The 288,358-nt window shown below is 42.2% G+C and overlaps 5 protein-coding genes across 14 annotated transcripts; 4 read left to right on the top strand and 1 right to left on the bottom strand.

Moving 5' to 3' along the window:
• The first annotated feature begins 5,522 nt into the window (after window positions 1-5,522).
• LOC121273249 (chymotrypsin-like elastase family member 1) lies at window positions 5,523-19,507 on the top strand. The gene is made up of 8 exons (XM_041180279.1): window positions 5,523-5,607; window positions 8,562-8,629; window positions 12,233-12,330; window positions 13,081-13,206; window positions 13,822-13,958; window positions 15,953-16,098; window positions 17,106-17,255; window positions 19,460-19,507. Exons 1-8 carry the CDS (start codon window positions 5,523-5,525, stop codon window positions 19,487-19,489), a joined length of 840 nt encoding a protein of 279 aa, XP_041036213.1. The 3' UTR covers window positions 19,490-19,507.
• A 6,029-nt stretch (window positions 19,508-25,536) lies between these two features.
• letmd1 (LETM1 domain containing 1) lies at window positions 25,537-43,423 on the top strand. Its single transcript, XM_041180180.1, has 9 exons — window positions 25,537-25,655; window positions 28,123-28,283; window positions 32,445-32,560; window positions 33,291-33,373; window positions 35,231-35,417; window positions 36,336-36,437; window positions 36,736-36,888; window positions 39,255-39,351; window positions 41,333-43,423. The coding sequence occupies exons 1-9, from the start codon at window positions 25,564-25,566 to the stop codon at window positions 41,410-41,412; spliced, it is 1,071 nt and encodes a 356-aa protein (XP_041036114.1). The 5' UTR covers window positions 25,537-25,563; the 3' UTR covers window positions 41,413-43,423.
• LOC121273186 (cysteine/serine-rich nuclear protein 2-like) lies at window positions 35,047-122,454 on the bottom strand. 4 transcript variants are annotated; one of them, XM_041180179.1, is made up of 7 exons: window positions 121,982-122,454; window positions 111,837-111,948; window positions 81,117-81,284; window positions 66,958-67,217; window positions 62,424-62,720; window positions 56,452-57,328; window positions 35,047-35,123 (listed from the first exon to the last, which is right to left on the bottom strand). In XM_041180179.1, the coding sequence occupies exons 3-7, from the start codon at window positions 81,274-81,276 to the stop codon at window positions 35,110-35,112; spliced, it is 1,608 nt and encodes a 535-aa protein (XP_041036113.1). In that variant the 5' UTR covers window positions 81,277-81,284; window positions 111,837-111,948; window positions 121,982-122,454; the 3' UTR covers window positions 35,047-35,109. The 4 variants fall into 4 exon arrangements, with proteins under 4 accessions (XP_041036113.1, XP_041036111.1, XP_041036110.1 ...); XM_041180177.1 differs by lacking the exon at window positions 35,047-35,123 and having other exon boundaries at window positions 56,334-57,328; window positions 111,896-111,948; XM_041180176.1 differs by lacking the exon at window positions 35,047-35,123 and having other exon boundaries at window positions 56,334-57,328.
• LOC121273185 lies at window positions 122,449-139,020 on the top strand. Its single transcript, XM_041180175.1, has 6 exons — window positions 122,449-122,679; window positions 129,476-129,670; window positions 133,063-134,989; window positions 136,928-137,117; window positions 137,727-137,902; window positions 138,372-139,020. Exons 1-6 carry the CDS (start codon window positions 122,601-122,603, stop codon window positions 138,394-138,396), a joined length of 2,592 nt encoding a protein of 863 aa, XP_041036109.1. The 5' UTR covers window positions 122,449-122,600; the 3' UTR covers window positions 138,397-139,020.
• Window positions 139,021-153,624: 14,604 nt separating this feature from the next.
• On the top strand, window positions 153,625-281,579 carry LOC121273273 (LIM domain and actin-binding protein 1-like). Of its 7 annotated transcripts, XM_041180321.1 has the most exons (15): window positions 153,625-153,958; window positions 154,181-154,216; window positions 216,744-216,789; window positions 226,664-226,797; window positions 230,808-230,853; window positions 239,674-240,156; window positions 250,933-251,074; window positions 254,771-254,806; window positions 264,628-264,779; window positions 269,577-269,660; window positions 271,916-272,029; window positions 274,413-274,482; window positions 274,884-274,987; window positions 277,478-277,611; window positions 278,250-281,579. In XM_041180321.1, the coding sequence occupies exons 4-15, from the start codon at window positions 226,679-226,681 to the stop codon at window positions 279,304-279,306; spliced, it is 2,541 nt and encodes an 846-aa protein (XP_041036255.1). In that variant the 5' UTR covers window positions 153,625-153,958; window positions 154,181-154,216; window positions 216,744-216,789; window positions 226,664-226,678; the 3' UTR covers window positions 279,307-281,579. The 7 variants fall into 7 exon arrangements, with proteins under 7 accessions (XP_041036255.1, XP_041036254.1, XP_041036257.1 ...); XM_041180320.1 differs by lacking the exon at window positions 216,744-216,789; XM_041180323.1 differs by lacking the exon at window positions 216,744-216,789 and having other exon boundaries at window positions 250,936-251,074.
• Window positions 281,580-288,358: the final 6,779 nt, after the last annotated feature.

The raw sequence follows: 288,358 nt of genomic DNA on the forward strand, positions 1-288,358 counted from the left end.
TCCCTCTGTGCTGCAGCTTTCTGCAGTCTTTCTCCATTTAAGTAATATTCAGCTCCTCTATTCTTCCTGCCAAAGTGCATAACCTCACATTTTCCCACATTATATTCCATCTGCCACGTTTTTGCCCACTCACTTAACCTGTCTATATCCCTCAGTAGACTCTGTGTCATCCTCACCACTTGCCTTCCCACCTATTTTTGTGTCATCCACAAACTTGGCGATAGTACATTCACTTCCCTCATCCAAGTCATTAATATACTTTGTAAATAATTGTGGCCCCAGCACTGATCCCTGTGGCACTCCACTAGTTACAGGTCGCCATCCTGAAAATGAACACCCCCCCCCCCCCACCCCCGTAGCCCAACTCTCTGTCTTCTATTAGTTAGCCAGTTCTCTATCCATGCTAATATACTACTCCCAACACCATGAGCTCATATCTTATTAAGTAGTCTTATGTATGGTAACTTATTGAACGCCTTTTGGAAATCCAAATATGTTACATCTACTGGTTCCCCTTTGTTTATCCTGCTTGTTACGTCCTCAAAGAATTCTAATAAATTTGTCAGGCATGATTTCCCCTTCATGAAGCCATGCTGACTCTGCTTGATTATATTATGCATTTCTAAATGCTCTGCAATTACATCCTTTAGAATGGACTGTAACATTTTCCCAATGACGGATGTTAAGCTAACTGGCCTGTTTTTTTGTCTCCCTCTCTTTTTGAATAAGGGTGTTATATTGGCAGTTTTCCAATCCTCTGGGATTTTTCCAGAATCTAAGGATTCTTGGAAGATTACTACCAGTGCATCCACTATCTCTGCAGCTATTTCCTTTAATATCCTAGGATGCAACCCATCGGATCCAGGTGACTTATCGGCCTTTAGCCCCATTAGTTTGCCTAGTACTTTTTCTCTAGTGATAGTTATTGTATTTATTTCCCCCCACCTCCACCGCCACCCCCCCCACCCTCCCCGCCCTTTTGCCCCATGATTATTTCGTATTTTTGGTATGCTATTACTGTCTTCTACCGTGAAGACTGATGCAAAGTATTTATTCAACTCTTCTACCATTTCCTGGTTCCCCATTATTATTTCCCCAGCCTCATTCTCTAAGGGGCCTATATTGACTTCGGCCTCTCTCTTCCTTCTTATATATTTAAAGAAGCTCTTGCTATCAGTTTATATATTACTTGCTAGCTTACCCTCAAAGTTTATTTTCTCCATCTATTATTTTTTTGGTCATCTTCTATTGGTTTTCAAAACTTTCCCAATTCTCTTGCTTGCCACTAATCTTTGTCACACTGTATGTTTTTTTCTTTCACTTTAATACTATCCTTAACTTCCTTGGTTAACCATGGTTGGTTTATCCCTTTCCTACAATCCTCCTTCCTCACTGGGATATATCTTTGTTGGGAGTCATGAACTATTTTCTTAAATTGCTGCCATTGTTCATCAACTGTCCTTTCTGCTAAACTCCTTTCCCAGTCCACTCCAGCCGACTCTGCCCTCATTCCTTTGTAATTACCCTTATTAAAGTTTAGTACATTTGTTTCTGAACTAAGTTTCTCACTCTCAAACTCAATGCTAAATTCCACCATGTTATGGTCACTGTTTCCTAGGAGATCTTTTACTTTGAGATCATTTATTGAACCTGCCTCATTACACGTTACCAGATCCAAAATACCCTGATCCCTGGTTGAATCCACAACATATTGTTCTAGGAAACAGCCCCGATTACACTATGAATTCTTGCTCATGGCTCCCTCTACCAATTTGATTTTCCCAATCTACATGAAGATTAAAGTCACCCATGATTAATATACTGCCTTTGTTACATGCCCTCGTTATCTGCTGATTTATTTTCTGTCCTACAGCATAGCTACTATCAGGGGGCCTATAGATAACTCACACCAGTGTCGTCTTCCCCTTGTTATTTCTTACGTCCACCCATATGGATTCTACATCTTCAGATCCAAGATCATTTCTTGCTATCGTACTTATTCCATTTCGTATTAACAAAGCTACCCCACCACCCTTTCCTTCCTGCCTGTCCTTTTGAAAAGTCACACACCCCTGAATCTTTAGTTCCCAGCTTTGATCTCCTTGTACCAATGGCTATAAGATCATACCCATTAACCTCTATTTGTACCATTAATTCATTTAATTTGTTCTGAATACTGCGTGCATTTAAGTACACAGCCATTAATTTTGCCTTTTTACCATTTTTGAACCCTTTGACCCTATTTGCTGCTTTTTTTCAATGCTTGTACACTCTGTCCCTTCCTGTCACACTCTGGGTATCATTACCTAAGTAGCTGCCCTGCAATGTAGCCATATCCTTTTGCTTTTTGAGTCCATGTATCCCCTCTTCAGAAACCTCCCCTCGCCCCCTCTATTTAGTTTAAAGCCCTCTCCACAGCCCTAATTATTTGGTTCACCAGGACACTGCTTCTTGCAGCACTGCATCCAGATCCTCTGGGCTACACTGCTAGCATTGACCATGACATCTATCTGCTCCCACTGCCTTCACAGTGTCTGTCTGGAGGGCCTCCTGGTTCCCTGTGGATAAAGAATCTCTCTTCTCCTGTCCACCACCTGCACCAAGCCTCTAGTGCTGTGACAGAAATACTTGGAGCTTGCTCTCTGCCCTGTTGTGCCATTATTCAGTGTTCCTCCTACTGAAGCACTCTTCCCCCAGCCCCTTCCAGGACCTACTGCAGCTAGAATGCACCTCCCCTTCAAGAGGTGTAGGCTGGCTTTTAATTATGTAGTCTAGTTTTAAGTGGTGCTAACTTGTTCAGACATGTAGCCACTCAGCATTGCATTTAGCACTGCCTGCATGCTACAATCATATTAATAAGCAGGCAACACGAAGTTTGCATGTTGCCTGCATCGGAAGCACCAGGCATGGGTTAATCGTACATCGAGAACCCTGCTCCCACATATACATATGTGATGTAATGATATTATTTCATATAACCAAATGCTTTATTCAATGACCCTTTTTCTAAACTTGGTAAAATAGCTCGAAAGTCACATTACTATACCCCTTTAATTTGACCTTGTTGTTTTATAATATGTAATCATAGTGTTGTCTGCCTCCTAAAGGCATTGACCTGTGATTCTACTAGCTGTGGCAGCTCTTCTGCACCTCACCTGGGTATTCATTCTCCAGCAGTATCTTTGAACAGTAATTATCAGCGTGAACACCACAGCCAAGCCCAATCCTGCTCCCTTCAGTGTGTACTCACGTGAACTTCAAACAAAGGGTTCAAGAGAAAAGCAAAAAACTGTGGATGCTGAAAATCCAAAACAAAAATAAAAATACCTGGAAAAACTCAGCAGGTCTGGCAGCATCTGCGGAGAGGGGTACAGTTAATGTTTCGAGTCCGTATGACTCTTCAACATAACTAAGGAAAAATAGAAAAGAGGTGAAATATAAGCTGGTTTAAAGGGGTGGGGGTGGGACAGGTAGAGCTGGATAGAGGGCCAGTGATAGGTGGAGATAGCCAAAAGATGTCTTAGACAAAAGGACAAAGAGATGTTGAAGGTGGTGATATTATTTAAGGAATGTGCTAACAGGTGACATTAAGAGTAGAAATCAGGACGAGCAAGCTATAGATAACCCTAATGGGGGTGGGTAGGGTGGGGGGAAGGGATCGAAATAGGCTAAACGGTAGAGATAAAACAATGGATAGAAATACATTTTAAAATAATGGAAATAGGTGGGAAAAGAAAAATCTATATAAATTATTAGAAAAAAAAAGGGGATCGGAAAGGGGGTGGGGATGGAGGAGAGAGTTCATGATCTAAAGTTGTTGAACTCAATATTCGGTCCGGAAGGCTATAAAATGCCTAGTCGGAAGATGAGGTGCTGTTCCTCCAGTTTGCGGTGAGCTTCACTGGAACATTGCAGCAGGCCAAGGACAGACATGTGGGCATGAGAGCAGGGTGGAGTGTTGAAATGGCAAGCGACGGGGAGGTCTGGGTCATGCTTGCGGACAGACCGAAGGTGTTCTGCAAAGCGGTCACCCAGTCTGCGTTTGGTCTCTCCAATGTAGAGGAAACCACATTGGGAGCAACGAATGCAGTAGACTAAACTGAGGGAAGTGCAAGTAAAATGCTGCTTCAGTTGAAAGGAGTGTTTGGGCCCTTGGACAGTGAGGAAAGGGGAAGTGAAGGGGCAGGTGTTGCACCTTCTGTGGTTGCATGGGAAGGTGCCGTAGGAGGGGGTTAATGTGTAGGGGGTGATGGAGGAGTGGACCAGGGTGTCCGGGAGGGAACGAACCCTGCGGAATGCGGTTCAAGAGATTGAGTCGTGACCAACTTTTCCCATCTCTAACCTGGAGAAATCTGAGCCACTTGTAGCCCCTCCCACCCCCTCTGTGTCATTCACTCCATGATAATGTGCTAACTGAGCTCCATTCCAGAAAAACCCCCTTTACTTTTTCTTGTGTATGATTATTTAAATGAACAGGACGCTTTAGTGAACAGTTGCAGTGAATACAATTTTGTGGTGAACTGCTTACTCAGCAATACCTGTATCAGAGGTGACAGGAGTGTTTATGCACAGCACAGCAGACCTGGAAGAAATTTGTTGGAACCCACAATTTTTTTTTTAATGTTTGCTCTCAAGATGTGGGGTTTGCTGGCAAGGCCACATTTATTGCACTCAGAAGGAGATGGTGGACCTTCTTGAAGCAATTGTCATATGACTGAGTGACTTCCTAGGCCATTTCAGAGTTAGCCACGTCATGTGGGACTGACATTGCATGTAGGCCAGACCAGGTGGGGACAGCAAGTTCCCTTCCCTTAAGGACATTAAGTTTCTAATGGCAATCTGGCAACTTTCATGGTCATTTCAGTTCTGACGACTGCCCACAAAATGACAAGAACTATTGAATTTAATTTCACAACTTATCACATGAGATTTAAATTCAAAACTGCCAATTTGCCAGTCCAAGATAAGAACCACTACATTATACCACATAACATTTCCACTCTTCACTATACTGTTATAGAGAAATGCCAGACAGAGTGAGACACCATCCCACAAGGCGGGGTGGGGGGGGGGGGGAGAGGAGAAGGAGGGAGAAGAGAAGAGAGAGAGAGAGAAAGATCAGCAGGGTACCCATCCTGCTCTGGTCTCACACACTTCCTACCGAAAGGTAAGCGAAAGGTAAGGGTAACATTGGCACAGAACAGGTCTACTTGGCCAGGAACGGCACATGGGGAGACCAAGAAATGAATTGAGGAGATAAACGATATCTACATTCTTAAAATGATGGAATGTTTTTAGTTTCCCTGGCCAAGGCATAATTACTCATTTATTGTTTGGAACGGAGACTGATGTCACCTGTAGATTCTCTCACATTATGAAATACTGTCAGTAACTATTCATGTCCAATGCTTGTTCAGTTGCTATTGATCAGCACATTTCAACATTAGTAACTTTATCGCAGTTACTAAATGAGCTGGGAGTTGATCCAGTTTGCATCAGGTGTTTGATATATCTGGCTATAAATGCCAGACAGCAGAGTCAAGAGTTCCTACAGCACAACTGCCATGATGTTGCAACTGGTGTTTTTAGTGAGCCTTGCCCTGCATGGTAAGTACAACTTCACATATTTGACCTGCCGTTATTGTTGCTCTTCCGCTCCATTTTTAGAGTCAGAAGCAGCTATAATTTTGATTGACTTGAAAGTTGGTGAATGTTAATATGTGTATAGTGCATAGATAGGTTGTGTTACAAGGTAATAACATATAAAAGGAATAAAAAGCAGAAAGTGCAGGAAAAACCTCAGCAGGTCTGGCAGAATCTGCGGAGAGAAGAACAGAGTTAACATTTTGAGTCCAATGTGACTCTTCTTCGGAATCACCTGATGCAACATCATCACTTTGTTTTTATTTCAGATTTCCAGCATCTGCAGTATTTTACTTTTATTTTAACATGTCAAAGGAGTCAGATGAAACAACAAATTGTATAAAGTGCTTATGAGGTTTACATTCAGTTTGTTTCAGATTGATATGAAATTAGTGACTAGAAAAATACCGTTGGGGGACTGGGTATTGCAGTGGTTATAACTCTGACTTTTCACCTCTGGGGTCTGGGGTTGTCTGGTCTTTCACCTCAGTTAGCGGATGCATGTTCCAGCACTGACACAGGTTGGATGTCTGCTAGGTGGGCTGAAGGGGTGAGGCAGGAAAAGGTGGCAATGGCCAGTCACTTAGAGTAAGGCTGGCTGAAAATTTTCAGTAAATAATACAAATTGTTCCAAACATACGAACATACAAACATAAGAATTAGGAGCAGGAGTAGGCCATTTACCCCTCCAGCCTGCTCCGCCATTCATCAAGATTATGACTGATCTGATTGTGGCCTCAACTCCACATTCCAACCTACTCTCCAATAACCTTTGACTCCCTTGTTATTCAAGAATCTATCTACCTCTGCCTTAAAAATATTCAATGACCCAGCCTCCACTGCTCTCTGGGGAAGAGAGTTCCAAAGACTAATGACCCACAGAGAAAAAAATTCTCCTCATCTCCATCCTAAATGGGAGACCCCTTATTTTTAAACTGTGTCCCCTAGTTCTAATCTCTCTCACAAAGGGATACATCCTTTCAGCATCCACCCTGTTAAGACCCCTCAGAATCTTATAAGTTTCAATAAGCTCAACTCTTCTTCCAATTCTTCTTCTTTCCTCATAAGATAACCCTCCCCAGCCCAGGTATCAGTCGAGTGAACCTTCTCTGAACTGCTTCAAACGTCAAACGCCTTTCTCCTTTCTTAAATAAGGAGACCAAAACTGTACACAGTACTCCAGATGTGGTCTCACAAAGCCCTGTACAGATGCAGTCAAACATCCCTACTTTTATATTCCATTCCCCTTGCAATAAACAACAACATTTCATTTGCCTTCCTTATCATTTGCTATTCTTGCATAACTTTTTGGAATTTTGGAAAATTAGAACCAATGCATCTACTATCTCAGCAGTGACTTCTTTTAAGACTCTAGGATGAAGTCCATCAGGTCCTGGAGACTTGTTAGACTTCAGGTCTAATAATTTTCTCAGTACCCTTTCCCTGGCGATTGTAATTGTTTTATGTCGTCCCTCCATTTCACCTCCCTTTGCAGCAAGGGTACTTACTCTTTGACGTAGACTCTTTCGACTGGCTGTTGAAACACTGCTGTAGGCTCCACTTCCACTGCTGTGAAGCATTGAATGCCTGTCTCATGCAGGAGTGGTTGAGGAAAACACCAAGATGTATTTAAGGAGAGCTAGATAAGCACATGAGTGAGAAAGGAATACAAGGATACATTAAATGGGTAGATGAGAGGTGTGGAGGGAGGCTCGTGTGAAGCACAAAAGTCAGCATTAACCAGTTGGGTCAAATGGCCTCTTTCTACGCTGTAGATTCAGTGTAATTCTATGTAATCAGTGGCACCAGATGTAGTGTTAACAGGAATTCCAGCTGGTCATGCTGCCAGTCCTGCGTCCACTTTCTGACAACAGGCTACAAAGGGGTGAACACAAGAACCTCTTGCTCCCATGCCAACAGGTAACTCCAATGCATCACTGACCAGGGTGGAGTCCAAGCATTAATGAGTCCTGCCCCAATTTCCACACCCATGGCTACCTGGCCACCCTGAATCTGCCATAAACATTGCAGATTTTCAGGGCCATGGATGGCAGTTTTTAGCCTCCAGCCAGTAACTGAAGCATAAGCGCACACCCTCTGCTGACTGCAAGGTTCTAATCTGTGTGGGGGCCGTTTCAACCCAGTTCCCAAATCCCAATTGACAATCTCAATTCAACATGCCACAAAGATGGGTAATGTCACATTAGGCTTTTCTGATGCTGAGGTAGAGTGCAGTCTGGGTGTTTAATCCACGATCTTAGGGCTTAGGGTCACATACAGCCCTTGAAGCCTGGCAAGCATGCCTCAAAGCCCAATAAATTCCATCCTATTTGTGTTTATTTTTGTTTGTCAGTTTGGTTAGGTTGAATTTCTTGGGACTAGAGGTATGAAAAGGGACTACATTTAGCATTACCTCAGGGTTGAAATTGAAGCAGGACTCATTAATGTTACCTCATTGCTGGATATTAAATTGCAGGAGTAGGCCAAGAAGACGCAGTTTCAAACAATAAAAGGCCAATTTAAGACCGATAACTTAGAAGCTCTTCTTCACAATACGTGATCAGTACATGGAATGGATTGCTGGAAAGAGTAGAGGAGAAAACAACCCTGGAATCATTTAAGAACAAATTAAGAGACTTTAGGGTCGTTTTTAATGGATAAAGTAAGGTGGGCCGAATCCTCATCCATAATTATTTAGTGATTTTGTGAACCACAAAGAAAAGAAGTTGGCCAACAACTTCTGCAGTACAGGGTTTTTACCATACCTGACCTGGTCTGAGAGTCCTTGAAGTTTGATTTGCCACATTGCGAGGGGATACAATGCTTTTTACAGACTTCCTGATTACTTAAGTTAAAGGTAGTAGATGTTGGTCAGTATAGATTGTAATGAAAACATTTCATCTCCTTAATATTTACAGGGCTCTGTTCTGGACAGGAACGTGTCATTGGAGGGACCGAGGCAAAACCCAACGCGTGGCCATGGCAGGTACTAAAGATCCAACCATTCCTATTCACCAACATGGATTACCATCAGCACTCTATAAACTCACTAGAATTTGAAGTAATGAGTCCCCTCACCAAATTTCAGTGCTCTTTCCTGAATCCCACAATAATGTTATGCTAAGGCCTTAGAAAGCAGTTGGAGCTTTGCAATTAATTTCAAACAAAAAATAATATTTGACCAAATTCTTTCCTACAATTTTCAGTGACCTCTCATCTCCGTCCACCTGAAGGCCATGAAAAGTAAATAGATATCAATGTTTTTATTAATTGTAAGCAATATTTAAACAAAAACATCCCTCACATCCTTTGAAAGCCAATGATCCCATACCCACATAAGTAAGCTATTGCCCATTACAGGACAGCAATCAGAAACCTTGGCTGGTTATCGCCTCCCTAACCCAGGGGCACTGGGGCAAATTGCAGCTCCCTCACCACTGTCTCATCAGAAAGCAGCTTACTTATCACAGGCCAGGACAAAACTGGAGCATACTTGATCTGCATGGCTCAGCATCTTTCTACAATCCTTTCTTTCCCTATATTCTCTTGGACAATATGACAGGATAGCTGAGTTTCTGGATATCTATCTACATCGACAGTGTCACGAGGCTATTCCCCTTTAATTTTGAAAATATGATTTTCAAACTTTCAACTGACTAGAAATTTTGCAATTTCATAGAATCAGAATTCTAAAGCCACGGAAGGAGGCCATTCGGCCCATCATGTCTGCACAGGCTCTCCAAATGAGCATTATGACCTAGTGCCATTGCCCTGCCTTTTCCCTCATACCCCTTCACATTGTCTCTATTCAAATAATGTCCTCTTGAATGCCTTAATTGAACCTGGCTCCATCACACTTCCAGGCAGTGCATTCCAGACCCAAACCACTCGCTGTGTGAAAAAGTTTTTTCTCCCGTCACATTTGCTTCTTTTTCAAATCACTTTAAATCTGTGCCTTCTCGTTCTTGATCCTTTTACAAATGGGAACAGCTTCTCCCCATCTACTCTGTCCAGTCCCTTCATGGTTTTGAACATCTATCAAATCTGCTCAGCCTTCTTCTCTCCAAGGAGAACAGTCCCAACCTCTCCAATCTATCCTCAAAGCTGAAGTTTCTCATCCCTGGAACCATTCTTGTAAACCTCTTCTGCACTCTCTCCAATGTATTCATATCCTTCCCATCATGTGGAGCCCAGAACTGTACACAATATTCCAGCTGAGGTCTAACGACTGTCTTATATAAATTCAGCATAACCTCCCTGCTCTTGTAGTCTATGCCCCTACTAATAAAGCCCAGGCTATTATATGCTTTATTAACTGCCCTCTCCACCTGTCCTGCCACCTTCAATGATATACACCCAGGTCTTTCTGCTCCTGCATCCCCTTCAAAATTTCACCCCTTATTTTATATTGTCTGTCCATGTTCTTCCTACCAAAATGCATCACCTCACACTCCTCCACATTGAACTTCATCTGCCACCTATCTGCCCACTCTAACGTGTCTATGTCCTTCTGAAGTTCTACACTGTCCTCCTCACAGTTTACAACACTCCCAAGTTTCTTGTCATCTGCAAACTTTGAAATTGTCCCCTGCGCACCAAGATCTAGATCATTAATATATATCAGGAAAAGCAAGGGTCCCGATACCGACCCCTGGGGAACTCCACTACAAACCTTCCTCCAGCCTGAAAAATATCCATTAACCATTACTCTCTGCTTCCTATATTTCAGCCAATTTTATATCCACATTACTACTGTCCCTTTTATTCCATGAGCAATAGCTTTTCTCACAAATATGTTGTGTGGCACTGTATCAAATGCCTTTCGAAAGTCCATGTACACCACATCAACAGCATTCCCTCATCGAACTTTTCTGTTACCTCTTCAAAGAACTCCAAGTCAGTTAAACACGAATTCCCCTATAGAAATCCATGCTGGCTCTTCCTTATCAACCCATATTTTTCCATGTGACTACTAATTCTATCCCAAATAATTGTTTCTAGAATCTTGCCCACCACTGAAGTTAAACTGACTGGTCTGTAATTGCTGGGCTTATCCTTACAACCTTTTTTGAACAAGCGCATAACGTTTGCAATTCTCCATTCCATAGGCACCTCCCCTGAGTCTAGGGAAGACTGAAAAATTATGGCCAGTGCCCCTGCAATTTCTACTCTCACTTCCTTCAATATCCTTGGATGCATCTCGTCCAGTCCCAGTGCCTTGTCAGCTTTGAGTACCGACAGTCTATTCAACATTTCCTCCTTATCAATTTTGAACCCTTCAAGTGACAGAGTTTCCTCGTCTGTCACCATGGCCTGGGTAGCATCTACCTCCTTGGTAAACACAGATGCAGAGTATTCATTTAGTACCTCAGCCATGGCTCCTTTGTCCATGTGTAAATTCCCTTTTAGGCCCATAATCAGCCCTACTCTTCCTTTTACTACCCTTTTATTAATTATATGCCTATAGAAGACTTTGGGATTCCCCTTTATGTTGACTGCCAGTCTTTTCTCATAATCCCTCTTCACTTCTTTAATATGCTTTTTCACCTCCCCTCTGAACCTTCTGTATTCCTCTTGGTTCTCAATTGTATTTTCTACCTGACACCTGTCATAAGCACACTTTTTCTTCTTTATCTTAATTTCTATCTCCTTTTTCAACCAGGGAGCTCTGGATTTGTTTGCCCCATCTTTCCCTTTTGATGGAATATACCTTTACTGTGCCCGAACCAATTCTTTTTTGAAGGTAGCCCATTGTTCAGCTACAGTTTTTCCTGCCAATCTTTCACTCCAGTCTATCTAGCCCTGCTCCGTTCTTGCCCCATCGAAGTTGGCTCTCATCCAGTTAATTATTCTTACTCTGGATTGCCTATCGTCCTTTTCTATCATCATCCTAAAACGTACAAAACAATGATCACTGTCTCCTAAATGTTCCCTCATTGACACTTGATCTACTTGGCTCACCTCATTTCCAAGAACCAGATTTCTTGTTGGATTGGACACATACTGCTCTCGAAAATTTTCCTGAACACAATCTAGGAACTTTTCCCCCCCTCCAACCTTTATACTACCATTGTCCCAGTCTACGTTTGGGTAATTAAAGTCCCCCATTATAACTACTCTATAAGGCTTGCATCTCTTTGTAATTTCCCTGCAAGTTTGTTCTTCTACGTCCTTCTCACTAGTTGGTGGTCTATAGACTACACCAAGCAATATAATTGCCCACTTTTTGTTCCTTAGCTCTGGTCAAATTGATCCTGTCCTTGAACCCTCTAGGACATCCTCTTTCTCCAGCACTGCAATGCTCTCCTTAACTAATACCGCCACCTGTCCCCCTTTCCTATCTTTTCTGAACACCTTGTACCTTGGAATATTTACCACCCAGTTCTGCCCTTCCTTGAGCCAGGTCTCTGTTATCGCCACAACATCATATTTCCACATGACAATCTGCGCCTGTAGCTCCCCAATCTTATTTACTATACTCTGTGCATTTCATACAGCTTGGTTAGAAATATATTCTGTATAAATGTGAAGTCTCGTGTGTTTTGAAAACAGGATTTTAGTGTATGACCGATTGAATTATTTTTTACAGGTCTCCCTTCAAGGTTACGCTAGTTACTGGTACCACACCTGTGGTGGCACCCTGATCCTCAAGAGATGGGTGTTGACTGCTGCTCACTGTGTCGATAGGTGAATGATTTTGATTGAGACTCTTTGATAGATTAACAGCAGGATTACTATGAATGTTCAATCTGTTCCAAGATTGTGCCAGTCTCACTGTATTGTGTGAAACAGAAGCATTCTCATTCTTTTCTACCTTTGTGGTTTCGAAATCTGTGTTCTTTCTTTCGTTGTTTCTTTTTGCATCTTTCTCTTACTTCTTCCCTCCCTCTCTCCAGTTCACTTTCTTTCCAATCTGTTTATATTGTGTACATTTGTAAGGAAGTCGAACACTAGAAAAGGCCATTAGGCCCATCAAGTCCATTCCTTCCAAAGACATTTACACCTCATCAAAAGACTCAAGAGATTCTCAAAAAATTCATAAAGGATTTCTAGCAGATCCTTAGAGAACGGTGCATGGTTTACAGTTCTCCATCTTAATAAATAACTAGCCTAACAAAGTAGTTAGCAACAGTTTCTTCAACTTGCAAATAAAAGTTATGAAAAAGCTTTGTAATTGGGAATGGATAAAATTAGTTACAAGATACCAAAGAAAACTGAAAATGAGCACAGCTCACCATTACAAATGAGTAACTATGTACCAGCAGAGTAATAAAAGTAGCAGTATCACCCCTGCTACTTTATCAGACAACAGTGCTCCTTTAATGATCTTATTCCTCTTTGTAGCCAACAAGAAAGGTCTGATTATGAGATTTTGTCATTTGAAGCCTTCTCCAACACTTTAGTTTGGAGTGACTTATCAATTCCTTTAATCAACAGCGTAAATCTGTCATACCGTGTAGTCTTGGGCGATCACAACATTTATGAGGATGATAGAACCGAACAGTACATTTATGTTGAAAATATCATTCGCCACGAAGGTTGGACTGGCGACCTTGCAATTGGGTACGTAGTTATATTACTATTTTGGATAAATGAGAAATGTGTTGACACCATAGTAATTTTAAAATCCAGTTCATCATGGCTGCTCTCTTGCTGCATGCTCTAGTCCTTAAAAACGTTACAACCTCATAAGAGTTGTAACTCGTTAGTGCAGTTTTGTTTGGGCTAAAGAAAAATACATGTGCCCCTGCATTGATTATATAATATTCATTAACTGCACTAGCACTATAATTTGCCTCAGTGTTGTTAGTGACACCGAGAAAAACGTGTGTCTGTGTGTGTTGAGGAAGGAAGACCTCAGGTTCAGCCCCACAACATACCGTTGAAAAGCCTGCTGAAGCTCATCATCTAAGCAGGCACATAGCCACTTGGATGAGGCAGCAGAGGGTGAGTGCTGCATGTGGAATAGTACCCCAGCAGAACTGAGGCCTTCAAGACTGAAGGGGAGGAAAATGAGAATAAAATATAAATATAAAACTGTATATAATCAATAGCTCAGCTGAACTGTAGGTTCTCGCAAACCACTGTATGGATAGGTCTTAAGTTTTAAGGTGCACCTGCAGCATACTGATAAAAAAAACACCAAGATTTATGCCAGAAAAACAATTTATTTTAAAGGAACGACATTGCTTTGCTTTACCTGGCGAAAGATGCTGTCCTGAACCAGTATGTCCAGTTTGGAGTATTGCCCAAGGCAGGTTCTACGTTACCAAATAACTACCTGTGTTACGTCACTGGCTGGGGCTACACTCGAAGTAGGTAACTAGGAATTCATGCGCAGCATTTTCCTACTAAGCATCTTAAAGCTTTATCAGAAAGCAAATCAGCCCTTCACATGCAAGTCACATCAGGATTTTCCACCTGCTGCTTCTTCAACACGACAGCAATTCCACTTGCTTCAAGAAGTTCTAGTCTCAGAGTCTTTTGCATTCTTCAATTAGATTGCCTAGTCTCCACCAGGGAGTCAGTCTGGACTGATCATGAAGGTTGGCCATGACACGGGCTTTTCGCAGCCTAGAGTGGTCTGCAGCTTCCATACTTATATCTGTGCAATTGATTGTTGTCATGTGGACTTTGTGGTCAGTTAAATTGTAACGGGCCCTTCCTGTTCCCATAGAGAAATAAGGAGGAATCTTCTGCTCTTGCTTGTGGCAAGCTCGGAGGTGGGAAGGTAGCGTACCAGAACCCCAACGCCTTCCCACCTCCACCACCTATTGAGGCCTTTAAGGGGCCAATTAATAACCACTTAAGGGCCTCATCTCAGCGCTGCTGGTATTGCCATGTGGCGTGAATGGCAGCTAAAACCATGCAGCCAGCTTGTCACCTCCAGTTGAGGGACTGGACATCAGGAAAGGAAAAAAGGGTGAAGCCACCCCCCCAACCACGAACATTACTTACCTGTGGCCTGGGTCACTCTGCGATCTTTATAAATATAAGTTGTTGTTGATGTATTTCCATCATTTGCAAATCATTACCCACTAATGTATTTTATGTTGCCCATAACTTCTGGCATGGAAATCCTAGAAGCGGTAGGGATAAGAAGGGAGTAACCTTCGGCTGTCCAAGTTAAGCTAAGGGATCTGTGTAACTTAAGCAGAAAATCTAGACCTTTCAGTCTATCTATGTGCTGTTCGGCCACTATATTCCTCAGTAGCCCTTGTCTTTATTTTTACTGTTTTTAACCTTGTAAGCCTCCTGTTCTGTGGACCTTGGTACTTCATTGTAGTTTCTCAATTTTAAAAAAAAGTATTGCTCATTTTCACATGAACCAAAAACAAACTAAATGGTTCAGCCCAGGGAGGCTGGAGTTTCCTTGAAGCTGCTGGCACTTTAAGGATTAAGAAGCTAGCTAACTTTGATTGAAATAATATTGATATCATCCAGTGGCATAAGATAGATAAGATTCCCAGTGATATCACTCATCTCTCCCAGCTTGAACCACAACCTCTATCATTTGAGTAATATTGGCACTGCCAGTTAGGGATGAGTTGGCAATCTGCCCACTTGCCATGCTGGCCAGAGGAGGAGGCACAAGGGAAAAAGATGCCACAAAGCACCTTCAGCTGTTTCCTGGACTGCTAAAACTACAGAAATGTTAATTAAAAATCTCATCTTTTTAGTTCTAACCATCCTACAGGTATTATAAATAGAAACCAAAACCCACAAACACTCAGTCATGAGTAATTGCTCACCACACGTATTTATCCTGTTATACAATGGGTATTAACACATTAACGCAATAGGCAGAAAGCAATATTGCCTTTTGTCCTGAGTGCACAATTTTTCTCAGGTTCCTTTGTTTTATTTCGATGTTTTTTTCTTCATTCCTTTCCTTTTGTGCTCCTTCCTCCTCCTTCATTGTTTGCTTCTTCAAATCCTCACAGCTTTGAAATGTTTGAGGTAAATGCATATAAGGCATACATTGAGATATAGAGTTTTTCTGCAAGCAGCTGAATGTTATTTTTCGATAAGTCTGCATTATGAAATCTCAGACCCCATTACGGATCTTCCATGAGTGTACACTATATTAATCCAGGAAAATGTTGGCTTCAACTGTCATAAATACTTAAACTAGAATGTACACATGGAAGGCAAATGGTTAGAAGCTATTAAATGGTCTTCAACCTGTTTGTTGTTTCCATAGTCAAGCAGATAATATGGCGTTAGATTATCTAGGATAAAATGTGAACTATAAAAAAAGTGATTGTCAAAAATACAACAGTAACAGTGGATCTTTTTCTTGATGCAGATGGTGGGACAGTTAATCCTACTCTTCAGCAGGCTCCCATTAGGGTTGTTGCCTATGAAATATGTTCTGAGCCTGCATGGTGGGGTGATTATGTTACACCAAACATGGTGTGTGCTGGAGGTGATGGTATTGTTGCTGGTTGTCAGGTAATAATCTTGGATACTCAGCACTGAGGCTGCATTTACCCTTTTTTCCAATTTCCTTTCTCTTCATCTCTCAGCACTGGAACAGATGTACAAAACTGGAAAAGACCATTATGTTCCAGCCAGCAAGTCCCAAAGTCTGGAAAATATCATGCACCACCCTACCTCTCATTACCCTCAATCACTTCCCTCATCAAACATTTATCCAGCTACATCTTTTTAACTAACACTAGCTGCCTCATTGTCTCTTCATAGCACTGGCCATGGCTCAGTAATAGCAATCTCACCTCAGAAGATTGAGGATTCAAGTCCCACTCCAGAGACCTGAGCACATAATCAAGGCTGACACTCCAGGGCAGTACTGAAGAAACGTTCACTACTGTCAGTGCTGTCTTTCAGAAGAGACATTGAAATGAGGTACTGTCTGCCCTCTCAGTAAACATAAAAGATCCTATGGCACTATTTCAAGGAAGGGCAGGGGAGTTATCCCTGATGACTCGGCCAATTTTTATCATTCAGTCAACACCAGAAAAACAGATTATCTGGTCATTTTCATTTTTGTGTTTGCTGTATGCAAATTAGATGCTGTGTTTCTCTACATTCCAACAGTGACTACACTTCAAAAGTACTTCATTGGCTGTAAAGTGCTTTGCGATGCCCAGTACTCTTGAAAGGTGCTATGTAAATGCAAGTCTTTCTTTCTTGTGGGACACCTTGAGGTTGTGAAGGCTTTTTTTCCTGTTCTTTTCTTCTCATCAGCCTCTTTCTCAATCTCTTGCTCACTTATCATTCCTCTTCCTTCTTTCATTCCTATTTTCTTTTCAATATTTCCCTTCACATTTTTTTCTCCTTATCCGTTTCTCTACCTTCCTGTTTCTCTTTCATTTTATTTCTCTTTGATTTTTGTTCCCCATTTTGATTGACAGGTGGATTTTTAAAAATCAAATAAATCTTACATACTCCAGTTTGAAGAACCAAATATAACAGGATTTTGATGGTTTTCCTCACAGGGAGATTCTGGTGGGCCTCTAAATTGTCAGCATGATGGGGTATTCGAGGTTCATGGAGCCACCAGCTTCGTCGCTGCAGCAGGATGTGACACCTACATGAAACCAACAGTTTGGACCCGTGTTTCAGCTTACATCGGCTGGATCAATGATGTACGTTAGCATTTGATTTTTGATATAACTTTATATACTATATAAGATGCTAAGGGATAAATGTTCTGACTGAACACTCCCTGCACAGAGCTTTATGGATGGGGCGCATATTAGTAATGGTGCCCTGCATGATTATCCATCTAGTGAAATGTGGAGCCACCAGGCTCATGAAGCCAGAGATGTATGGGGGTGTGTGTGGGGGGGTGGGGGGCAGTGCAGCTGCAGAGTGAGGTTGCTAACAGATATGATGTACAGGTGGATCTCGAAATAAGATACAATAAGTCTTTTGACATATTTCTCACAATTCACAACACTGGGTTCCAGAAGTTTTGCCATGGTGATGAGGGAGGTGTCTCCTTATTTTGCCTTGCTGCTGAGAACATAGCCAATCACTCACAGAGCAATGCAGTGCAAAGGTGAAAGAGGGACGGAGAATAATTTGCAAAGAATTTCACTTTTTAATGGCATTTGCCTTTAGTTGCAGGTCTTTTAAAATATGAAAGCACCTTAAAGCCGTGTGGCCAATAGACTTCATTTCCACCATCAGCCCCATGTCACTCTGCCTCAGAAATTCTGAATACATACACAGGACAGCGTGCCACCTATTAATATGTACAAAATTAAAAAGAAAATTCAAAACACTGGCTTTGCATTTGTTGTAGCTGCAATGAAACAACCTCCTACTAGAAAAATAGCTCCCTGAAGTGATGTCACTGCGCATTTGTACTGTGCTAATGTCAGAGAGTCTCGAGCCGTGGGTCTTACACAGCCAGCAGTACCATTACAACTCAACATGCCAGATTCCCTGACTGACACTTAGGAACATAAGAACATAAGAAATAGGAACAGGACTAGACCATTCGGCCCCTTGAGCCTGTTCCGCCATTCAATAAGATCATGGCTGATCTTTTTCTGTTTTGATTTCCACATTCCCATCTAACCCTGATAACCTTTGATTCCCTTGCCTAACAAGAATCTATCCTTAATCTGCCTTCAAAACATTCAATGACCCCGCCTCCACCACCTTCTGAGGCAGAGAATTCCAAAGTCGCACAACACCCAGAAAAATTTCTCCTCATCTCTGTCCTAAAAGAGCAACCCTTAATTTTAAAACAGTGCCCCCTAGTTCTGGACTCACCCACAAGAGGAAATATCCTTTCAATGTCCACCTTGTCAAGGCCATTCAGGATCTTGTATACTTCAATCAAATCACTCCTCACTCTTCTAAACTCCAGTGAAAACAAGCCCAGTCTGTCCAACCTTTCCTCATAAGACAACCCACTTATTTCAGGTACCAATCTAGTAAACCTCTTTTGAACAACCTCCAATGTATTTACATCCTTCCTTAAATAAGGAGATCAAAATTGCACACAGTATTCGAGGTGTGGTTTCACCAATGCTCTGTATAACTGAAGCATTCCATCCTTACTTTTATGTTCAACCCATCTCATAATAAAGGATAGCATTCCATTAGCCTTCTTAATCACTTGCTGTACTTGCTGGGATTTTCCTGGCTACTGCCCTTATCAAATCTGCCATTACTATTGGCTACATGAGACCCACAATTAAAGATATGGTTGTACAGGCACAGTTTAAACATAGCTTCAAACCATTTGCTTGAATTCAATTCAGGTAACTGTACACCCAGCTTACGTTACACAGCTTGTGATGACATGAAAATAGTATAATTGGCATATCTGATAGATCATACACATTGTTCATGGTACCCTCTCTAATAAAGAAAGGATTGAGGTAGAAATGTCACCAAAGATGGGAGACATCATATTATTTGCCTGTTATATAACCACTCCTGATATTCAGTTTTATTGAGTTCAATGACAGGCAGGGCATATAAAAGGCAGTAGATGCAAAATTCCTTGCTTTGCAATGTCGCCCATGATGAATTTCTACCCCTAGATAAATACCCTGAGGTAGAATTTCTGCAGTGGTTTTCCCAGTCTATCGAAACCTCCAGGGAAACTCCAGAGACACATTGTAAACATGGTTTCTACCATCTCTCCACCAATCATCCACTGAATTTTTCGCAGGAGATTGGAAGAACCCCCACGGAGGTTCTGCCCTCTCCCACATTCACCCCCCTCCCACACACATCTGTAATTAGAGTAATATTCCAGTCAAATATCTGCTCATAACACAGGCTAACCAGTTTCTGAAAAAAATAACAATCATATTTGATTTTTCAGAAAATCGCTTTTCATCAATCTGGATTGTGATGGACAAAGTGCAGCTCACAACAGAAAAGTGTGACTTTGTTAACTGTTAAAATACAGCAATAAAGCAAAGTGAAATCCATAATTTTTCCTCCTCATTGTCTCTTGATATTAAGACATCTTTTGTAAAAAGAAAAGAGCCGAAGGTTTGGTTTTCAATGTTTACATCACGTTATGACATACTGCTTATTAATTATTTGTTGAGGGATATTGATATCATTATTAATAATCCTGCTGCTTTTGTTTGACTCAGTGACCAACTGAAATTCTGTATGTGTCTGGGGTGCAGCTTCAAAAACCAGTCATGGAGAATGGGAGAGTTATTGGTCTCTCCTGTAGTTGTTTTTTGATCCTGTGTGCTCAATCCACTTTAATTCAATCTAATGAATGTCCTGGCCCAAGGGATTTATTATGTTTCAGCTCCCTCATAGAGTGAGTTTGATCTTACTGGAAGTTGACAATGTCACATTCCTTCTATTGAGTCTCATTGACAAAATTAGAAAATTATTCCATCGCATTTACTTGCGATAAAAGGATATGTGAACAGACCTCATACCTTCACAAGGTCAGATTTTACAGCTTGTCTCACAGTTGTTTTCTTTTAAGAAACATTTTCCCCTCCAATTTCCCCCCCGCCCCCCCCCCCACACACACAGCTGATGCACAGACTGATGTGGAATGCAGTATCACACTGCTTTCTTGGCCAGATAGTGAGAGTCAATAGTTTTTTCAACTATGGAGGGCATCACAGCCAAGCCCAATCCTCTCCTCACTGGAGGCTGATGTGTGCACTTTCTGGCTGGAGTCACTAGATAGCAATCAGGGTTAGGAACTCTTGCTGAATTTATATTCCCTGCCTCAGTCAGGGATGCTGAGGCCCACTGTATCATTCCCACTATCACTTTGGTTGAGATTGGCTAACAACTCAAAGTGAACCTGATTTGTATGGCCGTTTCACAATGGGCAATGCACCTAGTAGCTGAGCCATCGGGAGAGTTCATCTGCACATTGCAAACAAAAGCAGCCGCTTTCTGCCAATGATTTCTGAAGATGATTTCTGGTTTTCAGAATTTGTCAACAAATTCCCTGATCTCGACTAAACCGTGAAAAAGCCATCATCTGCCAACGCATCACTGAATCGGTTGAAGTTGTTCTTAAAGTAACAAAAGCAGTCGACAAACTAGGCAACAGCAAGATTTATGTCAAGTAAATAGGGGCCTTCAGTGTCAGTCAACCAAAGTACTTAAGCTTCTAGCTTTCCTATTGGGAATCATTGAACCATTTGAGTTGTCAGCTGACTACGGAAAAGAAAATACAAAAAGAAAGAAATTTAATTCTAGTAGTTAACAACGTAAAGAAATCATTTGGCACTGTGATTAATCAACCTTTAATTATGCTGCACTCTTTAAATCATCCAAGGTCAATTTGTTAGCAGGTTAGTTGTTAATACAATGACTAAAATACCTGATATATATGTGCTGTGTCCATTTAACTCATTCACTAGCTGAGGCACTTTTATTGTTTTCCACTACTGATCACTAAACACAACTGCTGCAATATGGTTATGGAAGTAATGACAAGATGGGCTTAGCTGTGTTTCTCCTGCCTTCACTATTGAATGTTTATTGTCTAAATTTAAACACGGAGAACAGTCATTGGGGTTTCCAGTCCTAGTGGGGATTCATCCCAGATGTTAGTTCATTCCTTCCCTATTAATGAAATCTGTTTTGTTGGCCCTGTGGGGCAACCTTACAACTGATGATTTCTTGGCAAAGAAAGGAGTCTGTTACAAAATTATTTGGGACCCACAAAAGGGTGAAATATTTTAAAGGCAATCCTCCACAGGTGAACTGGACAGTATAATGGATTAACATGGGCTTTTCACTGCAAGAGCTTGGTTTGAATCCAGACCTCTATCTTTGGCTGTAAAGGTCATATTTGAAGTGAGTTGGGCAGTCTCAGTCCAGTTTGTTGTGGTTTTAGGACCTGCGGATCTCATTTGGAGAGGTCACAGGATGATGGTGTTGAATTTGGGGGAAAAAATGCCCTGCTGATTTGGAAGAAGTGCAGGGGAGTTCTGTCCAGCTACCTGGCCAATGCTTATGCCCCAATCAACATCTAAAACAGATTATCACATTGCTGTTTGTGGGAGCTTGCTGTGTGCAAATTGGTTGCTGCTTTTTCCACATCACAACTGTGATTATACTTAGAACGTGTTTCATTAACTGTAAAGTGCTTTGAGATGTTCTGAGGTAGTGAAATCTCTTCTTTGGCAGCCTTCCGTCTAATGAAATGATGGTTTGCACCTTGGTGGTCAGGTCTGCTAAGCATTACCTGGTGTGGTTGTGAAAAGTATTATAGAGATGCACATTTGTTCTTTCTTTACTGTTAGTAAAAAAAGAATGGAAGAAAGCATGGAACGTATTTTTTTTTAAATTTGTTGTTTGAAGCAGCCGAAGTTGCTTCCAAACTGAGGGTAAAACTCCAGCAATTAACATGGGGATATCTATCTATATTATTGAAAGCGGTGTGTATGTCTGAATGTAATACTGTACTCTCTTCAGTCAATCAGAATGCAGAACTTCAACCAATCATATCACAGAGACCACAATCCCTTCAACTTGTCACTTCAACCAATCAGTTTCCAGAACCAGGAATCATTCAGATCACAGAACAATTTCTCTCATGTTATTTCTGATTGGTTGTTCTGTGTGACTAAATTAATCACATTCTACCCAAAGAAAATTCTATGGAATATAGCTACCATAACTGTTGCTCATCCTTCCCACTATATAAAAATTACAAACACACTAAGGAATTTAGCTATCCCATCTTCCAATTGCTCCAGCACCTTACCCCTACAGGCCTCATGCAAATGCTTGATCTCAAATGCACCCTTAACCTAGTGTCTTGTCACTTCCCACCCATTCAGGAGATCCTCAGCCTTCCATTTCTCTCCTTGACCCAATATGTTTGCTTTCCTTACCTCTTAGCAGGTGGACACTGTTAGGCTGGTGGTCTAATTCTGCTAAATGGTTCCAGTAGATTTTTTGGAGGATCCTGATTTCACACCATCCATGTGATTTAGTAAATCTGTTTCCATGTGGTATCTGGAAGGCGTAGAGCAAATATTGAACAATGAACAAAGTTATTAGGTGAATGGCAAACATTAATTAAGGCTGACTTATAATAAACGGTGTATAAAAAAAGCCTCACACAATCAGAGCGTAGCACATCTTTCATAATTATGAAGTTCATTATCCTGGTGATCTTGTCCTCCTGGATAAGTACAATAAATACTCATCACCAGGGATCAGAGCATAAATATGTGCAGTCAGAGGGGTAGCTTTAGCATTAACCTCACATCCCCACTGACACATTCAATGCAAACAGCACTTTTCTACTCTGCTCAGAGTGAATTGAACATCAGGTGGCTCAGTTATGCACCATCTGATGTGGTACTCAGTCATACAGGCCTAGGAAGATACTATTTTTGAGTGCCATACCCCCGCTCCAGAAAATTGAATTAACTGATCTGAACGAGATAGTTGCAGCAGTGGAAGTTCTGCAGCCCATATTCAATGTAATCAATTCAAAATGCCATTGGCTTGAAAGTGGAAACAAACAAGTTTGCCCCCCCCGCCCCTCCCCCTCCCCCTCCCCCTCCCCCAATGGTATATGCTAGAGAACAGCTGGGACAAAGGTAGGCACCCATTCTATTTATCAATGCTTTCACGGAAAAGTAGGTAGTTGTCCCTCTGGGAGGTTGTCTGATAGCATACTTCCTAATTAATATTTTGATACCTATACTTTTTTTAAATTAGTAACGCTAATGGTGATTGTTATTTCAATTTTCCGTTTAATTTTCCCTGAAGATCCAATTCCATGGGATTAGTAGCCCTACAGTGCTTCACCCAAGTGACAATTCTTATTGTATCAGCCAAGGCAGCAAGTGTCATTAAGTTTGATGAGCTTCACAACACACACACACACAGTTGTAAACTCATTGAGTACAGGCAATTGTACTATGCATCTGATCTATGTTATATGTGGCCTGGGAGTCCTGCATTATCACTGAGCAGCCCATCACTTACCATTGGCTTTACTCAGCTTGATGAATTTTAAAAAAGCATTGATAACAAAACATGAGAAAATAATTCAACCATGCAGATATCTATATAACCTTGGGTTGCCTCATGTTTTAATGATGGATACTGCTTTGAAGAAGCCATGTGACTAATTAGTGGTACATAATGAACCCCAATTCATGATCACAACCAATAAACAGCAGTTAGTTTGTTTTATTTCTGCAATAACTGGCAGTCAGTGCAAATAAACAGAGCCTTGGTCCTTGCAGCTATATCAAAATGGTGCACCTTGACTGCAACTTTAGAATGTGTCACGTCAATGCTCAAGTTACAGTATCACCCCTGACGTGACTGGGGAGGGGGGGCCATATGAGATCCTCCAGCCTGGAGTCAAATCAGGTTAAATCACTTAAAGACTGCCTTATACTGGGCTAATTTAAATGTACTAAGATTGTGGACGCTCCGTCCTACCCTTTTAATACATTTGACATAAAACTACCTGGAGTGAAACATAGGTAAAGCTCACAGTTGAATCTGACAATATTATTCACAGCCAAAGGTACTGCCAGTTTCAAAAGGACACTGCAGAACCAATCTGAGATCAACTGCACCCAAAAGAATCAAATGAAAAATCAATTTGACGGGAGAGGGAATAAGGAAATCAATCAAGACTGTCATATTTTTTGATTCCACCAATGTGGTAATGTTTTAAAAATTGATCATCTTTATTGTGTAACATAAATTACATTAAAAATATAGAACATCTAAAATTTTAAGAATGGTAAATACATTCCAGTATGTCCAGGTGATGGTGTTGGTATTGGCACTAGACAAGTAATCCAGAAACCCAGAGTAATGATCTGGGAACCTAGGTTCAAACTCTGCCATAACAGATGGTGGAATTTGAATTCAATTTTTTAAAAAATTGGAATCAAAAATCACAATGACCATGAAACCATTGTTGTAAAAACATGCCTGGTTCACAAATGCCCTTTAGGAAAGGAAACATGCTGTCCTTACCTGGTCTAGCCTACATGTGACTCTAGACCCACAGCAATGTGGTTGACTCTTAAATGCCCTCTAAACAAGGTCAATTAGAGATGGCTAATCAATGCTGGAGTAGCCAGTGATGCCTAAATCCCAGAAATGAATTTTTAAAAATTCAGTATAATTAGTTTCCTTCCACATACAAAGGAACATTTGAAGCTCATATATTAAATTTCTATACAAGTATATTTTTATGATATTCCATGGCACATTAATTCTTTGTTGTTGTTTTGATCATTTGAATTATCAACCTTGCTTTTAAGACAATCCTTAAAACCTACCACTTAGACTATGCTTTTGGTCATCTGACATCTCCTTATGTGGCTTAGTGTCAAATTTTGTTTGGCAAAGCTCTTGTCGAGTGCTTGGGATGTTTTACTATATTAAAGGCACTATATAGATGCAGGCTGCTGATGTTGTTTGTTTTTCCAGTCTCCTTCAGTTCTGATTCTTGTTATGGAGCAGTTCGACAAGCACCAAGAGGTCAGGATCTCGCCCAAATGGTCATGCTTTGTGTGAGTGGCAACAGGCAGTGGCTGCATAGCAGCTGAGCCTCGTTGACATTTCCACAATGGGGTCACTAAATTGGTTTTGCTTCATCGAAACCTCTCAGAATTTTGATCGCCTCTTAATCATGGTTCTTCTAATGAAATGAGTCCCAGTTTTCCTGATCATTCATAGCCTCTCCATCTCTGCCATTGTCCATTGTCTCTAAATCTGTCCTGTCTCCTTGACATCCTCCCTGAAGTAAGCCCATCAAGCCTCAACCATGGTAAGAATAAAAATGAAAACAAGACAAATAGAGATGACGAGAAGGGCCATCTTTGTTGTTTTGTTTTGCCAAGTTTTTTTTTAAATGACCTTGATGTATTTGTCTAAGGAGATAGATGACATCGCGAGACTCGATAACCTTTGACCCGCCCAGCTCCTTTGCTTACCAAAATGGCGCTGACCAGAAGCTGTTTTAAATTCCAGGGATTGAGAGAATGTCACTTTTCCGAATTTTTACGCTATCCGACAGTCTGTGTCTCCCAGTAAGAGCCATTTCAATCGAGGTTTTTCGTGCGAGATATTATTAGTCACCCTTTCAGTGCCTGCTTTGGCGTTTTTGTCTCTTGACGGCCCAGTTCCACAACCGACAGAGACAAATACAAACAGGGCAGATAATGAACGGCGAAGAGTTGAACACAATTTGAGGGTTATAGAGAAGCATTTTCAAATAAATCAGTGATTACAGTTGTACTTTATCAGTGTATTTAAAGAATATGTGCCTTTATAAGTGTTCCTAATTTAAATATCATTTTCCACTAGAAGTTAAATGATTTTTTCGTGTAGACAAATGTAAGGTTTATTAGCTGTCTTTTTAAAAACTGGCAGGCAATCTGATCTATGTTTACTTTCAATAAGTATTGTGTAATTTGTAATTGTAGCAGCCCTCTTGTATATAGTCATGACTGCAACTGTTCTTCAATTCTTATTTGTTTGTGGGACTTGTGATCTCAACAGCATAGAATCGTACTGTACAGAAGGAAGTCATTCAGCCCATTATATCTGTGCAAGCTTCCCCTCGCCAGTCTTGCCCCAGTTGGGTACTGGAAATCTGAGTTTTAAAAAAACAGAAAATGCTGGGAATACCCTGCAGGTCAGGCAGCATCTGTGTGGAAGTTAACACTTAGGTTGATGGTGTTACATTAACTCTGTTTCTCCCTCCACAGTTGATGACTTATCTGAGTATTTCCAGCATTTTCTGTTTATATTTCAGAATTCCAACAACTGCAATATTTTGCCTTTGGAACAGTAAAAGTAAGTGCTTGTACCTATGGGACCACATCAATGTCTTTCTAACATTGACAGCTTTACTCAAAAATACGTGTAATTCTATTACAGCTGAATTTCTGTTGTCTTTCATTTGAAGACCCATGTCTGTGTGATGGGCCAGTATGGGGTGACCAGAAACCCAGTTGAAATGTTTAGTGTGCAATACTCTGCAATATTTACAAAACCTTCTGAGCGCAAATACACCAGAAACCCAGTTGAAATGTTTAATGCGCAATACTCTGCAGTATTTACAAAACCTTCTGAGCGCAAAGCAAGTATTTTGCTGCTGTACATATTTAAAATTTGTGCACCAATCTCAATTTGTAACTCTGAAATTAAAACAGAAAATGCTAGAAAAATTCAGCAGGTCTGGCCGCATCTGTAGAGAGAGAAACAGAGTTAATGTTTCAAGTCGGTGTGACACTTCTTCAGAGCTGAAAAGAGATAGAAATGTGATGGACTTTATGCTGCTGAAGAGAGGGGGTGGAGCAAAATAGAAGGTCAGGGATAGGTGGGAGCTCAGGAGAGATTTGACAAAAGATGTCATGGACACAAGATAAAGGGTGTGTTAATGGTAGTGTTAAAGACTAAAGTGCTAATAGTAGCATAAAGGTCGGATAGCAGAATGTGCTAATGGCAGAACAAGGGTCAGCACTCTCTGAAAACAAAAAGTTGCAAGGAGCCCTGTTGGGGGAGGGGGGTTGGGGGGAAAAAAGTTTAAAATGATCAAAATGGAAGACAGAGTTCATGGTCTGAAGCTATAGAACTTGATGTTAAGTCCGGAAGGCTGTAAAGTGCCTAATTGGAAGATGAGGTGCTGTTCCTCCAGTTTACGTTGGGCTTCACTGGAACATTGCAGCAGGCCAAGGACGGACATGTGAGCCTGAGAGCAGGGTGGTGTTTTGAAATGACAAGCGACAGGAAGGTCGGGGGTCATGCTTGTGGACAGACCAGAGGTGTTCCGCAAAGCAGTCACCCAGTCTATAATTAGTCTCTCCAGAGGGAAGGAGACCACATTGGGAGCAGCAAGGACAGTAGACTAAATTGAAAGAGGTGCAGGTGAATCACTGCTTCACCTGAAAGGAGTGTTTGGGGCCTTTTACACTGAGGAGGGAAGAGGTAAAGGGTTACACCTTCTGCAATTGCATGGGAAGGTGCCATGGAAAGGGGATGAGATGTTAGGGGTGCTGGAGGAGTGGGCCAGGGTGTCACAGAGAGAATAGTCCCTACGGAATGCTTTTACAATTTGAAACTCACTGTGTATTGACAATGTCCCCTTTGTTAAGTGTAATAAAGCTTTCCCAATGACTTAGTTGGTAAAGTGTGCAGCTGAATCATACAGATGAGAAGGTCTTGGGTTTCTTCCCTGGTCTTTCTTAAGTCAGCTGATTTCAGCCAGGCAAGCAGCAGAGATACTACAGTTGGCCTTGGTGTTCTTTGACTGGTGAGAGGAAAATGGGCCAAAGTTGCAGTTCTTGATTGCTGTCCAGTGACCATTGTTGAAATCTGCATGTGTGTGGACAGGATCTGGTTCATGGTGATGCATTCATCCTTTTTCCTTTATCTCTTGGTATAGCTGGAAAGCAACAGCATACCCCCATTGTGCTAAAACTGCTTACAGATTAATTGATTACTTTCTTATTTTATTCTCCCACCAACCCTGCTCTCTACCCCCACCCCCAGGCTTACTGGTCACCCGTTGTCACCATTTTTTACAACAGCGAAGAGGAGTACTTTAAGTTCAGCCATCATCTCAAAGGCCAAACGTTTGAATGCAAAATACGAACAATTTCTGGAAAAAAACTTTCCACGTTTTTATGTGATCTACTCAACCTTTTTCAGAGGTGAGTTAATGGTCAGAAGATATTGATCATTCTTCAGCAGCATAAGTGACAAAAGTTATGTGGGAGAGAGAGAGAAATAAACAATTCATGATATACCGATACAATAGCAGAAAAAGTCAAAATTGCATTTACTGTCCATCTCTACAGTTTAGGAGTTGACCATTAAATTTGGGGAGACAACTATATTAACAGAAAGTTTGTATTGTCCCTGCTGTTTCAGTGAGTAAAAGCATTGCTCAGTGTCATATTAAACCTTGCAGACCAAAAGATTCAATTTGTGATCTCTTGAATCAGTCTGTCTCAGGCAGGTGTGCATTTCACTTCAGGGAAGGTAAAAACAACCAGCCAGGATTCCCCTTCTAATTGCTACTCAGTGATCATATTTAACAACAACAGCTTGCATTCACATTGCGCCTTAACTCTCAAAAATGTCCCACGATATTTCACAAAGGACGAAAGGAATGGATGCAGAGCCATTGTAGGAGATATAGAGGCGTCCAAAAGCTTGGTTGAAGAGAGAGGTTTCAAGGAGTCTTTTAAAGGTGGAGGCAGGATTTGAAAAGGACTTTGAGAGCAGGATTGAGATGGCTGAACATTATGCAACCAATTAGAGAGGAGAGGGAGGGCATGGGAGGCAACTTAAACTAAAGGAGTTTGCTTAGTTAGGGTGGGAGGCGATATACACAACACTGCGAGGAGGTTGTATAGGTAGGGTGGGGTGGGGTTGTAGAAGGATTTGTGGATGAAATGAGAATTTAAAATTCTATGCTTTTATCAGACAGGGAGCCAGTGTAGATTATTCGTGGATCAGTGCTCCAGCCCGAGTCTGTGCCTTCAGGAGAAGGGAGAGAGGGGATGAGGAGAGTATTAAAAGCGTGTATGTCCACAATTTTTCCACAACGTTACAATGACATTTTTTTTTAAAAAAACTCTGCAGCGCACGGTCCATTGATGGAAGTAGAGAATTTGCAACAATGCATAGTATCTTTCAACTGTCAATGCAGTACCTGGTTTTAAAAAAATGTTGAAATTAAAAGTTTGAAATCAAATCCATTAAATATATTTGTACATATCCGAGTATTCAATAAGTGACTAGATACAAGTTTTGCTGCATTTTTACTAAAATTAGTGAAAACAGGAACTTTAGCCTTTACAAAGACTATTGGTTCAGGAGAATATTGCAGCATCTTGTTTTTAAACAGTTTAATTTGGCATGAATGTAAAATCTAATCTAAAGTATCTTGCCAGTTCTTTTTTTCAGTTGTTAGCATTTGACAAATTTTATCTATTCCTCCCCTTCCCTTGGTTATGCTTGCAGTGCGTGCAATCTTGCTTCCATACCTCTATTGTAGCCACTATATATGACAGGTCATTGGGAGATTCATGAGAGAGGCTTTGCTCACAGTGGCTCAACTGAAATCAAGAACTCAGCATTGTGAGAATATTTATTCATGTTGGCATTTCTTTGACCCAAAGTTATTTTTCACATTGTCAAATTTACTCGACCACAAACCAACTGCTTGCATTATTTGACTGGACCTTTTCTACTTCCACTTCCATTTCTCTGTACTGTCTTCTTCTTTCAAAATTCGCTTGTTGTGCTTTTTTTAAATTCTTTCATGGGATGTGGGTACATATGTTGCCCATTCCTAATTGCCCTTGAAAAGGTGGTGATGAGATGCCACCTTGAACCTCTGCAGTCCATCTGATGCAGGTACACCCACAGCACTGTTGGGAAGGGAGTTACAGGATTTTGATCCAGCGACAGTGATGGAACGGCGATATATTTCCAAGTTAGTATGGTGAGTGACTTGGATGGGAACTTGAAGGTCGTGGCACTCTCATGCGTCGACTGCTGGGTGGTAGAGGTCACAGGTTTGGAAGGTGCTGTTAAAAGCCTTGGTGAGTTGCTGCAGTGCATCTTGTAGATGGTACACACTGCTGCCACAGTGCGTTTGGTGGTGGAGGGAGTGAATGTTTAAGTTGGTGGATGGAGTGCCAATCAAGCGGGCTGCTTTGTCTTGGATGGTGTCAAGCTTCTTGAGTGTTGTTGGAGCTGCACTCATCCAGGCAAATGGAGAGTATTCCAACACAATCCTGACTTGTGCCTTGTAGATTGTGGGTAGCTTTTGGGGAATCAGCAGGTGAGTTACCCTCCTCAGAATTCCCAGTGTCTGCTCCTGTATCCATAGTATTTATATGGCTGGCTCAGTTCAGTTTCTGGTCAATGGTAACTCCAGGATGTTGATAGTGGGGGATTCAGCGATGGTGATACCATTGAATATCAAGGGGAGATGGTTAGATTCTGGACTTGTTGGGGATGGTCATTGTCTGTCACCTGTGTGGCGCAAATGTTATTTGCCACTTATCAGCCCAAGCCTGAATGTTGTCGAGATCTTGCTGCATATGGGCATGGACTGCTTCAGTATCTGAAGAGTTGCGAATGGTGCTGAACATTGTGCAATCATCAATGAACATCCTTACTCTTGACCTTGTGATGGAAGGAAGGTCATTAATGAAGCAGCTGAAGATGGTTGGGCCTAGGACACTAAGCTGAGGAACTCCTGCAGCGATGTCCTGGGACTGAGATGATTGACTTCCAACAACCACAACAATTTTCCTTTGTGCTGGGCATGACTATCCAGTGGAGAGTTTTCCCCTGATTCCTATTGACTTCAATTTTGCCAGGGCTCCTTGATGCCACACTCAGTGAAATGCTGCCTTGATGTCAATGGCAGTTACTCTCACCTCCCCTCTTGAGTTCAGCTCTTTTATCCCTGTTTGGACCATGGCATTAGTGAGGTCAGGAGCTGAGTGGCCCTAGTGGAACCCAAACTGGGCATCGATGAGCAGGTTATTGCTACGCAAGTGCCATTTGATAGCACTGTTGATAACTTCTTCCAACACTTTGCTGATGATCAAGAGTAGACAGATGGGGTGGTAATTGATTGGGTGGATTTGTCCTGCTTTTTGTGTACAGAACATACCTGGGCAATTTTTCACATAGCCGGGTAGATGCCAGTGTTGTAGCTGTACTGGAACAGCTTGGCTAGGGGCGCAGCAAGTTCTGGAGGACAAGGCTTCAGGACTATTGCCAGAATGTTGTCAGGGCCAATAGCCTTTGCAATATCGAGTGCCTTCAGCTGTTTCTCGATATCACGTGGAGTGAATAGAATTGGCTGAAGACTGGCATCTGTGATGCTGGGGACCTCTGGAGGAGGCAGAGATGGATCATCCACTCAGCACTTCTGGCTGCAAATGCTTCAGCCTTGTTTTTTTGCATTGACGTGTTGGGTTCCCCCATCACTGAGAATGGGGATATTTGTGGAGTCTCCTCCTCCAGTGAATTGTTTGATCATCCACACCATTCATAACTGGATGTGGCAGAGCTGCAGAGCTTAGATCTGATCTGTTGGTTGTGGGATCGCTTAGCTCTGTCTATCAAATGCTGCTTATGCTGTTTGGCACGCAAGTAGTCCTGTGTTGTAGCTTCACCAAGTTGACACCTCCTTTTTGGGTATTCCTGCTGCTGCTCCTTTGATTACCTGTACATTAACAGATCGGCCTCAGTGAAGGGTGGAGAGAATTTGTATATGTTTCTTTATTTTATTTGTCTAAATTCTTACAAAATCCTGTGTTGCTGCTGTTAGAAGCAAAACATTACTAGAAGAGATTATCTGATGATTGATTCATTGCTGTTTGTGGGAGCTTGCTGTGCGCAAATTGGCTGCCGTGTTTCTTTACATTGCAACAGTGACTACACTTTTAAAAAGTACTTTATTAGCTGTAAAGCATTTTGGGACATAATGAAAGGTGTTATATAAATGTAATTTTTTCTTTCATTGTCTCTTATGGTGCAGAAGGAGGCTTTTCAGCCTTTATGCCTATGCCAGCTGGTTAAAAGAGTTATGCAATCAGACCCACACCCCTGTTCTTTCCCCATAGCCCTGTAAGTTTTTTCCTTTTCAAGTATTTACCCAATTTTCTTTGGAATGTTACTATTGAACCTGCTTTCACTACCCTTTCAGGCTATGCATTCCAGATCATCATAACTTGCTGCTTAAAAAAATCTCCTTCTCTTCCTCTAGTTCTTTTGTCAAATATATTAAGCAGTAATTGCATTCTCACAATTGATAACTTCCCACTCTTTGTGCATTGTAGGTTTTCGTTTATTGTATCTTGACTTCAAGGAAGTCAGTGGAATAAAGCATAAGATGGCTGATCAGGGACTAAAGTACTACCAGCTGCCTTACAGAGAAATGGAAAAATTAAGACAGGTAGGAGTCTTTTTTCACATAGTACGTGAAGGTCACTGTGCTGTAGATAGACACATTCCTTTGTTCCCTTCTAAGTACTGAGGCATTAAGATACAATTTTCTTCCACAGGATTATAATTGTTCAACATACCTGTTTTTTTCCATTGGTCTATGCTTTAAACCTTGTTGTTCTGAGTCAAACACCACAGACTCTGGCTGGGAAAATAGACAAATGCTGATATCTCCAAAGCTCCTATCAATGCCAAGCTAAAGATTTTGGGGTGCAGGGGCGGACAGAAAAGTGAGACCCTGAGATTTTTGATTTGCTCCTCGGCCACCTGGTGTAGGAATGGAAATTGTCACTTTGATCGCGATCAGAGTGGTCTGGTCCTCTGAAATTGGGGCTGAATGGAAGAAGTTTTACTCTGCATCTAACTGTGCTATAAGTGAGCAGGAAGTTCTCATTGCTGGCACAAGATGCCTGAAATAGATAGCGTCCCATTCCCCAGAACCAATGTACCTCACCTTGATGAATACACACAAAAAAAAGGAAGAAATAAATTAGAAATTGAAGCAACAAGAGTGATATTTCACTTTGTAATGAGCAGTAATGAATTCAGCAACACATTCCAACTTTGTACATATGTGTTTATACGTACTGTGCAATGCTTTCAAGTAAAGTGATAACATTGGCTACCTGCTATCATCTGAAATTTTCAGCAGTAACCTATAAAAAGCTTTTTTCCCCCAGTTTCGCAGAGATGTTATAAAGGTGATACCTGTGGTGCTTCTATCACTTCCACCGTTTGCAAACTATATGGTGTTTATATTGATGTGAGTATTTTAAGAATTCATTTTTAATTGTGCTCTAGAGTTGGATAGTGATGGATCATGTCAGTCCATCCTCCATTTTTAAGTTCTTTATGACCAAAGCTTTGAACTTTTGTACCATTTTGTTTATATTGCCTCTCTGTTCAGTGCCTGCACCTTGGCAGTTGGCAACCGTCTGAGGAATCAAAGAAAATCCCATCATTTCTACGTCAGTTTGCCACATGGGCATAATTGGGGATGGGAGGTATGTTATGTGGGGATTTTTATATACCTATCATTCTGTAGAACACCCCGCTGCCAGCAGTGTTATTCTTAATTATTGTGTGCAGAACTGGCCTCAGATTTCCAGTTATCACCTTAACCACTGCTCCCACTTTCCTCTCAGACAGAGGTATGCTGGTAATGGAAGATGGCTGTATCATAATGGAGGAAGCATGGGCTTATGCTTGGGCTGAAGATCTCTTATGGTGGTCTGCACCCCTAGGACCTACCTACCTTTCGTTTGCCACATTCCCAGGTGATGGGAAGTGACTTTTATGCCAGATATTCCATGTTCCCCTCCTATTCTGTTGTAACCTTTTACACCTCCTCTGGACCCAACTCTTGTTTTTATATTTGTCTCATTATCGCTTCCTTTTGCCTTGCATTATAATCACTTTTGCCATTTAATTGCTTCTGCCCTCCTCTCCATTTCATTCTTTCCATACCCCCTTTTCCCTGGCTCTGTACTTACTTAAACATTCATCTCTAGCATCTTCCGGTCCTGAAGAAAGGTCAGTGCCCTGAAACATTAACTCTGTCTCTCCCTCCACAGATGCTGCCAGACCTGCTGTGTATTTCCAGCATTTTCTGTTTTTAATTCTGATTACCAGTATTCAGTTTCTCTCTGCTTTTAAAGGCCTGTTTTAACTAAGTTACATTGGAGCTGGCTGTTGGAAGTGGAGTTACTGCGGGTTCTGTAAGGAAAGAAAGAACTCGCATTTATATCGCACCTTTCACAATCTCAGGGTATCCCAAAGCACTTTACAGCACAGAAGTAAGCTATTCAGTTCATTTTGCTTGTGTGCATTGTGCTTAATTATGGATGGGCAGTAAATGTTAGCCTTGCCAGCGATGCTTACATCCCAGGAACAAATACAAAAAATCCTAAAGTGTTTGTGTCCTGTCCTGTTTGTAGCTGCTGCAACCAAGAGATCTGCTGTCATGGTTTGTCACGCTCGTCTGAGCTGTGCCATCCTCACACATCCACTGTAGTTCGTCTGCAACCACTCCGTGGTGTCCATCATCCAACTACGCCTAAGTCAACCCCTCTTTCTGCTGCTTTCCACTTTGCCCTCTGAGAGATCTCTGTAGCTTTTCAGCTCCTAACAAATGGCTTAATTACTGACATTTTTGTTCATGGATGTCTTTTTTTTTGGAGTTCTTTTTGCTCTTGCTTTCAAAGCACCTCTTCATTTGTCTTACGGTCTGTATATGGAATTTTTGAGCAATATGTCTTAGCATCCACATTTCAAAGGCCTCTATTTTCTTCCACAGATCTTTACTTATTGTCTAGGTTTCTGAGGCATACAAGAAAGTGGATAGAACATTGCATCTTATGAGTTTTTTCCCTTGTTATAAGCTTGAGTTTTCTTCTTGTTAACACATCCTTCATCTTCACGTTTATGTGTACTGCTGTAGAATGATGTACCACATGGACTGGACTTAGTAAATGTCTGTACAAGATGTGGTATGGAGCTTTATGTGGACTTTTCTGGCAGTAAAGATACAAGAATTCAGAATTAGAGAAGTATCTGTTAACATTGAACTGTTGAACTTATATGTTTCCTAAATCTGTACATAACACTTTATTGTTTGTAGGTATTTCTTTCCACGGCAGTTGTTAATAAGACACTTCTGGACCCACGAACAGCAGCAGGAGTTCATGGAAATCTACCACTCGATGCGGGCTCGGGTTTACCCAAATGCTGTGAGGAATTTGACCAAAGCAGTGTCAAGAGTACCAGACAGGCGACTGAAAAGCCAACTATTACAACTCTGCAGTAAAGTATGTACACAAGCATGTTACACGAAGGAATGAATCATTCCCAAGCTTATGACTTTGAAAAGGGGACTTGTCAGGTTTTGTGGCAATGCCTGCTGGTATACCAATATGCTGTACCATGGCAAGGTGCAGGATTTTGCCTGATTCTCTGCACGTTGTTAGGAAGGCAGCAAGCTGATACTTGGCACTAAGAAGGAGAGGAGGAAGAGGAAGTAAACAAATGCCCGCTGGCTTTTACTTTAACTCCTGGCAGCTGGCTAGTGTGCCAGGTTTGCCTGGAGGCAGATCACATACCTAACATCTTGGCTAGCAAATGACCACTTAAAGGGAGAGCACAATAAAGAAGAAAAGGCACTTAACCAATGAAGAAGAAAATCGAAAGAGTGTCATAACATAAAGGACACAATGGATTCATGTGACATACATGATGTTTAAATGTAAATTTGCAAGCTGTCTCACATAGAGGCCACAAGAAGTGTGGGGAATAGAAATGTCATACTTGAGCGCTGTTCTCTATTTAGAGGTTAGGGCACACACAGCAAGAGAAAGCTTTACTCTACATTGAACCCATGTTATATCTAATCCTTCAGCACAGGGACAAAAGTTCTATTTTCCAGTAATAGCATCCTTTGCCTTATTGAAGAGAAAAAAATCCTCCGCCCTACAAAAATGAGCTTATTTAATTTCTATCAAATCTGCTAAATTGGATTTACCAACTTGTTGGGCACTGTTGGTATGTTGCTCCTTTTTGTCATTTATCTTGAAATTCTGCTTGTTTTTTGGACCTACATAACAGCTATTTTGAAGTAATAATCCTGGCTTTGGACATTTAATTGCATTACCAGTTTCTGATTATAGGAAGCTGTATTTTTGGGCTGCCAGTGCATTTGTGTTGACACATTGTTCTGTATTTAAATGAAGGTTCAGGAAGGCATCCACCCAAAAATCTCCCAGCTGCATGTGGTGGCAAAGCTGTTCTCAAGGCATCCATTAGAAATGCGATACATTGACGCACGCCAGACGGTGAGCAAGTGGCTGAATCCTTGTAAGAAGTTAGCCATTAATCTTTATAGTAAATGAGTTTAATTAATGACACAGGTCATTGGAACTCTACCATACTGTGTTTTAAACAGATTAACTCCTTTGTTTAGATAGCAGACAAAAGAATTTCACACAAATGTGTTGGGCATTTTGCAGAGTGAAAATTCTCAGATACTTTTCTTTGAATTATATTTAATTACCATTTGAAATGAAAGGTATAAAGGATATGTTACACCCATTCACTTGTTCCCCATGTTTCCAACTGCTGTTATATTCTTAGAAAATCTTGAGTCAGGTGATGTTCCTCACTCCACACGTGCCTACCTTCGTTGCGCGCCATCGCCTCCAGGGCCACATAATGGAGATTCATCATTTGGACCAAGCTCTAAATGTTTTAGGCGTGCACAACCTGTCGGACGATGAACTGAGGAGTGTGAGTAAAAGAATTGACAGTGTGCAGCTGACATATCAACAACAATTTACACTTATATATTGCCTTTAACAGAAGTGCAATCAAATGAAAATGGAAGCCAAGGCAAAGAAAGGATATTCGTTTGAGGAGGTGGATTTTAAGGAGGTCTTAAAGGAAGAGAGGGACACCAGAGGGAGAGAGATTTCAGGAAGGAATTCCACAGTTTAAGGCCTAGACAGCTGAAGGCACAAGGCACAGCCCACCAGTAGTGGGATAAAGGGAGTGGGGAGTGCACAAGAGAATTGGAGGAGCGCAGAGTTCTTGGAAGGTTGTAGGGCTAGAGGGTGTTACAGATATAGGGGCTGATTTTGATCTGGGTGACCTACCAACAGAGTGCGCTGACCAATCTTCCATATCCGCAGTGACAAGGCGACCATTTTTCTGAGGCAAGACAGAAACAGAAATACCTGGAAAAACTCAGCAGGTCTGGCAGCATCAGCGGAGAAGAGTACAGTTGACGTTTTGAGTCCTCATGACCCTTCAACAGAATTAAGTAAAATTAGGAAAGGGGTGAAATATAAGCACAAGGCACAGCCCACCAGTAGTGGGATAAAGGGAGTGGGGAGTGCACAAGAGAATTGGAAGAGCGCAGAGTTCTTGGAAGGTTGTAGGGCTGGAAGATGTTACAGATGTAGGGGCTGATTTTGATCTGGGTGACCTACCAACGGAGTGCTTATATTTCACTCCTTTCCTAATTTTACTTAGTTCTGTTGAAGGGTCATGAGGACTCAATGTCAACTGTACTCTTCTCTGCTGATGCTGCCAGATCTGCTGAGTTTTTCCAGGTATTTCTGTTTCTGTTTTTGTTTTGGATTTCCAGCATCCGCAGTTTTTTGTTTTTATCTCATTATTCTGAGGCACTGGTCTCATTAACATCAGATCACCAAACAGGCATCCCAATACAGCTTGCAATATCATGCAATCCTGGCCACAAGTGAGGTTAAGGATGGTTCTAGTGCAGCAGCCTACATTATTTTTGTGGAGCCCACAAGAAGTACTTTGAATCGGAAGCTAATTGTATTGCTTTGTCTCTTGGAGTGTAGTATAGAGCATTGTGTGGGGATTGGGTGGGTGGGTGGGGGGGAGGGGCGGGAAGAGAAGGGGAGAAATAACTTTTTTTGAACTTTGTAACAATAGGTTCAAAGTGACCTAGTGAATGTATTTTGTTTTGAGTTACCCCACTATGTCCTTTTCAAAGTTACATTCAGGGGACATCATGCGGGGATTGTATTACTGTAAATATGGTTAGTGTCATAAAAGAGTTGTTTGTTGGCTGGATTATTCTTTCATTCTTCCACTATGCTGGTAACACATTACTAACATTGTGGAATGAATCATTGTCCTGTTGAATAAACAAGACTATTATCACAAGAAACCCTGTGTCGAGCACATTAGAAGCTGAAGCTGGAGCCTGGCCTGTGTATGGTGTGTGCAACAGTCTTGAATTGTTTCAGCTATTTGCAGATCAAATGTGAAGACCAGTGCTGGGCTCAGCTTGAGCCTGTCAGTGACACGAGCAAAATATAATGCCAGTTTGTCTATATTTTAAAGAACATTAACTTTTTTTGTCTACGTTTTGAGCCAACTTTCTGAAGAATCTCTTCCTGTACAATGAAATGTCATTGTTACAGGGCATTGAAAATTAGATATGAAGTTAAATATGTCCATCACTGGAATAAGGAAATCTGGTTGCCCTACAGTTTACTGTACATAGCCAAGTAAAAGTCAACCTATTATTTTTGGCTTAATTTCATAATTTTTCATATCTCATGTAAAAGTTGACCTTAGATTTTTGGGGATCAAAGCCCGTCGGTTGCCCCACTCCTCTCATCGCTCCCCCGGGACCCCTTCACACACTCAGTAAAAATGCCAACAGGTAGGAGACGCTTTACAGGAAAGCCCTGGTGTCGATCTGCTTATCTGCCGGGAGCTGCTTGAACTGATGCTCCGCTAACATTTCCATCATGGACAGCCCAAATTACAGCACTCCCCAAGGAGGCACAACCATGACCGAACAATCTGCCAATCTCACCCTGCTGCACCAGGGCTCATCATAGCAACAGGCCAAGGGCAGCCAGCCAATCCATGTACAGGATGCAGTGTGGGCCCAAATCAAGCACGCATGTAAATCCCTTGAAAATATTACTTGTGTAAATGTTGACCCCTTAATTTTTTGCCCAAAATATTGGTCTCAAAAAAATTTGAATTTTACACAAGTATTTACGGGTAATTGAAGGAAAACGTTTCATGCTGTTTCATCATTATTTTTCCATTTGTCTCTGCGAACTTGGTTAGCCTGATCATTGTTTTCTGGTTCTGATTTCAAGGCATGTTATGTAAGAGGTCTGAATTCGGTGCACCTGAACGCAACACAGTGCGAGGAGTGGTTGACTAAATGGGTCCAGCTTTCTAAGAAATTAGAAGGTAAAGGAAGACAAATGTTGCAAGTGTGTTTATCAGCATCTTATTGCTGACGATAATGTAATTGTTGTCTTTCAGGTTGCTATAAAATCATAGAAATTTACAATGCAGGAGGATGTAATTCAGCCCATCATACCTGTGCTGGCTCTTTGAAAGAGAAACCCTTTTGAATTTTTTTCCCCTCATATTTGTTCACCTTTTAAAAAGATATTATGGATTCTACTTTCATGACTATTTCCAGTAGGGCATTCCTTGACCCAACAAAGCTTTGCGTGATTCTACGTATAATTAACCAAGATAATAGCATGGTGTTGAGATGCATTTTGAATCTACAATATCCATTCTTGGATGTAGTAGCATGGGAATAACAAATGAAGGCCAAGCATTTCCCCACAGGCAAGGAAATGGAGGAGAGAATATCCTCAGGCCAATCCCAAATCGAGAAGCAGGAAGGAGGTGGCTTGCCTAGCTACCCTATCAGCATGAACAGAAATGCATGGAGCAGAGATACCTGATGAGGGAGAAACTGTTGCAGGCATATGCAAAAGCTAAGTTTTGCTCCTACAAACACCAGTGAGATGAATGAACAGATGGTCTGTTTTGGTGTGGTTGAGGGATAAATCTTGACACCAGGAAAGCTCCCAGCTCTTCTTTGACTGGTGCCATGGGAATGGAAGACAGGGCTTCAGTTTAACATCTCAGACAAAAGTAGCACCTCTGATAGTGAAGTACTTCCTCAGTACTGCACTGGAGTATCAGCATGGATTATATGTTTATATCTAGAGTGAGCTCTTAATTTGTAGAGGTAATTTATCCTCATTGTAGTTCTGATTCATTTGTTATTCCATTCAGAGTCTAGCTTGTTTAGTCTACCCTTGCCAATTCTGGGCATGCATTTATATCACTTATGCAATATTATGCCTTTAAATATGTTCCACTTTTACTGTACTGAAGTGTTTTAAGCTTCTCTAATTTTCGTAAACCCTTTCTCCATTTATTTGAGGTTAGCCTTTTTTAAGATTATATACCTGGCTCTTAGTCCTATTTCTGAATACCAGGTCACGTAATACTTGATCATTCCATGGTCACTATCCCCCAAAAATGTTATGAATTCCATTTCCTCATGTAATCAGGATCATTTACTGTTACCAAGTTGAGATGGGAACTCACTCTTGTGGTCTCCCTGACAGACTGGATCATGAAATCATTAAACGTACCAACTTGGACTCTGAAGCACTTGAGCATCCCTGATTAATATTTGGATTTTCACATGCTATTCTTTGCTGCTCATAGAGCAAATAATCTTCCTCTTTATTCTGATAGTGGTCCTAACCATACCCCTGCCATTAACTTTGTCCTTTTCACTTTAAAGATGTTTAACCAGAATAGTTCATTGTGTAACTTTCTCCTTCCAATCAGATCCATTTCTTTAACTTCCAAGGTGTCACACCACCTTTCATGTCTACTCCATACCCTGTGTATTATAGTCATTATCATCCTTCGGGGTCAGCCATCCATAGCACACTGGTCCACGTATGTAAAAACATCAACAATTGTTTTTAGTCTTTGTAAAGGGAACTTATTGGAATGTGTTAAGTTTTCAGCAATTGAAAGAGGATATAAATCTATGGAGGTGCTAAACCCAAGAACTCACTTGGAGGATCAGGTTCCAGTACTATCTTGCTGTAACTGTTTAATTTGTAAATAAAATCTTTTATGTGAAATCCTACATCTGGTGGGGGGAAAGAAAGGGATTCATGTTTTAATGGCACAGTGAAGACTGTTCCCACTTGTGATATCGGTAAAAATTCTTGTTAGCCCTGTATGTAGTTTAAAGAGTCACAGGTTTCTGAAAAGATAAAACTGTGATAGCCGTGGTCACGACAGGAGCCATAAATTTTAAAGTGGTTAGTTTTTGTGCATTAATAGAAAGTAAGTAAAGCATCTACTGGTTAAAAAAAAACTAAAATATTTCTGCTTTCAGATTCTGAAGCCTCGCTGCTGTTACACAGCATGGTGTTACTTTCCACAAATTACCACAATTCCAGAAAAATTAAACCTTAAATGCAAAACTGGAAGTGGCCATCATCTATGTTTACCCAAGACATCTGTGTTGTGTTGACAACAATTTGTTCCTGCATAACTGTGAGTGAGAATCCAGAATTCAAAAGCTTTTCATAATTAGCTCACCACCTATGGTGTAATGATTGTGCTTGGAGGCAGGTTTCCCCTAATGAAATTCAATGCAAATATCAGAAAGAAAAAGATGTATTTCATTGTTTACTTAAAGCACATATCTGAATTAGTTTAAAAGAAACTAAATGTTTTTGGACCAGTACTTTTTTTTTAAGCTTTAAGATTATTTGTGATGTGTTATAAATTTTGCAGTTAATTCACGTGCAGATTTTTGGTTGTTGGAAGATTTGATCATTAGTGGGAAAGGAACACTTAAATTGCTGACAAAATAAGTGAGGCTATTTTGTTCCCGTAATTTATGTGCAAATGTCACAGCAACTTCAGATGAGGGCAAATGCACAATTAAATGTAAAAATCAAAGTTGCTGTTGGAGATGCACCGCTCTGCTAATAGCTTTGTGATAAAGGCATGTCACTGTCTGGCTCATTATTTGAATTCTGAGTGGTGTGAAATTCCTGTACTTGCATTATATAAACTTACTTAAAAAAGTCACTGAATACTTAACTTTATCAATTTCTAGTCACACGACTCTTCATTTATGCAGCTATATTTTGTTGAAATATAGAAGGGACATGGAAAATTCACCTTTTGCACAATAGGTGGCGCTCAAGACCACCCTAATGCCTGTAATCCACCCTCCATGCCAGAAATAATCAGGCCAACATTAAAACTAAAGCAAAATATTGCAGATGTTGGAAATCTGAAATAAAAACAAAATTCTGAAAAGACTCAAAATCTTTGGAGAGAAATAGTTAACATTTCAGGTTGAACGACCTTTTGTCAGAATTCTGCTGGCCAAACACAATGAAGTACCTGCTGTCAAGTCTACTGATTAAACACATTATTGGCACCAATTGGTGATATCTTCTACCCGGTCATACTTGAAATGTTGCTGCCTACAATACACCCATATATTTTTTTTTAAATGTTCCTACTAATTCTAGCTCCTTTCTATTTCACACTACTTTTTGTGATGTGATTTCACCACACTCACCAGAGCAGCAAGACATTACTCTGCCATTCAAAATGTAAGGTTGCTTTGTGACATTAAAGTTGAAGCATTGATGCTAGGAAAATGACTTGTGTGCTGTACAGGGTCATTTCTTTCTTAAATTCAGAATTATGATAATTTTACATAGAATCCGGGACAGTTGTTGCTACTTTCCCAATTCAAGTTAGTTTTGCATCTAATTTCACTTAAACCTTTATACTGCAATGCTGTGGTTTGAGTACCTAAAATACAAAAGAGTAGAATTTGAAATATTTCTTTCAAAGTTGGACGAAAGATGCTGGGGGTGATTTTCACCTTCAACATCCAGCTGGTAGCCGAACAGATTGCCTGCCTAACTTTTATCCAATTGATGTCAGTGAAGGTGAAAATAACCTTACTATGTCTGTCCTTTCTAAAAAAAAAAGTGCAACAGACATTTCCATACTTGAACCTGAAACTGCATCATTTATTAATATGAATATAAACAACTTAAATCATTTTATGAATTGAGTTTAGATTTCCCAATTGAATATTAACCAACATTACTCATGCTTATCTAAATAGGCATTTGAATGAACAGCACTTACATTGCACTGATGATAACCTGCTTGGATGTTCCAGTACTACTGATTCTGTTAATTTTTTAAATTGTGTTTCAATTGTGCACTGCATAAGCCATTAAAAAAAGTTTACTTTTTTGAGTTGTATTATTTTTGAATATGAAAATGGATGACTTAATAAGTATTTCTATTTTGAGATGTACTGTGAGTGAATATATGTGTTTGAAGTGGTAATGAGGATTGTGTGTAAATTGGGCTCAGTTGTGGGTAATTTCAATGTGGAAAAATGGTAAAACTCCTGGTATGTGAATAAAAATATTTTGTATTTCTTTTGACTTGGTTCTTAATACGAGCAATGAGCGTGTTGTTTAATGACAATGCAATGGGGCTAAGACCTGAAGGGTGTTGGTATCACGGGTGAATTAAATTTATCTACATAAGTACGATGTCTAAAAGTTCAGACCTTTCATTTTCCTCTCTGGAGGTCATTAATGGCACATAGTGCATTCAATGGAGGAAAGTCGCAAGGCACTTTGCAGATGGATAAAATCAGAAAAAATTGACACTGAGCCAAAAGAGATATTGGGAGGGGCAAGAAAATGTTTGGCTAAAGAGGTAGGTTTTAAGGAGGGCCTTAAGGGGAGAGGGAGATCAAGGAATGGAGAAGTTTAGGGAGAGAAGTCTGGAGTTTAGGGCCTTGATGGCTAAAGGCAAGTCTGCCAGTGATGGCGCAAAGGGAGGGAGGGAAGCACAGGAGGTCAGGGAAGCAGAGAATGCAGAGGGAAGAGGGGATAGATAAGACTTTCCCCTTCACCACTCATTTCACCATGTGTCAGTTCTCGTCCTTTCTATGGATTTTACCCAGTTTGTGTTGAAGTCTGAAACTGAGTTAAACTCCCTCACAAAGGCTCATGTTTCTTCCTCACTGAAGTGTTTCTGGGTTAAGATGTCACTTAAAATCTACCTCTTTGACAAAGCTTTTTGGTCCTGCCCTAATATATCCTTATGTGGCTCAGTGTCAACTTTCATCTGATAATGCTGCTTTGCTGTAAAATAATTGGCTGAAGCACTTGCACTTCAGCCAATTCAATGCCTGATCTGTAATGATCGCAGTTGGTGGAGCACAGTAATAACTTTAGTGGGTCAGGCAAATGAGGAGTACAAAAACAGAAAATCGGACCTATTTCTACAACTACCTTGGCAGCACCTGCTATGATGTCCCTAACCATAGCTGAGATCCCCAGCAATAACCACGGAAATTGGTTCTGCTGGTTCTGGAGCAGAAGAGAGCCACTTGTAGACTGCTGCATGAAAAGTGGAGCCAATCTACACCAACAGGACAGTACTGAACATATTGGTAAGGTTTACCAGTTCAATCAACATTTTTGCCTCCACCTCCTTCCAGTCTGTCTCCACTAACAGTCATGTACTGCACCCCGATTTATTGAATTGTATAAACTAATGTTTTGGCTCATACAACCTTCTTAAAAGTTTTTTAAATCCTTTTCCAAAAGCCTTTATAGCCATTTTCTTTTAATCATCTTCATCAATACAATCTTCAAAAATTTCTGTTCCTATATATGCTGCCACTTACCTTTAATTTTCTCACAAGTTAACAACAGCAGCCTTTTAAAGATGACACTTAATGCCCTATCGTCCTACTGGGCAAGCTTCCAGTGCCTGCTCCAATATGGGACAGGAGCTCACGTGTATAATTCTAAATTTACAAAATCAACTGACTACAAGAAAGCCTGTCACACTCTGCCTTTAGATGAGGATGGAAACTTCCTATTTTCAGGACAAAAGTGGAGAGATTGAGAGAGAACATTGAAAAAGAAGGAACAGGGAGAGGAGTGCTCAAGACTCCTGTCAGTTTGACACAAGATGCACAGCCACAAAGCGAAAAGGGACCATCATTTATGTTTAGCTCTTAGCTCTGAAGAGTCACACAGACTTGAAACATTAACTCTGTTTCTGTCTCCACAGATGCTGCCAGACCTGCTGAGATTTTCCAGCATTTTCTGTTTTTATACCATTTATGCTCAGTTTGAAGTAAACTAGAATTTTTTTTACATTCCCAAAGCAAGGAACCTGATCACTTTTGATAAAAGCAAAATACTGCGGATGCTGGAAATCTGAACTAAAAACAGAAAATGCTGGGAATGCTCAGCAGATCTGACAGCATCTGTGCAGAGAGAGACAGAATTAACGTTTCAAGTCCATATGACTCTTCTTCGGAACTCTTCTTCAGTTCCAAAGAAGTCATATTGGACTTGAAACGTTAACTCTGATTACTTTTGATGCTGCAGATTAACATACAGCCAGCAGATTTTGTTCATTAAATTAACCTAATGAACAAAGGAAAATAATTCACAGTAATGATGGTTCATTTTTCTTAAAGAGCACATTTATACAGGTATGTGGAATGTTCCATCTGATGTACTTCTGTAGGATGGAAAGAGTCAACTAAAGATTGGCACAGTTAAGCACCTGAGGCCAGATAGACCCCCTACTTCCCCCACCTCATAGTACATACATGCACAGGCATTACCCATCTCTCCTGGGGGCAAGGGCATTTCACCAGCCAAACATGCAGCAGTATTGGCAGCTGCCACCTGGACAGCCTACCTCTTTCCTTTGTCTTATAGGGGAACTGCTGTTCTGGTGAGGAAGGAGAGCCGTGCACCCTAAAATAACGGGATGACTTTTGCTACACTTTCCCTTTAATTGTGTCATATGTTGACCAACCGAGAAAGGGGAAAAATAGGTTTCTGTATTTTTTTTAAACCAAGGATGTGGCCCTTTTTAGTATTTTATATGAGGTGGAGTGCGCTTGTGTGACTGAACAGGAAAGAAAAGAGCATCATGACCCCTGTGCAAGTGTGAGGCCTAAAATTCACAAGCCAATTCCAAACAGTTTTTTTTCTGGGGTAGTAACTCTATTGCATCACAGGTAGCGCCATAAATCTAATCAAGGAGTTTCTGATGTCAAAGTTGCAACAACCTACAGGCTCACCGAACTTTGAGATTAGATCCCAGCCTTGAGAACCATCTTTGGTCCTGGTATGCAATAATATAAAAGGTGTTAAGAAACCACAGCAAATGATCAGAGCATCTCAGTGGAAGAGGTTTACATTAATCAATATTACATGTAAAAAATTTGCAGCTGCGTCCATCACACTTGCTAGTCTGGCCTCAAATTGACCTGAAGAGCTGCAAAGAGCAATCAGTCTCCAATTGATCCAGGAAAACATGACGATTCCACCTTGGACCCTTAAAGAGACACACCACACTAGACACAGCTACATTCAAGCAGCAGAATAATATTGTGCACTACACAGAATAGCAATGCTGTGCATACAAAAGGTGCATCATCTGCCTTAATGTGCACAACACCACAGGACGTTGGCTAGTTTTTATAGGAGGGGCATAACATAGCTTGACCAATATTGGCCAGGAAACAGAGAAAAATCATTTCCCCTGAACAATGTTTTTTTAATTGCTGAAAAAAAAGAGATGTTGTCAAAGCTTTAGTCAAGGGAACAACAATTTATACTGCATGAGAAGAGTGTGCTGATTGATTGGTGAGTGGATTCTGATTGGTAGCGGCATTGCCAGGAGAATGCACCAGGGAACAGTTAACTGCCAAGTTTTTGTTTACAGGCAGGCCGACTCTGATTGGTCAAGGCATTGCCATGGGGAACCAGGCTGTCCCTCAAGCTTCTATTTAGTTGAAAAGGGTGTAATTTGTGGATATGCTCATTCTGCCTGCAAAAGACAGGCCATGTGCGAATATATGTAGCTTCTGGCATGCATAAGTGAGCCACACTGCGAGCTGGACTGATAATCTTAAATTGGTTTTCAGTGTAATTCTTAGCACAATCAGAATTGCTTGATGGAGCACATCCAACCATTGTGCCTTTTTCAACTAAACAAAAGCTTGGGGGACAGCCATTCCCTGGTTCATTCTCCATGGCAATGCCTCTACCAAACAGAGTCCACTTGCCAACCAATCAGCACTCTCTTCTCACAGTATAAATAGTTGTTCAATTTACTGTTGGCATTCTTGCTGTGTGACGAGTGTAAGACGAAAAGCTTCAACAACATGTCTCTTTTTTCAGCAATACTCAAGTTCTGCACTACCAATTTTTTTATATCAAAATAGTATTTCCTTTTTTGCAATTGAATATTGACAGGGCAAAATCTGAAAAGGGCACTTGAAACACAAAGTAATTAGTGATTGAATTAAGACGAGGAGAATATATTCTCACTGTTGCTATTTATATTGGTTAATTCAAATAATTATCGGATAATTCAGTTTTAGTGCAAAAAAAATTACATTGAATTATCAGTAGCAGCAAATTGTATTTTGTTTTAAAACTTTTTATTTATTGAATTTAAGGGAAAAATCCATTTCACTGTGGCAATGCAGCTTTTTGAGCACCATTAAGCATCTGTAAAAATTTATCTATCTAGCTAGGCAATGGGGGAGGGGAGGCATCAGTAATCCCAAGAACTTTCTTGGACTTTACTGTGTGCCTTCCTCAAGGAACCATGTAAAAATCTGCAAAATGGCCTACCATGTCGGAATGAGTTCCATTCTAGAATAAGATATCTCTTGGTGATAAAAGCAGTTGCTTTATGCTTTAATTAGCAACTCACCCCACATTCCTGAATAGGTCTGTGACAGTTACGCAGTAAAACAAGAGATTTTAATGAGAAAGATTTTTGCAGATCATGGCTTGAAAGGTCAGAGAACACTCATAGGATATCATTTCAAAGAACTCAGAAGTGATATATTTTTAGACTTAAAATCAAGAAGTGCAGTGTTTCTCTTCCTCTAAACGTTGATGGGCATTGTCCCTATTCTCAAGTGCCTCAGGTTTGGTATGCAGCCTTTTAACCTTTAATAAGATCTGACTGAAACACATTAGCAGTGTTCAGTGACAAATCATGAGCACATAAATAATGTCAAGCTTGGGGTTGACTGCAAAATAAGAAGGGAAGTAAGATTATTTAGTTTAAGGAAATGAGGGTCTTTATCAAATGTTACGGCCTTTAGTGGAGAACAAGCCTTTTCATGAGTTTGATTTGATGCAAACTGTAGTTTACTGCTGGCTAAACGCAGGGACAAGGGACACCACAGGGCCAGAAAAGATGCTACAAACCACTGCACTTGGCCCAAAAACAAAATCTGGTCTATCATCCCACAAATATTTTCCAACTCTCCCTTAATGTTCTTGCATGACTGTCTTCCTGGGTGATCTGTTTGAAACATTCCACCTTGTGTGAAGTAACTAAATCTATGCACTGCTCCTTTGCTTCTCTAAATCCCCAGCCCATGTCCCCAAGTTCTAGTGTTTGTGGCAATCTTGCACACATAATCCAGGTTCATTTAATTGATTCCCTTTAATAATCTCTCCTATGCCTTCCCCTCACCAGACTCTTCATCCTGTCAGTTTGTTTGCTTTCTCTGCACGGCATCCAATGCCTGAGTATCCTTAGTGCATTTGTATCCGATCCTTTTGGTGTGGCTGTGCCAGTGCCTTGTAGAAACTCATCCGTGCATGGGACATATTCTCTGTCCTCTGGCTACACATGCAAAGATCTAGTTCACTTTCCCTACTTCTCTAGTTTCATTACATGCAATTTGTTACTTATCAACCAAACATCCCAACTGTTCGGTAAATTTGCATGGACCTTGGACAGCTGTATCTTTGGTCTCAGTTCCAAATCACTGGGATCAATCAGATGGATTAGATTGGGCTTTTCCAGGCCAGCACATTTTTAAGTACACTGCAAACAGCAATGGCGTGGTCACCACCAGGAAACCTTTGGAACAAGCACAAATTAAAATGATTGGATAACCATAGTGTTCCAGTGAGCGGGAGACCAGAGGTCTGACTCCTGAATACTGATTCAACATGGGGTACTCGCATCCTTCAGGGATGGATTACTGATTCCCCCAACATTTCATCACACTAAAACAATACAAGGGCTGTTCACAGAGGGAGCAGGGCCCATACCAGAGGGTTAAAGTGGCAGGTAATATCCTTGCTTTTGCTTTGCGCTTAACTTTATGTGGAACCCAGTCAGTAACATTGTCACACAACAGAAACCGGACTCGTGTTGAAGGAAGTCAAATTTGCAATAACGGTTCAAAGAGTGAGACACTTTATTTAAAAAAAACGTTTTGCAGTGTTTGCCAGCTGCTGAACTCAACGTTGCAATTTGCGTCAAGACAACAATTTTGCGACACGCCAGATGCATTGCGATGGAAATGGTGCAGAGGTTTGTGCGCTTTCATGCCTGGAGATGGTTTGAGGGAAGAATGTAACCCCTTTACATTTGCATGGGAGAATGGGGTTGGGGGCTAAGAGAGAAACAGGAGGGATTACAACCAACACAATAACAAAGCAGAAGTCAGAAAGAAGTAACTTAGATATGAATCAGCTTGCATTTGTTCACAGAACACATCAATTCTTGTTGGCTGGTTTATAAGCATTCTGCTGATGCCCATGCTGCATTATTACAGGCTCGTTGTCAATTTATATCTCCAACACTACAGTAATTTGCAGATGGTCAGGTTGTAACAGCAGACATAAAGATATGTACTTTGAAACAACTCAGTTCTGGAACATTTTAGGCGAGGCGATTTCCAGTCAGGCCACATCCAGCTCCCTGAAACGCAACACTCAATTCTCACCCTCTGGCCCCTAAAGCCTTTTACACTGAATTTACTGTAATATATGGTGCATAAATCACACATTGGTGCATCGCTTTGTTCTCTACATATAAGCAACTGGTACAATGTAGGAGGTTTTTACAAAAAAACTGCTAGCAACTTATACAATTGCTTTATAGAACTCCTTGGATGTTGGACAAGTAGTCTGGCAATGATACAATATTCTAAGTTCTACCTTACGGCATATTTCTATGTTTTCTGCCCAAGTTGCGCAATCTTTGCAGTTAAAAGTCTTAGAGGCATTGAGAATGTAGTATTCTGAGTGACATGTCTCTTTCTCCACAATAAAAACTTAAAACACTCCACAGACTCCTGTTCTCCATCCCCACCCAGTTAGAAAGAATGCAGTTGTGTGACTGAGAAGTAGCATTTCTAAATACCTCTGATTAGCCACCCAGCAAGTTTTGAGCCATGTTGCACAATTCACAAGTTGCAATTCACAAAAGAAAGCCAGGTTTTAATGGCTATGCAATGTCGGAGGTGTCTGGGATTGAATTTGGAAGCCATCCTGCTAAAGATCTGCAGTACGAAACAAAATGGCTTCAAAGTTAATGCAGAAGGAATTTCAAACTGTGTTGCAGCACAGTGAGGTGTGTGAACTTGCAGAACCATTCACTGGCTTTTTTGCGCATCGTAGTCTGGAGGCAAAGAGATTTTTTTGTCTCAATGACTGTCGCTGCAGTTTCATTGCAATTTTGATTTCCCCCTGAAGGGGACAGCAGTGGAAAGATTATGTTCCATACAGACCCATTTGCACTAATCTGGTCACAAGGCTGCTTACAAAGTGCAATAGTGACATCTGTTGGCAGAGAACCATATTATTTGAATTTCCTTTTTTTCACCTCATTTGTTCAAAAAAGCAAATACAACGTTTATCAATCACTGGAAAAGAGTTCTTGGACCTTTCTGAATACCCAGTACTGGTGAAGAGAGCATTTTCCATTTTGTGTACCAGGTATTAGTATCAAGCACTCACAAAGTAGACATAAGAGATTTAAATACGGGATCAAAATTCCTTGACTATATCAGTTGTTTCAGGAAAAACTGCACCAATGTGACATTTTCCAATTTTCCCCACATAAGTCATCTCCAAGGCCTTCAAATGAGACTAGGCCTGAGGCTCCACCCTGTCCTAATTTTAGCCAGTCAAATTTATTTTTCAACCATCTGTTAGTACTTGCTCCCCTCCTCCTATCCCAACTTGTAAACCAGACAGCAGAAGTCCACTTGTCATCTGACTTTCAAGACCATGTGGCTCCTTGGCTATAATTATCTGCACTCAATTCACATTTCTCCCCTCACAAACATGGCACCTGTTCAGCTTCAAACACAATCATGTGCTCACACATGCAAATTTTGTTTTTTTGTTACAAATGATGATTCTACAGTAATACCCACTACATTTAAAACAGAGTTCCATACTCAGTTGTTTCTAATATTTCTTTATGGCCGGGGGGGCGGGGGGGGGCAGTGTCTTGCTGGTATCAAGTGATCCCTGGACATGCCAAGTTTTACAAAAAAGGTTTTGATATTTAATTCAGTAAAATCACAAACATTTAAATAAATACACAAGCTCCCCACGTATCAATCTGGTTTGCCAAAGTGCTTTTCAAACAGGTTTACAAAATCACTGGCAGGTTGGATTCCACACGTGGTTAACATTAGGGTACCTCATTCAAAATAGTCAATAATTTAAAGATAATAATTAAATAAGATCACGTGTGACTGTTTACATAAGACATTTGTTTTGAAGTATAAGCCACCTTTGGCAGGGGTTGGATGAAACATCCAGGATCTTTAAAAAATGATTGATAGCAAAGTTGGCCAAATACCCTCCCCCTCATCATTAGCATAAAACCTTTCTGCGCAAGTTTGTGCTGTATGCCTGCACCCATTGGGAATTGGGCTAAAATTAGTTGAATGGGTGTCACATACAACCCTTAGACAGACAGGAGACAAACTCCATCAATCTTAGACAGTTGCAATCCCATAATGAAGAGGTTGTACACTAATCCTTCTGAACCTCTCGGTCCTCAACAACCACATGTCTGAAGCTGCCCTGATATCAGGGAACAGATCTCTCTGCAAAGCAGCATATCATAGGTGACTCAATCTATGCATTAGCAACTCAAACACCAGTGCTGCAGGCTGATGGGATGCAAGTTTGTGCCCGGAATTCATGCTGTGGCAGAAGCACAACTATCGCTCCATACAAAGGTACTGAGCAGGCACTGGGAGTTTACGCTCCCAGGAGAGGAAGGAAGAGAAAAGAAAGATCTCTGGTATCTCCGCCTGCTCTCAGGCACTCAGCAACTGCCCACACAGCAGTCAATCTGGGTAAAATGCAGGTTGGGAAGAGAGAACATTCATTTTTCTTTATTAAATAAAACGGTATCTTTTTAAAAGATCGCTAAGGCAGAACTTCAAGCAACATAAGTTTAAAAATGAAAACATTGAAATAGCTGTTTAAAATTAAAAAGAAATACACCTAACCCTGAAGCAGATTGATTCCAACCTCTGCTATAAATCAGCTAACCGGCAATAAATTGTTCTAGGGTGGTGGGGGCTGGGAGAAAGGGCCATTACATGTGATGGCAACATTAGTCATGATTTCTGTATTGACATGTCACTTCAAAAATGTATGCCTGAGCACACTCATTTATCATTCACACAAAAATCATTAAAATTCAATTTTAAAAAATGACAACTACCAATTTTGATATAAGAAACCACAAAATGTCCACCTTCAAAACCAATAGCTTTGTCAGAATCAGGGTTGTATAAGGATAGAGATAATTGAGAAATTACACCTACAAGAGCTCAACAGGCCAATCTCCTGAAATAAACGACATTTTACAGAAAGCACGTCAACCCAACAAAGCACATCCCAGCAGACTGACTGAAGCAATTGCAGGCCCACTTTAAAACTAGAAAAATTAAAGATAAATTAATTGTTTAAAATGGTGAATTTTTGATTCTACCCCAGACTGAATTTGAAAACAATGTTTTTGTTAGTCTCGGATCACCATGTCTTGCTTTGCAATGAGACTTTTAAAAAGTGATTAAAAATAACATCATCCACTAAATCAAACTAGCACTTTGTTCTGGTCACAGTTGAGACCATAATCAGATTATCCATGCTCTTCTCAAATGGCAGAGCAGGCTCAAAGGGCAAAATGGCCTACTCCTGCTCCTAATTCGTGTGTTCTATTGCCTTGCACGTCTACCAAGGTAGTGTTTCACAGGCAAAGTTGGACTGAACTTAAGGGTCTACATTGTTTGTGCATCCAGTATAGCACAAAGTACGTGAGAACCAAGTTAGGAGTTTTGGCAGAGTGAGTGATTTCTAGTGCCAATGGTAATTTTCCATTTGGTGGGTCCTCCCAAAGCATTGCTAGTTTTGGAGGCTGAAAGTTGATTTAGTAAATGCACAGTCCTGAGTCAGAACCAGGTATACAAAAGACACGGACACACACACACACACACGCATGCATGCCCCCCTGTTGGCAGAGTTCCAATAATAAGATCAAACTTAGGAATGGATAAGCAATTGGTAGCTGTTAAGGAAGTGATGTTAGGGTTGAAAGGAAGGGTTGGAAAATATGCCCCATGTAGTGCCCCAGGGATCCTTGCTTCTATTCACAACAGCAACCTGGATTCTGAAACAGTGCAAATTGGTCAAGTTTGCCGATGACAGCCAAGTAAGTGGACAGTTTAATTTGAAAATGCAGCAAGGAGCTACAAATGGGTGGATAATTGGCAAATGGAATTTAATGCTGATAATTGTAAAGTATTGCACGTAGAGAAAAACTATATCCCATGAATAGTCTTGAAATAGTTACAGATGAAGTTGAAAGAGATTTAGTGGTTTTAGGAGACTCAATGCTCAACATAAGCAGCCATTGCAAAGCAACAGTCAATAATACAAACAGAATGCTGAACTACAGAGACAACAGCCTGAGGAGATTAGAGTTGCCAACCCTCCCGGATTGACCTGGAGTCTCCAGGAATTGAAGGTCAATCCCCAGAACACTGCTGTGTGCAATTCTGAAGAAAAATCATTGGGACATTATAACTTTAAAAAATTTTCTTTCAACATTTCTCTTTACCAGATATAAAAATATTGAAAATGGGGGGAAAAAATGGCTGTTTGGCTGACAGTCATGCATCATCCAATTGGGTAATGAGTCTTTTTGTTTTCCAATTGGTGTAGGGAGGGTGGATGTGTTGGCCAACTAATGGCTGCAGCATTGGGGAAAAATTGATGGAACCTCCAGGAATAAATTTAATCACAGTTAGCAACCCTAGAGGAGATAGTAAAGAAATAAAATAGGCCTCTGGTCAGTCCACAAACCTTCAGTCTTATTTTGACCACCAAGAAACTAGAGAGACATTCAAGTGCTAGAGGTGGCGTAGGGACAAGTCACAAGGCTGAGGACAGAGTATGAGAAAAGACTGGAGAAACTTGGACTATTTATCTTTGAAATGTAATAACTAAGACGGAACATCCTAGAGACTCAAGTGATAAATCCAGAGCATGACTTCAAACTTTTTGTTTCTATGAGGATAGCATCAAAGCTTGGTTATTTTAAACCTTTGACTTGTCTGACTACAGTTAGCTAAGCTCCCTCAGCTGGGCCCTCGGTTACAGCTTTAAAGTTCCATACTGGCTGGTTACAGATTACATTTCTGAAATACTGCTGTTATTTTGGCCTCTGGTTCCTAGAGTTCTTTTTTTAAATTCTTGCTTTGGAGGAGGTGGGGAAAGAGCAGGAAAAGACCGATTCATGTTTAGGCAGCACAGGCCAAGGAAAGAGTTGTACAGAACAGTTGAAACATTACAGCTAATGTTCAAGCTAGGAACGCTACAGATATCAGGGAGTTTTGTAAATTTGATCTCTGCGTCCTTAAGTTTTAACTTGATGCTGATCAGTTTTGGGCATTTTTGTATGACTCAGGAAGGACAAATTTCTTTGATAGACTGAGACAGGGCTGCAGGAATAGGTTCCCTTTCATAAGGTGCAGTTTTGATGAATGACCAAGCCCAATAATCATCTCCCTTTCAGCCACATTCACAACCTTGTGTGCTACACTAGGGGTCTAGGCAAAAGCTTAAAACGTAAACTGAAAATCAAGTGGTTGACAAGGCCTATTACAAACAGGCTGACATCGACATACTGCAAAGATATTTGTTACAAAGTATTTAGGAGTTCTGGGAATGCACAAATGATTAATCTTTCCGAAAAGGGAGCAGCAGAAAAAGGAAATCCAACGAAGCACATGATACAAATGTTCACATCAACGTCCCTTCACCACCAAAAGTGAGAGTAGGTTTTAAGTAGTTGGCATATTCTGATTGAGGTTTCATTAAAACACATCTGTGAGGAGGAATGCGGCACTTATGTGGATATGTATCTAGTTCTGTGCAACTAAAAATGCAAACCAATTCGAAAGGGAGGGGCACTCTCTCTTATGAAGAACGTTCACCATCAAAGAAAAATCACTAAATACACAACACCATGACAAATGATGTCAAAACACAATACAACACTTGTATAAAATTTGATGTTAGTGGAACTTCCCCACCCACCCCCCCCCCCAAAAAAAAATGTTGCCAAATATTGTTAATAAAGACAATGCTCCTTTAAGCTGCAGGCAATGTGGAAGCAAGTAACCAATAGGAAGTGTTCCAAGATGAATTGTGATTAGTGCAAGAAGCAACTTCTGTAAAGCCCGGAATGGTTGGTGGTGTATTCAATATGGGACAACCAGACCCAGGATTCATTAAGAAAAGCAAACAGTTCACTGTTACTACAGAACTGCACAGCTCCAGCTACTTTGGACACCCCAAATTGGCCCCATATTTAGAGCTGCCAGTTTTTGCCTTGCAAGATTTCTGTCCAAGACTACACATCCCCTTTGGGGAAATATCTACTCAAATTACTCAATCTGCCTTGGAGTCCAGAACAATGCAGGCTCTATCTGAGGCCACCGCCTCCATGGTATGTAATACCACAGGAATACTAGAGATTGTACTGATGGAAGAAAGTTGATGGAGTCAGAGTTACAGGTAATTGATTTGAAATACTAACAACACAAAACGGAGTCTGAAGCATTCCCTCCACAGAAGTTAGCCATTGTTCTCTTTGTACATGTGTTTGTGTGACAAAGGGGCAGTTATAGTTGTAAAAAATTAAAAGTTAGTTTTAAAAAAAAGACTAAAATTTTAAACATTAATTCTGCCCCAAAAACTAGAGATTAAGCTGCTGTGGCCTAAAATTATTTCCTACTTCCATCGCCTGTGTCAGGTAGGTTCATCGCCAGAAAAATGTGATTTTTCCCCCCTCTGATCTAAACATTTTTCCCCCTTTTAAGCCCTAACTTCAGTCTTCAGCTACAAGATTTTTTTTTCATTTTTGTGTTTTACTACAAAAACATCCTAAATAAATAGACATTTGAATCAGCAAAAAGCTACAAGCAATTGTGCAAACTAGCTGCAGAAATGCATCACATAGTTACTGAGTTTGCTGCAGGGGTTTCCTCTGGGGACCTCTGACCTTCAGACTGGGAACACACATTCTCCACAGTCAGCTCAGGCACACAAAGATTACCATCAGAGGCCCTGGGGAAGCCATCTTGAAGCTTTGAATGCAACTGGAACTCCTGCTTAGTATTTTCAGTGTACACCTTAGTACCATCACCTGCTAAGGAATTGCCATCTTCTACCGAGGGAAATTGCACATCACTGTATTTAGAGGTCCCTGTGTTTTCAGAAAAGTGCTCTGTGACAGGCATGTAAGATGCCAAGGAGCTACTGGTAGCAGCAATTAAATTTTCTAGAGTGTTTTCCTTTGTGTAATTGGATTCTAATCCTGCTTCCACATAATTGGCCTCCCTATCACTGCAGTTCACATCTACAGCACAGCTCTGGTCTATTTGATAATATAACACTGTGGAGTTGCTTAAATATGTCTGTTCCTCAGGCGTCGAGCTACTTTGAACAGTGCTGTCAGCAAAACACAACACAGGAGAAACAGGAGTCACTTCTGCTTGGATCACAACTGGTGTTGCTAGGCCTTCACAGGCCTCATCAGGTACAGCTACTGGATCTCCTAATATACAGACTTCTAGGCTTTCTACACTGGTATCCATGGTTACACTAGAACTGGTTATATCATCCTCTTCTTCCTTTTTCCTGTCCATCTCCTCAGCAGACTGTAAGTGCATAACTGCAGTTTCATTCTCCAAGTCATAATTTTCTGCAGTAAATTCCTGGTAATCCTGCACTTCTGTGTGTCTGTCATTAGAGCAATGGGAAATGGCAGGCAACAACTGCTGATGATGGTCTTGCTGTTTGTTCTCCAGTTCCAGCTTCATGATAGTATGCAAGTAATGAGTTCGCACACGGATGGGGTTAAATTCAATCCGGCCAGCCGAGTTAGCGCATCCATCTTTGGAGCAACCACAGGGAAAGGACATCCTGTCCACCTGAAGGAGAAGAGATTGATATTAATAATATGGGGACAGTAGCATAGTGGTTATGTTACTGGACTAGTAATCCAGAGGCCCGGGCTAATGCTTCAGAGGCATGAGTTCAAATCCCACCAAGGCAGCCGAGGGAACCAACAGTCAATTAATTAATAAAAAATTCAGGAATAAAATGCTAGGCTTATTGACTCTTAACCGCCCTCTGACATGGCCAAGCAAGCTGCTCAGTTATAGACAGCTCACCACTGCCTACTCAAGGGCAATAAATACTGGTCTTGCCAGTGATGTTCATATCCCATTTTTAAAAAGTCCAGAGGACAAATCTGTGACTTGTTATATTGGTCATCCTGCAGCTAACCTGTCTGAAAGTGGAGGACCAATCCATAGTTTGCCACAATAAGCTGGATTACTCATTGAATCAGCCATGGTTCACTGGTAGCACTCTCACCTGAGTCACAGGGTTGTAGGTTTAAGTCCCACTCCAGAGACTTGAGCATGAAAACTTGGCTGACACTCCAATGCAGTACTGAGAGTGTGCTGTATGGTCAGAGGTGCTGTCTTTCATGGACTCAATGGAACCCCACGTTTGAATCCCTCCGATCAGGTTTCCACCCCTGCCACAGTACCGTAATGGCTCTCATCAAAGTCACGAATGATATCTTATGTGATCGTGACAAAGGTAAACTTTCCCTGCTTGATCTGTCTGCAGCCTTTGACTCGGTTGACCACACCATCCTCCTCCAAAGATTCCACTATCGTCCAGCTGGGAGGGACTGCGCTCACCTGGTTCCATTTTTATTTATTTAATCATAGGCAGAGAATCACTTCCAATGGCTTCTCTTTTCGCTCCTGCATTGTTACCTCTGGCGTCCCACGAGGATCTATCCTTGGCTCCCTCCTATTTCTCATCTACATGCTGCCCCTCAGCACAGCATTAAGTTTTCATATGTACATTGACATCACCCTGCTCTACCTCACCACCATGTCTCTCGACTCCTCCACTATTGCTAAATTATCAGTCTGCTTATCCGACATCCAGTACTGGATGAGCAGAAATTTCCTCCAACTAAATATCGGGAAGACAGAAGCCATTGTTTTTGGTCCCCACTCCAAACTCCATTCCCTAGCTACTGACTCCATGGCAACAGTCTAAGATTACGCCAGGCTGTTCGCAACCTTGGTGTCACATTTGATCCCAAGATGAGCTTTCAACCTCATCTTTATGCCAACACTAAGACCACCTATTTCCACATCTGTAACATCGCCCAACTTCACCCGTCTCAGCTCAACTGCCGTTGAAACCCTCATCCATGCCTTAGTTACCTCTAGACTCGCATATTCCAATGCAATCCTGATCTCCCACATTCTACCCTACATAAACTTGAAATCATCCAAAAGTCTGCTGCTCGCCTTAACTTGCAGCAAGTTCCGTTCCTCTATCACTCCTGTGCTCGCTAACCTACTCCCGGTCAAACAATATTTTGATTTTAAAATTCTCATGCTTGTTTTGAAGTCTCTCCATGGCCTTGCCCCTCCCTATCTCTGTAATCTCCTGCAATCCGCCTCAGAGATATCTGCGCTCCTCTAATTCTGGCCTCTTGAGCATCCCCGATTTTAATTGCTCCACTATTGGTGGCCGTGCCTTCAGTTGGCCTTGGCCCCCAAGCTCTGGAATTCACTCCCTAACACCTCTCTACCTCACTTTCCTCCTTTAAGACACTCCTTAAAACCTACCTCTTTGACCAAGCTTTTAATCATCTGACCTAATATCTTCATATGTGGCTCGGTGTCAAATTTTGGATTTTAATACTCCAGTGAAGTGCCCTGGGGCATTTAATTACATCAAAGGTGTTATATAAACATAAGTTGTTATTGTTGCATTTCAAAGAGCAAGGGAGATATCCCCAGTGTTGTGGCCAACATTTATCCCTCAATCAACATCACCAAAAAAAAAATCACAGTCATTATCACATTGCTGTTTGTGGGATCTTGCTGTGTACATATTGGCTGCCGCACTTCCTAACAATACAACAGAGCCTACACTTCAAAAGTATTTAATTGGCTGTAAAGCACTTTGGGATATCCTAAGGTTGTGAAAGGCACTATATGCAAGTCTTTTTTTCCTCATGGACATTTCAGTAACTTACAATTGGAGATATTTACCCAGTTACATCTAAGTGTTGCCAGCAGCCAACAGAAGCTGCCTTAAATGCAGCTGGCACCTCATATGCTGTCTAGCATGTGTTTAACTAGAAACATGGAGAAACTGGTCACTTTATTCACCATCGCTCCTGAGAGCCAGATGTTGGGGGTCCTAGCAGGGTTCAGAGAGGGGACATTTGATCCAGGATGGTCTCCTGCAACCAGAAACCTCACTCATGGCACAAGACATCAGCACATTATTCTGGGTTCTCAAGTTCTATAATGGCTGGGCAGCCGTGTGGATATTAAAGTCAATGTTACAGCTGATAGGGCAGTACCAACTTTGGGCAGTCATGGATATGTTACTGCTGGAGGTCATCCAACTGCCACCTGCCAGGAGGAGAAACGATTCATTGTTTCCTGACAGCCTCTTGGGTCAATGCTGAACTCTGACTTATGTGGAGTTTGCTTTTCATGATTGTTTAACTGCGCTTGCAATCTCATTGTGAAGTTTTTCAATTACCTAAACTGGGGCTTAAGCACACAGTCCCAGTCAAACGGACATGCTTTTGTGGGCATTTAATGTAATGCTTGAGTTGGTCTTTGTTCAAAGTAGGAAGCAGGAAATTAAGATATTGGGAAAACATCTATATTTCAAGGGTCATGGGAGTTAGTGTCATGTCCAAGGACCTGCTTAGAAAATAGTTTGGACAACGGGCAAGATGAGCTCAAGATTTCCTAGGCTTCTCACACCTGTTTAGAGTTTCTTTGGTGCAATTAGCTACAAGCAACAATATTCAGGATATTTATGAGGACACCTACATTATTCCTATAACTAGTTTTAATGTTTAATCATTTAAAGAAGTCTGCTTGGAGTGCTGATTGTAACCAAATGTATTTAATGAAGCAACATTACCTCTAACCCACACAGCTGACAGCTTATTAATCTGAAGTAAAAATCACCCTTTAAAAACTGTAAGTGCATTGCTTCTGAAATCACTTTCCCTGACCAGACATGAAAGCATTCCAGGTGCAGCCAACAGCATCTCCAGAGCCTGTCTGAAGACTAACCCATGATAACTTTCCCTTCTGACTAAAGGATCATAGCTTGTCCACAATCCAATACAGAGCCTGTGATTAAAATTCATTACTGGCCGTAATGTGCCATCAGCCGGGGTTAAATTTGAGGCTGTCCTCATCAGGACAACCAACATCATGAACAACTTGCATTTATATGGCATTGATATAGCACCTTAATGTCCCAAGGTGCTTCACAACACTGATTATCAAACAAAATATGACACCAAGCCACATAAGGAGATATTAGGTCAATGACCAAAAGCTTGGTCAAAGAGATAGGTTTTAAGGAGTGTCTTAAGAGGAGAGAGAGGCAGGGAGATTTAGGAAGGGAATTCCACAGCTTAGGGCCCCAGGCAGCTGAAGGGACAGCTGGCGATGGTGGATTAATTAAAATCAGGGATGTGCTAGCAACCAGAATTGGAAAAGTGTGGAGATCTTTGGATGGTTGTAGGGCTGGAGGAGGTTACAGTAAGGTGGGGGTTTTGGCAGTGGGGGGGTGAGGCCATGAAGAGATTTGAAAACAAGGATGAGAATTTTATAAACCAATAAACTGCTGGACCAGGAGCCAATGTAGGTCAGCGAGCACAGTGGGTGATGGATGAACAGGACTCTGTGCAAGTTAGGACAAGGGCAACAGAGCTTTGGATGAACTCAATTTCTGTAGGGTAGAAGATGCAATGCAAGTATTAGCAAGGACTACTGAAACCCAGTTTATCACTGGAGTTACTTTGCCTAATTGTACTTGGAGCACCAGCAGAGCTACTCAATTTTCACTATGCACAGCAGTGTTCAGTCTGTGGTTACAGACAGCAAAGCCCAGAACTATCAATATTGCCATTCTGATTGCTGCATGGCCTCAATATTTGGAAAGGAGCTGCTTGGATATTCCTTCAGACCTGCACAGGAATCCTGTTCAGACTACCCAGAAGGCAAGAATTGAACCCATGTCCCCTTTTGCTTTCGTGCAACCAAACTGTCTAGTTTCAATGCTGGAGATTTAAAAATGAGAGAATAACGTCTTCAGTCTAAGTGAGGTTGAACAGAAGGGCTTAAAGCTTACAACTGTCAATTCTTTTCAAGAATTGTTGCTCACAGTTAAATTTTACCCATAGAACTTGCTAAAAGTTTTATTATATCCCTGGTCTGCACTAAACAGATCTTAGCCACAATACCAGTGCAGTGCTACAAATTGCTATTTTGTTTCCAGGCCAAGGAAAGGAGGAAAAAATAGCCATGATTCCTGGTTACTATTCAGTGGGCCTTGCTGGAAAACACAGATGCAGGGATTTTCTTTGAGATGAGTATCAGGCTTGCTTGGCTTGGTGAAAATGGCTGTCAACAACTCACTGTGAGGCAGCTACCAGAACTGTGACCCAGCAAGAGTAAGTGGGGCTGAAGTTGGTCACTGGTTACACCTCAAAACTGATAGTGAACCCATGCCAGATTTAATTGAGTTTGGGCCATTTTGCGCTCATGATGCCAATTTCTCAGCCTCTTCAGAAGAAGAAGGAATTAGAATTTTTAATTGGTGCAAAGAGAGATGGGATGAGAATCCCACAGGAAACAAGCAATTCCCCCTGGAAGAATTATTTAAAGGGGTATACCGAAAACGTTAGCACAACCAATTGGATTTTTCTTCTGCTATTCTTGAGGCGAACACTGGTGTTAGACAGCATGCAGTAGCCAAGTTCCTTTTCCAGGCAAAGATTTCAAATTTGTGCTGTAGCCTTAAGAGTTTGTTATTTAGACAATCAACATCAGCCATTTGATATCAGACTCTTCTCAACACAAGGGTTTACATAAAACAAAAGATGAATGGATCTCCTGAGGTTGTATAATAGTCATTTCCATTGGCCATAAATTTTGACCTTACCTGGCATTTGATTCCCGCTTTGCTACAGGGGCACACTTCAGGATCACAGTAAAACCTACAGTCGCACCCGCATTCCTCCCTGGACGAGCGAATGGCTCGCAGCTCATGCTTTTCCTCGGTATCAATCCTGTTGACGCCCGATGCACGTAATAAAGCTCTTCGCCTTTTTGTGGGTAGTGGTTGTAAAAAGAAATAGTCATCTACCTCAATACTGTCCACATCAATGTCATCATCAGAAACATCATCAATGGTGAGTACATTGGCTTCCTCCGACTCAACTGTACCGTTTTTGGTCAACTGTTGAGAAAAGTTTAGAATGGTTTATGGTCAGGTATCTGTGGTACAAATAATGAGACCTATGTTGTATGTATTGGTGCAATACTTCCAGCATTCCTCATCTTACACTGCTAGGGTTTCTAACTCTCAAAGGATGTATTCCTGGAGGTTTCATCCCATGGTCTCCTCCCTGCAATTTCCCCACCCCACGTTCCCACCATTGGTTGCATAACATGTCCATTCTTGTGACGTCAGCCCCTCCCACAGCCAACTGAAAAGCGAACAAACTCATTACCCAATTGGATGATTCTTGACTGTCAATCAATAGCCTTTTCTTCCACAACTCTTACATTTTTAGAACTAAAAAAAACTTCTGAAAGAAATGGTTTGCTTTTTTTCTAATATCCTGGTGATTTTTCTTCTCAGCTGTCCTGAAGATTAATCTTCAATTCCTGGAGACTCCAGGATAATCCTGAAGGGTTGACAACCCTATGCACTGCCAATGCATTCATACTGCAAGAGATAGTGTCCATTACCAAGTAAATTCACTGAATGAATTGCTGATGAAGATCACTAACTGTTGTGCTACAGCACTGGAATCCCAACCACAAGACTCAGATTTGAAAGTTCATCTCAATAACTGAACTGTGTCACTTAATAACAATTTTAGAACAGGCTACTAGACAGAGTGGCTGAGGACTAATCTCTGGTTAAAAACATGGAAAAGAAAGAGACCAATTCCTCTCAAGTAAGGGCATCAGTCTGCAGATTACAGCCTAGGATCTTACAATGAATATATTGGTGAGGGAGGGACATGAAGGAGATCGATCAACATCGCCAACAATCCTATGGATGTGCACATTGCACCCTGAAAAGGCAGCCTCCATCTTTGTAATCATTTAGGCCACCAAAATCAACATGTCTTCATCCTAACATGGTGCTCCATCTATTCGATTCAGGTTTAGGGGATGGAAAGCAAGAAGGTGGAGATTAAATTGCAATAAATTACAATACTATAAATCAAAACTCTCCTGTGAGACTATATCCATGGCAATCTGGAAACCTAGCAACCACTGACCTAGCCCCCAAAAAGCTGATAACTCAAGTACAGCCTTGGCTATCAGCCTATGACACACAAGAACAAGTAGTTGGACCTTAACCTCTAGGTATAACAAACATTCCTCCACTAGTATTGAAGGAGAAAAAAACACTAAGTACTGACAGGCTGGAGGTCGAAATACAAATACTAAAGGTACATTTATTTTCCAAGGGAGTCTGCAAAAATGCTATCCCTGGAAAGTACTTGTTTCTGACACAACCTGGTGTAGTATTTTAGGGTCTACAACAAACATCGGCATTGCAATTTTTTCCTTTACATTTACTGAATTTTATTGAAAACTACTTGCTATTTACCATTTTGGAATGAATTGTTTTTCTTTACATCTTAAACTTCTTTCTCTCAATGGAAGGGAATCTATAATCAGAAGAAAGCTGGAATTTTTAAAAAAAAAACAAAATAATAGCACAGAGAATCTGACTTTAGTCCAGACTGTAATGGCAAATTTAGAATGTGCACACTAGGTCCAAATACAGCCCCTCTCTGCACACATGCTGTTATCTATCGGATGGGAGGGGATGGTTTGAATTTATTACACTAAAAGCGACACATTCTAGTTGATTTTACATCTTTTTATATACACAACTGATCAATCTTTACTCGTATAGAAAACAGGAAAAACAAAGTGGCATTTCAGTTTTCAAAAGACCAGCCAATCCATAATTTCCCACAAAATTATCTCAGTTAATCACTCTCCCACCTTCCTTCCCAACACCACAGTTCACAGACACACTGCATCCACTCCAGAACCCTAGCCTGTTTACACAGATATGCTCCTTCCCCAGCCCTCCCAGTTCAAGATGGTACTCTTATTCTATTTCCCTCTCCAGACAACATTCACACTAACACTCTCCCCCATCCACCCACTCCCAATTTATCTGGCACCCTTCCTGCCCACTTCCCTCTCAGTTCAAACTGCTCCCAATTTCACCCCTCAGCTGTTTCCTCCTACATTTTCCCCCTTTCGAATGAGATGTTAAACCAAGGCTCTGTCTGCCATCTCAGATCCCCATGGCGTTGTTTTGAAGAGAAGCAGGTGACTTCTTCCCTGAGGAAATGGAGGGAAATAGGTAAGGCTTATGTCAAGCGTAAACAGTGTGTGTGGGAACCAAGATTTGGTAATCTTAGATTATGCTGATTTTAAAAGTTCTGTTAAGATTTGAAGAATCTTAATTGATGTCGAAAATCCTACCAGATACTGGGAGTCTCAGCCATGCTTACAAAGAGAAGCTACCAGAGCTCATTTGTTTCCAAGGTGCTGAAAAGTCCTTCAGACTTTGTAGAAGGACTCCAAATAGTAATGGTCATTTTAAAAAAGACGCAGAGCATGTAGAAATGGGAAAGTGTATCAGAAAATGAGATTGAGGCGTTGTAATGTGACAATATGCTAATAAGCTCAGCTCCTCCATTTATTAAACAAAATGACCTGAGAGATCAACACTACGTTCTGCTAAGTGCAACTGTAACATTTTGTTCCGTACACATAACAATACTATTAAAGAACAATCAGGTCTTCAAACATTCATGAACAGACAAGGCAAAACGAGGAGCAAACTTGCCAAGTTCTCACTTAAAAATATTCAAAAATCTCCTGTTTGGACTCCTGGACTCTTGTGCTTGGACATGCAGCTGCATTATATAACTGCATTGCTACAGTACTCTGTGTCCTAAAATAATTTACATTTTGCTAGTGAAATCAGCCATGGGTCAGAAATGTGAGCACCTGCCAAAACTCCAGCTACATACATTTACACCTCGCTCCACCTTCTAAGATTGAAAGCAAGGACCTTTCATTCCACTCACTAAATCCATATATAGGTCAAACACAGTCCAAGAGAAGAGGCCGGGATCCCATGGCATTCATGGGAGTGGGACGTGTTGTAAGAAGGGGTTTTCCTTTTTTAGGAGCATGTTGTGATTCACCCTGAGCTAAATGACAGTGAAGTTTCTTTTCTGGAAAAGGTTTGCAGGTTGGTGTACTTAGGAGGTTAAACTGTGACAAGTAATTTTGATGGACAATTCATTCGTAAAAACACAAGGTGCTGCAACCTTTCAAACAAACAAATAGCCCTAATCACATTTACTCACCCTGTCCCCATATCCCCATTTCCTTCATCCACTTATTACCATTCAGGTTAGACTGCATTTTGTTTCTGCTTCCACTTCCACTAACCCTCGAAGTGCTTCAAAACCCGTTCACAGCATTTTGCTCTCTTCATACACTAAAATACTTTCAGTACATCCTGTGTCAGCCAAGGCACTTCTGAGATATAGGGAAAGCAACCTTCCAGTACAACGCCCTAATGGCATTCTCTTTGGCCCAGTGTGGACTCAGACTGTTACCCTCAATTAAGTCCAGTTCACTTCATAAAGGGAGACTGGTTTGATGAACTTAAGGGCATTTGCATTCAGTTTAAAAACATTTTTAAAAAATCATTCTCAGGACGCAGACATCATTGGGAAGGCCAGCACTTGTTGCCCGTCCATCAAGATGATGGTGATGAGCAACCTTCTTGAAGCACTGCAAGCGGCTTGGTACATCCGAGTGGTTTGCTAGGCCATTTCAGAGGGCAGTTAAGAGTCAACCACATTGTTGTGGATCTGGATGTAGGCCAGACCAGGTAAGGACAGCAGATTTCCTTCCCTAAAGGACACTCGTGAACCAGATGGGATTTTACAACAGTCCCACAGTTTCATGGTCACCATTAAGGTACCAGCGTTTTAAATCCAGATTTGTCAGCTGTCATGGTAATATTTGAACTCATGTCTCTGGATCATTTGTCCAGGCCTCTGGATTACTAGTCCAGTAACATAATCACTATCTTTTTGAACATGAAATAATTAAATTAGATGATACCAAGGCTTCATGCTGCCTAGGATGACTCAGTTTCTATACATTGCCGAAAACGTGGTGACGGAACCTTCGGAGTTCTGGGAAAGTGGCTGCCAAGGTTCCACTCAGTCCAGATTTACATTTAGGTACAATGTATGGAATTTTCAGTGACCTGTAATTACATTTCATTCAACTCAAAAGGGTAAGTTATTCAGAAGGAATTTACATTGGAGGAAATGTAGGGAAGGGCAAGAGAGGAGGGAAAGCCACCCTTGCCAACAACAGCCCCAAACAGGCAAGCCTTTTACCTTCATTTTGCGCACATTGAGTTTCTCTTCTTTCAAGTGGTCACGGAGCATTTCCCGATGAAGGTGCTCCTGCTCCTGTGCAAACTCACACAGCGTGTACCTGCGGATGCAGTTGTGGCGCCTGGCCATGCCAAGGGAGCTGCCTCCCTGACTTGGCACGCTGGTGAAGCCTTGGCGACGTGTGAAGTAGTAAACAGTGACCTGGTCGAAACGAACGTTCTTGGCTCTCAGCCGCTTCTGCTTCTTCAAGATTGAAGTTGCTGAAAGGGAGTTCAAAAGTAGTCAATGAATGTGCACTGCACTGAAATCAGATCAAGCAGAAACATTACTGGAAGGGAGTGAACTCAGTGTTAAGTACTTATGTACAGAGCACTCATTACAGTCTAATGTGTCATTTTTAAATTCCTTTGCGGAAGCTTCCTGTGTGCAAATTGACCACCGTGTTTCTTACATCACAACAGTTACTACAGTTTAGACTTTAAGGTGATAGAGAAGGACATAGTATGATGAAAACCAAGTTAATAGCTTGGATAAAAGCTGACTTTGAGGGGAAGATTAAGATCATAAGAAATAGCAGGAGTAGGCCACTCAGCCCACTGAGACTGCTCTGCCACCTCGACAAGGTCACGGCCAATCTGATTGTGGCCCGAACTCCACTTTCCTACCTGTACCCCATAAGCCTCAACTCCCTTGTCGATCAAAAATCTGCCTAACTCAGCCTTGAATATATTCAATAATCCAGCCTCCACTGCTCTCTGGGGAAGAGAATTTCAAAGGCTGGTGACCCTCAGAAAAAAATTCTTCCTCATCTCCATCTTTAATGGGAGACCCCTTATTTTTAAACTGTGCCTCCTAGTTCTAGATTTCCCACAAAACATAACATCTCTCAGCATCTACCCTGTCAAACCCCCTCAGAATCTTAAAAGTAAAGTATTGCGGATGCTGGAAATCTGAAACAGAAACAGAAAATGCTAGAAAAACTCAGCAGGTCGAACAGCATCTGTGGCGAGAAAAACAGGGTTAACATTTTGAGTCCGTATAACTCTTCTTCAGAGTGAAAGAAGAGTCTTCAGCTCTGGAGAAGAATCATACGGACTCAAAACGTTAACTCTGTTTTTCTCTCCACAGATGCTGTTAGACCTGCTGAGTTTTCCCCTCAGAATCTGATATGTTTCAATAAAGTCACCTCTCATTCTTCTAAATTCCAATGAGTATAGACCCAACCTGCTCAACCTTTCCTCATAAGACAAACCCCTTTCATCCCAGGACTCAGCTAAGTGAACCTTCTCTGAACTGCTTCCAGTGCAAGTCATATCCTTCCTTAAGTAAGGACACCAAAACTGTACACAGTACTCTTGGTGTGGTCTCACCATGGCCCTGTACAGTTGTAGAAAGACTTGCCTACTTTTATACTCCACCTCCTTTGCAATAAATGCCAACATTACATTTGCTTTCCAAATTAATTAAAATGCTGTACCTGCATGCTGACTTTTTGCGATTCATGTACAAGGACACCCAGATCCCCCTGTACTGCAACATTCTGCAATGTCTCTCCATTCTAATAATATTCTGCTTTTCTATTCTTCCTGCCAAAATGGACAACCTCACATTTCCCCACATTGTACTCCATCTGTCAATCTTTCGCCCACTCACTTAACCTATCTATATCCCTTTGCAGATTCTGTATTCTCCTTTGTATAGAACTTGAGAAAATAAAATGGGCAACTGTACTGGCAAACAATGGTGTACAACAACAATGGGAAGCATTTAAAATGGTGTTCAGAGTGCAGGGAAAATATATTCTGCTAAAAGAAAGAGACAAACTAAACACTAAAAGGACTTCATGGATGAATAGAGACATAAGGGAACAACAGAGGGTTAGGAAAGAGCCATACATTAAACACAGGGAGCAGAAGAGTGCATGATAAGAGAAAATACAAAGAAATTAGGAGACAAGTAAAAAAAACAATTAGGAAGACAATTTAACTTCATCGTTCCTCTTTATCAAGGAGTATAAAACAAAATAATAAAATATTTTACAGGCACGACTTTATATTTTACAGGTACAGGCAATAAAAGCGAAAGCTGAAAGGGGAAATAAGAAAGACCATTAAGGGATAGACAAGATAATACCACAGCTAACAATACAGAGATGACAAAAATATTAAATATTTATTTTGCTTTAGTACTTTAGTGCTTTAGATAAAACAGGTAGACATGACATTGATGATGAGATGAGCAATGAGATAAATACATTTAAAATACAAAACCAATAAGATGCATTGAATAAACTAAACAAATTCAAAGGGGATCAAAAGCCTGCTCCAGATGGATTGCATCCACATATTTTAAAAGAATCTAGGGAAAAGATAGCAGTGGCATTACGACCTGCCTGAAAGCTACTATAATTCCATATTTAAGAAGGGGAACAGAACATGTCCAAGGGATTATATGCCAGTTAGCTTAACAACAGTGTAGGAAAAATAGTGGAATTCTTACTAAAAGTGAGAATAGAAGAACGTCTAGAAATTATTTTTTTTATTATTTGTTCATGGGATGTGGGCATCGTTGACTAGGCCAAAATTTGTTGTCCATCTCTAGTTGTCCTTGAGAAGGTGGTGGTGAGCTGCCTTCTTGAACCGCTGCTGTCCATGTGGTGTTAGGGATGGAGTTCCAGGATTTTGACCCAGCAACAGTGAAGGAATGGCGATATATTTCCAAGTCAGGATGGTGTATGACTTGGAGGGGAACTTGCAGGTGGTTGCGTTCCCATGCATCTGCTGCCCTTGTCCTTCTAGGTGGTAAAGGTCATGGGTTTGGAAGGTGCTGTCAAAGGAGCTGTGGTGAGTTGCTACAGTGCATCTTGGAGATGGTACACACTGCTGCTACTGTGCGTCTGTGGTGGAGGGATTGAATGTTTATTGTGGTGGATGGGATGCCAATCAAGTGGGCTGCTTTGTCCTGGATGGTGTCCAGCTTCTTGAGTGTTGTTGGAGATGCACTCATCCAGGCAAGTGGGGAGTATTCCATCACACTCCTGACTTGTGCCTTGTAGATGGTGGACAGACATTGGGGAGTCAAGAGGCGAGTTACTCAGAATCACAGAATCAGACAGTGCAGAAGAGGCCCTTCGGCCCATCAAGTATGCACCGACACGTGAGAAACACCTGACCTACCTACCTAATCCCATTTACCAGCACTTGGCCCATAGCCTTGAATGTTATGACGTGCCAAGTGCTCATCCAGGAACTTTTTAAAGGATGTGAAGCAACCCACCTCCACCACCCTCCCAGGCAGCGCATTCCAGACCGTCACCACCCTTTGGATAAAAAAGTTTTTCCTCACATCCCCCCTAAACCTCCTGCCCCTCACCTTGAACTTATGCCCCCTTGTGACTGACCCTTCAACTAAGGGGAACAGCTGCTCCCTATCCACCCTGTCCATGCCCCTCATAATCTTGTACACCTTGATCAGGTCACCCCTCAGTCTTCTCTGCTCCAATGAAAACAACCAAAGTCTATCCAACGTCTCTTCATAACTTAAATGTTTCATCCCAGGCAACATCCTGATGAATCTCCTCTGCACCCCCTCCAGTGCAATCACATCCTTCCTATAATGTGGCGATCAGAACTGCGCACAGTACTCCAGCTGTGGCCTCACCAAGGTACTATGCAACTCCAACATGACCTCCCTACTTTTGTAATCTATGCCTCGATTGATAAAGGCAAGTGTCCCATATGCCTTTTTCACCACCCCACTAACATGCCCCTCCGCCTTCAGAGATCTATGGACACACACGCCAAGGTCCCTTTGTTCCTCAGAACTTCCTAGTGCCATGCCGTTCATTGAATACTTCCTTGTCAAATTACTCCTTCCAAAGTGTATCACCTCACACTTTTCAGGGTTAAATTGCATCTGTCACTTATCTGCCCATTTGACCATCCTGTCTACATCTTCCTGTAGCCCAAGACACTCAACCTCACTGTTAACCACCCAACCAATCTTTGTGTCATCCGCAAGCTTACTAATCTTACCCCCCACATAGTCATTTATGTCGTTTATATAAATGACAAATAATAGGGGATCCAGCACAGATCCCTGTGGTATGCCACTGGACACTGGCTTCCATTCACTAAAGCATCCCTCTGTCATCACCCTCTTCCACCCACAATTAAGCCAATTTTGAATCTATCTTATCAAATTACCCTGTATCCCATGTGCCTTTGCCTTCTTTATAAGTCTCCCATGTGGGACCTTGTCAAAGGCTTTGCTGAAATCCATATAAACTACATCAACTGCACTACCCTCATCTACACACCTGGTCACCTCCTTAAAAAATTCAATCAAATTTGTTAGGCATGACCTCTCTCTAACAAAGCCATGCTGACTATCCATGATCAAACCTTGCCTTTCCAAGTGGAGATAGATACTCTCCTTCAGAAATCCTGCTGCAGGATTCCCAGCCCCTGACCTGCTCTTGTAGCCACAGTATTTATATGGCTAGTCCAGTTCAGTTTCTGGTCAATGATAACGCCCAGGATGTTGATAGTGGAGAATTCAGCAATGTCAATACCATCGAATATCAAGGGGCGACGGTTAGATTCTCGCTTTGTTGGAGATGGTCATTGCCTGACACTTGTGTGACACGAATATTACTTGCCACTTATCAGCCCAAGCCTGAATATTGTCCAGTTCTTGCTGCATTTGGACACTGACTGCTTCAGTATCTGGGGAGTCACAAATGGTGCTGAACATTACACAATCAACTGCGAACTTCCCCACTTCTGACCTTATGATGGAAAGAAGGTCATTGATGAAACAGCTGAAGCCGGTGAGCCTAGGACCCTGAGGAACTCCTGCAGTGATGTCCCGGGACTGAGATGATTGATCTCCAAGAACCACAACCAACTTCCTTTGTGCTGGGTTTTGACACAAACCAGCAGAGAGTTTCCCCTCCCGATTCACATTGATTCCAGTTTTGCTAGGACTCCTTAATGCCACACTTGTTCAAGGACAGTCACTCTCACCTCACCTTGGGAGTTCAGCTCTTTTGTCCATGTTTAGACCAAGGCTGTAATGAGGTCAGAAGCTGAGTGACCCTGGCAGAACTCAAACCGAGCATCAGTGACCTAGTTATTGCGAAGCAAGTGCCACTTGATAGCACTGATGATCAAGAGTAGACTGATGGGGTGGTAATTGGCCGGGTTGGATTTGTCCTGCTTGTTGTGGACAGGACATACTTGGGCAATTTTCCACCTTGCCGGGTAGATGCCAGTGTTGTAGCGTAACTGGGACAGCTTGGCTAGGGACATGGCTAGGTCTAGAGCACAAGTCTTCAGTACTATTGCTGGAATGTTGTCAAGGCTCATAGTCTTTGCAGTATCCTTCAACTATTTCTTGATATCACGTGGAGTGAATCGAGTTAGCCAAAAACTGGCATCTGTGATGCTGGGGAACTCAGCAGGAGGCCTAGATGGATCTACTCAGCACTTCTGGCTGAAGGTGGCTGTAATTGCTTCAGCCTCGTCTTTTGCATTGATAGTGAAAGGAAAATTTGCATTTTAGATAAAGCAGAGCAGTTTGAATTTCAAAGGGATGGTAAGATGTTACACCTAGCCAGAAGAAGCTAAGCCAAACAGTGTGTTTATTTTACCCAAAGTTACTAATAAAATTAGTACTATGAAAGATTTATATTACGAGATAAGTTGCAAAAACATATGGGAACAATGGAATTTGCATTAAAATGTAGAAACATGTATAAAGGAGTTGAGGCTATGTGTAAGAGGAGAAGACATTCTAAGATCTAACACAAGTGTGAAAAGCCTCCAGCCTCTGTTCATCAAGTTGCTGTCTGCAGGAACTGAAGCTGAGAAAACTCACTTTGAAACACTCTCTTGAGGATATTGTGTTGCTTTCCCTGGGTCTGTTTAAATCTATTTGTTTTTACTGTTGCCTTAACGGAGGTGTAATTGGGAGCCAGATTATTTAGGGATTTTAGGAGTTATTATAGTAGTAATTTGTAGGCCTATGTACGTGCTTGAAATCTTTTCTTTTGTTAATAAATGTGTAATTTAGCTTTCTAAAAACCTCTGAAGTCGTGGTAGTCTTATTACTTCTGAATTCAGGGCACGCATCTCAAAATAAAATACAAATTGCAAAACAGTCATGATCAAGTTTCCCTTGTGGATTTGATGTGCCTGGCACATACCATCTGTCACGTCATAACAAGGATGGGGATGTTTGTGGAGCCTCCTCCTCCAGTTAATTGTTTACTTGTCCTCTGCCATTCACAACTGGTTGTGGCAGGACATCAGAGCTTAGTTCTGATCCTTTGGCTGTGCGATCTCTTAGCTCTGTCCATCACATGCCGCTTACATTGTTTGGCACGCAAATAGTCCTGTGTTGTAGCTTCACCATTTTGACATGTCATTTTCAGGTATGCCTGGCACTACCCGTGGCATGCCCTCCTGCACTCTTCATTGAACCAGGGTTGATCCCCTGGCTTGATGGTAGTGGAGGATATGCCAGGCCATGAGGTTACAGATTGTGGTTGTATACAATTCTGCTGCTGCTGATGGCTCACAGCACCTCATGGATGTCCAGTTTTGAATTGCTAGATCTGTTCAAAATTTATCCCATTTAGCACATTCTTAGTGCCACACAACATGATGAGGGTATCCTCAATGTGAAGACGGAACTTTGTCTCCACAAGGACTGTGCGGTGGTCACTCCTACCAATACCGTCATGGACAGATGCATTTGCGACAGGTAGATTGGTGAGGATGAGGTCAAATAGGTTTTTCCTTCTTGATGGTTCCCTCACCACCTCTGCTGAGTCTGTCCTGTTGGTGGAACAGGACATAGCCAGGGATGGTGATGGTGGGATCTGGGACATAATCTGTAAGATATGATTCTGTGAGTATGACTATGTCAGGCTATTGCTTGACTAGTCAGTGGGACAGCTCTCCAAATTTTGGCACAAGCCCCCAGATGTTAGCAAGGAGGACTTTGCAGGGCCGACAGGGCTGAGTCTGCTGTTGTCATTTCCAGTCAATGTCGGGTGGCCTCTCCGGTTTCATTCCTTTTAGATTTTGTAGTGGTTTTGATACAACTGAGTGGCTTGCTAGGCCATTTCAGAGGGCAGTTAAGACCCAACCACATTGCTGTGGGCTTGGAGTCACATGTAGGCCAGACATGACAAGGAGGGCAGATTTCCTTCCCTCAAGGACAGGAGTGCACCATATGGGTTTTTATGATAATTGACAATCGTTTTGTGGTCACCATTAGACTAGCTTTGAATTCCAGATTTATTAATTGCCGTGGTGGGATTTGAACCAAGATCATTAGCCTGGTCCTTTGGATTATTAGTTCAGTGACATTACCACTAAGCCACCACATCCCCACAAATAGTCAGCGTGGATTTTGAAAGAGAAAATCTTGCTTCACTATTATTGCATTTTATGAGGTGCTAACAGAGAGGGTAGACAATGGTAATGCAGTGAATGTAATTTATTTGTATTTTCAAAAGAACTTCAATAAGGTACCCCATAATATAGTCATGAATAATGTCAGAGAATGGGGAGTCAGGGGACAAATGGCAGAATAGATTGCTAGCTGGCTTCAAGGCAGAAAGTAGAGAGCGGGAATAAAGGGTAGTTATTCAGAGTGGCAGAAGGTGGGAAGTGGTGTTCAACAAGGATCAGATCTAGGAACGCTGCTGTTCACAATTTATATTAATCATTTGGACTTTGGAATCAGAAACACAGGTTGGGATTTTCCAGCTCCATCGTGCTGGGACCTGTCGTGGAGATTCGGCAGCCCAGCCAAAAGTCCACTGACTATCAGCAGGACCGGACAAACCCAGTGGCGGGCGGGGCCATAAAATCCAGCCCACAATTCCTAAATTTGCAGCTGACACCAAATTCGGGGGTGGGGGGAATAGTCCATAATGAGGAACTCTGCAGCAAATCACAGGAGCACATTAATGAACTTGCACAATGGGCAAATAATTGGCAAATGAAATTCTACACAAATAAATGTGAGGTAGTACATTTTGGTAGATAGAATAGGGAGGTCACTTATTACTTAGAAGGTGCAAATCTAGGTGGGGGGAGAAGAACAAAGAGAGTACAAACACACCAATCATTAAAAGTTGCGCCACAGGTTAGCAAGACCATTAAATAAAAGCAAACCAAGCACTGGGCTTTATTTCTAGAGGGATAGAATTGAAAAGTAGTTATGCTAAACCTGTATCGAGCCTTGGTTAGACGACACAGAGCACTGCGCACAGTTTTGTTTGCCATATCATATAAAGGACATAGAGGGACTGGAGAGTGTGTAGAGAAGGTTTACAAGGATAATACCAAAAATGTATGGGCGTACATATCAGGAAAGGATTGACAGGCTGGGTATCTTTTCTGTTGAAAAAGAAGGCTGATCTAATAGAGGTCTTTAAAATTCTGAAAGGTTTTGATAGCGTGGATACAGAGAGAATGTTTCCTCTTGTGGGGAAGAGCATAACTAGGGTCCATCAATATAAGATTGTCACCAAGAAATCCAATAGGGAATTCAGTAGAAACTTCTTCACCCAAAGGGTAATGAGAATGTGCAACTCGCTACCATAGAGAGTGGTTGAAGTGAGTCGTATAGATGCATTTAAGAGGAAGCTAGATAAGCATCTGAGAGAAAATGGAATAGAGGGTTATGATGGTAGGTTTAGATGAGAAAGATGAGAGAAGGCTCGAGTGGAGCATAAACATAAGCATGGATAGTTGGGCTGAATGGCCTGTTTCGGTGCCGTATTTCCTATTTAATCCTATGTAACTTCAAAAAAGTACATCACTGGCTATAAAGCACCATGGGAGGTTGTGAAAGGCACTACATAAATGCACGTCTTTAGTTTTAATAGGTGTGAGGGTTGATTATAGACCCTCAGCAGCAGAGCCAGAAATCCAGGTGAACTCTCTAGACTCCATAAACTTATGTCAATTTTACTGTGATGAGAACTCGAGTTACTGATAATTAAAAGCCCACCACAGTTAAAATGCTCCAACTGATGGAGGGAAAACACTTTCAATCAAATAGCAATCATGAACCCAAAGGTCAGCATCAGCACAACTAGTTCTTCAGGGTCCATCAATCATTTCAAGCACTAAGGAAGGATTGCATAAAAATATAGTGGCTTGTCCCTTTGTGAAAAACGGTGTCTGACTAAGGGAAGTCATCTGTGAAATGTGGTTAAAATTGAACAGAGCTTTTCACTAAGATGAGAAAAGAGTATTTGAGAGGACTGTTCCCAACATTCCCACATTTTGGAAATAAACCCCACCTCACCAGTTTAAAGCTAGTTACTCAAATTTCTGGAGCTGATGATTCAGTTTTCATTGAACTTGTGTGAAGGCCATAGCTGCAGAAGTGCCGCCCACCACTTAGTTACTGCTCAGCTCCATCTAGTTGAAAGAGCAGCCAGCCAGCTCTTTGCAAGCAACTGTTATCACTCCATCCTTCAATTCAAATGCTTTGGTTGCCTGTCCCCGACCTGGTCCACCTACTCGTTTGTGCTGAAAGCTCACTGTGAATTCTCCGTGATTAGCATCCTCTGATTAAAGTTCAAGTGAAGCAACTTGCAGAGTTACTGAGGAACCTTCAATCACTAAACAACTGTAAACCTCTCCCCAGTCCTGATGCTTGCTGTTCCCAACAAGCTTAGCTTTGAGGAAAAGCCAGGGAAGAGGTTTGCCAGGCAGAGATGTTAAACGAGTGGTATTGTATTGGACGCCCGTTACACAACACACTTGATACTCAGTTCCATTGAAGTCAACTAAACTGAGCGTCAGGCAGGGAGCGTAACAAGTAGCTGATACGATATTGCCCACTTTGAATACCGTCCAAAGACAAATTTCTTTCCACCAATGTGCAGCAAGAAGTCAATTAAAACTGGCCCAAGTGCCATCAATAGGATTATTAGTTACAGCAACCCAAAGAGCAAAGTGCTGCATCCAAGTTTCCCAGTTCTGAAAGTATCTCCTTTAATGCATTTATCAAGGTGAGGAAAATTCAAGCTGTTGAGTACGGACTCGAAACGTTAACTGTGTTTCTCTCTCCACAGATGCTGCTGGACCTGCTGAGTTTTTCTAGCATTTTTTGTTTTTGTTTCAGATTTGCAGCATCCGCAGTATTTTGCATTTATCTAGGTGAAATTGGTCTATGCTAATAGCGTAAAACATGCTGCTGACTTACTATGACCTTGTTTGACACTACCAGTGTAGACTCGAGATACTGGCACTATTTCCCCAAGAGCAGAGAATATGAAGAGATTTAATTGAGGTTTTTAAAATGAGTGAATAGGGAAAACTTACCTCCTCTGATTGGGGAGTAAGAGACAAAGGGTCATCAATTTAGAATGATTAAAAAAGATTAAGGAAAAGGGTGAAATTCATAGTCAAGTGCAACCATTGATCAAAAACAAAAAGAGCTGGAAAAACTCAGCAGGTCTGACAGCATCTGTGGAGAGAAAGACAAAGTTAACATTTTGAGTCTGTATGACTCTTCTTCAGAGCTAAAGAGAAGTAGAAATGTGGTGAAATATATACTGTTTAACGGGGGGTTGGGGGTGGTGGTGGAGCAGGTGAAGCTGGATAGAAGGCCAGCGATAGGTGGAGGCAAAGGTGAGATTGTGAAAGGTGTCATAAACAAAAGGTCAAAGGGGTGTTGATGGTGGTGATACTGGCTAAAGGAGGTGCTGATGGTGACATTAAAAGTAGAGAGCAGAATGAGCAAGTGACAGATGGCCCTACTGGGGGTGGGGTGGGGGGAGGGGACGGTGTGGGAGAAAAGATCAAAATAGGCTAATAGGTGGGGTTAAAACAATGAATGGAAATAAATTTTAAAAATAATAACAGAAATAGGTGGGAAAAAAATATATATAAAAATTTTAAAATAAATATTTGGAAAAAGGGATGGGGATGGAGGAGAGAGTTCATGGTCTGAAGTTGTTGAACTCAATATTCAGTCCAGAAGGCTGTAAAGTGCCTAGTCGGAAGATGAGGTGCTGTTCCTCCAGTTTGCGTTGAGCTTCACTGGAACATTGCAGCAGGCCAAGGATGAACATGTGGGTGTGAGAGCAGGGTGGAGTGTTGAAATGGCAAGCGACAGGGAGTGCTGGGTCATGCTTGCAGACAGACCGAAGGTGATCCGCAAAGCGGTCACCCAGTCTGCATTTGGTCTCTCCAATGTAGTGGAAGCCGCATTGGGAGCAGTGAATGCAGTAGACTAAATTGAGAGAAGTGCAAGTGAAATGCTGCTTCACTTGACAGGAGTGTTTGGGCCCTTGGACAGTGAGGAGAGGGGAAGTAAAGGGGCAGGTATTACACCTTCTGCGATTGCACGGGAAGGTGCCGTGGGAGGGGGTTGAGGTGCTGGGGGTGATGGAGGAGTAGAACAGGGTGTCCCAGAGGGAACGGTCCCTATGGAATGCTGACAAGGTGGGGGGGGGGGTGAAGGCAAGATGTGTTTGGTGGTGGCATCGTGCTGGAGTTGGCGGAAATGGCGGAGGATGATCCTTTGAATGCGGAGGCTGGTGGGGTGATAAGTGAGGACAAGGGGGACCCTATCATGTTTCTGGGAGGGAGAGGAAGATGTGAGGGCTGATGCACGGGAGATGGGCCGGACACGGTTGAGGGCCCTGTCAACCACCATGGGTGGGAAACCTCGGTTAGGGGAGAAGGAAGACATGTCAGAAGCGCTGTTCTGGAAAGTGGTAACATCGGAACAGATGCAACGGAGGCGAAGGAACTGAGAGAATGGGATGGAGTCCTTACACGAAGCGGGGTGTGAGGAGCTGTAGTCGAGGTAGCTGTGGGAGTCGGTAGGCTTGTTATGGATATTGGTGGACAGTCTATCACCAGAAATAGAGACAGAGAGGTCAAGGAAGGGAAGTGTCAGAGATGGACCATGTGAAAGTGATGGAGGGGTGGAAATTGGAAGCAAAATTAATACATTTTTCCAGGTCCAGGCGAGAGCATGAAGCAGCACCGAAGCAATCATCGAGGTACTGGAGAAAGAGCTGTGGGACGGGGCCGGAGTAGGAGCGGAACATGGAATGTTCCACATACCCCATAAAGAGACAGGCATAACTGGGGCCCATGCGGGTACCCATAGCCACACCTTTTATTTGGAGGAGGTGAGACAAGTTTAAGGAGAAATTGTTCAGTGAGAGAACAAGACGGAGGAGAGTGGTTGTGGATGGGGATTGTTCGAGCCTCTGTTCAAGGAAGAAGCAGAGAGCCCTCAGACCATCCTGGTGGGGGATGGAGGTGTAGAGGGTTTGGACGTCCATTGAAGAAGTGGATTTAAGTCAATATGAAAAGCAATATTCAGTGGATGGATAGAGAACTAGACTGCAGCCTGACCTTTCTGTCTCTTAAGGTGTTTGGCAGATCAAAGAGCAGCCCAGCAAGGATGAGATGCACAATGCCCATCAACTGGGAAATACTGAACATTAATTCACTTCAATTGGTTTTCTTGCCCCCTTTTGGCTTATGAAGGCTTAAAAGGACCAGGTTTTGACAACACTTCAGACAAGAAAAACTACAGAAGATAATAGTAGGACAGGGAGGGCTTGTTAGTTGGCTTCTGTTAATTCTTTAACATAGAGATTAGTTAAAACAACCTGGGGAGCTTAGCAGCTTTGGAGCCAGGGACAGCCACAAATAGGTTTCTTGCACATAGGTTTTCACAGGGAGCCATAAGGAGGAGAAGAGAAAGTGACTCTGAACTTTGGTTAGAATCAGTTGATAGCTGTGGAAAGGCTTACAGTGATAGCTGCCTCCTAACCTCCTGCTGCACTACAAAGAACCAATGAATCACCAAAAGATGCGTTTTGCTTCTAGGCAGACCTTCAGCTGTCTTACTTGTCATTTTATTTGTCAAGCAGATGTCTCTATTGTGAATTGAAATATTTTCAGTATTGTGTAAAGTGTTGCTATTTTCCTATATTTGAAGGCTTTTTCTTAAAAGGACAAAATTTCAGCAAAAATAGGGACAAGGTTGCAGACAGTCAAGAAGGTTTTCTGCTCTATTGAATATGGGCTTCTTGGATTTTGTTTTTGCTTATTTTAAAATCGGTCAAACTGCAGCTATAATCCAGTCACCTGACTGGGGTCTGAAGTCTATTCACACAAATACCCAAAATATTCCTCTTTTAAAAACAAGTGAAGATTTAATGCTGAACATGCATTTCCCACTTGCCTCCTGAAGGTCTTGAATCTTGTGGTAGTCCTACAGATGCCTGTCACCGGTTATTCATCAATGTGGCCATTTTTCATGCATAACCACGTTGGACTGCAGGCAGGCCATTTAACAATGGAGGGCATCACAGATGACCTAATATTCTCTGCACCTTACATCCACACATGTGCGCTTTTCAGAAGATAATGTTCAGGAGTAGGCGTGTCGGGGTACTTTTCCCGCTCTGCTCCAAGAGATGCAAAGACCAATTGGAGGAGTCTCCCCGCAATCCCTGCTTTGGTTAACAACCAAATGGCAAACAAACATTGGGCCTTCCAGGCTCAGCTGTGCATGAGGTGGTGCACATACTGATTAAACCATTAGTGGATGGCCAAATTGAAGCATTTCCATCAGTGGTAGGTTGACTAAACACAATAGCAAGCATGGTGTGGGAAGGCTGTCTGGGACAAGTTACACTGTAGGAAATCAGAATGCACATTTTTGCTGGATAAGTGGGATTTAGTACTTTGCTACCTAGAGCTGAAGTTGTTGGGAGCAGGTGGGCAGAGAAGAACCACAGATTAATAATTCAAACCGAGTTTCACTGTGGAGTTGCCAACATTACACAGTTATCAGCACAAATCTCGTACTTCACGGGAGCTGCTTTTATACTAGCACTCGATTAGATTGGAATTTAGGAGATCAGTGTCCATCAGTTAATTCTCGATGTTTACACTGCTGAATCAAAACCCCTCATCCCAAGACACTCAGACCCACACAAAAGAAAACCGGGCACAAATCAATCGGTAAGGGAGCCAAGATTTTCTTTTTCTTCCAAGATGACGTAATAATTTATCATCTTGCTCCAGTTACACGATATAGTTGTGATTCCAAAATGAAAGCCTGTCCCTTTAATTGTCTTAGGCACTTACGGCTCAGTTCCCTGGAGGTGGGGGGGTTGAGGCTGTCACAGCTGTCTGCACTATCGCTGCTGGAAATGTCATCATCCGATTCCTTGGGTGAAGAACACAATGACGAACCATCTACCTCTTCAAATTTTCGCTTTATGCTCCCACTGACAGCCATCTCCATTTCTCACCCTGTTGAAGAGAACAAGTACATGACTGGAAACTTCAAATACCATTATTATTTTTGAAAAGGCACACATCACTGACCACCTCAACCAACCTACATCGCTGCTGTATGAAATGAAGAAAAGCTAACTGTATTTCAATTACCACCTTCACAGCTCGTCTACATTACAATAACCCCCCAAAGCAAAGGAAAGAACTCACATCTATATAGCGCCTTTCTCAACCTCAGGATATCCCAAAGCACTTTACAGTCAATGAAGTACTTTTTGAAATATAGTCACCATTTTAAAGTCAGAAACGCAGCAGACAATTTGCACACAGTACGATCCCACAAATGGCAATTAGTTAGATAACCAAATAATCTGTTTTAATGATGTTGATTTAGGGGTAAACTTTGACCAGGATATTGGGGATAACTCCCCAACTGCACTTTGAATAGTGCCAAGAGATATTTTAAATGCACATGAGAGGGAAGAGAGGGCCTTAGTTTAATGTTTAGACCAGAAGATGCCACCTCAGACGGTGAAATATTCCCTCAGTACTACACTAGAGTGTCAGTAATAACTCACTGATGTGCTGAATAATAATAAAAAATATTCTTTTCATTTCATCGTATCTTAGGTGTCTTCTGGGCCTTTTGGGTAATTTGCAAGTAACACTGTCTAGCTTCAATGTTCTTATCTATACAAACAACACCCCCCCCCCCCACCCCCATGGTTTCCCACAGACAGCTGCCAGGAGCGTGAAATGTGAACTTTACAAATCATTTGTTAATCCTTTGTCCTCACCAAAACAAATCAGGCGGTGTTTTAAAAGAATCTACCAGTAAATGAGCTTTTCTGACTCGTCATACAACACTGGAATGTTGGCTTTAATTGATCACTCAGTACTTCCAAGTCACCTAGGGCAATATCATTTTTTCTTTCCCTTTTATTCATCTCATTCTCGCTCCCACCCCTAAATAAAACAGCAGCTGCCCACCATCTCAAAAGATCAGCTTGGCTCAGTAAGCAGTGCACCCACCCAAGTCAGAGGTTTTGGGTTCAAGCCCCGATCCAGGGCAAGCGCTTAAGTAATCCAGGTTGACAATTCTGTGCTCAGAGGTGGCATCTTTTAACAAGATGTTAAACCAAATCTGCTTATTCTGGCGAAATTACAAGATCCTATTACAATATTTGAATGAGAGTTCTCACTGTCCTGGTCATCATTCCTCATTCAATCAAACACCACAAAATACAGACAAACACTCATCTCATTGCTGTTTTGTGGGATCATGTGCCACAAAATGGCTACCACAATTACCAACATCATCGTCAGCTGTCCCTTGATTTGAGGATGATGTCTATTCAGGGTCACAACTTTCTGCCATGGGTCTTCCTGTGACTCAAAAGGCTGATTGTTGACCACAGATCTTTGAGCACATGGGGCAGAACGTCCCACGAGGCAGTGGGATCTGGGGTGTAGGATATGCTCCCTTTTATTTCCTTCTCTGCTGCCGCTGTCATCATTAAGACGTTGTGACTCAAAGTATGATGCAACTTGATAGACAAATTATTGCCATTTTGAACAACTGGTAGTAAGCGCCTCCCAGTCATTAATGTCAATGCTGTCACACTTCAAGGAGAGCTTCAGAGTGTCTTTGTAGTGTTTTCTTTGTCCTTCCCTGGAACGCTGGCCATTTGAGAGTTGAGAAAACAGGACCTGGCAGAGGAGACACTTTGTGGTCATCCTGACAGCAATGAAGTTGATTTTGCAGGAGTTTTGCCTGCTTGTGGAGCTGGATTCAAGAAGGACACTAGTGTTTGTTCGACCATCCTCCCATTGAATCCAGAGGATGCAGTAGAGGCATTGCTGGTGGAATTTCTCTAGTGCTCTTACATGTTGCTGATACACAGTCCTGGTCTCGCTGCAGTACAGGAGTGTGGTGACGATAACTGCTCTGTACATCAGGACCTTTGTGACTTGCGGAGATCTTTGTTATCAAACACTCGCTGCTGTAGTTTGTAGAAGGCTGAGCTGGTGCAGCTGATCCAACATTGGATCTCCACGTCAATGGTTACCTTTTGAGAGAAGTGGCTGCAAAGGTATGGGAAGCACTCAACATATTCCAGAGACTCTCTTTCAACATATATGGGAGCTGGAATATTTGACTGAACAGGTCTGGGTTGATATCAAGGACAGGCTGAGTTTTTTGTATACAGAATTGAAGAGATTAAGAGTGGCTTGCAAATCAGCTACAGTGTGAGCAACAACACTGCAGTCATCTGTAAACCATACATCATGTATGTCTTTGGTGGTCAGTATAGTTTTGGCACGGAAGCAACTGAGGTTAAAGAGTTTCCCATCTAGATAGTATTATTGGTCACACCAGAGGGAATTGTCTTTTGATGAAGTGAATAGCCACTGTGAGGTAGATTGCAAACATAATGGGGGCTATCACACAGCCTTGCTTGACACTGGTCCAGGATTTGAAGGTGTCTGTTTTAGATCTACCACTCAAAGACAGTTGGAGTCATATCATCATGAAGCAATTGCAGGATTGTGAAGAAGTTTTTTGGACATCCAAATCTTCAGAGCAGAATCCACAGAGTCTCACAATTTACTGAGTCAAATGCTTTGGTCAGGTCAATGAATGCAATGAAGGGTTCCTGGCATTGTTCTCAACATTTTTCTTGGATTTGTCTAGCAACAAAAACCATGTCAGAGGTTCCTCCAGAAGGAATAAAGCCACACTGTGTCTCTGGGAGGATTTCCTCAGCCACGGGAAGTAGGTAATTCAGGAGAATGCGTGTCAGAATTTTCCCTGCTATGGACAAGAGGGAAATACCTTCAGTTGCCACTGCATGATTTACCTCCCTTCTTGAAGATGGTTACAATTGTCAAATTCCTTCCAAATTCGTAGGATGAGTACATGGAGTCTTGCTGTGAGCAAAAGCCCGCCAGCTTTGAAGACCTCAGCTGGAATACCACTGGCACCACAGACTTTGTTGTTTTTCATCCTTTGATTGCTTTTTGCAGCTCTCCCATTAATGGTGGTTTGCCCATGGATTCTACCACAGGGTACTGGGTAATAGCTTGGAGAGTATCAGCTGCCACTGTGGATTCACAGTTGAGGAGCTGTTCAAAATGTTCTTTCCAGCATTGATGAATGGCACCGTCAAACTTCGGAGGTGAAATACCATCCTGTGAGCAAAGGGGATTTTGTCCATTTGACCTTGGTCTATAGTTGATCCTGGTGGCTTCAAAAGAGCTTTGCATGTCATGATTGTCAGCATATTGTTGGATTTCTGGGGCTTCCTCTTACTGCTCAGTGTCCTTTATCTTCTGTATTTATCTTTGGGCGTCAGCCTTGAGTTGTTGGAATACTGCCTTCTCAACTTGCAACCTTGGGTTGTTTTGCCAGACAATGAAGACTGCTCGTTTTTCTTCTAGGAGGTCACATAGAGTTAGAGGGAGGGTTCTGGAGAGGGGATATGTAGACTTACAGAGCAAAAGGATATGGCTACATTGCAGGGCAGCTATTTAGGTAATGATACCTAGAGAGTGACAGGAAGGACAGGGTGTACAAACATTAATAAAAGCAGCAAATAGGGTCAAAGGGGGAAAAGAAATGGTCAAAAGGCAAAATTAATGGCTCTTTACTTGAATGTACGTAGCATTCGGAACAACATAAATGAATTAACAGCACAAATAGAGGTTAATGGATATGATCTTATGGCCATTACAGAGACATGTTTACAAGGAGATCAAAGCTGGGAGCTAAATATTCAGGGGTATGTGACTTTTCAAAAGGACAGGAAGGAAAGGGTGGTGGGGTAGCTTTGTTAGTATGGGATGGAATAAGTACGATAGCAAGAAATGATCTTGGATTGGAAGATGTAGAATCCATATGGGTGGAGGCAAGAAATAACAAGGGGAAGAAGACACTGGCAGAAGTAGTCTATAGGCCCCTTAATAGTAGCTATACTGTAGGACAGAGAATAAATCAGGAGATAATGTGGGCATGTAAAAAAGGCAGTACATCAATCATGGGTGACTTTAATCTTCATGTAGATTGGGAAAATCAAATTAGCAGAGTAGCCATGAGAAATAATTCATAGAGTGTATTCAGGACAATTTCCTAGAATAATATGTTGTGGATCCAACCAAGGATCAGGCTATTTTGGGTCTGGTAACATTTAATAAGGCAGGTTTAATAAATGATCTCAGAGTAAAAGATCCCCTAGGAAACAGTGACCATAACATGGTAGAATTTAGCATTCAGTTTGAGAGTGAGAAACTTGGGTCAGAAACAACTGTACTAAACTTAAATAAGGGTAATTACAAAGGAATGAGGGGAAGAGTTGGCTGGAGTGGACTGGGAAAGGAGTTTAGCAGAAAAGATGGTTGATGAACAATGGTAGATATTTAAGAAAATAGTTCATGACTCACAACAAAGATATATCCCAGTGAGGAAGGAGGATTCTAGGAAGGGGATCAACCAGCCATGGTTAACCAAGGAAGTTAAGGATAATATCAAATTGAAAGAAAAAACATTCAATGTGGCAAAGATTAGTGGTGAGCCAGATGATTGGGAAAGTTTTAAAAACAAAAGATGACCAAAAAAATGAGGGAGAAAATAAACTTTGAGGGTAAACTAGCAAGTAATATAAAAACGGATTATAAGAGCTTCGTTAAATATATAAAAAGGAAGAGAGAGGCCAAAGGGAACATAGACCCGTTAGAGAACGAGGCTGGGAAAATAATAATGGGGAACCAGGAAATGGCAGAGGAGATGAATAAATACTTCGCATCAGTCTTCACAGTAGAAGACACTAACAGCATTCCAAAAATACTAAATAATCAAGTGGCAAAAGTGGGGGAGGAAATAAATACAATAACTATCACTAGAGAAAAAGTACTAGGGAAACTAATGGGGCTGAAGGCTGATAAGTACCATGGACCTGATGGGTTGCATCCTAGGATATTAAAGGAAGTAGCTACACAAACAGTGGATGCACCGGTAGTAATCTTCCAAGAATCCTTAGGTTCTGGAGAAGTCCCTGAAGATTGGAAAACTGCCAATGTAACACCCATATTCAGAAAGGGAGGGAGACCAAAAAAAACAGGTAACTATAGACCAGTTAGCTTAACCTCTGTCATTGGGAAAATGTTAGAGTCTATTATAAAGGATATAATAGCAGAACATTTAGAAATGCATAACATAATCAAGCAGAGTCAGCAATGGCTTCATGAAGGGGAAATCATGCCTGACAAATTTATTAGAATCCTTTGAATAGGTAACAAGCAGGATAGATAAAGGGGAACCAGAAGATATAATATATTTGGATTGCCAGAAGGCATTCGTTAAGGTACCGCACATATGGCTACTTAAGATAAGAGCCCATGGTGTTGGGGGTAGTATATTAGTATGGATAGAGGATTGGCTAACTAATAGAAAACAGGGTTGGGATAAGGGGCCATTTTCAGGATGGCAACCTGTAACTAGTGGAGTGCCACAGGGATCAATGCTGGGGCCACAATTATTTACAAAGTATATTAATGACTGAGATGAGGGAAGTGACTGTACTATCAGCAAGTTTGTGGATGACACAAAAACAGTTGGGAAGGCAAGTGGTAAGGATGACACAGAGAGTTTTCAGAGGGATATAGACAGGTTAAGTGAGTGGGTAAAACCTTGGCAGATGGAATATAATGTGGGAAAATGTGAGGTTATGCACTTTGGCAGGAAGAATAGAGGAGCTGAATATTACTTAAATGGAGAAAGACTGCAGAAAGCTGCAGCACAGAGGGATTTGAGGGTCCTCATGTATGAATCCCAAAAAGCTAACATACAAGTTCAGCAGGTAATAGGTAAGGCAAATGGAACGTTGGCCTTTATTTCAAAGGGAATGGAGTATAAAAATAGGGATGTCTTGCTAAAACTATACAAGGCACTAGTTAGACAACACCTCGAATACTATGAACAGTTTTGGTCCTGTTATCTAAGGAAAGATATACTGGCATTGGAGGCAGTCCAGAGAATGTTCACTAGGTTGATGCCGGGTATGGAGGGATTTTCTTATGAGGAGGAGTTGAGTAGGTTGGGCCTGTACTCATTGGAGTTCAGAAGAATGAGGGGTGACCTTATTGAAACATATGAGATTCTTCGGGGGCTTGTTAGAACAGATGCAGAGAGGTTGTTTCCCCTTGTGGGAGAGGCTAGGACCAGAGGACATAATCTCAGAGTAAGGGGTCATCCATTTAAGACAGATGAGGAGGAATGTCTTCTCTCAGAGGGGAGTGAATCTGTGGAATTCTTTACCACAGAGGGCTGTAGAGGCTGGGTCGTTAAGTATATTCAAGGCCGAGATAGGCAGATTTTTAAACAGTAAGGGAATCAAGGGTTATGGGGAAAAGGCAGGAAAGTGGAGTTGAGGATTATCAGATCAGCCATGATCTCATTGAATGGTGGAGCAGAGTCCAAGGGCCAAATGGCCTACTTCTGCTCCTACGTCTTATGGTCTTATATATTTCAGCATATTTTTCGTTGAACCAGTCTTGGAGACAACGATGCTCAAATCCAAATCTAGATACAGAAGTCAAGTACAGCTGACTTTATTTGACCTCACTGTTCTGGAATTGAGTTGGATATGTGAAGATTTTCCAGATTGGTTGCAAGCTGCATTTGGAATTCCTCTCTTTGATCAGGCTGCTGAGACACTGATCTTCCTCTTGGATCTTTGGGCCTTGCAATGTCTTGGTGCTAAGTGGATGTTCATCACTGATCAAACAAGTTTATCATTTGTCCAGCAGGTATCTGTCCAGCAGGTATCAGGCCCCCATATGGATCAAGTGATATAAACGCCACTTAGATCTTTGACCTGAACAATGACATTATCCAGGAGATGGCAATGATTTGATCTAGGATGCCTCCATGTGGTTTTGTATTTGTCCTTCTGGCAGACGAGGGGGTTTGTTAAAATGAAGCCGTTCAGAGCACACGTTGTCAGTAGGAGGACAGCATTTGCATTGACTTTTCCCATCCCATTTCTTCCTAATGGACTCCAGACATCGGAGTCACGGCTAACCCTGGCATTAAAATTTCCCAGGAGGATTTATTTCTTCTTTTGGGATGGCAGTGAATACTTCATCAAAGTCAAAGGAAAAAGTTTTCTTAGCATCTTCATCAGAGTCAAGGATCGGGACATAAGCACGGACAACAGTGGCATATTGGTTACAGCTGAACTGTAGGTGAAGTGTCATGAGTGTCTTTCATTTATACAACTGGAGAATTCTAGCAGTGCATCCAAGATCCTATTCCGAAGGGCAAAACCAACTCTGTGGATACAAGAGACGCTGTCAGCTTTTCCTTGGTGTATCAGTGTGTTCCTTCGACTGCACCTCCCCAGGGAGACGGGATCTCACTGTGGGTGACAATGTCAATTTGGGGTCTTGATAGGTGACAGAATACAATTGCAGTTCTTCCTACCGATGGTAACTCTTGAGATTATCTGTAGGTGTTCTAACATTCCAAGTTGTAGAATTTAAAGTTTTCTTTGGCCACAAAGATGGTGTTCCCCCGCAGGGTGTAGTTCCCCAGGCAGGAGAAAGTGGGACAGCCTATTTTTTGGGCACTTTTCTAGCCCCTTCCCCATTTGGGGTAATCAGAGGTATATTGAAGAGGACTGCTCAGTCACAAATGCTGCTGCCCAAAGACACCTCTGTCCCAACACAGGTGTCCAACCACCTTCACGCATGTTCTAAGCTCTGCAATCCTGCCACATCCAGTCGTGAATGGTGGTGGACAATTAAACAACTCACTGGAGGAGGGTCCACAAATATCCCCATCCTCAATGATGGGGAAGCCCAGCACATCAGTGCACAAGATAAGGCTGAAGCATTTGCTACAATCTTCAGCCAGAAGTGCCAAGTGGATGATCCATCTTGGCCTCCTCTGGAGGTCCCCAGCATCATGGATGCCAGCCTTCCACCACTTTGATTCACTCCACATGATATCAAGAAATGGCTGAAGGCACTTAATAGTGCAAAGGCTATGGGCCCTGACAATATTCTGGCAATAGTACTGAAGACTTGCGCTCCAGAATTTGCGCACCCCTAGCCAAGCCGTTCTAGTACAGCTACAGCACTGGTATCTAGCCAGCTATGTGGAAAATTGCCCAGGTATGTCCTGTACACAAAAAGCAGGACAAATCACCACCCCATCAGTCTACTCTCGATCATCAGCAAAGTAATGGAAGGGGTCATCAACAATGCGATCAAGAGGCACGTGCTTCGCAATAACCTGCTCACTGACGCCCAGTTTGGGTTCTGCCAGGGCCACTCAGCTCCTGACCTCATTGCAGTCTTGGTTCAAACATGGACAAAAGAGCTGAACTCCCGAGGTGGGGAGAGAATGATTGCCCTTGACATCAAAGCCGTATTTGACTGAGTGTGGCATCAAGGAGCCCTAAAAAAACTGGAGGCAATGGGAATCAGGGGAAAACTCTCCGCTGGTTGGAGTCATACCTAGCACAAAGGAAGATGGTTGTGGTTGTTGGAGGTCAGTCATCTCAGCTCCAGGACATCACTGCAGGAGTTCCTCAGGGTAGTGTCCTTGGCCCAAACATCTTCAGCTGCTTTATCAGTGACCTTCCTTTGATTGTAAGGTCAGAAAAGGGGATGTGGACCTGGACAATATCCAAGCTTGAGCTTGGAGCTCCCTTCCTAACACTGTGGGTGTACCTACACCACATGGACTGCAGCGGTTCAAGAAGGCAGCTCACCACCACCTTCTCAAGAGCAACTACGAATGGGCAATAAACGCTGGGCCCAGCCACATCCTGTGAAATAATAAAAATTAAATTGTCACCTTTGTGCAGAATCTTGACTCGAGACTCTCAAGTTCACAGCCCTGTCCTTGTCATCAATTCCCCATCGCCACAGGACTTGGCAAACGGAACCTGATAGAATCTTGCATGTGACTTTGTTAATGTGGGGATTTTGGGGCACAGTCATTGCCAAATGATCTTGAGATGGATTCATGGCTAGATTTTGGTGACTGTTGAACCACGATTGCCAGGATCACCTTGCCGCTGCAGTCTTCTTCTGCTTTCACAGCAGGTGAGATGCAGAGTCTTCCTTCACTTGTTCTACCTTTGAGGACTTTTTGGACTGCATTTTGTCTGGCACCTTCCCCCAATCTTGCCACCATGAGAGGCCCTACCAGGAGCAAGGAGCTCCCGACAGCATTGCTCAAGAGATTGAAGTGCACAAGCCTATCCACCATGCCAAGATAGTGATCCACGGAGGGAATTGTGATTGTGGTAAAGGCAGAACCAGAATTACCAGCAATTGTTAGCAAACTATTGCAAGGAAGCAGCACGATACTTTGGTCCTCTCCCAATTTTCACACATGCACTTTCCAGCCAGCATCACTGGAAAGCAATCACAAGTGGGAGCCCTACCTGATGTTTCCTCCCAGTTGCTCCAGTTAAGCATTTTAAGAGGCATTTTAAGGTGTCTGCCTCTGTCACCCAATCAGTGCAGAGAATACAACTCAAATGTTTGTAATTGTCCTGTGGCCCAATCAATGCACAAAACAACATGGTTTTGGTTTGCCCAATGGCAATTTAGGAATGCACCAAGGCAGCTGGACCAGTATTTTGGTCTCCCTTTAGCCAAACCCTCGAAATGTTTTATTACCGAAAGAAATAATGAGGATTTAAGATCGAGCCCGATCTTGGTTCTCTTTGGAAGAATTCTCCATGTAGAACAAAAAACAGCTTTTAAATTGCTTAGTGTTTTTTTCCTTTAATTTGAACTGCAGACACCCACTTGGACCGAACTTTCATTCTCTTGGCAAGAAAAATAAATGCAAATTTCAATTCAATCATGAAGAAACTGGAACACGACTCTCATTTGGTAAATTGAGACAATGCTGCATGTATATCAATACCTTTTAAAGGAAAATGGAGGTGGATGGGAGGTAGGAAAGAGCAATAAATTTAGTTTGTCCAAGGAACAGTTCAACTTATTCCACCAGTGGTCATCTGTGCTGGGGTCAGTTCTTTCACTGAAAAACAATTTACACCTCCAGGGTTATTAGCTTGGCAATTTGTCCTGTTTACTGCTAGTCCCCAGATGGAACATTCTGTCCCTACATCTTGAATACAGACAACATGACTGTCACTTTTGTCTCCTCCCCCCATAATTAGATAACTTCAAGGCATTCAAACAGAGAACTGTCTAGGAACAGGTTCCAACATCACACTTACAATTAAAGTGAAGTAAACTTGTTTTCTCCATTGGAAGTGTAATAGTTGCTGATTTAAGAGTCTTTATGATTCATTAGTAGCAACATAACTCACTGTATGAAACACAAGTAGATCAACTCTAAGAATTTTCTGAAAGATCCATTTTCCTTCATCATTGGCAGTGCTCGTGTTTTATTTTTGGCTGACACACAATAATAAACCAATCTGTTTCCTCTCTTCACGCGATGTGTCTTTGGACATCTGCTCCAAACAGATGTTATTCACTTTGTGATGTAGGGAATGGGCGCACCTAGCAACCAGGTCACATGCTTCTCTACTCCAGTCAGTAGTGATATGCACTGTGCTTAAAGGCCACTTCAGAATCTAGTGCTGAATATAGACTTAATAAATAAAAATGCAGGTCTAAGGTGAAAAATATGAGCTTTGTTGAGGTAATTTGTGTTCCATCATTCCAGCATCTTGCATAACTTAGGCGTTAACTGGCAACAGTGGAAGGGAGGGCAGATACCAAGGCTAAGGACAGAAGCTATGAGGCTGAGCCTTCATCTAACTCTCCATCCTTAATTCCAACCAACCGAAAGGGGAGGGAGTGACTGCAAATTTGTTGCATTCAACTCCTCTTTAAGGAGTTTTCTTCTCAAGTAAACTCTGAAAAATCTCATCAAGATTTAATTTCCAATGAATTTGATCTTGTAAGTCTTGCATATCACAGTTAACCAGCACAGCCCAATAATCACCCTAAGACTCTTCAGTTTTATGGAATTCACTCAGCTTCCCAATGTGGTAAAATGTGCCCTGTTTTCACCCTAAACAGGTTTCTCCTCCCTCTTTCAGCTACCAGTGAGAATCCTTCCATAACATGATCGTTCAAGTGGCCAGTGTTCCACTTATTGCAGTGCTATCCAGTAGAAATCGCTGATCAGCCAGTGATGTGGCTGTGGTGACACCATTGTGGCCCTAATGCACTATTAGTAAACATCTTATGTTCACTCACATATTACAGGTAGATATACTTCCCGTGTGTACTTTCTCAATAAACTTCTACCACAATTCAGCAACCAAAGAACTAAGACACTCAGTGATCAAAATACACACACACTCTTATGTTTCTTATACTTTTACCAAATGTTCAAAAAGGTTATAGTTCACATGTATACACTGTGCGTATAAATGTACTGAGATTACAGGCTCAGCAATGGTGCTTATTACTCAATTTTATCTACTAATCAACAATATAATTAGCCCAATCTAGATTTCCAATTAGCTACATTCATTTTTTGGCTAATGTTTTGGGCAACACTTATTTATAGCATTCAGTTTGAATTATTAATTAAAAGTGAATCACTGGTTAAGGGATTATGTACTGAAGAGTGGCTAACTAAAGGATCAGAACGGATGGGTGGGGTGGAATGGCAAATCTCCTTTAGTTGATACCATCAGCCTTCAGTGCTTCCACTAAAGCCTCCCAACCTCGAACAAAGGCTCCAACCTGTGCTAGAGCACATTTTCCACAGCCACAGGAAAAAAGCATGGTGTGAGCACCATGGAGGTTCATACTCTTCATAGAGCGCTTTCTAGTGGCTGGTTGCAGTACATCATCAGCAGAGAGCTACCCGCAGGCAGCTGGCATTGGAGGAAAAGAGCCCATAAATAATGGAAAAAAGTTAGTGATGTAGATTAGATGAAATACCAGACACAAATGCTGATCAGGCATCCTATGTTGGCAATGCATAATTTCATAAAAACAGCCAAAGTAATTTTGATGGTCCAGCATATCACTAGGTGCTGTATTACCTGCATGAAACAGAATGTTGTTTTTTGGAAGCTTAAAAGGGGTGGTGGTTGAAGCAACCTTGATTCACAGCAATGCTAGTGCCCTCAAACACACCCATCCCCCATAGCAACCTAGTCCACAAGCAATGCGGTACTCTAGTTAAGCTTTATCTAGCCAGTCCTTGTAACTAACCTTCACAAGTAGTTGTCAAAGAGCCCTAGATCCCGGACAAGGACAGCATAATGTTAACTTAAATTCCCCAAAACCTGAACTCCTGAGGAGTGTCACAACTGCCCAGCAACACCAGCAGTCCTTTGGGAAGGATAAGGAGCTTTCCATACTAAGTTTGGCTCCACTTTGGGAGGAATCGTCCCTGATTTGCACCAAGTGCGGTAGAGGGAGGAATGACATTTTACCCACCAGCCGCAATGGGGGCTTCTCACGCCAGATTGTCCCAAACCCGCCGCATTAATTTTGCATTCCTGGGAAACATGACTTTCGATGGTGGGCAGGCTCTCATTCACCCTCCATGCCATCACCATACCGCTTCATCACGCCGGGCACCATACTTAAAGTGCAGCCGTGCGCACACCTCTCAGTGCTTCCAGCCGACAACTGCTGCAAAGAAAGCATGGCCCCAAAAGGCAAGAAAACTGCAGCCCCCAGGTTTAATGACACATCCCTCAAGCACCTTTTGGATGCAGTGGAGGCCCACAGTGCTGTCCTCCGTGATGACCTCCACTCTGGCCGCAGGATGGGCAGCAGCATCACTAATCCAGCTTGGGAGGAAGTGGGAGCAGTGGTCAGTGCCAATGCCCTGCGAAACAGGACAGCCACCCAGTGCTGCAACAGGATGAATGGTCTCATCTGTTCCGCCAGGGTGTCACACTTCTCATCACTCTCAACTTATACTCACAAACTCATCACACGTCCACAGGGATCTCTCACCTCAAGGGACAACACCCCTAACAACACTTTCACACACACTCACATTTTCCTCAGGCTCATATCCTCTGAAGCTCACGTGCTCATCCTGTCCATGTCTCCACTCACCACACAAGCATTTGACACAGTGCCAGGTGTCCTGCTCACACTCTCTCCATCTCTTTTCATGCAGGAAAAACCTGCTCACAACAGCAGGGAGAGGTCCCAGACTGGGGGTGGAGTGGCCCACATTAGGCCCCTCACTCACTTTGAGGAGCATACCATCGCACTGACTGGTGAGGACATGGACTGTGCCTGCGGCAACAGTGAGGTTGGCGGTGAACACCCTCGTGAGGATCCTGCACCACATCATCCCTCTCTCAATGCAAATGTGAGTGCTGTCTCTCCTGTTTTTGACTGTGCTGCCATGCACGAATTATCTCCAATTTGGTTCACAGGGAGCTCTGCCAAGCAACTGACACTCTCAGCCAGTCAGTCCCTCAGCTCCATCCACGTCCTTACTTCCAGCCAAGAGGACACCTCCTCTATTGAAGAGCTGGAAATAAGCAGCCTGGAAGACCCATCACAGCGCTTACCCACACCCTCCACAGCGCAGAGACACACACCTCAGTGGAACCTAGATCTAGAACAGGCTCAGGTTCACAATCTGATGATCACAACACGGACATGTGCCCACAGAACAAAAAGGCAGGTTCAGCCAAACTCCCCGGCGCTTGGAGGACTGCTGGGGTAGAGGCATCTGTCATGTCCGAGTCAGATGACAAGCCTCTGGATTTGGCCTTCCAACTCATTCTGGAGAGTCAAGAGAAGGCAGGGGAATATCATGGAGAGCTGTTGGAAACCCTCAAGAGTGGCAAGTGAGTCGGAGGAGTGCATCTGCCTGCTCTCTGGTGAAGTGGTGCCCACATGTGTGCATATGGAGGTCTCCGTAGGGAGGATGGCAGATGCCATGGAGACCAGAACATGGAGATGCATGCAGACCTGCACTCCACCATGTTAGCAATAGGTGGGTTCTTGCAGTGGTGATGTGAAAGGAAAACAGGGCACCTCGACAAGCCCCCAGGTGCTCCTTACCCTCAAGGAGCCAGGCCGGGGCCCTTGGGTACCCAAAGGGAGGAAGAGTGGCAGCTGGACACCCCTGGGTCATCTACTCAGGAATCTCAGAGGCTGTCCTCACCCTCCAAGTCCCCTTTGCCTGTGACCCCCCTCAACCTCGTCCTCTGTCACCAGAGGGAACAGCTGGCCCACAGGAGGACAGCCAGGGCAAGTTGGAGTCCCCAAGGCCTCGGCTCTCCAGAGGGCGCTGCTGAAGGCATCAGAGACAACAGGGCCAACCATTGCACAGGCTGTCTCCACCCCTGCTGCAGATGTCAGGGCAACACCTGGAAGTCTAAGGTGTTCAAACGTTAAGAAATTCTGATCCAAGCTGGTTACTTGGGTGAACACATTTTATCACTTTACAATCTGGAAATATATTCACTTCCACTGAATAATGTGTAATGGTGTCTTTCAGCTTCATTGACAGGCTTCACGAGTCCTCCCACTGCATCCCCTCCCACTAGCAGTTCAGCTGCATGCAGCTGGCCCACCAGTGATTCTGGAGGGAGAAGTGTGTGTGTGTGTGGCAGGGCCTTTCAGAGCCTTGTGTAAGCACACTCCTACGCACACGTTTCCTTCCCGCATTGCACTCATCTCAATGCCCTGAGCATTTTCAATGCTGCCTGCTGGGGTTCGCTTTCAGCTGACCATCTGAGCTGACCTGCATCTCCACCCACCCACTGATCACACTCGCACATAGCACCTGATCTCACCCACCACAACTCTCATTTCACTTTTGATTTAACCAGCATGGTAGTGCTACAGTTTTTCTTTCGCCTCCCCCAGTCATCAATTTTCTTTCCCCCATCTGACAACACCCCAGGCATCACCTTCCACCTCCACTCCGTGACCTCCCAACCACAACCCTTTTCTTTCTGGGCTGTCCAGGTGAACGTGCACATTCCCTTCCTTCCCAAAAATCCCAACCCATCCACATTGACCTTCCCGACCTCCTCCTTCCCACCTCCAGGGTCCATGTCTGCCTCCGAATCCCCACCAACCAACCTTGCTGTCCTTTCTACCAATACCATCGAACCCTCGCCCTCCCACCCTAAAGCCTCACTCTACCTTCAGTCATTCTCACTATTCCCTCTTACTACACCCACCCTCAGTTCGCTCCCCAGGAGGCAGTCATGGACTCATCAGAGCCGTCCCTTGCATGTTCACCTGGACATCACCCCTCTCTGGACTCCTGCCGCCCACACCTCCACCACGGACTCCCCCGCCCCCCATTACCACCCACCCCCCCACCCTTACTCCTTCCCCTCTCTGGACTCCTTCCTCCTCCCTTACTCCTTCCCCCTCCTTGACTCCTACAGACACCCTTACGATTTTGTCCAGCCTTACTCCTTCTCCCTTCCTGACTCCTTCCTCCACCCTTACTCCCTGCCCCTCTCCACACTTCTTCCTCCCCTTGGGCTACTTCCTCCCTCAAAACTCCTTGCCCTGCGCCTTCCACCCATTTACACCTCCCTCCTCAGTTGCCATATTCCCCCATTACTCCCTCCTCCCCCGTAGGCCCTCCCGATCTGAACTGCCTCCCAACACTTTTTGTTCCCCCACTTGCAATCTCACCCTCCTGACACCTTCGTTCCCCCTCTCCCAACCTCAAACCCCCCGACACCTTTGTTCCCCCCTTCCAAGCTCACCTACTCTGACACAATCATTCCCCCCTCCCAACCTCACCCTCCCGACACTTTCGTTCCCTCCCCCCCAACCTCACCATCCTCCCCCCCACCCCCGGACACCTCTTCCTCTCCCACTCCCATGTGATCCTAGACCTTCCTTTCCCATCCACCGGTACATTTTCCTCTCCCAAACACAGCTGGGCCTTCCTTTCCACCCCCTTAACCATCATCCACTGTGAGCAGACCCTCAACAGTGACTTTCCACCTTCGCACAAAGCCATGTCCATGAGAATTCACCCAGCATGTCATGGACGTTCCTCCAGAGTCCTGTTGCTGTCGGGATCCAGCAGCTTCTGCTCCTTGGATGTCTGCAATGTGAGCAAGGCCCTGGTGGTAAGTCCCGACTTCTGCATGTCACACTTGTTAAGACGTGTTCTGCACCGGCATGTTTTCCTGCTGACATGGGCAGAGGATCCAGCGTGGGGGGGATGAGTGAAGTAGGCTGGCCTTATAATGATATGCAGATGTATTACAATGAGGTTCCCGACGTCCAGCGGTGGGAAACGCGGCCCGCCATTGACGGGCAGAGCGACCGATTGCAAACTGGTTTACGACATCGGGAAATCGATTTTTGGCCTTCTCGCCATATTGTCCGCTCACGCCATCGACCACGCCTGAGGCCAGCGGGCACGGAAAATTCCACTCTTTGTCCCCTGAAAACAACAGAGTGGAATTTCAATATTCTAGGTTAAAGGTTCAGACCAATCTGAAGACTTATTGACAAGATAGTGTATTCCTGTACAAATAGTTCCCTTGTCTGCTGAATATCACAATCATATTTTGCTCCCTACAGCTCTTCGTGTCTTGAATTATCTGGGAGAAATTCCTATTTGTGGCCTTAACCTGACTCAAGTCCATTTCAATGGGCTTTGCTGTCAGGTGAAGTCTCTTGACATAGCAGCACTACCTGATGCAGGGTATCTGTGCCATTATATTTACATGTAAATAAAGAACATTCTGTATTGGCAAGGCAAATAGTTACACGCTTTGTTTATCATGGAAATCAGTGCAATATCTGAGAAGAGGGAAGACAAGTGAAATTCAACCCTTCCTTCTGAACCAACCTTCTTGGCAAAGGAGGAAACAGCCAGCTTTTAAAAAAAAGAGGAGTTACCAGTGGATGAAGCCCCATAGATTTCTCCGAGCAATCAGGGGAGGGTTGTACATATCAAGGTTCCATAGCCCAGATAATCCCAGTCCCATCACATCCATCAGTGCAGCAATAGACCAAGGGTTTGCTGTGCAAAAGCATAGATTGGAGGAGGAACCCAACACATCTAACACTGCCCAACACTGTTAGTCCTCCATGCCCTAAAAAACAGAACTCCCAACCTCATTTATGCCATTTGACGTGGTGCCACATGGAGGGCTGGACACCTTATAAGAATGCCAGGGACCTAATTTAGGTGCCAGTCATGAGTCAGTTGGTACCACTCTCACCTCTGAGTCAGAAAGTTGTGGGTTCAAGTCCCACTGCAGACAACCCAGTGCAGTGCTGGGGGGTGCTGCACTGTTGGAGGTCCCATCTTTCAGATGGGACGTTAATCCAAGGCCTCATCGTCCCTCTTGGGTGGATGTAAAAGATTCCATGGCACTATTCGAAGAGCAGGGGAGTTGTTCCTAAAGTCCTGGCCAATACTTAACCCTCAACAAAAATCACTGAAACAAGTTATCAGATTGCTGTTTGTGGGAACTTGCTACATGCTACTTTTCCTACATTACAACAGTGACTGCACTTCAAAAGTACTTGATTGGTTGTATAGCACATTCTGGAGATTGTGAAATCTGTTACTTAAATGCAAACTTTTAAAAAACATTATGCATAAGCATGGTTTCAGTAATAAAAATAAATCTTTAAAGAATGGAAATGAGGATCAATGCTATTCAATCATGTAATTATATTGCTGTGACTGTGTAAAGGAGAGACTGGAGGTCTTCTAGGATTGTTATGTTTCATTTAGCTTCAAAAATAGGCTATTCACATGCTTTAAATACAACCATTTAGAACCAGTCATGAGACAGCTTATGCAAAGTTAGAAGATGGATCCAAAAGTTGACATTAAGCAATATATAACTGACTGAGTGAGCTGTAAATTGGAGATTTTCCTTCAGAAAATATTGGGTTGCTGGCCCCCAGTTCGTTGTTGTTTGCAAAGAAAGTAATTTTTTTTCATTCTCTGGATATATTTATTGCCCATCCCTTCCTGCCTTGAGAACTATTCCAGTTATAGCAGATGTTTTGATACAATCGAGTGGCTTATTAGACCATTTCTGAGGGCAGTTAAGAGCCAACCGCATTGCTGTGGGTCTGGAGTCACATTTGGTCCAGAATGGTTAAGGATGGCAGGTTTCTTTCCATAAAGGGCATCAAAGAACCAGTTGGATTCCTGCTTTAAAAGAGTGAAGGAACCCAGTTATTTAAGTAGTCACTTTGGGTCAAACTATGTTACTGCCCACACCCGACTGGAGATTTGATTTTGAATGCTCCCTTCGAGTTGCACATGCGGCTATGGAGCAGGTAAGACAGAGATCATAACTCTGAGCAGAGTCCTGAACAGTGGCGAGGCGGATGGTATTTATAAGGTAACATGTGTATGTACGTGTAATGTATATTTCTGTGGTAAACAGAGATGGGGTATGATATATGCAAAGTATAGATTTATAATGAAACAGTTTTGATAGTTGAGCATCTTTCAATGAATAGTTTCAATTGTTAGATTTAATTAAAGGATCCTAAATTAGACATGGGTGTATTTCACAGTATCATTACAGTGCTGAAGGAGGCCATTCGGCCCATTGAGTCTGCACTGGCTCTCTGGAAGAGCATTCCAATAGTCCCACTACCCTGCCTTATCCCCATAACCTTGCGCATTATCTCTTTTCAGATAGCAATCCAATTCCTTTTTGAATACCTCGATCAAATCTGCCTCCACCACCCTTTCATGAAGTTTGTTCCAGACTCCAACCACCCTCTGAGTGAAAAAATGTTTCCTCACATCACATTTACACCTTCTGCCAATTATTTTGAATCTGTGCCCTCTAGTTCTTGATGTTCTCTTGAGTGGGAACAGTTTCTCACTATTTACCCTGTCCATTCCCCTGAGGATCCTGAATACCTCTATCAAGTCTCCTCTCAGCCTTCTTTTCTCCAAGGAAAACAGTCCCAACTTCTCCAACTTATCCTCATAGCTACAGATCTTCATCCCGGGAATCATACTTGTGAATCTCCTTTGTAGTCTCTCCTTCACATCCTTCCTCAAGTATGGTGCCCAGAACTGGATGCAGTACTCCAGATGAGGGCCTAATTAGTGTCTTATACAAGTTCAACATAATTGTTGTATTGAGTCAGCAGAGGAGTTTGAACAAAATATTCTGCGGTATGTGTCACCCCTGTTCAATAGTTCAAAAGCAATTTTTAGCAAAACAATTTTCCCTATGTCTGCAAAACCCAAATTCCCTATTCCTTATTACATCTCTTGGGGTAGAGCACCATCAAGAGCTGCTTTATGCTGGTTTCTTGAAGGGGTGCGAGTGGCAGTCAGCCAGTCACCTGTTGATTTAAACTAAAGAGAAAAAGAACAGAAAGACAGACTTGCAGGTATGCAGCAGGTGGAACCCCATAATTTTGCACATGGTGAACCAAGGCCATGTGCCAACTTCAGCTGAAACAGGGTTCAAACACAAAGGATAATTGGACCAGGGCACAAAGACGCAATTCAGTCCCCATTCGGAAGTCATTAAATCTGTTCTTGGAAATTTATAAAAGAAACATAAAACTACATATGTCTAAGCTTTTCATCAAGACAGATCACAAGATTACCAACAGTAAAGGGAACAACAATTTATAATTCATCTGTCCTGATGTGTGCAAGACGAAAAGCTTAAACAGTATGTCTTTTTTTTCAGCAATACTCAAGTTCTGTACTGCCAAAGGACTATAAAACTATGTCCACATTTATAATGAGAATTGCCTATATAAACTTGTCAAACTGTATTTACACTCCCAATAGTGAGACTGCAGTGCCTTCACTGATGGGAGGGCCTCATTGCAATGTGATAAGATTACACAAGCAGTTTTCATTATAAATTCCCATTTACACATTGGTAATGAAAATAGTTGAGTGTGTGCGCAGACTAATATTTTTAATGTATAGATTAATATATTCCAATATACCACAGGAGAAACAGTACTTATACCAACACATCTCATGCTACTATTATTAATTCACAGAGATAAAAACAAAAAAACTGCGGATGCTGGAAATCCAAAACAAAAACAGAATTACCTGGAAAAACTCAGCAGGTCTGGCAGCATCGGCGGAGAAGAAAAGAGTTGACTGGTCCAAGGACTCGAACTCAAGTTCTGTCGAAGGGTCATGAGGACTCGAAACGTCAACTCTTTTCTTCTCCGCCGATGCTGCCAGACCTGCTGAGTTTTTCCAGGTAATTCTGTTTTTGTTTTTTATTATTAATTCACTTTGACTTGTATCCACTTCTACTCAACTCTCGAATTCTACAGCTCACAATGCTCTCTCCAAACAACTCCAGTTGGCTGGGTGTTTTTACAGAGTGGAAACAGAGATATGCAAATAACTGAAGTCCACCTTTAACATAAAAGTACATTGCACTGTGAAAACTCTGTTTTACTGAAATCTCACTTGCATTTTGTTTTAATCACATAATAAAACCTTTTCGCCAAAAGCAGTCACAACAAGCACACAGCCTTTCAAGAGTTTTCAAATCGCCTATATGAGCAGAGGCAGCATTAAAAAGAAAAGGAGTGAGGCATTTTAAAAAATATCTTTTTAAAACCCATGAGCAAAGTTGTCCTTTGCTGAATGCAAGTACAGCAATAAACATTCTAAGCAAAAACTCCCAGGCTGTTACCATTCAATTACACAACAATTTAGGGAAAAAGCATCTATTCCAATATGCTGCCATTTCCTTCACTGATAGAAAGTTTGTAGCCTGCTTACTTGCAGAGATTTTCAGACCTTGTTCACAGAAAACAATGTTTCACTTGCTTCTGCAGCTGCTTGAGATGAGTCACTAATTCAACACTCAGCTCACATGTTTGCTGTTCCCAACAAGTCACCTGCCAAGCGCCTACCTGGAAAACTAGCTGAATGACAATCGGTGAAGGGCTGAGCAGACTGACTTTCATTCTTTATACATCAGAAATGTTTCCCTCCCTTTTCCAGTTAGGTAAAAGAAACTAGGAACAGGAGTATTCCATTCAACCCCTCAAACCTGCTCTGCCATTTTATTAGATCATGGTTGATCAGCACCTCAAACCCTTTACCTGCCGTTTCTCTACATTCCTTGATAACCTCACCATTTATAATCGTCAGAATGTAATTTTTAAAAATATATAATAAAGGAGATTTGATAGATTTTGTGGGATTTTGGGGATTTTAGTCCTGGACAATGGAGCAGCTCCAAGAGGGGAATCAAATATGAGAAGTGTCATCTTCAGAAGAGGCTTTAAACTGAGGCCCCATCTGCCTGCTTAGGTGGATCCCACAGTGTTATTCAAAGAGGAGCAGGGAGTGTTCTCATGTCCTGGGCCAACATTCCTCCCTCAATCAACACCACTGAAAACAGATCAACTGGTCACTCATCTCATTTGTGGCATCTTAAATGCAGATACTCAGCTGCAGATTTGTTTAACCAGTTACCACATGTCAAGACCACTCATTGAATTTAAGGTATGATGAGGCCCTATGTAAATGCAAGTCTTACTTTCTTTCAAAGAAGATTGTTCTTCGTATTGAGAGAATGATTTGGAAAAATACCGTCAGAGATCTAAGGGGAAGGCAACATCAACCCAGTTACTGGAACCTCCAGCTCACACAGCCCAGCCAAAAAACCATTCATTTAAAAATCATAATTATCCACTGAATTATCCAAATAGCCAATGAAGAATATTAAAATACACCAGTTATTTATTCTACTTGGATTTCAAAACAAGACACAGTCCGGCTTGCAGTGAGTTCCCTTCAGCACAGACTCTGCAAACAAATGAATGTTACCGTGGAAACACTCTGCCACAAACTATTTAAAAACATGTCACATGCTTTCCATTCTAACTTCACTCCAGGTCAGGTCACTGGGTATAATTTACACTTTATAATTTAAAGACCAACAATAATTATGTAAACCTATTTGGCTACTGTTTAAATTTATCCAGTTTCAGACACTCCCTGACAATATGGTAAATTTATAGTTTTCTGCTGCCTTTCAAGTTTCCCGTTTGAAAGTGAGACTCATTTGGTTTAAAAAATGACATACTTTAAACATATGTTACATTGAAAAAAAAATCTGAACACAGCTCCATACATTTTAGATGTGTTTGCAAATCTGTCACTATTTTTGATCGTCACACAACACTGACAGCTCGGGTTGGACAGTGATCGCTCCACACAGGTGTGAATTTAAAAACCCCATTATGAAGGAGAAAGTGCTTTCAATGTAAAGAAACCTCAACACCATCCCCACAAACCCCAGCCGAAAAAGAAATATTTGGCAATTTGTCTGAAAAGATGTGTGTGCAGGAGAGGAAATCCTAGTCGGTACTAATCTTCTGAATGGCATTGTTGAAACAGCATTAGTGGCCAGACCTGGGAAGGACAGCACTCTCCCACTCACAGAGATGGCAGCGAACAAGAGATGCATTACCAATGGGTCTTTTCCAATAAACTCCATTACAATGGACACAACTAAAATGCCTTCTCTCAGCTAGGAAATATTCATTGTTATAGATTTTAGGTCATGCCTGCGGAGTGGGCAGAATTTTACAGAAAGTACTCCTCTCCAGCCCTTAAGTTTACAGAAGAGCTCTTACTTGTATTTTTTTTCTTTATTCTTTCATTAGATGTGGGATCGCTGGCAAATTGCCCTTGAACTAAACATTTCACAGAACAATTCAGAGTCACATAAAGGCCAGACCAGGTAAGCTCAGCAGATTTCCTTCCTTAGGAAGGAAGGACATTACTGAACCAGATGGGTCTTTATGACAATTGATGACAATTAATTTATTAAATTAATTTAAATTCCATCAGCTGCCATGGTGGGATTTGAACCCATACCCCCAGGGCATTAGCCTGGGTCTCTGGATTACTAGTCCAGTGACATTACCACGATGCCACCATCTCCCCCACTTATACAAAACCACATTAAATAAATCAATACTGTTATCATTTTGCTGGTATTAATTCTCATTTTCATCTTTTGCCTATCATTTTTGTGATATTTCACCATCAATATGCTTACTATTCAATTATTTTGGGAACATTCCACTTACGATATGGATGTGGCTGGTCTGGTAAGCTGGCTGTCCCAAGAGATAACATGATGTCGAGAGTGAGTTTTATATAGAGAGATATTTTTAGTAGAGAAACCATGCTAAGGCTGCAAGTTATGGAGGTTGACTCTTTCCCTCACTGCTTTTGCACTCCATATAAAACTGGTTTCAATTTGTCCCAAAGATGGGAATTTTAAAATTAAGACATTGGTAGAATAGGAGCCAACGTAGCTTAGCAAGAACAGAGGTGATGGGTGAATGCATGTAACTTTGTGCGAGTTTGGATACAGGCACAGTTTTGCATGAGTTCAAGTTTATGGAGAATGGAAGTTGGGAGGCCGGCTAGGAGAGCAGTGGAGTAGCCAAATGTGGAGTTACCAAAAGCTTGGAGGAGGGTTTCAACAGCAAGGTATAAAATATAATAAGTATCACAATGAATGCAATAAAATTAGCACACGGAGACTGTGAAAGAATGAAAAGTGATAGTGGACCGCTCACTTTCAATGTTGAGACAATGTGGAGAAGCATAAAATAACAAAAACGACAAGTAACGCATGAGGGGATATTCATTGCTTCTTCTGTCCTTTTCTATCTACCAGGAAGTAGAGGAGGAGGAACTAAGGGGACAGTAATTAAAATTACAGGGGAGGGTCATGTTTGGATGGTCCACAACCAGTCAGCTTATTAGACATTTACAATACCTGGAAGCTGGGTATCTGCCACTTTCAGCGGCAGGTGCCAAGCTAGGCAAACAAAACAATACTTTGAATAATTCAATAGTAATATTTATTTTAAATCACCACACAGGGGTGATGGGGACGGGAGCGAACTGGCTACCTTCTGAACCCCTCCGTCCCAACAAATCCAAGAGGTTCCACAAAACAAGGCACCAACTCTAGCAAACTAGGTTCATGAGACATGACCAGTTCCCATCATTGGTGACAACTAAACAAATGGTTGGAGTCATACCTGGCACAAAGGAAGATGGGACATCACTGCAGGAGTTCCTCAGGGTCCTCAGCCCAAACACATTCAGCTGCTTCATCAATGACCTTCCTACCATCATAACGTCAGAAGTGGGGTTGTTTGCTGATGATTGCACAATGTTCAGCGCCATTGGCGACTCCTCAGATACTGAAGCAGTCCATGTCCATATGCAGCAAGACCTGGACAATATCCAGGCTTGGGCTGATAAGTGGCAAGTAACACTTGCACCACAGAAGTGCTGGGCAATGACCATCTCCAACAAGACAGAATCCAATCATCCCCCCTTGACATTCAATGGCATTAACATTGCTGAATCCCCCACTATCAACATCCTGGAGGTTACCATTGACCAGAAACTGAACTGGACCAGCCATAGGAATACTGTGGCTACAAGAGCAGGTCAGAGGCAGAGAACTTCTGCAGTGAATAACCCATCTCCTGACTCCCCAAAGCCTGTCCACCATCTCCAAGACACAAGTCAGGAGTGTGATGGAATACTCTCCACTTGCCTAGATGAATGCAGCTTCAACAACACTCAAGAAGCTTGACACTATCCAGGACAAGGCAGCCCGCTTGATTGGCACCCCATCCACCACAATAAACATTCAGTCCCTTCACCACTGATGCACAATGGCAGCAGCGTGTACCATCTAACAGATGGTTGCTGCACTGCAGCAACTCACCAACGCTCCTTAGACAGCACCTTTCAAACCCATGTCCTTTACCACCTGGAAGGTCAAGGGCAGATGCAAGGGAATACCACCACCTGCAAGTTCTGAATGGTAATGCCATTGAACATCAAGGGGGGATGGTTGGATTGTCTCTTGTTGGAGATAGTCATTACCTGACATTTGTGTGGTGCAAATGTTACTTGCCACTTGTCAGCCTAAGCCTGGATATTGTCCAGGTCTTGCTGCATTTGGACATGGACTGCTTCAGTATCTGAGGAGACGTGAATGGTGCTGAACATTGTGCAATCATCAGCGACCTTATGTTGGAAGGAAGGTCATTGATTAAGCAGCTGAAGATGGTTGGGCCAAGGGCACTACCCTGAGGAACTACTGCAGTGATATCCTGGAGCTGAGGTGACTGACCTCCAACAACCATTTGTGCTAGATATGACTCCAACCAGCGGAGAGTTTTCCCCCGAGTCCCATTGACTCCAGTTTTGCTAGGGCTCCTTGATGCCACTCAGTCAAATGCTGCCTTGCTGTCAAGGGCAGTCACCTCACCTCACCTCGGGTGTTCAGCTCTTTTGTCCATGTTTGAACCAAGGCTGCAATGAGGTCAGGAGCTGAGTGGCCCTGGCAGAACCCAAACTGGGCATCAGTGAGCAGGTTATTGTTAAGCAAATGCCGCTTGATAAAACTGTTGATGGCCCCTTCCATTAATTTACTGATGATCGAGAGTAGACTGATGGGGCAGTAATTGGCCGGGTTGGATTTGTCCTGCTTTTTGTATACAGAACATACCTGGGCAATTTTCCACATAGCCGGGTAGATGCCAGTGTTGTAGCTGTACTGGAACAGCTTGGCTAGGGGCACGGCAAGTTCTGGAGCACAAGTCTTCAGTACTATTGCCGGAATATTGTCAGGGCCCATAGCCTTTGCAGTGTCCATTGCCTTCAGCCATTTCTTGATATCACGTGGAGTGAATCGAATTGGTTGAAGACGCCAATTCGCTTCATTTGGACATGTTTTTCCCTCTTGTTCATTCCCTCGCCGCAGACCCAGTACAGAAGATATATCCTTTAGGACTTGGCCAGCTCGATCAGTAGTGGTGCTACCGAGCCACTCTTGCTGATGGACATTGAAGTCCCCCACCCAGGGTACATTCTGTGCCCTTGCCACCCTCAGTGCTTCTTCCAATTGGTGTTCAACATGGAGGAGTACGGACATCAGCTGAGGGAGGGCTGTGGTAATCAGCAGGAGGTTTCCGTGCCCATGTTTGACCTGATGCCATGAGACTTCATGGGGTCCGGAGTCAATGTTGAGGACTCCCAAGGCAATTCCCTCCTGACTGTACACGATTGTGCTGTCACCTCTGCTGGGCCTGTCCTGCCGGTAGGAGAGGACATACCCAGGGATGGTGATGGTGGTGTCTGGGATGTTATCTGTAAGATATAATCTGTGATGCTGGGCACCTCTGGAGGGGGCCGAGATGGATCATTCACTTGGCAATTTTGGCTGAAGATTGTAGCAAATGCTTCAGCCTTATCTTTTGCACTGATGTGCTGGGTTCCTCCATCATTGAGGATGGGGATGTTTGTGGAGCCTCCTCCTCCAGTGAGTTGTTTAATTGTCCACCACCATTCACGACTGGATGTGGCAGGACTGCAGAGCTTAGATCTGATCCCCTTGTTGTGGGATTGCTTAGCCCTGTCCATCACTTACTGCTTATGCTGTTTTGCATGCAAGTAGTCCTGTGTTATAGCTTCATCAAGTTGACACCTCATTTTTAGGTATGCCTGGTGCTGCTCCTGGCATGCCCTCCCGCACTCTTCATTGAACCAGGGTTGATCCCCTGGCTTGATGGTAATGGTAGAGTGGGGGATATGCCGGGCCATGAGGTTACAGATTATGTTCGACTACAATTCTGCTGCTGCTGATGGCCCACAGATCCTCACGGATGCCCAGTCTTGAGTTGCTAGATCTGTCTGATCTGCATGGTGGTAGTGCCACACAACACGATGGAGGGTATCCTCAATGTGAAGCTGGGACTTTGTCTCCACAAGGACTGTGCGGTGGTTACTCCTACCAATACTGTCATGGACAGATGCACCTGTGGCAGGTAGGTTGGTGAGGATGAGATCAATCATGTTTTTCCCTCTTGTTGGTTCCCTCACTGCAGACCCAGTACAGAAGATATATCCTTTAGGACTCGGCCAGCTCGATCAGTAGAGGTGCTACCAAGCCACTCTTGCTGATGGACATTGAAGTCCCTCACCCAGAGTACATTCTGTGCCCTTGGCACCCTTAGTGCTTCCTTCCAGTGGTTTCAACATGAGGAGTACTGATTTATCAGCTGAGGGGGGGTGGGGGTTACGGGGAGGGCGGTATGTGGTAATCAGCAGGAGGTTTCTTTGCCTATGTTTGACCTGATGCCAAGAGACTTCATGAATTTGAGGACTCGCAGGACAACTCCCTCCCCAGTATATACCACTGTGTCGCCACCTCTGCTGGGTCTGTCCTGCCAGTGGGACAGAACATACACAGGGATGGTGATGGTGGGGAGGGGGAGATCATCTGTAAGGTATGATTCCATGAGTATGACGATGTCAGGCTGTTGCTTAAATAGTCTGTGAGACAGCTCTCCCAATTTTGCACAAGCCCCCAGATGTTAGTAAGGAGGACTTTGCAGGGTCGACAGGGCTGAGTTTGTCATTGTTGTTTCTGGTGCCTGGGTTGATGCCGGGTGTTCCGTCCAGTTTCATTCCTTTTAGACTTCATAGCAGTTTGATACAACCGGGTGGCTTGCTAGACCTTTTCAGAGGGCATTTAAGAGTCAACCACATTGCTGTGAGCCTAGAATCACATGTAGGCCAGGCCAGGTAAGGATGGCAGATTTCCTTCCCTAAAGGACATTAGTGAATCAGATATATTTTTATGACAATCGGTAATGGTCCCCAGAGCATTACCCTGGGTCTGTGGATTGTTAGTCCAGTGACAACACCACTACACCACTGCCTCCCTGAAGTGTAATCATGGTTATAATATAGAAAACAAGGTAGCCAACTTGTGCACAAGTTCCCACAAACAGAAATGGAAATAACTGGATGGCATCCATCCATCTCGGGAGACAATGGATTGCACCCAGGGTGTATGTCACTTCTGTATTGAACATCGTCTGCTGTGGCTAAAGAGGCTGATTTTAGAGTGGCAGTCCCTTCCACAGCTGGCACAGATGAATAGCATTGGCTCGAGATCGACTGATGTTCCTTCCTTCGACAGGATCTCTTTTCCGCCATCTGGTCACCTCTGGTCCTCTGCTCTTTCCACGCTCTTCCTGACTGCTTGCCTCCAGGTAGTCTGGTCAGCAGTGAGGAATTCCCATGCATCAACTCCGATCCCAGTCAACTTGAGGTCTCACTTGCAGACATTATGATGATTAGATCATCCAATTTTGTGCTGTTGATTGAGGATTAATTTTGTTCAGAACACTAGGGAGAACTTCCCTGCTTTTCTTTAAATAGTGTCATGGTATCTTTCAGATCCACCTGAAAGGGCAGATAGGGCCGCAGTTTAAGGCCTCATCTGAAAGTTAGCATCTCTGACAGTGCTGTACTTCCTCAACACTGCATTGGAGTGTCAGCCTGGATTATGTGTTCAAGTCTCAGGAGAAGGATGTGAACCCATCATTTCTGACTTAGAGGTGAGAGTGCTAGAGCTGAGCACAATATATTAAATAAGCCTGGTGACAATACTGCTACAGTGAAGCTTTAGCAGTCAAACCACAAGCCTGTCTTTGACCATTCCCTATTACTTCAAAGTGGATTGCAATGAATGCGAATCTTTGTTTACATCCCTGGTAATTTTAAGTGTGTTGTTGCTAATGCCCAGGCACTTCCTTGGAACGTTAAAGTCATTTTTGGGCAGTTTATCACAAAACTCAGGCAATTCCCCAAGTCTGTACAGGCAAGATAATACTTAATCCTTTCAAGGACCAAGCAAGGTGAAGAACTGGATTTTGTGCTGGTTTTGAGGAGCAAAAATGCTGCTACCAATGCCAGAAATAAAGCATGAACTATGGCCTGAACTGGAGGGAAAAGGTGAAGGGTACCAAGACCTTAGGATATTTTGAAGGTTTTAAAAGCTTTTATGGGGGTGGAGACATAAGGATGAGACTTTATCAGAATACAGAAGTGAACCTTAGTGAAGATGCATGAATCATAAAATCATAGAATCTTACAACACAAAAGGCAGCCATTCAGCCCATCATGTCTGTGCCAGCTTTTTAAAAGAGTTGGCCTATTAGGTCCATGCCCCTGCTCTCTCCCTGCAGCCCTGCAAAATAAGCCCTTCAAATATTTATCCAATTTGTGACATATCGTTCAATCTGGTCTGTGAGCTTGGGCTACATTTCCACAGTCCCAGTTGGGCATTTTTTCTCACCTGTACTAGCAAGAAACTAAAGCATTGCAATGTGTTAAAATCTGATCTTAAATAATCCGCTCCCACATATGGCCCAACAATAGCTGTACTTGAAGATGGCATCTGAAGAGAAATAACCTTCAGAGTATGGAATTAAAAAAAACACTGCACGCATACTTAGTTTTCCGGGTGAATAAAAGTAGAGAAGAGAATTGCTACTAATATTTGACAAAATAAATCATTGGAGGCCAGGTCCACTTTCACTTGACCTATTATAATTAAACCAAGTGTAGATGATCATTCACACATCATACATTTGACTTCCTTTAGAGTTTCGTAGTGATGGGAATAAAGTACCACCCATTTAATTGCCCAAGTCAGAAGTGTTTTGTTTCTGCTGCTTATCTGAATGCAGCCATTGGTTACAGTGAGCTTTCCTTCAGCCCTGCCTGTCATCAGCAGAACCATCAGAATATAAAATAGTACAAGGCAGCTGAGAAATGAAGCATTTCATTTCTTCAGTGTTATCTACTTTGGGCCACTTTCTTTCAATTCCTATGGGACCACATAGTGAAAGGTAAAATACTAAATGCAACACAACATCCTCTCCTCCGTTTGTTTGATGGAGATGGTTGCATACAGTAACACCACTATTCCCAATCAGATGATTGGGTAATTTCACCCATCAATCACCTGGAGACCATTCTAAGTGACTGGGATTGATTCTACACACATTTTGTATTATCTAACTATCCTCCACTCACCGCATCTTGCTGGAGAAATAATGCTGCTTTCATTGGGAATCCTGCTGTACTTTTAGTCATGAGTTCGAATTTCTGCTTGCTGTTAGTCAGGCCATAATGCCCACCTTGCCTTGAACTTATTTGTTGACAGTGGTGGCAACACTCACTTCATTTTTTGTTAAAGACACAACCCATGCCATGCAAGACATTCTCATTGTCAGTAACACAGAACCTGCCATGGTTGAGTTAATTCTATTCGACACAATGCCCTGGCAAGGAGATTCCTATAACTAGCCCTACCCATTACAGGTTGGGCCTCTCTAAATAGAGAAGGAAATTTATTCAGATCGTAAGTCACAGCAAAAAAAAGGTAAAATAATATAAAAGCATTTATGTTAAAATTCTGTAGTAACAGATGTCATCATCAAAAATTAGGAACAGAATATGACGAATTGTTCAATAAGTAACTATCTGGTATTCTTCAAGATCCTGAAGAGAATGGTCAGATATAGAACGTCCAACTGATTGAGGAAGGGAATTCCACACTGACGGCTCAGTTTTGGCACTACATTAGCCAGGCTTCAATGCGTAAAGGGTTGTTGGGGCTCCCCTTAACACAACACTGCTCCACACGGCAAGTATCGCCTTTTATTTTATTCAAGAGATTGTCTTACCATCATTGTATTAAGAATCAAGCCATTAATGAGGTAGGGCAGCTGTAATTTCTCCTCACCTCAGAGATGTCTGCTTTGAGAGAGGACGTGTCGAAAAGGATCTTGCTGCCCACTGTAACCACAGAGGCAAAACTGTTAAAATTACCTGACAAAATAGTAATTAGTCATTAGTACTTAACCATTCTACTCATTTGTCCATTTTAACTATGGTATCAAATTGAGAAAACTAACAATAGAATGTAAACTGGATTACAATTACAATACTGTTTTAAAAGTGGGTAAAATCACTAAGCATGAATATTAACACTGGATGAGACAGTTTACAGACCTAAACAAAAGCACTTGTCACATTGATTGCCCAAAGTGCTTGAGCCCCAGCACCTGATGAGGTGAAAGACTCAAATATCACTGAATTGGTTCCTCGGCAATTTTCACACCTCAATTAAAAACACTTATAAAAAAGTTATGCGTTGATTGCCAAAAAGGGCTCAACACATGGGCTTTACTGAGGCAATACAACACTACTTGAAAAAATGGAGACCTTAATTTAAATATTCTATTTGTTTAACCGGGGCAAGAATCATCAGAAAAGGAATGTGCATCAAGATGTTATTCTTTTATCAGTTATTCACTTTCATTTAAGTGTGCCTGACTGCATTATTGACAGCACCGAACTGTGGAGTCACCTCTTTTCTTGTTTCTAGCCAATGTGGGTGACATCAGGAGACCTGGACAGAGGCATCACTGAGCTTGAGAATGAATTCATGACTGTAACCCAATAGGTGCTTATTCAATTCCCTCACATGACCAGGCTCAGCAATGCCCGCAAACTAATCATCGATGAAGGCATCAGTGGTTCCTATTAAAAATCAAATGAGCTTTGAGGTAAAGAGTCAAGGCCTCTGAGCTCAAACAGATCAGGAACCATTATATAGCCATCACTTCTGATATCCTGCAATACAAACGTGCATACTGCGCTTGATAGGGAGGAGTTATATAAAAGAACAAAGACAGCTATTTATAATGTAAATACTCTCCAACAGAAAATGCCAAAACCACTTAAACCTCATTGTTGATCTTTGCACAAATAGACCAGCTTACCCTGTATCAACTAGACATTAAAGGAACACACCTACACTTCAACACCAGAATAGTACCTTGTGTTTCGTAAAATGTCTTTGTCCGGGCCGTCTTTTAGAGTCAAATCAATGGGATTAGAACGTTTTTTTTTTAAATATACTTTATTCATAAAATATCTGGAAGAACATTACAAAACATTTATAAATCACTATCACAAAAAGTGCAATCGGATTCAACTTTTACACATGGATCACAAGGTGCTTCAATACAATCAATGAATATTACAATCATTTCAATATGGTCATTACAGACAGTCAGACAATTGCAATGGGATTGGAGTTATCAACATGCATCATGTTGCACTCTGAGGTGCTTCAATACAATTATAATACAATTAGCATTCCATGCATACCTTCATTGTGAGCTGTACAGCCCAAGGGGCTGTAAACAATTCCCAGCCCCTTGGTGCACTATGGCAGAAAGGTCTTAGATAGCGTCCCTTCCCCATTGCACCTTTGCAACGGCTGCCCCAAGCTTTAGTGCGTCCCTCGGCACGTAGTCCTGGACTTTGGAATGTGCCAGTCTGCAACACTCGGTCGGGGACAACTCTGCACTGGAAGACCAACAAGTTACAGGCAGACCAAAGAGTGTCTTTCACCGAGTTGATGATCATCCAGCTGCAGTTGATGTTTGTCTCGGTGTGTATCCCCCTGGGAACAGCCTGGAGAGCACAGAGTCCTGTGTCACAGAACTGCTCGGGATGAACTTTGACAGAAACCACTGCATCTCTCTCCAGACCTTCTTTGCAAAGGCACAATCCACAAAGAGGTGAACAATGGTCTCGTCCCCACCACAGCCACCTTGAGGACAACGTGCAGAGGGGGTGAGACTCCTGGCGTGTCGGAAGGATCTGACTGGGGGGGCCTTTCTCACCACCAGCCAAGCTACATCTTGGTGCTTGTTGGAAAGTTCTGGCGATGAGGCATTCTGCCAAATGACTTTGACGGTCTGCTCAGGGAACCATCCCACAGGGTCCACCCTCTCCTTTTCCCGCAGGGCCTCTAAGACATTATGTGCCAACCACTGCCTGATGGACTTGTGGTCAAAATTGCTTCTCTGCATAAATTTTTCCACGAGGGACAGGTGGTATGGCACAGTTCAACTACTTGGAGCGTTCCACGGCAGCATGGCCAGACCCATCCTTCGCAACACCGGGGACAGGTAGAACCTCAGCATGTAGTGACACTTGGTGTTTGTGTACCGAGGGACTACACACAGCTTGATGCAGCTGCACACAAAGGTGGCCATCAGTATGAGGGCGATGTTGGGCACATTTTTTCCCCTTTACCTAGAGGCTTGTACATCATGTCCCTGCGGACACGATCCATTTTTGATCTCCAGATAAAGCGAAAAGTGGCTCGGGTGATCGCCATCGCGCAGGAGTCTGGAATATAGCAACAGCGAGAGTGCCTCACACCTGATGACCAGGTTCTTACCCACAATGGAGAGGGAGCATTGCTCCCACATGCCCAGTTTTCTTTGCACCATAGACACTCGCTCCTTCCAGTTTCTAACACATGCCCCAGTCCCTCCAAACCATATCCCCAGCACCTTCAGGCCGTCAGCCCTGACGGTGAAGGGGACAAAGGATGGGTCAGCCCAGTTCCCAAAGAACATGGCCTCGTTCTTCCCACGATTTACCTTTGTTCCCGAGACCTGAACTGGTCACAGATGTTGATCAGTCTGCGCACCGACAGCAGATCCGAGCAGAAGACAGCGACATCGTCCATGTACTGGGAGGCTTTGACCTGAGTGCCTCCACTGCCTGGGATCGTCACTCCTCTTATGCCCGGATCCTTCCTGATGGAGTCAGCAAAGGGATCTAAGCAACACACAAACAGGACAGGGGAGAGGGGGCAGCCCTGCCTGACTCCAGATTTAATAGGAAAGCTATCTGATTCCCAACCATTGATTGAGACTGCGCTACTGATGTTAGTGTAGAGCAGTTGGATCCAGTTGCAAATTCCCTCCACAAACCCCATTTTGGAGAGCACATCCACCATGTTGGTGTGCGATATTCTGTCAAAGGCCTTCTCCTGATCCAGGCTGATGAGGCAGGTGTCCACGCCCCTGTCTTGCACATAGACAATCGTATCCCTGAGTAGCGCAAGGCTGCCAGAGATCTTCCTGCCAGGCACAGCGCAGGTCTGGTCAGGGTGGATCAACAATTCCAGAGTGGACTTGACACGATTGGCGATGACCTTGGACAGAATCTTATAGTCCACATTCAACAATGAAATGGGTCGCCAATTTCTAATTTCCTCCCTTTCCCCCTTGTGCTTGTAGATGAGGGTGATGATGCCTTTCCTCATGGATTCTGACATGCTTGGGCCCCATGTGGAGAATAGGCATATGAACATAAGAAATAGGAGCAGTAGAAAGCCATAAGACCAGTTCCTTTTTTGGTTAATTCTAGCTAAGTTAACTGATTAAGGATGCGTAAAGACCTTAAGATGGTCCATTATTCCAGGTGGCAAAACTTGAGCTTCAAATGCTTGATCCAATTATGTAGTAAATCTCTTTACATAAATAGCATTGGGCTGGTTTGTCCTTATTGATGAGAACCAATGTGAGCCATGTGATCTCCTGGACTGTTTTCAGTCACCTAAATGGGTTGGTAAGAAATTTTCCAGGGTATTTTCTTTCCATTATTGGCCTGGGTTCTTCTTGTCTGTCTCAAAAGATTACATGCTGGCTGTGCAGTTGAGTTGTGGAAAGGAAATGTTTAATCATGGTGCTCTGGCTGTCATTAGTGTGGGGCACGCAGGCTTGATGGAGCAACAGGAGGTGGGGATGTGCAATTTTCAAGTTTTTAAATCAAAGATGTTAGGGCAGATGGGGAGGCAGTGGTGGGGGGGGAGATGCAATATTAGTGTCCAAGGCGGCATTATTTGGTGGGGGGGTGGGCAGTGGAGGAGGTGGTGGTGGTGTGGCTACAACTGTATTCTTTGGTATCTCCCCAGTTTTGTTTTTGGAGCAAAAAAGTACACACAGATTTGTACCATCTGATTTTTCAGGTGCTCCAAACTCTGACCCAATTGCTAACTTATTAAGTTGTCATGCAACATCCCTTGACCATGGAGCCAGTTAGTGTGACAATGAGCCCTGCCAGTCATCATCTGCTGTGGCAACCGAATTTGGAACTTAAAGAGCCCGGTCATTTTAACAAGCAATGCTGGAAAGAAAATGAGAGAGCTTTGAGGGACTAGAGTACAACACCCAACACGTTAGAAAGTTCTGACCCCTTAATCTGGTACTTCGTTCAAAGAGTCTGTACAAGCAGGCGGTTTATATTGGCGCACATTGTCTTTATTCAGTAATCTTCTTAATTTAGTAGGTCAAGGGTCATGGATAATTTTCAAATGCTTCCTGGACTGTTGTTTCTCATGCCGTTTATGTGAAATGTTGACTTGTTGCAGTGGATAAGGAATGGTTTTCTTTTGTAAATTAATAGAATTTGAAGCTATTTAAATGGCCAAAAGCTTGTGTGGGGGTAGGGAACAGAAAGAAGAATTCCTGGCACAGCACATGAATTTAAACAGTTACTTGCTTGTGCTTATTGAAGCTTATACATCTTGCAACACAATCTGTGGACTTTAGCAAATGGATGCAACCATTCATGACAATCAGCAGGCTGAACAGCCAGTTAATGCCTTGCATGCAAAATAAACCATGTGATTGAGGGAAGAACACAGCAAGAGTCTTTTCTCATCTGCCTAAAGTGGTAAAAAGAAACCTGTACATTTCATTTCCTGTATGAATACAGTGTACTCCAGGTGACAGACAAACCAGAGGCTTTGCAATGGGGAAAGGTTGCTGTCTTAAGATCTGTCAGCCATTGTACACCAAGGGGCTAGAAAACTTGTAGAACGCCTCGGGCTGCATGGCTGACATGGAATGTATATTATAAATATCAAGAGTATTATAATTTTATGGAGGCACCTCAGAGTGGAATATGCTGTATGGAGACAAATCAAATTTTAGTGCACTAAGTTTCAAGTTGAAATGTTCTACAATGTACTTTTATAAATTTTATGAATAAAGTATATTTCTGGAAAAAAGACAAACCAGAGGCTTTGTATGTTAAACCACGTGGCTGCAAAGAGTACAATTACTCTCCCTGCCCCTTCCATGACATTCAATTGATAAATAGGTATCAAAGTGGTCGAAATTGCTGAGGATGCATTGATCCCATGAATCAGATAGGTGGCAAGCTGCAAAAGGGGTTTATTTGCAGTCTTTGTTTGAGGGCTAAAAATAGATGTTCTCTCTGTATTCAAACCAATACATACAATACCATTTGTCTTGGTTAGCAATGTGTGTGGCATTGTGCCTTATTTATTATTTTGGTATGAGGTGGTTGAGCTGCTTCTTCCCAACACTGCTTGAGCTCAGCATTAAGGAGGTACTGCAGACCACAAATGGTATTAATGGATCTCTAATTCTTCCTTCTGGCAATGTGCCAGGGCATGGCTCTACACCTCCACTGTGGCAGTATGGTTCAAGAAAATTGGCAAACACGTATTTGTCAGCATATACCCACATTCTACTTCTGTGCCAAAGCACCACATAGCACCAACATACTGCTTCTGTCTCACCTGAAAAACAACACATTCCTGGTTCAAATGTTTGAAGACTTTTATATACTCAGACATTTACAGCACAGAAGGAGGCCATTCAGCCCATCGTGTCTGTGCCAATCAACAAAGATCTGACTACGCTAATCCCATTTTCCAGCGCTTGGCCCATAGCCCTGGAGGCTAAATACCTAAATGTCATGAGGGTTTCTGCCTTTACCACCCTTTCAGGCAGAGAGTTCCAGACTCCTACCACCCTCTGGGTGAAAAAATTTCTCCTCAATTCCCCTTTTAGCCTTCTACCTCCTACCTTAAATCTATGCCCCCTGGTTATTGACCCCTCTGCTAATGGAAAAAGTGCTTTCCTATCCACCCTATCTATGTCCCACATAATCTTATATACATATATCAGGTCCCCTCTCAACCTTCGCTGCTCCAAGGAAAACAACCAAAGCCTGTCTAATCTTTCCTCACAGCTCAGGCCCTCCAGCCCAGGCAGCATCCTGGTAAATCTCCTCTGCACCCTCTCCAATGCAATCACATCCTTCCTATAATGTGGTGACCAGAACTGCAGTACTCCAGTTGTGACCTAACAAGCGTTTTATACAGTTTCAGCATAACCTCCCTGCTCTTGTATTCTATGCCTTGGCTAATAAAGGCAAGTATTCCATATGCCTTCTTAACCACCTTATCTACTCGTCCTGCTACCTTCAGGGATCTGTGGATATACACACCAAGGTCCCTCTGATCTTCAGTACTTTCCAGGTCCTACAATTCATAGTGTAATCCCTTGCCTTGTTAGCCCTCCCCAAGAGCATTACCTCATACTTTTTCCAGGTTGAATTCCATTTGCCACTGCTCTGCCCACCTGACCAGTCCATTGATATCCTCCTGCAGATTACACTATCCTCCTCACTCTTTACCATCCTGCCAATTTTTGTGTCATCCATGAACTTCTTGATCATACCCCCTACATTTAAGTCCAAATCATTTATGTACCACAAACAGCAAGGGCCCCAGCACTGAGCCCTGCGGGACCCCACTGGAAACAGACTTCCAGTCACAGAAACATCCCTCTACCATCACCCTCTGCTTCCTGCCTCTCAGCTAATTTTGGATCCAATGTGCCACTTTGCCTTGGATCCCATGGGTTCTTACTTTCTTGACCAGTCTGCCATGAGGGACCTTATCAAAAGCCTTGCTAAAGTCCAGGTAGACTACATCAAATTCATTACCCTCATCAACACTCCTGGTTACCTCCTCAAAAAATTCGGTCAAATTTGTCAAACACGACCTTCTCTTAAAAAATCCAATCTGACTATCCCTGATTAATCTGTGCCTCTCCAAGTGCAGATATATTCTGTCCCTCAGAATTCTTTCTAGTAACTTCCCCACCACCGAGGTTAGACTGACTGGCCTGTAATTTCCTGGTCTTTCCCTTCCTCCCTTTTTTAATAATGGGACAATGTTAGCAGTCCTCCAGCCCTCTGGTGCCGCACCTGTGGCCAGAAAGGATTTGAAAATTACTGCCAGGGCCCCTGATATCTCTTCCCTTGCCTCCCTCAACAGCCTAGGATACATCTCATTCAGGGTTGCAGATTTATTCTCTTTTAAGTCAGCTAAACCCACTAGTACCTCCTCTCTCTCTATGTTAATTTCCTCTAATATTTCACGGTCTTCCAACCTGATATCTACACCTGTGTCATTCTTTTCCATTGTGATGGCCAACGCAAAGTATTCATTGAGGACTGTACCCATATCTTCCAGGTCCACACACACTTTTGTCTCTCCATTGCATTCACCAGCAATTGGATGGGGCAACTTTGAGCAACAGGTTTCTCCTGTCAGTTTTACCACATAGATGCAATTTTCCCCATCACATACATGGATATGATGCATCTCTGCATCTCTCCCTTCCTTTTAAGGCACTCCTTAAAATCTACCTCTTTGACCAAGTTTTTGGTCACCTGTCTTGATATTGCCTTAGGTGGCTCGGTGTCAAATTTTGCTTGATAATGCTCCTATGAAGCAAATTGGGACATTTTACTATATTAAAAGGTGCTATATAAATGCAGGATGTTGTGCAAACTTCCCTTCTGCTGAAGGAACCCTTCTGAGACTAGGCCCAGAGGAACCCAGTGATTTCAGCAATAGGTAGGCCTAACTTGAAACCCAACCACCTTGTACATTTTTCACCCCCTTTACCCACTACTGGGGGGCTCTGCCTTCAGCTGTCTAGGCCCTAAGCTCTGAAATTCCCTCTCTCTCCTCCTTTCAACTTGCCACTGACCAAGCATTTAGTCACCCCCTCCTACTATACCTTTCTTTGGTTTAGTGTCTATATTTTGTTTTGATTATGCTCATGTGAACCACTTTGGGATGTTTCCCTAGATTAAAGGCACCCTATAAATGCTAGTTGTTGATCTGCAAGCATTCCGCCAGCTGCAGCTCATTCTCCTTCTGGTTACACTCATTAGCACAGAACTGTAATATCAGTAACAACTCTACTGAACATGATTTTACTTGCACTAATTGTTTTTAGCCATTAAGTCTGGAGGTTTTAGGAGTAAGGACTAACATCGACCATCAATCTTATCCAGTCAAGTGGGCAACCTACTCCCTAGTTTCTGCCAAATCCAGTTTGCAACAGAAAGCAAGGTGCCTATGAGCAGCATTTGTTTTTGGGGTATGGGTGACACTGAAAATGCTGCTATTTATTGCCCCTGGCTAATTACTCCAGAAGCTGGTGGACTTTCTTGAACTGCTGCAGTCTTTGTGGCAATGGTGCTCCCACAGCTGGCAGAGAAACCTTCCCTTTTCCTTACTTGACATTTAGTTAGAAAGATGGGAAGCCTTCTGGGTTCCCAGGCAATCCACTGCAACTTTGTAAAATATTATTCATGGCCAGAAAGGATTGACATGTAAGATTACTGGTTTTCATTTTTCTCAAGAAAATGGATGGAATCATGCAACACAATCCCCACAAGATGGATCATAAAAATCCCAGAGTTTCACATATTGACAGAATTTGATTTATTCATAAGCCAGTGACCGATTATGAGGAACAGCAACTCTTTTGTGAACAAGTTTTCGGTATTCATGGAAAAATGGAAGGAACTGCAGAACGTAATCCCTAGAAAAAGGTGGCAACAGCTCTGCAATCCCATGTAATAACAGAATGGAACTGTAGAATGGTTACAGCACAGGAGGCCTATCAAGCCCATATTGAATCTCTGCAAGAGCAATTAAGCTGGTCCCATTCCCTTCCCCTGCAATTTTTTCCCTTCAGGTGCTTACCCAATTTCCTTTGAGACAGTTTTTTTTCCAATTTTACACCATAAACCCTAATCATATGCTTTGAAATCACGAGACCCAGAAATCCTTGCATATCAACTTCTGAAAATGGGGTTCTTCCTAAACAGTCCTTCACTTTGGTGATTAAGAAACTACAGTGTTATAAGATGAATCTGTGATTAATATTGTGTCCATTTTGTTTCCAGTGACAGTGTTACAACTGTGCGTTGCCCTTGGGCAGGAATCCATTAAAAAATAAGCTTTATTAGGATAGCCTGCACAAAATCTCAACTATATTGTTTTTTCCCATCTAGTTCAGAGACAATTTAGTCAATTAAAACTCAATTTTTTACCAACAGCTTTACTAGAATAAATAAACAATATAGGATTGAATGGAAATCATAAAAATACATCCCTCTGAGACTTTTAAAGCATATTTTGCACTTCCCATAACATGTTTTACAGTCATTAAAATACATAATATACCCGTATAATAAGCAGATCCAGAGTAGCTGAACACAAGTGCCATCCATGTCACAATTTCAGTGTCTGGAGGGAGTAGGGGGTGGGAGTGAGACTCCTTGATATTTACATACTAACTTAATTTGGTGGTAAATTTATATTAGAGAATGAGGTTGCTATAGATTTCAATAAAGGCAGAACAAAAAGGGACTCCTAATGTATCGAGAAATATATAATGCGTGGAGACGTGAGAGAGTTCAGCAAGCATTAATATTGGACGTAATTATTTGCTTAATGTTTTACCGTACCGTTTACGGGGTGTCACCAGAAGAATGCCCACACTACATTGCAGTTGACCCGCTTTACTGTAAGTGTGGGCGAACTAGATTTTGACATTTGATCTGCACAACTAGTGGGTAAAGGGCAATGCCGATCGGAAAGGTAAATGAGGAGCAATGAGAAGGAGGTGGTATTTAACATGACATGATTCATCAACTGATCACTGGTTCTGACGAAAATTTACCGGCGACTATCCCGGAAACCGCATCATAAACGGTGTCAAAGCTTGTTTATAGCCAGCCGAATCATTAAGCAGAAAATAGCATTCTGCCATCCTTGTTAATGACGGACCAATGATCATGCACAAACAAGTAAAAAAACGCAATCCCCTACCTGAAATGTAGATTATAATCGGCAGTTTCCCTCCTATTTAAGTGCTGTACAGGGATTTAAATGGCGCTTGGCTGGGCGAGTCCCTTTTTTTCCTCCACAACAGCCTTTCATACAATATATATCAACCCCTTTTCCAAACAGATTCGTGTTAAAGAAAGTGTTCTTTTTTTTGCCGGTGGAGGTGTTTGGGTTTGTTGCGATCAGAGGAAGGTTGGCAGGCGATGGCTTGGATTGTAAGGGCCGGGGCGGGGGTAGGGTTGGGGGATGTAGGGAAGAAGCTAACTTAAGTTGGTAGTGGTGAAATTGACTGGTGAAACTGACTTGCCGCAGCCCGTACTCTGACCAGCTACAATGTACCGACCTGTCTAACAATAGGCTCGACGTTCCAAAACGCCGCTATTTATAGACGTGACGCCACCCAGGGACTCAGAGCGCCTGCGTGGAGATCTCCGGTGCATCTTGGGAGTTGTGGTTTGTTGTTGTTCTTCTCTCGGTTCTTGCTGTCAAGGGTCCAAACAAACTCACATTTATCTGCGCCCTTCTTAAAAAAGGACGCGTTTGCCAAAGTAACCTTCAGTTGTCGGTTTTAGCCTTGTGACTAGTGTCATTTCCCATTGTCATGTTCTGTGGAGACATGAAATCCACACAGTCAACGTCGATGTCGATTTCCGAGCACCGCCAGTGCGGCGTCAACCCAGGTAAACAATCGTTCATTCATGACACATCGCTCAAGGTGCCAAAACACCGGTGTGAGAATTCGCCTCACCTTCCTCACCCACCCCTTCCACTTAGATGGGCAAAAGATTAAGGGAAACTTAAAATACATACATATATATCGGTTCTTGAAACTATTTTGAGGGTTTTTTCCTCAGTTGTGTGCCTTTTTACAAACAATATGGACAATAAAGAGGACAAAAGTAAGACTGACTCTGAGAGCACTATTCTGACACCCAATGAAAGCGACAATGACCTCTCCACGACTGTCCAACGAGCAATAGGAAAAATTGAGACAGCGCAGCTGGCGAGAGCAAGACAGGTAACAATCACTTGCAGAAGGGAAAATATGATCAGTTATAAAAAGCGTGAGCAGCAGCAATCGCATATTTTCACAAAAAATCACTTAGAAAGACGGCTCCTGGCTGAGTGCTATATAAGTTTGTACTAAAATTTACATTCGACGAAACATCCAGTCCTGAATTTAGAAGAAGCGGGAACATCATTCCCAATTTCAGCACCATCGTGTCACTGTCACTTGAAGGATATTGAAGCACAACGTATTTATGATTCTGACCAAATATCTATATCCGAAACATTGGTCTATCTTGTTTTCTTTAGAGGCTGACTGACCTGCTGTCGATTTCTCGCATTTTCTGCCTTTATTTCAGGTTTCCTCGTTTTTTTCATTTTGTTTTCCCTCGACTTGAATCTGGGTCCGGAATCTCAATAGAAACATTGTATTCCAAAGGAGCGTTCCTTGACAGGAAGAAAGCAGATAAGATGTTTATTGTCCCAGTGACACTGCTTTGAAAGTTCATCAACATTGGCATTTATATGCCTCACACGTTAAAACGAGTTATCAGTCGGTGGCAAAGTGGTACTCGGCGTGACAGCGCGAACACTCCACAGAGTTCAAGCATATGGGTTGATCCAGTTCTCTGCTCAATCCCCGATCTCCCCACAGCCCTGGACAACAGTATAAAAACAACAAAACTGCGGACGCTGGAAATCCAAAACAAAAACAGAATTACCTGGAAAAACTCAGCAGGTCTGGCAGCATCGGCGGAGAAGAGTTGACGTTTCGAGTCCTCATGACCAAATCAGTTCTGTTGAAGGGTCATGAGGACGCGAAACGTCAACTCTTTTCTTCTCCGCCGATGCTGCCAGACCTGCTGAGTTTTTCCAGGTAATTCTGTTTTTGTCTTGGACAACAGTAGGTTAATCTGCTGGAGGCGTCCTGTCTGGGCTGTACGCCTGAGGCCTCCTAGTGGCTACCCGGGGCACACAAGCAGGAGTCGGGAAGCAGGTTATCTTTTGGCAACAAAAGTACGATTCCAGGCAGACTGATCAAATTATTAGCTGCATGGAGATCACAAGTTCAGAAAAAACCCAAATGAATCCCTCTTATTGCTATAAAATCATGGAGGAGTACAGCACAGGAGACCATTCGGCCCATTGAGTCTGCGCCAGCTCTTTCGAAGAGTAATCCAATTGGTCCCGCTCCTCTGTTCTTTTCCCAGAGCCCAGCAATTATTTCTCCTTCACCATTCGTATTGAGGGCTTGATGCGCAGAAATTCTCTTCTTACTCTAGACTTAATGTGATCTTTTGGGGAATATTTTGGATCTTGAGGTTTTATTGAGGATCATTGTTGCATAATTTAATTGAATTATTTTGATTTGCACAGAGGCATACACAGAATGATAGCAAGCTTTAGTGAAACAGAACTGAGATTTGAAGTTGATGTTGGCATTTTATCTGCTCCTGAAACTGGAAGTTTACTTTCAGAGAAACAGGGATGAATAGAGGAAATTGTGGGGCATGTTTTATTAAATTTATGGAGACTGGGATTGTCAGTCACATAGCTGATAGAATTTCTCATTGTGCTCTCCAAATATAGTATCTGAAACTGACATTTTATTTTTAAAAATGTGAATATTTGTGGATACTGTTATTTCAAATTCTAAAATTGCCATAATTCAGAACCCTATTGTTGTCCGTGGCCTTGGCAACCGGGAGTCACTGTGGCAGATTGTACTGAAACAAAACAGACCATTTTTCCTTCAAAGCAAAATACTGCGGATGCTGGAAATCTGGAATAAAAACAGAAAATGCTGGAAAATCTCAGCAGGTCTGGCAGCATCTGTGGAGAGATAAGCAGAGTTAACGTTTTGAGTCCATATGACTGTTTGTCAGAGCATTTTTCCTGCAGTGTTTTTAACTTGGTGGCTCATTTGGAATCTTTTGAATTATTCTTGGGATGCAGGCATCACTGGCAAGGCCAGCATTCATTGTCCATCTCTAAATGCCCAGAGAAGTGCTGGGCCTTCTTCTTTAGCCAAGGATAGTAGTTTTGGATACAAATGAGTGACTTCCTACATCTGTGTGTTATATGTCTGTATAACAAAGGATTAGCAAATGATTTGTATTTGTAAAGTTCTCACATTTTACACTCCTAGCAGTTGTCTGTGGGAAGCCATTGAGTGAAGAGGGTTTATAGATGAGATCATTGAAGCCAAACAGCACTACACGGTACAAGTTACCAGGGAGGCATTGAATATTCAATGAAGTAAAACATATTTTCTATTATCACACTGTACATTGGTGATGAGCTATTACCCTGGTTGGGAGGTCCTGGTAATGGGGAAGAGATGAGATAATGGTGATTGAATGAAAGTTTTCCCCAGTGTACTCGCCAATATTTATCCCTCAAGCAAAATTACAACAAAAAAATTATCTGGTAATTTATTTCATTGCTGTTTGTGGGATCCTGTTGAGCACAAATTGACTGCAGTGTTTTCTCGCATTACAACAGTAGCTACATTTCAATGGTACTTCAACAGCTTTAAAACACTTTGGGACATCCTGAGGTCATAAAAGGCACTACATAAATACAGATCTTTCATTTTTTTCTTCATTAAGGTGCAATTATGTTTTCTTCATCTTTTACAGCGGGGCACAGATAGACTGAGTGAAGTGATGTGCATCTTTTAGAAGTAATTAACATTTCCAAAAAAATCCTGCAATTGTTGAAACTACTAATTTGCTTGAATAACTTACCTCTTTTTGATCTTTTCTTTTAACATTTGCCAACAGGAAGTTGCAGAACGCTTGAGGGACATTCTAGACAAAGTGAATTTTGCTTTGAGCCATGCAAGATTTGACCACCAACAAGTGCCAAAAATCACCTTTACCCCTGAAAGAAAGGAAAGGGAATGGTTGATAGATACGATCACTGAGTTTGCAACCGGCAGCAGCACCAAAGAGGAAATCTTAAAGTTTATTCTACAATGGCTATCAGACAGCAGTATGTGGTTTATTATAAACTAGTTGATCTTCAGTGGCTTTACACACTGAGGGGGAATTTTAACCTAACCCCTCCCAATTTGAGAAGCAGAGAAGTAGGTTTGATTGGAATGTAGGACTTTCTCAGCAGTACAGGCTGAGGAGCTGGGTGGTGCAAAAACAAGACATTTCAGTAATACAGCTGGTGGGAGGGTGTAATTACGGTGTGACAAGTTTACATGGGCAGATTCATTATAAATGTGGACATAGGAATTTATAATGGAAAAGGTTGACATAAAATTTTAACAAAAATGTGACAAGGAAACAGGTTTTGTACACAGGAAGTGTGCATAAATGTAAGATTTTTGATATATTATTATAGATAGTGTATTGAACATAGAATCAATCATTTGCACCTTCTATTAGGAATGTAGGCAAGAGAAGAGGACTTCCAGGTCATCCCATCAACCAGGATCCAATTCAACCATTTATTATCATTTTCCATCACAATTCCCCTGCTCTCTGCTGGATATAAGCCAGCCCCAGTTTCGATTTGAACACTTCAACAGTCAGTATTTATGTCACAAGGTTTAATCAACAAAGCAACACTCAGTGAAAATTATGCTTATCTGATTACCCAGCGGGTAAAGACACTGGAGCAGTAAGGTATACAAACTAGTAGGTGCCAGGTTTGACTCCTGGTCTGTGTTGCATTATCTCAGTAGGAGCACTACAATTTGGTTACTTATGAGGGAAAATCAGCCAGGGTTCTATTACTGTTCAGCAGCTCTTGATGGAATATGCTCATTTGTGGATATCCAGTGAGAACAGCATCACAGTTGAATAGCTGAATATCATTAATTGGCAAAAAGCACAATGAAAGATACTAACTTAACAAGATGGGATACATTGGGTGTAGGTCAAATCTTGTATCAAGTTGATGTTTCTCACTTGGTTAAATTGCATATCGGAATCATGCACCTTTTAGGCATGCACTTAGGTGGAGTAAGCTGTAGGTTCTAAGGCAGGTTGTTGACTGTAAGTGTAGACTTGGAATGGAAGATTTCAGAGTTATTCCCTCATGTTTATCAAGTGGGTCTTTTTGATTTTATATTTGCTTTGTAACCCAAACACATGTTGCAACATACCATCGAGCTCTAAAAGGACTGCAGAGTAAGACTAATATTTCATTCATAATGCAACAATCACATCCAGATGAAGCCAAACCACTTCATATGAACAGAATTATAAATGACCCTTTAAATGGTGTGTCATACATTAGAATATTAGACTGTTAAAATATGTATTGTGACACTTATCGGGGCTAGAATGATGGGCTTTCTGGTGTGCACTCTTGGATAAAATCAGCCCTTACAAATATCCAGGTTTTGTTTCAAGAAGACTAATAATATGCTTATCAGTTTGTCTTTAATTTAAATGAAGTATTTTTGTACAGTTTCACATTATTATAATGTGCATTAACATTGACCAACCAGACAGAACAATTTCTCACTAAGTAATATTTTACTGAACCAATATTGGGCCCTGAATGTTATAACAAGATGATGTTAGCTTGGAGTCAGCTATTTTGTCCCAAATGCCCACTTTGGACTAAAAATGATAGACCAGAGTATCTCCTAAATCTTGAAAAGCTAGGAACAATGGAGGTCCAAAGAGACTTCAGGGGTCAGGTATATAGATGTCATAAATGTCATAAACAAGTACAGTAATTAATCAAAAAAGCTAATGGAATGCCAATGTTTATATCTAAAAGACTAGAATACAATGGGGTAGAAGTCTTGATTCAGCTATACAAAGCCCTGGTTAGACCACACCTAGCGTACTGTGAGCAGTTCAGGCCAACACATCTTAGGAAAGACATATTGGCCTTACAGGTAGTGCCTTGTAGATTCACTGGTTTAACCCAGATACCATTCCAAAGGTTAAATTGCAAGGAGAGATTACACAAACTAGGGTTGTATTCCCTGGAATTTTGAGGGTTAAGTGGTGATTTAATTGAAGTTTTCAAAATATTAAGGGGAATGGATTGGGTAGAGAAAGACTAGTTCCACTGTTTGGTTGGGGAGTCAAGAACTAGGGGGCATAGTCTAAAAATTAGAGCAAGACCCTTCAGGAGTGAAATTCAGAAATACATCTACACACAAAGGATGGTAGAAGTTTGGAATTCTCTTCCACAAACAGCAAATGATATTGGATCAATTGTTCATTTTAAACCTGATATTGATAGATTTTTGTTAACCAAACGTATTAAGTGATATGGGACAAAGGTGGGGTATATGGAGGTAGGCCATAGATCAGCCATGATTTCACTGAATGTGTGGCACAGACTCAAGAGGTTAAATGGCCTCCACCTGTTCCTATAAGTGCCACTCTTAATGACATCCTGAATGGAAATATTGGGAATAGGGGGGAGTCTCATTAGAAAGGAAGAGTTTGCATTTGTATAACACCTTCCCTTCCACCTCAGGACATCCCAAAACACTTCACAGCCAAAGAATTATTTTTGAATTGTAGTTACTGTTGTCATGAAGGAAATAGAGCAACCAGTTTGTACAGCAATCTTCCATAAACAGCAATTAAATAAATAATCAGATCATCTGTTTTGATGATGTTGGTTTGAGGGATAAATATTGACCAGGAGAAATGGAAGAAGTTGCAGATTGTGATCTCAAAAAAGGCAGTACAAGTTTGGCAATCCTATGTAATAAAACAGACTTTGACTGAATCAGTCACAGTAAACCAGTTTCCCTGTTCATGATTTGAATTCATGTGACCCAGCCCCTGAGATTGATGTGTCTAACAGGGTAGTGTAGTGTGAGCTTTACTCTTTATCTAACCCCATGCTGTACCTGTCCTGGGAGTGTTTGATGGGGACAGTGTAGCGTGAGCTTTACTCTTTATCTAACCCCATGCTGTACCTGTCCTGGGAGTGTTTGATGGGATAGTGTAGCGTGAGCTTTACTCTTTATCTAACCCCATGCTGTACCTGTCCTGGGAGTGTTTGGTGGGATAGTGTAGAGCGAGCTTTACTCTGTACCTAACCCCGTGCTGTACCTGCCCTGGGAGTGTCTGATGGGTTAGTGTAGAGGGAGCTTTACTCTGTATCTAACTCCATGCTGTTCCTGTCCTGGGAGTGTTTGGTGGGTACAGTGTAGAGGGAGCTTTACTCTGTATCTAACCCCGTGTTGTACCTGTCCTGGGAGTGTTTGATGGGTACAGTGTAGAGGAAGTTTTACTCTGTATCTAACCATGTTATGCCTAACTTGAGAGTGTTCAAAGCTGATAATGCTCTGTGCTCAAGATGGAAAGTGTTTCACTTACTAACACTAAATTCTTCACCTTGATGAAGCCAAAAAAAATGCAAATAAGAATAATAAGTGCTCTTAAAACAGGAGCAGCTTTATTTATGGGCAGATATGCTGTTTCAATCTAATTTACAAATATAGTTTTATCTTATCCATATATTTTGCAGATCAAATACTAATTGACGAAGAAGACTTCGAGGAGGATGGAGAAGTTGAAAAAAGTTCAGCTGAATGGATTGAGGAAGTTAACGTGAAAGTGCAATCAAGCTTGGCTTCTTCACAAGAATGCATAGACAATCTGCATAAACTATCTAACACGCTGTTTAGTCTTCAACATGAGCATGCAAAGCAAAAACCAGCAGGTAAATTTAGAAAAGTATTAGATTTTGCCACGTGTCCAAGTGTCCAAATTGACAGAAGACAACCACAATTTTCAGATCCAGGAAAATAATGAGTTATGAATTGGAGACAATGTTGTGGGTGTTGATTTCAGCATAACTGTAAGATGGAGGGAAGAGAAAGATTATTGGGACAGCACATTATGAGCTTAGAAGTTTTTTTTTCCAAATGTATACAAAAATTCATGTTTCAAGTTGTGCTGAGCATTTTAAAAGGTTGTCACTTTCCATCTCAGCAAAGCATTTCAATCTCCAAACTTTTGTACATCAGAACCCCAAAATTTAAGAATGTAACTTTAAGGACTCATTGCGCAGAGGTTGTAGTCAATGCAGGAAGTGGCCACAGATGTGTACATGGACATGAGAAGACCTCAACTCACCAGGAAACAAAATGAAAACTGGGCCAGGAAGCATCTTCTGCAGAGTACCTTCATTCAGTTGAAGACCATTTGTCTTAAGGCTACTCCACTGAAGACTGTTTACAGCAAGCTAAATATTGAACTGACACTAGACAGGAACAAATGACTTTTAAGACAGTACAGGATGAAAAATGTGAAGATGAGTCTCAGGAACCATGACATGTATGACCATGACAATGAAGCCAGTTCTCTCTCTAAAGTAAATGCAAAATACTGTGGATGTTGGAAATCTGAAATAAAAACTGAAAGTGCTGGAAAAACTCAGCAGGTCTGGCAGCATCTGTGGAGAGAGAAACAGAATTAATGTTTCAAGTCCAATATGACTCTTCTTCGGAAGTTCTGAAGACAAGTCATATTGGAATTGAAATGTTAACTCTTTCTCTCTCCACAGATGCTGCCAGACCTACTGAGCTTTTCCAGCACTTTCAGTTTTTATTCCAGTTCTCTCTCTGCTCAGCTACCAGCCCTTGTTAATTTTGCTGAAAATGTTGAAGAAACTAAACTCAGATATATGACTTATTTCATGAAAAGTTTGAGTAATACTGAACAAAAACTTTCTCAAATGTGAAGATTTTGATAGGGTTGATCCCATTGATGTTGGCAACTAACGTAGTTAATAAATGCTTGTACAGTGCCTTGAGAGACACTTGTAAAAAATAGTGTCTGTTCAAGCACGACACAAGAATGATTGAACTAACTTCTCTTTTTTATATATATTCACAAGACTGGCAAATAGTTTGGATCTTTCAGAAGTTGACTGATAGCCTTCAAGCATCAGGGCAAAACTTATGGATATTTAGTCAATTCACTACAGAGACCCTGAGTAAAGCGGAGGGATGCTGGGCATGAAGTGGTCACTGAACAATTAGTACTGATGATGAAACAATCCATCGTTGTCAGCATCCTTCCATCTACAAAAGATGATGGATACACAGCAAATAATCCATTTCAGATGGGGTATCTTCATATAGCACACCTTTGCTGATGGCTGAAGGGGCCAATCCTTGAGAAGCAGGTTCTGCCACAAGTACCGCACATGAAGCTACCAGCTTCCTCAGTGCTGATGTTGAAACAATAGTAATATGATAAATTCTTTGACTATTAGACGAGACTTCCTTCCTCTTTGTCCTCTAGTTCACCAATTTTGTTGATGAGAGTGAGGGGAGTTAACGTGAAAGGATCGTCATAATCACTACAGTTTTGCATAACAGAGCTATTTTTGGATTGTCACTTGACTGTGTTTAAAAGCTGTTGAAAATGACTTTTCTTTTACTTAGCCTAAGGAGAACCAAGTCTTGTGGTACACTGCAGTGTGTACTGTAATATTGTCAGATATAACTTTTATCTAAAATTGACCTTGTACAAACATAACATGTGGGGGTTATGTGACACAGTGGATAGCATCCCTGCCTCTGAGTCCCACCCAGGACTTGATGACCAAGGAAGGTGTGGCCAAACAAGTGATTACCAATCTGAAAATCCTTTCAACACACTCCAATGGCAGGCAGTAAGAGTGGGAGAGATTTCTGGTCAGCCGTGTGATGCATAGAAAGTTGCAGCCTCTACCATCACTATCCAAAAGCTCCAGACTACAATATACCTGTAAAAGTGTATGTTGAGATAGCAACTTGGCCTCTCTGAGTGATCCCCACTAATTAGCATAAATTATCACTGGACTGAATGTTAAACTTTATTATGGATGCATATTCTGATGGTTTTATATTGTATCATTTTTATGGAGGTGGGTTGATTACTGTCCAGTTTTGATGGCGTAAACTTGCAGTGTGACAGTCAATAACATGGACATACAACATCCAAAATACTTCCTACGGACCTGGTTGTGGTTGGATTTCTGTTGATTCTCTATCCTACCACAATCTGTACAGCAAGCATCATTAACTCGATATAAAAGCAGAACAGCGGGTCAGGAAGCATCTGTGGAAAGAGAAACATTGTTGATGTTAGAGGCGGCTGACACTTTATTAACATGGCTGGAAGGCAAGCATAAGCAAATTCACATGGTTAATTGATGCCCTTGACAAGCCCTTAAATGCTATTACAGGATCTGTTAAACCAAGGATTTGTCAAACCAAATTGCTCCCCAAATTAACTTTAGGAACATGGTCAGAAATGGGGTAATACTCCAGTAATACTAATATACTAAATTACCACACATTAATGGACAGAATAATTTCCAAATATTTTTATTTAAAAACTGAATTAAAAATCTCAACCTGTCATGGTGAAATTTAAACTCATATTTTCTGGATCATTAGTTCAGGCTTCTGGATTACTGGTCCAGTAACATAACCACTATGCTTCTGTACCTGATTGCATTAAGTGTTTTTCATGTCCTCATGATGTCCCAAAGTACTTACTAGCCAATGATTTATTTCTGAAGTGTAGTCACTTTTTTATAATCAAACATGGCAACCACTTTGCACACAAACAGCACTCAGATAAATTACCAGCTAATCTGTTTGGTTGATGGACAAACATTAGTTTGGATACCAAGAAAATTCATTCCCCTGCTCTAACTTCAAATCCTTTATATCCACCTGAATGGAGAGATAGGCTCTCAGTTTAATGTTTCACCTGAAAGATAGCTCTCTTAATGCAGCAGTCTCTCAGTAGTGACCTGTTATATCAACCTAGATTAGGTGCTGAATTCCTGAAACGGAGCTCGAACCCATAATCATTCAATTGAGGTGACAGTACTATCACTGAGCCGAACTGATATTTAGTAAGTTGCATTGCACAATGTTAAAATCATTCAGAGTACACATGAAATTACACAATATCCAATTATGATGGAAATAAAGAGAAAGACTTATATTGATATTGGTATTGATATACCTTAAACACTGTCAAAAAGTTTTGGAGCATAAAACATAATAAAGTGTGCAATAATTGGTCTTACACTATGATTCTTTGCAGGTCCTGGTGGTAAAGGTACCATTTTGAAATGGTGGAGGGAGAAAAAGATGGATCCCAAAACACTCATGCATCTTCTGGATATGCAGCCAATGAGTACAGCGAAAATGATGGAACCGAACATTGCAAAACAGTTGGACGCAACAGTGGGAGAGATTGATATGATTCTAACAGACATCACAAAATCTTTTCCTTACAAGAAAGCCCAGACAATTGCCTTCAGATACATAAGGAAATTCTTAGAGAATCTTCACAAAGCATTTCACATTCGGTCACAGGAATATTTTGAGGTAGGAAATGAATTGAGAAAGTCAGACTCATTTGGCTCCCAGGGTGCTGAAGATAACTTGGTGAATGAGCTAAAACATCTTCAAGAACACAGTCGTGCACTTAAAGCACGAGCTGAATTAGCGGAACATCATTACAAGGAAGCATGTAGCACTAACTATAATCTGGAAAACACCATTAAACTCTTGAGGTCCAAAGTTGCACAGCTACAAAACGCTAAGAAAACACTCTCTCATGAGCAAATCACTTCTGAAAATTTCTCTCCATCTGACGATTTGCAAATAAAAACAAAGCAGGTGCCCAAAATAAATAAAAGAACCACACTTTTGAAAAAATCAAATGACAAAATCACTCCTGTAGAAAGTCTAAGGGGGAATTATCCCTTCAGTCAGGAGCACAACAATATTCTTGTTGATGGACATGATAGACTTGATGGTCAAAGGACTGTCCCTGTAAAATCCACAGAAGAAAATATTTCCTTTGGAGAACCTCAGAAACAATGGGCTATCCTAGAAGTATCCAAGGAAGAAAACATTCCCTTTGGAGAACCTGAAGGGGAAAATATTCCCACAGAAGTGTCCAATGAAAGGATTTCTCCCACAACTCAGCCCAAATTGGAGAAGGTTCTTAATGAAGCAGTGAATGGTAAGATGCATAAATCTGATCCGAATGCAGGAAAGAAACAGAGGGCATCAGCTCGGAAAGAAGAAGCTTTAAAAACCAAGGCTAAGCAGGTAGCTGTAGACTTGCTCACAGATTTTCAAACTGCTGTTTTGTATTCGCTGGATCACGGATTGAGCAGTGGCAAAGAACTTTCGCCTGATGATGTCTGTAAAGTCCAAGCTCTTCTCAAGTCTGCTGAATTAAAAAACGTTTATGGAGTGATTGAGAAAACAATCAAAGAAATATTTTCCAAGCGAAGGCAGAACTTCAAGCAAGAGGTCAGTGAGCAACAAATCCAAGTATTAAAGCCATCAAAGGAAAGCCTAATGGAGAAATTGAAGGATAAACAACCTGAATTTACGACTTTTGCTGAACTTCTGGAAGAAATTTCCAGATTCAGTATTATTCAAGAGATTGCACTTGATGAATTAAGTGCCCAAATTCAGTATTTCATTGAAGAGGCCAAACAGGACAAAACTATGTCCCAGCAAGAAGCCCACTTCTATGAAAAGACCCTGGAAGCCTTAGGCACAGTTCTGACGCTTGAGAAAATGTCCTCTCAGGCTGGAATGGATCAGTTAATCAGGATTCGAGAGACAACCAAGAATCTATACTCTATCAACAGCGTCCTTGGGCTTAAAGGAAAGGAAATTAAACTACAGGCAGAACGTGGTAAGAAGGAAGGAGTTCTTCTGCCCAATATGGCAACAGAGACAATAGAAAGAACAACAAAATCCAGGGGAAAGGTCTTCCAGGCTCCTGATACCGAAAACATTGTGGATGGGTCATATATCGTAAATGTGACATACCTAAGAACAAATTATAAAACTTTGGACCAAGCAGTGTATAATGGTATAATTTCCAGACAACTCCATGCCATAGCAACATACCTTATTCATCAAACATTAACTACAGTTCAGCTTCGACTGGCTTACCTGTTCAGAAAGTACATCACCTTCTGTCATATCCAAACCATTAGGTAGATGCATACCTGTCATTAATTTTAAAAAGTAGCTGATATCAATTTGACCAGACTATTGTACCTTTCACTAAAAGTTTTTGTTGAGTTAAATGAGCATAAACTCATAATGCATATCAGTACAAATGCTGATTTTGGATGTTTGAAATCAGTCAGAAATTGACAACTTTCCCATGAGAATGTCAGCTTGGCTTATTGAGGCGCTTCTGAGTCAAAAGGTTGTAGGTTCGAGACCCATTGCAGGACTTGAGCTTATAATCCAGTCCAATACTCCCTGTGCAGTATTGAGGGAGATCTGTTTCCTCAGAGGTGCCATCCTTCAGACGAATTGTTAAAACCAAGAACGGTAAAGATCTCCTGGTACTCTTTGAAGTAAAGAAGGGTGTTTTTCTGGCCAACATTCCTCCCTTAATCAACAAACACTAAAAAAAAGATTAACTGATCATTCAGCATTACATCGCTGCTTGTAGGACTTTGCTGTTTGCTGTCAGTAAAATGGCTGTTGTGTTTAGCCATGTAACAGCAATTACTGCAATCCATTGTGTATGAAGTGCTTTGGGATACTTCTGAGAACTTCTGTCTTAGAAATGGGAATATTACAGATTTTCTCCCTCAATTTTCTCCCTCTTGAAGAAAGTGACTTACTCTCGTATGTGGCTCCAGCAAATGTCCAGATCTTCATTTATTCCTGTTCTTCACGTGAGCTTAAGCAGTGATACTTAGATCTTCCAATGGACGTAGCGGTAGTAAATAGATTACTGCTGACATTAAGTTGACATCTAGTCTTGACTGTTAGCAGGCTATTTGACAATGAATTATGGCCAAACCAAATTCTGTTTTTACCCAACATCTACCTATCATTGGATATTAATCAAAGGCAAGGTTCCAGGCTGTTTATTTTCTCCCTCCTGAGCCCAAGGATGCTGATGCTACTTGATGCAGCACCCTACTATTGCCCTACGTGACATCAACTCACTGAGCACTGATTAGGGATCAAATGACTTTACTAGTTTGCATGGCTCAGAATCATATTGTATTTACCCACTGAACCACTGGAGTAGTGGTAATAGATTTAAGCAATAAGCTTCATTCCTGTAGCAGAGATCTAATGTAAACTCTATTAAATTACTTTGCTAGCTCTGTGTGACAGGCTCATGGTGATCTTGGCTGTCTACAGCACTCATACCATATTCTGTTGAAAAAAAATACAAGCTTGCTCAGTCTCTTAGTAAGTACCAGGCAAGATATTAGAACAAAAAGAACAAACGTCAAAATTGAGTTCATGTTAAGATAGTGTATGAAAGAAATGAGCTTCAATGGGCTTCTTCTTTGACTTCTATATTCATATGTTCTGAAGTACTGTCATGTGTAATACTAAGCCATTCAGATCAGGAAGCTCCCATGTTTTATTCCCAATATGTGCAGAGTTAGCTGATTTCAGCCAGGGCCAGTCCTGGCGTGCTACAGTGGACCTTGACATCGCTTGGCTAGAGAAGAGAAAAATTAGCAAGTGTTCTTGCTTCCACTGCTGTCCAGTGATTTTGCTGTGAATTGTTAAGTGCATGAACATTGCTTAAGGTCAGGATTGGCTTCAGTCTGGTGCCCTCCATGGTTGTACTGGAGACACTTAGGACTAAAGCCCAGTTTGGGTCTTTGGGAGATGAGGAGAGAAAAAAAAAGAAAGTCTGAAAAAGGATTTAGAGAATAATTTCGGTGGCACCTCCCCCTGGATTTCTTTGCCCAGTGTATGCTTGGTCTCAGTCACTTTGCCAGGGGGAAGGGAGAAGGAAGAATGATAAAATAAAGTGCTGTCATTCAGCCCAATTGTAGCACAAGGTGATGGTTGGGAACATACGACAGAAAATGGTGGCAAAGGAGCATCTAAAGTGCAGGGACAGTTTCATTTATTCATCTTTATGTCTTTCTTTCTCCTTTAAGAAATTATTTGAACAGCAGGATGTCTGATGTTTGCAGTAACAATGAAGCGGTTGCTCAGGATCTGTACAGATTTGCCAACAGGCTTGAAGCACGTGTAAAGTCCAGCATGCAGCACTGGGATGCAAGACAGCAACTAGTTAATCAGAGTCGCCAAAGGCACTTGAATCGAATGACTGACTTGTTCAATCAGGTGTGTTCTGATTTTAGGATGATGTACATTTAGTACAATATGTTTTGTTTAATTCATGAGTTTAGCTTTTCATTTTTAACCCCACTAATAACCCTTGTTGGTTCTGTGAGGCAATAGTCTCTTGTTTTTCAGTCATCCTCATCCTTTCTGCCCAATCGGATATCCCCAAGCCACAAAGCCTCCACAGCTGGCTGGAATCCTCCAAGATCCAAGCCCTTGTGAGAAGTGTCACAAGAAAGTAAACAATTCAGGAATGATTCCCCCTCTGATATTCCATCATACTTCAATGCAGCAAAAAGGTTGAGTTGGGAACTCTGGAAGATCTAATCAATTACATCTATTAGTATGATCTAATAGAATGGCAGAACTGGGTCGAAGGGTTAAATGTCCTAGCCCTGTTCTCATGTGTAGATGGCGAAGGAGGTTATATCAGAATGTATTGTTAACTACCCGTCTTCTGGCCCCAGCTGCTCATTAAAGTGACTACTTGGGTGGGATATCAGAGGGTAGCTGGAAACTATGTAATGTAACCCAGCAATAGTCACTGTCTTGAAGAGAAAAGATCAAAAATAAAAGTCTATTACCATTGTATTCATATTCTTTTTAAAGCTTAAACACCGTGTTGGCCTACACTTGTTCAGTCCATTTCTGGCCAAACCAACAAATCCAAGGACTTGGAAGCAGTTCAGGTCCCCTCTTCAGCCGACGTTTTTGATAGCATCCAATAGACCCTGTTATCTTCGTGGTCAAAGCAACTGTGCGTCTTCAGCTTTTCTTAGAGTGAGGTATGAGTTCAGTCTTACGGTTTTAAGAATTTCAACTGAATAATGCTAAATAGGCTTCACCTTTCTTGTGGCAAAAACAGAGTATGTTAGGACACTTTCGTGTTTCCACTGCAAATTGGGCAACAGGATGAGTGACCTTGGATAGGCATTGCTCCATTAAGTGGACCCATGGCCTGGTCATGGTGACCCCTGGCATGGTTTGTGCATGGGTGTTCTCAGCTTTCCTCCTTGAATCAGATTCAGCAGACCGCCACTTTATGGGCAGTATGCAGTAGCTTTGTAAACCAAACTAGAGAAAAGTGAATGTACCCTGTTTACGAATGATAGCATAGAGCGGATATAAGAGAGGCATTTGATAAGAAATGTGGTTGAGTATGTCGCCCTGTTGTTGTAGGGGCAGACCTGCATTGTACTGAAACCTGACTGCATTACATAACCAAAGAACATTCAATACTTATTGTGATTGCAGTAAGCAAAAGACCCCAGCATGGTAAATGAATCCAAAAAATGAAGTGCCAAAGAGGAAGGATTAAACAGGTCGTTAAGCTGATGGGTGCACAGCCAACCTATTCCACACTAGAGGTTGAGATTCATTGCTTGAGAGCTGTTAATGGTTTATTCCTGTCTTGCTTCTTTGCTATGATGGTGGACCTTTGGAGAAGAAGAGGAGAGAAACGGATCTTAGGGTCAATCCTGGTAGAATTTGGTCGCTAATCCAACACAGCCTGATGGGGAAAACCCGAGTAGGATTGCAAATGCAATTTCAAACGTAGGTCTTCTTATTCCTTACCTTCTTGACTTAACAACTATTACCAACCTGTAAAGCTGATGGGGAAAAGAGGACAACAGGATTAAGTTAGGACTTGAGCTAAACCACTGACCATTTTGAATCCTAGAAAGGGACAAAGAAGACAAAGTTTTACTGAGCCCTCATTTACACTACTCACTGTGGGATTACTGGGATCCTCTGATAGGGTCATGTTATCCAGGATGTTAACTTATACAAAGACGGAAATAAAGGTAAGTGGGACCTAATACAACCTGCTCCATGCAGACTCCGACTAGAAGACAGTCTTTGTTACACATGAACACGTGTCTTGTGGTAGTCAAGTGCTAATATGACCTGCAGTAGTTATTAGCTGTGTTCCTTAGTGCTCAGTGTAGTAATACGTTATTTAACATAGTTTGTTGTCAATCCTTGATTTGGTGGTACAGTGATAAAGACTGCTCATTTATGTAGCCAAAATCATAAAGCATCAGGTTCATACCAGTCTATCCCAGATTACCCCGACAACAGTAACAGATTGCCATCAAAAAGTGGCTTTATTTGGAATGCATAATCATCCCTAAACAAAGACATTGGAAAATCAGCCTTTAAGATTACAGTTTAAAGGAAAATCTAGTCCCCAGAGTGTTCATTATCACGTGGGTATAGGACAGGAAAGTGGAGTTAAGGTAGGAGATTAGCCATGATCTTATTGAATGGAAGAGCAGGCTCGAGGGGACAAGTGGCCTACACCTGTTCCTATTTCTTATATTTTTATGTAAATGTACACATAATACTTTGGGAGAATTAATTTTCTGAATTCCACATTTTGTTTTTATAGCTCCCAGTGTGTTTGGTCTTGTCAGGCACCCCTAACACACCTACACATCATTAAAAGCTTCAAGTGGTGTGACTGGCACACAGTAAGGTTTTTTTTATATAAAACAGAAATTACTGGATGATTAGGTTGTTATAAATACAGTTTCCTTTTTTTAAAGATAAGAGTCAAGTGGTCTGTTAGTCCAGATTTGGCCACTATTTGCCATGAAAGGACATACATTGTGCAGCTGCACATTTCAGCAAAGCTGTACTCAAAGCTTCAACTACTTAAAACACTGCTGCTCTATGCAACAGGTACAGGCTGAGATTCCAACAACAATCCCGTACAGCACCAATAAAGGTTATTTTTAAAGAAAGACTGGGAAATCCCAAGAGGAAGCTGCCTTGAAGCAGATCAACAGCAACTTTCTGCCAGTGAAAACGTCTTTAGTAATTTGCCTCAAATACACACATGTAGTTTATTTACAGAATATTACAAAAATAGATTTTGCCGGATTTATTTTTCACTCATATTATATATGATACAAATATTTAAGAAAGGTTGCAATTAGAATGCATCAATGCTGGAACAGAGACCCAGATATCAAAAACAACAGCCCCACTAACTGTACCTTAGACTCTGAAACGAAAGTGTCCAACTTTAAAAGGAGAAACTAGTCCTAGTCCCACAGAACAATAGTTACTTTGCATGTATCAGAACACCCAACAGCATTTCAGGAAAAATAAAACAATAAAAAATATATCAGGCTACCCTGGATTCAGTGTTTTTTTTAACTACATTGTTAATGCTTAATCACATGATCTCTAGATATTATTCAGCACTGGAAACCTAGCCCATTAGCTCTTTATGTAGGCCACATACAATTTAGGGATGCACAAAAGGCCAGATGTGGAGGGGGGCAGAGACCTTGAAAGGTTGTGTAGTATAAGGGTGTTTGGCATAGCAAGAGTTAATGTGGGACTGGAGAACAGTACTGCCCACAGTATGATGTAAATAGTCACATGACAAGGGATCGGGGGTCAATCTAGGAGTATACAGAGACCTGTGTAGAAGTAAGCATGGAGTTAGCTCATAGTTTGGGCTATACTTTGTACATATGTAAATAGTTATGTGTTACCAATAAACAATACTGTTCAACCTTAAAAGCCTCTAAGCCTCTTACTGAGACCTACTGAACAAACCCTTACAACATATTAGTAGCCAATGCACAAACCCAGAATGGAAGAAGCTGGAGTAGGTCCCTGAAATTTCAAGGCATGAAAAACTAAAGAAGTCCTGACCTGACTGAAGTACACCTGAATTGAAGACACAGCTGGAGATCGCTTAAAAGAAAGCTCCATTGCCAGACCTAATCGAACACAGAGTCAAAGGACCTAGCCAGAGCACAAAAGGCTGAGCAAAGCCCCAAAAAGGAAAAAAAAGGCTGAATGGGAAAAGAATAATCTACTGTTATTATGACCAGGTAAGAAGGGGTGAACTGGCTCCCCTCATTCAATCTCCTCAATTGGTCACAACAAGGGTTTAAGTTTCTTTTTCACAAGCATATACCTTTTCCAAATCAGAATGTAATTAACTATTTGTGCTGTGAACAATAAGGAGCCAATCAAACAAGGTTTTCCTGAGTTAAAGAAAGAGCAAATTTATTAACCACTAAATCTGAGAAAAAATAATAGCATTCAGACATTCGGCACTCGTGCAGTCATTCAGGCCCATGCACACATACAGGTTTCAGAGATAAGGGAAGTTAGAGTTCAGTTTTTACAAAGTTAAAAGAATATACAGTTAAGTACCCTTTGATTGTCCTTGAGGCATAGATTTTTAAATGTTGCAGCTGATTTGGATTAGCTGGTTTCATGCATATAGTCAGATGTAAGAGATGTTGCAATTATTACAAGATCTCAGTTTGCTGGTAGGTTTCTAGTAAAGTTGGCTTTGGAACCGGGTAATGCACTTGTTCTAAAAGAGAGAGAGAGGGAGAGAGCAGCAGCCCTCAGCTTGTTTCCTCTGATGAAAGCTTCCTTACAATCTCACTGAAGTGGCTGGAACCTGGCTTGAAATATTTCACCTATTGTGTAGTTCCAAGGGGTTTTGGGTGGGTCTGTCTGTGGCAGCCATTATTTCAATATCCAGCACTTTGCATTCTAACAGAAAATGTTAGAAAAGCTCAGCAGGTCTGGAGCATCAGTGGAGAGAGAAAGAGAATTAACGTCTCGAGTCTGTATGACTCTTCTTCAAAGCTGTTGGATGTTAACTCTGTTTCTCTCTCCACAGATGCTGCCAGACCTGCTGAGTTTTTCCAACATTTTCTGTTTCCATTTCAGATTTCCAGCATCCACAGTATTTTGTTTTTATGCAACAGCAGGTAGCAGTGCTAAGTTATCTGGCTCTGATTGCAGGTAAAGTGGTAGAGCGTTCCAAGCTGCAAGCGGATACTGAAGCTATGCGTAGCATGATTACAGAACTGAAACAAGACTTCGCCATCAACAAACCCAGGCAACGGTGATACCAAAATGAAGGTCAAGGGAAAAGCTATGCTGCAGATGGAGAAAGAAAAGACAGAAATAAGATCGGAAAATGTAAATCCGACACTGAAGATCAATGAGCTAGAAGGAAAAGCATTGGATGCCTCAAACTTACTGAGAACCATTGAGTTGTTGAAAAATAAAATGGCTGAAATGAAAATCAAGAAACTAGAATGGCAAGAGAAAGTAGAAGTCCTCACAAAAGAGCATCAAGAATCTCAGAAACAATTAGCAGAGGTGCAATTACAGAACACAAGCTTGAAGGATAGCACAGAGGAATTAGGCTCTGCTAAGGAAAAATTGTTCAGGAAACATGAAACATTCACGGACAAAAGATGAGCCTGCTAGTGAAAAATGAACACTGATGAGAACAGTGGACTGTCACTCAGAGGAAGTAGAACACTTGAAAGAGGACTTGAAATGATAATCTTCTGCAAGCAAATAAAATGAAAATAGATTTTCAATTCGAACTTGATGAACTTCAAGTATCAGAAGTCTCTATTAAGTATCGTGAAAAATGCCTGGAACAGGAGAAGGAATTGCTGACGAGAAAGGGTAGAACGTAAAGTAAGGTTGTACTGTGAATATGTTGGGCAAAGACTTGGGCGGAGGTGTTGTATTAGGGTGTTTGGCATAGCAAGGGTTAATGTGGAACTGGAGAACAGTCCTGCCTACAGTATGATGTAAACGGTCACATGACAAGGGACCTGGGTCAGTCTAGGAATATACAGAGACCTGTGTAGATGTAAGCATGGAGTTAGCTCATAGTTTGGGCTAATACTTTGTGTGTATGTAAATAGTTATGTGTTACCAATAAACAGTACAGTTCAACCTTAAAAGCCTCTAAACTCTTAATGAGACCTACTGAACAAACCCTTACAACAGATTGTAGGGTGGCGGAGGCTACAGATATTGGGAGAGACAAGGCCATGGAGAGATTTGAATTCATGGATTTGAGGTGTTGCTGGACTGGGATCCAATTAGGTCAGCAAGCACAGTGGTGATGAGTGAAGGGGACGGCAGAAGTTAGGATATGGGCAGCAGAGCTTTGGATTATCTCAGGTTTATGTTTTTAAATTCATTTATGGGATATGGGCATCGGTGGCTAGGCCAGCATTTATTGCCCATCTCTCATGGCCCTTGAGAAGGTGGTGGTGAGCGGTAATTGGCCGGGTTGGATTTGTCCTGCTTTTTGTATACAGGATATACCTGGGCAATTTTCCACATTGCCAGGTAGATGCCAGTGTTGTAGTTGTACTGGAACAGCTTAGCTCGGGGCACGGCAAGTTCTGGAGCAGAAGGCTTCAATACTATTGCCAGAATATTGCGAGGACCCATGGCCTTTGCAGTATCCAGTGCCTTCAGCTATTTCTTGATATCAGATGGAGTGAATAGAATTGGCTGAAGACTGGCATCTGTGATGCTTGGGACCTCTGGAGGAGGCCGAAATGGATCATCCACTTGGCACTTCTGGCTGAAGATTGTTGCAAATGCTTCAACATTATCTTATGGACGTGGAAGATGGGAGGGCATTCAGGACGCAGTGGATTAGTTGAGTCTGGCAGTAAAATAAAGGTATGGATGAGGGTTTCAGCAGTCGATGGGCTGAGGCAGAGGTGGAGACAGGCAATGTTACAGGTGGTGTTAGTGGGTGGTCTTAGAGAAGATAAAGGGTTGAAAGCTCAGTTTAGGTTTAAATAGTACATTGAGGTTGTGAACAGTCTGGTTCAGCCTCAGTGGTCCACAAAGACAGAAAATATCTATACATTCCCAAAACTCCACTATTCAAACCCGGTCAGTTGCTCTCCACAGTTAATCAGTCTGTCTTTTTTTCCCCCAATCTGGATCACTGTGCATACATTTTGACTGTAGAGCTAACCTGTGTGACTTTGTGAGACCATATCTCCAGTGATCTCCATATGCAGCCTGGTTCAAGAGGCTCTGTGATTGAAGGACCCCAATGAAGCAGCAACTCTTAATGAGTTGATACTTATGGCCTACTCCTGCTGCTATATATGTTCTTACAATCGCTGGTTGATTAAATGTCAAATCTTGTACCCTATTAATAACAAATCTTATCCTTTGTTAGCAATTCCCACATGTGGTCCACAAATATTGTAGATGAGAGTTTTCCAATTGCCAAGAAGAACTCTGCTATCCCAGCTTCGTTTCCAGGGACTCCTAAATTAGTGACAATGGACAGGTAAGAGGTCCATTTTGTTGTTTGTTATCCTGTTCATTCCCTCCCTAGATCCTGTTCTCTAACTCATACATTGAAAATGATAATTAACTCCTACGTTCATTCACACAGCAGCTTCAGTGCTAGAGTGTTGATACTTTAGAGTTTTGCTTTGACTTTGTCCTGCTCGATAACTAAATTGGGGTTTGTGCATGGCAATAATCTAAAGGAATATAGATGAAATAGTCTGGGGCCACGTACATGGCAATGTTTTGGGGGATGTACATGGCAATAAACTGGGCTGAAAAAGAAAGCTAAAGGGTCCTTTGCCTAAGTCAGTGCTTCCCAAACTATTTTCCTCCATGACCCCGTTTTAACACTTGCACATTAACGTGACCCCAACAAAAATAAAACAGCAATAAAGCATCATGATAACATTCAGTATATAATTATTAAAGTTTTCGTGTTTTGGATCAACATATTCTGGGAATACATTATATAAAAATGCAAATCTGTGATGAAAATCCCAGACCTCAGTGACCAGGCTGCAAACTCATCTCTTCCAAACAACCCAGCAATGCAACTACGTCCCCGGTGCCCTAACCAACCGATCCCACCTGAACCCCACCCAACAACCCACCTCTGCCAAAAGCCTACAGGGAAACCAGCTGCGCAGGATCAGTCCAAAGGAGGCACCCTCAACAGATGCAACCTGAAGCCACACACCCCAATTCCATCAATCCAATTCTCAAAGCAATTCTCAATAACCTCCGTGCCCATTAATTCTATTAACCTGCATTTGTTCCCTAACCCTTTCTGCTCACACATATCCCCTTCTAGCTAATAGTGAATGAAGTGTGTCCGAAATCAAAAATTATTTACAAATTAGCAGCACTAGGTATTATCTAAGAAAGCATGTGAACCCGGGTACTGGAGATGCTGTTTTATGAATCCTAGATTGGATATCAGACTTGCCCTCCTTCAATTAAAGTTCTAGGGTACTACTGGAACCAGACAGAGATTACAGAGGTTACAGCACATTGCAGCTCTTTCCTTTGTTGATTTGGTGGGTTTTAAAGGAGCTCTTGTTGCACTTGGCCAGATGGATGTTTTTGGGCATAGTGGTGACTCACTTCGTGTGGATAGCGTACAGATTGGTGTCCTCAAAGAGCCCCACCAGGTAAGCCTCACTGACTTCCAGCAGGGCCATGATGGCCAAGCTCTGGAAGCGCAGGGTCTGGCTTGAAATCTTGAGTGATCTCTCACATCAGGCACTAAACGGGAATTTTGCGGATGAACAGGTTGCTGGATTCCTGGTAGCAGCGGTTCATGCTCAAAGAACCGGGCCTGATCTGTAACAATGAGTTTTCTTTACTCTGCCCATGGTTGGAGCACTCTTTTGGGTCGCTCGTCAGAGACCACTCTGAGCAGTAATTGGCTGGATCCAGGCAGATTTAGATCAAACTCTGAGGATGAAATAAAACACTGGTCACGAGTGGCTGATCTATAACTATTCATCAATTTCAAAAATCCTGCCAATTTCAGTGAAGGAGACAACTGTTTCAACAACAGAAGGTTTGTTTTTATTTTACATATTAACATGACAATTACCAGAAATATTTGTGACCCCTTTTACTGTTACTCAACTCACAGATTTGAGTACCCAGGGATCAGTGCTGGGACCCCAGTTATTCACAATATATATTAATGATTTAGATGAGGGAACTAAATGTAATATCTCTAAATTTGCAGATGACACAAAGCTGGGTGGGAGGGTGAGCTGTGAGGAGGATGCAGAGATGCTTCAGTGTGATTTGGACAAGCTGAGTGAGTGGGCAAATGCATGGCAGATGCAGTATAATGTGGATAAATGTGAGGTTATCCACTTTGGTAGCAAAAACAGGAAGGCAGATTATTATCTGAATGGCTATAAATTGAGAGAGGGGAATGTGCAACGAGACCTGAATGTCCTTGTATACCAGTTGCTGAAGGTAAGTATGCAGGTGCAGTAGGTGGTAAAGAAGGCAAATGGTATGTTGGCCTTCATAGCCAGAAAATTTTGAGTATAGGAGCAGGGATGTCTTGCTGCAATTATACAGGGCCTTGGTAAGACCACACTTGGAATATTGTGTGCAGTATCTGAGGAAGGATGCTCTTGTTATAGAGGGAGTGCAGTGAAGGTTTACCAGACTGATTCCTGGGATGGTGGGGACTGACATATGAGGAGAGATTGAGTCGGTTAGGATTATATTCGCTGGAGTTCAGAAGAATGAGGGGGGATCTCATAGAAACCTATAAAATTCTAACAGGACTAGACAGGATAGATGCAGGAAGGATATTCCTGATGGTGGTGGAGTCCAGAATCAGGGGTCAGTCTGAGGATATGGGGTAGACCATTTAGGACTGAGATGAGGAGAAATTTATTCACCCAGACAGTGTTGAGCCTGTGGAATTCGCTACCACATAAAGTAGTTGAGGCCAAAACATTGTATGTTTTCAAGAAGGAGTTAGATGGAGCTCTTGGGGGGAAAGGAATCAAAGGATATGGGGAGAAAGCGGGAGGAGGCTATTGAGTTGGATGATCAGCCATGATTCATAATAAATGGCAGAGCAGACTCGAAAGGCCGAATGGCCTACTCCTGATTTTCTATGTTTTCTATGTAACCCAAATTGGGGTCATGATCCACAGTTTGGGAACCACTGACCTGAGTTCCATTACCTAATTTTCCTCTTTAGTCCCCTTCAATTTCCCCTCTGATTCTCCTGAAAGCAATGATGCATACAATGTCAATTGAGGTTAAGTACATACAGGTGGAGAGCGCTGATTGGATGGTTACTTGGGCACATATAAGGAGACACAGGAGTAGAGTCAGGATATATATGCTCTGTGAATAAATCTATTCCAGGTAGGAGAATGACTCTGGTTTCTTCCTTCACCAACTGGCTATCAGGAGTATAACTCCACAAGCATCAGTCTTCTTATGTCTCACACAAGTAGCCTAGAGAGTGAGGCATAGAAATAGGTTAAGGTGAGCTTTTGAGTGGCTTCACAGATAGTAGCCCTGTTATAAGTCCCAGGAAGTGAGAAGATGGAGTGATAATACGGAGAATGGGACGATCACAAGAACTGTAGAGCATAGGGATCACTCCTGCTCCTCCTGGCTCCATAGAAACATTTAATAAAATAATTTATTGGTAGTCGCTTTTAGCTTGCAACAACCGCTTAAGCATTGAGTGGACCAGACCTTGTGTCTGCTTTATTCATCGCATTCATTTTGGCTTAAAGCAGACATTATGGGCTGCATTTTTGCAGAGTTGTGAAGACTCTGGGGTCCTTCAAAAATGGTGGGATGGAGTCAGATGTGGGACGCCTATCCTGATTTCCAACAAATCCAATTTTTGCCAGTAGGGGAAAGAGAGCAGGGCGTGATGCACATGAGGGAAACCCAAACTCAGCAGAGCTATATGAACTCAGTGCTGACAAGGGCCTTAAACTGCAGTGTGGAATCGACAAATTTATGAAGTAAATGTAAATGCTCTTGAAGGGCAGATATGGTCTGTTTAATTGTCATGATCTGTTTAATTGTCATAATCTGAAGTTATTTAAATCAACTAGTCCTTTAAACATTAAAAAAAGGCTTCAGTTGTCAATGAGAATTAAAACAAATTGCTGTATTGCTTTGGTTTACAGGGAAGATGGTATAGCATCTGTTCTAGCACTTCTTTAAGTTTTGCATAGGCTTTCATAATTTGGAGTTTTTTTTTACTATCAAGCTTGTATAGTGAGAGCAATATTAGATTTTTAGAACTTTATTTTATTTAATCTCCACATGGGTCCTGAGGTCTGCCCAGGGTGGATACTGGGTTAGCATGGGGGATATTAAAGGGCCTTGGGGTTGGAAGGCATGAATAGGCATGGGGGGCATAAAGGACCATAGGGGTGGGTGGGGGGCATAAGTTGGCATGAAGGGTGTAAGGGGCCATGACATGGGCAGGGGGTGAGAAGATTTGAGGACTGAGGGCTAGGTTATAAATCTTATAACATAACTGGGACAAAGTCCCAGAGAACCTTCTAGAACCTTCTGTCCAGCCCACCTTGGCTGCCTGTGGTCACCTACACTCTGCTTCCAGGATTGGTGGGCCCAACTCTATTCCAAATCTGCCCTCCCCCCTGCTCCCCTGGAGAACCAATTGCTTTTTTTTTCCAAGGCAGGTCCAGCTACATGCCTTGGTATCGAAAAGAAAATCTAGGCCTAATCCTCTCCTCCTCATGGGAGGAGCTTAGTGCCCATTTTAGGCAGTTGCTAGGGTGCCATAAAAATAGCCTCAGCCAATAGCAGGTCTTTCAGGTGTTCTCGTGTTGCAGGAAGGTGCTCCCAAACTTGGCCTGCGTTGCACCTATTTTACACCCATAAAGCAAGCACACAAGGTCCAATTTAGCAGGCTGATTGACAATGGGGAAATAGGGCTAATAAGCAACACCCTTTTTGATGTTCTGAGTGTCAGCTTGGTTCAGCACCATACGTGATGGTGCAATTATCAACCGAACCATCACAGAGCTCTTATTTTCTTCATTTTATAACTGGAACCACTTCAAGATTCTTAAAGATTTGTAAATACTCAATTGCTTTTTTTCCCCTGCAGTTGTGTAAATATGTTTCAACAATATTTCATTTTCATTACCAGAAAGAATTCTTTCAGGCAGATGTTGGCAAAGACACAGATAAGTATTGTAGGAGAGAGCCTGCAGACACCAACAAAGAGCCTTTCCATCCCACCTTAGCCCTTGCTACATCTACAAACACGTTTCGTTTCTTTCAGCAGAAGTAAAGGGTTTGTTGCAAAAATAGTTGTCCTGCCTCGTAAATGTTGTGCTCCTTGTTCCATTTTTGTTTCTGTAATTGTGTTTTTGTTTCAATAAAATGTAAACAATACTTACAGATTTCGACCCTTTACTTAAGCTATTTCACAGCCCAGACCAGTCTCTGGAGGCAGGGACTGTTTTTAGCTTCCTCTTTGTGATGTCTAGGGTAGTGCTTCCAACCTTTTGGTTGGTCTAAGAGGTCATTTTGGAACGCTTCCATTGGGGTAGATGCTATCACAAGCTCAATTATTCTGTTGGCTAGCTTCACTGCTATGAAGTTGCAATCGTGCTCCTTGTCTCTGCGTCTACTTATGAATTGGTCAGTGGTCTCTGCCGATTGTTACCTTAAGGACATGAATTCCAGACGATGTGTTCTGAAGTTGAGTTTCACTCGTAATTGATTTTAGAGTATTGACCATATTTTATCTGGATTCTTAAGATCATCGTTGGACAGACCTGACATGTTCAGACTGCAAAGGCTTTCATTGCCTATAGCAATTTACAGCATGGTCTGTTTATCTGGTTCTGAGATATTGAGGTCTGGAAAACACAGTTTGACACGTTGTCGGAAGAAAGGAAACACAGGGATCCCTTGCTTTCCAAGTGAGTGTTAGAAATGCAGTGGTCATCTTTTAGCATTTAGCAGGATTTTTAATGCTTTTTGACAGCTATTCAAGTTTTCTCCAGCTCTTAGTTAGTTTGCCTGAGTTTCATTATCTTTAGTGGCCGCTACCTTAACTGATCATAATTTACTGCATGACTGCTAAAATGGTGCTGTTCAGTTCTTTTTGATTTTACCCAGTTTTAGCAGTTCTGCACACAGTGGTGATTTGGGTGGGAAAGTGGCTGTAGACTTAAAAAATGAAAGCAAACGGTGAAAAAAGCTTTTTTGAGTTGTTAGCTGTACCAGATAGATTCTTCTTCCCAGCCCAGTGTAGAAACACGCTCTGGGAGGCTTCTTAGTCAAACAAAACGAACTTTATTTACACAAGAGCTTCCATGGCTGCTTGTATCTAGCCAACCCCTCATACAGCCAATTTTTCCGAGGAAACCCCTCCCTAGAATTTATTCCCCCACGCTAGCCACATATTGGTTGAACAAATCAAGTGACCCCCTACTCAATTGAACTGAACTTAAAGTGAGTCATCACACCCAGTCTGCAGTATTTAGCTTCAGCAGTAATAAATTCTCCTGCCTGTGGAGTTCTACTTAAAGTGAGACCACCTGTAATCTGCTGTTTAATTTCTGTCCCTGCTTAAACTTTTCAGCAGTTAGACTTTTACTAATTGAACTCTCCCAGACTGAACAATCTCACTGGGACCCGATGTCTGCTGCTTGGACCGAGGTGTGATCCCAGAATGAAGATATGGTGTCTTGTGTAGAAACCCTATAGAGCTGCAGAATCATTTACAGATGGTGGGGCTTGATGGTTGTTTCACTTTCACACCAGCTGTTTTCTTCTGCATGTGAAGAATTGAGGCTTGTACTTCATCAAATCTTCAAAAATTGTGCTGCCACCATGTTATATTCTTTTTCTTTGACATGAACGTACCAGTCATACACAAGGACTGGTGAAACAATAATTTGGATTATTTGCTTGAAGTTAAGACAATAATGTTCACTGTGAGGCACATGTCTGACCTTGACCACTGCTGCTTTCAGACTGACTGCAAGTCATGGTACTAATACATTACATCCTGTCAAGGTGTGTAATGATTGACAGTAGTTTAAGATACAGATCCTTAAAGGTACATACACCTCATATCACAACAGCGTGCACAAGTATCTGCAGTACCATACATTGAATTTGACAATATCCTTGTTATTGCGCCAATTTTGCGACCTTTCAAGATTTCAAACTTTTCTCCAGTTAGTTTTTTTTTGTTAATTTTTCTGCTTATCTTGGTCATGGATGTCATTGCTGCAGGGAATCCAAATCTTTTGTCACTCAGTGTGAGTACCATGCACTTTCAGGTCAGGTCTGTACTACATCCAGCTGCTTTACTCCGCTGCAATAATATGTAGCAGTTTCAACCCCAGATGAGGACCCTCTTCCTGCAACAAGACATTTTCATTTCCCACACCAACCATCATCTGAGTAATATTGCAGATTTAGTTCCACTTAATGCTTAATCATGAGCAGTTGGACTGTGGACTCACACGCTCATAGGAAGTGGGTTTAAAGATTACTTAGGCAACAAATACTCTTATCTACAGAAAAGATAAAATAAATAAATTACCTGTTACACAACACAGCTTAAAACATATCCAACAGGGAAAGAAATACAATTATGTAAAATGGTGACCAGCATAGCAAAAATACTATAGTATAAGCAAATATTATTTTATGGATCCTTATGCTTTCTGTGTTACTGGAGTCTTTTGTAGCTCTTGTAGTGAAAACATTACTCACTATAATCATAGGCAAAAGAATAATGAACCCAAAAGGTAAAGTAAGAGAGCTTGTATTACAGAAAAGATAACCCTTATTAATGTTTTAAAATGACTGATAGCCCCATTCCGCATACATATACAACACATTCTCCACAGGATTACAGTCTTTATAGGAAACAATCACTCCCAGCTTTCTTTGGGTTCATATCTCCACATTTCGAGTCGTAATGTCGAGTGATCATTGACAGGCGCTTCCCTCAGTTTTCAGAAAATTGACTACCCTGCAGTAATATCCACTCCGGCGATTTCTCCCCCCAGCCTTGCCAAGGCAAATCTTCGAGTCTTTAGATTGCCATGAGATATGTCTCTTTAACAGAGAGGTCCTTCCTCCCAAACTCTGCCTGGTAGCTCACAGAGAACTTGCAGCCTTCTTCTCTCTCTCTGACCACACAAGTTGCAGCCTTTTGTCTGTGTGAGATCTCTTTGACACTCTCTTTCTGTCCAAAAACTTGATGACTGAAAGTTTGTCCAGTTAGCCCAGCTCCTCCTGCCTTTGTTTCCAGGTTTTTGCACCTTGTTCCCAGTCAGTCTCAACCTGGGACCCCTGTCCCCATGGTAACCAAGCCATCCAGGCTTATTGTCAGGTAGAATGCGAAGCAAATCACATGGCCCTCTTCATTCCTACATTTTTGCTTGAATTAGACAGTCCCAAAACATAATCACCTTATAAAACCTTGTTTTCATAACACTATCCACATTGAGAGCCAATTCTCTTACATACTGGATGGTGAAGTAAGCTATACATCGCTCATTTACTTCAAGGACTTGGGTTAAAATCTAGCCCAAAGTCAATGGCAATTTCTTTAAACCACGTTATCCAGAATGCTGGAGTCTTCTACTCTCACATGCACTAACACCTGAAATCCTATCACTCCTTGTCATGCTCTGCTGGATGCTCAGAGATTTGACTTTAATATTTTTGTTCTATGTTGAAATCCTGCTATGGTTCACCCCTCTCACCTTGCCCCCAATTTCTGGAACCCCCTCCCTCACCATCTCTGCCTTGCCACCTCTCTCCCTAATTCCAGTAACATGGCTGTTGCTTCCTCAGGACTCTGTCCAACGTCCTCCCTCCAACTGTATCCACCCTCTATCCCTTTCTCAGTAAGTACTGAGAGACATTTATCAGTAAGCATTGGGCACGATGGAACTGTAATTTGTGACCTGAAAGAGTATCACATTGCAAGCAGGCAACATCATTTACAGGAACAAAAACAGAATTACCTGGAAAAACTCAGCAGGTCTGGCAGCATCGGCGGAGAAGAAAAGAGTTGACGTTTCAAGTCCTCATGACCCTTCAACAGAATTGATTTCGTCATGAGAACTCGAAATGTCAACTCTTTTCTTCTCTGCCGATGCTGCCAGACCTGCTGAGTTTTTCCAGGTAATTCTGTTTTTGTTTTGGATTTCCAGCATCCGCAGTTTTTTGTTTTTATCATTTACAGGAAGTTGGATAAACACATGAGGGAGAAAGGAACAGAAGGATATGATGATGGGGTGAGATGAAGTAAGGGTTAAGGAGGTATAAACGCTGGTGGCCAAATGGCCTGTTTCTATGCTGTATATTCTATGTAATGATGGCCATAGAATGGTTAGAGCACAGAAGGAGGCCATTCAGCCTGTTATCTCATTGCTAGCTTTCTGTAAGAACGACTCAGTCGGTCCTACTCCCCAGCCCTTTCCTTGCATATTTTTTTCTTTGGGTGCTTATCCAATTCCTTTTTGAAAGCCATGATCGAATTAGCCTCCACCACCTTCTCAGGCAATGTATTTCAGATCCTAACTACTCACTGCATGAACATTTTTTTTCTTATTCGCTCCATTGCTTCTTTTACCAATTACCTTAAATCTCTGCTCTCTGGTTTTGGATCCTTCCAACAATGGAAACAGTTTCTCCCAATCTATTCTGTCCAGACCCCCTCAGGATATTCAATACATCCTCTCCACTAGTCCACTTCATCGCTCTTCAAAATTTGGAACAATCCAATGACTTTTCAAAGAAACAAAGTGCAACACATTTTTTAAAAGCGGATCATTGCTGGTGGAATCCAGCAGGTGGTGTAAACACTGGAAAATTCTTGCCTCCCAACCCTGCAGATGGTGTTGTCCAAGAGGACGATGCATCCGCTCGGCGATTGTTCTCTCGCGCCAAAGGGCTTCGAGCTGCCGGCGCCCCGCGCCCCCTGAAGCCTGGGAAGACCAGTCGGAGGACTCGCAAGGATGATTTCAACTCCAGCTTTGACGCGCTGAGGTCATTCGCTGGTGCGTGGCTGAAAATCTCGAGGCAGTCCAGTCAGTCTGGGAAATTGGAACTGGGCAGTTGAGGCAGGTGCGCTGGCAAGGCAGTGTGGGGAAAAGCTTTCTCCTCGCAGGAATATAAACTTTCGTTGACATTCGGAAAACCGTCAGGGGCGAAGAACGACTCAACAGGTGAGGAGAAAAATGCTAGCAAAAGCGCGATATTGAATAAGTGTTCTTAAATTGTTGAGCAGATCGAGGAGCTGTGAAAAGTCAAGCCGCCCTCTCTTGGACTTGTAGTCAGAAGAAAATTCTGGATTCTCAAGGACTTTGGTCTATTCGGTTATATTTTAAAAATATTTCTGGGTGTTTATGAATTGGTCTCCTGATTTGTTGTATCTTTTCCCTCCCCAGTTCTGCAGATTTACGCATACGTATCCACCTGTTAAGGTGAGTGTCCTCCCCCCCACCCCCCGTTCTGATAAGGAATTTTGCGAGGTTGAATTTAATTTTGTTTGGTTGAAATTTTTTTCTTGGGATATTAACTTAAAAATAATTTGGAAAAGCTTGTGAATAATTCTCCAAAAAGAAGGTCCAAAACAAGCGTTTTTATACGTGAGGTGCTTGTTAATGTTTTTTTTCATTCTGTTTTGTGGTTATTGAAAATAAAATCTTGCTTATACTTTAAATTGCACTTTCGTCGTCTTTTACTGTACTTATATCCAGATTTACTTTCCCAAACCCTAAATGTGGGTATTTGTAAGAGATTGAGACAACAGTTGTCTGTATATAGATAGACACAAATACATTGTGGTCTGCTGCTAACTTAAACATTTATGTTTTACTAAAATTTTTGATGTGATGTAATTGAGTTTATTTTTCTTATTTAACACATTTGGAGTCGAAATCAAATGCCTTGTTCAAATTCTGTAATTGTTTACTGATTCTAATGTGCTTGATTGAATTTGAACAAAATACAGTATTAAGTGAAGGAATTAAATGTAGACTTAATGTGTTTTCCATTTTATATATTTGATTAATTCCTTTACCTTGTGTGTGACTGGTACTGTTTTTATTTTGATACCTGGGAGGTAAGCACCTTGGTGGCCATTGCTTGGTGTTGCTCTTTAACAGCTTTCCAGATGCCCCAACCAAAATCAGGAATTTTTTATACATGTAAGATTCTGTGCCACTATGCTGTGCTATGGGGCTGTTGTATGAAACTTGTAATGTTCAACCAAATATGGAATAAAAATAATGCAGCTACTTGACATAATTTTGGAACAACCAACAGAAGGCAGTAGGATATAAAAGTTGGCTAAACAACTTGAAGATATGAGTTTTTAAGATATTAATCAGACTTTATTACTTTTGTTTGCATGACCAAATAGCTTCTTTAAAACTTATAGATACTGTGGAGCTCCGAGGTATTCCTATCATAACTGCATTTATGTGTGTGGGGTGGGTGGGGCAGGTTGGTGGAGAAGAGCTATTGTAGAAACCCTGATTAATTGTTTTAAGTTTAATAGTAAACGGCCTTATCAGAAGTGATTCGGAGTTGCTGACTCTGGTCTAATAGTTTAACACCAGTAGCTGCAGCTTTTTTCCAGCTGTCCTTAATTCAACTTCAAAACACTCCAAGCTGGTTTCCACAAGCGATGCCATCAGCACTTGCTGTTTAAAAATAATGCATTGTACTTTTGATTTATACTGATGGAAAAAATCTGGTGGACCTGAATTAAAATGTTTAATGTTAGTTGGAAATCACTTCCACATTTCCTGGTGAGTCAGTTTAATGAATTGTGTGCTTAAGGATGTATTGTGCCAGATGTTTGAGTGTGTGATGCCAAATTGTAATTTTAATAAAAAATTGGCCAATCTGTTAGATTCTGTTGACATGACCTTTGCTTATAACTGACCATCTGTGCCACTTGGTTAAAGCCTCATTCCATGCTGACACTGAGAGAGTGCTGCACTGTTGGGAGTTGCCATGTTTTTGATGTATTTAAACTGAAACTTTGGGCGGGATTTTCCGGCCCCACCCATCGCCAGGGTCATCTGGTTCCACCGAAAGTGAATGGACTTTTGGCTGGGCTGCCGCATCCCTCAAGGTGGGGCCGGAAAATCCCGGCCTCTAGCTACCTGTTCAGATGAAAGGGCAAAACAAACGGGGCATTTGAAGACTCGAGAGTTCTAGTGTCCTGGCCAAGGGTAAAATAGTTTACTAATACCACCAAACTGAGGGTTGGTCTGATCATTCATTTATTTATGGGATCTTGCCCACTTAAGCGACTGTGCTTTAAAAATGGTTAATTGGTTTTCGAGTGCTTGGTGATGTCCTGAGGGCATGTAGTACAATCTAAATGAAAGTTAGTTATTCTTTGGGTTAGAGGAGAGGAGGAGACAGGAGGGTGGCAGCAGTGATGTTTCTTTGACTGGTCCCTGCTGTAAAACCCACATGTGGTTGTCTGGTGGGAATGGAACTGCATTTAACTTAATTATTTTTTCCCCTTCCTTAGTTGAATTGCCAACTGACACTTCATTATCTAGGTACTGGGATGAGAAACTACAATGCGAATCATACATCTATAGGTAAGAGAGGGAGGAAGTTGTCTTGATTTTTTAAAAAAATTGTCTGAAGTAATGGGTAGTATGACAGCACAGCAAGTTGCTCCAAAATAGCTATTACTGCACACTTGGAAGGTTTGATTTGCTGATCTGCCAAAGATTGTTTCATAGTTTTGAAAAGTTGCTTTTGTTCAAGTTCATCAGCAGCTGCTGTTTTTATTTTCCAGTTGTGCAACAGAGCTGCAAAACCAGATTTTTATTTTTGATTTGATAAGACAGATTTTTTTCAGCAAACTTGTTTTGAACCTGTTCATTATTATTGTGCACTATTCCAAATTTCCTCCTGGATTGGCTGTTCCTCAGGAGGTGAGAGATACAATTTTCTTGGATTGTGGGATTGTTTGTGTATAGACAATGAAGCATGAGGAGTTTCTTTGGTACACATATTGGCACGTGGTCTAAGTTGGAAACCAGATTCGGGTGGGTGGAAATTACTGAAATGAAATTGCTTCGTCCTCCCTACCTTTGTGTTCTCAAAATTGTTTTTAGGTCATCTGTAATCTTTTATTTAAAAAATCTCTTTGAAACAATTCTCACACTATCTTTCAATTATCTCGGATTAGTGTCTCTTTTGTTGGTGGTAACACGTTTGTCCCTTGATTGGGGCTTGAAATCACAACAATCTTGACTCAAGCATATGACCTAGACAATTTTTTTTCAGTTCTGCATTGTAGGAGGTGCTGCCTCTTGAATGAAGCATTTAAATTGAGGCCTCTCTGCCTGCTTGTGTGTGTGGGTGTACAAGATCTCAGTGCTATTGGGAGAAGGGCAGGGAGTTTCCCTGGTATCCTGGCCATTGTATCTCCTTCAAGTAACACCTCCAACGTTGCTGTTTGTGGGATCTTGCTGGGTGCAAAATGGCCACCATGTTTGCCTACATAAGTGACTGTACTTCATTGGTTGTGAAGCACTTTGGGACATTCTAAGGATATGAAAGATGCAATATATTTGCAAGTTTTTTCTTTTTGATTGCACAGGTATGCTAACAGGGTTCTCCTGAGTGCCTTGAGCATTCCATTCATACTGTGTGCACACTTTCAAACCCAGTGCAAGTCTCCATGAGCAATAGCACAGGAGACCTGCTAATGTAATGTTTTGCCACAGATGTAACAAGCAACCAGACTACTGTCAATAACACTTTGGTCAGTCTTTTGAGGTGTGCTATGTTTTCTATCATCCTTTGTCTCCCTTGTCAAAGTAAGCCAAGAGGTTTAATTGGAGGTGAATTTACTAGAGATCGTGTATGTTCTGTCAATGGTTATGCCAACTCAACCCTTTGGATCAGCAAGGGGCGTGTGAGGAGACAGGGGACTATACTGGGATGAAACAGAGACTACGTGAATAGCACATTGGGTTCATGTAAGTTCTGGTAAGTCCTTTTCAGGCTTTAACTATAGTTAAAGAATCAAGACCTGACATAGTACTAACCTTCAAGTTAGTTAGGTTAGCTTGTTAAACAGAGAACTGCCTGGAGTGCCAGTTATCTGTCAATCACCTGAAAGTTGGTTCAACTGGTGTTAATTACTGTAGCAGGAAGCTAAACTAGCTAGTGACTCAAAAGGGTCTATAAAAGAGACAGACTTTTCAAACCACATGATCAGTAAGGGGTGCGCGAGAAGACAGGCGACTGCACAGGAGTGAGATGGAGACTGAATGAGTAGCGAATTAGGTTCATGTAGGAATTTAGTGCATGGGGGAAAGAGGGGTGGTATAGATCGAATAATTCCTAAGTTAATTAAGTGAGTAATTAGGTTACCTAAATAACATAGGTAATAATGGCAGGACAGGTGCTATGTTGCAGCTGTGGAATGTGGGGTCTTTTGGACGCCAAGGCGATCCATGACACACACATTTGCAGAAAGTGTAAAGCAGCTAGAGGAATTCTAGATCAGGATTATTGATCTGGAAGCAAAGCTGCAGACACCGCAACATAAGGGAGGGGGAGAAATACCTGGACACTTTGTTCCAGAAGATGGTCACGCCTCTTAGAAGAGGGTCATCTGTTTTGGTCAGCAGTGTGGGACAGGAGGAGGATGTGACCGTGAGTGAGGCAGGTAATAGGACTGAGCAGACAATAGTGGAGGAGCCTCAGACTTTGCAATCGTCAAACAGGTTTGTAGTGCTCATAACCTATGTAGATGAAAGTGAGGTTTGCAAGGTGGATAAGCAGGCTGACCATGGCACCATGGTACAGGAAGCTGTTCAAGCCGGGGAGCAAACAGGAATGTAGTGGTAGTAGGGGACAGTATAATGAGGGGGATTGACGCTGTTCTGTGCAACAAAGAGTAAGAGTCCAGAAGGCTGTGTTGCCTGCCTGGTGCCAGGGTTTGGGACATCTGCTCAGGGCTGGAGAGGAACTTGCAGTAGGAGGCGAGGATGCAGTCATTATGGTCCATGTAGTTATCAACAACATAGGCAGGACAGGACAAAGAAGGAGGTTCTGCATGGTCAGTATGAGGAGCTAGGCATCAAATTAAGAAGCAGAGCCTCAAAGATACTAACCTCTGGATTATTACCTGAGCCTTGAGCAAATTGGCATAGGACAAATAAAATTAAAGAGATGAATGTGTGGCTCAAAAACTGGTGTGGGAGAAATGGGTTCTGGTTCATGGAGCACTGGCACCAATACTGGGGAAAGTTGGGGCTGTACCGTTGGGACGGTCTACACCTGAGCTGTGCTGGGATGTGTGTTCTTGCGAATTGCATAACTAGGGAAGTGGAGAGGGTTTTAAACTAAACAAGGGGGCTGAGGGATCAAGCTTGGGTAGAAGTGGCAAATCGAGGGGTAGATTCAAGGTAGGACACCATAATAGTAATACAGGAAATGAGACTCGTAGAATAGCAGGAAGGGACAGAGAGAGAGAACCTAAGAATACACGTAGTCAACACTAGATGTTGCAAAGGTAACAAAAAGACAAAACTAAAGGCTCTGTATTTGCATGTTGTTAGGAAATAGAGACACTTTAAGTTGTGTGTATTTGGGCGTGTTAGGAATAAGGTTTAAGTTTAATTTATATTTTATGTTTGTGGGTTAAAAAGGTGAAACCTGGGATCTAGTTTAATTTTGGAATGGAGACAGCAGGTGTAAGGCTTTGTTTGTGTACCTGCATTCTAATGAAGATTTTACAACTCTTGAAGGGAAGTCAAAACAAACACAGGGTTTAAAAATATCTGTTCTGTTGCTTTGCAACAGGGGTCCAGAGCGAGGGACCTGCAGAGACAGAAAACTGGAAAAGCAGCTTTAGTTCACTTGAAGCCAGGATCCCAGAGAGGCTGAACGGGAGAGGAAACTGCAGGAACAGGTTCCAGAAGCTAAAGAAGAAAGTCCCCAAATCCAGGGGAGTGGAACAGGAAAGATACCAAGAGGACAGTTAAGTCAAAGAAAGAGGACAGGAACCTGAAAAAAGCCCTGTGAAGTGAAGTTGAGTGAGGACCAGAGAAGAAGGCTTCAAGCTTAGAGGAGAAAGCTGCAGGATGCAGATTTAAAGCAATATTGTCATGCTGGAAGATCCAAGTGGATAGCCAAAGGTCTGTAACTCTATACTATGGGCATGTGAAGCAGCGGTGTTCTGTTGGCACGTCTGAGTCAGTGAGAGAGAGTGCATGGAAGAAAGCTTGAATGCACGTAGTGAGTCCGCAGAGATGATAAACAGCTCGTGCACCAGCGTGAGGTCACTCTGGACTTCCCTGCTTGCCTTTGACGGATGGGCACTGAGCTGGGATACTGGTTTCCTGATCCATCCCCCACACTGGCATTGACTGCTGAGGTAATTGCCTGTGTGAGGGCTTGCAGGTCCAAGCGCAACCCCAGGAACCCCTGATTCTGTCCCTGGAGCTGCCTCTCCAGGAGAATTGCCACTCTCTCAATGGTGAAGGCAATGTGCTCAGCCATGAGGGTCAACATAGTGCTCATGCTTCAATTGGACTCCTCCACGATAGAGCCATGACACTCATACCTTCATGGATCTCCGCCAGATCCTCCCATACACCCCACTGGACATCCAGCATCTGCCGCCTAATGGACGACTCCAGAGGCTCATCATCTGCCTTCGACTCAGCATTGTCCTGGCCTCCAGACGCCCCCTGACTGCCAACACCCTGTCTCTGCCTGCTCCTCAAACGAGTGTGAAGTGCCTTCACCGCTGTGCTCTGATATTCTAGCTGAAGATCTAACGCCCACTAAGGTGCTGGTATCTGCACTGGTGTCTGGTTCAGAGACCGTGTGTGATGCAGATGCAGCTGAAGCCTGGCGGTCCTCTGGTATGAGGGGTGGCTCTTCAGTGTCCTGCAGAAGAGTGTGCTGGCGAATCTAAGGGAGAACAACGACATGTCATTAGTTTAAGCTATCACACTGTCTCTGTGCATGCCAGGCACCCTGGTGAGACAGTGGAGATCTGCATCATGGTGCAATCATCTTTCAATGATCAATGGGGACTCCAGTTTTGAGGCTTCCATCAATGATGAGACTACACAAGAATGTTTGCACCATCCAAAACTCTCACCTTTATGCACTGCACTCTTACCTTCATCTGACACCCCAGCCTCTCCGCGACTGGCTGACTGAGGTGTGTGACACCTCTCCAGCTCCAAGGCATCCTGCTCAAATCTGGATAGGGTTAGGAGGTTTGGGGAAGCCTCTGCCTGTCTGAGACCTCTCAATGTTGTTATGACTCATCTTCTCGTGGAAGGAAAGAGGAGCATTGAAACACAAACAGATCAGCCATGATCTTATTGAATGGTGGAGCAGGCTCGAGGGGCCGAATGGCCTACTTGTGCTCCTATCTTGTATGTTTGTATAGTTTTGACGCTGTGTTTGAAAAGTGCCTGAGGGTCCTGGTAATGTGAAAATTGCTTTTTTCTTATGCAGTTTCCACAAAGTGCAGCTGTGTTTTTTCTCACTTTTCCCTCCTGGCTAAGAGAAGGTGATCTCTGCAGGAGATGGGTGAGCTACTGACTTAGCTGTGGGCCAAACAACAAGGCTACCGATGAAAACCCACTCCTTGAAGAATGTCAGACACGTTGGAGGCATGACCTTGTTTATGGGACTGCTGCTATTGATAGCGCAGTAAAATAAATGCATTGGAATAAAAACGGAAATACTCAGGTCAGGCAGCATCTGTGGAGGGAGAAATGGTTGACGTTTCAGGTCAATAACCTTTTGTCAGAACTGGGAAAAGTTAGAAATGTAATGGGTTTTAAGCAAGTGAAAGGATGGAGAGTAGAAAAAGAACAATTGGATCATTACAGGAGACCGAGGTCAGCACATGAAAGTGATGGCAGGTGGCTTTGACTCAAGTTTGTGGACTGAACAGAGGTGTTCTGCGAAGCAGTCACTTAATCTGCGTTTGGTATCCTCAATGTAGAGCAGACCCCATTGTGAACAGCAAATAAGGTATACTAAATTATAAGAAGTAAATACAAATCGCTTTCATTTGGAAGGAGTGTTTTGGGCCTTGGATGATGAGCAGGTGAAAGCTTATTGACCTGAAACGTTAACTCTGTTTCTATTTCCATAAATGTTGCCAGACCTGTGTGTTTCCACAATTTGTTTTTTTTTAAAATTTGATTTCCAGCATCAATAGCATTTTGCTTTTGTGTAAATGCATTGGAATCCCTGAGTAACCAGCTCATAAAATTGTAAAGCAGCTGAGTGTGTCTGCAGTTCTGGCTATTGTGTATGGTGATTGTGACGACCTTTGAGCCGGAAGCAGTACAGTAAAGAAAACTTGTTTCTTTAAAATGTCTGTCGCATGTTTGAGTTGGGATCAATTGTGATTTTCTTGGATGATTAAAAAAAAAATCTGGTCCATGTGACCTGACAACCCTTGACCTGGAGGCAGTACCAACAGGAAGGCAGTTAAGACCAGAAGCCATGTGGCTGGCATACACAAAGGAAAGCTACAAGCAGAGGAGCTGGAGGGTGAAGATGATCAGCACACGGATGCAGACAGTGATAAAGAGGAACATGGAATTTGTGTGAACCGAACAAATCTCTTCAAAAAGGTCAGTCTGTGTTTGGCAGTAAGAGGAAGCAACGTACGTGTGAGCTAAAAGGAGTGAATTTTAAAAAGCGCTGTGAATACCTCCGGCATGCGAAAGAGCTGAGAGTTTGTATCATAAGTGGCCAGACAATGAACTAGAATGTTGTTGGTTGGTTGTAACGGAACTCTGGAAAGCTACACCATCAGGACTATCGTGAGGGAGAGGGGGTTCGTAGAAGTGTGCCTTGCTTATGATGATCGTACTGTAAAACTTGTGAAAGCTGTTGTCAGACTCCTGACCTACCCCGCGTGAATAAAGAACATATTGTGGAACTGTGTAGCTATGTGGTGCCACATGTCTGCGGGGAGTGATGCAAATGCTTGTGGTCGTGTAAGGCATATCTTTGTATATACTATTTAAAGTGAAATTTACCTTTTTAATTTGAAGTATTATTTGTCTGTTTAATTCCTGTTTAATTTGCGTTGGTTCTGATTTATGTTAAAGTTAAAAAAAGTGGAAACTTGGTAATTGCTTCTTTGTGGATCATTTGGTTTACAATCCCCTACCATTGTGGGTTCTTGAAGTTTCAAATGCTGAGCATTTGGAGTTTCTCAATGATGGGTGGGACTCAGAACAGCTGCTACTGCATTCTTTCTGAATCACTTTTACTAAAAGGGTACAGGAGTTTACAAAATGTAAGATTGTGGGAGGGAACTGGAGGTTCAAAAGTTTCATATTAAGTCATGGTTGCTTTATTGAAGCACACTTCTCACACTCTGTCACTCACATTCCTATCCCCAGTTTAAGACTTTCCCAGCTATTGTATTGTGCTGAGTCACTTAACTTATGGGTGGGGTGAGGCGCACATTTCCACTAAAAGAATTTGAAGGAAGTTGGGGAGATGTTAGATCATCCAACTGCAGGTATATAAATTGATTCTTTCTTTCCATCCATACCATGCTTAAATAATTCTAGCCATTGGGGGAGCATCTTGGTGTTTCTTATTGTCCAACAGTTTAGGGTGTGTTTTTCTAATTAAGGCCAACAAACATCTATTCGTTTTTTTTAAGCAAAATAACTGTGACAGTGCTTACAGTGTATTTAAGTAGAACTTTTTAAATATGCTTTCACTTCAGGCCTTCCATTCAATCCTCCTTGCAAATTTTAAATAGTGACACAGTATATAACAGTCCAGCTCTTGAGTAAGAAGGATGTCATTTGGCCTGTTGTGCCTTTGCTCACTCATTCAAAGAGCCATCCAATTAGTCCCATTGCTCCTGCTCTGTCCCTGTAGCCCTGTAAATTTATCTTCCGTTAAAGTATACATCCATTTTCCTTTTGAAAGTCACTTTGAATCTGTGTCCACTACCCTTTTCAAGCAGTGCGTTCCAGATGACAATTTGCTGTATTTTTAAATTCTTCTCCTCCTTCGGGATTTTGTTCTCCAATTATCTATTATAGTGGAGAAGCCACTGTGGCTTTCAGGCCAGGTGAAAGCAGGTTTGGATCAATGGGGAAGGATGAAATAGCCCAAAGGATATGTCTGAAACTTTCCTTTTTCTGAGGCCAGGAGAAGCGGTAATGCTGCTGTAGGCTCCACAAGGCAAGTGATGGCTTTCCCTTCTGTGGAACCCTCTCAAACCACCCCCCACAACCACCTCCGTGGAAACCTATGAGTAACCAAAGACTACACTATCTTCAGCAGCCAAATTGTGCTCTCTGGCAGCATTTAAATGAGATTAAAATTGCTGTGCGCTTCTGCCACTGGGATTAATGACCTTATTGGAGCTGTTTCCTGCTGGAGCCCTGCTCAGTTTTATAATGTGCTCGTTTACCCCCCCCCCCCCCCACCCCGCCCTCGCCACACTAGTGAGAAAGCTGGAGAGGATCAGACCATTGGCCCAGAGCTTCATAGGTCGGATTTTAGTGTTCTACCTCCAAGGGTAACAGAATTATGCCCAAAATTACTTTCAACCAAGGCTTTGGGAGGCTTGCTGTTCTAATTATTGCCTGCCATCACCCCTACATGACCAGCAGCCGACATTTCCCAAACGAATTGTGTGCCTGCCACCCTCCTGGCTATAACCTTGCTGTAAGATGTTTGGGACATAACTGATATCAACTTGTAAATTGTGCGCAAAACAGAAGATTTATGTTTTATTAAGAGAACCCCTTGTACAAGTGGTAAATAAAACTGTTAGCTGTTTTTGGTATCCATTTCAATCTAATTATGATCCAAACAATAGTACAATTAAAAGCAAGCTTAAATGGACTGTAAATCTTCCCCAGGAGGTTCCATCCACCATGTAATAAGACGCTGTTTACTTGAACAGTTCAGGAAACCTGGGCTTGCTTTGGTAAGTGAATAATTCAGATAACTGATTGCATATTCCAGTGTTGTATTGCATGAAATATTCAGCAGTGAAACATGATGAAATAATTATACATAGGGCATTAGCGGGGAGAAGATAGCGTCGTGGTGATGTCACTGGACTAGCGATCCAGAAGTGCAGGCTAATGCTCTGGGGACCCCAGCAGCTGGTGAAATTCAAATTTGGTTAATAAAATCTGGAATCGAAAACTAATCTCAGTAATTGTGACCATGAAACTATCATCGATTGTTGTAAAAACCCATCTGGTTCACTAATGTATTTTTTTTAAGAGTAGGCCTGGCTTACACGTGACTTCTGATGCACAACAATGTGGTTGACTCTTAAATGCCCACTGAAAGGGCCTAAGTTCAAAGCCACTCAATTCAAGGGCAATTAGGGATGGGCAACAAATGCTGGCCTTGCCAATGACACCCACATCCCATGAAAGAATAATTAATGCTGTGTCGTATGGGACTTTTTTGTTAATCATGCAGAATCACAGAATTGTTACAGTACAGAAGGAGACCATTCAGCCCATTGTATCTGTGCCAGCTCTCCGAAAGAGCAGTTTACTTAGTGCCATTCCCCTGCCTTCTCCCCATAGCCCTACACATTGTTCCTTTTCAGATAATACCCCAATTCCCTCTTTAATATCTTGATTGAACCTGTCCTGCCACAAAGGCAGTACATTCCAGATCCTAACCACTAAGATAGTATCCTCTGGATAAGTATCTTGCTTCAACTCAATTGACTGCTCAAGAAATCCATTGCAAAGGTCCGTTTTATAAGCTGGCTTTGGTATAAGTGGACAAGGTTATCGGCACTGAGCAAAGGCAATTTTTGGAATAGTGTGTATGATAGGTATAACATTCTGTTTGCTCTTTGCTGTGCAATAAATAAATGAGTAGAAAATCTGGGTGAAAATGTTAAAAATTACATTGTAGCTATCACATGTAAGTCGTCTGGGTTACCCCCCAAAAGCTTGGCAAATATCCTGAACTGCCAGGAAATACATAAAACTGCATATCCAACATTAATTAGAACTTTTTATTTATTCGTTCATGGGATGTGGGTGTTGCTGCCTAGGCCAGCATTTATTGCCCATCCCTAATTGCCCTTGAGAAGGAGGTGGTGATTTGCCACCTTGAATCACTGTAGTCCATGTGGTGTAGGTAGACCAAAGTGCTGTTAAGAAGGGAGATCTTGTGGCAATGACGGAGAGGTGATCTTAGTTCCAAGTCAGGATGGTGTATGACTTGGAGGGGAGCTTGCAGGTGGTGGTGTTCCCATGCATCTGCTGCCCTTGTCCTTCTGGGTAGTGGAGGTCGTGGATTTGGAAGGTGCTGTCAGAGGAGCCTTGGTGAGTTGCTGCAGAGCATCTTGTAGATGGTATACACTGCTGCCATGCTAGTGGATGGGGTGCCAATCAAGTGGGCTGCTTTGCCCTGGATGGTGTTGAGTTTCTTGAGTGTTGTTGGAGCTGCACTCATCCAGGCAAGTGGAGAGTATTCCATCATACTCCTGACTTGTGCCCTGTAAATGGTGGATAGGCTTTAGGGAGTCAGGAGGTGAGTTGCTTGCCACAGGATTCCAAGCCTCTGAGCTGCTCTTGTAGCCACAGTATTTATATGGCTGGCCAGTTCAGTTTCTGGTCAGTGGTAACCCCCAGATTGATAGTGGGGGATTCAGCTATGGCATTGCCACTGAATGTCGAGGGGAGATGATTAGATTCTCTCTAGTTGGAGATGGTTGTTGCCTGGCACTTGTGTGGTGTGAATGTTACTTGCCGCCTGTCAGCCCAAGCCTGAACGTTGTTCAGGTTTTGCTGCATACGGACTGCTTTAGCACCTGAGGAGTCATGTATGGTACTGAACATTGCGATCATCAGTGAACACTTCCACTTCAGACCTTATGATTGAGGGAAGGTCATTGATGAATGAATGACCTTCTGAAGATGGTTGGGCCTCGCGTTACCTTGAGGAGCTCTTGCAGTGATGTCCTAGGACTGAGATGATTGACTTCCAACAGCCACAACCATCTTCCTTTTGTGCCAGATATGACTCCAACCAGTGGAGAGTTTTCCCCCTGATTCTCATTGATGTCAGTTTTGCTAGGGCTCCTTTTAAGCCACACTTGGCCAAATGCTGCCTTGATGTCAAGGGCAGTCTTTCAGCTTACCTCTGGAGTTCAGCAAACCAAAACTGAGTTAGTGAGCAGGATATTTGAGTAAGTGCCACTTGATAGCGCTGTCGGTGATCCCTTCCATCACTTTGAGAGTAGACTGATGGGGTGGTAATTGGCTAGGTTGGATTTGTCCTGCTTTTGTTGGACAGGACATGCTTAGGCAATTTTCCACATTGACACGTAGATGCCAGTGTTGTAGCTGTACTGGAACAGCTTGACTAGGGGCGTGGCTCGTTCTGGAGCACAATCTTCAGTACTTTTGCCAGAGTGTGGATAGGGTCCATTGCCTTTGTATATCCAGTGCCTTCAGCCGTTCCTTGATATCATGTGGAGTGAATTGAATTGGCTGAAGGCTGGCATTTGTGATGCTGGGGACCTCGGGAGGAGGCCGCAATGGATCTTCCACTCTGCACTTCTGGCTTAAGATGGTTGCAAAAGCTTCGGCCTTGTCTCTTGCACTGATGTGCTCCCCCATCATTAAGGATGGGGATATTTGTGGAGTCTCCTCCTCCAGTTAGTTGTTTAATTGACCTCCACCATTCTTGACTGGATGTGGCAGAACTGAAGAGCTTAGATCTGATCTGTTGGTTGTGGGATCTCATAGCTCTGTCTATTGCTTGCTGCTTCAGCTGTTTGACATGCAATAGTCCTGTGTTGTAGCTCCATCAGGTTGACACCTCATTTTTAGGTATGCCTGGTGCTGCTCCTGGCATGCCCTCCTGCACTCTTCTTTGAACCAGGATTGATTCTCCCGGCTTGGTGGTGATGGTAAAGTGAGGGATATGCTGGGCCATGATGTTGTAGATTGTGATTGAATACAGTTCTGTTGATGGCCTTCAGTGCCTAATGGATGCCCAGTGTTGAGTTGCTAGATCTGTTTGAAATCGATCCCATTTAGCACAGTGGTAGTGTCACGCAACATGTTGAAGGGTATCCTCGATGTGAAGACGGGACTTCGTCTCCACAAGGACTATGCTGTGGTCACTCCTAACACTGTCATGGACAGATACATCTGCAACCATTAGACTGGTGAAGACGAGGTCAAGTTGGTTTTTCCTTGTTGGTTCCCTCACCACCTGCCGCAGACGCAGTCTAACTACGTTCTTTAGAACTTAGTCGGTAGTGGTGCTACCGAGCCACTTTTGGTGATGGTGACATTGAAGTTCCCCACCCAGAGTACGTTCTGTGCCTTTGCCACCCTCGGTGCTTCCTCCAAGTGGTGCAACGTGGAGGAGCACTGATTCATCAGCTGAGGGGGGGGCGGGGGAATTGGCGGTGGATTGGGCGGCGGTGGTGGTAATCCGCAGGAGTTTCCTTGCCCACGTTTGAGTTGATGCCATGAGACTTCATGGAGTTCGGAGTCAGTTTTGTTGACCTGCAGGGCAACTCCCTCCAGACAGTATACCACTGTGCTGCCACCTCTGGTGGGTCTGTCCTGTTGGTGGCGCAGTGGGTACCCAGGGATGGTGCCTGGGACATTTTTCTGTAAGCCATGATTCCATGAGTATGATTGTCAGTCTGTTGCTTGACTACTTCTGTGGGACAGCCCTCCCAATTTTGATAAAAGCCCCCAGATGTTAGTTAGGAGGACTTTACAGGATCGACAGGGCTGGGTTGCCATTGTTATTTTTATTGCCTCGGTCTTGAATTCCCCTTTTTTGCCCCGCCCCTCCAATGCATGCATGTACATCTATTTCTTGCAAAATGTTTGTGGCAATTCCAGTGAAACTGAAATCTTTCTCCTTAGCCACTTTGCCTTCATCATAAAGGTGACTAGAATCTAGAATGTACAGTTTGTTACTGAAGTTCTTAATTTTCTTCTTGGAATCAGAATCATGGAAAGACATTGCAGAGTTGAAATTCAAAGGAATTTACAGTCTTGATGTTAAAACCAAATGGGTGGCCAACATCTTGCACGGATCTTGAGTAAATGACAACCAAGGGGCAATTGTAGCAGCTCGATAATTTCAATAATTGTGAAGAATTGACCATATCATTAGAGTCATTATGTCACAGAAGGAAACTATTCAGCCCATCAAATCCATGTCGGCTCTGCAGACTAGAGCAATCTGGTCAATCCCATTGGCCTACAAGTTTATTTCCCCTAAATGTCCATCCAATTTCCTTTTGAAATCAATGGCACCACTTCCCTCGTCCTTGTACCATCAGCTTTTCTTTGTCTACCTTTACCTAAACCGGTCATAATCTTGTATACCCCTGTCAGATCTCCCCTCAATCTCCTTTTTAGTCTTAAGGAGAACAACCCCAGTTTCTCTAACCTAACCTTGTAGTTAAATGTCCTCATCCCTAAAACCATTCTGGTAAGATCTACTAAAATAGAAGATACTAAATTTGACTCTTGCAGTTTACAAAATTCATTGGGACTGCAAAAGAGGAGGAATAAATCTAATCTGTGTTGAACTGGAGTTGCTGTCGGTTGCATAATCTCAAAACTTAATCTAATAAGACATCTTGATCATATTTAAAAATGGAGTTGTCACTCCATGTTTTAAGGAACCCATTGGGATAAACTGTTCCACTTTTGCAAACTCTAGTTGGTCTGTTAAGTGCAGCATAGAGTAAAAGCACTTGTGATCTTCCTGTTGATGCATCTGAAAGCAGGTTGAGGAGCAAAATCTTTCTTTCAATACTACCCTTGGTGGAAAGAAAGATGATCTAATTTATTACCAGAGGAGCCAAGTTTGCAGAGAGCATATGTTGCCTAAGAGCTGACTTCATTTTTTTTTGTGTGCATTCCTTGTTTGCTTCTACAGGAAAGTTTTTAAAACCTGGAATTTGAATACTATGCAATATTTGTTTTGAGATGTTTGAGTTTAGAGCCAACATTTAACCTGATAGTCTGATAGGGTGTGGGGCAAGTGCTTTTATGAAACTTTTGGATAAGGTTGGAGCTAATGCTTAAATGTTGTAAGTACATTAATGGTTTTGAAACTTTAACATGTAATTTTAACAAAAAAGGGTAAATTATTCCAGAAATGTAGATTATTCGCAAATGTCCAAGTTATAGATAGTTAGTTGCTCTGTAAATGTTGCATATCATTTGTATAGCATGTTGTTAGGGTTCATCACCACCAGTGGGTATTGTGCTAGACCAAGAAGAAAATTTGAAAGCCTGTTGCTTGTTTTTCATCACCTCTTCACAACCCCCCATTTGCTGGCCTCGGCACAGCATATTTCATACACGTGATGCCAGGGTACTATTTCCTTGCATTTTGTCTTAATCTTCGTCCTCAATGAGATGGTACATGTGGGACTTCATGCGACCATCAGCCATTCCTTCAGATCAAGAAGAAAAAAAATGGATGAAAGGAGACAACTGAATATACCATCCCTGAACAGTCATTTCATGGGTAGAAAAATTGAAATCCACCTGTGCTTAACCTGTTCCCTTATAAAGTGCTGCTTTCTTGACTTTCTGCGCATGCATTTCCACATTTTTGTTGATTAACTTCTTTAATAATATTTTAGAGACTGGAAAATCCCTAAGCTTTTTTTTGATGCATCAATCCTGCCTTCTCATCTTGTCTCCAAACCCCTTTTCTCTGCAGAAATGCATCTGATTGTCTTCTGATCTTTCAGTGCTGTTGGATTTTGCTAGCCTTCCTACTCTAATAATTTTGCTTATTTTTAAAAAATCTACACCATTTAATTTCTTACCGCTAACTTCCTAGGTTTTAGCTTCTACCCCCTGGGTGCTGGAGCTCTCTTCCTGGATCAAATTTGTGAATTTTCCATTATAACCTTAAACTTCATTTGGATCCCCTTGAAATCTCCTCTTAGACAGCTCAAATTCTTTTACTCTTTCCTCACAGCTTACAGTATTTAAGAATTCAAAAAATTCCAAGGTTCTCTGCCTTGCTGTGTTTATCCAGGAGTAGTTGACCCATATCATCAGGGAAGTCCTATGTTTGATCTCCAGTCCCTGCTGAGTTAGCTGAGCTCAACCGACAAGAACACACTCTCAGTGCCAGCTCTGGGTTAGGGAAGGCAAAACTGGCCAAGGTGCCCACAACTGCTTGCTGTTTATAACAACTCCCTTTCTGTAAGAATGAGTTTGGATGATGGCTGAAAATAGGATCTGGTTCTGAGTCACTAAAGACTCAAACATGAACAATGGCTACTTTGGTAAGGTACTAGAAGAGGATGACTGCAACTTCACCCCAGCAAGGAGTTAATCTGTTCAGGAGGGAGCAGTGCGAGGGGAGGGGTGGATTGGCAAGGGCAGGGGAAAGAGAAAAAGAAATGCTCCCAGGTTATCTTCCTCCTTTCCTTCCTCCATAAACTTACTTTGATCTTGCCTTCTCTCATCACTCTGGTTATTTTCATTTTGGGATGTGTTATTAAGTTAAAGGTGCTATAAAAATGGTTTCAAGTGACCTTATCCTCGTTTTATTGTTTTTTTTTCTTATCCAGAAGAGAGCAACAGTTCTTTAACATTTAACTGTCTTTGGTTCTCCCTTTGACATTCCAGTTGAGAAGAACAGTTTTTTTTAAACTGGTGCTTGTTTATTGCAACTGAACTTTGCATTCTCCCTATTATCAGCTTGAACTTGATCAAGAACTCCACCCTGCCAATCTCCTGCCCTCAAACACTCATTGTTCAAACAATATGGCTCATAAAATCAATAAAGACTATGCCTGGGAGGAGGAAATAGCAGGCGGGGGAGGGGAGAAAAAGGGTCTTGATTGTGAATGTGTAAATGGCACTGATAGCAACATTCCATACCAAAATTGTTGCCCACGAACAAATTACTTGATAAGGAGGTCATGGCTCTTTTCTTGTGCTTCTCGTAGCTTGGCCTAATAATGTAGAACTTGCAGGAAATTATCTTAGGTTATTACAGTACACTATGCTGCGGAAAGATGTTCTCTTTCATGCTGCATTCTGCAAATACCCAAGTTATTTGGATCAGAAGGCCCCAGGTTCACTTCTTCCTAGTCTGCTGAGTTGATCTCTGCTTGGGCAGCAGCAGAAGTGTTGTAATTTTCATTGGGTGATGCAGAGTTTGCAGAGATGGCCAAGGATTGGCAAATACAAACTAGCCCCACTTCCATCACCCCACCACTAGGGCCTAAGCTGTAGAATTCTATTTCTTAAAACATCTCCACTTCTCTCTCTCTTTTTAAGGTGTTCCTTGAAACTTATCTCTTCAACCAAACTCTTGGTCACCTGTCCTACATGCCTCCTCTTTTGGCTCAGTTTTTTCGTTTTGTCTGAACACTCCTGCAAGCCTTGTGTCTTTTAAGATAGTAAAATGTCCCTGTATGTATCCCTATATAAATACAAGTTATTGTTGCGGTGATCCTTCATGGAATGTAGTTAGTGAGAAGAGGATCCTGGCTCGTAATTCTGCTTTCTCTAGTTTGAATCACCTAATGGCATTCATTTCTTTAGGCTTGAATATGATGAATAGCACTTGGGTGAGGTACCGGAGGACAGCTTTGCTGTGGAACTGTACCTATAGCAAGGATTAGTGCCTTCAGAGAGGAAGGGGAAAAAACAGCCAAAAAACTTGATCTCTGACTTTGGGATGGTTTTGAAACTATTGTTTTTATAATTGTCCCGTGCAGTCATTAACAATCCAAGGGTGGGGAATTGAATACCTTTAAATAGCTTGGAGGTGGAGGCTTACCTTGTGTATCATTTTTTTTTGTTCTCCTTGCCTTTGTGGAGGGAAGGTTTTAATTTGGGTCTGTGACTGGGTGTGGACTAAAACTACTGAGAATGGTGCCAGCTGCAGAGTTGTGGCTTTTTAAAAGGTGTGTAGGCAAATGATGATGAAAATGTTTCCTGCCAGGTTTTGTGTCAGTTACTTGTGCAAAAGGTCAGCTTTATACCCTCCTCCATCATAACTGTCCTTTGCAGATACAGCTGAGCACATGCGTTAACATTTTCATAATTCAACCAAACTGCCAGATGGAAAATTTGGGGATCTGAAGGTTTTAATGAGTGTGGTGTTGTCATGAATTTTGAATTGCTTTCTTTCTAATTAAAGAAGCATGTTGTGCCCTTTGATCCGAGATCAGATTGTGCTTTTGGTTTACATTTCAAAGTGGTCTGTTTCATCGATGGATTGATTAATGGTTTGGTGGGGTCTTGCATAATTAGGGTTTGCACCTCCACAGACATCTATGCACTATTATTTTTGGATGGTGTAAATTTTGCGCACACTCAGCAGTGCACTTTTTTTAATTTGCATTCACAAATGAAATCAAGCTTTTTTTTTTGAAAACTTGACTTCAAAATGAGAGGTTAAAAGCAATTCTGCAAAACAAGATATTACAGTATCTTCAGAGTCCTGACATCTAGTCAGATGGGATATTACGGACACAGACCAAGTAAGAGTACGTTGAAATATGATGTGCATAATGCAAATGGATGGAATTATCATCAGGAGATGAAACTTTACTTATCTAAAGACGTTCAAGGGGAATTGTTCATGTCCATTTGTTTAAATGTTGAACAATAATTCAGCAAACGTTACAAGTACTTAATATTTTGACTGTCCAATATACTCATTTTGCCCTTTAACCAGGTGCCCATCTCCAAAGAGCAGCTGATGTTGCACTTCCTAAACTCTCCTTTACCTTGCTACCTTTCTCTTGCATCACTGGCAAGTGCCTGCTTCAAAAAATGCTTTTGCTTATTTTATTACACTAAAGACACTAACGGTGTCAATTGTTATCGTTCAGAACGGTGATGGGCAGTTTGGGTTTGGCCAGGTTTTGAAAAGTATCTAAAGAGCAACAAATTAAAAGGTGACTGACCAGGTTGTGTAAATCTTAGGTTTTTGTTTCAACATTCCGTTGTAATTTTCAGCTCCCTCTGGCCTGCAAGGCAGGTGAGAGTTTGCAGACACATTTACATTGCTGATTAATCAGTCTTTGTAAAAATTCAAAACAAAAACAAAAACAGAATTACCTGGAAAAACTCAGCAGGTCTGGCAGCATCGGCGGAGAAGAAAAGAGTTGACGTTTCGAGTCCTCATGACCCTTCGACAGAACTTGAGTTCGAGTCCAAGAAAAAAATTCAATTTATTTGTGTGTGTTTATTGTATGTTTCCAGTGAGTTGCCTGATTATTGTTGCTGATCCTCTTCGTTTGGGTTTGGGTTGGGGGTGGCAGGAGGAACGGAGGGACCAAAGACTTGTACTTTCCAAAATGAAAGGAGCCACTCTGTTTCCATTGTGTTTGGAGACTGCAGTCTCTCTTGAGAGAGAGAGATCAAATTTTTGCTCTTTTTTTCCTCCATTAAACAAAAATGCCCCTTTTCCAAAATCCCAGTCATCAAGGACCTGTCTGATTTATGACCTTAATGCTGTAATGTCAATATGATACTGACTCCTGAAAGAGACAGCTTGAATGAATTTGACATTTGAGACTTTTCCAGTGTGGAAGCATTCCCCTGAAGTCGTGTCTCTTAAATTCTTTTACTGACTGAAGTGCCATAACTTGAATAACCAGACCGTGGAGCTTTGTTTGCCAGCATAATACTTGCTGAAGATTTCATTTCAACAAGAATAATTCAAAACAATCTTTGACTGGAACTCGTCTAGGCCCTGCTTTTCCCAAACCAGAAAACAAAACCAACCAGGATTTGTAGGGGGGGAAGGGGTTAGTTAACAGTTGCTGCGCAAGACCACTCCCTTGCTGTGCAGACTGTGTGGAAACTACTCACAAATGGTCCTGGAAAATTGCTAATCTGACTCCATAGGCTGCTAATTAACTTTTTTTTTAATTGGGTGCATAGCAGTACCACCCAACAAGCACCACCAATCATTTTCTAGTCCTGCCACATGCACAACTTGTTCACAGAAGTCTCTCTCCAGTGTTTGTCAGTACTGAGAATATTTCTTCCCATTTGTCATCTAACTATATTAGAATTTGATACTTATTTTTAAAAAAAAAAGGCTTTGCAAAGTGAAAGGCTGGTTATCTCTTTAAGACTGTCTAAACAGGCCAGTGTGCTGTGGCTTACATGGAAATTATGGTAATGTTTGGTCAAACAAGATTTATTTAGTGTAAACTTTTGGTCCCAATATTTTAAAATTGCAATGGTTTTAAGTAACAATTTAGTGCTGTTAGAATGTAACAACTTTGGACTATATTGAGAGGAAGAGCGAAGTTTTCAGCATTCATGTGTTGTGATCATACCCAGATATGTACTGTAGAGGCCAACAGGGAGGATTGAAGTATGACACTTATTTCCACTCATCACTGAGTTATCAGATCCAGTTCTTGCATGGAAAATCTATATCCTCGTGCCTTGGCTAACCTCTTCTGTTCATATAGTCCTAATTCTAATACTGTTGTGCAATCTGCACTTGTAATATATAGGTTGTAATTTTTTTATTCGTTCACGGGATGTGAGTGTCGCTGGCTAGGCCAGCACTTATTGCTCCTCCTGGAGCCACACGTAGGCTAGATAAGGACAGCAGATTTCCTTCCCTAAAGGACATTAGTGAACCAGATGGGGTTTTAGGACAATTGGCAATGGTTTTGTGGTCATCATCAGACTTCTAATTCCAGATTTTTAGTGAATTCAGATTTCACCAACTATATTAGGATTCAAACCCAGGTCCCCAGAGCATTACCCTGGGTCTCTGGAATGTTCAGTGACAATACCACGATGCCACTGCCTCCCCCTCTAGCAGCTGAATTGCTTGAGCTTGGAATATAACTGGGTTATAATGAGCTACACGTGCCCTTTTTCAACTCTGGGATTTGTTAAAATATAGCCCCTACTGATGGAAAGAAGGGTATGATTCAATTGTTGATCCATTGGGAATGACTTTGGAGTAGATTGTTTGGTTGACCTCTAGTGCAGAAAAAAAAATTTTTTTAGTTCAGAACAAACAAGATCATTTGTCCGAGATAATAGGTCAGAATAACTGAATATATTCAGCAATCTTCAGTAAAGTAAAACAAAATATCCAAATGTATTTTGTATCCTATCGAGATAGGCGTCTGTATATGGATTGATCTATCCATTTGTGCAATATAATCCCAATGTACCTTACATGAGTGTAACTTTTCATAAGTGAGAACAAGTAAAACTTGCCTGCTTTACCAAGAAGTGTTATGAATGTTCTGGATTTTTCCTTGACATCAGGATAGGTGGATAAGTAGACTAAACACAATGAATGACAGCAAATAGATTCCACCTGAGATTGTCTTCAAAGTGATATCATAGTTGGAAGCTGGATCTGAAGTAATTGGTTTGCAAAGCAGGACATTTTCCCCAATCTGGTTCTTGTCCAGACCTGCAGGGTAGGAAGTAAAATAATTATTTTTTTCTCTTGCCTTAGCTAACACCTGGTGTTTGAACCAGTGCTAAACTTTTACAGAATACCCTGTGTTGTCATTATTTCAAATAATTTGATTAGAGAAGTTGGCCTTGGTTATATATCCATTTGTTATTGGCATAGAAACTGTTAAGTAGGTCAACAGTGGTGTTGTGTTGGGCAGAGAGTTGATGAGGGGATTCCTTTCTCCAGGGGAACAGATGTCGATTGGAATTGAGCAGGAGATGTGGATGGTGAGGGAGGCCTAGAAATGACTCAAGGCTGTCTTGTCTATAAACAAAAGCACTGAAGCAGTGAGGTCTTGCATATTCGAGACCAAGAGAACCTACCATGTTGTCAAAAGGTTAAAGTAGAGCACAGAATTCTTCAGGAGTAAACCTATTATCTTCTGTTCAAATATTTGAGGCGCACCCAATAAATAGCATGAAATATTTTTCTTACCTGCAATTTGAACTCTCCAAAGACCTCATTGTCCCAATGCCCCCAAGCTCCACAAGAGGCAAGCTGCAACCTGATCCAAGCCACACAGCCTGAATCCTGTCTCAGAACTAAGTTTTTCTGTTCTGTTATCACTCACTGCCCTCCACCATTGGTTCTTTGTCTCCCTGCACGCTGAGTTCAAAATGTGCATCTTGTTTATAAATGGTCTTTATCCCACCTTATAACTGCAAGCAGCTCCATCCCTCCATCCCAAATTGTGTACTCTCTGCCCCTCCCAGCCATAAATCCCTAACCCCTCATCCCCTTCCCACCATGAACTAACAAGCTAGCTTCCAACCTTGCGGCCCCCCTCCCCCCCAACCTACCCAGAACTTTCCCGGTTCAGAAGAGGTTTACTAGATTGATTCCAGAGATGCGGGGCTTGTTTTATGAGAGATTGAGCAGTTTAGGCCTATACTCGCTAGAGTTTAGAAGGATGGGAGGAGATCTAATTGAGGTATATAAGATGCTAAAGGGGATAGACAAAGTAGACGTGGAGTGGGTGTTTCCCCTTGTGTGGCTTTCTAGAAAGAGAGGCCATAGTTTTAGGCTAAGGGGTGGTAGATTTAAATCAGAGATGAGGAGGAATTACTTTTCTCAAAGGTCTTGAATTTGTGGAATTCACTACCTCGGTGCAGTGGATGCCGGGACGCTGAATAAATTTGAGGAGATAGACAGATTTTTAATTAATAACAGGTTGAAAGGTTATGGGCAGAGGGCGTGAAATTGGAGTTGAGGCTGAAATGAGATCAGCCATAATCGTATTGAATGGCAGGGCAGGCTCAAGGGGCTGAATTGCCTACTCCTGCTCCTAGTTCTTATGTTATTTTCTTATGTTCTTCAGCCTCTGCCTTGCTGCTTTTATTCCCTCCTTTAAAAGCCTGTCCTTTATTCAAATACAACACACAGGAGCAGCAGTTGGCCATTCAGCCCTTTGAGCCATTCAGTGAGACCCTGACTGATCCGTATCTTAACTCCATCCACACACTTTATCCTCCTTATCCCTTTATACCCTTGTCGAGCAAAATATACTATTTTCTAGTAAAATAAATCCTTGTCTAGTAAAATCTACACTAGTCTAGAAAAATATTGTTTTGTCTAGAAAATCTACACTGGCCTAGCAAATTAATAACCCTACACAGCAAAATGAGATCTTTGAGCAAAATAATATCTATTTCTTGCAAAATGATACCCTTGCCTTGAATATTATACCATTGTCTAGCAAAATATATACTGGTCTAGTAAATAATATCCTTGTCTAGCAAAATATACCCTTGTCTTGCAAATTAATATGCTTGTTCAGCAAAATATATCCTTGTCTCACAACATGTAGAATACAGGGCAGGTGGGGGGTAACAGTAAAACTTCTCAGATGGCCTTCCCACCGGGCTCCCGCCTGCCCATCTTCTCAGCAATTTTACACTTGGATGGGTGTGGTTAGGCCGGCCCACCCACCCTTGCTCCAGCTAAGGCCCTTAAGTGGCCAATTATTGATCACCTAAGGGCCGTTTCCTGCCCAGCCTCAATTCTCAGGGTGGTGGGAAGAGTTCAGGGGGAGAGGGGAGGCCCAAAAATGAACCCTGGTCAGGCCTCGGGTGGGAAGGGGTGTGGGACGTCTCCATTTGCCTACATTTAACATCGGGCTCCTGCTCCCAAAAGGTCTGACACCTGCAGGGGGTTCCTCCCTCCCACTCCAACCCCTCTGACACCCCAAAACCCCTTCTACTCATTCTCCTGGGCCTCACCTCCCCTCTCTTCCCTGTCCTGAGACCCCCCACACCAGAACCTGGTCCTGGACTCCTGGGCCTTAGACTGTGGGGACCACTTGCAATCCCCATCCTGTCCGCTGCAGCTTCTGACTCTGCAGGAACTAGAGAGCTGCCAGCCAATCGGTTTGAGGGACGGAAGTCCTGTCTCCATCCAATTTATGCTTTTTGGAGTGTTAAATGTCTGTGGAGCAGACCGTAGTGGTTGGGATGTTGGCTGCCAGTCTTTTCTTATAATCCGCCTTTGCTTCTCTTATTTGCTTCTTCACCTCCCCTCTGAACCTTCTGTATTCCGCTTGGCTTTCAGTTGTATTTCCTACCTGACACCTGTCATAAGCACATTTTTTTTCTTCTTTATCTTAATTTCTATCTTTTTTTCAGGGAGCTCTGGATTTGTTTGCCCTATCTTTTCCTTTTGAGGGTATACACCTCTACTGTGCCCAAACCATTTCTTCTTTGAAGGTAGCCCATTGTTCAGCTACAGTTTTTCCAACCAACCTTTGGTTCCAGTCTGTCTAGCCCAGCTCCGTTCTTGCCCTGTTGAAGTCGGCTGTCCTCCAGTTAATTACACTAACCCTTCTATTCCATCAGCCTCAATTCTGTTAGCCAGCATTTTGTGGTTCTATGTCAAACGGTAAAAGGAGGAGTAGGGTCATTTAGGGACCAAAAAGGGGATTTACACATGGAGGCAGGGGGCATAGTTGAGGTGTTAAACGCATACTTTGCATCTGTCTTTACCAAGGAAGCAGATGCTACTGAGGCCACGGTGACACAGGAGAAAACTCTCACGAGAAGGGTTCAAAATTGATAAGGAGGAAGTGCTGGATAAACTGTTGGTACTTAAAGTTGACAAGGCACCGGGACTGGATGAGATGCATTTAAGGATATTGAAGGAAGTAAGAGTGGAAATTGCAGGGCCACTGGCTATAATCTTTCCGCCTTCCCTAGACTCAGGAGGTGCCTGAGGACTGGAGAATTGCAAACATTACACTCTTGTTCAAAAAAGGTTGTAATGTTACGCCCTGCAATTGCAGACCTGTCAGTTTAACTTCAGTGGTGGGGAAGCTTCTAGAGAAAATTATTTGGAATAGAATTAATAGTCACATGGAAAACTGTGGGTTGATTAGGAAGAGCCAGCATGGATTTCTAAAGGGGAAACAGCATTTAACTAACTTGCTGGAGTTTTTGAAGAGGCAACAGGAAGGGTAGATGAGGGTGATGCTGTTGATATGGTGTACATGGACTACCAAAAGGCATTCGATACAGTGCCACACAACAGACTTGTGAGAAAAGTTATAGCTCATAGAATAAAAGGGACAGTAGCAACGTGGATGCAAAATTGGTTGAGTAATAGGAAACAGAGGGTAATGGTCAATGGATGTTTTTCAGGCTGGAGGAAGGTTTGTAGTGGAGTTCCCCAGGGGTTGCTATTGGGACCCTTGCTTTTCCAGATATATATATTAATGATCTAGATCTTGGTGTACAGGGGACAGTTTCAAAGTTTGCGGATGATGCAAAACATGGAAATATTGTAAACTGTGAAGAGGACTGTTTAGAACTTCAAAAGGTCACGGAGTGAGCCCCTTGGAGTATAGATTGGGGAATTTGTGTAGAATGTGGTTGAGGAAAGATGGGAGAGCAGAGAAGTCCGTAGAAGGAGGATTCGAGTAAAGGTTGAGATTACAGAATGGGATGATAAGTGCAGAGGTGAAACTGGGAGAGGAGTTCCTTGATTAGAGCAATTGCCCTGGGACTTAGTGATTAGCAAAGAGGAAGCTAGAGGAATGGAAGAGGGTGACGCTCACATGAAATGAAAGCTCCAGATCAGTAAGGGGGAGATGTCAAAATGGGAAAAGAAACAACTTTTCAATGCCTTTTTTTTTATATAGTTTTCGTGAATGGACCTTTTGCTCAACTGGAGACAGTGAAATGTAATGGGGAATAAAATGTAGCCTCCTTTTTATGTGTGGGTTGTAAACTGCCCACAATGGAGTTGGGAAAAGCAACAGCAGCAGGTTATCATCAATAGTACTTGCAAATTGGTTGCCTTGTTTTTCAGGTCACTGCAACTGGAAAATAACATTCCTTGGGTCATTCAGACTTTGGATATAATGTCACAAGTGTGCAGTGTAGATATGAGGCTGTGTAAAGGAGTTTATTTTTAGATGGGTCAAATATGAAAAGATAACAGCTGACTGCAATCTTTCTGGACACAAGGTACATCCAGTCATGTCACCATGCCGGTTCCTCCCTCAAAACATAAATAAAACTGATATCCAGACTCAATCACGTTAAGCATGTCAGCATAAGGCCTTAAATCTTTATGCCACTGCCTAGCCCAAAAAGCGTGGAGTAGTAGATCAGAGGGTGACACCTTGAGATCACCAAATCGCCATGGTGTTCAGGCTCCAGGAGAGTTTGACCTGTGTGTGGTAGGTCCTCTTTGCAGGCCTGTTGGGAGATCCAATTTGGAAATGGAGACCGCATGTTGCACAGGTCTACTTATCTATATTTACAACCATGCATATTTGAACTTGAATGCAGCACCAGATAGCAATGTTGTGATGGACAAGGGTCCCCACTTCCCTCAGTTCCTTGACTAAGATGACTGGCAGTCTTTCATACATTAAAATAAAACCTCGAGACAGGATGGGTCCAGGAGTTGACAGGTCATTCTGTGTGTCTGTATTGTGATACAAAATAACATTGTAATGCAATTGTGCATCTGGATGCGACTGGCTCTGCATATTTAAATACGAAAGGTGCTGAATCAGATAGTAACTCATCAAGATCTATCTCTGTTGTTGACTCTGTGCACTGGACTCTTACTCTTGGTGGCTGTCTCGACTGCAGTGACGTACAAAGCAGGTGTGTCCAAGGTTGGGAGTGGGGAGCACTTAGTAGGTGGATCATCCTAGCTCACTCGTGCCTCCTCCGCTACCAGCAATATTGACCGAGAGATAAGAACTTAAACCGTTATCACTTGCTGGTGTACTGATATTTCTCACATTTTTGTGGAGCTTTTTATAGCAAGCCTGTGACATTGTGAAATTTGTGCTGTTTGGTAACATTCTTCCTAAACCAGGGTTTAAAGTATTTGGGTTAAACTGAGAGGAAGAGTGAAATAATCACATTTCCAGCATTCACATGTGTTGTGATTAAACTGGGAGTGTGCCATATGCACACTCTTGACCTAAAAATGTTTTTTACTACTTCAAAGGGGGTTAGTTAACAGATTGAGTGTTGTTGGATCAGTCTTGAGTGTAAATACCAGCCCATGTTTCAGTTGCAATGAAAAGTGACACTAAATGGCCCAAGCTATTCCATTTCAGAATTGGGAATTTCTTTCCATAGAAAGAACAAGCTTGCATTCATGCTGTATTTGACAAAGATGTCCCAGAGTGCTTTACAGTCAACAGGCAAATTTGGCAGCCAATACTTCAATTACAATGTGTGCACAGCAAGGTCCCAGTAGCAGCAAAGTACTGCATGAAGAACAGCCCAGCAATACTGTACCGTTTGGTAAATGAAAGGATGGCCAACTAATTTTGGCTTTGGTGCTGAGGGGCGACTGTTGGCTGTGACGCTTCTTGTTTTCCTTTTGGATAGTGCCGCAGAATCTTTTGCTTCTGCCTGAGATTTTCATGATTGGATCCTGTACATGTACACTTTGTCCTTTCAACAGCTCTGGCAAGGATTTAGCATGTTTGGTGAAGTGCTGACCTCCTCTTTCCTGTGCTTCAGTGAGTTGTTGTCTCACTTCCTGGTCATTTGGAGGAAGTATTTTGCTAGACAGAGTCATCTTGTATTTCCTTCCGTTCAGTAGCTCTACAGGTGATTTCATGTCAGCCTTGAGAGGTGTGGATCGGAGTGACGATAAGGCAAGGTTTGGGTCTCCCTTTGTCTTTTGGCATTTCTCTAGGGGTTCTTTTGACCGTCTGGATGTGTCTTTCTATAAACCTGTCTGCTCGAGGATAATGTGACGATGAGGTGATGTTGAACCCATACTGTTCAGTAAATTCCATAACTTCCCTGGATATGAACTGGGTGCCTTTGTCACTTACTAATCTTTCAGGAACCCCTTGCTCAGCAAACAGAATTCGTACTGCTGAGATGATTGTTCTGTCTTTCATCTTCCAGATAAAAGGAAACTTTGAGTAATCGTTTTATAGTACAGAACTTGTCTCTTTTATCACCAATACTCATGTCTAATATTTTCATTTTGGACGCTTCGCAAGAATACCAATATAAGCGGAAAACGGCAATTTATACTGTATGTGAAGAGAGTACTGATTGGCAAGTGGCATTGCCATGGAGAATGTAACAGTGATGATGACTGACAGTTAACTGCCAAGTATTAGTTAAAATTTAATCCAGGCAGCTTGACCTGGATTGGTCAAGGCATTGCCCAAGGCATTGTTGTTTTCCCCTTATACTGGGATTCTTGTGAAGTGTCCTGATGAGTGCAAGATGAAAAGCTTAGACATGCCTCTTTTTTTTCAATAATACGAAACTCTTAGTAGTCTGCGACTGAGATACCATTCTTGATTGTGAATAAATCAGCTCCCACAGTATGCCATGGTCTGGGCAGTACTTGAGTAACTAATATCTCCCCTTTCTCCTGTGTGTTTCTGTACTTCTGGCATATGTTGCTTGTGGACACCATATTTTCAATGTCTTTATATATATTCCTCCAGTACACAGCTGATCTGGCTTTGAGCTTGCTTTTCTCCATTCCCAAGTGGCCTTCATGTATCTTTTGGAGAATTTCTTCCTGCATTGTTTTGGGTTTGACTATTCTGAATCCAGCTAGCAGAACACCATCTTCCAGTGAGAGGTCAGCTCTGGTAGACCCAGTACTGCCGTATTGCTGGCTGTGTTTGCTGTATCTTATTGGGCCAACCCTGGATCACTTGCTGAGAGACCATCTGTAATTCCTCATCTTTGCTGGCCTGATCTCTAATTTGATTCTGTTTCAGTAGTGTTACATTCACTAGTGATGGAACTTAAAGCCTAGATCTTCTGTCTCTTGTTTCTCCTGTGCTGACGACCAAGATGGATATCTGCAAGCCCCATTTCTCTTCCTGGCTTGTATTTCAGAGTGAAATCGTAACTCTGAAGCCTCAAGAGTAACTTCTGTAGTCTTGCTGGTGCTTTACGCTGTGATTCTTGTTGATCTGCTCCAGTGGATGATGATCAATCTCTATCTCAAACTTTCTCCCATAGAGATAAGTATGGAGCTTCTCACATCCGTACGCGACTGCCAAAAGCTCTCTTTTTCTATGTTGGCATACTTGCTCTCAGCTGAGGTTAGAGTTTTGGATGTGAATGCCATTGGCTTTCCCTCTTGTACCAGGGCCACTCCCAGTTCTTTTGTAGAATCATCTGCTTGCAGAGTGACAGGTTTCTTTCTGTTTGTATATGACATACTTGTCTCCTGACACATTGCCTTTTAAGTTTGTTGAAACTCCTCTTGTGTGACTCTGACTACTTGTACTTTCATCAGATCCTGCAGGTTTGCTGTGTGCTCTGACATATGTGGTATGAAGGAGCTCATGCACTGGATTCAGCCAAGGAAACATCTAAACACAATCTTACCTCCTTGGGGCTTCCATCCCAGAGATAGCCATGATTCTCTCAGGGCTTGGCTTGATCCCATCAGGTGTGCACACCATTCTGAAGAATGGCATTCTGTCACTTTCACTGCATTTATCTGCATTTAACTTGGATTTCCTGGTTCTCTCCATGGCTTCATGTGGATGGTAGTCATGATCTTTTTCATCTACATCATGTATCGGGATATTACCTGCTGTGCCGACTGCTCATTTCCATCCCATGTATGTCTCATCTACTTTCTGCTGGAACACGTCATGACTCACTTTAAGCCCAAAAGGTAGACACAGGAATTTGTAGTGTTCAAAGGGTGTATTGAATGTTGTCAACAGTGAAGATTGTGCGTCGAGTTTCACATTCTAGTAGCCATTTCTGGCATTGAGTTTGCTGAAAATCGTTGCCCCTCCAGTGCTGGTGTGATCTCTTCCAGTGTTGGAATGGGGTAGTGATCCCTCATAATAGCTTGATTAGGATCTTTGGGATCCAAGCAAATTCTTAGCCATCCATTTGGGTGTTCTCTCACTATGATGGAATTTACCCAATCTGTAGGCTCTCTGACTCTGCCGATTACCTTCTTTTCTTCCCTCTCTTCGAGATCTCTTTCAAGTTTTCCTTTTAGTTCTATTGGTACTTTATGTGGGGGATGAATCACTGGTTTCATCGCTGGGTCAATAGTGATGTAATACTCAAAATCTTCAAAGCATCCAACCATCTCATCGAAACACTCTGGGTACATTTGCACCAGATCTTCTTTGAAAAGTGCCCCGCAATCAGATACAATGGGTGTATCCGCTTCAACCCTTGGTGTCGGCTCCATTACCTCATGGTTTACTGATATAATCTGCAGCTCTTCACAACTGCTGAACCAGGACCACCTGTTTCAGTAATGTAGAACATACAGTTAACATTTTGCCTTTGGGTTGTTCCTAGCTGTTGAATTTCAGTTCCCTCTGTATGCCATTAGCATGACGTTGCTTGGTTTCAGAACAGTTTTCTATTGGATAACCATTTTCTTCCAGATTTTCAGGAAAGATCTGGTGTAGTCTGAGTGGGATGATGTTACTCTGCTCCAATGTCAATCTTCACCTTCAGATTTATTGTTTTAGGCTTTTCTCTTGCTCTAATCCTGATCTGAATGGTGGTGTGAATTTCTTTTCTCTGGGAACTGTTGCATCCAGCCATTTCATGTAATTGTTTGGTTCCTATGCCTATCATGTTCTCAGACTTACCATCATCTTCCAGGGTATGGATGTTTTGGTTTCTTTTTCTGTCCATTCACCCTGTTGCTCTGGCTCTGGTGCCTCATCTACCACCTTCTCCATTTGTTCTGCACATCCTTGCCCAATGATTGGCCTTTCCACAAGCTCTGCAGATTGATCCATATGCAGGATATTTCCATCTCTCTGAATTCATATGGTCATCCACAGCTGCTGCACATCCTTTCCTCTGTTTGGTGTACCTTTTGTTGCTGCTGCACTGCATCAACCCTGCTGCTTTTCTTTTGGCTCAACTGAAGGCTAGCCGTTTGGTACTCTGGCAGTGTCTACAGCCTATGGTTGTGAGGTTGTCCTTCATGATTAGCGCTTTCTGTGCTTGGTGTGCAGAATCCCAAATTAGTTGATCTATAAGCCTTTCATCTGTGTCTTTAAGCTTGCATTTTCTAGCTGCAATTTTAAATCTTGTGACAGAGTTATCAATGGGCTTGCCTAATTCCTGTCTGAGGCCTTGAAGTTCCTACTGATGGATCTGATTGATTTTGGCTTGAGATGGGTGTTGAATTTTTCAAAAACTTTGCCTGAGTCTTTGCTGTCTCTTCAATAAGCTTCCAGCTGTTAAATAAATTCAATCCTATATCCCCTGCCCACGAAGGACATAGCTGACCCTTTGTTCATTGCTAGTGCCTTTTTAAAAAAACTATTGACTGTCAGCCTGCACTTTTGTTTAAACTTCGCAAATGCTACTACGACATTAGCTTCCCATTTCATTGTGGCCTGAGCTGTACCAGTCGACGTTTCATTTTTCATCTTTGCACAATTCATTATGTTTTTCTTCTGGCCCTAATGTGGTTTGATTTTCCAAATCATCACTAAATTAATTTTAAAATGCTTTAGGTTTACTGACAGACACTTGCTGCCACCATGCTATGTGTTCTTGTTGTCTTTTGGTTTTCAGATGTTGTTAATTATCACACTTTAGGTTTGTAAAGATCAGAAACTCGATGTTTAATTTTGCCATACTGTCTGGTTCAAAAGAAGAATCAGATTGAACAAGTTATGTACACATCACCCCTCTCTAGTGCAGCTGTGAAATGTGGCCCCCTGGAAGACGACACATTAGTTCCTAGCTATTTATAGATGTTCACAGATAATACAACAATATATAACACACATTCCCTGTGGAACTTTACCTGAGGGCTACAGTTTGAGATGACTTGTGAGATGATGTGTGTAGTTTGGTAGGTCTCACGAAGAGGTTTGAAGTCTTGTACAGTTTAACAGTAAGTGTTTATTAACTTTGCACAACTATGTACATGTATACAATATAAGGTTTAAGCTAGGAGATGTCCCCATGCTTGCCTCGACACACGTCAGTACAAGACTGCCCTCTAGATGTGAGTCATGTGTTCCTTTACATCACACTGTGGGTGGTACTGTACCCAGTCCCACATTAACCCTTTCTACGCCAGACCCTTATACTACAGTGATTGCAACCAAGGGGTATGGGATATCTAGGCTGTTCATTATACGATACTTATTCCAAGAGAGGGGCTAGGGAGAGCGTCATTCAACTATGTTGTAACTCTCAATTGACAGCACCCTATAATTTGTCCAATTCATTACATTTTGTGAATACTTGCCCTGCTCTGTGTAATATTTTCTGTGTATCCAATTTGAGTGGGGGAGCACTATGTCACTTTACAATTAATTTAGTTACAGTTTTGCACCTGGTATAATTGTTGTTTTGCAGGACACACTGTACAGGGATGGGAAATGAAATGCAGATTTCAGAGCTCTACAGTCCATTATGGAACATTCAGGGCGTTAAACAGACACCATTGTGCACCAAAAATCAGAAGTAGTAACCAGGTCTATTGTCCTTCAGAAAGGTTTCTTTAAAAGCCAAAGTAGAATTCAACAGTTAGCCTTGATTTATTGGTGCATGTTTTATGTTCTGCTTGATCTGGCAGCTTCCTATTTTAATCAGGGCTGCCTTGCCTCTCTTCCTCTGTAAAGTATGTGTATGTACATGTTTCTTACTATCTGCATGTAATGATAGGCTGAGCCCAAGAAAAACATTTCAGTATGATGTTATGGTTTTATTCTATTGTGGTACTGAAACCTAGTGATCCCATATCTAGAACATGAGGTACAAATGCAAAATCGAGAGCCCCCATAAGCAGTTTAATGTTGGTCATCAACTGTATGCAATTTGGATATATTTGTATGATCCTGTCATTTGGGTGGTTGATTTGCATATCTGTTGTGATGCTACTTTGATTTTGAAAGAATGCCAGTATTTTTTTAATTGCTTGCACAATATATTCTATCACCTTGGAGTTCTGCATTATCTATAGACAACGGTTGATGTTGATATTAAGACCCCGACCCCTGCCCTTTCTGTCCATGCAATACTTGATCTTGGTAGCATGCAGTAATGTGGTACTGTAGGTATTTAATATACCTGAGCTGCAAATTAATGAAAACCTTCAGAACTTTGGCACCGATTTATTTTAGTTTACAATTATTTTGGTATTCTAAGACATTTGACAAATGTTCAATTCAATTAATAGTCTGTATTGTAGAGCACTGTTTTCTTTTTAAATCCAGAACAAAAATTTTAAAACATTAACACTAACTTGTTGCAGGAAAGCTTATCAAACCAAGCAGGCGCATTGGCTGTTGGTAACATGATCTGATTATTTAGCTATAATACAGCCACAAAGTAACATATAATTCACAAACAATGCAGCTTTTTTCTCATTTAGAATATTTCAATGCTTTTTGTATTATTCTAATCTGATAATATTTTGTGACATACATTGCAGTTTTGTGTAAATTCATGTATGAATTTCTGTGGCTCCATGATATACACCAGAAACTTGCTAAAGTTCTCCTGGTGGTTCAGCAGGTTTATCCAGTGAGCCTTGAGTGGCTCAGTCAACGATGGCTTCATTGTGGGAACTTGACCATATGTTCTGAGAAGGTCTGTTGCAATCCCCCTGTGCAATGAGATGAGAATTAAATGTTTGTCTTGTCAATGTTGTGCACACCCTAAGAGTAAATATATATTGGGTTTCTGGTTCAGTCCCTTGTGGATTTGGGTGAGGACTCAGTCATGCCTTTTGTTCATGCGCCTATCCTCACCCCAGTTGGATAGCTTGACAAAACACTATGTTGAGATTTGTGTGATATCGCATGAGAAAAGGGAGCAGAACTGAGTAGCATAGATGGGGGATGGAAGACATCGAAGAGTTTTTTTGGTTGAGCGTTTTGAAATCGATAAGTGATTAATTGGATGGAAATCCAGAGGCCAATGTCTTATTAGCTGCTGGTCATGGTTGCAAGCTGTTACATTTACCGTTTGCTGTGGTCTCCAGCATCCATCAGACAAATGTCCCATCCATCAGACAAATGGTGTTTTTCAAACAAATACATTTTTGGGAAATTTTTGGTAGACTCTTAAATGGTATCCCAATTGTTCTTTTTAACTATAGGAAGAATATTTGACTACACTGGGAACCAGGGTGACCAATTGTGCCAGATTTTCTGGGATACCATTTGTCCCGAATCCCTCTGGGCAATAACTGGGGAGATTGCTAAAAGTCTCCTTTTGCCGCTGCCCGAGCATTTTTGGTGTCTACGTGTGTGCATTGTCCTGCTGCACATGCGCAGATGCTCTGCCATGAGGGAGCAGCAGCACTGGCCGGCACACTCCTCCCCGAGAGTTGTCCAGCTCTGGCAAGCGGGTGATTAGGGGGGGTAGATGGGAGTTGGGGGCGAGGGAGGGGGGTCTACAGGCGGGAGGATGTCTGGGCCAGCGGCAGTGCTTGGGGCCCCCGTCTGGGGTTGGGGAGCAGGGTGGTTGGGTCTAGCCCAAGCCCAGGGGGTTCCTGGCAGGCTTGAGGAAGAGGGTGGGTCCAGGTAGGCTTATGGGTTGGGGGGAGTCCGGGCAGTCTTGAGTTGGGGTGAGGGACTTCTTAGTGATAGAATGGGGGGGGGGGGAGGGGTTTGGGGAGATGTGATCTGGGGTGAGGGACGGGGGTTTGTGGGGAGATGGGATTCTGAGTGAGCAGGGGAAAGGAAGGTTTAGGAGAAGGAATTCTGAGTGGGGGAAGGGTGTTAGGGAAGAGGGATTGAGAGTATGTCAGTCTGGGGGAGGGGAGTTAGGCAGAAGTTTGTGTGTTGGAGAACAGCAAGGAGTGTATGAGAGTAGTGCAGTCCTTTGAGGAAGCAGCATGTATAGTGTGACGGTAAGTAAAGAATTTTACAATGTTGTGATGGGCACAGTCATTATTTGAGCAACTCATTTGGGCCTCCTCTACCCTGTCAATTCTCTGTGCGTTGTTCCCTCAAAGCTCCCACCCTCCCCAGCCACACTCAGTTCCACTCCTCCGGCCTCATCAGCCAGAGTTGGTCACCCTGTTATGAACTCTTGTGTAGTACTTCCAATGGTGAAGTGCTTTGGGACACCCTGAAGTTGTGAATTGTGCTCTATAGATGGAAGTTGTTTCTTCCCTCCTTCAGACTGTCCAAAGCTGAAAGAAACAGCAAGTTAAACCTCTTGTTGTTCAATGACTGTGTAAATTGACCTTTCTTTTCAAACTGAGAACACCATCTTGGAATTTGTTGGCAAAATATTCGTGCCCTTATTCCTTCAGTGGTTAATGACATTCCAGAATATTTCTTTTGGACAATAGATTCCTTGCCCTATCTCTAAATGTTCTGTTAAAGTTTGCATAACAATTGGAACAAACTTCAGTGTTGAGACGTAGACAATAAAACATTCACTTCAGTGTTGCAGCTCTAAGGTACGGATGTACTGTAGATAAGAGCTGATAAAACTAGTTGGCTATCACTGCTCCTGATTAATACTGCAATGGGCAAAGTTCGGCAATTCAGAACCTTTTTCTGTTTGGTTAAACGTTGCCTCTAACTTTTGCTTGTACTCTGATTGCATTTTGTGTCGGGAACAATTAATTCTGCGCCAGTTTATGGGAAGAATAAAATTGAAGGAACAATCCATTCAAGTGTGCTCATGCACCTTCTGGAAACATATTTTTGCTGAGTGATATTGGCAGCAATCTTAGGGCAGGGCATTGCCTCACCTTTTTTAAACTGGTGCATAATACATGATTTTTTTTTTTGCAGGGAGCCCAATAAAAAACAGATAGTAACGTATAAGTGAGTGGGTGTACATAAGTTTTTGTTAATACAAATGCAAAATCACAAACTCGCCCAAGGGGAAATGTTGCTCACAATCTATCCTAAAGCCGACTCAAAACACCAATGCAGGCCTAGGACATACTTTTAAGTGAATCCTCTTGGCTGATATCATTAGAATGAGGATAAGTGGACTCTTTTTCTTAAAATATTGAATATTGGACAAATGATTTGATGGTTTTAAAAGCCAAACAGGAACCTGGAATATACCTAGGGATTGGTGCAGTTTATTGAAAAGTGCTTCTAAATTTTAAATTGGAATTTTTACTTTTCTAGTATAACCATTTCCTTGTCGGGTGCTCTTGCTAACAACCTAGTACTTCAAGAGGAAGCTCTTGGCCCATGAGTTTATATATTCTTCTCCATTTGCCATTAGTTTTCAATTGGGAAATATGCTTTATCCTCTGACTTACACCAATGTTTAGCATTGAAAGAAAACATGCTGTGCTTTTAGTTTTTAAGATTAAGTTCACTAACTGCTGATCCTGTGTAAAATTCATACCTGTTTGCAATTTGCACAAATAACTCACCCATATAATGCCATCTATGCAGCAATTATGATTAGCTTGCACTTTCTTTAGAAACATTGCAAAGTCCCATTTGCACTTGGGTTCTATTACTGCACTGTCGAAACGAACACCTGTAGTTTATTTTTAAAATGTATATGCTGGCCATTATGGAACCGGTGCACTAAATTGACGAACCCTACCCAAAATTATCTTGTTGCTTTGGTTGAAACATTTCAAACATATATGGGAATTAATTATATGCAGAGGAATTGCCAGCACAGGTCTGATGGGACTAATGGCCTGCTTCTGTGAATTTGAGGAGTTCATAGCAAAGTGGAAACTTCAGCTGAACAGAAACTAGCCATCTGTTCTGGCACAATCATTTTCAGCTGCGTCATCAATGACCTTTAAATTCCTTCCACCACCACCCCCCCCCCCCCCCCCCCCCCCCCCCCCCGCCACACCCCCAGCCATCATGAGGTCAGAAGCGGGGATGTTTGCTGATTATGTAGTGTTCAGCATTCGCGACAACTCAAATGTTGAAGCAATCCCTGTCCAAATGCAGCAAGACCTGGACAATACCCAGGCTTGAGCAGATAAGTGGCAAGTAACATTGCATCACACAACTGCAAGGCAATGACTATCTCCAACAAGAGAGAATCTAACCATCTCCCCTTGACATTCAATGGCATTACTGAATCCCCCCATGATCAACAGCTTTGGGGTTACCATTGACCAGAAACTGAACTGGATCAGCCATATAAATACTGTGGCTACAAGAGCAGGTCAGAGGCTGAGAATTCTGTGACGATTAACTCCCCTCCTGACTTCCCCAAAACATGTCCACCATCTACAAGGCACAAGCCAGGAGTGTGATGGAATACTCTCCACTTGCCTGGATGAGTACAGCTCCAACAGCACTACTGGACAAAGCAGCCTATTTGATTGGCACCCCATTCACCATCTTAAACATTCACTCCCTCTACCACTGACACATGGTGGCAGCAGTGTGCACCATATACAAGATGCACTGCAGCAACTTGTCAAGCCTCCTGTGACATCACCTTCCAAACCTGCAGCCTCCACCACCTAGAAGGATAAGGGCAGCAGATGCATGGGAATGTCAGCACCTGCAAGGTCCCCTCCAAACCACATACCATCTTGCTTGGAACTAAATTGCCATTCCTTCACTGTTGCTGAGTCAAAATCCTGGAACTCCATTCCAAACAGCACAGTGGTGTACCTATGAGATATAGTCTGCAGCAGTTCAAGAAGGAGGCTCAGCACCACCTTCTTGACGGCAATTAGGGAAAGCCAACAAACGCTGGACAAACCAGTGACACCCACATTCTCTGAAAGACTTTTAAGAAAAAGCATTGAGGCAGGAGTCTGTTGGAAAAGGTCAAACTGACAGAGTTTGTTCTTTCGGACAGAAGTTTATTTTTTTTCCCTTTGCGCCATATCTCCTTGTCCCCTTTCCCAGATAAGTTGCATACATCTGAACAGCTTGCATTTATATAGTGCAGTTATTATAATAAATGTCACAGTTTGCTTCATAGCAGTGTTCAGTTTATTTCCTTCGTCTGACTGATGTAGGCTGTGGATTACCCAGGTGAATGCCCTATGTTGCTGTGTGATCGACTTTTGTCTGTGCTTCGGTGATTCTTCAGTTTTTAACTTTGATATCGACAGACTTGGTAACCTGTTCCCAATTTTCTTTGTGTTACGTCTCTGAGATGTGCTTCTGTACCTTTTTAACAGCTTCATGTGGAGATAGCATCTGGTGTGGTTAGAACATTGAGTTTTTCCTTTCAGTACTTTACATGCAAGGTGCAGCGTAAATTTCCTGTTCCTTTATGATCCAAAGGGGAAAACTGGAGTAATACTGAAGTTTTTGTTTTGAGCAGCAAGTCGGGCTGTGTTCAATTTTCCTTCCTGCCTCATTTCAAATAGTGTCTTTCCATGTCCACTGATATTAAAAAGGGGCTATTTTCTGACATTTAAGTACAGCACTGACTCTCCTCTTTACTGAATGTTAGTGTTGTGTATGTATCCTATTGCATTCAATGAACACCACCTTCCCCGGTCCCCTACCCCAGCACGCCACTCTTTTCTTCCAGCCACTGGGATGGGGTATAAGAAAGAAAATTTGTGGTGCCTTTCACATGCTCTGGATGCTCCAAAAATGCTTTACAGCCACTGAAGGACTTTTTCAAGTGTAGTCACTGTTGTAATGTTGCAAACAGTGCAACCAATTTGTGTGCAGCAAACTCCCACCAACACCATTGTGATGATGACCAGATAATCTGTTTCACTGTTGTTGATTTGAGGGATAAATATTGGCCAGGACACTGGGGATAATTCCCATGGTCTCCTTTAAAATAGTACCATGGGATCTTTTACATCCACCTTTAGGGCAAACGGGGCCTCAATTTAATGTCTCATCTGCAAAACTATATCTCTGACAGTGCAGCACTGCTCACTACTAGATTGTGTAGTGTCAGCCTAGATTTTTGCGCTCATATCTTGAACAGGACTTGAACCTGCAACCTTCTGCCTCACCTCGGAGAGTACTACCAACTAAGCCATGGCTGAGAAAGGTGCTACTAAGTTGTTTTTTCCCATTTCCCTTTTGTTTTTGGACCTGTCCCCCAACAAAAAATATAGTATGCGTTCTAGAACTATTGTTTACACGGTTATGCTTTGAAGATGTCCTTGCTTCACTTTGTTCATTACATGGGATCTCTTCACTGTGGGATGAACTGTGTGGGGAGGTTTTAAATATAAGATTGCTTACTAAATTGGAGGGATGGGAAAGTCAATGTGCCAGTTTGTACTGTGTAACGTGTGCACTTGCCACCCAATAATCTGCTTCTGATTTGGTTTTAACATGCATTTTGATTTAATTTACAAAATTGCAATTCATGCAAAAAGAAAAATAATTAAGCTACGTGTTTTGCTAGTTTTGGCAAAACCTTTTTCACCCTAGTACAGAACATAGCCCAGACAAGTGAGATACTTGCAGCCAGAGGATGATGAGACTTGTGAAATGACTGAGTGGTCTCAATTCACTCCCATGTAGAATTTGGGCATAAACACAGATTTGAAATATTGCCTCATAAGATGACAAGGATGGCTGGGGATGGAAAAATTTACAGCTGCATAATAGCACAGTTGGCTAGACGGCTAGCGTGTGGTTCAGATTAACATCAACAGCATGGGGTTTGATCCCCATTCCAGCTGAGATAGGGTGAGGAGGCCCTAAGTCTATCTAAAAACAAAAAAACTGCGGATGCTGGAAATCCAAAACAAAAACAGAATTACCTGGAAAAACTCAGCAGGTCTGGCAGCATCGGCGGAGAAGAAAAGAGTTGACGTTTCGAGTCCTCATGACCCTTCGACAGAACTTGAGTTCGAGTCCAGGAAAGAGCTGAAATATAAGCTGGTTTAAGGTGTGTGTGTGGGGGGCGGAGAGATAGAGAGACAGAGAGGTGGAGGGGGTTGGTGTGGTTGTAGCGACAAACAAGCAGTGATAGAAGCAGATCATCAAAAGATGTCAACAACAATAGTACAATAGAACACATAGGTGTTAAAGATAAAGTTGGTGATATTATCTAAACGAATGTGCTAATTAAGAATGGATGGTAGGGCACTCAAGGTATAGCTCTAGTGGGTTTTTTTTTTTATTTTATATAATGGAAATAGGTGGGAAAAGGAAAATCTTTATAATTTATTGGGAAAAAAAAAAAAGAGAAGGGGGAAACAGAAAGGGGGTGGGGATGGGGGAGGGGACTCACGACCTAAAGTTGTTGAATTCAATATTCAGTCCGGAAGGCTGTAAAGTCCCTAGTCGGAAGATGAGGTGTTGTTCCTCCAGTTTGCGTTGGGCTTCACTGGAACAATGCAGCAAGCCAAGGACAGACATGTGGGCAAGAGAGCAGGGTGGAGTGTTAAAATGGCAAGCGACAGGGAGGTTTGGGTCATTCTTGCGGACAGACCGCAGGTGTTCTGCAAAGCGGTCGCCCAGTTTACGTTTGGTCTCTCCAATGTAGAGGAGACCACATTGGGAGCAACGAATGCAGTAGACTAAGTTGGGGGAAATGCAAGTGAAATGCTGCTTCACTTGAAAGGAGTGTTTGGGTCCTTGGACGGTGAGGAGAGAGGAAGTGAAGGGGCAGGTGTTGCATCTTTTGCGTGGGCAAGGGGTTGTGCCATAGGAGGGGGTTGAGGAGTAGGGGGTGATGGAGGAGTGGACCAGGGTGTCCCGGAGGGAGCGATCCCTACGGAATGCCGATAAGGGGGGTGAAGGGAAGATGTGTTTGGTAGTGGCATCATGCTGGAGTTGGCGGAAATGGCGGAGGATGATCCTTTGAATGCGGAGGCTGGTGGGGTGATAAGTGAGGACAAGGGGGACCCTATCATGTTTCTGGGAGGGAGGAGAAGGAGTGAGGGCGGATGCGCGCGAGATGGGCCGGACACGGTTGAGGGCCCTGTCAACGACCGTGGGTGGAAAACCTCGGTTAAGGAAGAAGGAGGACATGTCAGAGGAACTGTTTTTGAATGTAGCATCATCGGAACAGATGCGACGGAGGCGAAGGAACTGAGAGAATGGGATGGAGTCCTTACAGGAAGTGGGGTGTGAGGAGCTGTAGTCGAGATAGCTGTGGGTGTCGGTGGGTTTGTAATGGATATTGGTGGACAGTCTATCACCAGAGATTGAGACAGAGAGGTCAAGGAAGGGAAGGGAAGTGTCAGAGATGGACCACGTGAAAATGATGGAGGGGTGGAGATTGGAAGCAAAATTAATAAATTTTTCCAAGTCCTGACGAGAGCATGAAGCAGCACCGAAATAATCATCGATGTACCGGAGAAAGAGTCAACTCTTTTCTTCTCCGCCGATGCTGCCAGACCTGCTGAGTTTTTCCAGGTAATTCTGTTTTTGTTTTGGATTTCCAGCATCCGCAGTTTTTTTGTTTTTATCTCTGTGTTTAATTGACTGCCACTGCTCTTCAAGAAATGCCTACCTCCTTGAAGAAGTTCTGTTCCTCTCTGCGACAAGATTTCCGGATTTCTCTGTTGCCTTGTTCACCTTCATTGCTTTCCATTTCTCTCCTAGTGTTTGACAAGGTGTTTACTAAAACCCGCTTTCACAGCCATATCTCCTTTCTCAGTGACTGTCTCCGTCTCCGACTTACCCCACATGGATTTCAACTGAAATTCCACCCCTCATGTTTCGAACCCACCCAGGATTATAGGTATCTCCGGGACATAAAACGTTTCTCGGACTGCTGTTCCCGTCACATTCTGAAATCCACTCTCAGTGCCATGCGCCGCCATATGAACACACTCGACCTCTCCCTCCAGCAGCACCGCCGTACCCTTTTTCAAAGCTGCGCGTGCCCCCAGTTTCATTTTATCCTTCGGCTCATCCGACGCCTCAACAAGAAACTTTTTCTCTTTCTCTCAAGTGCTAAGGAACGCAAGCTCCAACAACTCATCGACACCAACACCCATCTAGGACCCTCCACCCCTGCCTGTCCCTCCGTCCCCACCCCATCTTCCAATCCCAACCCCAGCCGTGTATTCACTATACCCCCTGACCTTCCCCTCTCCGATGCTGAACGTTCAGTGCTCAGCAAAGGACTTAGTTTCATACCCTTACGCCCTCACCTCAATGAATTTCGGGCTCGGCATGATACTGAACTCTTCTTCCGCCGTCTTCGTCTCCGGGCTCACTTCTTTGGGCAGGAGTCCTCTCCCAGTTCAACGGATCCTTTTACCCATCTTCAATATTCTCCCTCCACCTGGACCCCTCCCTCTGGATTCTTACCTTCTCTCGATCTTTTCATTGAGAACTGTCGGCGCGACATTAGTCGTCTCAATTTCTCTGCTCCTCTCACCCATTCTAACCTGTCTCTCTCTGAACTTACTGCACTCCATTCTCTCAGGTCCAACCCTGACATTGTCATCAAACCCGCTGACAAGGGTGGTGCTGTTGTTGTCTGGCGCACTGACCTCTACCACGCGGAGGCTGAGCGTCAACTCGCAGACACTTCCTCCTACCTCTCCCTGGACCATGACCCCACCACTGAACATCAAGCCATTGTTTCCAGGACTGTCACTGACCTCATCTCCTCTGGGGATCTCCCTCCCACAGCTTCCAACCTGATAGTTGCCCAACCTCGGACGGCCCGCTTCTATCTCCTACCCAAAATCCACAAACAGAACTGCCCCGGTAGACCGATCGTCTCAGCTTGCTCCTGCCCCACAGAACTCATTTCTCGTTATCTTGACTCCCTTCTCTCTCCCCTTGTCCAGTCCCTTCCCACCTACATCCGTGATTCCTCTGACACCTTACGTCACATCAACAATTTCCAGTTCCCTGGCCCCTACCGCTTCCTCTTCACCATGGACGTCCAATCCCTCTACACCTCCATCCCCCACCAGGATGGTCTGAGGGCCCTTAGCTTCTTCCTCGAACAGAGGCCCGAACAATCCCCATCCACCACTACTCTCCTCCGTCTGGCTGAACTTGTTCTCACGCTGAACAATTTCTCCTTCAACTCCTCTCACTTCCTCCAAATAAAAGGTGTGGCTATGGGTACCCGCATGGGCCCCAGCTATGCCTGTCTCTTTATGGGGTATGTGGAACATTCCTTGTTGCAGTCCTACTCCGGCCCCCTTCCACAACTCTTTCTCCGGTACATCGATGATTATTTCGGTGCTGCTTCATGCTCTCGTCAGGACTTGGAAAAATTTATTAATTTTGCTTCCAATCTCCACCCCTCCATCATTTTCACGTGGTCCATCTCTGACACTTCCCTTCCCTTCCTTGACCTCTCTGTCTCAATCTCTGGTGATAGACTGTCCACCAATATCCATTACAAACCCACCGACACCCACAGCTATCTCGACTACAGCTCCTCACACCCCACTTCCTGTAAGGACTCCATCCCATTCTCTCAGTTCCTTCGCCTCCGTCGCATCTGTTCCGATGATGCTACATTCAAAAACAGTTCCTCTGACATGTCCTCCTTCTTCCTTAACCGAGGTTTTCCACCCACGGTCGTTGACAGGGCCCTCAACCGTGTCCGGCCCATCTCCCGCGCATCCGCCCTCACTCCTTCTCCTCCCTCCCAGAAACATGATAGGGTCCCCCTTGTCCTCACTTATCACCCCACCAGCCTCCGCATTCAAAGGATCATCCTCCGCCATTTCCGCCAACTCCAGCATGATGCCACTACCAAACACATCTTCCCTTCACCCCCCTTATCGGCATTCCGTAGGGATCGCTCCCTCCGGGACACCCTGGTCCACTCCTCCATCACCCCCTACTCCTCAACCCCCTCCTATGGCACAACCCCTTGCCCACGCAAAAGATGCAACACCTGCCCCTTCACTTCCTCTCTCCTCACCGTCCAAGGACCCAAACACTCCTTTCAAGTGAAGCAGCATTTCACTTGCATTTCCCCCAACTTAGTCTACTGCATTCGTTGCTCCCAATGTGGTCTCCTCTACATTGGAGAGACCAAACGTAAACTGGGCGACCGCTTTGCAGAACACCTGCGGTCTGTCCGCAAGAATGACCCAAACCTCCCTGTCGCTTGCCATTTTAACACTCCACCCTGCTCTCTTGCCCACATGTCTGTCCTTGGCTTGCTGCATTGTTCCAGTGAAGCCCAACGCAAACTGGAGGAACAACACCTCATCTTCCGACTAGGGACTTTACAGCCTTCCGGACTGAATATTGAATTCAACAACTTTAGGTCGTGAGTCCCCTCCCCCATCCCCACCCCCTTTCTGTTTCCCCCTTCTCTTTTTTTTTTTTTCCCAATAAATTATAAAGATTTTCCTTTTCCCACCTATTTCCATTATATAAAATAAAAAAAAAACCCACTAGAGCTATACCTTGAGTGCCCTACCATCCATTCTTAATTAGCACATTCGTTTAGATAATATCACCAACTTTATCTTTAACACCTATGTGTTCTATTGTACTATTGTTGTTGACATCTTTTGATGATCTGCTTCTATCACTGCTTGTTTGTCGCTACAACCACACCAACCCCCTCCACCTCTCTGTCTCTCTATCTCTCCGCCCCCCACACACACACCTTAAACCAGCTTATATTTCAGCTCTTTCCTGGACTCGAACTCAAGTTCTGTCGAAGGGTCATGAGGACTCGAAACGTCAACTCTTTTCTTCTCCGCCGATGCTGCCAGACCTGCTGAGTTTTTCCAGGTAATTCTGTTTTTGTTTTGGATTTCCAGCATCCGCAGTTTTTTTGTTTTTATCTCTGTGTTTAATTGACTGCCACTGCTCTTCAAGAAATGCCTACCTCCTTGAAGAAGTTCTGTTCCTCTCTGCGACAAGATTTCCGGATTTCTCTGTTGCCTTGTTCACCTTCATTGCTTTCCATTTCTCTCCTAGTGTTTGACAAGGTGTTTACTAAAACCCGCTTTCACAGCCATATCTCCTTTCTCAGTGACTGTCTCCGTCTCCGACTTACCCCACATGGATTTCAACTGAAATTCCACCCCTCATGTTTCGAACCCACCCAGGATTATAGGTATCTCCGGGACATAAAACGTTTCTCGGACTGCTGTTCCCGTCACATTCTGAAATCCACTCTCAGTGCCATGCGCCGCCATATGAACACACTCGACCTCTCCCTCCAGCAGCACCGCCGTACCCTTTTTCAAAGCTGCGCGTGCCCCCAGTTTCATTTTATCCTTCGGCTCATCCGACGCCTCAACAAGAAACTTTTTCTCTTTCTCTCAAGTGCTAAGGAACGCAAGCTCCAACAACTCATCGACACCAACACCCATCTAGGACCCTCCACCCCTGCCTGTCCCTCCGTCCCCACCCCATCTTCCAATCCCAACCCCAGCCGTGTATTCACTATACCCCCTGACCTTCCCCTCTCCGATGCTGAACGTTCAGTGCTCAGCAAAGGACTTAGTTTCATACCCTTACGCCCTCACCTCAATGAATTTCGGGCTCGGCATGATACTGAACTCTTCTTCCGCCGTCTTCGTCTCCGGGCTCACTTCTTTGGGCAGGAGTCCTCTCCCAGTTCAACGGATCCTTTTACCCATCTTCAATATTCTCCCTCCACCTGGACCCCTCCCTCTGGATTCTTACCTTCTCTCGATCTTTTCATTGAGAACTGTCGGCGCGACATTAGTCGTCTCAATTTCTCTGCTCCTCTCACCCATTCTAACCTGTCTCTCTCTGAACTTACTGCACTCCATTCTCTCAGGTCCAACCCTGACATTGTCATCAAACCCGCTGACAAGGGTGGTGCTGTTGTTGTCTGGCGCACTGACCTCTACCACGCGGAGGCTGAGCGTCAACTCGCAGACACTTCCTCCTACCTCTCCCTGGACCATGACCCCACCACTGAACATCAAGCCATTGTTTCCAGGACTGTCACTGACCTCATCTCCTCTGGGGATCTCCCTCCCACAGCTTCCAACCTGATAGTTGCCCAACCTCGGACGGCCCGCTTCTATCTCCTACCCAAAATCCACAAACAGAACTGCCCCGGTAGACCGATCGTCTCAGCTTGCTCCTGCCCCACAGAACTCATTTCTCGTTATCTTGACTCCCTTCTCTCTCCCCTTGTCCAGTCCCTTCCCACCTACATCCGTGATTCCTCTGACACCTTACGTCACATCAACAATTTCCAGTTCCCTGGCCCCTACCGCTTCCTCTTCACCATGGACGTCCAATCCCTCTACACCTCCATCCCCCACCAGGATGGTCTGAGGGCCCTTAGCTTCTTCCTTGAACAGAGGCCCGAACAATCCCCATCCACCACTACTCTCCTCCGTCTGGCTGAACTTGTTCTCACGCTGAACAATTTCTCCTTCAACTCCTCTCACTTCCTCCAAATAAAAGGTGTGGCTATGGGTACCCGCATGGGCCCCAGCTATGCCTGTCTCTTTATGGGGTATGTGGAACATTCCTTGTTGCAGTCCTACTCCGGCCCCCTTCCACAACTCTTTCTCCGGTACATCGATGATTATTTCGGTGCTGCTTCATGCTCTCGTCAGGACTTGGAAAAATTTATTAATTTTGCTTCCAATCTCCACCCCTCCATCATTTTCACGTGGTCCATCTCTGACACTTCCCTTCCCTTCCTTGACCTCTCTGTCTCAATCTCTGGTGATAGACTGTCCACCAATATCCATTACAAACCCACCGACACCCACAGCTATCTCGACTACAGCTCCTCACACCCCACTTCCTGTAAGGACTCCATCCCATTCTCTCAGTTCCTTCGCCTCCGTCGCATCTGTTCCGATGATGCTACATTCAAAAACAGTTCCTCTGACATGTCCTCCTTCTTCCTTAACCGAGGTTTTCCACCCACGGTCGTTGACAGGGCCCTCAACCGTGTCCGGCCCATCTCCCGCGCATCCGCCCTCACTCCTTCTCCTCCCTCCCAGAAACATGATAGGGTCCCCCTTGTCCTCACTTATCACCCCACCAGCCTCCGCATTCAAAGGATCATCCTCCGCCATTTCCGCCAACTCCAGCATGATGCCACTACCAAACACATCTTCCCTTCACCCCCCTTATCGGCATTCCGTAGGGATCGCTCCCTCCGGGACACCCTGGTCCACTCCTCCATCACCCCCTACTCCTCAACCCCCTCCTATGGCACAACCCCTTGCCCACGCAAAAGATGCAACACCTGCCCCTTCACTTCCTCTCTCCTCACCGTCCAAGGACCCAAACACTCCTTTCAAGTGAAGCAGCATTTCACTTGCATTTCCCCCAACTTAGTCTACTGCATTCGTTGCTCCCAATGTGGTCTCCTCTACATTGGAGAGACCAAACGTAAACTGGGCGACCGCTTTGCAGAACACCTGCGGTCTGTCCGCAAGAATGACCCAAACCTCCCTGTCGCTTGCCATTTTAACACTCCACCCTGCTCTCTTGCCCACATGTCTGTCCTTGGCTTGCTGCATTGTTCCAGTGAAGCCCAACGCAAACTGGAGGAACAACACCTCATCTTCCGACTAGGGACTTTACAGCCTTCCGGACTGAATATTGAATTCAACAACTTTAGGTCGTGAGTCCCCTCCCCCATCCCCACCCCCTTTCTGTTTCCCCCTTCTCTTTTTTTTTCCCAATAAATTATAAAGATTTTCCTTTTCCCACCTATTTCCATTATATAAAATAAAAAAAAAAAAACCCACTAGAGCTATACCTTGAGTGCCCTACCATCCATTCTTAATTAGCACATTCGTTTAGATAATATCACCAACTTTATCTTTAACACCTATGTGTTCTATTGTACTATTGTTGTTGACATCTTTTGATGATCTGCTTCTATCACTGCTTGTTTGTCGCTACAACCACACCAACCCCCTCCACCTCTCTGTCTCTCTATCTCTCCGCCCCCCACACACACACCTTAAACCAGCTTATATTTCAGCTCTTTCCTGGACTCGAACTCAAGTTCTGTCGAAGGGTCATGAGGACTCGAAACGTCAACTCTTTTCTTCTCCGCCGATGCTGCCAGACCTGCTGAGTTTTTCCTAAGTCTATCTGTAGTTTAAAAAAAATCTTGGCACTTTGCTGTGGTTCAGCGAATAATCAGCAAGAGCCTGCCTTCGGGCAAAGAACTCTTAAGAGGGTGTTACTTTTCTAGTTTGTCTCATTTTTCTCTCCCCCACCACTTCTACTCCTGAAGGTACTGACTCATGCTGAGATGTGGTCTCATAATTGCTATTAGCCTTTTGACGCCAAGGCTAGATTAGCATTCGTGTGTGAGTTTAGCTGATTTTTCAATCATTGCTGAGGAGTCAGAGACTGGGACCTTTCTAATCTGATGCAGTACCACTATGTTCACTAAGCCAATGAGGCAGCTTTGTTAAGGTCTGGTTGAGATACATTGGATAATGTAGAGAGCTTTACTTTCTATTTTTGATATGGATGAACATTTTGTGCTAACAGTGGCCACAAAATAAAAGAAAAATTTGTTGCTCTCACTTCCGTGTCACATTCTGAAAATTGTTTCTGTATACATTCCTGTGTTTTTTTTCCCCTTTTGGATGTTGCTTCTTTTTCTTTCCTCCTCCACCCCCTTTACAATTTTCATTTGGTTCATCTTTCTCTTTGGTTTGCTTCTTTTCCCTTCACCTCAAACATTGGGTTACTGGAGCTGCTACCCACCAGCAGTAACATTGTCAACATGACATAAGACTGCAGTTCAGTGAGACTCATTATCTGAATTACTTGATTGAGCTTCTGTTATGCAACATGTTACCCATATGTTAGTCGATGTGTACACGATTGACCAATTGCAACTCACCAACTGTAGGTGTATCTTCTCTCCCACCTGTTGCTTTTTTTGGTGTAGTGAATTGGTGCAAGTAGACCATTCGAACATAGGATACATTGTACAGAAAGAGTCTTTACTAAACAGTTTTCATACATCAATCTTGGGACTGAATAGCCCTTTGTGACGTTCTGCATGTTATACAGGTTGTAGCACTTTCAATTAATCCTCATCAGATCTAGTAACAGCAATTTTGTATTTTCCCTATTATAAAAACATATTTTCTTGATCTGTCCCTCAGTGATGTCATTTAAGATTTTTTTCCCTTCATTTGTCCCCTTGCTTTGTACAACTGTATCTCACACTTTCAGATTTGTTGCTAAGTGTGTTTTAATGTTTTGACATTTGCTATAAATGGATTCTGGATGGTTCGTTTTATTGCCAACCATGCAGAAATCTGAGTTGAAGATGCACTGCTGCAAGCAACTCAGAAGAAAATGTGGGCGTGGGTTCTTGCATCGTAATGGTGTTTTGACCTCTAACCTGTATTGTCTGACAATTGGCTGAGGAAGTTTTTAAGCTACCTAACGAGAGAAGACCAAATCTCTCCCTGCCCTTCCTTTAAGACGAAAAAAACTATTGTTGGATTAGGATTGGTTGGAATGTATTGGTATATTGGCAACAGCAGGAAGTTTACCTTTTGATCAACCCTTTATCTCCCTATGGAAGGTGGATTTCCACCAACAGACAAGGGAACGAGCACGTCTCAGACTGTGTTGGCTCTTATTGATTTATATTGTAGTTGGCAGTTTGTATAACCTAAGCTTGCTGACTCCATATTTACTACTGAGTCCCAGGTGAAGATGCTGATGTTTGAAGGACTGATATAAGCGCCTGGAACTTTTTCCTCCATCAGTTTGGAATGTTTCTCCTGTGCAATAAGGTACTGTCAGTTTGGAGCCTCCTCTGTATTCTCTTGGGGTTAATCTGCACATGTTCTGAAAGGATTGTGAACCTCTACAGCCCAGGAGCCCTGGTAGGAGAAAAGCCCAGAACAGAGCTGTCTAGATCTGCTTAAATGAACAGGACAAGCTGGGCTATAAATGGACTGTTATGCAATAAGCTTGCAAACTGCAGGCAAATATTGCATGATCACACCTTCAGGAATACAACCAGAGTTGGCAATTTTAGTTGTAAGTTTTGCACAATTGATGCTTGAATCAAAAGTATTATTTTGGGGAACAATAGGATAGTTGTGTTTGATTTTCAGCCTGTGTTCAAATCCAGCCTAGACTGATGGGGCGAAGGCATCCTCTCTCTGCCTGCTGGCTGGAAGGATCTATCCTATTGTGTTTTTTTTAAATTCATTCATGGGATGTGGGCATTGCTGGCTACGCCAGCATTTATTGCCCATCCCCAACTGCCCTTGAGAAGGTGGTGGTGAGCTGTCGCCTTGAACCGCTGCAGTCCCTGTGGTGTAGGTACACCCACAGACCTGTTAAGGAGGGAAGATCCAGGATTTTGACCTAGCGACAGTGAAGGAACGGTGATATATTTCCAAGTCAGGATGGTTTGTGACTTGGAGGGAACTTCCAGGTGGTGGTGTTCCCATCTGTCTGCTACCTTTGTCCTTCTGGATGGTCGTGGTCGTGGTTTGGAAGGTGCTGTCTAAGGAGCCTTGGTGAGTTCCTGCAGTGCATCTTGTAGATGGTGTACACTGCTATGTGTTTGGGGGGTGGGGAGGTGAATGTTTGTGGATGGGGTGCCAATCAAGTGGGCTGCTTTGTCCTGGGTGGTGTCAAGCTTCTTGTGTTGTTGGCGCTGTACTCATCCAGGCAAATGGGGAGTATTCCATCACACTCCTGATGTGTGCCTTGTAGATGGTGGACAGGCTTTGGGGAGTCAGGAGGTGAGTTGCTTGCCGCAGAATTCCTAGCCTCTGAGCTGCTCTTGTAACCACAGTCTTTATATGGCTGGGCCAGTTCAGTTTCTGGTCAGTGGAAACCCCCAGGATGTTGTTAGTGGGGGATTCAGCGATGGTAATGCCATTGAATGTCATGGGGCAATGGTTGGATTCTCTCCTATTGGAGATGGTCATTGCCTGGCACTTGTGTAGCGCAAATGTTACTTGCCACTTGTCAGCCCATGTCTGGATATTGTCCAGGTCTTGCTGCATTTAGATATGGACTGCATCAGTATCTGAGGAATCGTGAATGATGTGAACATCGTGCAATCATCAGCAAACATCCCCACCGCTGACCTTGAGGGAAAGCAGGCCATTGATGAAGTAGCTGAAGATGGTTGGGCTGAGGACACTACCCTGAGGAACTCCTGCAGTGATGTCCTGGAACTGAGATAATTGAGCTCCCACAACCGTCTTCCTTTGTGCTAGGTATGACTCCGACCAGCAGAGTTTTCCCATGATTCCCTTTGATTCTAGTTTTGCTAGGGCTCCTTGATGCCATATTTGGTCAAATGCTGCCTTGATGTCAAGGGCAGTCACTCTCACTTCATCTCTGGAGTTCAGCTCTTTTGTCCATGTTTGAACCAAGGCTGTAATGAGGTCAGGAGCTGAGTGGCAGAACCCAAACCGGGTGCCTGTAAGCAGGTTATTGTTTCACAAGTGCTGCATGATAGCACTGTTGATGACCCCTCCAATCACTTTACTGATGATCAAGAGGAGACAGTAACTGGCCATGTTGGATTTGTCCTGGTTTTTTTGTGTGTACAGGACATGCATGGGCAGTTTTCCACATTGTAGGGTAGATGCCAGTACTGTAGCTGTACTAGAACAACTTGGCTAGGGGTGCAGCAAATTCTGGAGTACAAATCTTCAGTACTATTTGTGATCATGTTTTTCACAGATTTTTGAGACTGAAGTATGTTTGTTTTTTAAAAATTTGAATTTGCATTGGCATTTTGTTGGGGGGGTGGGATTTTGAAGATGTGCAATAAAACCAGATTGACTAGTTTGTGGAATCTTTCAAACAATAAAATGGGGCAAAAAAAAATTGCATTTCTACAGCATCTTTCACATCCTCAGGATGTCACAAAATGCTTTACAGCCAATTAAGTAAGTCTTTGTTCAAGAAAGTAGGAAACATGGCAGTCGTTTTGCGTAGAACAGGCTCTCGCAAACAGCAATAGGTAATGGCTCGGTAATATGCTTGTGATGTTTGAGGGATAAATAATTGCCTGTGACACTAGGAGGGAACACCTCTGCTCTTCCCGTATTGCCATGGGATCTTTTATGCCCACCCGAGAGGGCAGATGGGGCCTTGGTTTAACCTCTTATCAGAAAAATAGCCCACCTGAAACTGCAGCTCTCCCTCATTACTACACCCATGTTGCTTAAACTTTGTGCTCTGGTCTATGGAGTGGACTTGATCCCATGACTTTCCAATTCAAGTAAAACTGCCATAACTGAGCGTTGGCTGATGCCCAAAGGCCAGTATTTTCATTTTATGGTCTCCATTCACTTTGAGAGCAACAACAACTTGCTTTTATATAGTGCTATTAATGTGATAAAATGACCCAAGGTAATTCATAGGAGCATTATCAAACAAAATTTGGTACTGGGCCTTATTAAGAGATGTCAGGGCAGGTGACCAAAAGCCTGGTCAATGATGTAGGATTTAAGGAGTGTCTTCAAGAAGTAAAGAAGGAGGCAATTCCAGAGCTTGGAGCCCAGGCAGCTTAAGTTTTCCTCCATTTTCACTTTACTACCTTTTTTAAACCATTGACCATATATAGAACATATTTAAACACAATCAATTAAAATAGCAGGAATCTACCTTTTCTTTATCTTTATCTGTGCCAGTAGGGAGGGAAATCCAGGATTTTGGCCCAGTGAATGAACGGTGATATATTTCTGAGTCAGGATGATGAGTAGCTTGGAGGGGAACTTCTAGATGGTGGTGTTCCCATGTATCTTCTGCCCTTATCCTTCCAGGTGGTAGCGGTTGTGGATTTGGAAGGTGCTGCCTCAGGAGCCTTGGTGCATTTCTGCAGTGCACCCTGTAGCTGGTACACACTGCTGCCACTGTTTGTTGGTGGTGGAGGGAGTGAATATTTGTGGAAGGGGTGCAAATCAAGCCGGCTGCTTTGTCCTCGATGGTGTCAAGCTTCTTGAGTGTTGTTGGAGCTATACTCATCCAGGCAAGTGGCGAGTTTTCCATCACACTGCTGACTTGTGCCTTGTGGACAGGCTTTGGGGAGTCAGGAGGTGAGTTACTCGCCGGAGGATTCCTGGCCCCGACCTGCTCTTGTAGCCACAACGTTTATATGGCTAGTCCAGTTCAATTTCTGGTCCATGGTAACCCCCAGGATGTTGTTGAGAGACTCAGTGATGGTAATACCATTGGATGTCAAGGGATGATGGCTAGATTCTCTCTTGTTGGAGATGATGCCTGGCACTTGGTGTGGTGCACATGTTACATGCCATTTGTCAGCCCACACCTGGATATTGTCCTGGTCTTGCTGCATTTTGGCATGGTCTGTTTCATTATCTGAGGAGTCGCAAATAGTGCTGAACATTGTGCTTCAGCAAACACCCCCACTTCTGACCTTATGATGGAAGGAAGGTAATTGATGAGGCAGCTAAAGATGGTTGGGCCTAGGACACTACCCTGAGGAACTCCTGCAGTGATGTCCTGGAACTGAGATGATTCACCACAAACAATCACAACCATCTTTTGTGCCAGGTATGACTCCAACCAGTGGAGATTTTTCCCCCTGATTCCCATTGATTTCAGTTTTACTAGGGCTCCTTGATGCCACGCTCTGTCAAATGCTGTTTTGATATCAAGGGCAGCCACACTCAACTCACCTCTGGAGTTCAGCTCTTTTGTCCATGTTTGAACCAAGGCTTTTGATGAGGTTAGAAGCTGAGTGACCCTAGTGGAACCTAAACTGAGCATCAGTGAGCAGGTTATTGCGAAGCAAGTGCTGCTTGATAACACTATTGATGATCCCTTCCATCAGATCGAGTAGATTGATGGGGCAGTAACTGGCTGGGTTGGATTTGTCCTGCATTTTGTGTACAGGACATATCTGGGCAATTTTCCACATTGCTGGGTAGATGCCAGTGTTGTAGCTGTACTGGAACAGATTGGCTAGGGGGGCACAGCAAATTCTGGAGCACAAGTCTTCAGTATTATTGCCGGAATATTGTAAGGGCCCATAGCCTTTGCATTATCTAGTTCCCTCAGCTATTTCTTGATATCACGTGGAATGCGTTGAATTGGCTGAAAACTGGCATCTGTGATGCTGGGGACCTCTGGAGGAGGTCGAGATAGGTTATCCACTCAGCACTTCTGGCTGAAGATTGTTGTGAATGCTTCAGCCTTATCTTTTGCACTGAGGTTCTGGGCTCCTTCTTCATTGAGGATGGGGGTATTTGTGGAGCCACTGCCTCCAGTGAACTGTCCCACCACCATTCACGACTGGAGGTGGCAGGACCGCAGATCTTGGATCTGATTTGTTGGTTGTGGAATCACTTACCTCTCTCTGTCACTTGCTGCTTATGCTCTTTGGCACCCAAGTACTCCTGTGTTGTAGCTCACCAGGTTGACACCTCATTTTTAGGTTTGCCTAGTGCTGCTCCTGGCATGCCCTCCTGCACTCTTCATTGAACCAGAGTTGACCCCCTGGCTTGATGGTAATGGTAGAGTGGGGGATTGAGATTACAGATTGTGGTTGAGTAAAATACTGCTGCTGCTGATGGCCAGCAGCGCTTCATGGATGTCCCGTCTTGAGGAGTTAGAAATCTATCCAATTTAGCACAGTGGTAGTGCCATTCAACACAATGGAGAAGATGGGACTTCGCCTCCAAGGACTGTGCAGTGGTCACTCCTACTGACACAGTCGTGGACAGCTGCATCTGTGGCAGGCAGGTTGGTGAGGATGAGGTCAAGTATGTTTTTTCCCTTCTTGGTTCCCTCACCACCTGCCGCAGACCCAGTCTAGCAGCTGTGTCATTCAGGACTTGGCCAGCTTGGTCTGTAATGGTGCTACCGAGCCACTCTTGGTGATGGACAGTGAAATCCCCCACCCAGAGTATGTTCTGTGCCCTTGCCACCCTCAGTGCTTCCTCCAAGTGATGTTCAACATGGAGGAGTACTGATTCATCAGTTGAGTGGGGGGATGTGAGGGGCATGGTATGTGGTAATCCTTAAGTGATTTCCTTGCCCCTGTTTGACTTGATGCCATGAGACTGGAGTTGATGTTGAGGACTCCCAGGGCAACTCCCTCCTGACTGTATACCACTGTGCTTGTCCTGCCCATGGGACATGATCTGTAAGGTATGATTCCATGTCTGTGACGAGTCTGAGACAGCTCTTCCAATTTTGACCCAAGCCCCCCCCAGATGTTACTAAGGGCGACTTTGCCATTGTCGCTTTCCCATGTAATCCATCTGGTTTCGTTCCTTTTTATTAACTTTGTAGTGGTTTGATACGTCTGAGTGGCTCGCCTGGCCATTTCAGAGGGCATTTAAGATGGTTGGCAATGGTTTAATGGTCATTAGACTTTTAATTCCACATTTCTATTGAATTTAAATTACACCACCTGTCGTGGTGGATTTCGAACCCAGGTCCGCAGAACGTTACCCTGGGTCTTTGGGTTAACAGTACACTGACAATACCACTATGCCACTGCTGTCTCCTGGCCTTCAAAAAGCCACAACATCTGGTTTACTGGAAACAATGCCACAGATCAGTTAATTTCTAGCAAGGACATGGTCTGTTTTTTTAAACAGTGCCACAGGTTTACATATGTCCTTAGAAAAACTTTAAGCTAAAGCCTAGAAACTAATTTAAAAGAAAACTCCCACTCCAAACCAGTGGTGACTTTTGCAACCTAATAAATACCTGTAGGGAATATCCTGATTACATGTAATCTGTCATCATTCGTTTAACTTTGATTTGTGATATCACTTTCATATTGACAAGCTGATCTATTCTGTATGTGAGTGTTGCTAGACTATTTGAGTGTGGGTGCATCACTGCCAAAACTGACTGACTTTCTCCCTTGCCAAACATCTGCACATTTTAATATTCTGTGCTGGAATTTCTCACCATTTTCCTGCCAGGGAGGCAAAGGGATCAAACCTGGAACTTTCATCACTGGATGCCAGAGACTCGAGGAGCTTGCCAAATGAGCCATCCGAGAAGCTTTTTATAAATAAAACTTACACCTGTTTGAAACTGGTTTTCTGACAACCAGTTCACATTTGTGGGCAGAAAGAATCCTGGTACCTCTTTTTGACAGGAATAATTGTTCCACTGTCTACTATACACCCACACAAAACAACAAAAATGGTCTCTGGCATTTTCCCAAAAGACAATCTACTCTACAAAAATTCCCACGTTTACTCAACCTCATTGGCGCTCATTCTATGAAGGTAATTGAGAGAGCATTGTACATGGGGAAGTCAAAATTTCAGTTTGCTGTAAAAAAGCCAAAGGAAGTTCCTTGGGGGTCAATTTAAAAAAATAAATTTAACAACACCAGAAAAATCTTGAAAAAGTATGCTTACAGATGTGCATGACCATTTTTGACGTGCCTTGCAACTCAAAAACTAAGTTTAAAATTTTCTCTTTCCCCACTCTCTCATCCCCACCACAATCTTTCAATATCCCTTATGGGCTTATAAGCTCCTAGACCCCAATATGATCTGAATATTAGATATTCAACGGTGCATACAAATGGCAAAAATACTACTTTACATGACAACATGGTATCTGTTGGTGGCAACATGATGTCCAAGGATTTAGGAGAGGATGGTAAGTTACAAGAGTGGATATTTTTGAAGAGCGGGTGATGATTTTGAAAGGGGAAGGGGGATAGTACTCGAACAGAGGGAGCCATTTACAATGGCAACTCCAGAATATAAATTCTGTGGAGTAATGGGAGTTTTATTCCACTTTTATGCTTTTAGTTTTCCAAGGTCATGGCAAGATGTCATCGGCAACACAAAAGTACAAGAATGTCTCCAGTGATGGGTTAATGATTGACAGTGAGCAGTCTAGAATGCAGGTTTTTACGCTGGAAACCCCAAAGAGCTTTGTTTAGGAAAAGAAGTTTTCAAATGGACCACCACCACATGTCAAAGAATAGTTACTTGGGCAAAATATTGTTGGCTGCCAGTGTTCACTGAACTGTATTCTTGTATGAGTTGATGCCTTTGAGAAGAAGGGAGGAAATTGAGAAATTTTTACACTGGTGTCATGATAGGGAATGTTCCCCTGAGGGCTATGAGGGGCATTGTTAAAGCAAAAAAAAACAAATAGCTTGTCATCAAGTCAGGAATTCTTGCTATTAATGAATTACTTTGGAAATGCAGTTACTCCTTTGTAGGCATAGGGGAGAAGCTGGATCTTCTTTAATTCTAGAACTTGTGTTCTATCTGACCTGGGAGCACTTAAAACTGATGCTTGACACCATTCTCTAGTAACGATCTTTTCCCACTGTTGGGTTGCTGCATTAAATTGAAAAGAATCCTGGGATGATGTTCCTTAAACAAATTAGTTGCAAAAAAAAAATTTTGTTTTTGAAAACCACTGATCTAGTCCCATACCTCTTTAAAATTAAATGAAGTTGTTTATTCCTGATCTACCAGCTGGTGACTTGAACATTGCCGCTGCCCTTTTTGCAAATTTAGCAGCATACCAGCAACATAAAGCATGCAAGTGCTATGGGAAGTGAGTCTGCAGTGCCCAAAAGATGGTTTTGACCAGTGCCTCTGGTGCTGCTGCCTGTCAACTCAATGTGATGTTGCTTGCACTCTAGGGTGCTCGTATCTTTTTTTGGCCACTGGTGCATGATGCAGCTGATTGCCCCACAGTGTGATTCATGTGGTGAGCTGCGGGGGACTGTTTGCACTGCAGGGTTTTTAACTACAAAGCATCTACTTTTTCCCTGGCTTTTTTAGAACACGAATCCGGTCTCAAAGATCGGTCAGTTAGGCCATGCCCACCATTTTTGAAAAAGCACAAGGATTTAAGGGGATCTTGTGGTTGTTAACACTCAGTAGGAGTTCCACAGCAGCCGTTGCTGCCTCTGAGTTCGTGACACACGGTTTGGGAAGCCCTGGTCTAAATGATGGAAACGGTATTTGACTTTTTTTACAAAGACCTCCAGGAATACTCTAGCACCAAATGGAAGTAATCCATTGCTTTATATTGGCAAAACCAGTCACCTTATCTGCTTCAGGCTTGATGTAAACAGCAGATTCTTAATGAGTCAGGTGTTGCCTCTGAGCAATCACCTGGAAATTCCCCATTGGTCACAGCTAGTGGAATATCTTTTTATTTTAGAAAAGTGCAAACACTATTGATTTTGAAACTGAAAATATTACACATGCACAGATGGATCAACGTAACTAGAAAAAAAATTCAGTTTTGGGTGTAACCCTTTGCCAGAATAATTAAGTCAGAGGGATGGAGTGGTGGTGGAGGTTTGAAGAGAGAGGACTAGGGAAACAGATACTCCAATCAGAAAGAGGAAGTTAATGGACTGAATGACCTAAATTACTGAATAGAAAACTGAAAACAAAATTACTATTTGGTGAGGCAGGATAAATGCATGAACAAAAGACTGTGAATAGCCAAGATAGTGAAAAGGAGCTGCAAAAGGCACATGCAAAGAGCAGAGCAAGCAAAGGAGGTCCAGGATGGTGGAGAGAATTTGAGAAAAACAGTAAACCCAAAATTGCAGGTATCTGAAACAAAAATGCTGGAAAAAGTCAGCAGGTCTAACCTGCAGGTTTCTGACCTTAATGCCACCATCAGCACCTCCTTTAGCCAGTACCACTGTCATTAACACCCCTTTGTCCTTTTGTCCATGACATCTCTGGCAATCTCTCCTTTGCCGTCACCTATCACTGGCCTTCTATCCAGCTTCACCAGCTCCACCCTCCTTAAACAGTATAAATTTCATCACCTTTTACTTTTCTTTAGCTCTGAAGAAGAGTCATATGAACTCGAAACATTAACTTTTTTTTTCTCTCCACAGATGCTGTTAGACCTGCTGAGTTTTTCCAGCATTTTCTGTTTTTACCTTCAGTAAGGTTCTTCCCCCAACCACCGCCTGCCTGCCTGCCTGCCCGAGACTGCCATGGTGGTGATTAAACAGTGTGCATACCTGAAATGTCAACTAGCTATCCCTCTTTTCATCCCAACCATCACCTTCTGTTGCAAAGTAAAATGCAGTGAGCTCTAATCTGAAGCTACTAAAGTCAGTGTTCAGATCAGAGTGCATGTTGTGATATTGTATGCATGCTGATGCAGACAGTGACATGTACCTTTTTAAGAAGCTGCATAAGTGACATCATTATGACATCACCATGTGTTAGGCTGGCTGATAAAAGGTACAGTCTCCATGTTAGATGCTCACTATTGCCTGTGATCTCTACTGCAAATGTTCACCAGATCAAGGCCTGTGCAGAGCTGTATATAGTTGTTGCTAGTAATAGACTTCGTGTAATTGTGTTCAACCAGAACCTTCATCAGTCTCAATACCTTACTTAGCATAGAGACAGATCCCTTGAGGTCTACATCGAGGCCCTCAACATATATGGTGGCAGCAGACCTAAGAGACCATGACAGTACATAAGAAATATTTGCATTTATACATTACAAACATTAAAATCACAAGGAGAACAACTTTATAGCACCTTTTTTAAAGTAGTAAAATGTCCCAAAGAGCTTCATAGGAGCATAATTAAAAAGGCATTAATTTAATTACTGTAAGGTACTTGGACAGTCCTGACGCTGTAAAAGGCACTATATAAATGCAAGTCCATCTTTATTCTTCATATCACGCCTTTCATGACCTCTAGGCATCCCAATATGCTTTACAGTCAATGAAATATAATAAATGTCCAAGAGAAGGATGATTTGCTGTTCAGCCAAATTGGGACAACATAAGAGGCCAAGAGGTCAGAAAGGCAATAGGAGGGCAAGTTAAAGTAGCACACCACAGGAATGTCAAGGTCAGACCAACAGACAAGAAGGGCATTTGGTAAAGTGGTCACCTCTAAATGCCTTTGTTCTCTTCAACGTAGAAGAGGCAGCGCTCTGAGTAGTTAATATAAGAGTTTTTTAAAAGCATGGAAAGTGTCTTGGACCGTGGCGTGATGGGGTGAATGATCAAGTATTTTGTGTGCACAGGGGAGGGCTGCTGAAAGTGGGGGTGACAAGGGTGAACAAAGCTGTCTGGAGGGAGGAGGAAGATTTACTTGGTAGTTGGATCATGTTGGAAAGATGATCTATCGGAGGCAAGTAAGTTTGAAGGTGAAGGGAGGGTGGGGGAAGAGGTAGGGGAATTGGTGAGGATCAGGCTAAGAGTTCTGTTGACCCCTGTTACCGGGTGGGGGAGGGGCATCTCTGGCTGAAGGGAGGAGATATTTTGGAAGCTATCAACAGAAAGTGAATTAATCAATCATTTCAATGGAACTGGAACAACATTGGGATGAGTGAAAAGAAGAGTCAGAGGTGGATCACATTAAAGTGAGGGATGGGTGCCAATTGGAAGCATAGTTGATAATTGAAGATTGGAATGAGAGTAGGAAGCAGTGGCAACACAGTAGTCATTGTAACAGGAAGAGGTCGGAGGAAATCTTGAGTAGGATTGGAACAGAATGTTCCACGTATCCTACAATAAGATAGGAATAGCTGGAACCCATGGGTTCCTATAGCAATACTTTTTAATCTGATGGGTTCCCATAGTACCACTTTTTATCTGATGGGTTCCCACAGCAACGCTCTTTTTTTATCTGGAGGAAGTAAATAGAATTGAGAAATTGTTGAAGGAAAGAACTGCTCAGAAGATGGTGGAGCTGAGCCAGTGTTGGGCCACTGTTCAAGGAAGATACAAGGACCAAGGAGACCATCCACATGATTGATGGTGATTTAGAGGGTTTGTGAGACAAAAGAAACCTGACGCTGTTAAAGCAAAAGAGGGCATTGGAAGAGTTACAGGTGGAGGGGTGGGGTGAGGAGGAGGGAGGAGCTGAGAAAGTGTAGTTGAGGTAAGAGGAAATTAGTGAGACAAGACCAGGCTGAAACATTCTGTCCACTGGGGCAGTCCTGTTTTGTGTCTTGGGGAGGAGCTGGAGTCTGTGCAGGGAGTGGTATGATCTGCAACAGTCTCTTTTGTTTGCTTAGTACTTGAGGTGATCCTGAGGGGGGTGGGTATTGTTGACCAATAGGTATTTTGGGTATTGTGCAAGTGTACACCACAATTATAGAATCATAGAATGGTTACAGCACAGAAGGCCATTCGGCCTGTCATGAATGTGCTGGCTCTCTGAAGGAGCAATTTCCCTAATGTCACTCCCCTGCCCAATCCCTGTGGTCCTGCACATTCTTTCTTTTCAGATAATGATCCAATTCCCTCTTGAGTGCTTTGATTGACCCTGCCTCCAACACTCAGTGCATTCCAAATCCTAACAACTTGCTGTGTGAAAAAGTTTTTTCTAATGTCTCCAATGCTTCTTTTGCGAATTACCTTAAATCTATGCCCTCTGATTCTTGATCCTTCCATCAATGGGAACAGCTTCTACCTATCTACTCTGTCCAGACTGCTCATAATTTTGAATACCTATATCAAAACTCCTTGGAGAAGGTTAAGAGGCGAACAGTCCCAACTTCAATCTATTTACGTACCTGAAGTTCCTTTATTACTGGAGCCACCTTGTCTCTGGAACTATTCTCTTGAATCTTTTCTGCATCCTGTCAAACGCCCTCACATTCTTTCTAATTAAAAACAGAAAATGCTGGAAATACTCAGGTTATGTAGCATTTCTGGAGAGAGAGAAAGTTAACATTTTGGATTAGTGGCCTTTCATCAGAACTGGGAACGGTTAGGTAGAGATGCGGCAGGTTTTAAGCAAGTCCAGAGGCAGGGGAAGGAGTAATGGGGTGGGGTGGGAGAGAGAGAACAACAAGACCTGATAGGGTGGAAGGCAGTAGAGATTAAATGACAAAAATTATGGTGCAAGGAAAAAGGAGATGGTAATGGGACAAGTAGAGAAACCCTACAGGAAGTGTAAACGGGGAAAGCAGAATCATCACAACCACTGCCCCCACCTTTTTTTTCTGGACTGCAGCAGTTTCTGATCTAAAGTTGTTGAGCCAGCTGAGCCTGGAAGATTGTAAACTTAAGAGTACAATGCAATATGCCTGTCTGTTCCTATTCTAAAAATGAGTGAAATTGGCTTGTGGGTGGGGCTGCCATCTGATTTGGAAGTTGTCCAAGCAGATATGTGATGTGGAGAGTAATGTGTTAACAATTGTCAGGGAAGTGACCAAACCAGTAAGTGAATACTGTAATTTGATTGCACACTTTCTATCTTACAAACTCTAGTGTATTTCTGCAGGTGCCTTCAGACAAGTGCTGCCACCAACATTACAGTTTTTGAGGAAGTAAGTTTTTGTTCAGGTAATAAATTAATGGCAGATAAGTGTGCTTTGTGTTTTTTTAAAGTATCTTTGTCACTGCATTTGTGACTGAATCTGGTTTGTTGCATGCTGTTCAAGAGTTCCTGAAATGTTTATCTAATCGGAGACACCTGTTCCAATGTGTTGAAAGTTTTACCATGTGTAATTTTGTATCAATACTTTTAAAAAGTGATTTCAAAAACTATTGTAAGATTGTTTTTCTTTGCATATCCCCCTGGGTAATTTGGGATTAAAACTCCCTGGGTTGGGGTGTTGAGATTTGTGGTCCAGGAAGTTTACATTTAATGTGGTGTTTTAATTAGCTTGCCAGTTTAAACACTTAAATTGTATTAAAGATTGCTTGAATGATACAAGATTTCTGGCAGTATTTTCCAGTTTCCTTTTTCTGTTTCGATGCTGTAATTTCAAATGAAGGCGCTTATCACTACTTGCTGAATGAACAGGCAATCTACCTATAACTAATATTCAATGTATAGATGCTTGGCTACTCATGCTGCTACCCAAACAAGGAAATCCTAATTAACTGGTATTGGGGTTAAAACCTGAAGTTGTTAAAAATTCATTCTGTATTGATTGAAAGTTCATTTCTATTATGGATAGATGGCAGTGAATAGGAAGCTTGAGCAGGAGTATAACAGCTACAATAGTAGATACTATCATATTGAAGTTTGAGTATTGCTGAAAAAAGAAACTTTTTTGTCAAAACTGTCTTGCACTCATCAGGACAGTTCATTGATATTTTCTTGTGAATTGTCCTGATGAGTGCAAGACGAAAAGCTTTGACAAAAAGCCTCTTTTTTTTCCAGCAAATTTCAAGTTCTGTACTACAAAACAGCTATATTGAAGTTTGTAGGATGGTGAAGCTGGTGTCCTTCATGCTATTATTGAGACCAGATTTAACTTGCCAGTTTTTTTGTTTTATCTACTTTGAATCGATTACATACTCTATAATTGCTACTAAACAGGCAGACTCTTGTTTAGGTTTCTTTTGGAGGGAGGAGGAGACTGTTGTACCATGGGACTATATTACCAGTAAATAATGCAATAGGTGTGAGCAATGAAACCATATCCTTGTGCAATCTATCTCCTTCTCTTGGCGTTAACTTGCATTTGATTTGTATGTAACCCCTTTTCATTTACTCCACACTGAACTAGGTGATTATGTTCCACAAGGTGGCAGTAGCACTTCGTAGAGCAAGCTGTGTTTATAGTTCACACATGGCAGACTTGAGGCCACCCTTAAAATGTACAGCATTCAATTTTTTTTAACCCTCTTGTACAAAGCCAGTCAAAAATGGGTACTGTTTGAATAAAACAGAAGTGGTTGATAATTTGGTGTTAGTGGAACCTTGAATTTACTTTCCTTTTGCTGTTCCTGCCACTATGTTATTCTGTTTTGGTAACTAGAGATTATACTGAATGAACCCCTTGTCAGCTTTATTGCAGACAGCCTCTCTGAATTGGATGGCTTTCCCCAGTATGAGTCAATTTAAAAACTTGGCCCTGTCCAAGAGGAGCATCTGTTGGGTGGGGAAGTGTGTAGAAATCAACCTCGTACACCATGACAGACAAGGGAGTCCAGGATCATGGGAAGCAGACAGGAAAGTAGAGTTGAGATGACAACTATATGAACCATGACCTTGTCGAATGGCTTGAAGGGCTGAATGGCCTACATCTAAGTCCTATGTTCTTATGAATATTTTACTATTGCATTTTTTTCTGCTATCACATCTGACCCTGATCTGATGACTCCTGCATCTGTCTGTGTAATAGTGCAAGGAAGATTAATGTGTAGAAGAGGGGAAAGTGGTACGTATATGACCAGGATTTAGCTTTTTAGGTTGGAGGTGAAGCCTTGATCTTTAATCATACAGAACCAGTTCTGTTTGGCTTGGCGGCTGGTGCTTTGAAATCCAGACTTCACACCAGTGGCAATGGCTAACCTACACTTGCAGTTTAAAATTGCAGTTCTGACTTTCATTTGATGCTTGTAGACATTCCCTGACAGCTGAGAAAGGTTCATGCAGATAACTGATGTGGAAACAGCATTATTGGTCTGTATACTCCCAGAGGTTACAGCAGAGTAAAAGGCCAAAACAAAAACAAAAATACTTGGAAAAACTCAGCAGGTCTGGCAGCATCTGTGGAGAGGAACACAGTTAACATTTCAAGTCCGAATGACCCTTCAACAGAACTAAGTAAAAATAGAAGAGAGATGAAATATAAGCTGGTTTTGGCGGGGGGGGGGGACTTATATTTCACCTCTCTTCTATTTTTACTTCTGTTGAAGGGTCATTCGGACTCGAAGTGTTAACTGTGTTCCTCTCCGCAGATGCTGCCAGAGCTGCTGAGTTTTTCCAGGTATTTTTGTTTTTCTTTTGGCTTTCCAGCATCCACAGTTTTTTGCTTTTATCTTAGTAAAAGGCCATTTGGCTCCTCTCAGCTCTGCTGGCTCTTCAAATGCTTCAATCTTTTCAATTCTATTCCACTGCCCTTTTCTCATATCCTTTTTAGCTTCAAATTGTGTCACCAGGTGTCAGTAAGCCTGGTGGGTTTTCATTATACATGTTTAGAGGTGTGCCAGATTTGGCTTTGTGTATTTATGTTGCTGCAGCAGGAGATACCTTTTATAGATTCTCCTTTTTCTGGGTTTATGATGCTGCTGGTTCTTTCCTGATTAGATTGTTTATAATCTACAAGTGCAGCCAGCACGGAAGAACCATGCATCTATTGTCTGATACTTCCCTATTATCTAAATGAACCTTAATTATATGTTCAAGTGATAATTGCCAGGAGGAAGATGCTGCAGGCTGATCTGTTTGGGTCCAGGGTTAAAGCTGTTTTGAAACTGACTTTTGTAGGGTGGTGCCACTTTTTTTATCAAAGCTTCATGGTAGTTGGCCTTGGTGAATTTGGCATATTTACTCTGGCTTCTGGCAACTGCATGAGACATATGGAACTTGAAGACATTGAACACCTCACTAAATATAAATATAAAAATCATGTGCAGATCTGTCATACTTTTACAGAAGTGTAGGTTCACCCCAAGAGAAAGGGGAAAGTCTGGTCACTTCATGCCACCATGTTGGACAGTTGTTAGCTGCCCATACCAGGTGCACTGTCACTACCTAGAATGGGAGCAGTTACCTAATTATCCCATGCTCAGAGACTGACGTGCTATGCAGAGGGACATACAGATTAAAAACTAAAGTGACAAACTACTTAAAATGTCTTTCATTTTTGTTTGATATTTGTTTCGTCCCTCCCTCTCCCCACCCCACCCCATTATGTGAAACTCTTCATTTTGCTTTCTAAGTTTTGTTTTATATATTCAACCTTTTTTTTGCTTTGCCCTCTTTTCTCTCTCTCCGCTTTTTTTTCCTCCCGCCCCCCGCCTCTCCAACCACAATAGACAAAGTCGCTGATCCATCCTGATGGACAATTCTTGGGTGCTGGTAGCCTCCCTACGCCTTAAAGGAGTGGTAATTCTTTGTGTGAGCCGAGATAAATTTGTCCGATTCTAAGTGCCTGACGTACTGTTTTCCAGCACTGGATGGCAATCAGGAGCAGGATGACTGGCTGTTTTTATCCTTGCCTGGTCCTCAGGGATGCTGAAACTAATTGCAAATATATGGCTGAGGTCCACAAACTCTGCACAGACCTGGGATAGAATCTGGATGCTGTTTTGTGTCCTTGTTCTTACCTTCTTACCTTATTTCATGGAACAATGGGTTTATAAAGCTTTGCAGTATAGCAATTTGAACCATGAAACACACAGCAATACAATACTGTACTTTTTCTTATTTTCCAAACTTCAGTTTTCTAAGGAGGGAAAATTTTTGAGCTGCACAAAACTGATAATACTGGTGGCTATAGTCTGCCCCTGGGCAGTTTGGGATGTCCTTGTTTACAAATCCTTCCATGGCCTTGCCTCTCCCCCCTTTTTCTGTAACCTCCTCTAGCCCTCTGAGATATCTGCGCTCTTCCAGTTCTGGCCTTCAGCCGATCTCTGGCTCATCATTGCTTCACCGCTGGTGGCCGTACCTTCAGCTGCCAAGGCCCTAAGCTTTTGAGTGCCTTCCCAAACTTCTCTGATTTTCTACCTCCTTTTAGATGCTCCCTTAAAACCTACCTCTGACCAAGCTTTTGGTAATTTGTCCTAATCTCCTCGTGTGACTCAGTGTCAAATTTTGTCAACCTCCTTGGAAGTACTTTGGGACATTTTTAGTAGATTAAAGGTGCCACAAATATGTTTGTGTACATATTTCTATAGTTAAATTTCCGCTGGGGTGTTTATACGTGCTTCCAATTGTACATACTGAAACTCTTGTCAGTCTATTTGACATTCTGTTGCTGATGCTAAATCATAAGCAGGGAATTTTTATATGGACTGCTAATTTCCAAATTATTAGAAGGGCATCTCTTTGTTTAGGATGAGATGATTTGAGCTTAGATTTGTGGCCTGTATGGCTTAATCTTCAACCATACTCGGTTATAACCCTCTCATTAAGCCTGATATACCGTGACTTTCAATATGTTCAATGCATTAGCAGTGACTATATTGTGATAATGCAGAGGATTTACTGTGATCTGTGCAAGAGTGCGAATTGTTTACTCCAATGGCCAGAACACGGCAAAATGTTAGAGCAGATAAGATAGTTGACCCATGCCCTGTTTTAACTGTTGCCAGGGTGATGCATATTGTAATGTATCCTGACTGCCCTGACCCTTTACACACACTTCTGGTTATTTTCCAATCTGAAGGGCTAGGCAGGAAGCCTTGACTGCAGGAAAATAGATGTAGCATTGCAGTAACCACTTTTTTTTTTACATCTATTAGAAGACCAGTTATTTATGTCACTGTACCCCTAAATTTAAAAAAAATGCTTGTGGTACATGGTCTCTACTACTTTGCTCAAGTGCCAATTCTTACCTTAGGCCCACGGGTAAGTGTCAGCCACTGACTTGACTCTAACAATACCACAGCTGAACCCAATCCTGTCATAGAATTGTAGAATGATATAGCACAGAAGGAGGCCATTCAGCTCACTATGCTGGTGCTAACTCTTTGGAAGGGCTATCCAAATAATCCCACTCCCCTGCTCTTCCCCATAACTCTGTAAATCTCACCAAGACTTCTTTGACAGCACCTCCCAAACCTGCAACCTCTACATCTTGGAAGAACAGGCAGCAGGTGCATCAATACACCACCACCTTCAAATCATACACCATCCTGAATTGAAATATATTGTTGTTCCATCATTATTCCTGGGTCATGATCCTGAAACTCCCTACCTAACAGCACTGTGGCAGCATCTTTGCAGTAGTTCAACAAGGCAGTTCGCCACTTCCTTCTTGAGGGCAATTAGGGGTGGACAATAAATGCTGGCCTTGCCAGTGACGCCCACATCCCATGAATGAATAAAAGAATCTGGTTCCACCACCCTTGCAGACAAGGCATTCCAGATCACACTAGCTCATGGTGTTTGTTTAAAAAGTTACCAGCTCCTGTCACTGGAAACAATTTATTCTTTTATTATGATATGAAAACAATTGTTCATGATTTTGAAATCTCCTCTTAACCTTCTCTGTTTTAAGGAGAACAACCCCAGTTTCTCTAGTCTATAAATAATTGAAGTCCCTCATCTCTGGTATAATTCTGGTAAATCTCATGCCTTGACATCCTTTCTAATGTGTCAGCTGCACCTAACAACTATGTATGATGGCAGATGATTGGGAAGGGAAGGCTGCACAGCCATCAGGGTGTGCTGAGGTCAATTGTAACTCTTTCGAGTACAAACACATTTTCATCTGTTCCTATTCAGATGAAGTTACATTGTTTCATAGTTTTTGCCATTGTGAGATTTGAACTCTTGATCTTGGGGTTACAAGCCCAGTACCATAACCACTTGGCTATTTAGGCCAAGCCTGAGGTCAATTGTAGCACCTGTACTGTCAACCTGGCTGCAATTAGCTAACTTAATTGGAGTAGGAGAAATTTGAAGATAGATGAGGAAGTGCTTAAAGAAGTGAGTAGCTGGGGAGTGATACAAGTTAATGTACTGAGTGAAGTGCCCCCTGGATTAGCGTTGGAGCTGCTGTGTTTCTGATTTACATAAATTACTGAGATTCAGGCACTCGCAGTTAATTGCATTTTCAGGTGATGCTAAATTTAAAGGATGGTCAGAGCAGCTGAAGAGTTACAGAATAAAAATTGCAAATTGAAGATCTATGGTCGATGAAATTCAGTGTAAGTACAAGGTCGTGCAGCTTGGCCTAAATAGCCAAGTGGTTATGGTACTGGGTTTGTAACCCCAAGATCAAGAGTTCAAATCTCACAATGGCAAACTATGAAACAATATAACTTCATCTGAAACAGATGGAAATGGGTTTGTACTCGAAAGAGTTACAAGGTCGTGCATATTAAAAGGAAGTGAGGGAACACAGTTGAATGAGCCAGGGCAGTGGTTGAAAAATCTGGAAATGATGGACTCTGCACGATAATATCTAGTCATTGCAGATTAATAAAGCAATCAGAATGCTGAATTGTACTAGCAGATCAACAGGGTGCAACTCTGAGGCTTTCCTGCAGAATGTGTACAGTATTCTTATCAATCCACACCTTGACTACTGTATTTGACTGTGGTCACTAAGGTGTGAAACATCCAAACCTAGAGAGTGGCAGGAAATGCTGAGGAATGAGTTGAGAAAAATCTGGACTCTTCAGACTTGAAGTGAGGTGTGATGGAGATTCCCCAGGGTAAACAAGAGACTTGAGTGAAGTAGAAAAGGTTAATCCTGAGCACAGTTTCAAGTTGCAGAACAAAGAATGTGGGATGGGGGTGAGGGTGGGGTTGGGTGGAGAGACAAAACAGGTGGAACAAAGTGAGGCACTTGAAGGAATAGAGGGGAGATACCAGAGGGAAAAAAACAGTTCAAGGTGTTATTTGGTGGCGAGATACAAACCACTACTGCAGTGATTTGGGCAGGGTGGGTGATAGAAAATATAGCTAAGCAGGGAAGCTTCGTCAGTACCCATGAGCCCAATTTCAGTCAGTCAAAGATATAATATCAATACAATGCCTTCGCCCTGCTGCTCTCGGCTCTCCCATACCCCCCCCCCCCCCCCCCCCCCCCCCCCCCCCCCCCCCCCCACACCAATGTCCCTTGTTCTGCAATTTGAGACTTGTGCTCGGGATTAACTTTTTCAACTTTTTACACAGTTGAATGGTAATGACCTGGAACTTCGATGGGCACTTACTTGGGACTTTGCGCTCAAACTCATTTACATATGCGATTATTGTTTAACGAACCCTTGGCTTTTGTTCCACTTCTATTTAAGCACTGTTCCTATGCAATGTGTCTGCATTTCAAGCACAATGTCAAGTGTACTATTGCAATGGGGTTCTTTTTTAATTCTCAACTAATTGAGCTGGAATCAGCATTGAAGGGATTGAAAAGGAGCCAATGTAGGATACAAGTGCTGTAATATCCTGAAGAAATTCTCTTGTATCACCTTTAGCCACCTCTGAGATAGATGTAATTAATTCTATCCAGATTTACAGATTGTGACTTGATGGCAATGAGGTACAAATGTGTATGTACAAGGAAGTTTGTCACTTTGCCATTCCAATGCATGTAGTTCCAGAGTGAATGCATTTTGTACTTGACTACATGAGCACTTTTGGCTGGAAAGCACTTTGGGATGTTCTTTAGTTTGATGTTGGGAGAAAATAATTTTTCTGGAGACTTTCCCTCTGGATGAAGATTGAATTACACACATTAGCAATTGGTCCAGTGGGTGGCTAAGCAGACCAGAAATGTCCTGATTGGTGTTTGGGCAGGGTCGGCGGGGGGGAGTAGGATCTGTTCTGTTGAGGTGGCAGTAGAGGCACTACAGTTGCTTTGGGTTCGTGAGGGGAAAGGTTTAGCCCAGCATTCAGCTTTTTATCACGTTTTAGTGGCTCTGCTACAAATGTGCTGACATCAGGGCTCAGGATCTGCTTTTACCCTTCAGGATAAAATTGCCTGCCAGCACTCACCAAATGTTGCACATGAACCCTGACACTTGTGCGTCAAAAAGGGCAACTGTGACACTAATCCAGCAAGGAGTTTACAATGCCATGCACTGTCAATAAAGCAAAGCGCATCGGGGCACTTCAGAGGAGCTGACTGGACACACAGTGGAGATTAAGGAAGGTGCCTGAAGCCGTAGGTTTTAATGTTGCTGGATGGGTTTGCAGCAGCTCAAAATGTGGATATCACCAAGCTGACCAGCCAAAATGTTTCCATTCCTCTGTGCCCTGAAACTGCTTTTCTATTCTGGGCCTCTATGGGTTTTCCCTGGTCACTGGGGAAAGATAATGAATGACTTTATCGGAAGTATCAAACATTAATTTCCTTGAGTCTTTAGAAACCCTAAGGGTTTTTTTGGGTGAGCCATATTGGGTGGTTCCTCTTAACTGTGTGAACATTACTTTGCAAAACTTCAGGTAGTACTTGTCTGAACATGATTTCTTTTTAAGATTACAGAAATTGCTTACTGTAAAGGGCAGTGTTTCACTTGTATCTCAGTTTACATTTAGTGATTTGATTAAATTGAGTGGGTGAGCTGGCTTCTTAACTCCTTTATCTTTTTCTAATGAAAGAAAATATATTGTTTTTGTTTTAGAGTAATTTGTCGGCATTGGTTGTATTTTCAATTGAACCCTTTGTCGCTGTACCAGATGAGGGATTGATTGCTTAATGTATGGCCAGCCAGAGATCAACATGTTGAAATGTGCGGATATGATCCCATTAAATGGATGTACTCAACATTAAAGAATGTTTTCAGTAATGCTTCCAATTGCTGCAATACAGGTTATTAACACTTGCTGTGCTGAAAGTGCAGGGTGTCAATCCAATTGTTGGGTTAATTTTTTTTAAAGATGTATGATGAGATTTTGTTGCTGTTGACCTAAATTAAATCAGTAGCCAACCTCACCCATTTCCCCTAACCACCACCCACCCCCAAACTGAGCCCTGTGGATCAACATTGGAATTAAGTTGACGCATGTGGAGTGTGGCACCAGGATATTGGAGGAAGCCAAAATTCTACTTGCTTTGCAAATGGCTGCATAATAGTACATTTAGAAGGAAATTTAAACCAGTAGTATTGTGGTACAGGTAGTAAGAAATCAATTCATGTCTGAAGTTTCCTCATTAAGCATGCTTTCATACTGGCACTTGTTTAGGCTGGCGTTTTTACCCCTCAAGAGACTAGTTGCTAAAAAGGACAAAGGAGATCTGAGAGCACTTATTGTCTTGACTAGTAATGGGGTGTGGTTTGGGGATAGAAAAGTGCACTTTTTAATTTAAAATTGTGACTATCTCCCCTTCCATTTGGAAAGTGAGAATTTCAGACATTTTTTCATGTAGAGGAAGCAGCAACAGTATTCGAGGCAGAAACTGGAAGGGTCAAAAGAAGACAAGACCAAAGTCATGTAGGAAACTGAATGAGTTGGTTAGATGGAGCCATGGTCTATAGCTTGAAAATGTTGTAGGATTTTTCTAAAGTTCACGTGTTGGATTCTATTAAAATGTTAATTTCATATCACAGTCGGAGGCTGTGTTTGTTGGTTAAATGCTTGGAGCTGCACTGAGCCATTTAGATCAGCAGGGATCCATCAAAAACTCTGGTTTAATTAAGTACCTTGAGATATTTTACTATATAAGTGCAAGCTGTTGGTGTAACCACTTTGCACGTGACAACCAGGCCCCCCCCGCCCCCGCCCGGCCCCTGCCGTTTGTATAGCAGTATCAGTGCTATGTATTTCATTATATACTTTTTTTTATGCAGGCAAACCTAGAGGGCATGGAGCGATCACCATTCAGCAGAGGGCAATGGGCCTCGCAATCCCTGCGGATTACTGCCAAAGAGCTATCTATAGTTAATAAAAGAGGAACAGCAGCCCTCAGGGAACGTTTTTCTAAGTAAGTACATTCTACATTCGCTGTGATAAATAGCTTTTTAGGTACACAAAAGGTTGGTTGTATTCCTTGTGTGCCATGTGATGTTTTTGCCTTTTGGCTATCTTGGGAGTCTGGTTGGTGGACTGGGTTAGCACAAATTTGAACCCACATTCTTAAACTGAAGGATACAGTTGTTCTGAATGTGCTGAGATTGAATAGCCTCAACCCAGGTTCCAGTGGTCATGTGTCTGCACTTAGAACCTTGCACCAAGTTGCCACCCATATGCACAGCTAGAGTTGGCATTGAAAAGGTAGGCTGTTCTCGGCACAAGCGAGTTGATGAGATTTACTGCCTAACTTTTTTTCCTTCTTGATAGAGTGCAGAAAGGTAAATTTGTCATTACTTAGCAGCATTGTCCCTCACCCTGTTGAGCAGAATACTATACACCATCACCAAGTTAATAGTTGGATGCTTCCTTTTTGAGCATCCATGATGATTGTGTGTTAAAAATACAATATAATGTAGAATGTGTAGTGTCTAAGGTTGCATGTAACATATAAACTGTTCAGAATTAATGGTCTCCGAAACAGCTGTTTCATGAAACTATATCAGTGTATCGAGTTATGATCTTGATGGAGACCATTAATGTTTGAAGAGAAACTTGAACACCCAGTGATTGAATGAAAGAAATTATGCCACAAAATTGTTTTTAAACAAAAAGAACTTTTTTAAAAAAATTATTGTTAAATTAAAAGCAAACACAACTATCTCAGGTAATTCCTTATACTCGCACAATAAAACACAACCACAGATACTTTAAGCTAAAATCCTCAACTGAACCTTTCCCTTTCCACTTTGACCCCTGCACAATGGCTTTGGCTACTTAACGGGTCCTTCACTTCCTTGGGACCAACTCCAAGTTTTTCCACAGCTGCAGTGTAATGTCTGGAGCTTTTCAGCTCAAGCCTGAGCTTCACTCACAATTCCTGCTCAGTGACTTAACAAAAATTAGAAACACCCCTGGCTTCTAATATCTCTCTTCGTCTAGCTCGCAGCTGTTCCATATCTCTTGGCAAATTCCTTTCTCTGCCTTCTCCAAACTGACTGCATACACAACTCCAACTGTGACCAGGCTAAATGCTTTTCACTGTGAAGGCTATTGTAGATTTGCCTAGCTTGGAGCTAGAGAAAGAAATCTTCTTGCTCTTTTCCCTTCACAAACTCCCAAGTGAACTTGAACTCCCACCCGCATTCTGTGCAATGAACAATAAAGTCAGTATTTTCTCTGCCTAAGGTGCAGACCTGGCTAACATTTATCCCCCCACCCCCCCCCAAAACAAACTCAATGAGCTGCAACTGTCTCTGCCTGTTCTCAAACTGAACTGCTGATTGCTTGTTTCTATGAGCAAAAAGACAAACAGATAAATTCCACCTAAAAGGGTAACCCTGCAACCTATCTCCATGGCAACGTGACATATTTTGGGATGTTGCAAACAGAAATGCAAACTAATTACTGTACCTTCAAGACACACCTTGTGATTCTGTGACTGGTATTAATAACTTATGTCTCTAATGAAATTTACAACGCTTTCTCCAGACTTGCTAGCCCTACCAAGGGAACTCTCTTGTATACCAACTAGCTTTTAACTTTTTATCTTGGAACTACATAAATAATTTAAATCTTTTATTGGACAACTGTAGACCACTTGGCTCTATTACAAACTTAAAAGATGGGTCATTGTTTAGGTTTTTTCATTTCCAATCCTGACCTCATTAAATAAACACTCAAACTGAACTGTAATTACCCCAAGTCTATCAGTTCCTCAACCAAGTGTTTCCATTTTAACTTGCGTTTAACATTTTCATCTCCAACCTAAAAGTTATATTCCTAAAACTAAAAGTTAAACCTCTAAAACACATGAATTGTGGAATCAGATATACACAACAATTGAGTTTCTAAAAGAGTTAACCGTGGCAGTCCCTACCTGTGGTTTTTTAAAAAATATCTCTTGTGTTTATTTATTTTCCTCTTTCCCTCCAATCCTGAAGGTGTTGGCTTCCTTGCAGCAATTGGCCATTAATACCTTTTTTAAAGTGTGTTATTAAGTGTTGTTATAAAGGTGAGCCAGTAGATGTAATATATTTGGATTTCCAAAAGGCGTTTGATAAATTACTGCACATAAGGCTACTTAATCAGATTAAGAGCCCATGGTGTTGGGGGTAGTATATTAGTATGGATAGAGGATTGGCTAATTAAGAAGACAGAGTTGGGATAAAGGGGGCATTTTCAGGATGGCAATCTGTAACTATTGGAGTGCCACAGGGATCAGCGCTGGGGCCACAATTATTTACAATATATATTAATGACTTGGATGAGGGAAATGAATGTACTATCGCCAAGTTTGTGGATGACACAAAAGTAGGTGGAAAGGCAAGTGGTGAGGATGACAGTCAACAGAGGGATATAGACAGGTTAAGTGAGTGGGCAAAAACTTGGCAGATGGAATATAATGTGGGAAAATGCGAGATGATGCACTTTGGCAGGAAGAATAGAGGAGCTGAATATTATTTAAATGGAGAAAGACTGCAGAAAGCTGCAGCACAGAGGGATTTGGGGGTCCTTGTGCATGCATCACAAGAAAACTAGTATACAAGTTCAGGTAATAGGTAAGGCAAATGGGATGTTGGCCTTTATTTCAAAGGGAATGGAGTATAAATATAGGGAAGCCTTGCTAAAACCATACAAGCACTAGTTAGACCACACCTAGAAAACTGTGAACAGCTTTGGTCCCCTTATCTAAGGAAAGATACACTGGCTTTGGAGGCAGTCCAGAGAAGGTTCATTAGGTCGATCCCAGGTATGGAGGGATTTTCTTATGAGGAAAATCTGAGTAGGTTGGGCCTGTACTCATTGAAGTTTAGAAGAATGAGCTTAATAACCTTATTGAAACATAAGATTCTTAGGGGGCTTGACAGGGTAGATGCTGAGAGGTTGTTACCCCTTGTGGGATAGTCTAGGATCAGAGGGCATAATCTGAGTAAGGGGGCGCTCATTTAAAACAGAGATGAGAAGGAATTTCTTCTGAGGGTCGTGAATCTTTACCGCAGAGGGCAATAGAGACTGGGTCATTAGTATATTCAAGGCTGAGATCGGCAGATTTTTAATCAGTAAGGGAATCCAGGATTATGGGGCAAAGGCAGGAGTTAAGGATTGTCAGATCAGCCATGATCTCATTGAATGGCAGAGCAGACTTGATGGGCCAAATGGCCTACTACTCTGACCTCTTATGGTCTTATTTATGCTTTAGCCCTAATTGGATGTGCTGGCTAGCTATTGGACTGTGGATGGCATCGCTTTGTGTCCTTTTGTTGTCTAATGTGCAAATTTGATTAATCATGATGTCACCAATCTTGTGTGAGGGGAGAAGTGAATTTTTTTTTGTTGTTGGTAAAAGCTGTTTAAAAACATTGTTGGAATTCCATGTTTGTATCCAATCCAACATGAAGCAAGGAGGGATTTTTGGGACTACTGTACTGGCATTTCCTCAGCCAAGTTCTTTTGTCTTGAGGCTTTGGACTGCCAATTTCAAGGGACATCACAGCAAAGCTTGGTCTGGCTCCTGCTTGTTGCCCTGGTTTAAAATTGTACCTGTGCGGTTAACTGCAGCTGGAACCTGAATTTGTTTCCTCCACTTAAATCCAGGACACAGAAGGTCAATTGTAGCAATCACTCGTTGAGAGCCATAGACCAGGATTTTGGAAACTATCTCCTTTCCCCATGTTTCTCCCACCCCACCAAATCTTTTGCACTCATACTCAAAATAGCTGTCAAAAACAGACCAAAAGGAGAGGAGGGATTCTGAAACATCTTCGTGTGACTATTGCTTTTGAGCAAACAGTGTAAGTGCTGGATTTGTGCAGTTTGCACCTCAAATCCCACCTCATTAGGTCTAATTAGGTGTTCAGCATCCTATTGTGTCAACATTCTTCCTTGCATATTTGATATTAATCCCAGTCTCTCTGCTCTCAGGTATCAGAAGGCAGCAGAGGAAGCAAGCAGTGAACGAAAAAAAGGGGTAGGTGCATTTTCAGATTGCTTAAGTGGTTTGTTTTTGCTTCTTTGCATGTGCAGAGGATATACAGCGAGAAGGATTTGTTCAATGAGCACTTGGCATCCAAAAATAAATGCATGCTATTGGAATGTAGCAGAGTTTTTTATGCTCTTGAGTGTGCTCTCGCTAATCAGGAATTATAATATGCATGATCAGTAAGTGGTTCTTCTCAAAGCCCACTGTCCTGTAGGTAGTTCCATTCTCCTAACCTTGTCATATGTTCTGGCAGGATTTGTTCTAGATGTGCAGGCCTGAGTCAGTTAGTTTCATCAGAGCACCTGCTTGACTGGTCAATAGGATATATTTGCATTGACCCAAGAAGAATCATTCATAATGTTTGTTAATTGGGTTGTGCTATTGAAAGACAATGATGTGAGGTTGAGTTTTTTAAAAACTGCCTGAAGCCACGGAGATGAGGGCTAATGTAGTTTGCACAAATGTTGGAAGTGAGTAATGTTTCACTTATCCCTGTGCAGTGCAAGCAGGACTCTACTCCCTCTTTGAACTGAGAGCACTGCAGCTTGCTGCCTGGCAGCATTGCACACCTTGTTCTCTGCCACATCTTGTATCTCTAAATTTTCCCTCCCAAACAGACCAAAGGATTGAAATTCCTGCACAACACCTTTTTTATAATCAATATGATGGATCTACAAATACTGGAAACAAAACCAAAAGGCTGCGCTTGCTGCCAACGGCTGCATGTGCAGTTGTATGCTGATGACAGGCCCGGGTTAATGGTCGTCATATTTATGGGTGGCAGTGTGCAGCAGGGCACATGCATGGTCATCAATGGCTACAGGAGGAGAGAATGTTGTGAATTTCTATCCTGGACTGGCAGTGATGAATTTTAAAAACTCCTTTTACAGGGGGTTACAAGGGAAGGATTTACAGATGAGAAACAAATCTTTTCCTTGTGGGATATTTTACTGCAGTCATGTTAGTGAGTGTTTCTAAACTGTCTCAGGTGCTGAGAGTATTAGACAAGGCAATATGGTCTAACACTCACAGTAACCTACTATCCACTTAGGTTACTGAGAGAGAGACACAGAGCTTAGAAACAATCACTCCCCCTTTCTGCCACTGAGGCCCAGACTGCAGGCTCTAGCAGTGACATCTTTGGATTTCTGTGTATACGCAGACCGGTATCAGTGGCCATCTTGAGTTGGCAGGAGACACTGAAATCAAAAATGGGCCAAAAGTGAGGAACCCTATTTTGTCACCAGCATCCAATGCAGAGGAGTTGAACTATATATAACTGCTGCCTCGCAAAAATAATTACTGGGCAAAAAGCTGCTCCAGAGACTGACTGACTGATTCTGTGCTAATTGACACAGTTGAAACTGTCAAAATAGTTTGCAGAATCTAAGCTTCCTTGTTACAAATAACAAAGTTAAATGAGAACCTGGTGGCGTGTTGAAGAGTAAGATTTTTCTTTCTGAATATTTTTTTTCGGAGGAAAACTAAAAACTAACAGAGGGGAAGAGGCTAAGTTAATTTCTGGCTTCCAAAAATCAGGTTCCTAAATTAGATCAGTGAGTAGCTAAGCCATACGGACCAGGTGAATTCCAGATTTGGTTCCTGAGCTGTGCTGAGTTAATTTATGATATTTAGAGATGCTACAAATGATCTCAAGCCTGCTGAAATAGGCAAGTGAAAATTGGCCAGTATTCCTGTTGGCTGTCCAGTGACCCATGTTAGTGTGATTCTTTGGTGAAGATGGGATCAAGCTCGCTTGTGATGCCCAATAGCCTGTGCCTGTTAGCACTTATCTATGACATACAAAGAAACTTGAACAGTGTGTGACTTCTACATGTGGAACTGTAGACAGAGTAAAGGTCAGCACCTTTTTGAGGGTGGTGGGCTAAAGAAAAATGGAGAAAAAGATTGACAGGAGGGAAAATTAATAGTTTTATTTCTCAATTTTAAATTCCAAAAATGTTTGCTTAAAAAAACCAGAGAAGCACAATGGTTGGATGTTGGGAAATTGCTCGTTTATTCAGTAACAGCTTTTAAAAAAAAAAATTAAGAATTTTTGACGTAAGTGGTTAGGAGTTACAAAATGTAACCCTAGTTGAGGTCAGTCAGTTGTGCTCCCATTTAGCACAAACTCCCCTTTCTCCCACTGAGTCCTAGACCCTTTATAAAATAAACCCATTAAAGGGATCTTTTAGTTCCTGTTAAGTGCAAATGTTTTTGTCTGGGTCTTCTGTTGAATTCACAAGGTTAAGTGGCCATTTGGAGTTGAAGAGTTAAATTTCTGAGGTGGACCTCAATCCCAGTTTATCCAATAATCCCTTTTAATTCCTACAGGCTTTATCTGGCTATTTTTTTCTCTTTCAAACTGTCTGTGTGTAAAATAAAAGGACTATAAGCACCTGGTGTTAATGAATTGCAAGCAGGTACAGTTAGTGCTAATGTTCAATACTAAATTTGTTTACCTTTTGAGGATTATGTTTAGGAGATAACATCAAGTAATGTGTCTAATTATAAATTATTAATCAAATAGCAATCACAGCAGCTACTGGGGCTACCTTTTTATTCTTCCGGCTTATATCTATTTTTTTTTTTTAAAAATGTCAGGCAGAATTTAATAAACAGGAATTTCTAGGTTGAATTGTTGCAACAAGCTTAATTGGATATCCTTCAGACACCTGATTATCATTGTTCAAGAATGTAGTATTGGGAACCAGTAAGCAAAGCCAGACTATGTATCTATAAGATCTGTGTAAAGTTTTAGTATTTTGATGAGGATATTTAAACTCTGCATATACTTTTCGTGTCTATTTCTCATTTTCCTTAATTGATTGAAGTTGTTCTATCAAGAAGCCTAGACAGCTGGATGGAGTTAAGATACAAACCAACCATAGCCTAATTGAATGCTGGAAAAGATGCAAGGGGGCTAAATGGCCTACTTCTGTTATGAATCTTTAGTTGCCAGGTATGGTTCTGCTGCCTTTCTTTGATGCTGAATCTATATTTTCCAGTCCCGAGCTCCCAAGGTACATTTTTAATTCTGGCTGAATTAGTTCTGCTGGAAAATGCTGGTTGTTGGTGAGGATAGCGTTATGATGCCCCCATCCTTTCAAGATCTGTTGCCTAGAATTGTGCAAGAAGGGTACCATTTGACTGATTGAAATGTAGGATGGTAGTGGAACTGTACCCTGCATGAGCCCTGCCTTCAGAAGGGGCAAAAGCTGTTTCTATATCTTAAATATCTAAGATCAACAGATCGCGGTAGAGAGAATTGGTGTGTTTTTGCAATCCATCACCCCAGTCTACCATATATAAATGAATGCCCCAACATATCAATGATGTCATTGACTTATTATGTCAGTGGCCTTAACTGTTCCACTTGACCAACTCTACTCAATTAGCAGCCTTTGTTGGTTGAAGCCTGCTGTGTTAACACTGTGCTTACTGTATGTCCATTATGTAAACGATGTGATGACAGGAAATGAGTAACCAAGCATAAAGCATAGCTGTAACAACTGAACTTTACATCTACAAGATGTTCTGGGATTGTGCCAGTTTGAATTTGTTGTTTGAGAGCTTTTTCAGCTATAGATGACTCTTGTGTAATGTTACTAGTTTGAATTTGTTGTTTGAGAGCTTTTTCAGCTATAGATGACTCTTGTGTAATGTTACTAAGACTCTGTGACTACTGGTATAGCCTAGATAGGTATTAAATCCTTTACGTTACTTTGGACAAACCTAAGAGGTTTTGGAAAAATGTGAATTTTGTATAAAATTCTTTGAGCCAGACAAAGGATTCTAGCAAGAGGCTTGCTGTGGAGCTTGAGAAACAATGTGCAACATTGTTGGAGCAGGGGACATAAGGAGTGTATATTCTACTAGTCTTTTGCAGTGAGGGTTAGCATGTTTATAAAGATTCATTGGGCAAGTTGTGGCAAGAGCAGATTCTGAAGCCTGGCCAGGGTATTCTACATTTGGGGGTTATTATTCTCTAGCATATTGTGCAGCATAAAATTAGTTGTACAAAAAGAACTCTCTTTGATACAAGTAGATAATTTTTTATGGGTGTGTGCATTGGCAGATATCCTTGCCCAGTGTCCACATGAGTGTTATTGGATGGCTTCCTCTAACTCTGGGTTTTTGCTGAGGCCAGTTGTGCCTTTCTGCTACTGCTGAAGATAACTTGACAAACTGGGTTTGAACCTGGAATCTTTGAACTATTGATTTAGCCCTTGCACAGCTCTGTCGTTCTGTATAGTATCTAGTAGGAACAGGAGAAAGTTCAGCTGCAAACCTTTGGCACAGGGTATGCAGTTTTAGTATGTTGTAAAAGTAGTCATTCTTTGACAGTTGGCATAGCTTGCTTGATCTTGTGTAGTGGTTCAAAATTTGATTATAGCTGAAAAAAGATATGTTGCCAAAGCTTTTCATCTTGCGCTCATCAGGCAATTTGCATGAATACCAAATGTAAAGGGAACATCAATTTATACTGCATGTTAAGAGAGTGCTGATTGATTGGCAAGTGGGCTCGGGTAGAGGCATTGCCATGGAGAATGTGCCAGTTAACTGATGACCAACAGTTAACTGCCAAGCTTTGTTTAAATTCAAACCAGACAGGTTGACTCTGGTCATTGCCCTGGGGAATGAATCAGAGAATGGCTGTTGCCCATTTTGTTTAGTTGAAACGGGTGCAATGTGTGTACATGTTTTTAGTGTCTGCAAAGAACAAGGTCCTGTGTGTTAATATATGCAGTCATCAGTTAACTGCTGCATTCTCCATGGCAATGCCTCTACCAGTTAGAGTCCACTTGCAAACCAATCAGCACTCTGTTCTCATGAAATATAAGTTGTTGTCCCCTTTACGTTTGGTATTCTTGAGTTGTCCTTATGAGTGCAAGACAAAAAGCTTTGATAGCATGTCTTTTCTCAGCAATACTCAAGTCCTGTACTGTGAAATGACCATTTGTTCAAAATTTGTTGTAGAGCTTTACTCATTGTTTTACAGTGCTAGAGTGATGCATCAGCAGTAACCACCATATTTTGAACATTGTAGAAAGCAAGAATTGTTGATGTCAAATATACCTAACGCTACAATGCTCTTCTTCCCTTCCCCTTTCCTCCCTCAATTTTCCCAGCACCCTTCCCTAGCCCTTGGGTATAATTTCAAGGACATTAGCTGCACCTCTGGTATTCCACCAGAAGTGGGCTGTGATTTAAACCCTAGATTATTGCCTTCCATAGTAAAGGTTGGCATCACTGTGGAGCTTGATTCCTTATTCACACTTGCTTTGCAGTGGGAGTTATTAAATAGCTGCTCAAGCTTGAGAATCCCATCTGATCTTCCCCTCTCTAGCCCAAGGCCAGAAGCTGCTTTGGTTGAAATTGGCTGTTGTGAACTTGTTGTGGACGGGACCTGCCAACTTTGGGTTTCTGAGATGTACCTTTATACCAGTTAGTAGCGTTACTCACTCAGCTACTGAAGATGCTCAATTTCAAATTTATGTAGCTGTACCTTTTCATAGATTCTTACAGCATGAAGACTATTGAACCCATGCCTGTGCCAGCTCTTTGAAAGAGCTGACCAATTAGTCGCACTCCCCTGCCAATTTTCTTTTCAATTAGTTATCAAATTCCCTCTTGAAAGTTACTATTGAACCTGCTTCCACTGCCTTTGCTGCAGTGATGTGCTTATTTTTAAAGATAGGATGAAGACTATCAAAGTATGCTCTTCTGCCCTTCTAGATTGAAGGATGTGGGGTCCCTGTGAAGAGCTCTGGCCTCATTAATGACCCCCCAGCGTCCTCAGAGTAAAGTTCATAATAAAACTGGCTAGGGGAGGGGAAATTTTCCCATTCCCTCTTGATAGGTGGTTGCCTCATCTGCACTCTGCTCATGGTTGATTGTCATAATGCCTTCTGAGCATTGTTCCACCTAAGCCGCTCAGCAACCTGAAAGTTCCTGTGCAGGCCAAGCACAAGTCAGTCCCTTCTAATTTACTGCACGGTTGCACAAAACAATTTAAAGGACCCACATTAAATGAATAGGTCGCGCACAACAAAAAAATAATTATAGTTGTTTGGTAGTACAGAACTTATGTATTGCTGAAAAAGAGACATGTCTAAGCTTTTTGTCTTGCGCTCATCAGGGCACTTGCAAGAATACTAATATAAGGGGAAAGCAACAATTTCTACTGTATGTGAAGAGTGCACTGATTGGTTGGCAAGTGGTTTTGACATGGGGATGCACCACTGATAGTGACTGACAGTTAACTGCCAAGCATTGTTTGAAATTTGAACTACGCAGCTAGACTCTGGTCAAGGCATTGCCCTGAGGAATGAGCCAGCAAATGCTTGTCACCTATTTTGTTTAGCTGAAACAGGTGCAGTGTATGTACATGTTTTTTCCGTCTGCAAAGAACAGGCCCTGTGTGTTAATATATGTAACTTCCAATACATGCAAATGTGCCTCATTGTGAACACAATTGATAATCTTAATTGGTTGTCGGCGTAATTCTTAGCACACTGAGGATTATTTAGCAAACGTTGTCCAGTCGCAGAATCACATTTAATGATGGACACTGTGCTTTGAGTTTTGCAAGCACGGGTTGGTTAGGTACGGTCTGTAACCTGCCCTTTGCGAACAGCAGCTGGGACATGCTGTTTGATATGATCCGCCAGTCTTTGGGATGTATGGCCTGCATACCTAGCATCACACTGGCATTGAAATTCACATACCACATTATTCATTTGTGTGATAGGCAGAATGTATTTTTGGATTGATGGCAGCATCCTTTTCAGTGGCGAATACCACGCATGTTGCTACTGCATTGTCGCAGCGTGAAACAGCTAGCTTCACCTGTTGCTCAAATTTTTGAGATACCTTTCCCTTCCAGGGTAATCTGAGGTAGACTGGGCACTTTTCAGGGCAGAAAGTGACGGCCTTAGGCCCGTTCATAAGTTTGCGTGATATACAGCGTGAAATGATCTGATCAGGGTGGCCATTATCCTGCAGGATGCCTTTGAAGTGCCCTATTTCAGCATCAAACTTGCATAGTGAGCAAATGGCTTGGGCCCTGTTTGCAAGGTTGCTGATAAGGCCAATCTTTTAGCGTGTTGACTGTAAGAATCCCAACGCATATATTGACCAGTGAAGAAAGGCTTGTGGTAGACGACGCTAGAGAACCCCCTTGCAGAGTTCTCAACTAGTACGTCAAGGAAGGGGAGTTCATTCAACTGCTCCATTTCATAGGTGAATTTGAGTGCAACAATGAAGCCCATTAAGACATGTAAGGAAATTGTTACACGCAGTATCGGATTTAAACATCGCAAACATATCCACATGTCGGAAATATGCAAGGGTTAGGAGGTTAGCTGTCATTGCAACGAAGGTACACTTATCACGGAACCCAACAAAGATGTTTGAGAGAGCTGGGCCTAGAGGGGATCCCATGGCAACACCATCTATTATTGGTATTCTTGCAAGTGTCCTGATGAGTGCAAGATCAAAAGCTTAGACATGTTTCTCTTTTTTTTCAGCAAAAAATAATTAGAGGGGACATGGCCTTGGAGTCAGGAGCTTTTGGGTTCAAATTCTGCTTCAGAAGCTTGAATGCATAATCCAGGCTAATACTCAATGCAATACTGACAGAGGTGCTGCCTTTTGCACTGGGTGTTAAACCAAGGCCGTGGATGTAAAAGATCCCATGGCTATATTTCGAAGGAGAGCAGGGACGTTCTCTCCAGTGTCCTGAACAATATTTATCCTTTTAGCCAACATCGCTAAAAATATGATTATATTCTGTTTGTGGAACTGTGCTCTGTGTAAATTGCCTGCTGCTTTTCCTACATTATAACAGTAGCTATACTTGCTGTAAAGCGCTTTGGGATATCCTGAGGTTGTGAAAGGTGCTATATAAATGCAAGTTTGTCCTTTCCTTTCAGGGAAGGGAACCTAACACCCCTACCCAGTCTGACCTCCACATGGCTCCAGTCCAACACTATGTTGACTCTTTCCATATAAAAAGGCAGCCCATCACTACCTTCTGAAAGTAGTTAGATATGAGCAATAAATGGCTCCTTGCCAGTGTCGCAAATATCCTGGAAATTATATTTTTAGGAAAAACAACTCATCTGGTGAGAAACTGGAAATCCAATGTTGGCTAAAAGGCTTGTTGATAAGTAAAGTCTTCTGCTCAGGTTGTTAACCCACCGCTGACTATCCTGGCAAATCTAAAGCTGGCAACTTGTCCAGCAGCAACACAGACAACTTTGTTTTGTGCATATGTAGTTTGTGATTGCTGCTGGGAGAAAGGTTCTAAGTGAGAATATAAAATGAGGGGAGTATTATAACACTGCTCTCCTAAAATTGAAACTGCAAAGTTGGAATCTCTTTGCTAGAAATTTGAAACCAGGTCATCCTAGTGCTACCAAGTTTCCCTCGAATACAATTTTTTTTCATTTTAGATTACACTGAGTAAAACCTCATTTTATGTACTAATTTAATTTGATAAGAGAAATCTTTAACAATTCCCTTCATTGTTCTTCCTTTTTCCTTATAAGGAAACCCTGCTGTTTTATCATTTCCTGCTTTAGTTTCCTGACTTTCTGCTATACCCTGAGGGGAGAAATGCCTGTACAAGTTAAATGGTTGCAGCTGCCTAAGTAACTCACACACACACACACATACGTGTCACCAGTGCTTTGTGTGTGTGTACGCACACTATTTCCTGTTTGCAAAGCAACAACAAAACTTTCAATCCATGTTGTGGGCATTCCTTTTCTGTAATGGGTTTCAAATTCTGTCTTCCTGCAGAACACTGAAAATCTTCCCCCGACTCTGAGGAAAGGGACATTGAGCATCTTGAAAAAGAAGTGGGAAATTCCAGAAAATCCCCCAGCACAGCCAGTGCCTCAAAAGTCGCCTGTCAGAATTAATCGTGCAGATTCCCGGGCTCAGGTTGCTGCTGTCAGCCCAAAAGCAGACGCCAGCTTTGTGCCTCTAAGTGAGTCGGATCAAAATTCGGAGACCACCATAAGAGTCAAGTCTCCCAGGAGCCCAGGGGTCTTGAGCAGATTTCCATATCCTGGGATAGAGAGTGAAGGCCAGGCTGAGTTAAAGATGGAAAGAATGCTTTTGAAAGAGGGGAATGAAGTGGAGAATGGAACAGCACAAGATTTGACAATCTCCCCTAAAATTGAGAAGTTTAACGTCCCACTGAACAGCTTGAAGATGATGTTTGAGAAGGGGGAAGCAAATGTTCAGTCCAAACACAGACACCATGAAACCCCAGTCAAGGTAAGTGTTTGCTGCAAGTCATTTATTTGAATTAAGGCTTCCTTCACGCTCAGTTGATTTTTCTTTGAGCTCAAGTACTTGGGTGTCTTCAAGTAAAATAGTTAAATGGACACCTCGTGTGGCTCAGAATTTAGAATTTGTGTACTGGTCCAACTGTACTCATTGTTTTAATTTTGAAGGGTTGTTGAAGTAATTAAGAAAAACTGATCAACTCTGTCATCTGATACACTTTTCTTCAGAAATAAAGAAAAGGAGGGAGGGGCTTGTAAAAACAGCCTGGGCAGCATCGTTATCTTAAAAAGCGCAGTATAACACTGCCTGGAAATCCCACAGTTGAATTCTAGCTATAGTTGGCATTTGTTCACTTAATTTTAATATTGGAAAGAGGGGAAAAGATCTTTTGTTTGCTCCAAATAAACCAGTACAAATACAGACTGATCCTGGTATTTTGGCAATCCTCTGTCTGTGCTGTGTTAGTTGATTTAGTGCACAATTGATGGTGTTTTTGGACTGGGACAATGAAGATAATCCAGGGTCTTCTATCTTGGATGCTACCTGGAAGAGTGGTCGTATGTAAATGCTGGTTGAGGATAGGATTATGATGGGTTTGTGATTGGTTTTTCTCAATGTTACATAGGCCGCACATACTTAAAGCTCATATGTCCTCTTGTATAATGTGTGGTAGGGATGCTGATGCTTGCAGGACACAAATACCAGAATGAATTTCCACACTTTAAGAAAAGGGATGTAAATTTTTTTTGGATTATTGGCTCAAACGGACAGAAGTTTTTTTTTTCTTCCCACACTCACTCCCTCTCTGTCAACCCCTTATCCTTCCGTTTCCTCTTTTCTCTCTTCTGATCACCCTCTTCCCTCCCCAAAGTTGTTTGCACATTGTTGGGTTATAGTTCATGGATGTAAATTGCCTTCCTCCTTCAACTGTGTTCTCGATGGATTATTTTTCTACTATGTGATTAGGGGAGCTGAGGTCAATTGTAGTGCCCTTGCCACAACCCCAACCCAGCTGAGATCAGCTAAGTCAACACCAACTGAATTTGTTTCCTGGTCTTTGTAGCATGGTTCTAGATTGTTGAGCTTTTTGTCGCCCTAATTGTGCAAAATACAATTTTGTGGACTGTGTGAAAGAACGTGAAGACTGGCATTATATAATGCCTTTCGGGAAACCTCAAAGCGCTCTACAGCTAATGAAATACTTTTGAAAGTGTAGTCACTGTTGCAATCTATGAAATTTAAATTTAATGTTGCCATTAATTTGCAGCTCCAGTCAATGATTTTTGGCGGTTTTATTTATCTACCAGTAAGTTGAAGGTGCCAGCCTGTCCCTTTCCACCTCCAGCCCATGAACAAAGCAAAGAGTGAGAAATATAGGCACAAATAGAGCAGTGTTGCTTTACCTTCATGGGCTGTTCTAATTAGTTCTGGATATTTGGAAAGTTGCTTGCGTGAATATTTGCAGGTTATCTCTTATTTCAAAATTGGTCTGTGGGAGGAACAGGAAGCTAAGATTTTTAGCAGGTAATGCTCATAGTGAGATTGGCTCCAAGTGGATTCAGTTCATCTCCTAAAGTGACGATCAGAGGATGGGTTTTAGAATAATTTGCACTTGCTACCAAATACACAGTTTAAAACCTCAATACTGTTTTGCAGTTCAGTGGAAATTCAGCACACTCATTATTTCGTGTATCTGAATTTTTGTAAGAATGGGGAGAATAGCAGTCTGCAGTCTCGGGAATGGAGAGGAGTGCTCTGATGAACTGTTCTGGGTGTGGAGGAACCCCTTGTATTTTGTTCTGTGTCATTTCTCTCTCCAAATCTTTGAGTTGCTCTTGAGTTGACTGATCTGAGAACCATATGTAATGGGAATGGGGATAGGAGGGTAATGACAGCAATTTAGCAGAAGATGTTCTCTACTCCCCTATACATTCTTCAACGTGGCCTCACATTACATGTAGCAAATCCTTGCTCTAAACTAATTCAAAGTTTGGAAAGGGCTACATGTACGAGGGCGTCTGTCTGCCCCTAGCAGCTGACCACAGTTCCAGAGAGCCCATTATCTGTCAGGGATCCCCTTCTTTATAGCTGATTCAAGGCTCCATTGTACAATCTGTTGAAGTATTTAAAAATTACTGATACCAGATAACTTGTTAGTGTAACTTCTTTTGGTCCTATTAGGGATGTTTGTTGCATTTTTTCAAAATTTGCTTTCAAGTTGCTTTTTGTTCAACCTATTATCTTAATTATAGATTTTGTAGGTTGAAGCAAGTTGTTTTAAAATTAAATGAAAGCATGTTGGCCTTTGTGTCAGCAGCAGTTATGACATGGATATATTCCTTTGTACGATACAATTGACTCAACATTAGTAGCCTAGTCACTCTCCGAAGGAATTCTGCTTTTAAGAATAGAGTGCTGGAATGGTTGGGAGCTGCCTGACATGGGTGTAGGATGCTAAAGTTCATACGACAGCCTTTCCTGATGCTCAGTCTGAGTAGTGCTTTGAATGGGATGGTTGCCAGTGGCAGGGAGCCCCATGTTTGGGTATGAAGCAGGAGTGTTGCCATCAGGAATTAATTTCTCCATTATAACTGCACCTTCTGTCAGTGTAACAGTTGATGTGCCTTATGCAGCTGATGTTGGGCATTGCTTGTGTCTGATGGTCCACAATACAAGTTCCTCGTCTCTCTAGTGCTATTAAGTGAGCTGCTAAACAGAAGCTGGATATTTGCCTACACAAGGCTGGACACTTGCCTACACAAGGCAAGTCGGTGGGATCTTGCTTTATGCAAATTGACTGGTGCATTTCCTACCTTACAACAATTACTATACTGCAAAAAAAAACTTCATTGCGTATAAACACTTGGGATGTCTTGAGATCCTAAAAGGCACTATGTAAATACAAATTTGTTCATTCACTGTGGGTGGGGGGAAATTGTGGGAAGTTCTGAGACATTTCAACAAGAAGAAATGCTTTTAAATACAATTCTTTATTGCTTGATCACTCATCCTCTCCTTCGCTTTGAGACTCTCCTTTGCCAAGCTGGTTTGCATGCTAGCCTGTAGGCAAATCACCTGTATGCCCCCTGTTCTAGGGAAACATTTTGATCTTGAGATCAGGAAGCAAAACTAAGCTTGCAGTAGTTGTAAAAGAGCTTATATCTCCATCTGATCTGTCTGGTAAACCACATGGAAGGGTACTGAAGGGAGAAAGTGTTTCTCACTTTTTAAATAAAGTCAAATGATTCACATGATATTTGCAGTCATACAATGAAACACTGGGCTCTTTCTGTTTACTCATCTCAAGCACATGATTTGGCTTTCCACAGTTATTTCTTTTGCACTGGCTCGTCCTTATAAATTTTTTCCCTTTGAGCAGGGCAAGAGAAACGTTTCCAAACTTCACGGCAAAACTGGGCCAGTACCTCTTTTAGTCTTTTGATATGTTGTTTCACTTCGACAGTGCCATGTTCTTGCATGTTTGGTATTCAGTATCTTTTCAAGTGGCACCCAGCTGATATGAAGGTCACCTCGATCCCTGGGGAAATTTGATACCCTGACTTGGTTCATATCCCCAGCTCTCATGTTAAGACGGTCTGTTTAGCTGTCAAACCTTTGCCTCTGTATTTGGTGCCTTGAAACAATTGAACCCCCTTTCCCTGCAAGGAATGAGTGTTGCATTCTTTTAATTTTTAAAAAAAAACTTCATGCAGACTCCTAAAATCCCATTTCAGCAGCTGAGAGCCAACTATCCTGGTCTCTGACACCCCAAACTTTTTTTGATCACTAAGCAACTCCTGCAATAGCATGCTTGGTAAACGTGCCATGTGTGAAATGCAGCCATACAGACCAAAGGTGTCAGGTTCAGTGCTTAGTTTTTGCTGTATTAAATGATCTTCACCAGGCACTACAAGAGCAAGGAGAGAATTTAAATCAGTCAGGGTTCTCCATTCTGATTCTGTGCAGGGATGATTCTTGCCAGAAACTGTGAGGACATCAAATGAGGACACAAATGGATTTTGTTGCAATGGCCTTGGCCACTGGCTAATAATTGTCTGATTCTGGCTCCCAGCTCTTGCCCAATCATTGTGGTCATCAGTCCCTCGAAACAAGGATGATGTCTGCCAGGTGTCACGATTTGAGTGTTCTCAGGTGACTCAGCAGGCCAATCCTGGAGCTACAGGTCTTTGGACATCGAGAACAAGTTGCCCTGAGGAACGGAGACTCTTGAGCTAGGTTCTGCTCGCTCTCCTGCTTTGTCACTGCTCCGCCGCAGAGTTTGTGGTCAGTTTCTAACTTGTGTAGCTTGCTGAATGAGGGGCCACTGCATGGTACGGTTTGTGACATGTTCCTACTCGGCACTGACAACTTACCCCCTTTTCATTGGGGCCTTCGGAGTGCCCTTAAAATGTTTCCTCCACCCTCCTTGCATTGGTGTGCTACTCCTAAGTTGTGAAAAGAGGATCTGCTTTGGAAGCTGATTATTTGGTATGCAGATAGTGCCTAGACCTGTGGAGCTGATTTTGCATGATCATGATTGTGATTCTCCAGCACCTGGTGATGCCTTTGGTACACGACCCAAGTGTGTCTGCCATATAGAAAGATGGTGACAATAACAGCATTGTACACTAAAGCCCTTTTTTCTCTCATGGAGATCTCTGTTGTTGAGGACCCAGTTGTGCAATTTTTGGAAGGCTGTGCTGGTACAGCTGATTCTCTGCTGGATCTTTGAAATGTAATTGCCAAGATATAGGAAGTGTTTGACTTTTAAAGTGTCCCCATCAATAACAATAGCTTGCCCAATGAGCCTACTGCTGTAGGGAGTTGAACACTGCTGTATTCTGTGCCTCTGAATTATTCTTAATTAATTTTATTAATTCTGGTCTTTTTTAATTTTAATTTTTTTTACTAATTTTACAGCATTGAGTGGGAGCTGAAACTGAAGAAAAGTGTAAAGTGGGGATGGGTGGGGTGGGAGGAGGAAGGCCACTCTGAATGAATGGGAGGGGGAATTAATTAATGACCTGATTTGGTGAAATCTACCAATACAACATTTAGTTTTAAACAGAATGTGTATTTGCCATCAGTGCTATAGAATTTGCCCAGCAGTATTTCTGACAAATTCCTGATCACCAGCATTTGTGTATTGTTTTTGTGGTCTAAACACAGCATAAGTGCCATTTCACACTATCAAGGATGTTAACAACATCCTAGGTGCTTTATTCTCACCTGGTAGATGAATATAGAATGCTGATAAAATAATTAACACACATTTAACACCAACTGCACCTTTTAATGTTGTTGTATAGCTAAATTATTGTTAAATTATTCATCAGTGCTGTATTGCCAGACAATATTGAGAATTCCATAAATAGCAACCACTCTAATTTAAAGTACTTTACATTTGAAATGTGTACCCACAAACCTGCCGACCTGATAGGGCAGCCAGTATTGGTAATGAAAGAGATGGGAGCTGGTGAAATTGACCTTGCTTTCCCTCAACCATACGAAGAAACAGTACATGTACAAGGCACTGGCGTACACTGTATAGTCAGTAACTATAGCCGAGGAGGCCCTGAATGCAACAAAATGCAAACTGCACTTGAACTAACTTTTGTAGCCTTTGGTCAGCATTGTTAAAGTTAACTTTCAAAATTCATCTCACTTTACGGACAAGCTAGTTAAACATTTTTTAAAGCAGATGCATGCCCAGCAGCTTGTATATGATTAGACAAGCCACCTATCTGGATGTTTAGAAAATAGGTTTAAATTCATCCTGCTTGTAAGAATCATGGTGCCTCCGCTCCAGTGTCTGCTCTGGTGTATCTCCCAACATCCTATGATAACGGGGACTGTGACTGGTTGCTGTAGCTTTGAAGTGTGTGGGCTTTGTTCTATTTGTTGTGGCTGGCAGCCTTTTTGAACTCTGCTATTATGTCGGGGGGTGTGGGGGAGGTTCGACCAATGTCTGACTTTTGGACTTGGTAAAAGGTAACTCTAACTCCAACTCTGCTGATTCTGTTGATTTAAAAAAATTAACAATCTATCTTACAAATTTTAAAGCAAGGTTTTTAAAACAACTGAATTTAAACACAGAGATAAAAACAAAAAAACTGCGGATGCTTTAAACATCAAGATGTCTGTATTTAAGGTTGTTGAGCACAATCTTAAAATATAGCTTGACGTGAGTGTTATTCTTAGCTTTTGTTTAATCCATAACTTTTTAATCTGTACTCATTAATTGAACTTCTAATGATGAAACTGGTGAAAGAAGATATTTGGGGAAATCAGTCCCAGCTTCAATCCCTTTTCATCTGGCTTTACTTGTTGGTGCATCAGAAAGGGTGCTGCAATTGATGCCACCTTTCCCCAGATTAAAGAGGAGAGAAAAGGATCCCAAGTGACCCTGATTAGAAATTGTGATATGTGTGGCTATCTGGTGAGGCCAAGATTGGATTCAACTGAGAGGTTTTTGTGGTTATATAGCTTACCTAAACTTGCTGCATGAAGAATGACCACATAACTGAAGTATTTGAATGATAAACCTGGAGTTCCAATTCCCTTTTGGAAGTTATGATTGAATCTGCTTCCATCACCCTTTCTGGCAATGCATTCCACATTGTAACTCACCGTGTAAAATATTGGTTCCTCCTGTCGCCTCTGGTTCTTTTGCTAATAACCTTTAAATCTGTATCCTCTAATTAACTGACTCTCCAGCCACTGTTTCTCCTTAGTTACTTTATCAAACCCCTTTGTGATTTTGACCACACGCTACTGACACCTGTGAAACTGGACGCCAGCATGACCATATCCAGAAGTTAACAGCAGACCGTTCAAGGGACGAATTAAATAGAAGATCTACCTAGGAGCATGGTGTAGCAGTGGTTACGTTTGACCTAAGTCTACAGTACAACTTGCATCACAACCAAGTGTGTTTGAGGTGAAAATAATCATTCAGCAATACTTGGGGAACTATCAGGGGAATGTGGCTCAAAGGCAAGTTGAAAAATCTTGGGAGGCTTTTGAAGATAGGAGAGAGAGAGAAGGAGCAGGGGTTTAGGGAAGTGTTTGTATAGGGGCAAAACAACTAAAGACTCTGCTACCAGTAATGGAACTGAGGAAAGTAGTTAAGAATCAGTTTGGTGGAGGATGTGCTTAGAAAACAGGATTAGAGGAAATTGCAGATTTAGAGTGGGATAAGATTCGTGGAAAAAGATTTGCTCACAAGAATGAGGACTTTGAGTGTTGGGGGATGGGGAACTACATGAGGTAGGGTGATGAGGGTGAAATATAGTATGCAAGAGGTAGAATTTTGTGCAAAATGCGAACGTCCTGTTCGCTGGATGGATGCTGGCAGCATGAAGTTATTCACCTGAGCAATTGATGCTACATATACAGTGCCCAGAAAATATAATCATGATGAGATAGGATTTGCTCTTCAGGAGAAAACCACACCATAGTGCACAGGCACATTTTGAATTGGAAGTGGGTCTATTCCTTTCGCTTGTTCAGTGGCTGGAGCAAGTGACTTAGCATCTAATGAAGCTGCCAGCAGTACACATTTTTTAATATATTCTTTCATGGGATGTGGGCATCGCTGGCTTGGGCCAGCATTTATGGCCCATCCCTAATTGCCCTCGAGAAAGTGGTGGTGAGTCACCGCCTTGAACTGCTGCAGGCCATCTGGTGTAGGTACCCCCACAGTGCTGTTAGAAAGGGAGTTCCAGGATTTTGACCCAGTGACAGTGAAGGAACAGCGGTATAGTTCCAAGTCAGGACGGTGAGACTTGGAGGGGAACTTGCAGGTAGTGGTGTTGATTTAATCATTCAACACAGATTGATATGTCATAAAATGTAGCTGTATTCTAAAACATTTGCCTCTCTGGGTAGGGATTACTGATTGAGAGACCATTTCCGACTGTCCTAGCCAACATTACATTCAAGGATGATGTGGACATTTTTTTGCAGTGAGCATCTTTTTCTTTGTTTGCCACCACCACCACCACCATTTCTTCTTTTCTCTCCTTGCTGTTTCTTTTATTCCCTTTTTTGATGTTTCGCTCTTGCTTGTATTCTTCTTACTTTAAACTTTAAAGTTGCACTTTTTCTTAACCCATTCTCCAATAGTCTTCTCCTTCCTCCCTGTTAATATTACGCCCCCCCCTCCCGCTCACCAGCCCTAGCCAAACCCAATGGACATTGAATCCTGAAATAACAAAAGCAGAAAAAGGTGGGAATACTCAACAAGTCAGGCAGCATCTGTGGAGAGAGAAACAGTTAATGTTTCAGATCGATGACTTTTTGTCAGAGTTCTGATGAAAGGTCATTAACCTGAAATATTAACACTCACTCCCTGTCATTTCTAGCATTTTCTCATCCCCTTGTTCTTGCTTTATGGGTCATTCTGCTTATTTTCTTGTCTGTATTTGTTGTTTTCTCCTTTATTGTTCTGTTCCTTTTGTGAATACTGTCCATTTACAGTTGTTCTGAAGCAGGGTCCCACATCTGAAACAGCAACTTTTCTGTTTGCCCCACCAATGCTGTTCAATATTTCCAGTATTTCTGCTTTCCTGTCAGATTTCCAGCAGTATCTTTGAGTTCTCAACAATGTTGTTAGGATTTCAGTGAAGTGGCCTGAGATTTTGGGTTATGTCCTCTTGAACTGTGCAAGAAGACCTAATTGTAGATTTCTGTCCTTCCACACTACTGTGCCATGAATATTTTGAACATTTAACCATCAATTTCACCCTTAAGTGTTGAGAGTTCTGTCAGTTCATAGTACAGTAAGGCATGTCTTTTGGCTGAGATGTTAAACAGGCAAGGAATGGCCTTGGTTTAACAGCACCTACACCACATTGACTGCAGCGGTTCAAGAAGGCAGCTCACCACCACCTCAAGGGGCAATTAGGAATGAGCGATAAATGCTGGCCTAGCAGCGACGCCCACATCCCATGAAAGAATAAAAAAAAGAAAGATTCCTTGGCAATGTTCAGAGAAGATCATGGAGTCCAGTGTTTTGATCAAAACACCTCCTTGACCAATGCTCTCAAATTATCTGTACATTCATTCATATGTTTATGGGACATTGCTGGGTGCAAATTGCTTGCTGCATTTGTGCTTTAATCCATCAGTTGTAAAGTGTTTTGGGATGGTCTGAGCATTTGCTTAAGATGCTGTCCAAATGTAAATTCATTAATTCTTGTAAACCTACTGGCTTAATTCCAATATGCCAAATAAGCACAATAACAAAGTAAGGTTGGAAATACCAGCATCTGTAAAGAGAAACAGAGTTAACCTTTCAAGTTGGTAACTTTTCATGAGAAGCAACAACAGTAACATTTTATGTGAATTTTATAAACATAAAGGTACTTTAAAAAATTCAAAATTCAGTTACCATATTTGTATAGGAAAGGATATCCAAATAAATCATGCCAAACAGATTCAACATGGTACATGAGAGAATAATCTCAATTGACCCCAATTTTGTCCTGGACTAGTCTATTTTATCACTGTTCATACTGACTCTGTCCTATGAAATACACCATCCAGACTAGAAAAGGGCTCCGGTTTAGTTGTGGGGGTCTTGCTTTGATACCCCTGCTGGATCAAAAATCAGCCGCTCCTGATCATTATTTTGTGACCCTGCTGAAAAATGCATGTGTTCAAGACAAATTGGGCTGTGATGCCAACTACTATTGAATAGTCCACCCAAACTTGCTGTCCATGCTTGTGTGCAGATTGGCTTCTTGGGTATATTGATGGGTGGAATTAATTGGATAGCTCTGCCAAAGAGTGGGGCAGGCACAATGGGCCAAATGGCCTCCTGTGCCATTCTATGATTCGACTTGCCTGTTGCAATAGAACTGTGCCACAACAGTAGCCTATACTTCAGGAGAGGCTGGGAGAAAATCATTGGAGGAGGAAGGTTTTTTTTTTAATTATGTTAAACAAATGAGAAAATGCTACACACACATGAGCCCTTTTGATATGCAGAGTGTTTTTATGTTTGGAATTGAGCAGCTGAAGCAAATCTTTCTGCTGTCTGCACAGTACTGAAGCTGCTAAAGATGGCAGATGTAAAAGCTACCATAGAGTTAGGTAGCACACTGATCTTTCAAAGCCTTTAGTTTGCTGAAAAGTATACACCAGCAAAAGAATTTTTAAAATGATTGCTTCTGGCAAATATAGATAATTCAATTACCAGTGGCATCTGGAGTTGCAAATGAGCATAGGTACCAGTCATTTTTTTTTTTGCCATCTGGAAATGGAATTAAAGGGGCCCTGATCACTGCAGATGGGATCAGTCTTGTCCATAAGCACTGCGAGGGTTTTGAACTCTGCTAATCCAGATGGCAGTGCAGTTCTCTCATTAGCAGGGTGTAGGTTTATTAAGGCTTGCGGTTCAATCATATGGGTTTGAACCTGGGCGGACAGGCCTCAAAACATTCAGTTCATTGTCTGAGTTTATTTTTGCCCATGTAGGGATTTAAGTGCTAATTAAGTCTGGTAGTGTTTTTCAGCTGGGCAATATACTAATCACAATGGGCAGACAAAGAAGATTTGATTTAACTATGTGATCTGCTTTCTTCAACAAAGATAATGTCATGAGCAAGTTGATTGCTTTCAGTTGTAATTGATAGTCAAATCATGTGCTGTGCTTCATTTTAATGAGATATGAAGAGTGAGCGAGAGTGTCATCCTGAAGTGCTTCCTCCCAGATAAATGCTCAGGGTTGAACATGCTGGATGTTTTTGTTCTCTCAAGCAGGCTACCAGAGATCAGCATCTCAAGTCTGATGTTTCCAAGAAGTGGTTAGACAAGACTATGGAAGGCAGCTGTTTGATTGAAGATGTGGAGAACAAAGCAAGGGAGGGAAGTACAAGTGATTTAAAATCAAATGATTTTGGTAAGGATTTGTTTTTTAAAATCATTTGTTTGGGGAGGTGTTGGGGAAGGGAAGTAGAGTTTATAGTTTATGTTCTTGCCTTTGCCATGTTCACTAAATGATTCTCGTGTTAGTGGAAAATATAGTTAAGTTTGGAGAGGTATCTTTTTCACATTCTGGAGGAGGTATTAGCAGTAGTGAGAGTTTCCTTTTTTGTGCGTTTTGGTGTCACTGTTTTCTATTCAGTAAAATGAGCCCTGACTTTTTGAGTCATTAACCTTGGATAATGAAAGTTATTTAGCACAAGTGTACTTTAAAGAATGTTGATGTGCTTGCTTTCTGAAAACTGCTGTGTTGCATTTATAGTGCAGGGCCTTGAATTGGCTGTGTAATACCGGTTGCCTTACTGGTGCAGCAAATGCCCTGATTAAATTGTGTATTGTTTCCACAGCAGCCTGAAGCACTTCAGCCTCTTGGCCACATGACCAGATGTTTCAAGTTTTATACTGCAGTTGGACTGAAACCAGCTTTTTTAGCAATGCTCTCTTTTTCCCTTTTGACTTACAGCATTATATATTCCTCCTAATGACGCCATTACCATTTTAATGGTGTGTATGCTTTAGAACTGACTTTCCATTGCTTAGATCACAACAGAACATTGTATTCAATCACATCGTTAAGTGAAACTGATGAAGGGATGCCATTTTTCTGGGGAAAAGGCAATTGTTTACCAGCTATTTAGAGTAACTGCTCATTTCTTGCTTTCAGCAAGTTACTAGTTATTTATTGGATAACTGCATAGTCCAGGGGTGTCAAGCTTTTCAAATTTCATTAGTAATTACCTGCTAATCACACGACTGGACCTGATCAGTCTCTGGTACTGATCACTGTTGGAGTGTTGGGAAAATCTGAGATTGTTTGCAGCAATGGAATCTGTTAAACTGAGAGTGAGGTTTCAGAATTATTGGGTTTTGCTGGTGAATGATCTTGGAGAAATAAGCTTTACAGGGTTTCCATGACTTGAAATAAATGTACCTGCATTTAGTTTTGTGGTCGACTTTGTTGGATTCTTATCTGATCTGTGCAGTATTGCCATCTACAATCCTTTTTGGTGTAAATGAACCCACATTCAGGACTGGTTTCAGAGCAGTGCTGCTGAAAACTTTAATGAGTGTAAATGAGGCAGTTTCACTGATCTTCCTTCACCATTTCCTGGAGTACATCAGTGGCTCATTATCTTTTGGGGTATGAATCATTCATGCAGAATCTTGTACATCTCCTTCCTCCTCAGCTCTCAAAAGCCGTTTAATAGTGGTACATCTCCATCTTTTTGGGTAATTCCCCTAGATTATTAGCAGCAACTCACCAGGAAGAAGCTATCTGTTTTTATTGGTGTTTGCTAATTTTACAACAACTGTGCTGTGCTTTGAAAAATTACTGCTTTCTAAATGTTTTCCAAACCACCTGCATAATTTCAAACTCTCAAACTGGAGTATTGGGGCATTCCTACTGTCTTTTGACTTTCCTAAATGTTTCATTGCTTGTGAATCAAGTAGCATTTGGTCATTTCTCCCTCCCTTCCACTTCATGGTGTAAATTTGAATGCCTTGTAATTTTTTAATACTGCTCTGTTGCAGTCTGAAGATTTCCCAGCTGAATTGCCTTTTGCTCTTTGAAGTCTGACACTTGCCTTGCAGCTGCATTATATCCATGTATTTATCGCTGAACCTTATCTTTGTTGTAGATCTAAGGTTGCACTGGACATTTTGTGCCATACAAATTAATGTGTCGGATTGTGCTTGTTTGAGTTCGGGGGGAAAATGGGTATCAAGATACATGTTTGCTCTTCCTTCATCATCTTACCTCATCCCCATGTATCAACCATCCCTCCTCTTCCACCCACTACCTCCTGTGAGAGGCAAAAAAAGAGAGTTGGAGCCAATTTAGCAGTTGCCTGACAAAAATATCCCTCTGGCCCCTGATGGGTGATCAAGAAAGACCCAGGGGGTTCCAAATACAATTATTTACTCCTACCTTCTATATGCTATGATCACTTTTTAGAAGTCTTATCTGTTGCTGCCTTGAAGGACTGTATAGAAGGGTGCCAGTCAGCCCATCATGCCTCTGCTCGGCTCTCTGAAAGAGTTCTTCTCAGACTCCTGTTCCATGTTCAGTCAATTTCTGGGAAAAGTGAAATTTTCAGATAATCTACCTGTCTGTTTTTGCAAATTAAGTGGGTGGCCTCAGGCATTATCTATTCCCATTAACTCAAGTACACTATCTACTTATGTTGTCTTGTCTTTCATAATAAATACCTGCATCAGATCACCTTTCAAGCCCTCAGGTGCTTCCAGTAAATACAAACCCAAGACACTTTTTCCATTTTTCATACTGCAATGATTTCAGGCTGTAAATCATCTTAGTTGTCCTTTGCTATCGCTGATGCACTGAGGCCCCTGCCTCATCCCATCCCTGAGGGGTTGGCATGTAATGCTGTAATACACAGAGAACCCGCCAGCCCCTGGAAAGAGCAAAGTCTGGTTGATATGTGAATCAGTGCTCGCCTATGTATCAAATCACAACCTTGTGTGCCACCTCTAGTAGTAATGCCTAGAGGAGGCAAAAACCTGGATCAAATTTCAACAAAATTCTGTGAAATGTCTTAAGGCATTAGATCCAAACAAAAATGATTCCCCCATGAGGCACTAATAGATGTACTTAGACCCCTCCTGGCCCCTTCTTCCTCTTCTTACCCTGCTTCCCAAATGCTTGGGAGCATAGAATTGCACCCTTCAATCTCATAGATGAAAATTTCCATTGTCCATCACTAAGACTGCCTATTTCCACCTCCATAACATCACCTTATTCAGCCCCTGCCTCATCTCATCTTTAGGTGAAACCTTCGCCCACATCATTTTTTCCTCTAGACTTGATTATTCCAGAGCTCGCCTGGCTGGCCTCCCACATTCTACCCTCAATAAACTTTAGGTCATCCAAAACTCTTGTTGCCCATCTCCTACCTCACCCCAAGTCCTGTTTACCATCACTCCTGTGCCCCACTGACTTACTTAGGCTCCCAATTAAGGAGCCCCCCAGCTTTAATATTTTCACCTTTTTTGTTTTCAAATTCCTCCAGGGCCTTGTCCCTTCCTATCTCAACCTCTACAGCCCTTTGATATCTGCGCTCCTCCAATTCTGGTCTGCTGCACTTTAATCATTCCACCATCTGTGACTGTACCTTCAGCTGCTCAGACCCTAAATTCTGGAATCCCCTCCCTAAACCTCTCCACCTCTCCTCTCTCCTTTTTAAGATGCTCCTTAATATCCACATCTTTGATCAAGCTTTTGGTCATCTGTCCTAATAATTCCTTATGTGGTTTGGCGTCAAGTTTTGTTAATGTTCCTGTGAAGTACCTTGGGATGTTTTACTATGTTAAAAGTGCTAAATAAATACAAGTTGATAAAAATTATAATGTTCGCTTATAGTTAAACTGTTCCACATTACCACTTTGAGTGAAGTGGTATCTTATTTGAATCCATGTACCCTTTCCTGTAGGGACTTATTTCTTTTGGGATCTTAAATATCAAATCCCTTTTTTAAAAAAAATTCAGTATCTGCAGTGTTTCCTCAGAACTCAGCTGTCCAACCCCATTTATCAACTTGCCCCCTTTGTACAGTCTCCAAGACGCAATGTTCTCTCACTCTTCTCATTCCAGGTGATTTGATGTCCAGAGCTGCGCAGAATATTCCAGGTGAGCAAATCCTAGTGCTTTATATGAACATAATCATGGCCTGGGATTTGTGCTCCATCTCTCAAGCTATGCATCCCAAGACCACATTTGCCTTTTTCAGTACTCCATATTCTGACCAATTTTAGTGTGTTTTTCTGCTTAAAAAAAATCTCCAGATTCCCCTTCTGTGTAAGTTGCTGTAGACTGTTCCCAATTTTTTTTGGGACTGCCAATATTTGTTTCCTTTCTCCAGTTTCATGACTTAGCATTTCCTTTGTGCCGAGTCAAAGGTTTTGCTAAAGATTCATAGATATAGTATATTTGGTTAACCAGGGAATTCAGTACATTTAAAGGGGTCACATGATCTACCAGGTTCTCAATTCTGTTGTTAGACATTTTCTATTATTTATCCACTACTCATGGCAAACTCTCAGGTCTGTAGTTATCCTCTGGCCCTTTTTATAAATTGGAACCACATTTGTCTCTTGGTCATTGGCTGTATAACTTCTATATTTAGTAATTCCCTTTATTGTCAGTTTGTTTGTTGTCTATTGTAATTTATCAAGGTTGAGGACTCATGCCTTTTTAGTGTTATTAGTCTGCCTACCTTTAGTGTCATTAGTCTACCACCACCCTTTGTCGATGACTTCTTGATCAGTTTTTCTGATTAAAACTAATCCAAACAGGGAAGGCTTTCTTCACTTGTATACTATCTGTAAGGCCTGATAAAAGGAGTAATTAAGGGCATTCTTTGATCATTCATAAACTGAGGATCCCTCCAGTTCCACCCTTCCTTTTGTTACCTTTATTCCCCTGGCAAAAATGCACTGAGGGAGATCTGAACACACATTGGGCAACTTTTTTTCATTTTAAATAAGCTTTATTGTAACTGACATCAGCTACAGCATCAAGTGACAATGTTTAACATTGCAGTAAAGGATGGTTCTGAGAGAGACAGAATGTTGATCTCCAGAGATACAGCTCAAGGGGAGAGAAAATGGACTGTTAAAGTTTGAGCTTTGGTTTCTTGGGCTGCGGACACTCCTTCATTCCCGCTTCTTGAAGTTCTCTATGTGAGCCAGAAACCAGGCTGCAGGGATCAGAATCACAGCAGACATTACACCGAATTCTATCACTGACTCCGCAGTGCTGATCTCCAGGCCGGAGGCTTTGCTGCTGAGTCGGGCCCGCTGGCCGAACAGAGCCAGGCCAAAAGGGCCAAGAATCCCTCTGAATAAAGCAGACATGGCCTAAAGATGGCACCTCTGCAGTGCAGCATTCCCTCAGTGCTGCGCTGAAGTTGTCAGCCTTGTTTTTTGTGCTCAGGTCCTGGAGTAGGACTTGAGCCTAGAGCCTTCTGACTCAGACAAGAGTGCTAACCAACTGAGCCACAACTGTTTTGCTGAACATCTTTGTTCTGTCCAGAAGTGTGCCTCTGACTTCCCTGTGTGATTAACTGTTTCAACAGCACCCCACCCCATCATTCCAAGTTCAAGGTCGCATGACAAATGTAATCTCCACTTGATTACATCTCCCACCACCCCCAATGCATTGCAGCTCTGATTTCCCCTCCAGTCTGCCTCTTGTTAATATCTTCTGGGGTTATTTAACAGCATGATGTATTTGTGAAAAGTTCCAGCTAAAGTGATCCTCTATCTGCTTTTCAACTGAGCAGACTGGTAATTTTGAAAAATGAAAACTAAACAGTAAAAGCTTTCAACTTGTGCTTTTCATTTCAAAAAGAGTCTACAAACAGGAGTCATCCATTTGAGTTGGTATGTGGGCCGATAAACTATTTCTTTTAAAATGCCCAACCCCCACTGGGTATTGGCAACAGATAGGAGGGAAGCACTGCTGCAGTGCAATATGGAAAATTAATCCAATACGAGCTACATTTCTGTTCCATAGGCAGAAGTAATCACATTTTCACATTTGTGGTATTCTGAGAGCAAGGTGCCCAGTTTCTATCTCTTTGATCAGAGTCCTGAGGGGTGAGCTAATATAATGAGCTGTTGGTGGAGTTTGTTTGGGAGGAGAAGCAGCCATGTTCTGTTAATGCATTCCTAATGTTAGGCCACATTGGCATGATGTCAGACTTAATAAAAGACTTGAGTCAAAATGTAATTACAGAGTAATTCAGGGAGGAGCCACATTGTACACCAGATGCTGGGCATCTTTGGCCTTTTGTGGTGCAGCAATTTGTAATATTTTTTTAATTGTCTTTGTGGCTTTTTAAAGATGAATGTTTTAGGAGTGTGTCAGTCTGCTAAACACACTGCATCATGGGCAAGGTGGGACAAAGGCACTCTAATTTGGCATGAACAATATAAGCCGAGCACAATCTGGGGCAAGTGAAGTGTGAAATTTCAGAAACAAAAGGAAAGCTGGAACACAAGCCAACCCCTTTGCTGCTCTTTTTAAATACTTGATTGAAGGGCAAAGCAGAAACCCAATGGAAACTACTCAATTTCTTGGCTCATACCAAACTAAGTGATGGGGGTTACAGTTGAATGTAAAATGACAAGTATGTCAGTGAGTTGACAAATGGCTGAAATTCAGTCAATATAATTTTTTATTTAAATTGCTAACACATACTTTGTTCTTCACATAGTTTAAACTGGTTCTGGTGTTCAGGTACTAGAGCTCCAGTCAATAAAGCAAGCCACGTTGAATTATCTGGTTAAAACGTGGAGAGCAAGTCACTGGGAAGTAAAGTTCAAACGTACAGTGTGCTTGACCAGGCCTCGATTATGTCTAGCTCTCCTCTTTGAGACAAGAGCTGTTGAGATGTTGTAGAGAAGAGCAATCGGTTTTATCATCAACATTAGAGAACTGAACTGAGGAAATGGTGGATGTGTTGGAAAAACCAACCTTTTTCAGCCTTAGTGGCTTGGAGTTGTATGATCTGTTAAATGGCATCAAGAAGATATATCCAGAAAACTACTTTTTAGATGAACGTGACAGAAGAACAAGGGGCACAGGTTCAAGCTGATGAAACATAAGTTTGAGTATTGCTGAAAAAAGAGACATGTCTAAGCGTTTTGTCTTGCACTCATCAGGACACTTTGCAAGAATACCAATATAAGGGGAAAGCAATAATTTATACTGTATGTGAAAAGTGCTGATTGGTTGATAAGTGGAGTTGTCATTGAGGATGCACCAGTGATGGTGACTGACAGTTAACTGCCAAGCATTGTTTGAAATTTAAACCAGGCAGCTTGACCCTGATTGGTCAAGGCATTCCCCCAAGGAATGAGACAGTGAATGGCTGTCACTTATTTTGTTTAGCTGAAACAGGTGTAATGTGTGTACATATTCTTTCTGTCTACAAAGAACAGAGCCCTGTGTACTAATATATGTAGTTTCCAGTACACGCAAATGTGCCGCACTGAGAGCCCAACTGACTATCTTAAAATGGTTGTCAGAGTAATTCTTAGCACATTGGATAACATTTGCTGAATAATCCTCAGTCGTGGAATTGCATCTAATGTTGGGACACTGTGTTTTGAATTTTGTAAGCACAAGCTGGTTGGGTACAGTTTGTACCCTGCCCATTGCGAATAGTGGCTGGGACATGCTGTTTGATACAATCATGACCTGCCAGTCTTTGGGATGTACGGCCCACATACCTAGCATCATACTGGCACTGAAATTCATATACCACATTACTCGTTTGTGTGATGGGCAGAACGTCTTTTTGACTTCACGGCAGCATCCTGTTAGTAGCGAATACCACTTGTGTTGCTACTGCATAGCAGTGTGAAACAGCTAGCTTCACCTGTTGCTCAAAGCTTTGAGATACCTTGCCCTCCCAGGGTAATCTGAGGTAGACGGGGTACTTTTCAGGGCTAAAAGTGATGGCCTTAAGCTCATTCATGAGTTTGCGTGATCTGCAGTGCGAAATGATCTGTTCAGGATAGCCATTATCCTGCAAGGTGCCTTTGATGCGCCCTATTCCAGCATCAAGCCTGCATGGTGAGCAAATGGCTTGGGCCCGATTCACGAGGTTGCCGATAAGATCAATATGATAGCGTGTGGAACTGTAAAAATCCCAACGCGTACATTGACCAGTGAAGATAGGTTTGCAGTAGACCGACCCCTTGGTAGATTTCTCAACTAGTACGTCAAGGAAGGGGAGTTCATTTGACTGCTTTATTTCATGGGTGAATTTGAGTGCAGGATGGAGCTAATTAAGACATGTAAGGAAATTTTTACATGCAGCTGCAGATTTAAGTATAGCAAACGTATTATCCATATATTGGAAATATGCAAGGGGGTAGGAGGTTAGGTGTCATTCCATTAAAGACCTGTTTCTCCTGGAACCCAACAAAGATGTTTGAGACAGCTGGGCCTAGAGGAGATCCCATGGCAACACCATCTATTTGGGCATGCATGGTGTCTATAAAACTGAACTCAACTGAAGTTAGGTTCTTCGTTCAGCAATCAATGTATGGAATTGACTCCACAGTAGAATGGCAGATGAGAGAACACACTAATTGTTCACAGCTTGATGCTGTGACTAGGGGAATGGTGTGATGCAGCCTTTTCTTTTCCCCACCCTCCATTGATCATGAAATCAGAAATATAGCAAAATGAACTCTTCACGGAGCTGTGCCTTATTTCCAGCAAGGAGTTGCTGTTTTCTGTCAAAATGTAACCTTTTCTGTGTGACTCTGCAAAATAATCAGTCCAGTTGTCCTGCAGTATTTCAAAACAAAAACAGAATTACCTGGAAAAACTCAGCAGGTCTGGCAGCATCGGCGGAGAAGAAAAGAGTTGACGTTTCGAGTCCTCATGACCCTTCAACAGAACTGATTTTTCTTTACAATGAGAGGGGTGAAATATAAGCTGGTTTAAGGTGGGAGGGCGGGTGGGGAGATGTGGAGTGGGGTGGTGTTGTAGGGACAAGCAAGCAGTGATTGGAGCAGATCATCAAAAGATGTCACAGACAAAGGAACAAAAGAACACAGGTGTTGAAGTTGGTGATATTATCTAAACGAATGTGCTAATTAAGAATGGATGGTAGGGCACTCAAGGTACAGCTCTAGTGGGGATGGGGGGGCATAAAAGATTTTAAAATAATGGAAATAGGTGGGAAAAGAAAAATCTATATAAATTATTGGAAAAAAAAACAAAAGGAAGGGGGAAGAAACAGAACGGGGGTGAGGATGGAGGAGGGAGCTCAAGACCTAAAGTTGTTGAATTCAATATTCAGTCCGGAAGGCTGTAAAGTGCCTAGTCGGAAGATGAGGTGCTGTTCCTTCAGTTTGCATTGGGCTTCACTGGAACAATGCAGCAGGCCAAGGACAGACATGTGGGCATGAGAGCAGCGTGGAGTGTTAAAATGGCAAGCGACAGAGAGGTTTGGGTCATTCTTGCGGACAGACCGCAGGTGTTCTGCAAAGCGGTCACCCAGTTTACGTTTGGTCTCTCCAATGTAGAGGAAACCGCATTGGGAGCAACGAATACAGTAGACTAAGTTGGGGGAAATGCAAGTGAAATGCTGCTTCACTTGAAAGGAGCGTTTGGGCCCTTGGACAGTGAGGAGAGAGGAAGTGAAGGAGCAGGTGTCACATCTTTTGCGTGGGCATGGGGAGGTGCCATAGGTGGGGGTTGAGGAGTAGGAGGTGATGGAGGAGTGGACCAGGGTGTCCTGGAGGGAACGATCCCAACGGAATGCTGACGGGGGTGTGAAGGGAAGATGTGTTTGGTGGTGGCATCAAGCCAGAGTTGGTGGAAATGGCAAAGGATGATCCTTTGAATGCGGAGGCTGGTGGGGTATTAAGTGAGGACAAGGGGGACCCTATCATGTTTCTGGGAGGGAGGAGAAGGCGAGAGGGCAGATGCGCGGGAGATGGGCCAGACACGGTTGAGGGCCCTGTCAACGATCGTGGGTGGAAAATCTCGGTTAAGGAAGGAGGAGGACATGTCAGAGGAACTGTTTTTGAAGGTAGCATCATTGGAACAGATGCGATGGAGGCGAAGGAACTGAGGGAATGGGATGGAGTCCTTACAGGAAGTGTGAGGAGCTGTAGTCAAGATCCTGCAGTATTTCATTGTTTTCCAAATTCAGTTTGGAATTAGACTGTGATAATTATCTTTAAAAATCTCATGTCCTGAACTATTGTCCCATTTCGCCTGTAATTTATCGTCAAAGCTTTCACCACTTCAATAGGCCTTATTTTCTTCAGGGACTATTAGTTCTTAAATAACAGGACGACATTCTTCACCTCCCCAAGCATGGGTTTTTTGGATAAAAGCAAAAAACTGCAGATGCTGGAAATCCAAAACTAAAACAAAAATAAAAATACCTGGAAAAACTCAGCAGATCTGACAGCATCTGCAGAGAGGAATACAGTTAACATTTCAAGTCCATATGACTCTTCAACAGAACTAAGGAAATATAGAAGAGAGGTGAAATATAAGCTGGTTTGAGGGGAGGGTGGGACAGGGAGAGTGGATAGAGGGCCAGTGATAGGTGGAGATTGCCAAAAGATGTCATAGACAAAAGGACAAAGAGGGGTTGACGGTGGTGATATTAGCTAAGAAATGTGCTAATAGGTGACATTAAGGGTAGAAAGCAGGACGAGCAAGGTACAGATAGCCTTAGTGGGGGTGCAGTGGGGGAAGGGATCGAAATAGGCTAAAAGGTAGAAATAAAACAATGGATGGAACTACATTTAAAAATAATAGAAATAGGTGGGAAAAGAAAAATCTATATAAATTATTGGGAAAAGGGGGATGGAGGAGAGAGTTCATGCTCTAAAATTGTTGAACTTAATATTCAGTCCGGAAGGTTGTAAAGTGCCTAGGTGGAAGATGAGGTGCTGTTCCAGTTTGGTATGCCTGGCATTTTCAATGTCGTGCTGAGCTCATCCTGAGTGAAGGAGCTGCATTGGCTTTCCAAGCTGTTCAACAGAAATCCTAAAATCCCTGTGGTGTGAAAGGCAGCTGAGGTGGAGAAAGAACAAAGGTTTTTCTAGGTTGGGAGAAATAGTTATTAAAGTAGTAGTATTAAAGGCTCATTGCATGGTGGGGAGGGTGCATGATGTTGGGGTAGAGAAAGAGAGAGGTATGCAATTTGGAAGGGTTTAAATTCTAAATTAGTTTCACTCATTTCATCCCTTTAATGTTCTGACTTGGGGAAGTGTTGGGGAAATAAGATTCTTCTCATTTTGCAATTATCCCTGGCTTTTAGAACTCAGCTGAGAATACAGAGTGATCATAGCATGTGTCTGTTAATCCTTCATTTGGACACCATCCATAAACAGTAAGTTGTGCATTCTGAGCTGTTGTAGGCGGATATGTCTAAGTGAGGACTATAAGATAAATTTTATGTTTAAAACTGGGATTTAGGCCTGTAACCAGAACAAATATTGAAGCCTGTCTTTAGCTTTATTTTCCAGAGTCTCTCTCATTTTGCATTCCCTGATGTCATCTTCAATCATTTTTTCACTGCAGCCTTCCTCACTCCCCATTCGGAGTACATAATAGTTGAACGAATGACTTAAAGTGGAAACACTCTACTCGTGGTCACCTGTTGAGAATGGAATCAGGCTGTCTGCAAGAAAGCACAATAGCTAACAATTGGCTAACTGTAGTGCAGCCCATGCATTGTCTCCAGTATCCAGCACTTCCTGGGGATGTGTAAACACAATTACGATAACCCTATGCTCCAGACACTCCATTTGCTTCTTTGATCTGTATTGAGGGACCGTTTATTCTGAGCTCCTTGGGTTATAGTCAAATATGCTTTCACCAATTCCACAATCCATTAAGATGAACCATATTGTCAGGTCACTGAGGTTCACGGAGCTCCAACTCACTTAAGTAAAAACACAGCCTGGACTTTGATTGAAGGAGGGGCATTCAACTTTTGTGAGCCATGTTTATCTGACGCCCTTTGTCCAATCATTACATGGCCTGCATGTAGCTAAAAATCTGAGCCCACCATCTGTTCCCTGCTGTTTTTGATGTTTCCTCTGCTGCTGCTTCTGCACTAACTGCTAATGTGGCTGGTAGATCTGTCTGTAAGTTTGCAAGTTGGTAGCTCGCTCTTGATTTCCTGGGCCTGGAAGCTGCCTCCTGATTGTGCACTTACATGAATGGAGGAGCAGCATTTTCTGCCCTAATCAGGAAGCTGTTTTTGAGGTTTAGAAGGTGAAACCACGTGATGACCTGCAAATAGAAGAAAAGAATTGTGGGCCAGGTTGAAGAGGCTCGTTGGCCAAGTGTTCCAAACTGTCAGCTTGAAGCGCAAAGTTTCAAAATGACTTGGTGATTTTTGAACTTCAACACAATACAAAATTATTGGTTTGCTTTTTTTCTCATTTCTTGTGTATTTCTCTCTTGCAATAAACAATTTATAGCCTGACTTGAGAGGTGGTGTCTTTTTTTTTGTTCTTCGCTGTCTCTCCACTGAGGTCAAGAGTATGGCTGTGTACTCCAGCCACCCTATACTGTATCCAGTCTAACACAGTAGCAAATGGGTCGATTTATAAGCACTGAAGCACAATGCTTCTCATTCACTGCAAATGCAAGATTACCTTTCAATTCAAGAGGTGTGGGCCTGTTATGGGAATTATCTCCCTTGAGCATGGGTGAAGTGTATTGGCAGATGGCCCAAATTGTAGTAATGAGATAGAGGGCAAGTCATAGTTTTGGCCCCTGGGGAGTATAGGGGAACCTTGGGGCCCTTTCAATCACCAGAGTTGAGCTTCATACCCTGTCCTCTCCTCCACTTACAATTGTCTTCACTGCATTGTCTGCTTGTAGTCCTACCTTGCTTCCAATGCAGTTGCAAACTATTATCCACATCTTGCCCTTATGTTAGAAGATGCTATGTAAATGCACGTTATTCATTTCCTTGCACACTTGCTATGGAGAGGGTAGTGTTTTACAGAAAAAATGGGGCAGGGACAAGCCATGGAGACTTGATTCATTTTCTCAGATGACAATACTCTGTGTTAGAGGGGTGTCCATCTCAGACAACTTGCAACCCAATAACCCCTGGTAATTCATCCATCAAAACCAAGGCAACTATTTACCTCAATCCATTGCTTTATAGGTGTGTCCTGTTTTTGATTTTTGTGGGCTTGGAGACTTGGAAAGGCTATTTTTGGTACCATTGTCATATTGGTGGATATCCTAAATGAGCTGTTAATTTGAAATGTCTGCACGTTATTGGGAATGTCGCTTATAAGTGGCCTCTGCAGCTTCATGGTATCCTCCTTTATAACCCATAAAGACAAAACATATGGGCACCCTGCTGTGTGGATTTGCCAACTTTGAACCCACTTTAGTCTTGAGGTATTGAGAAGTAGGACATTGCCTTAAGCATATTTATATTCCGTCCGTTCCAATTCAGCCACATGACAGACTTCATTTGTAGCATTGTACAGCAATGTAGATGTCCATTAGGATTACTACAGTATGGGATTTATCACTTCGGGGAAATAAAATGAATACTTTTTTTGATGACATGCAGATTCAGGTGCCAGTGACAGCTCCATGCCTACTCTGACTAAATGATAGCGGAAATGAAATGCTGTCAGTGGTGAGTAACCAACTAAAGGGGAAAACGAAAATTGAAAAGTTTTCATCATAATTAGTAAACTGCTACAAAATTGGGTGAGAGCTAGAATCATTGCCAGATGGGTAGGGCCAAATCTCCCTTTACCCTGGTTGATGTTGACAGAAGTGTAACTTTGATATGGGGGAAATATATGCCACATTAAGAGAAGACTAATTGTGTTAGCATTTTAAAGGGTGTTTTTTTTTTTGCTTTGATGTGGAGATATACTGATTGATGTTGAAACTGGCTCTGTTTGCGCTTCATGCAGACCACACCTCGCCTGGAACAAGCCCTGATAAAACTGAATCTAAGGTTGGTACGGAGTTGGCAGATATGCAGGAAAAGACATCAGTGAAAGACAGAATGGCATTATACCAGGCTGCTGCACCACAGACGGAAACCAGCATCCAATCTCCTACAGTAAACACCTTTTGAATACATTTCCATCTGCAGCACAGTTGATTGTAATGCATTATTAAAAATGTTATTGAAGATAATCCTGTTCTCACCGTAAAATAGGGACTTGCAAGAAGACATTGCAGCTGAGCCCATTGTGACATTGCCAAAAACTATACCTGCACTTCATAGCAGGAATAGCTGCATTAAATAACTAAGTCTGTAAACCAGGCTGCTTTCTCTTTCCCTTATCCTCTCCACTACCCTTTTACCTTCAACAGTCTGAATGAACTGTGCACTTGGCACCTGTAAAGTGACTTGAAAGGTGAGAATCCTGTTTATTCCTGTCACCTCTCTGTACGCAAACAAGAGGTACAGCAGCTTTTTATTTGAGTCACGACACTGCTTGCCATATGCCTACAACATGTGTCAATGTACTATTAAACTGCCTCCACCTATTTGTCTGAGGATAGTATGGTGTTGTACAAGATTATTAATTTGCATTTATATGGTAGTTTTTTTGTGAATATTTCACAGCCAATCAATTGCTTTATTGTATTTTGCAGGCAAATGCGGCAGCCAATTTGCGCACAGCAATAGCTTGCAAACAACATTGAGAAGAATCGCTAGTTAATGTGTTTCTGATGGTGTTGGTTGAATTAATGTTGGCCAGGGCACCAGGATAATTCCTTTGCTTTCCAAGTAATGCCATGGAATCTTTCACATCCACCAGAGTACAGTAATGGAACCTTAAGTTCCATTCCAAAGTTGGCACCCCTGACAATGCATCACTCCCTCTATACTTCACAGGGATGTTTGCCAAGTGTGCAGCCTGAACCCATAACCTTCTGACTTAGAAGTGAGCATTGTACCAACAAAGCCAGGCTGATGCTACTGGTTAAGTTGGCACTGCGCCCACATTTGTGGAACAAAACTGGAACAAAAAGTTAGTACCTCAGGCAGATTTTTTTGTTCTGGAAAACCAATTAGCGCAAAACCTATCTAACCATGCTTTGGCCACAATGTCTGGCTTCTTGGACTCGCATCCAATGACATCTGGATGCTTGGATACGCACTGCATTGGTGTCCAGATGTATTTGCGCAATTTGCTATATGATCTTGTCTTGCAGCAGCACTCGTCTCCCAAACTGTGCGTCAACCATATCTTCTGTATTATAATTAAAGCACCTGGTGTCTGGAGTCCTCCCTGGTAACCTGCTGGATTCTCTCCCTTTGCTCCCAGTGCTGTAACATTTACCTGCAATCCTTTTCTAGATGACCAGGTGGAGGTTTCCATTCACATCCACTCAGCAGAACATTAACTCATTGGGCAGTTCAAGTTAATCACTTGACATCAAATTACTTGACTGGAAAGGCTGCATGTTTCCCCTTCCAACCAGTGTTCTGTATTTCTAATGCTCATTCTTTGTATGCACCATTACACTCCATTCATTAAGACCTTTGGAAAGTAGTTTAAAATAATTTGAACAGCTTTCATTATGTGCTGGAACTTTCTCTCAACTTGCTAGGTGTGATGGCCTGCCCTTTGGGCATTCTGCCTACCAATGCCAGGTTAGGCATTCCTCTACTATCTCCTCACCCCACTGCTGCTGTTGTTTTCATCTAGTCCTTTTCTCCCTTGTATTCTCTTACAGCAGACTCTCATCTTCAACAAATGCTGCTAACTGATTTATGTACTTTATACCGCTCTTGGAGTCCTGTCGTTTCAAGATTGTTCTTTCCTGTCTTTTAAACACTTATATCCTGGCATCTCTTCCTGCCATTGTGCTGCTTATATTGCTTTTTGGCTATAAATTAATCTGAATTACAATTTTTAAAAAAAAACCACCTTGAACCAGAGTTTTGTTTTATTTTTTAAATCTCAGTTTGCCACCAAATGTGGCAACGTGCACCTCTCTGCTCACTGGCTCCAACGTGGCTTTTTTTAATGTGCCATTACCCCAGCCTTACAAACTTCCGAGAAGATGCAATTCTGACCCTCCAGCAGCAAGTACCCTTTTGAACACTCTCAAAATCAAGGATTGCTTGTCTATTACAATTTCTTTCTAAGCTACTCTGGAAGATGGTTTTATTAGCACTTGAACTGGGCTCACACTCTGAATTAATGAACTAGATTAATTTATGAAAATGTGAAACACAAGTAGACCAGCATCAGTTTATTCACAATGACAGCAGTAAAATACCTTTTTTTCAAATTACTGTCCGTTCTTAGCAGTGAAGTAAGTGAGTCTTACCAACATCCCATGATTCATTCTAGCCCTTGCTTTTAGTTCCATTTCTCCCTGGTTCCCACACTTATGCTTCATTCTTTTTCTCCCAGTCACAGATTTAGATAATCATTTTTTGGAAAAATATACTTTATTCATAAAATATCTGAGAACATTACAAAACATTTCTAAATGGCCATTACAAAAAGTGCAATCATATTCAACTTTTCCACATGGATCATGAGGTGCTTCAATACAATCAATGAATATTACAGTCATTTCAATATGGTCATTACAAACAGTCTGTACAATGGTATTAGAGTTATCGACATACATCATGTGGCACTCTGAGGTGCTTCAATACAATTATAATACATTTAGTATTCACTACATATATTTGTTGTGAGTCATATAGCCCGAGGGGTCTATACAATTCCCAGCCCCTCGGTGCACTGTGGCAGAAAGGTCTTAGGCAGCGACCTTTCCCCATTGTGCCTTTGCGGCGGCTGCCCCAAGCTTTAATGCGTCCCTCAGCACGTAGTCCTGGACCTTGGAATGTGCCAGTCTGCAACACTCGGTCAGGGACAACTCTTTGCACTGGAAGACCAAGAAGTTTTGGGCAGACCAAAGAGTGTCTTTCACCGAGTTGATCCTCCAGCTGCAGTTGATGTTTGTCTTAGTGCATGTCCCTGGGAACGGCCTGTAGAGCACAGAGCCCTGTGTCACAACACTGCTTGGGATGAACCTCGACAAAAACCACTGCATCTTTCTCCAGACCTTTGCAAAGGCACATTCCACAAGGAGGTGAACAATGGCCTCTTTCCCCACCACTGCCACCTTGAGGGCAACATGCGGAGGAGGTGAGACTCCTGGTGTGTAGGAAGGATCTGACTGGGAGGGCCTTTCTCACCACCAGCCAAGCTACATCTTGGTGCTTGCAAGTTTAGATAATCCATTTGCTTTGAGCTGGCTGGAGTGCATATTAATGGGTTAATGCTTTCTGTGATAGTCTTATTTCAGGTTGAATGTTCCATAGGTGGGTGGTGCTTACATCATAACAATGTCTTCCTGGCTTAATTAATATGTTAATACTATGTGGAGGAAAACCAAAGCCATCTCCTGGAAATAGACATGCTGGAGTCAGCTGACCATTAAAGAAACACCAGGCTTTGCTTTTATATAGCAACTTATCACATCTTCAGGTCATTTCAAAGCATTTCATGATCAAAACATTTGTTTTAATTGTTGTGTGGGTAAACATAGCAGCCAATTTGCGCATGGCATTATCCCACAAATAACAATATAGCCTATCCAATCCGTTATTTGCTGGGGGAATGTTTGACCAGGACCCCAGGAGAGCTCCCTCCTCCTCTTATAGTGCAATGGATCGTTACATCCACTTAAGTAGACACAGTGGAATCAGTTCAATGTCCCATAGAAAAAATAGATTCACTTTGAATTTGTACACGTTTGCATGTGCATTTATACAGAAAATAATTGTCTTTGTTCATTTATGCTATGACAATACTGTAGAATTTTGCACCCGTTTTATTTTGAAGTCTGAAGTCTGTATGTATCAAAGCTGAGTTGAAGTGTCTGCCATGACCCAGTGAGTAGCACTCTTGCCTCTGAGTCAGAAGGTTGTGGATTCAATCCACTCCAGAGACTTGAGCGCACAATCTAGGCTGACACTTGGGTGCAGTACTGATGGAGTACTTCACTTGGACGTGCTATCTTTTGGATGAGATGTTAAAACCAAGGCCCATCGTCTACTTTTAAATGGATAGAAAAGATCTTGCTGCGCTAGAAGAGCAGGGGAGTTCTCCTGGTATCCTGGCTAACATCCCTCAACCAACATCACCGAAACCATCGGATTGCTTTTGTAGAAGTTTGTTGTGCGCAAATTGGCTGTTGCTTTTCTCTGCACTACAATAGTGTCTACAAAAGTATTTCATTGGCTGTGAAATGCTTTGGGACATCCTGAGGTCATAAATGATATATAAATTCAAGTCCATCTTAAATTTCTCTAGTTTGCATGTCTTTTTTAGATTGGATTTTAAAAATCATTCAAAACTCTGCTTCTCGTGTCTTAACCCGTAGCAAGTCCAGTTCCCCTATTACCCCTGTGCTCGCTGACCTACACTGGCTCTTGGTAAAGTAACAACTTGATTTTTAAAATTTTCATCCTTGCTCTCAAATCCCTCCATGGCCTCAGCCCTCCCTATCTCTGTAATCTCCTCCAACCCTACTTCTCTCCGAAGTATTTGCCCTGCTTGAATTCTCTGCCTTCTTGGTGCATTCTCAATTATAGCTGCTCTACCATTGGTTACCCCACCTTCAGCTGCCTGTGCCCTAAACTCTGGAATGCCCTCCCTACACCTCTCTGACTCTTTACCTCACTTTTCTCCTTTTAAGAACCTCCTTAAAACCTATGCCATTGACCAAGCATTGATCATATGCCCTAATATCACCTTATATGGCTGTGTCCTACTTTGTCCCAAGGTGCTTCACAAGAGTATTTTATTATGTTTAAGGTATTATATAAATCTAAGTGGGACTACTGCCTCTAACTGTTGCCTTGAAAAACGTTTAGACTTTGGAAGAGCAGACGCTGTCTGGAGAAGTGATCAGCACCAAAGAGCTGTGGGAAAGCAAAGAAGTACCAATTCCTAAGAAGGTAAAGGAGGACTCTTACTTAATGCATTTCTAATTGCCTATCCTTTTGTTTGCAGGGAGTGGGGGCCGTGGAGTTGAATAGGAGCTAGAATGAAGTTACTTTTTTGAATAGTGATGCTAGTGAGTGTTTTCTCTTTTTCGAAGGCACGAACTCCCAGCAGTAGTCAGTAGTAGTCCAGCCTAGCAGCCCTCTACTCCCTCAACCAAGTGATCATTTCTGTGGTGCACCTCGATCAATTTGTCTCCATGTGGTCTAACCATAGGAGGAGATATTGTAGCCAAGCCCAATTCTGCTCTCCCTGTGATATCCCCACACTGGGTAATGATAAGAAATGACGAGGAATGATGTTTTTTCTTCTCTGGGGGGGAAAAAGCAAGAGGTGGAAAAGAGCAAAAGGGAAAGGTTAGTGTGAAAGGCAGAAGAGATTAAATGGTAAATGAGAGAACATTGTATTTGTTAATCATAATTTATATGTATGTAAAATATGATGGAAGGGGTCATCAACAGTGCTATCAAGCGGCACTTGCTTTGCAATAACCTGCTCACTGATGCTCAGTTTGGGTTCTGCCAGGGCTACTCAGCTCCTGACCTCATTACAGCCTTGGTTCACACACAGACAAAAGAGCTGAACTCCCGAGGTGAGGCCGCATTTGACCGAGTGTGGCATCAAGGAGTCCTAGCAAAACTGGGGTCAGTGGGAATCGGGGGGGGAAAACTCTCCACTGGTTGAAGTCATACCTAGCACAAAGGAAGATAGTTGTGGTTGTTGGAGGTCAATCATCTCAGTTCCATCACTGCAGGAGTTCCTCAGGGTACTATCCTAGGCCCAACTGTCTTTAGCTGCTTCATCAATGACCTTCCGTCCATCATAAGGTCAGAAGTGGAGAGGTTCGCTGATGATTGCACATTGTTCAGCACCATTTGTGACCCCTCAGACACTGAAGCAGTTCTTGTCCGAATGCAGCAAAACTTGGACAATATCCAGGCACGGGCTAACAAGCGGCAAGTAACGTTTATGCCACACAAGTGTCAGGCAATGACCATCTCCAACAAGAGAGAATCTGACCATCACCCTTTGACATTCAATGGCATTACCATCACTGAATCCCCCACTATCAACATCCTGGGGGTTACCATTGACCAGAAACTGAACCGGACCAGCCACACAAATACTGTGGCTACAGGAGCAGGTCAGAGGCTAGGAATCCTGTGGTAAGTAACACCACCTGACTCCACAAAGCCTGTCCATCTACAAGGCACAAGTCAGGAGTGTAATGGAATACTCTCCACTTGCCTGGATGAGTGCAGCTCCAACAACGCTCAAGACGCTTGACACCATCCAGGACAAAGCAGCCCACTTGATTAGCACCCCTTCCACAAACATCCTCCACCACCAATGAACAGCAGCAACAGTGTGTACATCTACACTATGCACTGCAGAAACTCACCAAAGCTCCGTTGGCAGCACCTTCCAAACCCATGAAAGCTACCATCTAGAAGGACAAGTGCAGCAGAAATATGAGAACACCCACCTGGAAGTTCCCCTCCCAGCCGCTTACCATCCTGACTTGGAAATATATCGCTGTTCCTTCACTGTCGATGGGTCAAAAATCCTGGAACTCCCTCCCTAACAGCACTGTGGGTGTACCTACACAAGGACTGCAGCAGTTCAAGGCGGCAGCTCACCACCACCTTCTCAAGGGCAATTAGGGATGGGCAATAAATGCTGGCCTAGCTAGTGATGCCTACATTCCGTAAATGAAATTTTTAAAAAGATGAATAGCAAATAAACATGCTTTCTTTAAATTTTGCCCTTTACAATTTTTTTTTCCTTTCCTCCTCCTTCAAATAAAAATAACATTGGTGAATCAATATAGCATAGAAAATGCGCCAGGAAGTAAGGCTGAATTTAATTTGGGGAGCAGATAGTTTGAAAATCTCTTGTTGGGTTGCAGCTTTGTAACTGAGTGCAGGTGTCCATTCTGTTCGCAATTTCATCTTGTGTATGTCTCTTCAGTACATTATGTTGACAACATACTTCATATATTGGGATTTTGTCTATGTTGCTTCCACCAGAGTATTTTTGAATCCCTGTGTATAATTACTAGGTTTGCAGCTTTTTATCTATTCCAGTCATTTCTGTTGTTTTAACTACTAGTCGCTTTAAACACCATGCAAATAATGCAGCTAAACGAGGCTATTGTGACATTCTCTCCTTTTGTCTTAATGTTTATCGTGTACGCTTTCTGTTGTAGTTTGCCATCAGCACAAGTGACCTTGTAATAAGTGCTGACAATGGGAACGAACAAAAAGAAAATGTGCCACCAGTACCCTTCACCAGCACCTCTCCCCATGCAGAACTGCAGAAGGTGCGTAAGCAGACTTTAGTTGAAATATTTTTTATTCATTCAGGGGATGTGGTCGTCACAGGATGGGCAATAAATGCTGGCCAATTTTTTTTAAAGAGTCAACCACGTTGCTGTGGGTCTGGAGTCGTACGTCAGTCGGCCAGACCAGATAAGGGTGGCAGATTTCCTTCCCTAAAGGAAGGACATTAGTGAACTAGATGGGTTTTTAACGACAACCAACAATGGTTTCATGATCATCATTAGACTTGTAATTCCAAATTTTTATTGAATTCAAATTCCCATCTGCCGTGGTGGAATTCGAACCCAGAGCCTGGGTCTCTGGATTATCAGTCTTGTGACAATAGCACTATGCCACCAACTCCTGACGTTGATCATAGGGAGACCATAAATATACATTTGGATTTTTTTAAACCTTACTGGAGACCTAGTCAAGAATCCACCAGTTTGGCTTTATTTTAGTATGACTGGAGATTGACTCTTGGGGAACAAACGTACAACCTTGCCTTTCTAAAATAAAGCCCCTGCTTCTGATTCAAGCACTAACATTGTGTTTGAGAAATTGCTGGTGTGAGGGAGGATTGAATTAACTCCTTTGGAAGTGTTGTGTTTGTGGATTGTTTCCCTTTATGGAAGAAAGAAAATGCATTGTCTATCTGCTGCTTTTATAACAACTGCCCTCTTCTGGTCAGCCTAGCTTCTGCGGTATTAACTTCAACTGGTAATTTACCACTCACTGGTATTTTTTGAGTTGGGATATTCACTGTGTTGCAAGCGTCTTGTCCCAATTGGCAGCACTTGAAAATAGATTGTCTGGTCACTGTCACATTGCTGTGTGCAAATTGGCTGCTGCATTTCCTGCAACAATGACTACACTTCAAAAGTACTTAATTGGCTATAAAGCACTTTGGGGCATCCTGAGGCCATGAAAGGTGCTACATCAATTCCTTTTTTGGTAACTTTGCAAGCCTCTTATGGGACGAGGAATAAGGGCTCCAGATAATGTGCCTTTTCCATCTGAGACTCAGAGCCCAAACACATGGGATCACCTCTCCACATTTATTTGAAAACTGCCTGCTCTCTAGTTCATTGGTAAATCTGTGGCCTGCAACAGGGCAATTAGGGATGAATAATAAATGTTGGCTCTATCAGCAATGCTCTCATCCCACAAATAAATAATAAAATATATTATGTTTTTAAACTTGAGTCCCTGATTCTTGGGGATGTTATGAAGGAATCCCTGAGACTGCAAGGCAACTTTCCCTGACTTCTTGGCCTGTTATTTTGATTGCAGTATGTTAACTGGTCAGCTGGTTTACATTATGGAGTGAAGCCAATCTAGAAAGAATTGAGCATCTGTAGCCAGCTGCACTCTGGTATAAAATGTCTATTAAGCAGTTACTATCCAATGCATCTTGAGTGTGCATATTTGCACCAAATCCCAGTGCATCATTCTTGCCAAAGCAACATCAGTTTTGCAACAGGAACTCTCCATAATGAATGGTTCGATCGCATCGTAGTTAAGACTTTAAATTATTCCTTCCTGGTGTGCTAATTGCATGCAGCTGAGAGATGATCTGTGCAGTCAGATCATTGTTGACTGGAACCAGATAATCTTTGTGCTTTTGTTTGGAAGAATTAGCAAGAATCCTATTTGCTATTGTATGCAGCTGTATTTCAAAGAACCCAGTTTAACAGAACCACATCAAGACCTTCCAAGCCCCAGGAGCTTCAAATGTGCAATTTGGTTCAGTTGGGTTTAGTTTCATCCTTTATTTTAATGTAAAGACAGCATCTTATTGGGTCACCTTTTCTTGAAACTGCTATTCCAAGCATCTATTGTGGAGTTGGGTTGTAGTTTGAATCTCCCTGTATTCAGATGAGAATCATTCTAACCTGGTAGCTTCAAATCTCTTATCAATATCCCCAGACCTGTTGGGCTTCATTCATGACTCATCTTATTTTAAAACAGTTTCAAACTACCCTGCTTTGAAAAATAACCACAGTTCCACATATTTAAATATGTCTCCAGTCTTGTACCAGTCATTTTTGAATGTAGCTCTCGACTTTTCTGTTTTCCATATTTTCTGAACATTCACAAATTCATGGATCCGGCAAGGTCATGAGAGGCTATTGTTCAGATTGGAAAACTGCCAAAGTATCAGATTTATGAATCATTTTAGGTCTTTACAAGTGAGTGTGGCTCTCTCCGCGCACCCCCCCCCCCATCCTATCATCTTTTAGCGACAGATGTTAGTGACTCAAACTTCACCAGAGCAGCCAATAAACTCTTGCACAAAAAAACTTTAAATGCTGTTTTATTATCAGTATTTTCATGACTGTATTGGTGAATGCAGCTTGTTGAGTATAATTGTTCTTTTTCCAGGGGTCTGTGGTTGAGACCACTCCAAACTCTTGGAAAAGCTCTGCTTATGAAAAACAAGTAGATGGTCAAGGTAAGCCTATTTATTCCGAATGTATGCCACATGCATTTCCTCCAATCGCCTTCCCAGCCATGAGGGCGAACACCATAATTGCACTAACACCAATCACTTGCAGATGGACAAGAGGGTCTATGTGACTCTTAATTTAGCTTTCACTTCAGTGGGAAAAATGCCTGGTATCCATTTTGTCATCTCCAAAGCAGCATTATTGAAGATGATGTGTCAAGATGTCCAGATGTAAATCCATTTCCAGCCAGTGGAGGTTTCAATGCTGTGTTTGCACTTCAAACAGAAAATCAAACCAGCAATGATCCTCTTAATATCAGCACTAACAACTAAAAACACTGACCTGAAATAAGAGCCTGTAGATTGTTTGGCTTTAATTCATGCTTTTAATCTTTTAAAATGAACAGTTTCTGTGGAAAATGAAGAAGGGACACCAAAGCTTTCAGCTCAGGGTATAAAGCAACAAAGATCAACCACGGAAATACAAAGTAGTCCAGCCAAATCTTTTAAGGTAAATATCTCTCTCCCATCTCGTCAGTCATTGACTTGTTTGGTAACTCGTGTGTGATGCTCAACTTTACAAAGCTGGGGATTGGCAGAAGTAAAAGTGCATTTTTCTTTTTTGATGTTTTTGATTATTTTGTCCAGTTATCCTCTCCTGAAAGTGCTGACCAGACTTATAACAGTCTGGGACACCAGCAGTGCTCCCATAGTTCACTCACAAGTGGCCATTCTACTTTTGTGAGCTTGTATCAGTGGCAGCCAAGGGGGCTGGGGGGGTGTGAAAAGAGAAAACAGTCCCAACTGAGTCCAGGCCTGATTTCTGGCATTGCTATGCCCTCTTTCAAAGATGGATATGATCAAGAATGGGAACCCTACCTCTGATTATCTTTTTCCCTTTCCCTTCTCTTATCTCACCTGCCCCCATCTTCGAAGTTCAGGGGTGCTGAAACTACTTGTAGCACCAGGATAAGCTAGTTTTGCATTGACCCGGGGTTAAACATGGGAACGTCCCACTCTGTGTCATCTCTTTTATGGCCTTTTATGTGTTTACGTTCAAGGAGACCGGTGTCTGAGAGATCTTCCAGCATTTATGCTACTAAATCTCTTATCCTGCTGCCAGAACTAGAGAAGACGTTTTGGGTCTCCCAAGCTTATCACCAGGATAAGGGAGCTGCAATAAACAATGTAAAAGGCCTGACTCCTGGACACTGCTCTTCCACAATCTAAACAGCCCAAGCATGAAAGCAGCTTGTATCTATCCACACAGCAGGTGGCTAGCATTGTAGATCCTTTCTCAGGCAGTGAGTGCTATGGTTACAAGATATGATGAGCTCATTGTTGCATCTGTGGCTCCAGCTGATCTACAAGGAAGTGGAATTAGTTGTGTCCTAGAGAAGATCCAGACAGATGTTGAGTATCCTTTGGAGGATTGAGTAACTTCATTTACACAAAGTAGGCTACTTAAAGGGGAAATTCAGTACCAAAATATGTAACCAAAATTTGGAGAGCTCTGCCAATGTTTTGTATTTAAAAATATTCAGTATATTTTCAGCTTTTTTTTAAAAGCCTAGTACTTGAAATGTGCAGAATCATTTTTTGGAGAAGTTAAATTTGAAAATTTGGCTTTCAATAATCAAGAGTAAGAAACATTTGAAGAACTGTCTAACCCCTGGAACAATAGACTGTTTCCATGTGATTAAACATAGTAGTATAACCTTTATGTGACATTGTGTTACTGTTTGGTATATTGCTGTTTAATCCTATTTCTTTGCCTATTTTTCAGCTTCTACTTCCTGTTCCTGAAGTATCCCTTTTCTCTCTCTGCATTCCTCTGTCTCCGATATGAGGTTCTGTTTGCTCTTTTTAAAAAAAAATTCATAGCTCCTTACACTTGTTTACATGAACAGAAATACTTGATCTAAACTGATGTTGCCTGACCACGATTCATTCTTAAAATATGTAAATTAATCTGAGCAGTATTAACTAAAATCTTGTGTTTTCTGATTGAGCTCAATGAGTCTGTGTTACTATTAGGAAGGGAGAGGAAGATTGTGCTGTCAGTTTGTGCAAGTTTTGCATTTGTATCAAGAAGTTCCAAAGTCCCATGGGGTGACATACTGCCCAGTGGCATGTGAGCAACTCAGTGCAAGCTGTCTACCAGTGCTGCTCTTTTTAACGGTTGAAGGTCATGCAAAGCTACATTTTGTCAGTTTTCTACTGACCCTTTTGCCTATTTTCTCCCACCTCCCCCCTCTGTTTTCAGCCACTCCCTCCAAATGATCAGTTGGGGTCATAAATTTTAATGCAAGATTGATGTTTTTCAAGTTGACAGATTTAAATCATTAATATTATACATTGACCAGTGGCTTGGCAACAGATGCCAATGCTGAAAACAACCCATAAATGACACCTTGGTAGCTTCATGTGCGGCACTTGTGAGAGAGCCTGTTTCTCAAGGATTGGCCTCTTCAACCATCAGCAAAGGTGTGCCACATGAAGACACTCCATTTGAAATGGATTTGTTTCCATGCCCATCATCTTTCCCTAGATGGAAAGATGCTGGATTGGAGCTCTACTTTAGACCTTGAAAGGGCATCACTTCTTATCCCAATTATTCACTAGCTACCAAAGTGTTTCTTAAAGTTTGCCTTGTTTCTCCTCTTCCCGCTCCCCATGCTGTTAATTTGAGTTCCTGAACAATAGTTGCTGATATTGGGGAAAATTTTTGGAGAAAACATTGAAACTTAAATCTAAACTGAATTCACAAACAACTGAAGTCACTCAATTTGCAGGAATACTTGTCTCAAGTCATTGACTTTCTCCAGCCCAGTTTTCTCGCCATGATTGTTTTGAATAAAAATCTGTTTGAATATATGCATTAGTGTTGGTTAATCCTAATTCTGGAAATGTTTTGTCACATTCAAGAATGTGTCTTGCTGTCAGTGCAACTTTCGTTAAGTGACTAATGAGCCCATTCCCTTTTTTTTTGGACTCCCAGAAATTTCAGCTTCCAGCCCAAGAGCTGTGTGTCACCTGCCAAAAGACTGTCTATCCAATGGAGCGTCTTGTTGCAAACCAACAGGTGTTTCACACTGCCTGTTTCCGCTGCAGCCACTGCAACACTAAACTGAGGTGAGGATTCTGATTCCAGGTGATTTGGGGTTTTGCCTTATTCTTAGCTCCAAATTGTTTCATCTAGCTAACCTTTTTTAGCTTAATTTTGGACATGGAGCGACTAAACTTCATATTTAGAGGTTTCCTGAGAATTCTCTTTCCCTGCAAACTGCCCCTGCCCACAGTGGCTTATTTAGTAAAAGCAGCATGTAAATGACTCATACAGAGGTGGTGGCCCAGTCTGTGGTTGATCCTCAGCAGGTAGTAAGAACCTTGCAACTGACCTGCAGGGTTCCTACTCTTGACAAATCAGTAACTGATGGGAAGTGTGGCTTTGCATGCACTAAGGGCTTGATTTGTCTCTGCTGTGATGCGTCACCTGCTCCCTGCCCCCATGTAATTGAATAGTCCCTGACAGTCATTGTCCAGACTCCCTCGATGCATTTCTTTTGGTAGACATCTGTCAATACTGTTGTCATCTTCTGATGGCATCCAATGGACAAACAGGCCAGTATAACTACTTCATAGGATAAGAATAAATCCACTTACAGGATGGTACACTGTACGAATGTGTGCATTGTAAATGACCAGTTGAAGCCTTCTGGTGCAAGTTTTAGACTTCAAAAGTCTGAACATGTGTAATTTCTTTTGCACAGCATTGGGAATTTTGCTTCACTATATGGGAACATATACTGCAAACCACATTTCAGCCAGCTCTTCAAATCCAAAGGTAATTACGATGAGGGATTTGGTCACAAGCCACACAAGGAGCTTTGGATGGCCAAAAATGAGAGTGACACTGCAGAGAACAAGAGTGAAATTGCCATGGATAAATCTGAGGCCAAAACTGAGAACTCTGGAATAGATGAGCTTTCCATACTTAAAGTAGGTGTTTTGGCTGCCAGCATGGAGGCCAAGGTTACCAGTTCTTCACCAGAAAAGGTGGAGAAACCTGTAGAAACAAGAAAATTAAAAATAGCTTGGCCTCCACCTACTGAAACAGGTAGTAAAGGAATCAATTCTACTGAAGAGAACCTTAGAGTTAATAAACCAAAATGGCCTCCAGCAGATGATTTCCAACAGATGACCAAGAGAAACTCAGAATTCACTGGTACCTCAAGACTGAGACGAAGCGCTTCTCTGAAAGAGCGATGTAGACCGTTTACCGTTGCTGCCCCTCTGACACCTATAGCCATAAAAGAGCCAGGAAGAAATCCGCCTGCTAAAAGTACAGTACAGAATGTGATGATCAGCAAAGAAAAGGAAGCCAAAAGAGAAACCGATGAACTGAAGAATAAAGACCAGCCAAGTCTAAAAAATGAGGACGAGCAACTCGTGACTACTGAGTTCAAGGGCAAAAAAGAAGATTCAGTGACTGAAGAAGTTGTTGAAGTCAAAAGCAATGATGGACAGCTGCTTCCGGATAAGGCTATAGAGGAGCTTCACCACAACAAAGAGGAGACCAGAGAACCTGACTTCCTTGAGTGTAAGGAGCAGGAATCCAAACAAAAGCCAGTTAAGTTGCAAACTTCTGGGGACACACTTACATCAAATGAGCAAATTCCAGAAAATGAGAGAAAACTGGAAGATGTTGGTTTTTGGGATGGGGATGAAAATGAGGAAGTGGAGGAAAATGAGGAAGTGGAGGAAACTGAGGAACTGTCAGTTGAAGAACAAATCAAGAGAAATAGATGTTATGAAGATGAGGATTAAATACTGTGGGTGATTTACATGATATTTTAATTGGTGACTGGCTTTGTGGTTCATAGATGTTAGCATCAGCTCAGAACTTCCTGTTGTAAAGTGGTTTATTCTAAGTGCCTACATTGGTGTGAACTTTATTTTGAAAAGAAAACATCAGTTGATTATATTTGGAGTAAGGAGAGATGATTGCTACTTAGTTTTTTTAAATTGCTTAATGTACACCATGTACATGAGTGCCTAAAATAGCACTAGCTTATACTTTGAAATCCTACCCACTCCACTGGTCATACCAACCTTCCAAAAAGATTTTGTCAAGATCTAAGTGCTGCCAAGCAATTTCAAAACATGGGTATAGAATTGTGGAATCTGGTGAAGTGCTCGTGTGTGGACATGGGTTCTTATCCGATGCCATTCTTGAGCATCATTCACGACCTGGGTAGGGGCGACTGGATTTCAAAGCTGTGCAAAGAACTTTCTAAAGGTCATAGCTGAAGTCCATTCCACATTGTGTTCACTTCACTCCTTTAATGCCCCCTCCTCATAGTCTGTCAATGTTTCTCATAGGATATATTGAACTTATCAAAAATTAATTAAAGCATTTAAGAACCAGTGTGTGTTCCAGTACACCTTGATTACCAATAGTGGTGGAGCAGTAAAGGATATTTTAAGTTGAAGGTTGCCAAGCATTCTCTACCTTGTTGCCATGTACTAGCCTACATGTGAACCCTAAAATGAAAGTTTATTGGAGGCTGTGCTGTATTTGGTTCTGTGTATTTTAAAAATTGAGCCCATTTGTTAATGACCTGCTGGATTGAGCACATTCAGCAGACATGATGGGGTGGTCCCTCCATTGCAATAGCTGAGTGACAGAATGATCCAGACTTCAAACACTTTCTGTAATCTGTCTGCTTTAACAACAGACTTTCCAATTTTGTAGCTCCAAAGATGATCCTTAAAAATCAAAGGGAAAATTTGATGGGTCCACCCTACTTGGCTGCTCTGTAATCTTGTCATATTAAACATGGCACGTTTGTTTTTAGAATTGTGTAACTGATTCCAGTAAGATGAAAATGGACGCATTAGAATAACACCACTTTAATAGCAACGTTGTGGGCTGTAAACCTGACTTTAGTCTTCAAACATTGTAAATTCCTAAATCTGGCTTTATTCCCCACTCTTCAATCCTGTTTTAGAATTTCTTGTGTAATGCAGTATGATTTTATATGTAAAATTGTTTTTGCATATTGACAGCACATACGTGGGGGACAAGATGCTGCTGAAAATATTAAGTGATTTGATTTTATCATAGCTGTTTTAGATGGAATGTGAAGAAGTTTATGCTACAGTTTCTGAAGTAATGCAATTTTAATCTTCTGACATTCCAATACTCAAAAACGCTGCGCGATATTGTAATGTGTTTTCTTCGTAGTGTTGGATATACCACTACAGCCTTCTGGCACCTGATTTGGTTTAAGGTGATTTTAAATGGCACTGGTAAAGCCAGTCTTTTTATTACATTACACTTGATATTTAAATGATGTTTCTCACTTTTACTGCAGGTAAATAGTTACTGTGGACCTGTAATGGCTTTAACGTTCAACATCTCCCCCCCACCCCCCCCTGCTACCATGACTCCCATTCATTTGGAATAAAGAATGCACCAAAGCAAAACTTGTTCTGTGTCTTTTTCCCTCCCCCCATCATGGTAAGTTGATGGCGCTGTGAAATAGGAATACTTTTCCTGTTTTTGAGTGCCGAGTCTCCATGTTGAGACAATCAGATGCCAAGTGGATCTCCATCTATTTCAACAATGTGTGTTATCTCTAAATAACACATTTTACTTAGTTTTTCTGCATTTTGACACCAGTCAGCCTCAACAGGCTGTTTGTCAGAGGCTGTTTTCTGTTGTGGCTCCAGGTCTTGGCCATCAGTAACTGAAACTACTCAAAACTCCTCTGTAAAACTCCTGCAGCCAGAAGATGAGGTAAGATTTTCATCCCAATAATCCAGGCTGGAATCCAACCCAAGTCCCAGAAATACATGGATAGAGCCTTGGCCTGCTGCACCCCTAGTTCTCTTGTCCATTGATTCTTGTGCAAAGAAACTAAGAGCAGCTTAGAAACATTCGAAGTAATCAAATGTAGAGAAGTTAATTATGTAGTGAAAAGAATTACTTGATCAATGCTGTAGACTTTCTTTTCAAACTCTATTTTACAATTGTGTATTGTCTATGTCGTGATTTCTGTTTAGCATGTAATGAATAATAAACTCTTTAGTATAAAGATTATTGCACAAATGTCTTTTATTTTCTATTTTGCATCCAGTGACACTGAACTGAGATAAATAATAAGTTTGAGCATGTTACATTGCAAACCTTCCAACATGTTTATCCTGGCAATTTACTTTGACCCCAGAATCAACAGAGCACACATCACACCATCATACTTATCCCACAGGAATCCAGTTTAATGCTCATATTAAGAAGATGTTCGTCACTACTTTGATTAGTGTACAAACTTTGAAAATGGTAGGTTTTTGTAAAGAAAAATAGTAATGCTTGGGTGCTCTAAAGATAACCATTAAGCATTTGTAGATCCTGCACCGTTCAGTTTTTTTTTGGGTCTATACAAACCTTTTTAAAGGGAGAGATGCTTTATTGATAGCAGGTTTGATTGTGTGCCATGCAGGTCTGTGCCCACCATTTACTACAGGGGATATGGAAGGCAGGTGCCAAACACATTTGCAGAGCTGTGGGGAAAGAGCAAGAGAGTGGGATGAATTGGATAGCTCTTTCAAAGATTTGGCACTGAAACATTAGACCAATTGACTTCCTCCTATGCTGTATGATTTTGACACATTTTACAGTTGGTGATATTTGTTTGGTGGTCCTGTGGTACCTTGTGTAGGTGGCCATCTGTTGTAAATGTATGGGCATCGCATCTTGGTGCCCTTTACTCAACTGACCAAGCACACCTTAAGAGCCACTGTTAGTGAGCAGGAGTGTTCTCTTTTTCTCCTCCTCCACGCCCCCCCGCCCCCCCCCCCCCCCCAAAAAAAAAATTCCCACAGAGATCATTTGACTACATGACCAATTTGATGTGCAATAAAACCAGAAAATATGAACAAACCAGAGGTTGGATTGTGATCAGGGCAAATCCGCCCCTCCTGTTTAGTGTCAAGGATAATTTTTTAAATTATGATTTATGCAGTTGGTGTGATTCAGATGCCTGTCTTCCATGAGTGCAGCTCTTGTATAATGAGTACCAGATCATTATTTCTTCAAGTCACTCTTGACTATTTTGTACTAGAGTCAGCTCAATAAAAAGTGAGCACAACTGATGTAATAGTTCAACTTAGCTTGCTTTTTGTTGTACAAGAATCTTTTTTTCTCCTCAGTACTTTCATTGTGGTGCCCTCACTTTTACATTTGCAACAAATCTTGGTGGAGGAAGGAATCCTTTTATTTGAAAGGTAGAGTGGAGAATAAACCTGTTTCTCCTGAAATGGGTGCACTAATGCAGGCTGCTGCATGTTTTGAATGTGTATTATTCATTATGATCATGTCAAAGTTGCATTGAGTCTCTACAAACTGATTTTATTTTGGAACGTTAAAGCAGACTGAAAGCTAGGCATATTTCTCACACTTGTTGCCCCTTGGCTTCCCATTGAAGTGAGGCCCCATGCTGCATACAAAAAAAATCCTTGCACTGCTTTCTGGTTATGGAATTTCAATTTTACCAAGTAAAATGATTAAATCATGCACTACCCAACACTTCCCCCTCAAGTTGTAACAATGCAGCACAGTTGGAAATTCTAGAGCAGGATAGTATTTGAATTGGTAAGACATTTTCCGAGGTATAGCACACTGCATATGGTCAAAAGTGTAGAGCTCAGACAACGGTCTGCATCTGCAGCTCCCTACATTATGAACAGATCATCAGTGTAACTGGTGCCTTTCCATAATGGAAAGAATGAAAATGTCATCTTTTACATAGAAGTGCACAATATTACCATCTATTGAATTTCAACCTATTTCTGGTCCTGTGGTTAACATTACACTCTTAAATAAATATATTGCAGAAAGTTTATACTGCAGTAAATAGCACAGATACATGTGGCTGTGTTTGATCAAGGTACTGCAAGAACTATTATGCATCAAACCATAACCACAGTTGATAATTGGGTGGTAATGGTGGGTGGGGAGCTGTAAAATGTGTTGAACTGATTTTGAAAGTGCCTTGCCCCACTCTTTTTTTGTGTCTTTAAATGGAATAATTGTTTACAGATGCTGCCTGCCGACACGTTCTATAAAATGTCTCCTATAGCGCAATAATGCAATTTAACTAAGCTGTCCTAAAGCAGGTCACCTGTGACCATGTCTTGTGGTCCACCTCAGATCCATAGCTTCCTATTACTCTCGTTTTTAATCACTTGGATAAATAATCACTGGTGAATTGGTCACTAGATGTAAGAAAATGGCCCAGAGGGGTTTTGCCAGTTCTTGTACAAAAAACTTCTTTCACTCCCTCTATAGGAATGGAATGTATGGTGAATTTGTTAGCTATGTAATCAGTGTTTCTCAAAAGTATGTGGAAAAATATTTTTTCCCCTTTTCTTACTCCTTTCCAGTTTGGATTTTATCATTCCTTCTTAAAATTTTGCAAGATGCCAAGCTTAGCTCGTCTTTGATCATCTGAAATCAGTCCAAATTTTATTAAATTACATGAGCCAAACCAAACTGAATTACTGGGTGCAGCAATTGTACTTGTCAGTCATCACAGATGAAGTCAGCAAAGAGATGCATTAACTAACATTACTTTATTTAACATTTATAGCACATCTAATCATCACAAGCTTAAGAGAGTTACATTAACAGCTTCACCCTAAACTAATCGACCATGGAGTCTTGATCCAGTGTTTCATCACAGTCTCAGCTAGGCTTTGCTTAATGACAGTATTGTGGAACTATATTTGAAGCCGAAGAGTGCAGTATTGCTTTGTAAAGTTACGTTTCATGTTAAATATGTCACTGATTTTTCAGCACTTGGCTATTCCTCTGAAATAGGAACATAGGAACATAAATCGTATGTTCTCTTCCTTTTTAATCATTCCTTCACAGCACCTTCCAAACCCATGACCTCTACCATCTAGAAGGACAAGGGCAGCAGTTGCATGGGAACACCACCACCTGCAAGTTCCCCTCCAAGCCATACATCATCCTGGCTTGGCATCCTGCAATTCCCTTCCTGACAGCACCGTGGGTGTACCTACATGGACACCACCTTCTCAAGGGCAGTTGGGGATGGGCAATAAATGCTGGCCTAGCCAGCAAAGCCTGCATCCTGTGAACATTTTTTTTAAAAATATGGATATTGTACATTGCTCTGAGATAATCTCTCTCTGGAATGCTTTTGGTGAGTCACCACCTGTGGTAGTTTGTTGCTTTTCTTCAGCTGTCATTGTCTTATCCTAGCTTAAGTAACCTTGCATGTATGTTATCTTTCTCTATACTGTTTGCTGTCTCTGGGTTCAGAGACTGACAGCTATTAACTAAGTTTTGATAGGCTTTACAAATTTCACTTGAGGTTAATTAAACTCTTAACCATTCTTAATGTTCCAACTTTTACTCATCTTTTTTTGCAGAGCTACTTGGTGATTTATAACTTTAATCTATTTCTGGAACTCCTCCAAACATTGAACTTTCTGAATCTTCCAAATCCTCTTCTGCGCCTCTCCTCTCAATTCAGATATGTGGAAATCATGGCTTTTCATGTTATGAAACATTAGTATCCAATAAAGAGATCAACTCTCATCACATAGATCCTTTGAGGTGTCCTGTCAAACTGATTCAGTTGTCATTTAATTTGATGGAGGTCAGGTGCTACATTTAGTTCTTGGTCTTAGTTGGTGATCAGGGCACTGAGTCTTTGACCCCAATACTTCCAAGGCTCTTCCTGCTCATTGGTCCTTTATTTGTTACAAGACCTTTTTTGTTCATTCTCAGCAGATTCATCCACAACCTTGTTGTTTCGTTTAGACCCAGCTAGAGTGAAAATCCTCTCCATTGATCTTCTGGTAATGTCTGGATTAAGTTGGTTTTTCTAGAACTTCAGGACTATTCATTTGTTTTGCTGACTGTCTGTAGCATGTTATAGAATGGTTAGCTTTCCTACACTTTTTGAAGCAGTGGTTGTTGTCTGCTCGCCTCCTTTGAGCACAAATATTCCCTGATGTCACTTGTTGCTGGGTATCCAAATTACAGCCTGCAAGCCCTTGGCAATCAACATAGCTCAGGCAAATCTATTCTATTTGCGCTTGTATTTCTTAACATGTTGATTTCATGGGCCTGGAGGTTTGACTAGGGCTGTTGACACTGTTGACCTATTGGAGGCTAAATCCTTCTTTAGGAGAATCTTAGCACGAATTTCATCAATGCCGCTATTTTGTATTGATAGAAAATACCAAGCAGAAAGCATGAATGAGCTTGCATTTACATAGCGCGTTTTGCGTCCTCAATGTCCCAAAGTGCTTTACAACCAATGGATTACTTTTTGAAGCAGGTGTCACTGTTACGTAGACAAATGCAGCAGCCAATTTGTGCATAGTAAGGCTCCACAAACGACAAATAGTAAGTAGCCGAATAATGCATCACTGGTGTTGATTAGAGAGGGGAAGGGTGGCCAGAACCCTGGGGTAATTCCTTGCTCTTCCTCAAATAGAGTTTTACATCATCCAAGCGGGTAAATAGATGCTCAGTTTAGCATAATATCCACAAGGTGGCATCTCCAGCAATGCCCTCAGTAGTGCTCTGAAATGGTGACCCAACGTGTTCGAGTTGGCAGTGGAGCTTAAACCAATGATCTCAAGCATGAATACAATTGACTGAGCTAAGCCGATGCTTGCAACACACATGATGCATAAGGTAACCAATTAAAGGTGAGATTTTGAATACTTAACTCTAATTGTGAGAATAGCCCAAACATGAGGTTGGTACATATCTATATTAAACAGAGTCCCAGGTCTCCATTGCGAACTAGTCCACATTGTGCACTGCTGAGAGAATACTTGACCAGAAACACTTGTTTTCCTTAAGTGAAAATGCAATTAATTAGTGCAGAGACTCTGAACAATTGGATTGTGGTGACTTTACTTGGTGTTACTCAGGTGATAACATGGAATGTAGGAGAGGGAGCAAACAAAAGATCATAAACCATTTCTCAACTCTACCAGTTGACCAAAGCTCTTTCTATGGCACAAAGTGCTGGTTGTTGTACAGTTGCCTTTTGAAGCATAAAGTTGAGATATTGTTTGGTGCTTTTTTTAAGATACATCCATTTCAAGTGTCACTTTTTACACACAAATGAAAAATATTTATATATCCTCCCCATCCTGTCCTGAATGAAGTTATCTGCTGTCTTGGTATAATAAGGTTGCCATTTATTGGGCTGCTTTCTCAAAATTTGCTATTGGGACTGCAATGAGATTGCTGTTTATAGATGCTCCTTAATATCCTATGTACAGGTCCAGTGCGATCAGATTAAGACTAAAGTCAAGGGTTGGAGTGTAAACCTTACTGTAATAGAGATCTGTTCGTGTAGTAGAAAATGTAACACTTTGGGTTTTGAGATATTTTACTATCACGGCCTCAACACTTAATGCTAGCATAGGCATTATGCACTTGTTTACCATGATCATGTAGATGCCAATCATATCAAAGCTTCTTTCTCTCTGTCCCCCTCAATGATCTGAGTAACAGATTGAAATTCCTTTAGGCTTGTTTTCAGGCCTGAAACGTGCTGTGCAAATGCCAACTGGGAGGCCTAGTTGGACCTTGGCTCTCATTAATGATATTTGCTTCCACAGGAAAATGAATACCTGACAGCATCCTGGAGCTAAATCTCAAGGGTCGTGGGGTAGCAATGAAAGTGGAGGCTATCGGGTATTGTACAGCCAGGACAGCCCTCCTGGCTCCACAGCAACAATCTTGAAAAAAATGCACTCTTCAAGTATTCCACTACTGGAGAATCCTGACCAGTGCAGGCCTGGTGCTGTCTCCACTTATTCCTGTTTTATTTCGGCAAGTGGACCTAAAACCAGCATTGGGCCCTTGACATATGTGGACGACGGGCACAACTCCTGATTTTAGGTGGTTTTATTTTAAAGGTGCACACCTGTCATTTGTGGAGTTGATTTGAAACCAGTGGACTCGTGGCCAGTGGATCTTGGTTACATAGTTCCACAACTAGTAGTTGTGGAACTATCTCCATTTAACAATTGTGTAACGTTTTGATGTGTAGTGCATCTTTAGTAAACTTTTTTGCCATTTCTTCATGATCACATTTTTATGAAGATGGAGTGTGCCCTTTTCAGGCGCTCACACTCCCAACAGGGATTGTAGGATAGCGATCGGGCCAGAAGCCCATCTTAAATCAGTTTAAACCACCCTGGGTTTAGCAGTGGTTGCCTGGTTATTTTCTGGAACAAAACACAGTAAAAGTTCCATTTAAAACAACACTTCTCTTTAAACACATATCTGGCTACAGCAGGTGGGATCAGTTGTCTTGTTGAGTTAGTGCAGACACAATGGGCTGAATGTTCCCCCTTCTGTGCTATAAATGTCTGCTTCTATGTTCAAATGTGCTTGTGTAGATTGTCCTAAAGTGCTTCACAGAAGCATGATCAGTCAAAGATGCAATAAAACAAAGGGAGAGATATTAGAAGGGGTAACCAAACTCTTGGTCAGAGGAGGGTCTTATCAGAAGAGAAGGATGTGGCGGCCCTACCATAGTTTGCTTTTCCAACCTGGCTTTTCCAATCCCAGCTCTCCTAGCTTTAGCATCCAGGCCAATTCAGGAATTGATGCTAGGACTGAAGTGTGCAAGTTTTTAATTATGGATATACCAGTTTGTTTCACCTAAAAGGTGGTCTCCACAAGGTAACTAGGGCTGTCACTCCAACACGGCTGTTTTAGTGTTGCTTTTACACATGATCTGCAATCCTCACCTTTTTTAAGTACTTCTATGTTGGAGGAGAGCACCTGCTTGGAACAGGTCCTGGACTG

The sequence above is a fragment of the Carcharodon carcharias genome, chromosome X (genome assembly GCF_017639515.1).
Source record: "Carcharodon carcharias isolate sCarCar2 chromosome X, sCarCar2.pri, whole genome shotgun sequence".
In the NCBI taxonomy this organism is placed as follows: domain Eukaryota; kingdom Metazoa; phylum Chordata; class Chondrichthyes; order Lamniformes; family Lamnidae; genus Carcharodon; species Carcharodon carcharias.

Coding starts and splice junctions, on each gene's coding strand:
- LOC121273249 (XM_041180279.1), top strand. CDS start 5,523: ATGCCAGACAGCAGAGTCAAGAGTTCCTACAGCACAACTGCCATGATG. Junction 12,331..13,080: donor GCTGCTCACTGTGTCGATAG/GTGAATGATTTT, acceptor TTTAATCAACAG/CGTAAATCTGTCATACCGTG. Junction 17,256..19,459: donor ACATCGGCTGGATCAATGAT/GTACGTTAGCAT, acceptor TTGATTTTTCAG/AAAATCGCTTTTCATCAATC.
- letmd1 (XM_041180180.1), top strand. CDS start 25,564: ATGGCGCTGACCAGAAGCTGTTTTAAATTCCAGGGATTGAGAGAATGT. Junction 25,656..28,122: donor CCGACAGTCTGTGTCTCCCA/GTAAGAGCCATT, acceptor CCCCACCCCCAG/GCTTACTGGTCACCCGTTGT. Junction 36,889..39,254: donor CGGACGATGAACTGAGGAGT/GTGAGTAAAAGA, acceptor TCTGATTTCAAG/GCATGTTATGTAAGAGGTCT.
- LOC121273186 (XM_041180177.1), bottom strand. CDS start 81,276: ATGGAGATGGCTGTCAGTGGGAGCATAAAGCGAAAATTTGAAGAGGTA. Junction 62,721..66,957: donor TCAATGTGCGCAAAATGAAG/GTAAAAGGCTTG, acceptor TTTTCTCAACAG/TTGACCAAAAACGGTACAGT. Junction 57,329..62,423: donor AAGCGGGAATCAAATGCCAG/GTAAGGTCAAAA, acceptor CTTCTCCTTCAG/GTGGACAGGATGTCCTTTCC.
- LOC121273185 (XM_041180175.1), top strand. CDS start 122,601: ATGTTCTGTGGAGACATGAAATCCACACAGTCAACGTCGATGTCGATT. Junction 129,671..133,062: donor TGCAAAGCAAAAACCAGCAG/GTAAATTTAGAA, acceptor GATTCTTTGCAG/GTCCTGGTGGTAAAGGTACC. Junction 137,903..138,371: donor TCAGCTTTTCTTAGAGTGAG/GTATGAGTTCAG, acceptor TTGTGATTGCAG/TAAGCAAAAGACCCCAGCAT.
- LOC121273273 (XM_041180321.1), top strand. CDS start 226,679: ATGGAGCGATCACCATTCAGCAGAGGGCAATGGGCCTCGCAATCCCTG. Junction 264,780..269,576: donor CCAGCATCCAATCTCCTACA/GTAAACACCTTT, acceptor AAAAACGTTTAG/ACTTTGGAAGAGCAGACGCT. Junction 274,988..277,477: donor GTCCAGCCAAATCTTTTAAG/GTAAATATCTCT, acceptor TTGGACTCCCAG/AAATTTCAGCTTCCAGCCCA.